Here is a 232,903-nt window from a genome sequence, read left to right as displayed (position 1 = left end):
CAAAATTGTAGTTTAAAATGTTTACGAGTCTTAATTCGCAAAGAGTGATTTTTCAAAATTTGCACAAGCTTGTTGCATGAACTTGTTATTAGATTTTTGTGTAGTAAAAAAAGCAAATATATTATTTTCCAGTATCGGGATTTTTGCAAAATGTTACATAACAACTCAAAACAATTGATTTTTTTCTTTTTCTGAAAATATTCATTGAAGAAATATTAACATTTATCAGGAAAACCCGAATGTTCACAATTGGCGGACCTTAACAAAGGGCCATCTTTACAAATTGCCAGAGATTTCTCTTCCAAAATATATTCTAATATTGAGGTTGATGCGAAACATCACATGACTTATTGACATCAAAAATGAAATTGCTATGCTCGAGAGCGGATATGGAAATTGAACTTTTAGAAAAGGGGTTTTTCTATTAAAAATAATAATAAAAAAAGGCTTTATAATGATGTAAGTATGCTAAGTATGCTTTAAGATAAATTTTCGGGTTTACATTTTTTGGGATTCTCTCAATTTTAGTAATTGGAGCATTCGACAAGTTAACATCCAATGTTTTAGACCATTTCAAATTTTTCGAATGTTTTTCTGATTATTTTATAAAGTTTTGCTTCGATATTTATAAGTATACAATTTCCCGGGACTCTCGACCAAATTTCCCGGGAAACGAGAGGTCCAAAAATGGCCGATTTCCCGGAAATTCCCGCTCGTCACCCTCTAATTATGGGAAAATGATTCTTATGACCATACGAAAATTATAGGCTACTTTTGAAAATTTTCGTTTTTGGGTGATATTTATGTACATTTTTATTCCAGGTCTAAAAAATAGATGAAATTTGTGTCCAACCCCATCATATCACTGATTGTTGGTAATGAGTGAGGAAGGCTCCAACCACATAGGTGGATTAAGTTGGTTTTTTAATGTAAAATTGAACACGATGGGCAGAACATAACCAGATATCAAAAATGTAAAATGGGTCAAAATCACTTTTTATAACTTGAACTGTAAAAGATATATTGGGTGGTATTTGGATTGAAATTTAAAGAGTGACAGGGCCAATAGATAAAATTGTAAATTTCGGGCAGGAATGGCATGAAATCATCTTAAACAATCATGTGCAGCCACGTTTATCTATGGGGGTAATGATAATATGAGGGTGCGCATGGTTGCTCAAGATAACCAAATTTACAATTTCATTTATTGGAATAAAATTCAGGGAGCTCAGGCCTTGCATACCTTGACGAAACTGAATCGTTTACTGACATTAACTTCAAGCTATACAACTGCAATCCGATCGTTTGTGAACCTCCTAAAATAATACTTTCATAAAGCTTTACGCAACTGTACCTTTTGAAAAATTCTTGTTTTTTACTCTAATCTGTGCCAACAGATAATTGCCGCCAAAAAATACAAAAAAATGTAACATTTATTGCCCTCCTTTGTTTAGGTAGTCTTTATTTTTCTGCCCCTGCCCAAAGCCACACACGTGATCTAATACCGGTAACCGTCTTTTCAAGGTGCCTCCTCAGCTTCTTCCACAGGACGGCGATCAATCGCAAGCGTCTGGGTTTTCCCCAGCCCCGAATCCATTCAGGATGCACTTTTGGAGGCGTGTCGCAAGCCTCTTGAGATTTTTATGACCCCTCGCTGCAACAATTGCCGGGGATAATTTCGAGAGCGAAGCCAAAATAAAACTCGACGACGACGACGGGTTGCGATTTATGAGGTTTCGGGAACAGGTTGATTCGAACCAGGCAAACTGGTCGGTGCTGCTGTGTGTGAGGGGGCACTGGAAGCAAATAATTTCAAATTAGGGTGAAATGCGGATAGTTGTACGAGTACGAGAACTTTTTGTATTTTTTGTAAAATTTGTAAGTAATTTTAACAAATTCTCGATAAGTCACGTTTATTTATTTTTTTCAAGAAGACAAGATTACCAGTATTTTAATTAATTTAAAAAATTAAATACAATACAAAGGTACCATAAACTAAACACGGCATCTAGGTAAAATATTACAGGCAGTAGTGGCAAGTGCTCACCCTAAAAATGCTCAGTATTCGTTCCGATCTGGTGCAGTAAAGATCGTAGTCTAGTGTGTTGGTACGTCCAAACAAAAGAACTGTACCAAAACAAATACAATCCAGTGAAATAATGGCACACATTTCGATCAATAAGGTCGCGATCGCGTTGACTGTGATCTGCTGCTTAGTTTGTTCTAAGCCAACGAGTGCACTGTACTTAAAGTCACCTTGTCCGGCGATCTTCACGTACCAGGTGGATCCACAAACGGACCTGATATATGGACTTGTTGAGATTAACAATATCGTACTGGGACGAGTAGCGAAACTCAACGTTGATCTGTCCATCGGTGGACAGCTGCCGTCGGTATGTTGATCATCCCTTTACTGAACTTTACCTTGTTATTGAAACCATCATCTTTCCAGAACATTGTAGGATCGCTGAACCTACTCAAGTCACGTGAGTCAACAGTTGAAGATATTATGCAGGGTTTGCCGGCCCAGTACAGGGTGAACTTCCCAGTACAAAGCATCCTACCGACGGTTCTTCGAATCGCACTCAATGGACAAACGATCTGCCCTGGCTATCGTGCCCAAGGTCGTGTAATAACCAACATCAATCTGGAACACACACTGTACACGCAGCAACTGCACAGTCTTCTCCAGAACCAAAACCAAAACGGTCAACATTCGGTTGAGCTGGAAACTCGTTTTCAGTCGCAACCTCAGGTGCAACCGTTGCTGAGACCACAGTGGAACAACCCTACCGCTAGACCCGGATCGCTAGTTAGACCAAACCCTGGGCGTACAACCGTGACTCCACCGGCGTCCGCCTCGAGCTCGTAAGTTCAAGATCGTTAATTTGACCCCGTAACACCCAAACCTCAACCACCCAACTTTTCCCCTCAGATCCTGCGGCAAACCCCTGAACGGCGTCCTCAAACGCTTTTCGATCAACGGCGAGCTCGTCGACAAGGGACAGTTCCCGTGGCTCGTCCCACTCTTCGATCGCGTTCAGGTCAACAGCCCAAAGTACATCTGTGGCAGCACGATCATCACCAAGCGGCACCTCGTTACAGCGGCCCACTGTGTGTACGACGTGGACAGCTTCATGCGGCCCGAGCGGATCCTGGCCGTGCCCGGCATGTACAACGTGGACAACTTTTTCGACGAAGGCGCCCAGTTTGCGGACGTGGACGCGGTCATCCCGCACGAAGATTACGACCACGAGGACGACCTGAACGATGCCGATGTGGCGGTTTTGCGGCTCAAAAGCGCGCTCGAGTTCACCGACAACGTCGTCCCCATCTGTCTGTGGCACGGCGAAAATGACGTCACGAAAATCATCGGCCAGGAGGGCTTTGTCGCGGGCTGGGGTTGGACCGACCGGGGCCCGTCAACCGTGCCGACGTACATCAAGTCGACGGTCGTCAACAAGCGGGAGTGTGGCACCAACTTGGCCCGGATATTCCCCAACAGCGCGCGAATCTTCTGCGGGGATGGGCGGGGATCGACACCGTGCAATGGGGACTCTGGGAGTGGGTTGATACTGAAGCGAGGCAATCAGTACTTCCTGCGGGGTATCGTGTCCAAGGGACAGCTTAACCCGGAAACGCTCAAGTGTGACGCGAGCAAGTATGCCATCTATACCGACATTGCGCCGTTTCGGTTTTGGTTGAAGAATGCCATCAGCTATTGACGAGGATCTGACTGATTTAGTTAGAAGTAAACTTTTAGCGATCTCCTGTAAATACATGTGAATATATTGTTACCTGTTTTATTTAGTGATCATAAGGCTAATAAATTATAACTGAAACATTTTGTGTGATACTTTTTCTTGTGATAGGTCCCCTTTATCAAATTTCCAATTCCAATCAGAACATTCTTCACACTTACCAAACATAACCGCGTCAACGTTTTCCGTTTTTCGTCGTGCAAAAAAATATCTTCGCTCATCTCATTTAACTGACAAACCTGGTTAAAACATTGTTTTATGCCAATTCAAATTTAATTTGAACAATTAACTAACAATTGAATGAATTTTCTGATGAATTTGGTGTCTTAGGAATAGTTGCAGATATTGTTGAGGAATTTGGAGAAATAATAGATAAAAGAAACATAGATAAAAAATTGCCAATTTTTTACTTAACTTATTTTCACATAGACTCAATTTCCAAAAATACGTATTTTTTATAACTTTTTGATTTTGTTTTTGATGAGAAAACATCAACTTTCCTGTTTCTTTTTCTTAAAACCGCTGTAGCTCAGCATCAGCAACCAGAGGTACAATCTTCAATATCTCTTAGCAAATTTTCTGAACTTTTCCAAAAATATGTTTTCAGAAATAGTCACTAATGGTCATTACTTTTAAATATCAAAAATATGCAAATATTTGTCTGAAATCAAACTTTCATTGGCTGTAGGGGGAGAGGGGGTAAAATGCACTCCCTAAGGGAAAACTGTGGTTTCTCGATTTCTCAACCATGACAGCATTTCTGTGGAAGAATTTTGTTAGATGTTCTAAAACAACAATTATTCTTCGTCAGCCATGTGAAAAAATAGCCTTGAACACCTTGATAGTTGTTTAACACTTATAGCCCCAACGGGGTCAAAAAAGTTGGAAATGCAACTCCTCCGGCTCATACAACCCTTGGAAAAAAGTTGGAAATGCCTTTTTTAATATAACTTAAGGTAGACGCATCTGTTTTGGATCTCCTTGTTGAAGGTGATTGTTGGCATTCTTCCGGATTGAATGCAACAAGAATCATCCAAATCGGTTGAGTTTTTGCCGAAATACAGCCGGTTGAAGTTGAATTTCCAAATTTTGAACCCCCTTGGTGCTTCGCGTAAGTTTTGACCCCGTTGGTGCTACAAGTGTTAAAAATAGCAAAATATTTTTGATTCATTAAAACAATCATGCGGGGCAATATGCACCCCAACATTGGGGCAAAATGCACCGGCTAAAAGCAGTTTTCACTGTCACCACTAGATGACACCGCTGTTTTAACAAAGGAGCATCTCAGCGGTGCATTTTGCCCCGACCACAATTTTTGCATAATATTCAATTAAAAATACTTTTTTTATGTTTTTGAATTCATCTTTCAATAGAATATTGATGATTATGGCACTTACAATATCAATAAATGATTTTTTATATTGTCCAAACATCATATTGAAAGTTCAACGAAAATTAGATGAAAACACAACATTTTAATGTTTTGCCAATAACTTTAGCTGTTTTTATCCTACGATGCTCAAATTTTTCCATCATGGTTTTACAATGTAAAGCTTCCAAATTCTATGAATTTTTCCCCGGGAAATTCTTCATAATATCGAGAAAAGCAGGAGGTGCATATTACTAGGGTAAGTGAAATTTCACGATTTCACGGACAGCGAGAAATCCGTGAAATTTGGCTTTTTCCGTGAAATCCCGTGAATTTTTATGTCTGTGTGAAACTGTAACGATTTTTCTCAAAATGATTTATCAAACTCAAATAAAAATAAAAATAATCTCATGAAATACTGCAGAATGATGCGAGTGAATACCCTTTGCTTGATTACTAACACAGGGTTATTGATTATTGACGATTTCGAGGACGGCGTTAAATTCGAAAAATTTATCAATTTTCTCAAATATTTTTTTTTCAAACTAACAAAATAATGAATATTTTATCTTTATTTGATATTTGTTTTATTTGATATTTGTTTATAAAGCTAAAATTTTTTCGCTCATTTGCTTCATTATATTAAATTTCATATCAAAGCAAGATTTAACAATCTTGTCCAGCCAAAATGAGTTAAATAATTTGAATTTTTGCGACACTTAGCACATTAAAAATAATTTTAAAGGTTTTCATCTGCCTATTCAAATTTTAATTTTAAATCAATATGCAAAAATTATATATTTGTAACGAAATCGAAATTTTTATTCAAAATGAAATTTTTAGCAAGTTTTTTTTTTTATTTTTCTTGCTCTTGTTAGTGCTTCAGTTATAGAAATAATTGTTCCAAAATGGATTATGATGCAACACACAGCTGAAAGGAATTCCAAAACTCTGTTATGAATTGCAAAAAAACGGATTATATCTTGATTATTCCACAATAAAACCGAATTGAATTGAAAGAAATATTCAAAATTCACCCAAATAATCAAATATCGTTAAAATTAAACAGGACTAAAAAAACTTAAATGCTTTTCAAGTTGATTTCAAAGATAAAAAATACCCTTCATTTTAATTTGAATAAAACAAAGCTTGATTCTTTGAATTTCATATGAAACTATTCCTTTCAAATAAAATAGCAATAAAGTTTTTATTACAGCGAATGAAAATATTACTAAATTAACCTAAAGTAACCATCACAAACGTCCTTCCTTAATCTGATACAATGTGTTATACTAACAGGCTATCGTTTCCAATAAATTACAAATTACAAATTACTAAACTTAGTAAGTTTCTAAAAAAAAAAATTTTTTTCACAAAATGGTTCATACCTCGGTCCATCCATAAACCAGGTAGAATCTTTTTGGAAAATTAGAAGATTTTTTTTGTGTCTGGTTCAAATTTATTGAAATTGTTTTTAGTTTATTTAAAGCAAAAAGCAGTTTCTGTGATTTCAACATAAGATTTTCAGAGTTATTTGAACATTTTTCACGTTCCGCGAAATTTGCGTGAAATTTGATATTTTGAATCTGAGGTCCCCGTGAAAATCACTAAGCCTACATATTACCCCCTCTCCCCCTATCATGAAAACAAAAACAAAAAATCTGAAAAGTACATTTCGATTGCAAATTCAATTTTTCATGAAAAAAATAGCATTAATTTCGATTATTCTAAAATTCGGCGGCAGAACTTTTGACCATACTTCTCTATGGCTCAAAAGATACGGGTTTTTGTCCCCTTAAACATAGCAAAAAAAAAAGCTTTTTAAAATATCGGGGTACTTTTCCTTCATTCAGTATTCAACTACAGAATACAAGTTTGGTAGCTTTTCATAATAATCATAGAATATTTAGATTTAGTGCTTTGAAGTTGCTATCAAAATAAAGAGAGTAACAAAAATCCAAGTGCATTTTCAATTGATCATATTCGAAAAAAAACCTGTAAAATAAATAATCGATTTTTTTAATTCAGCAAAAAATGTTTGCATTGAAATTATTATTTTTTCATAAAATTTTGCCAAAGTTATGTTAATTTTCAAACTGAGGAAATGAAAATAAAGAAATTATCAATTATTATTTGGCGTTCGAAAATTTAAAATCCAGCTTAAAAATATTGGACAGGCCTGCTCTTAATTCACTGTCAATTTGCTATAAACTCCAACCAAACAAAACAAACATAAAACTACTTCTAGTTGCCACCGTCGCAATCCGATCATGAAGCTGACGCAGTACTGGCTCAGTTTTCAATTAGTGTTATCACTCGTGGGAAAGGTCACTTTACCACCATCGTCTCCATGTCCGTCGGTGTTCCAGTACGTCGAAGACCCATCTCACTTCCACCGGTTACCTGCCCTCGTGGGCTCCTTGATCCTCGCCGGAGTCCGCACCAACTTTAACAACACCGTCGAAGTTGTTCTATCAGTGTCCCGGAACGGTGGGTTTTCGGTGGGTATGATCACTGTTTTTTAAAGGGGTTGTTGGTAAACTTGACTTTGTTTTGCAGAGCTCGTATGCATCGATCAAGTTGCTCAATTTGGACAAACTACCGGAGGAACCTGCCAAGTTTGTGATTTATTTTCCGGATCGGTTTACGACTCCGAACGTGGTGACGATCGTGTTCAATGGGAAGCAGGTTTGTCGAGAATCACCAGCTGAAGGGCGCTGGGTGACCACGATCACCTTACATTATTACGTGATGGTTGCATCGAGAAAAGCAGTTAAGACTACCCGATTCTTCAATAGTTATAAGTATGGTCGAAGGAGACCCACGATGAATCACGAAGATCCTGATAGAGGTGATCAAGAAGAGTCGACGAAGTCTACAGTGCTTCCAGAGGTGAAGTCGTACGACGGAGATTGCGGTCGGCCTGTTAGCCCAGCTATGCCATTGCTGATGGGAGGAATGCAGACCAGACGTTCGGAGTGGCCCTGGTTGGGAGTGTTGTTCTATAAGAATCGTGACCAGGGATCGGTAGAGTTCCGCTGTGGAGCTTCGTTGATATCTTCTAAAGTACTTCTTACGGCGGGTCACTGCCTGTTGAAGGTCGATGGTAGAACTACTCTACACCCTAAGGACGTTTTGGCATCTCTGAGTCGTCACAATATCTTAGATTGGAGTGAGCCAACTTCCAAGACCGTAACACCACGTGACCTGATCATTCACCCCAGCTTTAGCGGAGATACCTTCGACTACGACATCGGTATCGTAACCCTGCCAGAACCGATCATCTTCACCTCATCAATTCGGCCCATCTGCCTGTGGAACAACTCTCTAGAGGAATCTTTACTCGTTGGTCAACTCGGAACCGTCGTCGGGTGGGGATTCTCCCATCCCGAGGGAACAATCTCCGAAACCCCCAAGCAAGTCCAGCTGCGAATCGTCTCCGAGGTCGACTGCATCCGCTCCGATCCAGGCCTTCAACTGACCACGTCCACTCGAACCTTTTGCGCCGGTGGAAACGGAACCGGTCCCTGCCAGGGTGACTCCGGCAGTGGCCTATACCTCGCCCAAGGACACTCCTGGGTGCTGCGCGGAATTGTGTCCCACTCACTGCTCGACCCCCAAACGGGCAAATGCGACACTCGCAAATATTCCGTCTACACGGATGTGGCCAAGTACCGGGGCTGGCTTAAGGAGCAGACTGGCGACGACTTTGTCTAGGCGCCACCACCAATCGAAAGAAAAAATGACAATAAAATTTTAAGTTTTGATAATGAAACCATGCGCGAGTATCGTATTACTCGCGAGAAAACGTTTCACGGAGCAGGGTTTTTTTTGGTTTTTTTGTCTTTTTTGTCTTTTTTGTCTTTTTTGTCTTTTTTGTCTTTTTTGTCTTTTTTGTCTTTTTTGTCTTTTTTGTCTTTTTTGTCTTTTTTGTCTTTTTTGTCTTTTTTGTCTTTTTTGTCTTTTTTGTCTTTTTGTCTTTTTGTCTTTTTGTCTTTTTGTCTTTTTGTCTTTTTGTCTTTTTGTCTTTTTGTCTTTTTGTCTTTTTGTCTTTTTGTCTTTTTGTCTTTTTGTCTTTTTGTCTTTTTGTCTTTTTGTCTTTTTGTCTTTTTGTCTTTTTGTCTTTTTGTCTTTTTGTCTTTTTGTCTTTTTGTCTTTTTGTCTTTTTGTCTTTTTGTCTTTTTGTCTTTTTGTCTTTTTGTCTTTTTGTCTTTTTGTCTTTTTGTCTTTTTGTCTTTTTGTCTTTTTGTCTTTTTGTCTTTTTGTCTTTTTGTCTTTTTGTCTTTTTGTCTTTTTGTCTTTTTGTCTTTTTGTCTTTTTTGTCTTTTTGTCTTTTTGTCTTTTTGTCTTTTTGTCTTTTTGTCTTTTTGTCTTTTTGTCTTTTTGTCTTTTTGTCTTTTTGTCTTTTTGTCTTTTTGTCTTTTTTTCTTTTTGTCTTTTTGTCTTTTTGTCTTTTTGTCTTTTTGTCTTTTTGTCTTTTTGTCTTTTTGTCTTTTTGTCTTTTTGTCTTTTTGTCTTTTTGTCTTTTTGTCTTTTTGTCTTTTTTTGTCTTTTTGTCTTTTTGTCTTTTTGTCTTTTTGTCTTTTTGTCTTTTTGTCTTTTTGTCTTTTTGTCTTTTTGTCTTTTTGTCTTTTTGTCTTTTTGTCTTTTTGTCTTTTTGTCTTTTTGTCTTTTTGTCTTTTTGTCTTTTTGTCTTTTTTGTCTTTTTGTCTTTTTGTCTTTTTGTCTTTTTGTCTTTTTGTCTTTTTGTCTTTTTGTCTTTTTGTCTTTTGTCTTTTTGTCTTTTTGTCTTTTTGTCTTTTTGTCTTTTTGTCTTTTTGTCTTTTTGTCTTTTTGTCTTTTTGTCTTTTTGTCTTTTTGTCTTTTTGTCTTTTTGTCTTTTTGTCTTTTTGTCTTTTTGTCTTTTTGTCTTTTTGTCTTTTTGTCTTTTTGTCTTTTTGTCTTTTTGTCTTTTTGTCTTTTTGTCTTTTTGTCTTTTTGTCTTTTTGTCTTTTTGTCTTTTTGTCTTTTTGTCTTTTTGTCTTTTTGTCTTTTTGTCTTTTTGTCTTTTTGTCTTTTTGTCTTTTTGTCTTTTTGTCTTTTTGTCTTTTTGTCTTTTTGTCTTTTTGTCTTTTTGTCTTTTTGTCTTTTTGTCTTTTTGTCTTTTTTGTCTTTTTGTCTTTTTTGTCTTTTTTGTTTTTTTTTTTTGTCTTTTTTTGTCTTTTTTGTATTTTTACTCAAAGATAATTCAGTTTCTCACGAATCTAAAACATTTCCCAAAAAAAATCATGTTCTGCCCAGCATCGAAAGTGATCGACAACAATATTCGGTGATGAGAAATGGCGACAGCTTTTGCAAACAAACGATAAAAAAAACCTAAAATGAATATTAATGCACTGCGCGAAATGCCTCTTATTCTTAGTGATTCCATTTCGTCGATGTTGATCCTCCAGATGTATTGATTTCCAATGATGTTTCTTCCTCACCCCCTTGAAAATCAGCAGCATCAAAAAAGGCATAAAATCCAAATTAATCAAATCGGCCATCAATTCTCCCACGAGGCTGGCGTGCGCGCGCTCAAATCCTGTTGGCGCCACCCAAATAAACAACGTGCTCTCGTGTTGAAGAGCTCTTTGTGAGTCACTCATAAAGAGGCATTAGGATCTGTCTGGAAGCTTCCAACTTTTTTTTTCTTTCTTTTTTTTTTGCAAATTCCAAACGGCGGGCGCCGCGGATCAGGTGTCCTCCGACGGCAGCAAAAGACCATAATATTGATCATTATCACCGTATCATATAATGGGGAGAGGAGACACGCCCTCTGATCCCCACTCTTATGCAAATTTGATAAATGTTTGAAAATCAGAGGCGTAGATTACGTTTGATTTAAAATTGAATGAAAATCTAAATGAAGTTTTAATCAAAAAGTAGCTTAAAATGTTGTTTCAATATGATAGTTCGAAATGTATGATAATAAGACACGTTTCCTCTGAATGTCAATCTTCTCGATATCAATATTGTTCCATGTACCGATGCATTCTTCAGTCTGCGTACTTCGATTCACTTCGATGCTTCAAGGATCTCTTTCTCGACGGTCCCTTGGATTCTTTTTGCTTTAAAAATCTCTTCCGGTTGTCAATAATTTCACATTCTCATTGCTTGCATATAAATTTTTCTTTGCGAAACGAAGTTTTGTAGGGTGTTTGAGTCATTGAGTTTGACATTTGATAGTTTTTGTTTGCTGGACGTTGCCATGATTCTCTCCCATAGCTGGTTGTCAAAAAATATCAATCGAGAAATTAAAAGTGAGAGTGTGTGCAACATGGAGTTAAACTTTCTGTGAAGATTAACATGGCACTTTGAAAAGTTTAACTCCATGTTGCACGAACACACTCTCAATTTTAATTTCTCGATCGAATCTTCATTATGCATCGTTCTGTAAACTGATACTTTTCTTCCTCGACGGTCTCTTGGATATTGACAACCAGAGAGTCGACGATATAAAGGAATTTGAAAGTATTGCCAACTCTGACCTGGAACATCTCTGTTTCAAAGAAGGTAAAGTCCGAATTGTCCAAATTGTCGAAATTTTCCTTCAATTAAACTGAGATATCTCCGAAGATATCTCAGCTCAGAATTAGTCAACTTGGTCATACATATTTTTTCCCTGATACCCAGCTTTGCGAGAGCATCATAGAAACGTCCAGCAAACAAAGCAAATGAATGACAAACTCCCTTCAAAGCAATTCAAGCAAAACAATGTAAATGGTCCAAATTCGAAGTGTTAACAAACAGTCTGTTCTGCTTACGTCAATGTATGTTTACATTAGGAACGAGCAGGACAGACTCTTTGTTTACACTTCGGCCTATTTACATTGTTTTGCTTTTCTTTTTCACAACGAAAAATGTATGAGATAGAGAATATATTGACAACCGGAGAGTATGTTTGGAGCGAATGAAATCCAATGGACCATCGAGAGAGGGATTCATCGAGCTAGGAAGAATATCAAAACAAGATAAACATCGAACAATGCAGTGTGAAGGGAATGAAGAAACCATCAATAGGGGAAATATACCTTTTCTAATCAAACACCTATCTTCGTCATATGGAGAGTTTGATGCTCGATTAAAGCTCCAAAAATAATATTTAGGCTATCAACGCTGCTAAAGCACCGCCTAGTAGGCATGCAAATTTATGCCACTTACTGGCCAAAAAGATCAAATTTAATGCACTTAAATTTGAGCTTAACTGCTTAACGAAAGACACCATCAATATATTTTCACTTGCGCTAACTTTTTCAAAGCGCTTAAGGTCGTGAAAGTGATGGTTCTGAATTCAAGGTTCAGAGATAGTAAATTTAAATGAAAAAATAATCACGAAATGTAAAATGCTTCTACAGACAACACAAAGAAACCCACTTTTTGATTGTACATTCTGACTCAAGATTTGAATGTTATCCAAAAACAAACATGGCCACCGAATGGCCGATTTGGAATGATGCCTTCCAGAGCCTTAAGATATGAAATTGCTTCCAACTACCGGCAACATGTTCTTTTGTACATTAGTTAGTCACTCACTTGAAAAATAATCCCGAAACATGTAAATATTTAGCAAGCGCCATCAAAAAACAAACGCGCCAAGTCTTTTGACGTTTAACTTTTGACGACCCATTCCAATCGAAGGCTGAAGAAAACCGAGCAAGAAGCAACGACGAATAGAGAACAAAGGGTGGCCACCAACACCACCAGCAGCGCCTGTTGGAATGAGACAGTGATGCCAGGAAGCATCATTGAACCACGAGCACTTATAAGGCCTAAAATGGGTATATTTCCCCTATAATACCAAGTTTAATTGTTGACTGAATAAACATCTTTTGCTTATTCTCGATTTCATTGGTAGGTTTTCAAACGAGCATTTACAATGAACTCAAATTGCATGTAAAATGACACAAACAGGAATCAGGGAGTAGGAAGTAGGACGCGAATGTCAAGAAAATGAAGGAATTCGATGATAAATGGGAGAGAATTGAGCGAAATGAGACCGGAAATGGTAATTTTTCTCTCAATTCTCTCTCGTTTTGCACAAACGATGAACGTTTTGATCGAACGATGAACGTTTTGACCGAACGATGATAATTTTGCTTCGTGCATGTTTGAAAAGATCTGAGTGAAAAGGATAATATTTTTTGCAAATTATTTGAAGGAAGACATAAACTACAACAACAATTGTTTAAAAAAAAACTAATTATGCATTTAGCCTTGTTACGACATTAAAATTTACTTTTTCTGAATTTCTGTGCTTATCACAATCCACGCTGGAAACTTACCTTCTAATTTACCGGAAATCCAACCCCTTCCGCGTGACGCCCATGACTTCACACTCATTCATCAGCGCTTCGCAGCCTCTCCCGATGCTGATCTCTCATCAATCAATCGCTTCCCCCCTCTCTCCTAGCGTGGATTAGCTTCTCGCTGGTCCCTCCCCCGGAAAGAAAGAAAGACACAGACAGAAGAGAAGCTGTTAAAGCTGTCATCTAATTGATCCGCGATCGCCGATTCGTGGTGAAATATTGGCGGCTGCCTTGCTTTAATGCGAAAACGATCGCGCGCAACGATCTTTAATCCCCGGTCGTCTTGGACGTTCTTGTTCTCAAACAGGATCCGCGTAAGCCGGCCGGCGATTGTCTACCACCGTCCAGCAGGTGTGACTCGTCAGTTCAAATTGAGCAGCGATTCGTGCTGGACGTGTTTTTCCCACCACACTTGACCAACGGGTTGTGATCGCAACGTGTTTTCTTCTGTGTGCAAGTTCAAGTTCTCCAATTAAAGTGCCCCACGATGTCGCGAGATCAGAACAATACGTTCGTGCTGTTGATAGTGGCTATTCTACTGACAAGCTGTAATCCAGCGGCCAGTCCACCGGGATCGCCATGCCCGAGCCTGTTTTCCTACCAGTACGATCCGGCCAAGTCCGAGTACTACGGGCTGGTGAACCTGCAAACGCAACCGGTTCAAAATTCTGCTGAAGTGACGGTGTCCTTCTCGATCGCGGCACATCTGCCGTCAGCGGTGAGTATTAGGTGTTAAAACGTTTTACGAATTGTTAATTGGGTTATAAAGCCCTATGTAAACTTGTATGTACAACGGTAAAAAACACGATTAAAAACCGTTTCTAATCACTTTTTTTTTTCATTTTAATGCAAAAAAAATATTGACAAGACAACATTTTTTCGATTGATCAACTATGGTCCCCTTGGAACGAGCTGTCAAGTAGGAGCTTTTCTGTCAAGAAGGAACGCGAGGATAATTTTTCAAAATTGATTTAAAAATCAATTTTAAACTCTTTGTGGTCGTACAAAGGGTCATTGTACTCAGAAAAATAAGCTTTACCGCTGTAATCAATAATATCAGCAATCTAAGCTTCATTTTAGGACCCAATTGGGTACTAAAGCCCTATGCCAATTTTTATGTACAACGGTAAAAAACACGATTAAAAACCATTTCTGATCACTTTTTTTCATTTTAATGCAAATTTTTTTTTTTGACAAGACAACATTTTTTCGATGGATCAACTATGGTCCCCTTGGAACGACCTGTCAAGTAGGAGCTTTTCTGTCAAGAAGGACCGCGAGGTTAATTTTTCAAAATTGATTTAAAAATCCATTTTAAGCTCTTTATGGTCGTACAAAGGGTCATTGTACTCAGAAAAATAAGCTTTACCGCTGTAATCAATAATATCAGCAATCTAAGCTTCATTTTAGGACCCAATTGTCAGGTGTTTTTTCGGTTATCGTTATCTAATCTAATCTAATCTAATCTAACACAAACGCAGCCAGTCCGATGAAAGCATGCTGGAAAGTCATGTGATTAGATTACGTTCCAACACCCGAAAAAGTACTACAAAAATTAAAGCGGCCAGCCCTACTGCGTTGTGTTTACTGCAGAGAGGATTCTGTGAACGGATCACATTTCACAGAATCTACAGGGGAGGAAGGATGCGTGGACATGCCGTACCAAACGCTCCGAATTGGTTAGGTATGGTGTGTTAGTGGGAATTTGGCAGATAATTATGTTTTTAAGGGGTGAAGTGGAATTGGTCAAATTGGAATTGAGAAATGGAAAAGTGGGGAAGGGGTAGGAGGATTATTTCATGTATAGTATAATATTATAGGGGAATATAATCATCTAGCAAATAATTGTGGAAAGCTCTCACCAAGAACCAGCAAATCTTCAAAAGTCACTGCTAGATTGTGTCCCAATCCCAGCTCCACAAATCAGCCAAATTTTCTTCGGCATCTGCGTGATTGAGGCTCTAGCCTAGCTAAGCGACGTCTTCCCGGATGTGCAGCAAATCAGCAACGGCTCCTGTTTCTGCCAAATCCACAAAAGAAATCGAAACCCGGTTTTTCCCGCCTTTTCTTCTATACACGCAGAAAAATATTTTGTAGAATCAGCCTGTACGAGGTTTGATTCAACCAGCCCGGGAGCATGTTGACACGCGTACCCCGTTTTGTGGGCCCAGTGGGCCTAAGATGGCGGCCTAGATAATATAGACAAACTTTTAAAATTGGCGAATAGTTTAAATAAATATAGTTTTTGCTTTGTTTTGGTTTAAAATGACAAAATAAGCATTCTGGAATAATTTTCTTGAAAAACTTGTTTAGAGATACGCCACGTTCAAATATTAGTCTAGAACAGATGAAGTGAGCGTGCCGCAAAAGCCGTTACGAAAAAAAAGTTTCCTATGAAAATTTTGAGTTGCGTATTTGATGGACGGACTCCGACGAGGCCCACTTGCCATCTGTCGGTGAATACGCGCAACTCACGAAAACTGTCATCTTAGGGTCCGGTTGGATTCAACAAAATTTTTGTTGAATATAATCAACGCCGATTTTGCGTTGAAACAAACCTTAATTTTCTTAATTCCACAAAAATCTTTTGTTGTTTTAAAAAAGTTACTTTGACGTTTAGCGTTGATTCAACAAAAATCTTGATTTTCAAATCAACAAAACGTTTTGTTGATTCAAATATGCCTTATTTTCTGCGTGTAGGTACCTCTCAAAAGTTCCTCCAGAACAAGCCAATAGAGTTATCTAAGCCCGAGCTCACGCACACTAGCACCCCGTTTGTTTTGCTGGTGGGTACAAAATTTAACCTCAATCTTTTCCGTGTACGTACACGGAATACATGCGCACGTAGATAACTCTATAGACTTTGATGGAAATCCTCGGAAGACGAAAAAACGCTGAGCGAAAAGTCAAAACAATCGGTCGCGGCCATAGCTTACTTCGATCTCTCGGTGTTTTTTCGGTTATCGTTATATTTACAGTAGTTGTTCGATAACTGGGCGTTGTTTAACTGGGTTGCTTATTAACTGGGCGCTCGATAACTGTGCCGTAGCCCAGTTAAAAAGCAGACAAATGTCAAAAACCAAAACAAACCAAAATGACCGAGGGGTTTCAAACTTTTGTTTAATTTCAAGTTACAATTGAAGAAATATGAATAGTAAGCATTGTAAATAAATTTGAGTAACTTTTATTTATATATTTCATCTTGAAAATATTATGCATCGGTGGTCCCGTTATTTTTTGTTCAGCCCAGTTAACGAGCAACATTCAGTGACTGGGCTACGTTCTCAGCCCAGTTACCGAACAACTACTCCCTAGTAACATTTTTAAACTTACAGGTTTTATCAGGGTTCTGAAAACCCTCATCCAACCTAAACAGGCTTTTATGGCCTACTTAAAACCTAAAATGTTACTAGGGCTGTACTATCAAATTAAGAAATAATGTAGATAATATGTAAACTAATAATAAACTAATTTTTATAAAGTAAAAAATAAATAAAACAGGTTTACAGTTATGTTTTTACATTAGTATAGTGACATGGACTAGTCAAACTGTAATCTATATATATCTAAAAAAAAATCGACGGTTTTGTTCGAACGCGAATCAGTTCAATGAGCGTCGGATCGAGGTGCTCTTTGTTGCGTTGGGTTCGTATAAGTCCAAGGAAGGTTCTTACGCCAAAAAGTTACAACTTTGGCCACTCTGGAACCGATTCCGGAAAATCTGCAGATTGTATGGGAAAAGTTACGTAAAATCTAATTTTGATCACAGGAGGCTGAATAAGCAAAAAAATTAAAAATGTCAACAAACGAAATAAGGCATAACGAAGTTTGTCTGGTAAGGCTTGTTTTAAATAAAACAAAGAGTTGATATTTATCAGTGGTCTCAGACTTTCCCCCATCATTCAAAGAAAACCCAAAATAAAACATTCAAAAAATCGTCATACGATTACCCCAAGTGAAATTATTGCGAGGACTTCCGTTAATCGAGTCTGGACTACAATTTTCAGTACTTTTCTTTCTATATGTATTCCATATAGAAAGAATCTTCAAAAACTTTTTCTCCCCGTTTTTTTCCTTCCAGTGATTAAAGCTGATAAGTGTGTGTGGTTCCTTAACCCCGTGATTTTTTTTTTCTCAATTTGTCCAAACCTAGATTTTTTTTAGAATTATTCAATGCGTGACACCGATTTGAGTTCTCAAAAAAATGTGGTCATTTGTTTACAATTTATGATCATAAATTCAATGTTCTAAACATTTGGAGTAGTTTTTTATGCTTAATTTTATTTATTTTTTGAAAAGGTAAGTTTTGCATAAAATCATTTTAAAAAAGCTTTGAAATTTTGCTGTGTTTGAAAAATAGAATTGTTTATTTTTATTTGTTTTAAATTTTCAAAAGATGTTCTGTTTACAATTTCAAGCAACAACACTTTTATGATTAAACCTTTGTTTTGACGGAGTTTTGGAAATACTTTATTTTTTCAAATTAGGCCGTTGCAAATATTTTTTGAAGTTTATGTCCCTTGACTTTGATCAAAGTCGAAAAAAATAAAAAAAAAAGCTAAAAATTGAAATTACAGGCCACGGTGTCAACATTTGAATGAAAAAAGTGTTTTAAAATGCATCATACACTTGTCCAGTTGTTTTACAATCATTGATTTCCAAAATTTCTAAATACTGACGAAAAAAATTTTTTTTTGCGAGAAAAAAAAGTTTTTGCGGTGCTGCACATTGTAATTTTATAAAAGTTCTAAATATTTTTAAACGAGTCCAAACATATTGAATATGTTTATCAATGCAGAAAAAGGCATTCAAGATTGTTCTCAGTTCAATTTCCATTGAAATTTTGATATTTTTTTGAAAAACATAAACTTTGAAAAATATTTGCAACGGCCTTATTTTATTTTGAATCATAGAACCAAACTATTCCATTTTTTTTTCAGGTCTCGCCCAAAAAAATTGCTGGAATTTTCAATGTTTGTTGAAAAAATGTACATTTCTGGATTTTTTTTTTTTTTTTTTTGAAAAGGTCCAAAAATGAAAAAAATGAAAATCTCTCAACCGAAAAACAATAAAATTTCTTTTTGTTTAAAATCGAGCCATGATTTTACTTCGACAAATAAACAATCCTATTTCTCCCATTTTCCCCGCCAGACCAACATCGGCTCGATCGAAACGGTCGGCGAGAACCGCGCCCTGTTCGAGCAGATCGCCAAGGGCCGCGGCGTCAGCTACCGGGTGAACCTGCCCTCGCAGAACCCCCTGCCGCGACTCACCAAGCTCACCCTGAACGGCGCCACCCTTTGCAGCGGCCCAGCCGAGGAGAAGGGCGTCCCCTTCGTGAGCGAGGTCAACCTGCGCCACTTTCTCCGCTCGGACGCCGCCACCAATTGGCAGCGGTTCAGCAGCGGCAAGCCGGTGGCGACGACGAACCTTCCAGTCAAGTCGGGAGTGGATCAGTTCAAGCTGGTTGACCATCGCGAGCAGAACCAAACCGAGGAGCGAACGGAGCAGGAGGTTGGGCCGAACCGGAACAGCACTTCGTACAAGATTGTAACGCAGACCATCACGTACAAGGAGTTTGTGTCGGCACCGATGGTGCAGAAGACGTCGCACTACTACGTGAATACGACCACGCGGGAGCAGGTTTGAGGTTTGAGGGGAAGGTTTCTTTCCTTTGAGTGGAGATTTAAAGTGCAGTTTTACAACTCGACATTGTATTTGTGTATTTTTTTTTATATGTGAGTGAATATAATATATCGATCGACTTTTTTTTATAAACTTTTATGCACGTTTTCGTATCGTTTCATTTGCTTTCGTAATCTGAATGCTGTGCTCTGCTGTGTTAAATTAGTTTTATGAGTAATGGTTTAAAATGCATTCTCGGGTTTTCACCTAAATTGTAATTCCAGTAAGATTACTGAGAGTGCCAACGGGCTCACTTTCGGGCTTACTTTTGGTTTATACACACGTCCTTATATATTTGCTTCTTTCTTTCTTCGAAAATATATCTCCTTGATATAGAAACTCTCTTTTTCTCTCTTGATAGTACTTTCTATAAGATTTGTATCCCAAATCATCAAACTTTCTGTACACACCACCACCACCGTCTATTGCTTTTACGAACCCAGCTCCCACTTGATGACGTGCGGTTCGATCGTGAGCTTCTGCTGCAGAATCGACTGCATCACGTACTCGCTGGTACAAATCTGGCACGCGCCGTGCTTTCCCTTCTGGATAAACGGCTGAATGAAGATCCGATCCTCCGGGCAGCCCACAATCACGTAACTGCCCGGCTTCTCCAGGTTCGTCTCGCGAATCTTCTTCACCGAGCGCGGATTCTTCTCCACCACCCCGCCGCTCAGCTCAATCATCTGGCGCACATCCTTAGCCGACGGTTTAACCTGCGGCGTAATGAAGAAAATCTTCCCCTCAAACAGCTTGTTCCGGGCGGGTGATTCCAGCACCTTGTACAGATCGCACCGGAACGTTTCGTCCAGCTCCTTCACGTCCAGCCGGTAGTTTTCCGGGGGGAGGAACTGACCCGAGGTGGCACTGTCCGAGATCCACTTGCTCGACAGGACGTACCGGACCGTGGTGAGGGCGGTGATGAGCTTGACTGTTCGCGCGACCCGCGTCATTACCAGGTGCGTTGCGTCCGCCGGGCCGGACGCGATGCGACCGCCGAGGGTCCTGGAAGAGAAAAGAAAAAAATATAAAAATTAATAACTCACAACGTTTGGTACATACAACGTTTGGTATGTCCATGTATCCTCCCTCCCCTGTTGATTCTGTGTCATTTTTTCATAACCTGCAACTTCCATCAAAGCATCAAAGCGATGGACTCCAAAATTTCATTCAAATCGTAAAAACTGCTTTAAATCGATTTATTAAGTCATTTCAACGAATTACCTTTGAGGTTAAAAATGCTTGACTTGGGTTGACCGATATCGTGATATCTTTCCTTTTGTTATTTTTAAGGTAGAAGAAAATATTACGAGTTTAAAACAACGTAATATTGACAACCGCGAAAATCTCGATATTCTCGATTAAAAAAAACGCAAAATTAGTTAGTTAGGCTTGAACCAATATTTTAAAAAGTTGTTGTAGACATTTTTTAAAAAATGTAAGTTTTAACAAAAATAAACATTTAGAGAAAAAAATAAACTTTTTGTTTGTGAATGAATTCAAATATGCTGAACATCAATCTAAATGCAGGGGAATGCACTGTACATTAATGTCAGCTGATTGTACTTTAAATTCCGATGACATTTTGAAGTTTTTTGAAAAAAAAAAATGAAATTTAGTGAATACAAAACAACAGAACTAGTGTAAAATGGCCTGAATTTCAAAAAAAAAATCATGGGAAAAAAATCATTATTGTTAGGGCCATACGAAAATTATAGGCAACTTTGATAATGTTGTTTTTGGGTCATATATGACCCATAAGGCCTGAAAGGATCAGAACACTTTTACACATATTTTTCGATTATTTTATTATTATTTTTTTATTTTGTACGGTCCAGACCCGTCATTAGCAAAATTTCACTTTTGATAATCGAATCAAGAAAAACGATTTTTGTTGGATGTCTAATTTTTGATTGTTGGGATTTAGTGTGACCCTTAAACTACTCTAAAGCGATTTATTTATTTTTTTAATTTTACTGGGAATCAACCATGCAAATTTGACTAAAATGGGGTTGAAGACAAGTCGGGGGCAAAGTTTTGAATGCGTGTTTCGGAGATTTTTGTATGTCTGCCCTTGTTTATGATTCAAAAATTCAAAAATCTAAAAATTCAAAAATTCAAAAATTCAAATATTCAAAAATTCAAAAAATTAAAAATTCAAAAATTCAAAAATTCAAAAATTCAAAAATTTAAAAATTCAAAAATTTCAAAATTTCAAAATTTAAAAATTCAAAAATTTATAAATTCAAAAATTCAAAAATACCAAAATTTAAGAATTCAAAAACTTCAAAATTCAAAAAATCAAACATTCAAAAATTCAAAAATTTAAAAATTCAAAAATTCAAAAATTCAAAGTTCAAAAATTCAAAAATTCAAAAATTCAAAAATTCAGAAATTCAAAAATTCAAAAATTTAAAAATTCAAATTTTTTTTAATTTTCTTTAAAAACAGTTTTTGAATTTTTTAAATTTCTTGAATTTTTTTTAATCTTTTGATTTTTTTTTTGTTTTTTTATTTTTTTATTGTTTTGAACTTTTTTAATTTTTTTATTGATTTTATTATTTAAACTTTTTTTTATTTTTTTATTTTTTTCAATTTTTTATATTTTTTTACCTAAAAAACAATTTAATTCTTTTTTCCGTGCATGATTCAGTTTTCCGTGCATCATTCCATATGCCGCAGTAGCAAACCAGTAACAAAGTGAAATCCCGAAGAACTGAGATCAAATTTGCTACCACGACAGGTACCGCGGTGGGGTTGACGTCGGGTGCAAATTTGATTTGCTTCGATGTTTGCTACCCGCGCTGGAGATGCACTAAGGTTCATGTAGAAATCATTTTAATTTTATGGAGACGAAATGTTTTTTTTCGCTTATTTTTTTTCTTCAGATATTATTTTTATTAGAAAACTAGTCATTGTAAATCTTATAGTTTATCAACTGTACGGGTGTATAATGCGTTTTCCCACATTTTTTTACATTAAAATATTAAAATTCTGGCTACAATTTATTAATTTTTTGCCAGATTCAGAAGACAACTCATATTTTATAAAAAAAAACTTTTTGATTTTTTTTTAGTGTCAACCAATTTGAGCCCGCCATGTTTCATTCGACAGGGGTTCAGTGTGGCTGTTTGGGAAAAATAGTAAGGAATTTCAAAAATCTAGCCTAACATTTGAAATAGTCGTATGAAAATCTAAAATGGCGATTTGAAAACGGGAAAATTACGAAAACGCGAAAAAAACCTACTTTTTCAACAAAAATTGCCATAACGTTAAAATTTCAGCGTTGACCTATACTTTTTTCGACACCGAAAATTTCTTAGTTGAAAGACGCAACGTGTTTTTTTATTGAACACAAAAAAAAAGATTTTTATTTTGAAGTTTTTTTAACCAATGGAACCCAAGTATCATATTCATATAAAATTTTAAGGGATTCCTAAGGGCTATTTAATTTAAATATTTTTTTTAACCTTTCTTTCATTGTTAAATAGATAAAGGCTTTTAAAAAATACCATTCCCGTTCGAACATTTATCGACCATGTTTGTTTTACAAAAGAAAAAAATAGATCTTGATTCAGAATGTAGCAATAAAAAATGGATTTATCTGTATTTTTTGTGATTAATTTTTCATTTCAATTTACTATTTCTCAACTTTGAATTCAGAACCATCATTGACAGTCATCCCAATAGTAAATGACCTAAAAATAGTAGAAGAAACCCTTAAATATTTAGTAAAGCGCTAAAGAGGAATTGAGGTCAATTGTTTTGATAATTTTACAAGACATAGGGGAAATATACCCTATCTAATCAAACACCTATCTTCCTCATATGAAGAGTTTGATGGTCGATTAAAGCTCAAAAAAAAAAACTATTTAGGCTATAAACTTACCATCAACATCACCGCCTCAAGTAAGCACGCAAATTTATGCCACTTGCTAGCCAAAAAGATCAAATTTAATGCACTTTTGACCATAATTTCTATTTTGCGAGACCATTTCTCATCATTTTGGTGGCACACACTTCCACACGCTAGATGAGAGCTTAACTGCTTAACGAAAGCCGCCATCAATATCTTTTCACTTGCGCTAACGATTTCAAAGCGCTTAAGATATAAAATTGCTTCCAACTACCAGCAACACGTTCTTTTGCACATTAGTTAGTCACTCACTTGAAAAATAATCCCGAAAAATGCAACTAATTAGCAAGCACAATAAAAAAAACAAACGCGCCAAGTCGTTTGACGTTTCAATTTTGACGACCCATTCCAATCGAAGTACCCGAGTTTGTCCCGATTTCTTATTTTTTGAATTACTGCGCTGCCTGTGGGGACGCGCAGTCCTGTTTTTTCTTGTTACTAATCATTTCTTTTCGTCGTTTTCGTTTCGTTGTTCGTGTGCATGGGGTGAGTGGTTATTATAATAAAAAGTCGATTGCGGGCTGCGGAGTCACGTAGTTTCTCGACAGGATTGTTAATGTTTTCGGCGTCCTGTTTTCTCGTTAGCAGTGATAAAATCAGTCCTCCCTCTATCATCGTCGATCGGAAGGCACGCCGTCGGTTGTATTCGTTCAAGTAATTGTGTTACAAAGGGAGCGTTCCTTTATTACGTAACGCAAAATTTGGGATTTTTGAACCTGAGATGTTAGGATGGTTTACAATAGCACCAATAAAAAAAAAGTTTGATAATTGAAAATTCCGGAAAATGCTTTCATCGGTTTGCATAACAAGTCGCAAAATATTTTCAATTAAAAGCCAGTACAAGATATTTTCAAAATTATAAACTTCTAAACTTTCTCCTCTACTCACATGACGGCCCGCATCAGCCCCTCGGTGTTGTCGATCTGGGAGAACAGCACGTGCGGTATGCTGTCCGCATCCGGCTGCCGCTGGCACACAATCTCCCCCGGGATGGCCTCCAACGGCGGCAGCGTGCGCGCTTTCTTCGGCGGCGTCGCCGGCTGCGGTGGCTCCGACAGACTCCGCTTGACCCGCTCGTGCGACTCCGGCGTCAGATTGATCGGGGACTTCCAGGCGGCTGTTTGAAATTTTGGAGTTTTGGTTTTAAGATTGCACTTTATTTACGGGGTGTTTTTTGAAGGGGGACTTACTCATCAGATGCATGACCAGATTGTAGTCGATGCGGAAGGGGCAGCTCAGGTTGAATTGCTGATATTTCGGGCCGTCGCACTGCTGCATCGCGGCCAGGTTGCCGAGGAGGATGTCGCTCAGCCAGACCGTGTTCACCGTGGGCACGTTCCAGTCTTTGGCGAACTTGTACTTTTGGTTGTCGATGCGCTTGCAGATGAGGACCGTGTTGGATTTGCTAAAGTACGGGGTCATTTTGGCGCCCGATTCCTCGATCATCTGTTTGATGCGGACGCGCTCTTCGCCCTCGAAGCCGGTCAGGGACATGTTGTGCTTCGTGGCGGGTTTTTGGTTGCCAAAGATGGAGGGGGTGGGCAGGTGAAGGGCTTGCCAGGGTGGGAGAAGTTGCTTCTTGAGTACGATATCGTTGAGCCAGTACGAGGTGATGCAGCGCTTGGCGTCGCGGATGGCCTGCATGACGACGCCGTGGCGCTGGGTTCGACACAGGACGTGGGTGACCTTGGGGCTGTAGCACTGCTCGATGTCACCGCCGTGCTTCCGGATGATGGTTTTCCAGTCTTCGACGTCGTTCTTGAAGGGCGACTCGTCGTACTCGATGATGTAGAAGGTGCACCCGAGCAGGAACAGTTCCGGGTGTAGTTTGAGGTTCGGGTTGTGGCCGTAAAACTGGGATCTTGGAAGGGGTGCGCGCCCTGGGCTGAAAGGTGGACCGGCGCCGGCACCTTTCATGGTGGACGGTGACTGAGGCATGACTACGGGTGGTCCTTGGGGGATCTGCTGGACGACCATGGCACCGGCGGGAGCTCCCGAGTTGGTAATGTTGCCCAGCGTACGACGTTGCTGTTGCATTGGACCAACTACTTGCTGTTGCTGCTGCTGTTGTTGCTGTTGAAGAGCAAGCATGTCCTGGGACAGCCGCGGATTCATCGTTTGCTGAAGGGCCGCATTGTGCTGGGCCGTCATCATGCGAAGCGTTCCGGCGGCGGACGGTTCTGGACCGCCGGGTGGTCCGTCCGGAATGTTCGGAACTACGCTACCATTCGCCCCAAGCCGGTTGCTCAGCATGTTCGCAAGCGCGGTCTTGGTCTGGTTCTTCATCTGCTGCGATCCCGGAACGTTGGGATCGCCGGGAGGTCCGACCAGCGTTTGCTGCACGATCGTAGTCGTGCCGTCACTCCCAACGACCACCTCCTGGGGAAAACCAGCCCCGCGAGGCGATATCGCTTGACCCTGCGGTCCCGTCTGCCCCGGAACGACCACCCCCTTCTGGGCCTGCTCCCGCTGGAGTTGCATTTGAAGAAGCCGGTGTTGCTGCTGCTGGCGCTCCATTTGAAGTCTCTGCTGCTGCTGGGGTTGCGCGTTGGGATCTACCGAGAACTGTCCCATTACGGCCGCACCCGGAGGAATCGCGCCCTGTTGCTGTTGCTGGGTGATTGGACTCAACCCCGGGGCGCCCGGACGAACCTGGCGAGCTGCGTTTTGCTGCTGGATCCACTGCATTTGCTGCTGTTGGTTCAGACCCTGAGGCATCGGTCCACGGTAGATGATCTGCTGCTGAGGCCGAACCCCGGCCGGCACTCCAGGACGAACCTGAAACTGCTGTTGCTGCTGTTGTTGCTGCTGACGTTGCATCAACATGCGTTGCTTGGCCTGCAGTCGATTTATGTACTCTTCACGACTGGCCGGGTCGAGCTTCTGCAGCGTGGCGTGCGTTTGCGGATCAAGCTGGATGTACTGCCGTTGAATCGGCGGTCGCAACGTAGACCGGATAAACTGTGGCTGACCCGGTTGACCCGGGACGGGCCCTCCCGGCGGAACAATCGTCTGCTGGATGATGGTCGTCCCAGCCGGGATTCCACCCTGCTGCTGGAACTGCTGCCCACCCTGCTGTTGAATCGGACTCTGCGGCGTCCACTGTTGTTGTTGAGGTTGCTGCTGAATCAACTCACCGCCAGGAACCGTTTGCTGCTGCTGTTGCTGAATAATCTGACCTCCCTCAATTCCTTGCGGCGCCTGCCCGGGATTCGGTCCAACAATCTGCTGCTGAATTATGGTCGGCTGACCCGGCATTACCTGCTGCACCGTTCCACCACTTGTAGACAGCGTTTGCTGAATTATTTGCTGCTGGGGTTGACCACCGGAAATTGGCTGCTGAATGATCAACTGTTGCTGAGGAGCCTGACTCTGCTGCTGGCCCAGCATCTGCTGTTGAATGATCGTCGGCTGCTGTTGTTGCTGTTGCTGCTGCTGCTGCTGCTGAACGACAATCGTTTGTTGTTGCTGCGGTTGCATACCTTGGGCCGTCGAAGTCATAACTTGCTGTTGTTGCTGCTGGAGTTGACCGGGTTGCATTGGCCGCTGCTGAATGTGCACAATGTTGGGACCCATCTGCTGACCCGGCTGTTGCTGTTGCTGCTGCATAATTTGTTGTTGATTTGGAATGCCGGGTCCGCCCGAACCACTGACGACAATTTGTTGCTTTTGTTGTTGCTGCTGTTGCTGTTGTTGAAGTTGCATGTACTGGATTCGTTGCTGTTGGGTCATTTGTTGCATTTGGCCGCCCGGCTGAAGTTGACCCGGCGCGGACGAAGTTATGATCTGCTGTTGTTGGCCGCCCTGGTTGATGATGACGATGTTCTGGGGTTGACCGCCCTGTTGGTTGGTGCCTGTTGAAGAAGAATTTGGTTATATTTTCAACCACTTTTAATGAATCCGTGATAGAAAATCATGGTTTTTCAGGAGTTTCCGAACAAAGTACTTAATTATATTTTATTTTATTTTTTTCTAAGTAATACGTCAAAAATTAAAATAATAAAAAGTCAGAATCGTCCACAAATTACATGGGACAGTTATCTTTAGAACGTTAGACATTTAATACAAAAATTAAAACAGCCAATCCTACTGCGTTGAGTTTACCGCAGGGAAGATTCTATGAACGGATCACATTTCACAGAATCTACACGAGATGAAGAAAGCGTGGACATACCGTACCAAACGCTCCTTGAACAAATCGTTATATTCTGTAAAAAAAAGAAACTTAAAAAATCACAGAATTTGAATTCTGAGAAAACTTTTAAATATGTTTTCTAAACTCCTTGAAATCCCTTTAAATTTTAGAATTTTATAAAAGAAAATTGATTCTTTTCAAAATTGTTAGGGTATAAAACATTTTTTTTTAAATTGCTGAGTAAAACTTATTTAAAATTTTCAAAAAAATAAAATCTTTTAATTAAAAAAATAATTTAAAATTCTGAAATTCTAAATAAAAATAAAATGTTCAGGTTCTAATTTTTTTTACAATTTTTTTTAAATCCCTTCCTTGAAGACCAATAATTAAACTGATTGAATTACTTGAAAAATCTTTAAAAAAAATCTTTTGAATTTCATATTTTTCAATTTCTAAAATTCAATAGTTTTTTTTTATTAGGTCCCATAAACACATGAAAGACAATAGTTTATTGGTCCTTTTAAAAAAACTCTGGAATTCTTAATTTCAATTCATTAAATTTATTTTTGTTCTTTAAATTTCCTAAAAAAATGTCAAATTCTGAGAAAAAAATCTTGAATTAGTTTTTTTCAAATCTTGGTTTTATATTTTTTTTAATTTTAAAGTTCATAAAAAATATGTCTAAGTATGTTGAAATAATCAACATTTTTAAATTTATATTATTTTTAAAATTTGCATTTCAAAATAAAAAAACAGACTTTTAGAAGTCTAGGAATATTTTGCATTTTAAAATTCACAAAAAAACATAAAAATTCTAAAGTTCCCCCAATTTTAAACATTTTAAAAATTCCAAAAGAAACAAAAAAATGTTGATTAATTCAAAAACTTTAAAATAGGCGTAATCCGTAATCGGCCAAAATTAAAATTTAAAATAATTAAAATCCTTAAAACTCCTAAAATTGTATTATTTTTTAATTCTTAACATTCCAACGAACAAGGCTCCAAAAAAATTGGAACGGTAACTTCAACTCGCTGGTTCTCGGGAATAACTCAACCAATCAAGATGATTCTTCTTTCTTTGATTTGTTAGGATGTCTAGATGATTCTAGAACTTTGCAGAACTTAATTTGATCAAATCTGTAATTTTTGTGATCAAAAACATCGTTCCAACTTTTTTTTTCGCGTGTAAAAAAAATTGGCCAAAAATTCCGCGGAGGCAGTCGTTTTAAAAAAGGTGGAACCATGTTTTCGGTCGCAGAAATTACAGATTTGTTCAAATCAAGTTCTGCAAAATTTTAGGATCATCTAGACATTCTTACAAATCACTGGAAACAAGAAACGTCCCGATTGGTTAAGTTATTTCCGAGAACCAGCGAGTTACCGTTCCACCTTTTTTGGGAGGCTTGGACGTCTGTGTAAGTTGGACATGCGTTGGGCGTTCCAGTGTTAATTATTCATAAAATTCTTAAAATTCTTAAAATTCTTAAAACTCTTAAAATTCTTAAAATTCTTAAAATTCTTAAAATTCTTAAAATTCTTAAAATTCTAAAAATTCTAAAAATTCTTAAAATTCTTAAAATTCTTAAAATTCTTAAAATTCTTAAAATTCTTAAAATTCTTAAAATTCTTAAAATTCTTAAAATTCTTAAAATTCTTAAAATTCTTAAAATTCTTAAAATTCTTAAAATTCTTAAAATTCTTAAAATTCTTAAAATTCTTAAAATTCTAAAAGTTCTTAAAATTCTTAAAATTCTTAAAATTCTTAAAATTCTTAAAATTCTTAAAATTCTTAAAATTCTTAAAATTCTTAAAATTCTTAGAATTCATAAAATTCTTAAAATTCATAAAATTCTTAAAATTCTTGAAATTCTTAAAATTCTTAATATTCTTAAAATTCTTAAAATTCTTAAAATTCTTGAAATTCTTAAAATTCTTAAAATTCTTAAAAATCTTAAAATTCTTAAAATTCTTAAAATTCTTAAAATTCTTAAATGTCTTAAAATTCTTAAAATTCTTAAAATTCTTAAAATTCTTAAAATTCTTAAAATTCTTAAAAATATTAAAATTCTTAAAATTCTTAAAATTCTTAAAATTCTTAAAATTCTTAAAATTCTTAAAATTCTTAAAATTCTTAAAATTCTTAAAATTCTTAAAATTCTAAAAAAAATTAAAATTCTTAAAATTCTATTCTTCAAATTCTTAAAATTCTTAAAATTCTTAAAATTCTTAAAATTCTTAAAATTCTTAAAATTCTTAAAATTCTTAAAATTCTTAAAATTCTTAAAATTCTTAAAATTCTTAAAATTCTTAAAATTCTAAAAAATCCTTAAAATTCTTAAAATTCTTAAAAATCTTCAAAAATCTTAAAATTCAAAATAAAATTAAAATTCTAAAAATTCCTAAAATCCTTAAAAATCTTTCAGTTCTGAAATTTTTAAATTCTTAAAATTTAATAAAGTTTTTAAATTTTTAAATTTCTTGAAGTTTTTAAAATTCTTAAACTTCCAAAAATTTCAAAAATTCGAAAAAAAATGCAAAAAAAACTAAATTTTAAAATTCCTTAAATTCTTAAAATGCTTAAAGATTCTTAGAATTCTATAGATTTAAATTTTGAAAAATCTTGAATTTCTCCAAAATTTTATCGATGTAAAAATTCTTTTAAAAGTTTTCAATGCTAATCTTCGTTGATAAATTCAAATACTTTCAATTATTCAATGTAAAATAAATCCTCAAGCTAAAAAAACATATCAAACAAACTTTTTTTTTAAAATCCTGCTATAAAATTAAAACTTCTTGAAATTCTTAGTATTTTTCAGTTTCTAGATTAAATTCTTTAAATTCTTAAATATTCCAGATTTTCATAGTTCATACAATTCTTATTTTTTTAATTTCTTAAAAATGTAAAACTAAAAAAAAATAAATTGATTTTTTTTATTCTAAAAAAATTAAAAATTAAAAACAAAATCTAAAAAAAATAATTTTTAAAATTTACAATTTTTAAAATTCTTGAAATTATTGAAATTTTTAAAATTTCTTGAATTACTAAACTTTTTTTTTCTCTAAAATTCAATGTTAAAATATTAAAAAATATCAATGAGAAATTAAAATTTTTTAGAAATTTCAAATGCGTAAAATTCTCAAAATTCTTTGAAAAAACATTGTTAAAATTTCTTAAAAATCTTAAAATTCTATTATTGTTTTTTGGTTACTAAAATTTTTAAAATTCCATAAATTTTTAAAGTTTCTTTATTTCGAATATTTTAAAAATTTTGAAAGTTTTTTTTTTCAATTATATAAATTCCTGAAATCAATAAGAAAAATATGGGATATTTTTTTTCAAATTCATGAAATTTAGTTTTTTTTTATGCCGTTGAAATTTTTTTCCAAGGTTTTTGTAAAATTAGGTTAAGTTTTTGACATTGAGGGTCAGGATTAGGGGTTTGATGATATTGTTGAGGTTTTGGATCTGGGTTTCAAATGTTGGTTTTGAGATTTGATATCAAGCTTTTGAAGCAATTCCTACGCAAAACTTACCTGGCGGTCCCTGCAGAACCTGCTGCTGAACGATACGTTGCACAATCTGAGGCTGCTGCTGTTGCTGCATCTGACCTTGGTTGTTTTGACCCTGGGTCAGCACCATCGGTGGACCTCCCGGTTTCTGCATTTGCTGTTGCTGCTGCTGCTGCTGTTGTTGAAGTATTTGTTGTTGCTGACCCTGTTGCTGCTGCTGCTGCTGCCCTTGCGGATTTTGCTGGCCCACAATCAGCTGCTTCGTGATGGTTTGATAGTTGGACGACACCGGCGGATGGATGATGGTCTGCTGGATGATTTTGGGCTGCTGACCCGGTCCAGTTTGCAGCTGTTGAATGTTTTGCTGCTGGATCTGTAGTTGAAATGACAGTCAGTTATAAAGTTTACAAGTTTCAAGCCGAACAACTCACCATTTGAGCTCCCGGCTGTCCAGGTTGTTGGCCAGCGATTTGCTGCTGCGAAAGAGTACGTTGAATCATGACTTGTTGTTGTTGTGGTGGGCCTTGCTGAAGTTGTTGTTGCTGAACCTGCTGCTGCTGCTGCTGGCCACCCTGAATCTGCTGCCCCCCTGAAACGCTCGTCGGAGGTGGCCCCTGATTGATCGTGATTTGGCGCACAATCTTCTGCTGTCCGTCCGACGGCGTTCCGGCTTGCAGATTGGACATGATTTGCTGAATTTGCTGCTGTTGGGCCGTTTGCTGCTGCTGCTGTTGACCACCCTTGAATACGACCTGAATGTTTTGCTTGGGCTGTTGGCCACCGGGTTGTTGTTGTTGCTGGGAGGTCGCCGGTTGAATGACCTGCTGAATGATCTGGCTTTGCTGAGGGGGTTGAGATTGCTGCATCTGCATTTGCTGGTTTTGTTGCATGATTTGCTGTTGCTGCTGCTGTTGACCGGCTTGTTGTTGTTGCATCATTTGGAGTTGTTGTTGCTTTTGTTGCTGAAGCAGCTGTTGTTGGGCCATTTTCTGCTGAATTTGGTTTACGTTGTGCTGAACTTGCTGTTGCAGAGTTTGCTGTTGGATGTTTTGTTGCATTTGGGCCTGCTGCTGTTGTTGCATGGCTTGTTGTTGTTGTTGTTGTTGTTGGGCTTGGGCTTGGAATTGTTGTTGCTGCTGCTGCTGTTGCTGCTGTTGTTGTTGTTGAGGAGGAGGAGGTTGTTGCATTTGCTGAGGCTGCATTTGCATCTGTTGTTGGGGGTTGTTTTGTTGCAGCTGGATTTGTTGTTGAATTGATGTCGGTGTGGACATCGGCGGTTGGCCCTGCTGTTGAAGCTGTTGTTGTTGAGGCTGTGCTGGGTTGGACAGTTGCTGCATCGTTATCTGTGAAGACGGATAGATAAATGTTTAGCTGAAAACCCGTAATTTGTCGAATGTATACATTTTTCTAGAATGTTTTTTTTTATTTTAAAATAACTGAGAAATTTCAGAAATTTGGAATTTGCGCATTGCAATTATTTTACTAGAATTTTACCACATTTAGTATTAAAATTAGTATTTGAGGATTTTAACAATCCTAAAATTTTGAAATACTTCACACATTAAAAATAAAATGTTTCAAAAACGTAAAAATTAGAAAAAAAATGTTTTTATTTAAAAAAAAATTCCAAAATTAAAAAGAATAATATTTAAAAAATGTTTTAAAAAATCAAAGGAATATTTTTATTTATTAAAAGTTTTAAGAATATTAAGAATTTGAATTTTTTTTAAATTTTAACACCTTTAAATTTTTTAAAACTTTTCATTTTTTTTTTTTTTTTTGGAGGGTGATCCAGCCGCACATCGTTGATGTCGAAACCTCTAAACTGGGCCCTCGTCCTGTCACGTCCGTCAGTAGTCTTGTCGTACATTACAACTAGAACCAGATCTGCCAATGAATTAGTACACTTCGACCAAATAAACACTGACGCTGTATGGATCTGACTCTAGAATAAATGCACAGTTGTGTGTTATTCATAAGTCCAAAATGTTCAATTATTCATATAAGTTCAAATATTCATTTGCGGATAACTACCTAACTTGAATTGAATACAAGATTTAAAGCAACCTATCCGAAAGCTACTCTTATCTCAAATCCCCGACATTTTAATTATTAACAAAAAAAACGTTTCTTTTAAAACCAGTCTGGCTTCTTTTAAAAAACAAAAAAAATAACAGTTGATATTTTACAAGTCGTGAAATGAAAAAGAGACAACCATTTGTTCGTCAGAATTCCAGTAGATCCTCGATTCGCAACAATGGTCGATACAATCATAATCCGACAACCGTTAGTTCAACAGATCAACGAATTTAGTCCGATATCATTTCACTATTGATTGATCGAGACTCCATGGAAATTTTGACAAATCAGAATGGTTTTTATGCTACTTGAATGAAAATCACCGATTCTGATAGAATTACTAAATTCACTGTTACTAATTTTGTCCCTAAATAACTAAAGGCAAAGTATAAAAAGTTGATATTTATAGTTAAAATCCTAAATTCTACAAACACTTTTTTAAACCCGCATCCTAACCTGACACCCACATTAAGATAGGGAAAAATCACATATGTAGCGGTTCATTATACAAATGTGATATTTCCACTATCAGAGAACCTCCTTGTCTCGATGACAGCTTACCGGCCATCGATTAAGCCCTGAGACTACGCCAAAGTGGGTTCTCGCAGCATGAAGTGGTGTCCATGTGTAAAAATGGAAGCTTCAGCAATATACTGAACACTTCGATTTTAATTCCACATCGAATCAAATCATACTCTTTGCCAAACAAGCATCAAACCTATGACACTCATTATGACAAAGCCCAGGGTTTTAAAACTTTTCATTTTTTTTAGAATATTAAGAATGTTTTGAATCTTAAGAATGTTAAAAAAAATTAAGAATTTCAAAAATTTTCAAAATTTTAAGAATTTCAAGAATTTTAAGAATTTTAAAAATTTGAAGAATTTGAAGAATTTTAAGAATTTCAAGAATTTCAAGAATTTCAAGAATTTTAAGAATTTGAAGAATTTTAAGAATTTTAATAATTATAAGAATTTTAAGAATTTTAAGAATTTTAAAAATTTTAATTTTTTTAAGAATTTTAAGAGTTTTAAGAATTTTAAGAATTTTAAGAATTTTAAGAATTTTAAGAATTTTAAGAATTTTAAGAATTTTAAGAATTTTAAGAATTTTAAGAATTTTAAGAATTTTAAGAATTTTAAGAATTTCAAAAATTTCAAAAATTTTAAGAATTTTAAGAATTTTAAGAATTTAAGAATTTAAAGAATTTAAAGAATTTTAAGACTTTTAAAAATTTTAAAAATTTTAAGAATTTTAAGAATTTTAAGAATTTTAAGAATTTTAAGAATTTTAAGAATTTTAAGAATTTTAAGAATTTTAAGAATTTTAAGAATTTTAAGAATTTTAAGAATTTTAAGAATTTTAAGAATTTTAAGAATTTTAAGAATTTTAAGAATTTTAAGAATTTTAAGAATTTTAAGAATTTTAAGAATTTTAAGAATTTTAAGAATTTTAAGAATTTTAAGAATTTTAAGAATTTTAAGAATTTTAAGAATTTTATGAATTTTAAGAATTTTAAGAATTTTAAGAATTTCAAGAATTTTAAGAATTTTAAGAATTTTAAGAATTTTAAGAATTTTAAGAATTTTAAGAATTTAAGAATTTAAAGTATTTTAAGACTTTTAAGAATTTTAAAAATTTTAAGAATTTTAAGGATTTTAAGAATTTTAAGAATTTTAACAATTTTAAAAATTTTTAAGAATTTTAAGTAATTAAAGAATTTTTAGAATTTTAAGAATTTTAAGAATTTTAAGAATTTAGAAAATTTTAAGAATTTTAAGATTTAAAGAATTTTAAGAATTTTAAGAATTTTAAAAATTTTAGGAATTTTAAGATTTTTAAGAATTTTATGAATTTTGAAAATTTTAAGAATTTAAAGAATTTTAAGAATTTTAAGAATTTTAACAATTTTAAGAATTTTAAGAATTTTAAGAATTTTAAGAATTTTAAGAATTTTAAGAATTTTAAGAATTTTAAGAATTTTAAGAATTTTAAGAATTTTAAGAATTTTAAGAATTTTAAGAATTTTAAGAATTTTAAGAATTTTAAGAATTTTAAGAATTTTAAGAATTTTAAGAATTTTAAGAATTTTAATAATTTTAATAATTTTAAGAATTTTAAGAATTTTAAGAACTTTAAGAATTTTAAGAATTTTTAGAATTTTAAGAATTTTGAGAATTTTAATAATTTTAAGAATTTTAAGAATTTTAAGAATTTTTAGAATTTTAAGAATTTATGAATTTTAAGAATTTTAAGAATTTTAAGAATTTTAAGAATTTTAAGAATTTTAAGAATTTTAAGAATTTTAAGAATTTTAAGAATTTTATAAATTTTAAGAATTTTAAGAATTTTAAGAATGTTAAGAATTTTTAGATTTTTTTTTTAATTTGATAAATCTTTAGAATTTTTGAATCTGAAAAATTTAGAATCCAATTTAAGATGTTTACAATTTGAAAATTTCAGAATTTTATAGGTTTGGATTTTGAGATTTTCATTATTTTCAAATTTTAGAATTTACAAATATTACAAATAAGATTTTAGAATTTATTAATTTTGAAATCTCAAAATTTTTGAATTGAAAAATTTAAAATAAAATCAGTTTTAGGATTTGGAATTTAGATTTTTGAGTTTCAGTATTTTGAAGTTTAAGAATTTAAGAAATTCCGAATTTTTGAATTTTAGATCATTGAAAATTTCAGGATTTAGAGATTTTTAATTTTAGATTTTCAGAATTTTAAAATTATAGAATTTCCCAATATTACAAATTCAGTATTTTAAAATTTATTAATTTTGAAATCTTAGAAATTTAGAGTTTTAGAGTTTGTGAAATGTAAACATTTCAGAAATTTAGAATTGCAAAATTTTGAAAATTTTGAAATTGGTTTTATGTTTTTTATTCTAGAAATTGAAATTTTACACTTGAAAAATTGTTTTTGTTTCATTTTTTTAATATTTTTAATATATATATTATTTAAGAAATTTAAATTTGACAATTTTAATAATGAAGAATCTCAAATATTTCAAAGATCTAGAAATTTCATGCAAATTTTGGAACTGAAAGTTGGATTTTTTTGTTTTAGTTTCAAACCCAAGAATTTTCAAAATTGTGAAGCGTGGAATTTTAGAGCAATTGAGCCTTTTTTCCGTAATGTAATACTTTCTTTAGCGTGCGAAGATTTGTAAATACTCTTAAATACCTTTTGGAATTGTTGTTGTTGCTGCTGCTGCTGTTGTTGCTGAATAATTTGCATCGACTGTTGTTGCTGTTGATTCTGGGTTTGCAACTGTTGATTCTGAATCTGAATAGTTTGAGCCTGAATCTGCTGCTGCTGATTTTGAATTTGCTGCATTTGCTGCTGTTGATTTTGCAGTTGAATCTGCTGCTGCTGAAGCGCCTGATTCAGCGGAGGTCGATTCATGTTCGGTTGCAAGATTTGCTGCGCCTGTTGAGGTCCCGCCGGTCTCACCAATCTAGGTCCTCCCGGGACAATTTGCTGCTGCTGCTGTTGGACAGTCTGTTGAACTATGGTCGCTTTCGGTGGCTCGTTCGCGGGTGGTTCGTCCTCCTTCTTGCCGTTGCCTCCGCTGGTTGGAACTTCGGTTTTCGCGATGTTTTCCTCGAAATCAAAGCCGATGATGCTCGCTAGAGGTTTCTCTGGTTCTGGTTTTTGTACCGGCGTTGCCGGGCGCTGCCCGGTAGCTTGTTTGAAGATTCTGGGGGTAATCACGAGCCGCGGATGGTAGATGTCCGTCGGGAGGAGGGCGTTGTTCCGCAGGGACTCGATTGCCCAGTCGGGAGTGACTAGGGCGAGGGATGACCCGGCGAGACTGACGGCCTTGGCGTACACCGGTCCTTTGGTGCTTCCGCTGATGAGATGGGTTGTGCGGGAGTCGAATACGTTGCGGAACGTGCCACCGTGAAAGGTGACCGCGGCGAAGAGTCGCTTGAGGTCGCGGTTGTCTAGCTGGGTGGCCGCAAAGGTCAGGTTGCTGAACAGAGCGGATTTGAGCGGAAAGTAGGCTTTTGTTGAGGCGAGGCGTCCCAGTCGGACGGAGGCGAGTACCCAGGCTTCCGTGACTGAGGGTACTTCGTACAGTTCAGCCGCTTGGCTTATTTCGTTCTCGTCGTAGCCGCTGGCGCCACACACGACGTGCGTGCTAAAGTCCATAAACTTGGAGACGGTCGCTCCGCCATCCTCGAGCAGCTTGGAAACCTTCGGAGCAAGCGTTCCGGTGATGAAGTACTTGACACTCTTGAACAGGTCGTCCCGAATCTGGAGTCCCTCCAGGGCCGTCACTGCGCCACTGCTCCCTGCCACCGGTTCCGGTACCGTTCCGACCGCTCCCTCATCAGTGCTCATCGTTCAGCTTGTGTTTGCCGGAAAATGAAAACAACAACGACGACGTCGACGGGCCAAAACTCATCCAAGTAAACACTTGCATCCCCTCCCCCAGCACACACTTGTTTAAAGGTGGGACGAATAAAAAACAAAACAAACCCAAGCAGGCGGGCGCTAAGCGTGTGTGTGTGCGAGGAAAATCACAAACACAATCGAACCGAGCAAGAAAAACACACTCCACCAGAAAAAAAAAGAAGAAGAAGCGGCCTCCGACGAACGAGTCCGTGAAAAATTCGCACCTTTCAACGCACTTTTTCACCACCGAAAAACGCCGCAATCGACCGGATTTCTCGCCACTTCCGGTGTCCGCGGTAGGCCGCACGCGATGCAACTTCTTCGGAACCGACGGGACCACTTTTACGGTGGGTTTTTGCCGATTTACCCGGGACCTCAGCGAAAAATGCTGAAAAGTCTTGACGCACTTCGATTTTTTCCTTCGTTTTTGTGTTGTGTGCGTGACGTCGATGCGGCGACGACGCAAATATTTTGACAGCTGGCAAAAGTGTTGGTAACCACACGGTCAAGGGGGGTAACGCCGACTTGGGTTAAATTAAGTTATTTTGGCAAGATAAAAATCACTCAGTAAAATTATTCAATATACGACCAAAGAAAAAAATATACAAAAAAACTAGTTTACAATAAAATTATGCCATTTTGTTGTTAAGTTGATTTTGTTTTGCTTAATAAGCGAATAATGAGTTTGACAAAATAAACTCATTATTGTATTATTTTGGTTAAGCGTACAACCAGTGTGCGTCCGAATAGGGTTGCCAGTTTCATGATAGAAAATTGTTTTTTGGTAGCCGACCACAGATGTTTGTTAAAGACGTGTTTTCTGGTTTTATTTATTTTATATGAAAAAGTAGAAAATAATTTTAACGTGAAAAATTTAAAAAAAAAAACAATAAAAGAACGTCCATCTCATAAAAACCAAATCAATTTCGGTTCGCGCTGCTAGGCAAACATTTATTTCAAGTGGAGTGCAGCCTAGCCAGCACGCACTCCATAACTCTTATTTTTTGAAATTTTACAATTTGTTTTGCTATAAATCTCTTCAGCAATCGAACTTTAGCGGTACAGATAGTCGGCGTTGATGTTGGACGCGATCTCCGACTCCCACTTGTCGCCGTTACTGAGCAGCTTCTCCTTGTTGTACAGCAGCTCCTCGTGCGTCTCGGTCGAGAACTCAAAGTTGGGCCCCTCGACGATGGCGTCGACCGGACAGGCTTCCTGCGGGAGGGAAAGTAGATGATACAATTTAGTATGACATCAAACTAGGGGAAAGTCGTAGCTATTCATGAAACGAGACATAACTGAAATACTCAAAGTATTTTTGTAAATTACAAAAAAAAAACATTCGAATAATATCAAGCATGAGAAAAACGAGTAAGTTTGAAAAAATGAGTTTAATTTTCAAATGAATTTGTTCTTTTCTTCCTCCAAATCATTTAAAAGAAGTTGAATTACCTACCTAATACAAACAATAGGTAGCATCTAATAGCAAAAACAAAACGGATCGAAAGGTCGCATGTCACTAGAGATAGAATGTTGAGAAAATGCAGTTTTTGATAAAAATTACAGATTACAGATTATTTGAATTGAAGAAAAAGTTTGTATTTTGGACCTTTTGAAAAAATCCTGAATTGTAAGATAAATGAACTATCACAGACTAAACTTTGGTGATAAAAAAAATATGATTTTATAGCTTTACTTATTAAACTTTATAATTTTTTATTCCAAAAAAATATGGTTACTTTAAAGTTTTTTTTTAATTGAATTTAACTATGGTTTTTTTCTGATTAGATTAGATTAGATACAAAAACAAATAAACCAGTATTTCGATGCACCTGTGCTCTCTTATGCTAATTGGATAGGAAAACCAGCAAGTTTTGAGCAAGAGGCATCGGTTTGTTTATGATTTTCACTGCGGCTGCCATGCGATCGTATTCTGAAGGCCTCTGAGATAATCACCAAAATCTATTATTTCTTGAAAGGTGCAATATAAGAAAATCTCATTTCCTATCAGCCATCACGACCTCCAGCACTTATTTTCCTCTAAAACATACTAAATTTACATTCTTTATGAGTAAAGATTGAAAGCCGTGCAGATAAACAATAGTGTTCATTTTGGAGAAGAAATCTTCACCTTATTCAAAAACTTTCAAGCTTTTTGCATTCCTCACTGAGTAAGATAAATTTCTTAAAAAAATATCTTTTCGAATACGCTTCATAAACTTACTTTATTGGGATTTAAAAATATCATTTTTTTAGAGTAATTTGTTAAAGCTAGAAAAAAGTCATTGAAAAAGTTATTAAGGTTTTTAATGACAGATTTTGAAGCTTTTGGAAAAAAAAAACTTTCAACGAGAACCGGATTTCATCAAGTTTTCCGAAAACTCGCACTGTTTTAATTTTTCGGACCTCAAACATTAATGTCCGTTTTACCCAACTTCAATTAAATTCACACCTTATGTAAACTGTCATTCGAGTGAAAGGGATACACTTTTGTTTACAAAAGTTATGTGCCCTTTTGAAATGTTAGGCTCCATTTGTCGTAAAAAAAAAACTTCACATCTTTTCATCTGTGGTACTATTGTGGCCGATTGCACGGAAAGGACGAACCCCAGGAAAAAAAAAGCTCCACCAAACTCACCTGACAAAATCCGCAGTAGATGCACTTGGTCATGTCGATGTCGTACCGGGTCGTCCGGCGGCTTCCATCGGTGCGCTCCTCCGCCTCGATCGTGATGGCCTGCGCCGGGCAGATGGCCTCGCACAGTTTGCACGCGATGCAGCGCTCCTCACCGGACGGATACCGGCGGAGGGCGTGCTCGCCACGGAACCGCGGGCTCAGCGGTCCCTTCTCGAACGGGTAGTTGATGGTGGCCGGCTCCTTGAAGATGTGCGCCAACGTTACGGCCGCTCCCCGGAACAGCTCCGTCCAGAAGATGGTCTGGGCGGCGCGGTCCGTGATGTCCGTCATCTCCATGCTCGGGTCCTGGTTGTTTACATAATAGTACTGTTCCGGCTTGATCGAGGCGTACGTGCGGGTGGCCATCGCAGTCGTCGGTGCCGGACGGAACGCGACACGGCTCGCTGGAACGAGGGAAAAACGGCGTTAAAATTTGTTGCACTGGATTCATACGAGCGTACGCACTATGTCTGGCGAGGGAGAAAATCCTGACGGCCGACATTTCGTTTGGATTCGCGGACTTTGGGGCGCAAAAAGGGTGAGAAAATCGGATTTTCCGCAGCACCGAGCTGAAAAGTGCGACGATTCTTCCTGGCACCAGAATTTTGACAGATTACGTAAATGATTGGTAACCGTTGTTTTGACAGCGCAGGGGATGGCTCACACGCTGAAGAAAGATTACTCATAATTTGGTTAATATTATAAATCTACTCAAAAGTGATTCGTTGGTGCCGCATCAAATTGGCCTTAAATTGAGTCTTTTTAATGAAAACGATATAATAAAAAGAATAAAAATCAACGTTCAGCTTACAAAGTGTTATATTTTTAATCAGTACAGTAAATTACAACGCTGGGAATTAAGTTTGTTGCGATTATGTTGAATATTTAAATGCTCATCTCCCCAAACTCCGGCCAGTCTCATTCCGACATGGCTCCACCATCGAGCAAGTTCGTCTTGTTCTGCGACTGATGCCAGGCCTTGTTGATCATCCGTTTGGTCTCCGAGTCTCCGGAGTCGTACAGCTGCTGCATCACCTTCATCAGGCCGGCCTGCGGATCCGCCGAGTCATCCTTCAGCGCAATCCGTTCGTCCTTAATCTCCTGCAGCCGCTTGGCCGTGACCGTCAAGTGGGCCCACTTTTGACCCTGCTTAGCCTTGGCCAGATAAATCGCCACCATGTCCGACTTGAGCTTGCGGTAGCTCTTCTCCGGGTCGATCGGGAACAGCAGGTGATTCACCACAAACGTAAAGTCCTTGTTGTTCAGGTTGTTGATCAGCAGGTTGAACGAGCTGGCCGTAAATTCCGCGTTCACGCTCTCCTCCGGCACGTGCTGGACATCCTTAACTGTGACGAAGATCTTGATAAACTTGTCACTCTGATCCCAGGCGTATTCCTTCAACTCCACGCGGTACCGCTTGCAATCGCCGGCCACCGGTGCCGGGGGTTTTGTGGTGGTAGCGGTGGCGGATGCTTCCTGTTTTTGTTTGCACGCCAGCAGGTCCGTTTCCAGCTTACGAATATCGATCGACAGCAGCTGTTGGACCTTGGACCGTTTGGCCTGTGCGGCCAGATTCCGGAGCTCCTCCAGGTCGAGTTGAAGCTGAAAATGTGATTTCAAACTATGTAATTTTTTTAATGCTTTTTCAAATCTTATCTTCAAATTACATTGTCGATGTTTGCCTGCGACATTGTTCTGCACTTTGTAATACTGAAATCCCTTATACAAACTGTATTTTAAGTGCAGTTCAATAAAATTGAGTGAATTAACAGGAAAACGCCTTTTTGTGTACAACTTCAACAACAGAGTGATCTCAAATATCGCGAAATGTCAAATCATGATTTTTTTTATCGTGCTCAGTTCCAGAATATTCTTGGAGGAACACCTTCTTTCACTACGCGCTTACAACTTTTTATTTGCTAGTGGCTAAAAGTGGTTCAGCACTCTAACCAAAAATTGTGATTAAATTATATGCTGTTTCAAAAATTTAATGGTTATTTTGGTTTTTAAGTGTTTAAGAATACCCCTGATTCAAGGTGGTTTTAAAAACACCCAAAAAGAAAAAAAAAAGAAAATTTGTTTTTTGGACCTTTAAAAAAACTCCTGAAATAAATAATCCAATAAATTTAAAGCAAGCAAAAAAGACAAATTCCAACCACTTTAAAATTCTGAAATTTAGAAAAAAATAAAAAAAAGTATACAAATTGAAATAACGAGCCATACTTTCAACATTTTAATGAAAAAAGTGTTTTAAAATGCATTATACACCTGTCCAGTTGTTTTGCCATTATTAGTTTCCAAAATATCTAAATAATGACAAAAAATATATTTTTTGCGAAACATTTTTTTTTGCAGTGTTGTACATTGGAATGTCATAAAAATTCAAAACACATAAACGGCGACATAAACTTTGAAAAATATTTGCAACGGTCCAAATTGAAGTTTTTTTTTTATTTTGAGGAATTTGATTGAACATGATTCTTTTTTAAATAAATGAGTAAGCACAAATCACGCTTGTTTGCTAATTCAGCCTCCTGTGATCAAAATTTGATTTTACGCAGCTTTTCCCATACAAGCTGCAGATTTTCCGGAATCGGTTTCAGAGTGGCCAAAGTTTTCATTTTTTGGCGTAAAAACCTTCCTTGGACTTTTACGAACCCAACGCAACAAAAAGCACCTTGATCCGACGCTTCGTATTGAACTGATTCGCGTTCGAACAAAACCGTTGAAATATTTTATATATAGATTAAAAAATGTCTCAAAATAAGAAAAGAAATCAGGGAAATGTTAATGAAAGAAATATATTCTTTCATTAACATCGAAGTTTGAAGAATAACAAATTGAACACAGTTTAATATATTTATTTTTTTAATATAGATGCGCAACAACACAAAATTTGTTTTTTTTTGTAAAGAATATTCGAATCCAAATTTCGCTTGAATACATACATTTTAACATGTCTCTTTGTTCTTGTTGTATGTTGTTGTGTTGAGGAAATTTAACTTTAAAAAATTGTGTTATTGTTTTTATTAAAAATTATATAATGATATTTAATTGCAATCGACTAAAACATAATCTGAAACAAATAAAAATTTAAATAAATTAAAAAAACATATTTTGTAAAAAAATCGAGTTAAAAATCCTTATTTTTTATTCTTAAAATCAAGATAAATGAATCTTATTTACCACACTAGTTGATTTGTTTTCTTACTTTAATAGAACTTAATATCAAAATTTATGAAAACAATATTTGTTTACCTTTTCAACTTCGATCAAAAATTAGTTCCGGCCCACCATTGCTACAGAATCAGAATCAGATCTGGCCCGCAGGGCCAAATCGCAGGGAAAATTTGTTTATTAGACCTCATAAAAAAAACTCCAGAAATACATTTTCAAATAAATTTAAATCAAAATAAAAAAGGGGAAATTCCAACAACTTTAAAAATATGAATTTAAGAAATTCAAAATCACAAATACAAAAAATCTATCGATTCCAAAATGAAAAAAAGTATTATAGCAAATCTAAAGTACAAAATTTAAAAAATAAGCTTAAAAAATTTAAGAAATAACCAGTAGTAATAGGAAAAAGTCCCTTCAAAATTTCTATCTACAGCGATCAAAAACACGATTAAAACCCAATTGGGTACTAAACTGCCCCAGATCGCATAAATGTCCCATATGCATTTTCATCGTTTTTGAGTTAATGATGCAGTTTGGTTCAAAATCGTGTGCCCTTTCAGAAAAGCCTATAACACCCAGTACATTGTTCTAGAAATCAGGAGGAAATCCAGTTTTTTCGCAAAAACTTAACACGTAGCCTTATGTGTGGGACAAACTTCAAATGGGGTTTTCTCAGCTTGCTGTTGTTGCAAATGGGACATTTATGCGAACATGGGCAGTAAAGCCCTATGTCAATTTTTATGTATACAACGATAAAAAAACACGATTAAAAACCATTTCTGATCACTTTTTTTCATTTTGACAAGACAACATTTTTTCGATGGATCAACTATGATCCCCTTGGAAAGAGCTGTCAAGTACAGGGTTGCCAGGTTGCCAGATAAATCTGAGTATGCCAGATTTTTCAAGTGTCAGACAGAATAAAGATTCATCTTTCTTTGTGCCAGATATTGACAGATTTGGCCAAATTTTTCACTTTATGGCCATTTTGAACAACTTTTTGATTAAAATTAACGAATTTAATTGAAAATCGAAAAATTTAGCAAGTTGTTTTCTAAAAAAATGGCAATTCATAAATTGTTTGGCCATAAAATCAGTCAATCCATCTAAATTCTACAAACTGTTTAATTTATCCATGTACACTCAAACCCCGATGGTTTGACACCAACTGTTGTCAAACGAACGGGGTCACTTTTTAGTTTGACACCCCTTTTACACGGAGTTCACACACACTACCAAACGTTTGTTTTGATAGTGTGCGTGAGCGTCGTGTAAAAAGTGACAGTTCGTCACTTTTTAGTTTGACTTTGACCAACCAACGGGGTACAAACTAAAAAAGTATCAAACGAAAAAGTGACCAACCACCGGGGGTTGAGTGTATTCCTTCCTCTTCACTATTCAAAAATGTTAGATTTTCGTCTGCGATTTTTTTTTCCAGATTTATTATCGAAACTTTGCCAGATTTTAAAATTTTGACCTGGTAACCCTGGTCAAGTAGGAGCTTTTCTGTCAAGAGGGACCGCGAGGTTAATTTTTCAAAATTGATTTAAAAATCCATTTTAAACTCTTTGTGGTTGTACAGAGGGTCACCTTTTCTGTCAAAAACGGCCGCGAAGTTATTTTTATTAAATGAGTTAAAAATCCATTTCAAGTCTTTTTCGATCACAAATTTATGCTCTTTTTTAATATCACAAATTTATGCTTAATTTTAAGAACTATTCTATATGTTTTAAACATTCAAACAATAAAAACTTAAAATATTTAAAATCTGAGAAAAAGGAAAATTTAAGTTATGAATAATTGGGTCCTAAAATGAAGCTTAGATTGCTGATATTATTGTTTACAGCGATAATGCTTATTTTTCTGAGTACAATGACTTTTTGTACGACCACAAAGAATTTAAAATGGATTTTTAAATCAATTTTGAAAAATTAACCTCGCGGTCCTTCTTGACAGAAAAGCTCCTACTTGACAGCTCGTTCCAAGGGGACCATAGTTGATCCATCGAAAAAATGTTGTCTTGTAAAAAAAATTGTTGCATTAAAATGAAAAAAAGTGATCAGAAATGGGTTTTAATCGAGTTTTTTACCGTTGTACATAAAAATTGACATAGGGCTTTAGTACCCAATTATACAAAAAAAAAAAAAAAAATCAATTTTTCCAAAAATTCTACAATTGAAAAAAATCTTAGATTAAATTATATTACAATTTCTAAGATCTAATATAAATATTAAATGAAAGACAAAACTCCTGTGCATAAACATATAAGAGTAGTTCGTAATCGAACATCTGACGAGCTCGTCATAATTTCACTCCGAATAATCAAATCACGAAATTTGTATCATTCCCAAAATTTGGATTTCTTTCCTAAATAAAACACTAAACATCGCTCCAGTCATGCTTTAAATTTGTATGTAAATTTGTAATGTAAATATACTAAATTACTTGCATTTTCGGCATTAAAAACTTACGAATTTAAAAATGTAAAAATTTAATAGACATTTAAAAAAAAGTTGTAACCCCGACTCTCCCGAAAGAAGGTGTGCCTCATTCGACAGTTCAAATTTCGCGCCCAAACCACCCACCACCCCTCCCGTCCAACGTGGGCTTTGTTTACAAAAACAACATCCACGCCGTGCGGCGGCCTTTGATAAGAGGTTTTCCACCCCAGCCAACGAAGGGCGCCACCCACCCATGAAAAACTCGGAGAGTCGCAGAGAGAGCGAGTGATTTGAGAGCTAAATAAAGTTGAGCGATTTTTCCAAGTGCGTGGTGTAAACAAACATTAGTCACTGTTCTGGGCAAGTGCTGTTAGTGTGTGCAGGCTGTGCAAATTTAGTTTGAATAGGCTCGTTTTAGCGTGCTTAAAATAAGGATTTTCCGTTTCCAGTGCCAAATTCTGGTTTCCGAAAGTGGGCTTCCGGTGTGAGGTATTGTGAGTTTAAAGGAAAACGTGTGCAAATTTCGCGAATCGCGACGACAACACCAAAACACGATTGGAAAAAGGTAAATCGATTTTTCACCTCCTAGCCCGAAGCTTTTTATATTGCTGAAATTAAAAATAACCTAGACGCGATGTTTTATGTATGGAATATGCGCCTGAAAATAGGCTTTACGGTATGGTTCCCCCCCACAAAAATGGACTCATTTATAACATCGGCGCCGTCGCTGGCATATGGTTCTTGGCGGTGGAAACCTCTTTCAAGGTTCATGTTCCGATAAGAGACATTCCACGAGCTCACCCATTTATCAGAATAATAATTAATGGGTTTTCATGATTTCGGCACAGTGATAAGTTTCTACTTTTCTAAGGAAAAAGGCTTTGCTTTGACATTTTTTTCCGCTTCCTGTTTTGGGTGATTATTAGGCACACACACACCGGATGTCAGACAGGAGAAGCGGAAAAGGAAGGCACAGAGCATAAGCAGTTCGGTCGGTGAGCTTTTGTTGCTGCGCCCTGTCATATAATTCCGTCTCGTCACGGCAAGAATAGCAGGAAGAATACCCTGTGGTTCTCAAGCAGAAGATTGATTGAATGTTTTGGGATAAAATTAAAATGCTCTCAGTTGAAAGGTTTTTACAAATATCTTAATTGAAAGTGTAGTGTTCTGCATAATAACTGTTTAATTCTAAAAAAAAAACAAATTAAAATGAGTTTATATCTTGGATTTGGCTTGGTTTGTCATCGTTTTATCTTCTAAACGGCTTGAGATGAATTTGCAATATTCTACAAAAAATTTCTTTTAGTGCTCTCTACAACCACGCAGAAAAATAAGGCATATGACATTGCTCAACATTACAAATTCCTATTTCACCATTTTCACACACAAAATCGCATTTTTTTTACCTTCAAATTGCGTCACGAATTTGTTGGCATTCATTGAGTCTTTCGGGAGATAAAAGAAAAACACTTTTATATTGAATTGTTTTGCGATGTTCTGCAGCTTTTTAGAGTTTATTTGAGACAAAACGTTAAAAATATTTTCATTTTTTAATTGCATCATTAAAATTTTACAATGCTTTGTTATAAAAAAATTGTAGAGAATTGAAATGTCTGCAACTTTGTAGAACATTGCAAATTTCTATCTCATATCATTTTTAAATATTTGCTTGGGAATTTTTGAAGAGCAGAACTCTTTAAAGCATTTTTATTTATCTTAATATTTGCAATTCAATTTTGTTCGCGCGCTTCAAAACTCTATGAAACTCTTTGCTTCGCTAAAACAAAGTCCTTATTCTCTTCTCTTTACACAATCTTAAGGAAAATGCAATATATTTATTTTTTCAACTATATGAAAGGAATTTTTATAAAAAAAATCTCAGGTTTTGGTCCTGCAATCCTAAACAAATATTATTTCTTAGAGTTAGTTTTTTCATTTGTATAAACGAAAGTTGACTTTAATTTTGGGACAAAGTTGCTCTTCTTCCTGAAGTTCATTTCCTTTATCATTATCCTCAAAATTAATCATTTAAAAAAATACTAAAATACTTTGAAAAATATTGACAAAGACCTTAATATAAAACAAATTCTAAAAATTAACAAAAAATCTAAATTAGAAAAAGAAGGTTCAAAAATGTTAAACCTCAAGTATTTAAAAAAGTTACAACTGAAAAATTCGAAGAAATTTTAATTTTCAAAAATTATTTAAATTTGAATATTTTATAATTAAAAAAAACTCAAACAAAAAAAACCAAGGAACTTAAAAAAACATCAAAACACTTCGTACTATATTTTCCAAAGTTTTATTAAAAATATCTAATCCAATCATTAATTATGTACAGTCATCCCACATATTCGGAACAGTTTCCAGATCGGCCAATGTTCAAAAAATCATAGCAAATCGATAATTGAACTTAATGATTAGCTTTTACCTTCATTTGAAAGCTTTTCTTGCGATCTTTCGAATGCTGTATCGAACATCTGCAAATTTTAACTTTTATATGAAGTTTTTGAATAATTACTTTGACCCTTGAAATCCACAAATTCGGAACACTTTTTTCTTACGAATGTAAACAAACTTTGGATCTCTCCAGAAGTACATATTTATTACCAAATAATGACTTATCACACTGAAACCAATGAAACTCAAGCTTAGTGATGTTTTATACGTGGTTTGATAACTTTTTTTTTGTGAAAATATCAGTTAAATTCAGGTGTTCCACAATTGTGGGAGGCACAATAACATCCCACAATTATGAAACAGGCCATTTGGAGGCAGTGTTTTGCTGCTCTGGACAAAAAAGTCTTGGAATGAAGTTTTTTGTTCAAAAAGTACTACTTTTACTAGTGAAATATCAAGATAATGTCCAAATAAAGGTTCTAAAAATAGTAGGGTCGACAAAAAAGCTACTATTGGCATGCTATTGACAACTTATCATAAAAGTGTTCCGAATTTGTAGGTGTTCCGAATACACTCAAACCCCGTTGGTTTGACACCAACTGTTGTCAAACGAACGGGGTCACTTTTTAGTTTGACACCCCTTTTACACGGAGTTCACACATACTACCAAACGTTTGTTTCGATAGTGTGCGTGAGCGCCGTGTAAAAAGTGACAGTTCGTCACTTTTTAGTTTGACTTTGACCAACCAACGGGGTACAAACTAAAAAAGTGTCAAACGAAAAAGTGACCAACCACCGGGGGTTGAGTGTATGTGGGATGACTGTATCTATCTTTCTCTAAACTCTACATACTCTAAACTGATTTAGATTTTTTTTCAGCACGAGTCGTACATTTATCTAACGAGGTTTACTGGTATTTATCTCTGAACATAATTCTGGAGTTTTTTTTTGAAAAGGACCTATAAACCAAATTTTATTTTTTTTGCTTTTTGGGTGTTTTTAGAACCGCCTTGAGTCAGGGGTATTCAAAAACGCCCAAAAAGCAAAAAAATTGAAAACTGGGTTTATAGGACCTTTTCAAAAAAAACTCCAGAATTATTATAAAAAATATTGAAAATTAGAGGTGAGCAAAATAAGAGCGAGCCGCTCAAAGAGCCGGTTCACTGAAAAGAGCGAACGAGCCGCGGTTCCTTTTTTGAATTCCGGTCTTTTAAAAGAACCGTTTCCAGCTGGAATGATTTTTGTTATAAAAATAATTAATTGAATTTAAAAAAAAAATACACTCAACCCCCGGTGGTTGGTCACTTTTTCGTTTGACACTTTTTTAGTTTGTACCCCGTTGGTTGGTCAAAGTCAAACTAAAAAGTGACGAACTGTCACTTTTTACACGGCGCTCACGCACACTATCGAAACAAACGTTTGGTAGTATGTGTGAACTCCGTGTAAAAGGGGTGTCAAACTAAAAAGTGACCCCGTTCGTTTGACAACAGTTGGTGTCAAACCAACGGGGTTTGAGTGTATACAAGTATCAAATTTGTTTTTAGAATTGAAAATGCAATTTCAAATAATTCAATGCATAAAAAAATTATCCCAAATATAAATGAAACAAAATGAAAAAAAAACAAACTGATTGTACATTAAAGCAGGGCTGCGGAGTCGGGTCATATTTCAAACGACTCCGACTCCGACTCCGACTCCGGCTTTCTCAGATTAGCCGACTCCGACTCCGACTCCGGCTCCGGCTTTGAACAAATGGTTGGCTCCGACTCCGACTCCGACTCCAGCCTACCAACTCTAGCCGACTCCAACTCCGACTCCGACTCCAGCTTTCAACAAATGGTTGGCTCCGACTCCGACTCCGACTCCACATATTTTTAAATGTTTCAAAAGTTAGTTAACTATTATTAGTTAATTATTTTTGAAACATTGATAAATAGGATTATTTAAATACTCTCAAAGCGTAATGTTTTTCTCAAGAAAAATAAGTTAAGTAAAAGTAAAGTAAAGTAAAGAAACGGAAAAAAAGTTTCTAGGTTACAAGTTTTATACGTTATGGAAACAGAAATCAAAAAATATCTTCAGTTTTAGAGGCATTTTGAGAAGAACAGTTTTGTAAGTAAATTTTGATTTATTTGCTTAATCTCAAATTTGAAAATATTTTTTCAAAGCTAATAAATTTAAATATTAAATTGTTATTTTTGAATGAATAACTAAAAAAAACCCTGGCCTTTATGATCTATTGAACATTAAAATTCAATTTGCTCACTTTCAGGCTAACATTTTTAAGAAGCACAGTGACAGGCACCTTGTTTTTAAATGACAACTTTAAAAGATTTTTTTTTTGTTTTTTTGGACGTACATGGACATCACGCCATGGCTGAAGGAGATTATTATTGCAAATCAATGTATCTAAACAATTTCTTCGTGGAAAGGACGCTTAAGATGTCCTTTTCAAAGATCTATGACAAGGAAAATATTTCACCCTGGAAATTTTTAATTTATTTTAATTTTAAAATTTTATATACTTTAAAAAGGAAGCGCACGATACTTCGTGAATCTTCACCCAAAACAAAGCTTTATGAATGATCTTGCGCCTCCATCAAAATATATGAAAAAACTTAAATTATAATAAAAAAACAAATACCCACAAGTAAAATATTTTCTAGGTCACAAATATTTCATTTTTTTAAGGTACATTGATATGCAATGATTATCACCTTCCGTCATATTGGCGTGGGACAAACAGTATGAGAAAATTCTTACCAGGTGATGTTATTTTGATTCTGTTTTTTTTATAATATTTGAAAAATAAATTAAAATCCTATAATTTGTTCTACACATTTTTTTATTAGTTCATTTTTGTACTGAATTCTTGAGATTTTTTCAACGATAATTTGCAACGATATCAAAATAGTTTACCTAAAATCATCATCAACATCAACAATCAATGATTATTTAAAAATTTGTTGCAACTTGTTTTGATATTTTTGGTTAGTTTCAATTATTTTAAAACACTTTGATTTTCTTGTACTCAGTTATAAACAAAATGTTGAGTTCCAAGTAAGAGATTGTAATTATCGCTGAATATTTGTTACAAAAGTTAAACTGTCAGTGACTTTTTTCGAATTGCAAAAACAGTGATTACTATTTTTAATCTTTTTATGTACCTCGTAATTTTTTCCTAAAAAATGATTTAACTTAAAACTTCCAAGACATACGCTATTGGGATAAAAGATGACTTTGTGTGTACTTTTTTCAGAAATAACTGGATGAAATTTGGTCAAATTTGTATTGAAAGGGAACATAAATATAGTCTGACTACATAACCAATATTTTTTTATTATTTTTTGAATTATGATACTACATACTTGGGTATTTTTTTTTTTGGAATTAAATATACTTTATTGAATCTTTCTTATAATAATTACATTTGGTTTACATAATAAGTGGTCAGCTGCGGCTCTTCAGCTTTAGTTTGCTTTTCGTGATTTAAACACTGTTCATTTTTATAACTTTAAAAGTATATGATTTATCATTTTTGTAACACTAGGTACAATGAGGAAAAAAATGTTAAGAAAACATAACCTAACCTAAAACTAACTTAAACTTACAATAAACTAAACCAATCCTTGAATCAAGGGGTATTCAGAAATAGCACATTTTTCCCTGAATTTCAAACATTTTTCCTGAATCTTCTGATCCAACATTTTAACTTCTGCTAATTCATGAACCTCACTTGATCTTGTCCAGCCAGGAACATTCAAAACCATTTTGAGTACCTTGTTTTGGACACGCTGGAGTTTCAATTTATGAGTTCTAGCGCAACATTCCCAAACAGGTACTGCATACTCAATAACGGGGTAAATTATTTGTTTGTAAACTGCTAACTTATTTTTCAAAGATAGCTTTGATTTTCTGTTAATTAAAGGATACAAACACCTGATGAGAATGCTGCACTTGTTCAATATTTTGTCTACATGCTGCCGAAACAATAGTTTCGAGTCAAGTATGAGACCTAAATAGACAACTTCCTTTGACCAGGGTATTGAAACATCATTCATTTTAATCAAAACATCATCCTTTGGGACAAATCGGGCCGATTTGGAAAGTGGAAAAATGATGGTTTGAGTTTTGGCTGCATTTATGCGAATTTTCCAGTCGCCAAAGTATTCGGAAAGAACGTCAAGACCCTTCTGAAGACGGCCAACTAAATATCTGGTTATTTTACCCTTATAAATAACGGCAGTGTCATCAGCAAAAAGTGACAACACACCATTACCAGGAAGAGTAGGCAAATCAGATGTAAAAATATTGTACAGAAGTGGGCCAAGAATACTTCCTTGGGGAACCCCAGCATCAATGTTGAATAATCCAGAAGCAATCCCATTCAGAAAAACCTTGAACGATCTCTCCGAAAGATAGTGCTGGATAATTTTGATAAGATACATTGGAAAACCGTATAAATACAGTTTATGTATCAAACCATCATGCCAAACATTGTCAAAAGCCTTCTCAACATCCAACAAAGCCATAGCAGTTGATTTAGACTCAAGCTTGTTCTGCTTGATGATTTTAGTTACTCTCGTAAGCTGATGAGCAGTATTATGTCCCTTTCGGAAGCCAAACTGCTCGTTCAAAATTATATTATTATCGTTGGTAAAATCCAAAAGCCTTGAATAGATGACCTTCTCAAAGAGTTTGGACAGACTACTCAAAAGACTAATGGGGCGATAACTTGTTGGCGATGTTGGATCTTTTTGAGGCTTCAAAATTGGTATGACTTTGCCCAGCTTCCAATTGGTGGGGAAGTAACCAAGTTGCAAACATTTATTGAAAATATCGGCTAGATGTTGAAAAAACTGATCACTCTGTTTTTTCAACATCAGATTAAAAATGTTATCAAAGCCAGGAGCTTTCATATTTTTCATTTGTTTAACTGCAACTTTGACTTCCTCACCAGAAACATGGGAATCTGCAGGAAATTCAAAGGTAGAGTCATTGATTGTTGAAATACTATTGGCAACTGATGTTTCTTTACGGCTGGTCATGGAAGCGCCAAGATTATGTGAACTAACAAAATGAAGCCCAAGTGCATTTGCCTTTTCCTCGGATGTAATCAAACGAGAATCCTCAACAATAAGAGGAGGAATAGGCTTTGGTTTGTTTTTAAGAACTTTTGAAAGTTTCCAAAATGGTTTTGAATAATTCCCAAGCTGGCTTACATGTTTTGAAAATTCTTGATTTCTGATATTGTCAAGTCGGTCTTGTATGATTTTGTTCAAATTGTTCACTGAAATCTTTTGTCATAGTCCCCAGTCCGTTGATATTGTCTCCTATAAACATTCCTAAGTCTAATCAAGTGTTTAGTATCTACGTCAATATCAGTTACCTTAAAATTAACAGGAACCTCCCGAACGTTGGCAGCCTCTGCTTGGTTGATAGCCTGCTGGATCACCTCCAGCGAACGATCAATATCGGCAGAAGTTTCCGGGTGTTGATCATAGTCGATGTTGCTGTCGACCACTTGCTGAAACTGCTGCCAGTCAACGTTGTGGTAATCTTTCCGGGTTGGTTGCCGCTGCGGAGTAACGGAAGCTCCAACCTCCACAACCACCGGATAGTGATCAGAACTCAACTCTTCAAACACCTCAGGATGAGCCACGTTCTCAGCCATATTGGTAATGAAGAAGTCGATGATTGAGTGATTCCCAGACCGAGCCACCCTCGTTGGACGATCCGGACTCACAACGTTGTAGTATCCGTTTTGCAGATCGTTGTGCAGAATCACTCCGTTCCGATTCCTCCTGCTGTTGCCCCAAACTTCATGCTTCGCGTTGAGGTCACCAGCGATGATGTACTTTGCGCTCCGCCGTGTCAGCTTCTGGATATCGCTCTTCAGTTTTGCTGCTGAACCATCTCTGGCATTCACCTGACGTGGACAGTATGCAGCAATGAAGAGTACTGGGCCAACCGAAGTGGGAATTTCCACTCCAACGGCCTCGATGATGTCCAGCTTAAAGTGTGGCAGCCGGCGTGGCTTGAGATCACGATGAACAGCGACAAGCACACCTCCTCCTCCAGAGGTGGTCCTATCGAGCTGCGTCGCGATCTTGTAGTTTTGCAGATAAACTTTTTCACCGGGCTTCAGATGAGTTTCCGTGATGGCAGCTACGTCGATCTCCTTCTCGCGAAGAAAATCCACCAGCTCTAAATTCTTCCTCCTAATGGAGCAAGCGTTCCAATTCAGCAGCTTGAGGGACCTACGATCCATACTGGATGACGAACGAGGTCAGCACTTCAATCTGCTGGGTCTTGGTTTTGCATCCACGCAGTGCAGCGGACATCTGTTTGAAAATATTGAGGAGTTCGGTTGAGGTGTAAAGATCATTACCATTTTCCTCAACTGCTGGTTCTTGGGTTGGTCTTGGCTCCTGGCTGAAGCCCGGTGGTGGCGGTCTCGGCTCCTGGCTGGAACCCGGCCGTGGATGATTCATCTCAGCTCTCTTCCTGGGATCCAACGGCAACGGTGCCAAGTTCGGGACCTGGCGTCGCGGTTGAAGAGGTGGAAAATTTTGCTCCACCAGGGCTGGAGGAGTTCTACGACGCTGAGGCTGATTCTTCGTCGATGCTTGCTGCCGAATTTTCACGAACTCAGCTCTCTTGGGGCACTTTCGGTCGGTTGACGAGTGCTCACCGTTGCAGTTGAGGCACTTCACCAGCGAATCTTGGATGCACTGGGATGTGATGTGCGCATCGGTACCACATTTGGCGCAACGACGCTTTAGGTGGCAGTTCTTACCTCCGTGCCCGAAACCCAGGCAGTTGAAGCATTGTGTGACGTCACGATGCACTGGTCGGTATCGCTCCCACGACACGATAATGTTGAAAACCGCTCGAATTGCCTTCAGCTCAGGAAGCGTCGTCGATCCCTTAGCCAAATGCAGCAGGTAGAGCTGGTCACGGTACTTGATGTCTTTGTTGCGTCGGCTCATTTTGTGCACGGCCAACACATCCAGTTTCAAAACTTTTAGCTCGGCAGCTAATTCCTCCACTGGCATGTCGTACAGACCTCTGACGACGATTTTGTACGGCTTATCCATGACGACATCATGGGTAAAGTACTCCGCCTCGTTTTCGGTCAAGTAATCCTTGACCAGTTGATAGTGCTGCCTGGATTGCACCAGCACCTTAAATCCGTCCTGACACAGACGAATGTTGCCTTGGACTTTCCCAGACTTGATGAGTTCAACCAGCCCCGCTCGAAAGTCGATCGTTGCTGCTGATTGCCGCACATAAAAAGGAGGCAGTTTCTCCTTTCGCTGTTTCACTTCATTCTCCTTTGCTTCCGCTACCTGGTCCTCGTCAGGCAGTCCAGCAAACTTGTTGTTCTTCAATAGCTGCTCCTCGTGCGACGAAGAGTTCTCCTCCTCCTCATCCATCGGTACAGTACCGTCGCTCTTTTTCGTCTTTTTGCTGTTCGATGTCACTTCCAAAAGCACCTTCCCCGGTTTTTGGCCATCAGTTGAGGCCTCAACCTTCCTTTTGGAAATTCCCACTTTTTTGCCTGCTTGAGCCGCAGGTAGGGCAATATTGCCGGCGTTTTGCGCCGGGACGCGACGAGTCATGTTGATTCAGACAACCTTCACCAACGAATGCTCGGATAACAATGATCACATACTTGGGTAAGAGGTTATCATTTAGTGATTATAGTGTTATAACACAATTAGAGCTTTTCAATCACAATAAAAAGCTTCCAATACATAATGGCATCTGAAAAATCAATTAAAAATATAAGTTGTTTTGTAAATTAAGCTGTTACATAGGAAATACTGAACAATAAAAAAACATATTTTTTTGTTGGATTTAAGATAACTCCGGCTCCGACTCCGACTCCGGGTTATCAGAAATCTTCGGCTCCAACTCCGACTCCGACTCCGACTCCAGCTCATAAAATTTAGCCGACTCCGGCTCCGACTCCGACTCCAGCTGTTCGAGTTTTGACGACTCCGACTCCGACTCCGACTCCAGGTCCTCAAAAAGACCCTACTCCACCGACTCCGGCTCCGACTCCGACTCCGACTCCACAGCCCTGCATTAAAGTATTACCGGAATACAAATTTGAGTATTTCAAATTGCATAATTTGTAAAATATTACCAAAAATGCATTGAATAGTTTTAGATTTTGGAAAAAATCCTTTTATCCGATTAAACTTTAGCGTTTATAGACTTTATCGAATTAAATCAGAATTTTTCACAGAATACTATCCATTAGTTCAATTTTTGCAGAAATAAACGCAATTTTAAAAATAATAGCAATTTTTCCACCATCCTAGATTTAAGATTGGATGTCATTCAATTACTCGAATGTTTGAGTAGAAATCTTGACACTAAGACCTATACTGCCCCTGATCGCATAAATGTCCCATATGCATTTTCATCGATTTAGAGTTATTGATGCAGTTTGATTCAAATTGTGTGCTCTTTCAAAAGAGCCTATAACATCCAGCACTTTGTTCTAGAAATCAGGAGGAAATCCAGTTTTTTCGCGAAAACTTAACACGTAGCCTTATGTATGGGACAAACTTCAAATGCGTTTTTCTCAGCTTGCTGTTTTTGCATATGGGACATTTATGCGAACATGGGCAGTATATGGTTTTCAAGGGCATCTTCTCCTTTTGAGTTTTAATTTGTTATCAATTAATTTATAAAATCACACGATTCTTAAAAAAAATCTTTTCATCCAAATTTTGAAAAAGAGCCGTTCAAAAGAGCGGCTCTTTTAAAAGAGCGAGCGAAATTGAGCGGCTCCTAAAAAGGAGCGGGTTTGCCCACCTCTATTGAAAATGAATAAATTTGGATTATTTTGTTTTGAATTTACAATTTCCACCTCAGTACCCCTGCACTTTGATGGGGGTGGTCATGTCGGGGTGGGGACATTTTCATTCATCACTATCGTTCCCCATTGGTTCTCCACCATTCCCCACCACCTCAAAAGCAAACATCCCACCCACTCCCAAAACCGTCTGCGGGGTGGTGGGGAGCATTGTGAGCGAAAAAGAAAAGACGAAAATCACTTTGGCCCGAAAGTTTTCGGTCGTGAACTTGGTAGCGCTGTCGTCATCACTCACTGCTTCTCATCGGGGCTTGATTTTTCATTCCAGCAGAGGCAGTCGCGCGTTCGTCCCCGACCAGTTTGCAACGACCGGGAGTGGCCACCTTCGCCGTGCGGTTTTCCCGACCCGGCCCCAAACACGGCACGGCTTCAAAATAGGTCAACCGCAGAGTTCCCGGTTTAACGAGCACGTGCAGTCCGCGATGAACGAGGGCGCCGAAATCGTGGTCAAAAAGGTGGCCGGCCACATCCCCAAGGGCAGCATCCCGAAGAACCCGCCCAAGCCGAAGGACCATCACCATCCGCACCACCACGCACTGTCCACGTACCGGTTGACGCGCGAGGACATCTCCGGCGGACCGGTCAACCTGGACCAGATCGAGCCGGGCCTGTGGCTGGGCAACGTGACGGCGGCGGCCGACCTGCCCACGCTCGAGAAGCTCGCCATCCGGAGCGTGCTGACGATCGATTCGTGTCCGCTGCCGGCGCACGTCACCGAAAATCCCGGCCTGCGGGTCAAGTACATTCAAGGTATGGCTGGTCGAGGGAAAGGGCGGGAAAGAGTGATTGTCTCTAAATTATTAATGACCTGGATCACCCACCACCCTCCTCTCCCCGTTGTTTCTCATTCCAACGCAGCTTCCGATGTGCCAAGAGAGGATTTAATCAAACATTTTGAGGAAACCAACAAGTTCATCCGGGATAGCCTGGCCGAGGAGCGGAATGTTCTTGTGCATTGGTAAGAGGAAGAGGGAAACAGAAAACCCCCCTTTTGGGCCTATTTTGTGTTTTCTAGGAAGCTCTTTTGTTTTGTGGGGTGATTGATTGTCTTCTCTGGTGAAAGAGTGAATTTTATATGTTTTGATTGAGGACAATGAAATCGTTCTGTTGACATGTTTGATTTTTTTTCAACATGAACTGTGTTCAGTTGAAAAAACCCTCAGAGCTGACAAAAAAAATTAAAAATACATTTTAAGGCGAAAAAAAAATAGTATAAAACTCCTTGAGAAATAATTAGTTAGTTCGTCCCTATAAGTTTCCATACAATTTTAGCAGCTGTCCATACAAAAGTGTTTCAAAATTCTTCAAAATCAACAACTTAACACAGAATTTCTGATCGATTTGGTGTCTTAGTCGCAGGCCAAGGATTGATACCTAAGAGCATGCAATGGCACTGACCTTGTTGCGTGCTCTTCGGTTGACGTCCACGTAAGGAACATCCTGGAAGGAGCGTAACTAACTACATCCGTAGTTCTGTTAGATCATCCGAATCATCTTGATCAGAACAGTATAGCTCTGGTTCCTTATGAGTGTCCTATTTTCTTACCTCCACGTTGGCTTGGTTTTCATGATGACCTAGCTGGTGGCCTGTGGAAACGGATCGTAAACCTTTGACCACCGCGGGTCAGAGTCGAGACGGCTAAAAGAAAGGGGCGCGACAATGTGGGAAATGGAAGTAATTTGTGATTGTAGACGGTATTGTTTTGATTCGCAGTATGTTGAGTCAACTGCTGTGGATGTACCTGAAACATCGCACAACGGGGTTTCTCTTCTCTTCATTCTCAGCTACCACCTATCTCCTATTTTTATTTTGCTCTTCTGATGCTCAATTCTTCACTGATTCTTCTATTTAATATCCAACATTTGATTTTAATTTTAATAACTTTTGATTCTCTTATCTCTCAAAGCTTTTCCACTCTTTTCTATCAATTAATACTGCTGTAACAAACTTTGTTTTGTTTTTTTTCCTTAAAAATATACTTTTCCTTAATGTACTAGTAATATCAAGTCTATTTATCATTCGCCTAATCTTTTTTGATTTTATTGCGAATTTATTTATTTGAATAATTCTTTATCTGTCCTATAAATTATCATTACTATAATCTAAGCTTGTTTTGTATCTCTATTTATTAACTATTGTCTAATTTTACATCTAATACATCTAGCTTCTCATTTTAATTCTTCATAAAATAAATTCTCTTTTACTGTCAATTGTTTTCAATCTTCACCCTTTTTTTCAAACAAGTGAGGTTTGAGCCCTTACTCAATTTATGGAATGGTTAAAGGATTAACACAAATATTACTATTGTATTTTTGGTAAACTTTTATAACATGCTTAGGACCAAAAATTGTAACAAAACACCGCGACAAAAGAAATAGCAACAGATAAACAGACTCAACAATAGGGAAGATTTCCACCCCCGGCCGAGTTAAAATGCGTAACCGGAAAAGAAGGTGTGCATGCCTGGCACGAACACTCAAAGCGTGTTCTAGCGTGCTGCTCGTGCTGACTCAGAGCAAGGGTGAGATGTAGGTGTAAGGGCAGTGCGTGTTCGTCGGGAACCTAGTGCATAAGATCGGTCAAGGCCCGTTCTTACACTGAAAATTGCGAATTGCGAATTGCAATTTGGTGTCTTAGTCAAGGGTCGATGAAGCGCGCAACCATTCGTGAGCGAAAACGAATCGCTAGGGTGTGTTCAAATGTTACGTAGGGGAAATATACCCTTTCCAATCAAACACCTATCTTCGTCTTATGGAGAGTTTGATGCTCGATTAAAGCTCCAAAAATGCAATTTAAGCTATAAACTTACCAGCAACAGCACCGCCTCGAGTATGCACGTAAATGTATGCAACTTACTGGCTAAAAAGATCAAATTTAATGCACTTTTGATCATAATATCAATTTTGCGAGAACATTTCTCATCATTTTGTTGGCACACACACAGTGACACACGCGAGAAACCCTCAAACGCTTAATGAATATCGCCAAAATCAACTTTTCACTTTCGCTTACTTTTTCACGGCACTTTCCATACAAAACTGCCCCCAACTTTCGGCAACATGTTCTTTTGCACATTAGTTGGTCACTCACTTGAAAAATTATCCCGAAACATGTAAATAATTAGCAAGCGCCATCAAAAAATCAAACGCACCAAGTCTTTTGACGTTTCAATTTTGACGACCCATTCCAATCGAAGGCTGAAGAAAACCGAGCGAGAAGCGAAGGCAAATAAAGAACAAAGGGTGGCTACCAACACCACAAAATAAATATTTTTTTCAAATGCTTGTAAAAGGAAAAGAATAACTTTTAGTAAAAGTGAAAATAAACAGAAATGTTCACCAAAAGTTGCTCTACACGTTGGTGTACTTGGTTTTTGTAAATTTCAAGGAACACTCCAGATTATTCAGCATCACTCAAACACGACCGCTTATTACGCTTCAAATGGGTACATTTTCCCTACAGAGGTTTTCGGGATTTTTTTTTAAATTTGTATTTGGCATGTTGAAAATTGTTGTGAAATGGGTCTTTGATTTTGTGCTATAAACAAAATTGCAAAAAAATTTGGATATCATTTATTTTAAGCAAAAATGATTTGAGCTCGCTGGTGAATTTGTCTTTTTGAAACAATCAGGACCCTTAATTTTGCTCGGGACTCCTAAGAAAAATTACACTCTGAAAAATTACCCTTTTTTATTTAACTTTTCCTCATTAATTTATTTAAACCACGGTCCTGATTACTCCAATACGACTCATTCACTCGCGATCACAAATCGAACGCGACGAGAAACTGCTCTGACCGTTTCCTACCGTTTGTCACTTCCACGCCAATCGCTACTGAATACTCTCTCTTTGCTCTTTCCTTTCACTTCAATCGGGTAGTACAGCGAATGGCTCAGAGAGGCTGATTGCTGAGAGCTGACTCGAAATAGTCTGCGGTTGGCTTTGTTTTGATCATTAATTAAACTGCTTAAAATCAATGTTATCAACAATGTGATTTTGTTGATAACACAACATCAAAGACACATTTGATAGCAACTTTTACCATGCCAAATATGAATCGAGTCCTAAAATAAAGCTTAAATTTGTTATATTATTGCTCCCAACGATAAAGCTTATTTTTATGAGAACAATGACTCTTGGAAAGACCGCCAAGGATTTAAAATGAATGTTTAATTCAATTTTCAAAAATTAACTTCACGGCCTTTCTTAACACAAAAGGTCCTACTTGACAGTTCGTTCCAAGGGGACCATAGTTGATCCATCGAACACATGTTGTCTTGACATTTTTTTGCATTAAAATGAAAAAAAGTTATCAGAAATGGGTTTTAATCATGTTTTTTTACCGTTGTACATAAAAATTTACATAGGGCTTTAGTACCCAATTGACGGTAAACAGTTTCAGCGAAGTATTTGTTTCGCTGTGTGAAGCGATTGGCTAAAGCGCTTTCAGCTAGCGGTTCGTGTTCACTCGAGAATGGTTGCGCGTCCCAGCCGGCAAAGATGCGAAAATCAGGACTTTGATTTAAACCATTTTAAAAATTCTTAATTTTGGATATGTTTTAGATGACCAAAAGGCCGTCTATTGAACTATGTCATAATTTGGTCTAAATTTATTTTGCAGTGTTGCCAATTTTTTGAAAAAATAAAATTTTCAATAAAGTCCTAAAGCCCCACATAAATGTTTATGTTCAACGATAAAAAACACGATTAAAAACCATTTATGGTCACTTTTTTCATTTCGACGCAAAAAAAAAAAAAAAATTACAAGACAACATGTTTTCGATTGATCAACTATGGTCCCCATGGAACGAGCTGTCATGTAGGACCTTTTCTGTCAAGAAGAGCTGCGAAGTTAATTTTTAAAAATTGATTAAAATCTATAATAAATCCTTTGCGGTCGTATAAAGTGCTTTATCGTTGTGAACAATAATATCATAAATTTAAGCTTAACTTTGGGACCCGATTGAAAATTGAAAACACATACTAACACAAAGCGCCACCAAGAGGCAAAAGGTAGTAACTAATATTTTTGGCACTTTTGTTAAAAAATGCGGTTTTGCAAAAACAAATAACAAAACCATCTTTTAAGCATTGTTCGACTATCAAACTTGTAATTCGTTGCTGATTTGTCAGGAATTTTTTTAAAAATTAAAAGTTTTTTTTGCATGACCCCTTTTGGGTGGACATTTTTGTTGTCACCTTTTGGTTCCTTGGATTAGCCATGGATAATTTCACAGTGTAATAAACAGGGCAGCTACCACCACGCGGCGCCACCGTTTTGTTTGAGAAAATGATACAGGTTTTTCAGACGAGTTTCAATCCCGTGATTAAAGGCTTCAATGACATTGAGGTTGGACCAAAATTACTTTATGAAGGAAAAGCACCCATGCAAAAAATGTTTCAAAAAGCTTTTTACAAATAGAATTTTTCAATGTAAAAAAATGGAACATTTCTTTTTTTCTCTTTTCTACGAATTTCAAAATCTGGCTCATCATTTGAAAATGTAAAAAAAAATTACCCCTTTAAGAAGTCAAAATTTTGGCAATTGTTCACGCTCTATATGAAAAAAGTGGATGTGCAATTGTCCACGAAGGGAAATTCCTCGGGAAATTTTACATAAAATATAAAGAGATGTCGACTCGACGTTTCCGAGTTATGATTTTTTGAAAATATTAACCAAAAAATGAAGAATATTTTATTTGCTGTATTATGTGAAATTTTCCGAGAAATCCGATACAAATATTTTCTGTCACGTCGATTACGACCGCGCTCCTACCGTCCGACATGTCACGGTGTTTTTGCAAACCCTTTGGCATGTTGACATCGAACCCCCCCACAGCAGGTCGGGTTCTACACCGATGTCCAAGCAGTCTTCAGAAGCTGCTGTCAAAACTCGAATATCCCCGAAAGCGACGAGTCACGCAGGAGACGAGTGTAGTAAATTTTAAATTAAAGCATTTTGGATAGTTGTGAAATTCGCGAATTTGTGAGGTAGGAAATTTATTAATAAGCCTGATCTAATTTGTGCCTAGTGTTGCTTCCGTGCCGAAGCGACGTCCTATCCTAAAACTTAATCTAAACCTAACCTCAATTGCAGCTGGAACGTTGTGCGAGAGAAATTCTTGGTTGGCTAGATTAGTAACGAGTGTCAGAAATAACACTGCAGTAAGTTTGCGTTTAGTTAAAATGAATTGGAACTTAAATCTAACTTAAACATAATTGAATTACAGTCTGACTACCTGAACGTAGTTATCGGTTGATTAGAATCTACACAAGGGCTAGAAGAACACTAAACGTAAGTCCCCCTGAACGAATTTCTGTTTCGCATTCTCTAAAAAAACAATGTTTTCGCAGGAAATAAAAATCTACACCCAGAACAACCTGGTGTTTATTCGTGTTTCGGAAACGCACCCTAGCCGTCAACTCAATTCAACATTTTCAGACATAGGCTCTTTGGTCTAGATACGGTCAAAACGCAATTATAAGCTTTCATACGACTTTTTCAAAAGTTTTGCTAAATTTTGCGATCATAAAATTAAAAAAAAAAACTTGAACAATTTGGATTTGTGAAAATTGCCACAAAAAAAGGTGCAGGTGGTTATGTTACACATGACCAGTATGACAAAGAACTTTGCAAGATGATTGTTGAAATTTTCGATTAGAATGTCCGGTCCAAATTCCCCCTTATAATAACCGTCCTATTGAACTAAGGGGACTGAAATTGCAAGTGGAGCTGAAATAGAAATCGAAGTGAAATCAATTTACTTTCCTTCACCACTCGAAAGTTACCAAGATGCGGGAATGTTTTTGCAAGGCTGTTGCAAGCAATCGGTGGCAGTAAAGGAAATTTGAACAGCAGGCATTATAAACTACCCTTACAGGGCTCTTAATGATTACGAGATAGTTATTTTAAATTTCCAGAAACAGATTTTCGCAGTGGCACAAAAAAAATGTGCATCGCAGTAATCTATTTATTACTTCCTGCCTAATAAGCTATATATTTTAACTGCTTAGTTTCAGATAATGGCCAAATGCAACTTTTTATGTCCAGTATCAAAAATCATAAAGTTTGATACCCATATTGCCCCAACTCTTACGGTCCGGCAAATGTCCCCCCATCGGAACATCCGCGGGGCCTCCGGCCACTCCGGATTGTGGCCACTATTGCCGAAATGTCAAATTTCATGTCCAGTATCAAAAACCATAAAGTGTGATACCCATATTGCCCCAACTCTTACGGTCCGGCAAATGTCCCCCCCATCGGAACATCCCCGGGGCCTTCGGCCACTCCGGATTGTGGCCACTATTGCCGAAATGTCAAATTTCATGTCCAGTATCAAAAACCATAAAGTGTGATACCCATATTGCCCCAACTCTTACGGTCCGGCAAATGTCCCCCCCATCGGAACATCCCCGGGGCCTTCGGCCACTCCGGATTGTGGCCACTACTGCCGAAATGTCAAATTTCATGTCCGGTATCAAAAACCATAATGTTTGATACCCATATTGCCCCAACTCTTAAGGTCCGGCAAATGTCCCCCCATCGGAACATCCGCGGGGCCTTCGGCCACTCCGGATTGTGGCCACTACTGTCGAAATGTCAAATTTCAAGTCCAGTATCAAAAACCATAAAGTTTGATACCCATATTGCCCCAACTCTTACGGTCCGGCAAATGTCCCCCCATCGGAACATCCCCGGGGCCTCCGGCCACTCCGGATTGTGGCCACTACTGCCGAAATGTCAAATTTCATATCCAGTATCAAAAACCATAAAGTTTGATACCCATATTGCCCGTACTCTTATGGTTCGGCAAATGTCCTCCCATCGGAACATCCCCGGGGCCTCCGGCCACTCCGGATTGTGGCCACTACTGCCGAAATGTCAAATTTCATATCCAGTATCAAAAACCATAAAGTTTGATACCCATATTGCTCCTACTCTTATGGTTCGGCAAATGTCCCCCCATCGGAACATCCCCGGGGCCTCCGGCCACTCCGGATTGTGGCCACTACTGCCGAAATGTCAAATTTCATATCCAGTATCAAAAACCATAAAGTTTGATACCCATATTGCCCGTACTCTTATGGTTCGGCAAATGTCCTCCCATCGGAACATCCCCGGGGCCTCCGGCTACTCCGGATTGTGGCCACTACTGCCGAAATGTCAAATTTCATATCCAGTATCAAAAACCATAAAGTTTGATACCCATATTGCTCCTACTCTTATGGTTCGGCAAATGTCCTCCCATCGGAACATCCCCGGGGCCTCCGGCCACTCCGGATTGTGGCCACTACTGCCGAAATGTCAAATTTCATATTCAGTATCAAAAACCATAAAGTTTGATACCCATATTGCCCCAACTCTTATGGTTCGGCAAATGTCCCCCCATCGGAACATCCCCGGGGCCTCCGGCCACTCCGGATTGTGGCCACTACTGCCGAAATGTCAAATTTCATATCCAGTATCAAAAACCATAAAGTTTGATACCCATATTGCTCCTACTCTTATGGTTCGGCAAATGTCCTCCCATCGGAACATCCCCGGGGCCTCCGGCCACTCCGGATTGTGGCCACTACTGCCGAAATGTCAAATTTCATATTCAGTATCAAAAACCATAAAGTTTGATACCCATATTGCCCCAACTCTTATGGTTCGGCAAATGTCCCCCCATCGGAACATCCCCGGGGCCTCCGGCCACTCCGGATTGTGGCCACTACTGCCGAAATGTCAAATTTCATATCCAGTATCAAAAACCATAAAGTTTGATACCCATATTGACCCAACTCTTATGGTTCGGCAAATGTCCCCCCATCGGAACATCCCCTGGGCCTCCGGCCACTTCAGGTGGTGGCCAATTCCAATTATCGACTCCTTCTAATGCCGGCTGGCATGTCTTGGCTGATCCATGCCATCTGCTCCCGGGCCACCAGACCATCTGCTCCTGATGTTGACTCGTCGACGTCCAGCAACAGAATGAATTTTCGGGTCCAACCGAGCCGAGTTTTGTTGGTTTAGGTTTAGTTTTGTTGCCCCGTCGACGATCCGAAAATTATGAGGTGGACTGCCGTTCTACGCATAATTGTCCCATGTCATTTTTGGACGATTCTGACTTTTTATCATTTTTAAGTTTAGTTTTACGTATACTTTCAGAACAACACATAAAATCTAGTACTTTGTTCAGAAAATCATTGAAAACAACACCAAGTCTGTTTGTCACATCGTTGAACTTCTACACATAATTGTCCCACGAAGTATTTTCTATCACGAAATCATGAGTTTTACGAAGCATTTTATCTTGTTTACCTGTTTATCTGCAAGAGGATTATAAATAAGGGCGATAAAATGTTAACCGGGGTGATAAGGGACATATAGGGCGAACAGGGACCCACGGGACAATTATGCGTAGAAACACAGAAAACGATCGAAAAATTTCAATCGCGTTTTTCTCAGTTGCCCTTTTTTGAACATGGGACAATTATGCGTAGAACGGCAGTGGAGTGGGGGTAATTTTAGATACATCAATCTCACGTCTCTCGATTGACTGATTGGGAAACGTTTGTTCGACCAACCAGCGTGTACCTAAGAGGGGAAATTTGCCGAGAGGGGAATTCGTCACGTAACGTTTTCGCTTCGCGAAAATTTTGGATTGACACCACGTATAGAAACCTTAGGACAAAGTTCTTTGTCAAAATAATTTTTCGCATCACCCTAGCACGCCGTAGGTTACCCTAATGGCCAAACAAAAAAAAAAACACGAAAAAAAAAACCTGAAAATGCCAATCATTTGAAAACGGTGCAAGGTTATTTTCGACTGCAAATTTGATTTTGCACCTTCAACTGTTTTTTTTAAATATCATTTGATATTTTCGATTTTATTCGAAAACTTTTTTTCCTCGAAAATTCATATCTCCGGTAAAAGTAAATGATGCCTCTTTTAGTTTCCTAAAACATATAAAAACATATAAATCGAATATTAGTGATAAAAAGTCAAATAAAAATATAAAAAACCCGTTTGACTTTTTTTACACGAAACGTCATAGTCCTAAACACCAACTCGATCAGAAAATCCCTTTTCTAATGTTTACATTATCTATTTTGTATGACCAAACTGCTAAATTGGAAGAAGCCTTATATAAAAAACCAATTATGCAAAATAGTTTTTTTTTACATTGGAATTGCTTGAACAAAGTTTCACCCAAATAAAAAAAAACTAAATTAAAAATTTCGAAAAAATGCGAAATTCTAGAGACTTAGCCATTAGCCAAATGTGATTTTCAATGTTTGTAAAATTGTCTCATCTCCTTGAAAAAAGTATTATTAGTTTTTTAAAGCTATGTCTGACATTTCAAAAGGGCCTAAATATTATAAAACAAATGTCCAATAACAAAAAAGCATTAGTTTTCCCTGTATAATCCTATAAAGATTTTTGATTTATTTTATAGAAGTGTTCTGGAAAAAAGAAGCTAAGAATGACTAAGAAAGTTCCAGATAATAAATTTATGGATTGCGACCTCTTGCCCCGCTGTGCCTCGAACTACCTTTTTTACCATCCCGGGGAAATTTCGTTTTGTTTGATTTGATTCCTTCCGTGAAAGTGCGTTCCACAATCAGAACTTTTCCCATTAATATAAAACCATTCTTTCTTTCTCATTCTTTCTTTTCTCCCGTGTCACACGCACCCAGCTACTTTGGGGTCAGCCGCAGCGCCACCATCGTCATCGCGTACATGATGGACAAGTACCGGCTCAGCTACGAGGCGGCCCTGCACCGGGTCAAGTCCCGGCGCCGGTTCGTGCTGCCCAATCCGGGCTTCATAACGCAGCTGAAGCTGTTTGCCCTCATGAACTACACCATCGATCCGCAGAACGACCGGTACAAGCTGTTCCGTCTCAAGCTGGCCGCGGACAACGTGCGCAAGGGTAGGTGAGGGGGTGGAGGTTGATAAGTATTTCCGCCGGCCGGAAATTTGCTTCGACACGAGTCGTGCATTTACGTGGGCGGCGGGTAGCAATGAAAAAAAGAAAGGAAGAAGACGGGCTAGGACGACATTATTATATCATCGTCGTCGTTGACGCCGTCCCGTACCTTGAGTTTAAAGAGAGGGAAATGTAATACTTTATATGACCGGACGGACGTGTCGAGTGGAGACGTCGACGAGAAAGTTTCACGAGGGAAAATCGATTCAAAGGTTGACCTTAAAGTTTAATGTTGAATTTAATAGTGTTACTAAGTTAAAGAAATATCTAAATCCAATTGTTTGTTGGATTTGTCGAGGTTTATAGTAAAGATATCTTCTTCTTCAAATCTGATCTGGAGCATTTTTCAAATAATATTTCAAACATCATAAAAAATCCTTCCAATTTTGGCAGCTTTCCAAAAAAAAATAATAGATAAAAAATGTTAAGAGTTGATTAGAAAAAAAAAACCCTTCTTTAATTTTTGTTCGTTAAAAGTGACATTCCAAAAAAGTGATGTCCAATAAATAAAAAAAAAACAGTTTGAATTGAATTGAATTTATTTCAATTTATTTTTGAGCAACATCAAAAATATTTTCCAAAAAATATTGAAATTTTGCTCAAAAAAAACCTCCAGAAATAATTTTCCAAAGTTGTAAACGAAATTTGCAATCGAAAAGAAATTAACATTCAATTCTCTACGAAATCGGCATTTTTTTAATTTAAATTTTTGTATTTGGTGCCTTCAGTATGCCCAAAGAAGCCAATTTGCATCATTAGTTTGTCCATATAATTTTCCATACAAATTTGGCAGCTGTCCATACAAAAATGATGTATGAAAATTCAAAAATCTGTATCTTTTGAAGGATTTTTTGATCGATTTTGGTGTCTTCGGCATAGTTGTAAGTATGGATAAAGAATACACTGAAAAAAAATGACACACGGTAAATTTTTTTGGTGATTTTTAATTTCATGTTTTGTCACTAAAACTTGATCTGCACAAAAACACTATTTTATTTTTTTTTTTTATATTCTGATATGTTTAAGGGGACATCAAATGGCAACTTTTCAGAAATTTCCAGAATGTGCCAGAAATCTTTGATTTTTTAACTTCATTTTTCGATGTAAAATCGAATCTGCAATCAAAAAGTACTGCTCACGTTTGCAAAAATCAGTGCCCATGTTTGCCCCTTTTGATAAAAATATTTTTGGAAAGCTGAGGAAATTCTCTATACTTTTGTTAAAATATGAAACATTCGTAAAATTTTCCAATCTTTTCGAAAACATTATTTTTTTTTTTTAATCAGGACTAACATTTCAAAAAGGGCGTAATATTGAATGTGTGAGATCCTAATGTAAAATTGTATGACAAACATCTTTGTCCAAGACCGCAAAACGATCCGAGTTTACCATGACGAGTTATTAACGACGTTTTTGTATAAAAAGCGGCCCCTAACCCTCAACCGATTTCGCTCAAAATTTTCACAGTTTTCGATTTTTGCCTAAGGAATTGAATCAGGGGGTATCCCTGATGTCGATTTTTTTTATTGTCACCCTATAGGTATATTCAACAAAGATTAACATTGACTATTATTTTTCCCACGTTTAGGAGATCATGTTGATGTTTTCCTAATTTTATTTTTAGATTTTATTTTGCATTTATCTTGTTTAGTTTATCTTAGTTTTTGGTAGTATTTGGCCTATTTTATCACCTCATTTCATTATATTTTGCCATTCTAATTGTTTCATATTTTTATAGTCACTTTTTAATTTTTGCTTAGGGGTTTTTCACACTTTCTGCTCTAGAATGACACCATTATTATTTAAATTTTAAAATATGTGTAGTGTCATAGTCTGGGACACAACAAAATATACTGCAAAAAATTACTTTTTTTTAAATTTAAAGTCAAAGTTCCAACCATTAAATTTTCTAAAATGTTAAGAGTTTTTCTTTCCAATGCTTTTAAATGTCCAAAAATTGGTTGAAAACAGATTTTTGGCAATTTTTTAGATCGAAGCCCGTCTAGCGGCGGGGTTGGGTTGTAGAGGGTTAAAAAGCCATTGGTAGATCTGCACAAGACGCAAAAATTGCTCCAAAAAGAAATGCCGCGTGAAAAGAGGTCCCTCCGTAAACATATTTTTTACCTGAAACTAAATCTCAAATGGTGAAATTATTCGCAATTCGCAATTCGCAATTTTCAGTGTAAGAACGGGCCTTGACCGATCTTATGCACTAGGTTCCCGACGAACACGCACTGCCCTTACACCTACATCTCACCCTTGCTCTGAGTCAGTACGAGCAGCACGCTAGAACACGCTTTGAGTGTTCGTGCCAGTCATGCACACCTTCTTTTCCGGTTACGCATTTTAACTCGGCCGGGGGTGGTACATTACGTAGGGTTTGATGTAAGTATAAGCGCCTAATCATTTATAGTGTGCCTATCAATTTTCATTAAAGCAAAAACTGTTTTATTTTTAGTTTGAATTCAAAAACTAGTTGTTATTTTACTGTGTATTGTTTTCTCCTGAAATCATTCCTAGTGTTGAGTCGTGTTTATATGTTGCTATTTCTTTTGTCGCGGTGTTTTGTTACAATTTTGGTCCTAAGCATGTTATAAAAGTTTACCAAAAGTACAATAGTAATATTTGTGTTAATACTTTAACCATTCCATAAATTGAGTAAGGGCTCAAACCTCACTTGTTTGAAAAAAGGGTGAAGATTGAAAACAATAGACAGTAAAAGAGAATTTATTTAATAAAAATCAAGAATCAATAGTAAGAGAATGATGAGCGTATTTTAAAGAATAAAAATGAGAGGCTGGATGTATTAGATGTAATATTAGACAATAGTTAATAAATAGAGATACAAAACAAGCTTAGATTATAGTAATGATAAAGAATTATTTAAATGAATAAATTCGCAATAAAATCAAAAAAGATAAGGCAAATGATAAATAGACTTGATCAGAGCTGAAAATGTCAGGGGTCCTGACGCGAAAATTGGCGACGCATACACGATTTTTTCAGATCCATTCACTGAACCGCAAAACCGTGACATAAACAAACCCGACTCAGTCGTGAGTGCCCTAGCTCACTGAGCAGCTGCAATTAGGTTTTACGCCGTCGCGGCTAACCTCAATCTCGTTTTTCTGTTTGACAGCTCGCGTGCACTGTTTACATGGACTTAGTCGGAAGTGATAGATTTTTTTTTCATAAATTTTTTTTAGGTTCTTTTTGGTGTTAGCAATTTTTTTTAAATGGACCGACAATGTTTCTTAGCCGGTATGAACATGGGTTGTGTATTTGCTTATAAGATTAAGCGTCTTTTAAAAACAAATTTTAGGAAACGGTTTAACCTTTAGCTAGTCTCTGTCCAACGCTGGAAAGACAATGATTTAACTGCCGGTTTCGGAAGCAATCAACGAGATCCTCTTTGCTGACGTTAATAAGGTGATCGACATGGACGGGGAAATTTCGAGCCGGTTCTCAAGTTCAAGTAAAAAGTTGTTTTTCAACTTTCAAACTAAGGCTAAGTTACTTTGCGATAGTGTTTTTGATAGTGTCTATGAAAAAAGATCGTTTAAGAGTTTTATATATTTTTAGAGGTTAATTTATTTGAAAGATTACTCCGAATTGTGGGAAGGATTACACAGTTACATTATTTTTGTTGCTATAATAATTCACAAGAAGTTCAGGACAAACAATGTTATAAAAATATGTTGTCGCCTTTTTGCACGCCTCCTGCCACATGGTTTCATTTCTTTCTAGTTTAATACAAATTTGCTCGTTTTTCGACCAGACATAGAAAAAACCTTGACTTACATCGCAAATGTGCACCTGCGCCAGAACTTGCAAGAAATATTCATGATCCGGGTTTAGTTGAAAACTTTGTCCGTCAAAAACAAGATAATTCAAATCACTTAAAGATTGAACCTTTGAAAGTTGACTTCTTTTGATAACCTGAAGGGGCATTTTATTTCCACCGTCGATCGACCACAACAGTCGCACTCCATGATGATATCGGGAGAAGCAGCAAGAAACGGTAATTTTTTATCAATGAATATACCACACTCATGCAAACGGATATTTCGGTGATCCTCCAGGTGTGTGGCAAACTTCTTCTTCGCCTTAGGTTCATTGTTTCTCCCATATCTGATTGCTTCAGATCCTGCGTTTTGGCGGTACGGGTGGCAGATTTTGTTTAAAAGGGACATTTTACTTGGTACAATCGTAGGCGACGCGTGGATGCACTGTCGTAGAATCGAAGCTGTTATTCGTCCTAAACGAATCCATCTCCACAGATCACACTGACTTTGAAGGCGTGTTAAACGCTCCACTTGATCGATCCCATGCTGCGATACGGAAAGCTGTAACTTTCCTGCTTCTTCGAAAATTTTCTCATCTGTCTCTACTTCCAGCTCCGCACGGTACTGTCTCGACAGCAGCAAATTAGGGTTGAACATTATATCAGAAGGAATTTGTGTACTTTGGCAATCAGTACACATTAAGTCCTCGCAGCAATACTTTTTTACAAGAACAGATTCGTCTGAATCACACACAAACTGCATGAAGTCCGCTTGGCCGCGTGGTTGATTGAGATCGTCCAATCGAGTGATTTTAAATCCAAAGTCTAAATCACCGATTGAATTATTAAGATCATCTTTGATCTTTTTCGCTGGTCTCGACCACACGGACGGAAGTTCTGTAACAGAAAGCTAAAGAAAACGGTAACAAAAATTTAAGTTTTAATTTACGTTTTATACCTTATGCGTAGTTGACATGAAATTTAAATTTGCCAAAGCAAACAATAATGTGCTGACATGCGAGCAAGTTTCGCTTACGCCCGTAACGCATGTACAATGCGCGCAATTTATGCATCCATCTTTTTGGGCAATAATCCATGTGTTGTGCGGCGATTCTCGTAGCTTCATCGAGCGGTAAACCTGAAAAAGAATAATTTAAAATTTGATTATTTAAACAGAAAAAAAAACCTGTCTGTTTATTAAACCCTTTTTTTAGTACTTTGAAACACAAGTTTTACGTGAGTTTTCTACATCATTTATTGTACAGTAAATCCTCACTATTTCGTTATCAAACTTAGATTTTGTTTAAATACAAACCTTTCCTCGAATGACGAAGTGATCATTAAATATTCCACCATTTACACTATGAATAAACCCAGATTGAAACTTTTTAAACGCTTCAATGCTTTTGGAATTTTTTTAAATATTGTGCTCCAGGAACAACGTGAGTCATCAAATAATGCGTAACATGACCAACCGTTACGCATGTCGGGTAGTCTTTTTCATTTAATTTTGCGTCAAATGGATCGACCGAGTTAATAATTTTAATCTTATCGACGTAGCGTGCAAGTTCAGAATCTTTCAAGCCATTTGCGTATGTTGAGAGTTTATTTAAACTACTCATTTTAGTTATTTATGAAAAAATCTTTAGGAAATATAAAATTTGCAAACGCACTCTTCAAACTGTTTAGAACTGTCAACATGACAGCAGACAAAATGACATAGACAATCAAACATACTCTTTGTGTTCAGCATGTTCTTAGACAAATGAACAGATTTTTTTTACAAAAACATGTCGTCAACTGGGGTGGATTGGGACTACAGTTTAAATAGGGACAGCAGCAGTTTTGGAAATAAATGTACACATTTTATCTTTTTCACTTTTTCCTTTAGGGATCGTGCATAAATCACGTGGCCTTTTTGAACCGTCGAGGATTCAGTTTTTTTTTGTATTTGCCGGCAATTCTGGTGTTTTTTTTTAAGAGGAAAGGACCGAGCCTCGTAGCCTTGTGGTAACGCTTCCGCCTCGTAAGCGGTAGATTGGGGTTTCAAAACCCGACTCGGGCCAACACAACTGGTGATCTACTCCTTTCTGGATTCGATTACTTACCCACTCGGAAAATAATCTGGTAAATTTGAGTGTCTGGCGCTGGCGGACGTTTGTCGTGCAGTTCAGACAAACTTGGCACACTTATCCTAGACAAGTTTTGCGTAACGCCAGATGAATCTGGCGAAAATCGGGCAAAAGTACTGCCAGCTGTCTGGCACAAAAATCAACCGGTTCAATCGGTTGAACCGTGCACGACCGGTTTGTGTCATAGTCGCCAGAAATCATGGCAGAAATCTTGGGTAAATCTGGGGTAAATTCTGCCAGATGACTGACGCAAGCCCCCAGACGAACGCCAGAATTGTGTCCGCCATTTTCGACCGGGTTAGTAAAGGGAAGGTAGTGTATCATCACAAGTTGGACTTTATTACGACACCTTAGGGATAGAGATCCTTAATAGGGAGACTGGTCGAAGTGAATTTGACGTACCCAAACAGACACGAGTTTGACGTATCCAAACGAGCATTTGCCTTTACGCCCAGCAAAACTTATCAGTATTGCCAAGCTCAAAACATACGTTGCCAGATCGATTTAGCCAGCTTAGACCAGTCTCCCTATTTAGGGTCTCTACTTAGGGAAGGCGACCTATGGAATGTTAATGTTATCCTTAAGAATAAGCCCAAAAAATCAGCTTTGTAAATGCGTCTCCGTAATATTTTTTTTAAATTTTTGTGGGGTTAATTACTTTTTTTAAATTTATTTATTACTTTAAACACAATAAACAAAACTTATTTTTTAACACATATGTTTTGCATTTTGCTTTTTTTAATTATTTAATCAACAGAGCAATTCTCTACGAAATTGGTCTTTTTTCTTTAATTTTAATTTTTGTATTTTTAAATCCGACTGAAACATTTTTGGTGCCTTCGGTATGCCCAAAGAAGCCATTTTGCATCATTAGTTTGTCCATATAATTTTCCATACAAATTTGGCAGCTGGCCATACAAAAATGAAGTATGAAAATTTAAAATCTGTATCTTTTGAAGGAATTTTTTGATCGATTAGGTGTCTTCGGCAAAGTTGTATATGGACTACACTGGAAAAAAATGATACACGGTAAAAAAATTTTGGTGATTTTTTATTTAACTTTTTAACTTTTTTGAAAATAGTCGCAGTTTTTCATTTTTTTAATTAGTGCACTGTTTGCCCACCCTTGATTTTTTTTTTAAAGCTGAGATATTGCCATGCAAAGGTTTAAAAACAGGAAAATCGATGTTTTCTAAGTCCCACCCAAACAACACACCATTTTCTAATATCGATATCTCAGCAACTAATGGTCCGATTTTCAATGTGAAAATATGAAACATTCGTGAAATTTTACGATCTTTTCGAAAAAAATATTTTCAAATTTTTTAAACCAGACCAGGACTAACATTTTAAAAGGTCCAAACATTCAATATTACGTTCTCAGCCCAGTTACCGAACAAGTGCTGTAAAGCAAAACGTAAAAAACAGCTTATTGGAAATTTTTAAAGCAAAACTCCAAAAAACAGAAAAGCATACGAGTTCTACTTTTCCAATTCGTTTATGTAAGTAAGGATTTACCCTAATAAAAATATAGTTTTAATTGTTACATTAAGTTATGATCTTTTATTTAACGAATACAAAATGCATGACACTTTAACAATTAAGTCAACAGCAGTTAATCCGTTTTGATATCTTGCCATTGTGTTTACAGATATGGGTGCTGACAAAATCGAAAACTTTTCGCGAATTACTCCTATTGCCCTCTCTACGTGAATCCTATATTGGGTGACTTGTTTATTCTCGTCTAGTTCTTTTAACGAAAATTGTGTCTTTTTTCGTAGAAAATTAGGAATATTTAGGACAGCCTTTTTTTCGGCAACCAAATCGGCGATTTCAAAACCCTTATCAGCTAAAATAATATCGTCTTCTACAATATGATCTAAAATACCGCTTTTTTGAAAATTTCCTTATCTGAAATCCTACCGTTGTAACCTGAGCTAATGAAAGCAATGTTTCCATCTGGATGGATCGCAATCATATATTTAATTGTCTCGTGTTTTTTATAATTGCTATAAAGAGAAGTTGCCGCTTTTAAATCAGAGGGATTCTGGCAAAAAATTTCGAAGCAGTCAACAATAAATATTCGTTTGTTTCCAAACTTGGACTGAAAATTTTGTGGCAAATGTCGAACAGCAATTTCAGGTTCTGTGGGAAAATTTGCCCACTTGAGGCTTTCGTGGATTTGATAGAGAGTTCTGTGGAAATATTTTGAAATTGTCGTTAAGCTAGAGTTGTAGTCATAGGCCAATGATGAAAGCGATGTGTTCAATCTTAATCTCGTTAGAGTTAAAACAAGTAGCTGGTCTTTTGACAAATTACAGACAGGCTGATCTAGACTAGGTTCCAAAAATTTAAATAGTTTAAAAAAGGTTTCATAACTGCTAATCCCGGTATAGAATAAACATTTTCGGTCGTCTTCGACAAACTTCAGACCTCTTCTGCATTTTTGACCTCAGCCTCCAACTCATCGTTTTTTTGCAAACGAATAATTTCATCATAGTACTGCTGGAAAGTTTTTGCGGGATAGCAGACACCTAAAATTAAAATAAAAATCTGTGCAAAAATAAATAAATAGCAAAACATTAAGTAGCAAACCTCCTTCCTGTACGTTGCAATTTCCCTTACGCGAAGATGATGCAACAGCCTCATCTTCTTGTTGTTTGGATGCCAATATAGATGGGTTTGACTGTTGCTGGTCTGTAGGTAACGAGGTGGAATTTTCTGGCAAATCAGAACGATCCATATTCAAATCAGCCCTGATGTCATCAGAATCCATTTCATCGCAAGAGGAAAAATTGTGATCAGAACCGGCCCTGGAGGAAAAGTCAGAGTGTTCGCTAATGGATCGCGACCGGCCCTGGGTTGAATTATCCGCTCCAGTATCCATGTCTTCGGAACCGGCCTTGGAGGACATGTCGGAGTGTTCGCTGTTGGACCGCGACCGGCCATGGGTTGAATTATCGGCTCCGTACTCCATGTTTCCGGATCCGGCCCGTGAAGACATGTCGGAGCGTTCGCTGATCGATCGTGAACGGCTGTGGGACGAATGATCGGTTCCAGTATCCATGTCTTCGGAACCAGCCTTGGAGGACATGTCAGAGCGTTCGCTGATCGACCGTGAACGGACGTGGTTCGAATTATCCGCTCCGGACTCCATGTTTCCGGATCCTGCCCTGGAGGAAATATCGGAGCGTTCGCTGATCGACCGTGAACGGCTGTGGGACGAATGATCGGTTCCAGTATCCATGTCTTCGGGACCGGCCTTGGAGGACATGTCGGAGCGTTCACTGATCGAACGTGAACGGCCGTGGGTCGAATTATCGGCTCCGCACTCCATGTTTCCGGATCCGGCCCTTGTAGACATGTCGGAGTGTTCGCTTATGGACCGTGAACGGTCGTGAGTTGAATTAACCGCTCCGTTTGTTGAAGGCCGGTGACCTGTTGTTCGTGCAACAGAACCATCCGGTTGCAGCCTGGCAGTCGAACCGTTGGAGGCGGGAACAGGCTCGTCCAAGCTGTCGGAAGAATCATCGTCGGGAAGTTCGTCCTTGCGCGTCAATTCTAAATCGATCGTCGGAACCCAGTCTACATTATCCACGTCAAAAAAGTGCAGAAGGTTTTCCTACAAATATATGAAAATCTATAATCTGATTAGTATTCAATCAGAAATATCAACTTACCGCCGACGAAATGCCTGCCACAAACAAATTTTTTAACTTTGAAATCGTCTTTTTTCTTCAAAGCATCAAGCCACAGTTTTCGGCGTTTGAGGCTCAAATTGTTCGTATGGATATGCACGGTTTTTCCGGAACTGTGTGGAAAGTAAATTTTCCGCTCGATTCACTCCGATCACAGTCATCCACAAAACATTTTCGAGGCATTTTGCCAATTTTTGAAGAACTTAAACACTCTTGAACCGCACGCAACGAACACGAGCAAGACTATGTAAACAGTGCACGCGAGCTGTCAAATGACGTCACGCTGTAAAACCTACAGTAGTCGACCAACGCTCATTCGACGTTGCACGCACACACATAAAGAAACAAGTTTTTACACAAAAAGTTGGTATTTATGCGTGGAAATGTAATTTTGAATATAAGTTATGGTTGTTTAAGTGTTTTGCACAGTCTAGAATCATTCAATTGTTTAAATATAGTCAAACTAGTGTTTAGAGAGGATTTTACTAGTCAGTCATACGACACAAATTGAGTGAGTGTAGCTCATTTTTTCACGTCTCTCATTCTCCAGCAGCCGACCGGCACGAGTCAGGCGGCAGTGGTTGAACGGACACAGTAGGCTTACAGTCAGATGCTAGCAGTGAACTGACATTTTGGTTTGCTTCATGTGTACGCTGGGTTGGAAACATTTTGCAGGCCTGGACTTGATATTACTAGTACATTAAGGCAAAGTATATTTTAAGGAGAAAAAAAAAACAAAGTTTGTTACAGCAGTATCAATTGGTAAAAAAGAGTTTCCACTTCCAGCTTCCAGCTTTGAGAGATAAGAGAATCAAAAGTTAGTAAAATCAAAATCAAATGATGGATATTAAATAGAAGAATCAGTGAAGAAATGGGAATCAGAAGAGCAAAATAAAAATAGGAGATATGTGGTAGCTGAGAATGAAGAGAAGAGAAACCCCGTTGTGCGATGTTTCAGGTACATCCACAGCAGTTGACTCAACATACTGCGAATCAAAACAATACCGTCTACAATCACAAATTACTTCCCTTTCCCACATTGTCGCGCCCCTTTCTTTTAGTCGTCTCGACTCTGACCCGCGGTGGTCAAAGGTTTACGATCCGTTTCCACAGGCCACCAGCTAGTAGTCAAGGCTAAAAACCCAAAAATAGCATGTCTAACGGCAAATCGTGTAACAGGCCAGGTTTTGATGGATCTAGGCTAAATCGACCCTGCTGAGTCCGAATATCGCGGTCACGAAGCCCGATTCCTTAAGGGAAGCGAGATATTCAAGATGGCGACCAATATGGCGGCTATATAGAGAAGTCAACAATATCACAGTATGAAGGTTGTCGACGTGTCGATTTTAACTAATTTCGGGTCGCTGAACCCGAATATGACCATGAAAATCGGTCACGGCGATCCAGGAGCGTGTAATCCAAGATGGCGTCAATATGGCGAATAGTGAATCTTCAAGTATTTTTAAACACCATGTAACAGGCTTGTGACCAATCAAATTTAACTAATTTGGGGTCGCTGAACTCGAATATGTCCATGAAAATCGGTCACGGCGACCCAGGAGCGTGTAATCCAAGATGGCGTCAATATGGCGAAGAGAATCTTCAAGTATTTTTAAACAAGATGTAACAGGCTTGTGACCGATCAAATTTAACTAATTTGGGGTCGCTGAACCCGAATATGACCATGAAAATCGGTCACGGCGACCCAGTAGCGTGTAATCCAAGATGGCGTCCAATATGGCGGAGAGAATCTTCAAGTATATTTAAACAAGATGTAACAGGCTTGTGACCGATCAAATTTAACTAATTTGGGGTAGCTGAACTCGAATATGACCATGAAAATCGGTCACGGCGATCCAGCAGCGTGTAATCCAAGATGGCGTCCAATATGGCGAAGAGAGAATCTTCAAGTTGTCGACGCCATCTTGAATTACACGCTCCTGGGTCGCCATGACAAGCCTGTTACATGTTGTTTAATAATACTTGAAGATTCTCTCTTCGTCATATTGGACGCCATCTTGGATAACACGCTACTGGGTCGCCGTGACCGATTTTCATGGTCATATTCGGGTTCAGCGACCCCAAATTAGTTAAATTTGATCGGTCACAAGCCTGTTACATCTTGTTTAAAAATACTTGAAGATTCATTATTCGCCATATTGGACGCCATCTTGGATAACACGCTACTGGGTCACCGTGACCGATTTTCATGGTCATATTCGGGTTCAGCGACCCCAAATTAGTTAAATTTGATCGGTCACAAGCCTGTTACATCTTGTTTAAAAATACTTGAAGATTCTCTCTTCGCCATATTGGACGCCATCTTGGATTACACGCTACTGGGTCGCCGTGACCGATTTTCATGGTCGTATTCGGTTTCGGCGACCCCAAATTAGTTAAATTTGATCGGTCACAAGCCTGTTACATGTTGTTTAAAATACTTGAAGATTCACTATTCGCCATATTGGACGCCATCTTGGATTACACGCTACTGGGTCGCCGTGACCGATTTTCATGGTCATATACGAGTTCAGCGACCCCAAATTAGTTAAATTTGATTGGTCACAAGCCTGTTACATCTTGTTTAAAAATACTTGAAGATTCTCTCTTCGCCATATTGGACGCCATCTTGGATTACACGCTACTGGTTCGCCGTGACCGATTTTCATGGTCATATTCGGGTTCAGCGACCCCAAATTAGTTAAATTTGATCGGTCACAAGCCTGTTACATCTTGTTTAAAAATACTTGAAGATTCTCTCTTCGCCATATTGGACGCCATCTTGGATTACACGCTACTGGGTCGCCGTGACCGATTTTCATGGTCATATACGAGTTCAGCGACCCCAAATTAGTTAAATTTGATCGGTTACAAGCCTGTTACATCTTGTTTAAAAATACTTGAAGATTCTCTCTTCGCCATATTGGACGCCATCTTGGATTACACGCTACTGGGTCGCCGTGACCGATTTTCATGGTCATATTCGGGTTCAGCGACCCCAAATTAGTTAAATTTGATCGGTCACAAGCCTGTTACATCTTGTTTAAAAATACTTGAAGATTCTCTATTCGCCATATTGGACGCCATCTTGGATTACACGCTACTGGGTCGACGTGACCGATTTTCATGGTCATATTCGGGTTCAGCGACCCCAAATTAGTTAAATTTGATCGGTCACAAGCCTGTTACATCTTGTTTAAAAATACTTGAAGATTCTCTCTTCGCCATATTGGACGCCATCTTGGATTACACGTTACTGGGTCGCCGTGACCGATTTTCATGGTCATATTCGAGTTCAGCGACCCCAAATTAGTTAAATTTGATCGGTCACAAGCCGGTTACATGTTGTTTAAAATACTTGAAGATTCACTATTCGCCATATTGGACGCCATCTTGGATTACACGCTCCTGGGTCGCCGTGACCGATTTTCATGGTCATATTCGGGTTCAGCGACCCGAAATTAGTTAAATTTGATCGGTCACAAGCCTGTTACATCTTGTTTAAAAATACTTGAAAATTCTCTCTTCGCCATATTGGACGCCATCTTGGATTACACGCTACTGGGTCGCCGTGACCGATTTTCATGGTCATATTCGGGTTAAGCGGCCCAAAATTAGTTAAAATCGACACGTCAACAACCTTTATACTGTGATATTGTTAACTTCTGTATATAGCCGCCATATTGGTCGCCATCTTGAATATCTCGCTTCCCTTAAGGAATTCGGCTTCGTGACCACGATTTTCGGACTCAGCGGGGTCGATTTAGTCTAGATCCATCAAAACCTGGCCTGTTACATGATTTGCCGTTAGACACACGAAAATGAGCCCTTTTTCGATTTCGTGCCTTGACTATAGGTCATCATGAAAACCAAGCCAACGTGGAGGTAAGAAAATAGGACACTCGCAAGGAACCAGAGCTATACTGTTCTGATCAAGATAATTCGGATGATCTAACAGAACTACGGATGTAGTTAGTTACGCTCCTTCCAGGATGTTCCTTACGTGGACGTCAACCGAAGAGCACGCAACAAGGTCAGTGCCATTGCATGCTCTTAGGTATCAATCCTTGGCCTGCTAAATCTCAAATGGTGAAATTAGTCAAGAAAATGAAAAGTTTGCAAATTTTGAGTTACACTTAAAAATGAGTTTTAGTTTGTTTTCATACTTTAAATTATCTCAAAAGTTATTTTTTTTTGTTTCTCTAAGGCTGGTACAAATATTTTTAAAAGTTTTTGTCACCCCCCCCTTCAAAATTGACCCGAAAAATCAGGGGGCAAAAAAATATTTTTACAATAAACTTCAAAATTTCAATGAAAATTCAAGTGCAACCAGCTGAAATCAAATTAAAATACATTCTTCTGGGTTTTAAATCATTTTTAGCATGTTTGGGTTTATTAAAAAATCTTAAGATTTTTTGAAAATTTTCGATGCAAAATCTTTTTTCGATACAATTTTTGTTTTTGTCAGATCTTAGATTTTTTGAAAACTAATGATTGCAAAACAACTGAACAAGTGTAAAATGCATTTTAAAACACATTTTTCATTTAAATGTGCAGACTATGGCTTGTTATTTAAATTTTTATATTTTTTTATTTTTTTGCCCCCCCCCTTGACCTCGGCCAGGGCCGAGGGACAAAAACTTTTTTAAATATTTGCATCGGCCTAAGACAAATAAAAAAAAAATAAAAATAAATAAAAAGTAATTTTTTTATAAATATTTTTCTAGGTTGTCCTCATTATACCCTACAACCATGCTACCATGATAGAGTTAATATCAACCATCGCAGTGCTTAAAAAATTTCGACTTTATGATAGGTGACAGATTTTGAAATTTTACTTTCGTTCGTTTCACACACAAACGAATGGTGGTGGTGGTTGATTTATTTCAGGCAGCTTTAACATGTTTGTCATTCGCTGCCTAATACAAACGAATGAGTGCTACGCAAAGTCATTCACACAGTCATTGACCTCCCTCTAGAAATACATTCGCGCAGAGAACGGTCGTTTGACATTCTACCGAGATTCCGATCATCTCTGCCATGATCGCATTCAAATGACTTCTGTGTCCACGCAGCAAACACAAGGCTAAGAGAGAGAGAGAGACGAAAAACGAGAGAAAGAGCATGTTCTCTCGTTCGGGCGTCTGCTTGAGTAGTGCTCATTTTTCGTTCGTTTCGTCTTTTTGTTTACGTTCACCGAACGTCGCCAAGTTTTTTTTGTTATTTGCATCACTAAATTCCGACTTTTTACCGATTTTTCTCGGATTTTAGCGATTTCCCGACTTTCACATGTGAAAAGCTACCCTTAATTTTGTCGCAGACGCAAATCGATATTTTTTGTGTGGAGACTTTGAAAAAAAAAAGATGTTATAGCATGGTTTTGCAACAGTTATCATTAGTTAAAGTTTGAACGAAAAATATGTTGGTTGTTTTAAAAACATCTGAATTGTATTAATATTCAAAATATTTTCAGACGATTTCAAACATGCTTGATTTGCTTGGAAAAAAACGTTACTTAATCCACCTTTAGGTGGTTGGTGCCTTCCTCTGATATATCCAGATTTTTAAGCGAAAATGGCGTTACGATTGATGCACGCCCGAAAAATTTCCCAGTGCACAGTGGTCCGAAACCGAAATCTAGCGTGACAAAATTGATAACGGCCACACGTTAAGATTTAGAGCTTTGATGTCTTCGGGACAAATGATCAAGGTCAATAGGGGCATCTTTTGGTATGGTGGGCATTAGGGTGGTCCAAATTTTAGGATGGTTAAGAATTTTTATTTTGGCGGGATGACGAGATAGCGCTTTGGTGTCTTCAGAAAAGTTGTAGAGAACATCATTCTGAGCAACTTTGCTGAAGAGTTTGAAGCTCTATCTTTAAACGGGAAGTTTCTAGAGCCATTTTTGTAATTTAGGTTGAAGTGTTTATGAAAAAATAGTTTTTTGAATTTATCAACTCAGGCTTGTGTCGTAGCGAGTTGGTGTCTTCTAGACATTTGTAGAGCTTATCAAAACACACATTTATCTTTCAAGAGATCAAAAATCGGACCTTCAAAACGAAAGTTATAGCCAAAATACGACGAAAAAGACGCCATTTTGAAATGTGAATAACTCGAAAAGGTGGTAGAGTTTGACCTCGCTCTTAGAAGCATCTGAAAGTACACATTTTAGAGTACATTTGCTGAAAATATCTCGGAGGTCTTTTTTGTTTAACTTATTTAATCTTAATTTGAATAATTTGAAAATGAGCATTTTTTAATCGTTTTTTGCCCATAACTTTTGATAGAATTGACCAAAATACATTTTTCAGGAATAAAAATGTTCATTTTGACAAGCTCTACAATTGTCTAGAAGGGCTCAAAAATGTACAAAATGATCTAGTGGTTGTAAAAGAAGAACAAGTTTTGGCTGAAATATTTCAGGAATCAACAAAATAATTAAATTTATTCCTGAAATATTTCAGCCAAAACTTGTTTCTTCTTTTACAACCACTAGATCCGATTTTTGCTCTCTTGGAAGATAAATGTGTGTTTTGATAAGCTCTACAAATGTCTAGAAGACACCAACTCGCTACGACACAAGCCTGAGTTGATAAATTCAAAAAACTCATTTTTTTTATAAACACTTCAACCTAAATTACAAAAATGGCTCTAGAAACTTCCCGTTTGAAGATAGAGCTTTAAGCTCTTGAGCAAAGTTGCTCAGAATGATGTTCTCTACAACTTTTCTGAAGACACCAAAGCGCTATCTCGTCATCCCGCCAAAATAAAAATTCTGAACCACCCTAAAATTTGGACCACCCTAATGCCCACCATACCAAAAGATGCCCCTATTGACCCTGATCATTTGTCCCGAAGACACCAAAGCTCTAAATCTTAACGTGTGGCCGGTATCAATTTTGTCACGCTAGATTTCGGTTTCGGACAACTGTGCAGTGGTACCAACATTACAAACAAAGTATGCAGTGACTTGACAGCCACATTTTGTTTCTAATGTTGGATTTGACATTTCGGGCGTGTACCTATTGTAATGCAATTTTCGCTTAAAAATCTAGATATAGTAATTTCGTCCGATATTAAATAAAATCCGATTTAAAAAAACTGCAGACTTTTTGTCACACTTTTTGACAAAGACATCATTTGTAGAAAATGGCAACCCTCTACACCAGCGATTTTCATGGTTTAATATTAGAGGTACGTTGGAGTTAGATGCTGTTCCCCTAAATGACAAAAAAAAACTCTTAGCCATATTATGTGCATTCCAAATAATGAAAGAAAACGACGGTTTAAAAAAAACCCATTCAATCTTCTGTTCCGTGGCGTTTACGTCGTTTTGGCGGTAGAATCAACTAATTGCATTGCTGGCAACAATTCCTCATACTGGAAATATAAAAATTGTAAAAGAAATAACGGCCGTACGAGCGGTTGTTCTTCTTGCCCCATATGGTCGTCTTGCCCCACCTTCCCATATGTATTAAATTTTCTTCGAAAAAGTTTTCGACCAAAAAAATGTTACTACCCTGTTTGACAGATCTTTTTGTTTTGCCCTTTTTGTTTTGCCATCGTCTTCGTGTGATTTGGAGCTTTGTTTGGAGCTGTTTTTCCGTCTGTGCGATTTCAGCAGCTGGTCCTGTGAATTTTACAGTTTTGACCGAAGCGAAACCTCTCGTCCATGATGACTTCCGATTGGGACGAAATCGAGCGGCTCGCTTCCGACTTCCAGAATGCCCAGCTGACGACCAGCTTCCAAAGGTAGGTTCTTGCGATTTTTGCTGGAAGATGTGTCACTTTACTTTCCATTTCTTCTCGGACAGGTTGTCGGAATTACGTCGAAGTAGTCGCTCTGCTGATTGACGCAGATTCATTTGAAGAAGAAGGTGCGGGACGAGATGTTTGTGCGGGGAGGCCGCATTAATCTGATCGATTTGGCCAATGTTGATCACTGCGAAGAAGATTGTTTTTCCCTGGGTCCCGGAGGATGTGCAGTTGCTGGAGCACCACGATGGGCATGAATGTGGTGGAGCTGCGATGGGGTAAAGAAGGAGGAGGAAAAGGGAAGGACATTCGAGTAGGAAAATGAATAAAAATGCTAAGTGTGTAAATATACAAGTAAATATGTGAAAATTTATATCGTTTGTTTTATTGACACCAAAGATTCTTGGAGAAATTGCCGTCCCGTTGCCAAATTATAGTATGGTGTGGTTAGATGGCGATTTCGGCCCAACGAAGAAATAAAAGGAAACTTGAGAAGGTCTTTTGATTACGCACCCAAGGATGGGTTGCATGATTGACCCGGACCTAATCTTTATCAAAATATCTGAGATCCGGCTTCAAAAATGTGTACAAATAACACTTAAGTTCTTATAACTTTTGATGAGGTTATTAGATCATTAATGTTTCGGGCTCATTAAAAAGGTCTTTCAATTATCTAACTAACGATGGGTCGCATAATAAATCCGGACAACTTTTTCATCAAAATATTTGAGATCCGGCCTCTGAAATGTGTACAAATGACACTTAAGTGCTCATAACTTTTGATAGGGTTATCAGATCTTCAATTTTTTGGGCTTGATGGAAAGGTCTTTTGATTACCTATCCAACGACGGGTCGCATGATAGATCCGGACAACTTTTTCATCAAAATATTTGAGATCCGGCCTCTGAAATGTGCACAAATGACACTTAAGTGCTCATAACTTTTGATAGGGTTATCAGATCTTCAATGTTTCGGGCTCATTAGAAAGGTCTTTAAAATACCTTTCTAAAAATGTATGATCCGATGGGTTTTCTTACAAAAACCACCCTTTTTACAATCTTTCAAACTTTAGCCAGAATCGTTTTTTAAGCATAACTTTTGAAGTACTTTACTAAACGTTATGATATTAACTAGGGTCTTGTGGGATCCCAAGACGGATCGAATGAGACCAAAACGGTCCAAATCGGTTCAGCCAGTCCGGAGATAATCGAGTGCATATTTTTCGGTGCACGGACTCACATCCAGACACACGCACAGACATTTGTTCAGAATTTGATTCTGAGTCGATAGGTATACATGAAGCTGGGTCTACGAGGTCGAATTAAGAAGTTCATTTTTCGAGTGATTTTAAAGCCTTTCCTCAGTAAGGTGAGGAAGGCAAAAATCTTGGAGTTGAAAAAAATATTTGCTTTGCCTTTTGAATGTATAATGTATAACAATGTATAAATGTATAACATTTTTAAAATTTTGTCCTTCCAGCAAAGCGCCTCCCGGTCAACTGCATGGACGTGGTCAAGCCGGACCCGGCCGTCACGCAGGAATCCCCGGAACCAATCGTGTACCGGTGCCGCAAATGCCGGCGGGTGGTCGCCCGCAAGAGCAACCTGCTGATGCACAAACCGAAACCCGCGGGGGCGTCGGGCGGCCATCACTCGACGTCATCGCCGGCCAAGTACGCCTCCCTGGGAGACATTACGGACACCGAGGGCGATGAATCACCGCCGCCAGTGGTGAAGGAGGACGACGCAGAGGGTGACCAGGAGGTGGCCACGGGAAGTGGAGAGGAACCGGTGGCGCAGGAACCCGAGTCGGAACCTCCGAAGGATGGCCTGTCGTACGTGACGGAACACATGCGGCGAAGCTCGATCGGAAGTGACCACAGCCACGACCGGTCCTCGTCGGAGAAGGACGGAATGTGCCGCAAGATTTTCTTTATCGAGCCGCTCGCCTGGATGACGGACATCTTCCACAACACCCAGGGCCGGCTGTACTGTCCCAAGTGTACGGTCAAGCTGGGGAGCTTCAACTGGGTCATGGGTGAGTTGGTCTTGCCTTTAGACTTGAAATTGAAAGTTGATTAACCTTTCTATTTCCACCAGCAACCAAATGTCCGTGCGGGGCGGAGATCTACCCGGCGTTCTATCTGGTGCCCTCGAAGGCCGAGTACTCGACGGTCGTGCAGAACGTACAGGTGACGGTGTAATCGAATATACGCTAGCCAGCAACCAGTGAGAATCTATAACCCGAAATTACCACACCACCTTCCTCTCCACATTTTTCCGACAAGGATTTTAACGCAGTAAAGATTTTACCTCCTCCCCCAAACAGCAGCAATAGCCTCGTTATAAATTTTAATGGGCAGTTTATACACAACCGACAACAACCGCCGTACACGAAGAGAGTGCCATCTGGTGGCACAAGGCGAGCGTTTCGATTATGTCGCTCCGGGTGTTTGGTGTCATCGTGTGAATTATGCCGGGCCATTGCACAGAACAGGACAATATTTAGCGATATTATCGGTGTCCAAATTGCTGGATCGGTTACAGTGTGAGTTTAGCTTGCTTTTAATAATCAATTAGAAAATTTAAAATGTTTTTTTATGGTTCGGTTCAGTAGGATTTGTACTTACCAAAGAAAATTGTAATTTGAGAAAAGACCATAAAAGATAGATTTTCATTTTTTTTAATTCATCCTTTAAGATTTCGCCAAAATTCCGAGGTGACTGGCCATGTTCCGGCTCTTCCTAAACGTAGAGCCAAAGCCAGACAGGTCCTTGACCTACCTTTGGGCTATATAATGTACAAAACTCGTCCCTCGTGTGCTATTTCGTTACACTTCTTATCTTTTTACAGCAAACGTGTCACAAGATAGCTCAGTACAGCGAAGAAGTGTAAAAAAAGGATTGAAAAATTCTAAATTTCAAGAATTTCAAAACAAAAAAAAAACTAGATATTTGTCGGCCGGAATCGACAAGAATTTTAGGTGTTCTAAATTTCTGAATTTTTGAAATGTAATCTTTTTTTATTATTTAAGAACTTCAAACATTTATTTTAGAGCCAATACGCACCTCACACGAAAAGGGGTGTTCCTTGACCCGCTTTACGAATAGCAGAACATAGGAGTGGAACAATTTTTTGAGACTTTTATTCACCCTCTCTGGCTTGCTTTCACTCAAAATCAGAAGTACTGATTTTGAGTGTTCGCTGCAGGTCAGCAGGTCCATATTTGATTTATTTTCTCGATTGGGAGCGTTCTTTTATTACGTAACGCAAAAAAAAAATGAATGTTGACCCCCCCCCCCCCACCTGCAACAAAATGTCCATACAACTGCGTTTCGTACGCTCGAACGCACCCATCAAACACAATGACACTTCGGCTAGGGTGGCCACCAAAGTCCGGAAAAATACTGGAGTTCTCAAAAATCTGCAAAAAAAATCGGGAAAAGCCCGAAATTTGTATTTTTTTGTCAAAAAGCCGTTTAAAAATTATTCTCTTTCTTTTGAATAATTTTGTAATATGGGTCATTCCATCTCAACTTTGCACGAAAATGGTTAACTGAAACCGAGTGATAAATAACTCAATAAGAAGTGAACAAGCAAGTTTCAACCAAAAGTTTTGCAAAATTTGTTGTTTAAATAGTGAAAATGAGCAAATTGGACGAAACTAGGAGCGAGGACTTAACCTGCCAAACATACTAGAATTTCCCATATTAGCCATTTGAATAAATATTTGCGTAAAATTATAAAAATATAAATTAAATTAATCATTTCCCAGAACACCAGGTAGCAGTTATTGATCAGTCCGCCTGTGTGCTTCCAGCAGATGCGGCGAATGAAGCTGATGTAGGTTATCTCGAAAACACAAAACTTTAAAATTCGATATCTCTGGAACAAAACATATTCATTTCTGTCGATAAGTGATTCTTATGTAAAATTGGCCGGGGAACACGATGGTGAGGTCAAATAAAAAAAATAAGTTGGGGTGTTTTGAGATACGGCCGTTTAAAGTTTTCAATTTCGCAATACAGGTAGAAAAAATAAATTAATCAAAATTTTGATCACGGAAATGGATTCTACGTTCAATTTCCTTCAAAATTGAGTTTAAGACCGACCCTCTAAGATTTGTGGTTCCTGAGTTATCGTCGTTTGAAACTAGGAGGTTTGGTCGAAAATCGCCAAAAAGTAGATTTTTTGGGGAGGTACAAGAATGGAGGGGGTGGTCCGATTTGGATGAAATTCGGAATTCTTGCATGTTTTGATAGTATCAACAGCCCTGCCAAATTTGAGCAGGATCGGAGATGGTAATTTTTAAATGCTGTTCCGCTTCAAATGACCCATATATTGTTTAATTTTCAATTCAATTAAACTCAGTTTGTTATGAGCACTTAACAATAAGTTTAACGTTGTTTGTTCACTATTTTATTCGATAAATTTTGTTTTTAAGTTTATGACATGAAATAACGTATCAACAATTCGTACGCATCAAAAATAGATTCAAAACGTTTTAACATTTAGTCAATTACAAACATGTTTTAAGAATTACAAATATAACTTCAAAAAATTGAAAAAAGGATGATTTTCCATTAAAATTAAAAACATTAAAATATTGACAAATTTAAAAATCAACCTGGATTTTTAGAATTGATATGAGTACACAAAATTAAAAGAAAACTTCATAAACTTTTTTTTTTGCATGAACTCTTCGATATTTTTTTTAAATAAATAACGAAGAATGAGGCGTTTTTTAGTGAAAAAGTAATAAAAAATAAATCATATTTAAATTTTTGCTATTAATTGTTTTTTCTTATTCAAAACAAGGTACAAAAACTTAATATTTGGAAGTGTTTAGAATAAATAATAAAATTTAATGTTTTAAGCTGTTTTATTTTTTTATTGTTTTACTAATGCTGTTAATAGTTTTATTTTTATTTATTTAGAAATTATGCTCTTAATAATTTTTCTTTGAAGCTGCGTACTGGCCCTGAGAGTTTCATCCGATTTTAGCTGTCTTAGAAACGCTATTGGCTATTTGGGAAAAATCGCAGTTTTGGTGAAAAAAATGGCTTTTTCTCGTTTTCCTCATTGTTTTTGCGCGTGACGCGTCGAAAAATTTTGTTTTTATTAAAAAAAATCATATCTCGGAAACGTACGGTTCAGCTAGATTTTTGAAATTTGTTACTTTTTTCCCAAATAGCCAAACTAATCACCTTTTTTGCGTCTAAGACAGCTAAAAGCGGAAAAATGACGAAAATAGCCATTTTTCGAACCACCCTAGCACGATGTAGGCCAACCTAATGAGCAAATGGAATTGCTGTATTTTGATAGTTTGTTTTTTTAAGAATAAAGAACAAAAGAATGAGGCGTTTTTAGAAAAAAGGGATATCATTTTTATCTTTTTTAACATTTGTTTTCCATATTCAAACCAAGGAAAAAAAAACATTATATTTGGTAGTGAAAAATCGTAAAATCATGCTTTTTTATCTTTGGTTTTTTCTTATGCTATACATAGTTCTTTTCAAGTTATTTAGAAAATATATTCTTAATCCCTTTTCTTTGAAGCTGCGTACTGGCCCTGAGACTTGCCAAATTAATTAAGGGGTTATGTACATGTAAATCGTCGAAAATGTCAACGGTTGGTAAGAGCACACATTATTTTTTGTGAATCTACTGCTTTTATCAAATTGGCTCGAAATTTTGGTGAAGACTCGTTAAACCGGTCCCGTGTGCATGACGAAGGCCAATTTTCAAAAAGTTTATTTTCAAAAAAGAAAAAAAAATCAGTATATTGATAATTTTCAGTTTTTTCCCCGAACGGTTCTATAAATACCTCAAGTCAACTCCATTAAAAATATGTCTCACGATCTAACTGATATAATTTTGTCTGTGTTTTTGTGGGTAAAAATACAAAGGTAAAAGAGGCCAGACACACTGTGTTAAGTTTACAGCAGAGACGGTTTATTGATCTGGGTTGAATTTCAGATATTAATAATTTAAATCTCTATATTGTATTTCCCTTATTTATTGAGATTTACAAATTATTAAGAATAAAAATGCAAAAAATTGTGAATTATTCAAATGAGGTTGGTCGAAGATTTTTTTTTTCATATATATTTTTTTTCCTTTTTCAGTTATTTTAAGTTGCAAGGTTATTTCCTATCAAGTAAGTTTCGAAGCAATAGTCTGCTTATTCACCGCTCTTCCAATTAAGTTGTCATTTTTAATAAAATGGTGCATGACCACACTGAGCATTTTTAAGAAGAGTAACAAACAAAAAAATATCCCAAGCAAAACGAGACCACACAAAAAAAACAGCCAACACTCACTAGTAAGGCAACTATTATTATATTATACAGACACCCTACAAACCAAAAAAACTTAAGCAACACAGTGAAAAAAAACTTTGAAACCAGTAAGTAATATTGAGATACAATAACTTATTTACAAGCGAAAAAAACTAAAAAGCAGCATATATTAAAAATTCGCGCCATTTAGAATGGTCGCCGCAGCAGCATTTCTTACACGCTCTCTCTCACTAGTAGATGTTACCAAATCGAGAGAAATAAAACTATAATCAAAAAAAGAAAAGAAAGAAAAAAAAACGTTTCAATATGTCTCGAAGCATGGACGGACGCCAGCCTCTAATGCCTCACATATTTGTGTATAAAAAAAAGTATTTAAAAAATAAAACAGTAAAATCAGTAGAATTATTCGTAGCAGCAGCAGCGGCAGCAGAGTGTCGGGTGGAGTTTGAATCGGTTACAATACAATTTTTTCAGTAGCTTCCAGGGGACACGCAGCAAAACTAAACCATGGGCGCACAATTGGGTCGCCTTAAGAACGTTGTTACTGTAGCATAACAGAAGAAGAAACAAATAAGAAGAGAATCAAAAATACGCTCACAATTCTACAAGTATTTCCTCTTTGATATTATACATGAAATAAACGATTGATCAAATGAATAGCAAAACAAAACAAAAAATGAGGGGAAGGGGTTTTGTTCGGATCTTGAAAGAAAAAAGACCATCGACTTACGTTTTTTTAAACATGCTCTTCTTCCTACTTAAAATTGTATATTTTTTCGTTACTTATTTAAAAAAAAAACAAGAATATATCTTAATGTTTTTAACTAGCAGACTAAAGTGTTGTTTTCATGATTCTATCATAATTTTATTTTCGTAACAGCTACGTGTGAAATGAAAAACTTAAACGATGTAAGAAAAATCAAAATATAAAAAGAAAACAGTGAGATAAACTTTGTTCGGAGCACCACTACACGATTTGTTTTTTTTTTGTTGTGTTGTAAGATTTTTGGAAGAACTCGGAACGTTGTGCACTTTTCTTGTCCAGTTTCGGTGTGATTTTTACTTTTTGTTTCAATGGTTTTGTTGATCTGATTTTTAAAATGCGAGGTGCAGCAAATTTTCTTGTTACTCGGCCAGAGGTGAATTTAACATATAAAAAATAGTGTTGCTCTGCAGAATTTACCAGAATTTCCTCGCTTTTCCCACATAAACAGCTTTTAGAAACAATTTGACGAGTTGCAACTAATTGAATTCCGGTTGAAAGAAGCTGAAGAAACACTTTAAAGCAAGCAAACGGAAAAAGTTAGTATTATTAACGATCCCTAATTTCTCAGAACGACGTAAATAGTTGGTGAAAACAAGTTGCTTTTTCTTCCGGTTCAGTGCAACAAATTAGTAAGCGAAAGCTATTCGGTCGACTTGAATAAATATTTTCGAATGAATTCTTTTTTCTCCCTCTCTCTGTGGATTCAGCGAAACTCTCTCTTTCTTTTCGTGGTAAAATCGCGTGCGTATTTGTTCGCTCTCTTTCTTGGCTTACTCTCTCTCTCTCTCTCCCTCTCTTTCTTGTGTGCACACAATTTTTTGAAGAGAGAATATGAAAAAAAAACTTCTCTTATTAAACCCGAGCGCAGCCAACCTTTCGGTGCCATCCTGAAGAATGTCGAGGTGATTACTTCCAACATCCTTCTCTTCTAAACGGCCAGGCCAACTGTGTGAAATTAACCGCAAAGATGATTCGTTGAATTGGATTGAGTTTGAACACGAATCCAGTTTTAAATCTACAGGGGAATGAATCTCGCTCAACCAAACTACGAATGAATCTTGTTTAGAATGAATTCATACGGTAAAAAACATATGTATTCATTGCTCATATAGCACTGAAAATATTTCAAAAGTCAAATTTTAAAATGATGAAAAAAATGAAGGAAAATTTTTCTGGTCCTTAGACAACTTCCAAAAATTTGGAACCGATTGGCTGTGTCCACACTCTGCGCATTAGGTTTAAATTTTAAATAAAAATTTGCATAGAAAAACACAACTATTCTATTTAGACTTTTGGAATTTTAATTCTGAACAGCATTTTAAAACCAACACAAAAGCTCCCCAGAAAGTCAATGTCTTCCTCTTGTCAAAAGATACAGAGTGTTCAAAACTGGGCTAAAGCATGATTTTTTCTTTGCATTTTAGACCAGTTTTGCTTCGGATTTTTTTTTGGAATTTATATAATTGTTGAAGTTTATGAGATTTTTTGATTTAGTTAGCTTTAGTTTTTGAAATGTTTTTGAAACATCAAGTTTTTGAAATTTTAATGTTTTTTTTTTACTTATTTTTTAAATGTTGGATTCATTTGAAATTTTAGATGTTTTTGAATCTCAGCCACTGTTCAACGGACTACCGCTACTAAGGGGTTACCTGGCGCTGGAGGTAAAATCCTAACATCCTAAACATTTTCGATTTAGAAATTTTTGTTTTTCTATTTTGGATGCTTTTGAATTTTCAGAGCTTTTTCATGTTTTTTTTGGGTTATTAAAATTTTTGAAATTTTAAATCTTACAATTTTGTAAAAACGTTAAATTTGGATGAGTTTGAAACTTTTTTAATTGCTTTATGATGTTTTTGAAATTGAGAAATCTTATTTTTCTGCAAATTTGATTTTTTTAAATTTTAAATCTTTGATTTCTTTAAAATAATTTTAAAATTAGTGATGTTTTTGAAACTTTTGATGTTTTTTACATTTTTGATGATTTAGAATTTTTCGATAATAAAATTTCTATCGTGTCGATGATGCATCGAGATTTATCGATAGTGTAGGTGTGGCCAACAAAGAGAATAAACTTTTGGATAAGTTGAAGCTTAGGGTGATAAAAAATCGAAATTGCAGGAATATTCTAGGAATTACTTTTATGCAAGAAATTGGCTGCACAAAAAAGCCAAATTATGAAGCAAGCCTTTAAATTTTTTTTAACAGGACAAGGCTGAGATAACAGAGAATGTAAAATATTACCAGCGGAATTGTTTTTAAAAAGATATATTTTATTTAATTATTAAATTGAATTTTAACTTATTCGTCAAAATTAACCACGATTTGCATGTTTTCCAATCCAACACTTACTGGCCGGCAGCGAAGTTATGGAAAAGTACAGTCTGAACTTAACTTGCTAATGCGGCTTATCTCAGTCCGATCTGAATGACGAAAAAAAGTTGTTCGAAAAAAAATATTTAAAAAATAAATCAAAAAATCGAATGATGTCGAAAAATGTACTATTTTCTTCGACATTTCGGGATTAAATTCGGTAAAGCTTAAGCAATCGTAGAGAAAGAGAGAGAACGAGAGAAAGTACTCCGAAAGTGCTTTCTGGTTTCAAAAACTTTTTCCTTCCTACAATTACAGGAAAAGGAAAACACCAGGTGAGAGCAAACTTTGCTTCCGCTGAAAAGAAGAAAAAAAAATGAAGAAAAAAAAAAATCACAAATTGAGCACTCCCTACGAAGACTTCCTGGAGTTGCACGCTGCAATCAATCGGTGGAGCAAGCTTGTTAACGCCGGAATTCGCCCAAACTTGGCGGAAGAGCAAGCTGGAATGGGTTTCGTTCGTTTCGCTCACTTTTCTGTCTTTGAAACATTTTCGGGCCGATTCGTGAATAGTTTTGTGAACTTGTGCACCTTGGTTTTGTTGAATTTTGTATAACGTTTTATATTACAAATTTTCCTGTGTTGTACATTTTATGTTACAGTGTAATTTTCATTGTTTGATTTTTTTTTTGGTGAGACGCACTACACTTTGGCCACCAGCAATAGTAATACAGTTAACAGTGTTTTGTTTTTTTCTCTATACAATATTGTAGCTCTTTTTTTTACACATGATAATTTTTCTTTCTTGCGTGGATTAAGGTATGTTATGTTTGTGTATCTGGCGGAATCGTATCTGTTGCAGTTTTGAGAATCACCTTAATCTATCTAAAAAATAAAGATGAAAAAATACATTGTGTGTTAAAAAGAAAACCAAAAAAAAAACAACGAAAGAAAACTTGATTCTCCAAATTCAATTCCACCACGTGCAGTGAACATTCGAACCACGCCGCTTTCTCTCAAGTCTTTTCTCCACAATATAAGATATCGTAAAATCTAATACGCAATATATAAAAAATGTTCTGTTTGAGTTTCCGTTCGCACCCCCGCCGAAGTCGGTACTTCCGGCGTGCTATCACCACCAATTCCACACAGCATCCACACCCGTCCGTGGCTGGCCGAGCTAGTGGCAGTGCTCGGTGACGTCGACAATCACCGACTTTTTCCAGCCAAACAGGAAGTAACCGAGGGCGGCACCGAGCACCACGGCCAGACACAGCCACGTGTTGTACGTCATGAAGATCAGCATCAGCAGGAAGCTCAGCGTCACCTGGACGATGTGCAGGAACGTCTGGAACAGGTGCATCACCGACAGCATCGTGGGTCTGCTTTTTATGTTGTTTGTTGATGGTTGGGAGGATAAAGAGAGAGAGAGATGAAAAAAAGAAAAGAAGGCAAGATGAATACCACACTTGATTTGATAGAGTCCGGAAGCGAACAACCAAACGGGGTCAATTTGTCCTCTGCAATGCAATTTATCGTTGTTTGACTTTCTTACTGGAGAAAAGGTGAGCAATTCTCTGAGATTTCGGTCATTTGATTTTGTTTTGTATTTTTTAATTCGGCTGACACCAAAAAGGTGCCTTCGGTATGCCCAAAGAAGCCATTTTGCATCATTAGTTTGTCCATATAATTTTCCATACAAAAATCTGTATCTATTGAAGGAATTTTTTGATCGATTTGGTATCTTCGGCAAAGTTGTAGGTATGGATAGGGACTACACTGAAAAAAATGATACACATTTTCACATGATTGGCATTTTTCGATGTAAAATCAAATTTGCAATCAAAAAGTACTTTAGTGCAATTTTGTTAAAGTTCACCGTTTTCAAGTCACAGCCATTTTGAGATAACTTTTTTGAAAATAGAAGCAGGTTTTCATTTTTTTAATTAGATCACATGTTTGCCCACCTTAATTTTTTTTGTGAGCTTAGAAAATTCTCTATACTTAGCTTTTTTGAAAATTGTTGATACGACTCTTAGTCGCAGAGATATTGCCATGCAAAGATTTAAAAACAGAAAAATTGATGTTTTCTAAGTCTCACCCAAACAACCCACCATTTTCTAATGTCGATATCTCAGCAACTATAGGTCCGATTTACGATTTTAAAACATAAAACATTCGTGAAATTTTCCGATCTTTTCGAAAAAAATATTTTTAAGAATTTTAAATCAAGACTAACATTTCAAAAGAGCGTAATATTGAATGTTTGGCCCTTTTGATATGTTAGTCTTGATTTAAAATTCTTGAAAATATTTTTTTCGAAAAGATCGGAAAATTTCACGAATGTTTTATGTTTTGACATCGTAAATCGGACCTATAGTTGCTGAGATATCGACATTAGAAAATGGTGGGTTGTTTGGGTGAGACTAAGAAAACATCAATTTTTCTGTTTTTTAACCTTTGCGCGGCAATATCTCAGCAACTAAGGGTCGTATCAACAAAGTCCGAAAAAGCAAAAAAAGAGAATTTTCTCAGCTTTTCAAAAATATTTTTTTCAACGGTGGGCAAACATGGGCACTATTTTTAAAAAATGAAAAACTGCGACTATTTTCAAAAAAGTTACTTAAAAAAGGTTATAACTTGAAAACGGTGCACTTTATCAAAAATTCACTGAAGTACTTTTTGATTACAAATTCGATTTTACATCGAAAAATGAATTTGAAAAATTTTTGCGACCAATATTTCGATTTTTTGAAAAAATCTGTATTGATTCAAAAAATCATAACTTGGTCAAAAATTTTTTGCCCATTCTGGAAATTTCTGAAAAGTTGGCATTTTATGTCTTCTAAAACATATCAAAAAATAAAAAAATAAAAAATAGTGTTTTTTTGCAAATCAAGTTTTAGTGACAAAAAGTTAAATAAAAAATCACCAAATTTTTTTTACCGTGTATCATTTTTTTCCAGTGTAGTCCATATCCATACCTACAACTTTGCCGAAGACACCAAATCGATCAAAAAATTCCTTCAAAAGATACAGATTTTTGATTTTTTATGCATCATTTTTGTATGGCCAGCTGCCAAATTTGTATGGAAAATTATATGCACAAACTAATGATGCAAAATGACTTCTTTGGGCATACCAAAGGCACCAAAAAAGTTTCAGTGGGATTAAAAAATACAAAAAAAAATCGAATGACCGAAATATGAGAGAACTGCTCAGATTGTGAAAATTCACGAAATAATTACGACAGTTAAAAATAGGTTTTTAAAAATAAAATAAAAACAATGAAAATATTTTACAAGTCGAACTTTGATTTTTGGGAAAACTGCTCTTATTTGAAAGAATGGAAAAACTTACAAAAATATTATGATAGTCAAGAAAAGGTTGTCTAATTTTAAAAACTTAAAAAATATTATAGAAGTCGAACTTTTTTTTTCAAAGAACTGCTCATGTTTGAAAGATCGAATCTAATCTAATCTGCTAATAAACCAAGGTTTAAAAAAATCAAATTGGAAATTATTCTTAAAATTCAAATTTGCTCTAAAGCATTGCCTTGGCGTTCTCGATTGCGAGATTCCTACTCGAAACTAGGTGTCCGAAGGCTTGATTGTTGAGGCAATTGCAAACCTCTTTTTACACCTAAGCTGCCATTCACCCCAGGATTCGAACTGACGATTGTGAGTTCAACTGCCTACCAGCGACTCCACCGAGGCAGGACCCAGGGAGACGACTCCTACACCTGGATTGAGCTAACGACCAAACCCTCTAGGTAAGACCGTGGCCAACATTTACTTCCCCGTCCGACGGAAGGCGTGTTCAGGCCAATCTCGTCTCGAAAAATGCCACCGGGACCTACTGGGATCGAACCCAGGCCGACTTGGTGAGAGGAAACCACGCTTACCCCTACACCACGGTTCCCGGTGGAAATTATTCTGTTTATTTTTTTAAAAAAGGATGGATAAACCAAGGGTAAACTCACAGAAAAAATCAGATTTGTTGGTGAGAAACTATTTTTTTCAAGAGTTTTTAAGAAGTTTATAATTATAATTAATTGTTTCATTTTTTCACATTCGACCTGGAATCTCTGTCTTTGTAGTTGAATTGATGGATCCGTAAAAAAGTGAGAAATCGAACCAGAAAAATTTAACGATTTTTTCCAAAAAGTTCGACTTTGGTTGTTTGTTGCATAAAGGTGAAATAAAAAAAAAAGACTTCTGTGAACGAAAACTACAAATTAGGTTACGGTTATTGCAATTTACACTGAAATTTGTTTTGCGCCCATATGATTGATCCAAAAAAGTGACACGTGCACAGCACACGAAAATGTAACGGGGGGAAAAAACCACCACAATTTTGATTGCATTTCATTAAAGGTTGTTCGTCAGTACTATGTCCTTATTTTCTGCAAAGGCAGTCACTTCAAGGGACTGACCAGCTTTACGCTGCACCAATTCAATTAACTACACACAAACATCAGAGAAAAGCCCTCCGACGAGGATGCATTTTTTTAATCACCTAGTTGGCTTAATAATTCACGGTGATGATCCTGGACGGCGCAGCGTAGCGGATCAACTTTTCCAAGAAACCAGCAGCAATCACCTCGCGTAAATTACCGAGCACAACAAATAGGATACAGTTTCACAGCGCTCGAATAAACGCATTAAAAAAAAGAGTGCGACAATCTTGGGGGGTTGGATCGCTTTTCCGAGAAAAACTTACGGTTGCTTGTGGATCACTTCGCCGACCATGCTGTTGGGATGGGAAAATGGAGAATCATGTTTGATGGGAATGGCATCACGTTGCAGCGCGGGGTTGTTGTTGATGGTTTTCGATGGTATTGGAGCAGCAGCACCGGACGCGCGGGATGAATGGACGAACGGAACGGACGAATGATGGGATCCAGCAGCCAGCATTCCAGAGGGTTGACATTAAAAAAGGAAAAGAATGAGAGAGAAAAAAGTATGAGCAAGGATGTCCTTCTAAAATATGGAACGTGGAAATATTTCGTTTCGAGCTTGGATAGATATGCGAGTTCAATTAAATGCTAATGATATGCGGCAAATAGGCTATCGACATTTATTAATGATGAATATTAAAACGGGGAAAAAATGTTTGCATGTGTGTACATCATATTTTGTTTTATTTATTTAAAAAAAACTGTCATTTTCTGGAAAGAAAAAGGCTGCTAGGTATTTATTGAAAGGGCTTCGCATCGCTAGGTGACGATTATTTAAGCGGATTGCAAACTGAATTTCACCATGTGATGTGATGACTATGTGTATATTGAAAGGGTTTATGGGTAAAAAGTAAAAAGAAATTGCTGCAATTCAATGCCGTAATTTTATAATTTTTATAACGTCATGATTCGAATTCCCAGACGCTTCGAAACCCGGACACCTCATCTTGTTTTATCAATTATTTGAATATAAGTTCGGTTATGAATGTCGAAACTGTGTTATTAGATGAATTATAACATCAGCTTTCATTTAAAGTTTGCTTGAACGCTTTATTCAATTCAATTCAATTCGTTTATTTTTTGTTCTTATCAGTTTAGAAAAGTATAATTTGTTTACAATATGTAGTGATATGGGATTTCCTTGCATCTACGACTTTGTTCCTATTAATCAGTGGATGACATTATTTTCAGGGATGATAAACGGGAGGAGGAAAATCTTGCAAAAAACCTTCTGCTTTTACTAAGGAAAGGGGACAGGAAAAGGAAAGCTTAATACTAAATCACAGCATACAACATGTTAAAAGCTTACGGGGTACCGTAGCCAACATATTTCATCATCAGCTCTCCCAGAGCCAAAAATTGCTGCTCCTTGCTGCGGCAAGCTCGGAAACGGGTAAACATCTCCCTCGCCAACGCCAGGAACTCGGTGAGCGTGAAGAGATCACCTTCAGCGAAGTTGTTGTGTTCCGGTGTGGGCGAATCATCGCCGGTCGTAGCAGTAACGCTGGCATAAGTGCGCCTCCACCCAGGGGGGCCCGAGCCTGCAAGATTAGATCTTGGAGACGGCTGGGCTGTAGATTTTTGTTTCTGCTTCTCCAGTGTCTCGATGTATACCTTTCTTGCACTGCATCCTCGAAAGTTTGCAGTGTGATTGCCTTGGCAGTTGGCACATTTAACTCGTGGTTTCGTCAGCTCGGCATTGTTGTCCATCTGCAGGGTTTCCTTCCGAGGCAGCGTACAGGCTTCAGTCAGATGCGCTTCTCCACATTTCACGCATTTGACTGGTAAATTACAATTTCGGGATCCGTGACCAAAGCGTTGGCAACGGTGGCATTGAGCTGCGTCGGTCGGCCGTTTAGTGAAAAATCTCCAGCTAACAACGAATCCGTCCAAGGATTTGATCCGGCGTAGGTCCTGGATTTTCACCGAACCACGGTCGAAATAGAGCAGGTAAAGCACGTGCACACCTGTTATTGTTTCCGTTTTCGACAACAGTTTGATGTCGCGTGGTTTGACGTCGTGTGCTGCAAGAGTCTCCTTTACTCCCTCGATGGTTTCCGGGATGAATCCGGTCAGCACAATCTTCACCGGCGCTTGTTCCGGCGAGTCGTAAGAGTAAAAGTTAATATTACCCTTTTTCAGGGTACTTTTAACTTTTTCAAACATCGGACGGTTAAGTGTGAAGACCTGTACCGATTTCTTCATTATCTTCACCATGTACTCACACTTCGCACGGAATAGCAGATTGTCAATCTCGGCTCCAGCACTATCGAGACAAACAATTTTTGGCTGTCTTTTGTTTTGGCATTTCTCCTTCTTCTCCTCACTTGTGGCTGACCCAAGGCCTTTGCCTTGCTGTTGCTCGTCATCGTCGTCATCATCATCATCGTCATCATCGCTGTCGTGGTCTTCCAAAACACCAAACGGATTGGAAATTGGAATTGCTGGCACCTTACCGGAGGAAGATCCAGGTGCTCCTGCAGCTTGCTGGCTGGCCTTGGCGGACATTCCACGTGTACGGATGGGACTACGAGGTTGGTAATGTGGATGTAGCATCGAGGAATCGACAACATCCGATGGAGTAGCCATTGCTGATGGCTTGGTTAGCACGATGGTCGAATTGGTTTTGGAAACCCGACCCGGAGACCGGCTCCGTGATGGATCCGGCGTCGGACTCAATTTACCTCGAACCGAAGTAGCCTTCGGCATTGCCGGGCGGCAAATTGGGACTAAGTTTAACTTTACGCGGCGAAAAAAATCGTTAAATTTGATAGAGCACCGAAATTTTAACTTGCTAGCTCCCGTGTTAGCAGGGGTGAGATCTTGAACGCTTTAGTTAGAGCCAAAACAATTAAATAATATTAAATTAAAAGTTTTCCAAAAAATGTGAAACATTTCCCTGAAATATTTCATTGGCGTCCGAAGCACCGAGAAGGCAAAGCAAAAAATTATGATTTTGATTTCCTTAAATTCTAGCAAATTTCTAAACAAAATTTCGTTTGATGTTAAAAGCTTATAAAATTTATTTCTGAAGCATTCACCACTAGAGCAGTTCTCTACGGAATTGGTCTTTTTTCTTTAATTTTTGTATTTTTTAATCCGGCTTAAACTTTTTTGGTGCCTTCGGTATGCCCAAAGAAGCCATTTTGCATCATTAGTTTGTCCATATAATTTCCATACAAATTTGGCAGCTGTCCATACAAAAATGATATGTGAAAATTCAAAATTCTGTATCTTTTGATGGAATTTTCTGATCGATTTGGTGTCTTCGGCAAAGTTGTAGGTATGGATGTAGACTACACTGAAAAAAAAAGATACACGGTAAAAAAAAATTGGTGATTTTTAATTTTACTTTTTGTCACTAAGGCTGGTACAAATATTTTTAAAAGTTTTTGTCACCCCCCCCCCCCCCTTCAAAATTGGCCCGAAAAATCAGGGGGCAAAAAAAATATTTTAACATTAAACTTCAAAATTTCAATAAAAATTCAAGTGCAACCAGCTGAAATCAAATTAAAATACATTCTTCTGCGTTTAAAATCATTATTAGCATGTTTGGGTTTATGAAAAATTTTAAGATTTTTTGAAAATTTTCGATGCAAAATCTTTTTTTTCGATACAATTTTTGTTTTTGTCAGATCTTAGATTTTTTGAAAACTAATGATTGCAAAACAACTGAACTAGTGTAAAATGCATTTTAAGACACTTTTTTCATTTAAATGTGAAGACAATGGCTTGTTATTTAAATTTTTATATTTTTTTGCCCCCCCCCCCCCCCTCGACTTCTGCCAGGGCCGAGGGACAAAAACTTTTTTAAAAATTTGCATTGGCCTTGATCTGCAAAAAAACACTATTTTTTAATTTTTATTATTTTTTGATATGTTTTAGAGGACATAAAATGCCAACTTTTCAGAAATTTCCAGAATGGGCAAAAAATCTTTGACCGAGTTATGATTTTTTGAATCAATACAGATTTTTTCAAAAAATCGAAATACTGGTCGCAAAAATTTTTCAACTTCATTTTTCGATGTAAAATGGAATTTGCAATCAAAAAGTACTTCAGTGAATTTTTGATAAAGTGCACCGTTTTCAAGTTATAGCCATTTTTAGGTAACTTTTTTGAAAATAGTCGCAGTTTTTCATTTTTTTAAATTGGTGCCCATGTTTGCCCAGCATTTAAAAAAAAATTGAAAAGCTGAGAAAATTCTCTATATTTTGCTTTTTGGGACTTTGTTGATACGACCCGTAGTTGCTGAGATATTGCCATGCAAAGGTTTAAAAAACAAGAAAATTGATGTTTTCTAAGTCTCATTCAAACAACCCACCATTTTCTAATGTCGATATCTCAGCAACTATAGGTCCGATTTACAATGTTAAAATATGAAACATTCGTGAAATTTTCCGATCTTTTCGAAAAAAATATTTTACTTACCTTTCAAAATTTAAAATCAAGACTAACATTTCAAACGAGCCAAACATTGAATATTACGCCCATTTGAAATGTTAGTCTTGATTTTAAATTTTGAAAAGTATTTTTTTCGAAAAGATCGTAAAATTTCACGAATGTTTCATATTTTAACATTGTAAATCGGACCTATAGTTGCAGAGATATCGACATTAGAAAATGGTGGGTTGTTTGGGTGAGACTTAGGAAACATCAATTTTCCTGTTTTTTAACCTTTGCATGGCAATATCTCAGCAACTATGGGTCGTATCAACAAAGTTCGAAAAAGCAAAATATAGAGAATTTTCTCAGCTTTTCAAAAATATTTTTTTCAAAGGTGGGCAAACATGGGCACCAATTTAAAAAAATGAAAAACTGCGACTATTTTCAAAAAAAGTTACCTAAAAATGGCTATAACTTGAAAACGGTGCACTTTATCAAAAATTCACTAAAGTACTTTTTGATTGCAAATTCCATTTTACATCGAAAAATGAAGTTAAAAAACTTTTGCGACCTATATTTCAAAAAATCTGTATTGATTCAAAAAATCATAACTCGGTCAAAGAATTTTGCCCATTCTGGAAATTTCTGAAAAGTTGGCATTTTATGGCCTCTAAAACATATCAAAAAATAAAAATAGTTTTTTTTTGCAAATCAAGTTTTAGTGACAAAAAGTGAAATTAAAAATCATAACATTTTTTTTACCGTGTTTAATTTTTTTCAGTGTAGTCTATATCCATACCTACAACTTTGCCGAAGACACCAAATCGATCAGAAAATTCCATCAAAAGATACAGAATTTTGAATTTTCACATATAATTTTTGTATGGACAGCTGCCAAATTTGTATGGAAAATTATATGGACAAACTAATGATGCAAAATGGCTTCTTTGGGCATACCGAAGGCACCAAAAAAGTTTCAGCCGGATTAAAAAATACAAAAAAAAATCGAATGACCGAAATCTCAGAGAATTGCTCACTAGGAATATTGTTTGCTTATATGTTGGACAACAAAAATTACGCTGTTATGGAATGAATATAAACTATTTTATTTTTGACAACCTATTTTTAAAGATTGTTTTTGTAATATCATTTGATAATAAGATGTTAACATCTTCAGGGCAAGATCAACATTGAGATTTGTTTAACTTTTTGTTTTACCTTGAACATGTTGGATGAAAATTGAACTGATATAATTAAATTTTTAAAAAAGGTTTGTGTGAGAAGAATTTGTTTCTAAGTATTCGAGAAATTACAGATTGAAGTTATAAATTTATGAAGCACTTGAGCTACCAAGGGCGTAAGAGGGTAAAATATGAAAAAAATATCGTTTAATTTCAACCAATTTTAAATACACAAAATTATTTTAATCTAATAATTTTATTAGGCTGAATACTAAAATCATATCATAAAACCAAGAAAAATCATAAAAAACAACGTCGTATCAAATGAAATTTACTTTGATTTAAAAAATATTTCTCAACAAAAATACTAATAATATTTTCTTTCATTTGGGACGATTTGAAAAACGGCATAAAAATTAGAAAGTTTATATATTTTCTCAAAGTTGCATGATTTTGTTCAAGCAGTCAAGCCATTAATTGATCCTCACACTCATTTTGACCATTAAAGTTGCTGTTCTATACAATTTTGTTGCAAAAGATTAATCAGAAACAGGATCAGAATAATTTTCGCTGAAATTCAAATTTCCCGGGAAATTTGTTGAAAATTTCCCGGGAATTTTGTAACCCCGGGAAATTGGACGCTCTAACGTGCTGCCATCTGATTTTTGTTTTTGAAAAATCAAAAAATCTCTTGAAAGTGGCGTATTTTTCTTGAAAGTGGCGTGTTTTTTCTTTCAGTCTATTTTTTTTGAAAGCCCGTCTAATTTCCTACAAGTTTGTCTCTGGCCACTTTTTCATACGATGCTTTGACATACAGCAATGTTTAAATTACGAAATACAAAAATATTTGAGATACTTACACCCTTCTCAAATGTCATTATCGAGTGGAACTGGGCTTATACAAGCGTAGGATAACATGTCTGCAAAGTTTCATTAAAATCTCAGAGGGTGCGGTACAGCCGACTCCCTATTTGACATGGAATTGCTCTGCATATTTATTTTTACAAAAAAAAAAAAAAATAAATAGGAAATGTTAGTGAAAAAACATAGTCAAAGTTGACCGCAGAAAAAAAACTTTTTTTGAATATTGGCAATGTCACATTAAACAAGTCACACTTCCAACCATAGAATTTCATTTTAAATTTTAAGAGTTTTTCTTTCCTATGCTTTTTTATGTCAAAAATTGTAAAATTGATTTTTGCGAATTTAACGCCTGGTTGATGTGCACCGTTGATGGAATTGGGAATTGAAAATAGGACTTTCAGTTGCCACCCTGCAATTGTTTAAAGCACACGATATTAAATACTGTGTGTCTGGAACAAAAACAGGCAAAAACGGGAATCCCCAATGTTTTACAACAACAAGGTTTCTACGAATTTTTAATTTTCTTCCATGCATGAGGCATGGAGTTAATCAGTTTTAAGAACTGGCAAGTGTGTATTTAACTTGGTTTAAATGGTTCTTGCACAAAAAAAAAAACAAAACAGAAAAAAAACAAAAATCGTGATATTTATCAAATACAGTAGTTGTTCGGTAACTGGGCGTTGTTTAATTGGGCGCTCGATAACTGGGCCGTAGCCCAGTTAAGAAGCAGACAAACGTCAAAAAACCAAAACAAACCGAAATGACCGAGGGGTTAATGGATGCAAAAGCATCTTCAATAATAAAAAAAAAACTTTTTTTAAACTTTTATGTAATTTCAAGTCACAATTAGAGAAATATGAAAAGTAAGCATTGTAAATAAATAAAATTTATTTTTTATTTTATTTGCAAAATATTATGCATCGGTGGACCCCTCGTTTTTTTTTCGTTCAGTCCAGTTAGCAAGCAGCATTCGGTGACTGGGCCACGTTCTCAGCCCAGTTACCGAACAAGTATAGTATAATAAAGATCTTCATTTCTTTTTTTACGCATAACCAAACATTCTGATCTGATTTAGCGTAAACCTTATTTTCCTTGTTTTTCGGGCATTTTCGCTCTCCTCCGTGTCAAAGTATTGCTAAGAATTCGCAGCTGTTTTCGCGTGGTACAGCTTTTTTTTCTCTCTGTTTAAAGCTCCTCCAAGAAGCCATGCATTCAAATGACTTCCAAGAAACAACGCCGTTCTTTCCGCAGAATCCGGCAAAATAAACCCTAACCATAAAGCCACGTTATACTCACTGCACAACCCGGGAACCGTCGTCGCCGCCTTCCCCGCCACCACCGATGCCGTCGAGGGAGCCGCCACCACCACCGGAAGCCGACCCGGATCCCGCCAGTCCGTTCCCGTTGTTGTTCGACGAAACGACGACGTTCCCGTTCCGGGGGCTCTTCTCGGTGACCGTGACGGGCCGGTACTGGAGGGCGTTGTACGTCCGCCAGAACAGGTGCTCCCGGTAGTACTTGAGGCCCTCGTAGAGCGCGGCCATCGCGAAGATGAGCAGCATCGACCAGAGCAGACCGGCCAGGCTGTCGATTTTCCACTGCTCGAACAGGATCGTCTCGTTGTAACCGCCGTGGAACTGTGCCGGAGAAGAGGGGAGGGGGAGAATCGTTAGTATGCTTCTTGGTATGCAATATTGAAATTGAAAAATGATTGATTCCCCAGACAAAGCAAATTAAATTCTGGCTCAGCTCAGCTTTCAATGCTCGGTAAAGCTGGGTGACAATCTGTATGGTTTGATTGGTTTGTACTATTATTTCATATGAACAACATTATAATTGGATACATATATCGATCGACTCCGTGCATGAAAGTAACGATGCTTGTTGGTTTCCTTACCATAAAAAAGCACAGAAGCATCGATATGTTCAAGTCCCTGGCATACAGAAAATCTATTTTGAAAGTCAACGATTTGAATACAACATTTTCTGGAATTCCAAAAACACCCGTTGAATTGGATTTTTTTTCTTCAGTCAAACGTTTGTTTCCCCGCTCGAATGTTATTAGCCGGAAAGATAAGTGTCAAACAGTTTGACTCAAACTCCAAAACAGTATCGAACAGTATTATTTTTCGATACAAGTACTGTAAACTTAAACTTTTCAGCACTAGAATGGATGCTTTGAACCACCCATACAAGTCTCCATACAATTTTGGCAACTGTTCATTCAAAAATGGTACCTAAAAATTCGAAAATATGTTACTTTTGAATAGTGCGTCCATCCCGGGTATTCCCGGAACAATATTTATGGGATTTTTACAAAACCGGGAATTTCCGAATCCCGGGAATTATTATATTTTCAGGAATTCCGGAAATTGGAAAAAATACATTTTAGTTTGGAAATTCAGATATTTTTGTGGAAATAGATGAACAGTTAAATACAGCGAAATCGTTAAAAGTATAAAAAACAACACATATCAGCCAATATTTGAATAGTAAGGTAGAATGGTTACAATTTTAGTTTACAGAACCACAAAATGCCTAGCGGTTTATATATTTTCTATTTAATCCAAAATCCGTATATTCCAGACATGCATCCGCTCTAACTCCTCTTTTAGAAGAACTTGTTTGACATTTCGCGTAGATGATGCCCAGCATGTTGTGCCAATGATTAGAGTAGATTAATTACGCTAATCTTTAAGGCTCCCGAAGACCCTGAGAATTAATTTTGAAAACCAAGTGAGATATAGCGTAAGAACCTTTAAGCGCACTCAAAGATTTTTTAAGAAGTTCTTTTAAAGAGCTTAAGAGAACATTACCATGAAAATATCCCTAAATCGTTTTTCCGAATGAACCAATGTTTTCTACACATTATTCATGCTAAAAACAAGAGGTTTTTGCCTGGCAACAAGCATAGCATTACTTTAAACGAAAATGCTACGTGGAACAAGCTGAGTGCCGTTAAAAATAGCTCTTAGTGGCGATGCATGTCTGATGTTCATGATTTTAAATTAAAAAATGTAGCATTTTAAATAATTTTTCATTACACATCTTTGGCAAATTAGGACAAATGTATCGAATTAAGACAGCTGTTTTAGTAATTTTTTGCATAATGTTTTGTTTTTAGTTGATTGATTTCGGTTAAAACAGGAACAAAACAATTTGTACATAGATATCCCAATTGATTGCTCTGAAATCTCATGTGCCTATTCAGACTGTTGTCCCGATTTTCCCCAGTTGGCGGTTGTGACTAAACGATAATGTGTAAAATATGTTTTATAAAAAAAATCTCTAAACTCATCTAAAATTTTAAATTGACTGGTATCATTTTGTTAGTTGTCGTTTTTGTTGTGACAGACATTTTAAAAGATTTTTTAAAGGTTTTCTAGTCATGTCATATAAAAAATAATACAAATATACTTATAAGAGACTTACTTAATTTGAATCAAATTTTGATGCATTTAACATCCAAATCACTAAAAGCTGTTATTCCTGTTTGGATTGAAGTATTACCACCAACTAACCCTCTACTGCCCAATTTTTTTTTCGATTTTCTTTTATTTTTTTTCTGTGTTCAGGAGGTCAATTTGAGCAACTTTTGTTCTACGAAATACTTTATTCCTCTTGTTTTATGTTTTTCTTGTTTTACTTTTAGTATTTTATTTTTGATTATCTTGTTTAGTTTATGTTTGTTTTTGGTAGTATTTGGCCTACTCTACCACCTATCTAATTTCTCATGTTTTTACAGACACTTTTTAATTTTTTGCTTGTTTTTTACATTTTCTGCTCTAGAATGGCACAACTATTATTTAAATAGTAAAATAGAGGCATAGTCTGGGACACTACAAACAGTACTGCAGTACCTAAAATATAGGAAAAGTTAGTAAAAAACACAGTCAAAGTTGACGCTTAAAAAATGTCTTTTTTTAAAACATTGACGAAGTCACATAAAACAAGTCAAACTTCCAACCCGAAGATTTCCAAAAAATTCAAGAGTTGTTCTTTCTAATGTTATTAAAGATCAAAAATTGATTGGAGTATTGATTTTTGGTCAATTTTTAGATCGAAGCCCGTCTAAAGGCTGGGTTGGGTTGTAGAGGGTTAACAGTATTAAGGTAATTCAATGAATTTATTAAGCTTGAAAATCATTACAAATTTAATGAAAACAGAGATTTTATAACTGTTCTAAAAATTTCCAGGGATCCCGGGATTTAAAAATATTTTTGGACGCCCTACTTTTGAAGGAATCAATTTGGCGTCTTCGGCAAAGAAAAAATAGGTACCTAAACGGACAAAAATCCGAATAGAGTAATAAAGAGCGAGTTTTTCACCGATGTGAAACAGGTCGTATCGAGGTGCTCCGATTTGGATGAAACTTTCAGGGTTTGTTTGTCTATACATGAGATGAACTCATGCCAAATATGAGCCCTCTACGACAAAGGGAAGTGGGGTAAAACGGGCATTGAAGTTTGAGGTCCAAAACACATGAAAATTCTTAAAATTGCTCGCATTTCCGTAAAACTTCATCAATTCCAACTCTCTTAGATGCATTCGAATGGTCTTTTGAAGCCCTTCAAAATGTGCTATAGACATCCAGGATTGGTTTGACTTTTTCTCATAGCTTTTGCAAATTAGTGTTAAAAATGGATTTTTTTGAAACCTTAATAACTTTTGGCAACAGCCTCCAACACCCTTACTCCCATAGGTCAAAAGTTAGGAAATTTCATGGACTATAAGCCTACGGTATTAACTTTTTGGCCAACCGCAGTTTTTCTCATAGTTTTACGATTTTTCTATAACAAACATTTTACAGCGTTAGTTTTTTGGCCTGTAGGCCTCCAAAGAGGCACTTTTTGGTCTCAATTTTGACATATTCGGAATCCTCAGAAAATTTTACATTAGATTGAGGTGTTAGAATTTTGAATTTGATTGGAAAAAATGCCATTTAAAATTAATTAAAATATTATTTAGCATTTTGTCGAGTTAGGGGTAAAACAAGTTTTCGCCTACTTGATACAGCATTTGACGTATTGATCATAGAGGAAATAAGATCTATTTCTTTTTTCAAAAATGTTTTATTTAATTATTTTTTAAATCAAAATTACAACTCCAATACTTCTAACTTACGTGAAATTGTCCGAAGATTCCGAATATGACAAAATTGAGACTAAAAAGTGCCTTCTTCTTGGCCTACAGGGCAAAAACTAACGTTGTAAAATGTTTGTTCTAGAAAAATCGTAAAACTATGAGAAATACTGCGATTGGCCAAAAAGTTATTTCCGTAGGCTTATAGTCCATGGAATTCCCTAACTTTTGACCTATGGGAGTATGGGTGTTGGAGGCTGTTGCCAAAAGTTATTAAGGTTTTGAAAAAATCCATTTTTAACACTAATTTGCAAAAGCTATGAGAAAAAGTCAAACCAATCCTGGGTGTCTATAGCACATCTTGAAGGGCTTCAAAAGTCCTTTCGAATGCATCTAAGAGAGTTGGAATTGATGAAGTTTTACGGAAATGCGAGCAATTTTAAGAATTTTCATGTGTTTTGGACTTCAAACTTCAATGCCCGTTTTACCCCACTTCCCTTTGTCGTAGACGGCTCATATTTGGCATGAGTTCATCTCATGTATAGACAAACAAACCCTGAAAGTTTCATCCCAATCGGAGCATCTCGATACGATCTCTAGAACAAACCGAGCAGAATCTATAAATACTGCCTCTTAAATTAAATTAGTGACAAAAAGTAAAAAAAAAAGCATTTTTTTACCGTATATTTATGTTTACACCAAGTCCAAGTCCTATACCAAGACTTATACTTAAACAATTATCGACACATCAATAAAAAACCGATTTTGGAATATTTACATACCATTTTGCATGGACATTAGGGCGACAGTAAAAAAAAGTATCCCTAATGACAATTCCTTAACGTGAAGACTTCCATCATTGTCATGAAAAATCATTCAAAGATATACATTTTGCGCCACTATCAATATTTTCACAAAATTTCTTCCACAAGTTGTGATTTTTTTGGTAACAATTATCCCATTCCTTGCGATGTTATGGAAATCATCATTAATCAGTAATTGCCAACAACGTCAATGATTGTACCACAAAATTACATAAATTTTTAAGACGACAGCTATTTCTTTTTTTTTGCAGATATTCCTTAAATTGATTTCAATAAAGAGCGTTTCAGAGTGATTTCCAATTTCCTTCCAAAATGATCAACGGCTTCACGTTAAGCAAAAATCAGTAACTGTGCCAATTTTGAGCCGAATCGGTTGAGGTTTACGGGTCGCTATATATCGTGAAAGTTTGTTTAAAACAATCTTTTCATACAAAACCGTCTTCTTTAACAACTCGTCAGGGTTAATTCGGATCGTTTTGCGATCTTCAACAAAGTTATTTGTCATACAATTTACCATAAGAATCACACATTTGACAGTGAGCTGACACATTTAACGTCAGCTTTTAGTGAAATTTTGTTGTTTTTTTCCCCATACATTTTTGCGATTTTGTCCATGCCAACTCCAACGATTAGGAAGCATTCTTTTATTACGTAACGCAAAAACAATGTATTTTTACCCCCAACAAAACAAATGTTTACACAAAAAAGGATATATGGAGCGTAACACAGCCCTCGACCGCCTTTCTTCCAACTGCGTTACGTAATAAAGGAACGCTTCCTTAAACTTTAACTCAATTCTTCTCACCCTAATGGACAGCTGTCAGATTTGTCTCCGATAGGGCTCAACATTTTTCTGGGGATTCCTTGGGGGGAAAAATAGACGACCTGTATTTTTTTGTTTGGTCATTAGGGTGACCTACGTCGTGTTAGGGTGGTCCCAAAAATGGCAATTTTCGTCGATATTCACAAAAACCACATTTTTCAAAAAATCATAACTCCGGGCCGTTACAACTGATTTTAGCTGTAGTGGATGCAAATGAAAGGTTATTCGATAGGATTCAAAGGAAAAATTGTCTTATGTTTCAAAAATTCAGCCTAGCCGTGGTTTTTACCGAAATCGTTCATTTTTTTGACCCAGCCTGTTTCGGATAGGAGCACCTTAATCGCCGAACAAAAAATACGGATCCTATTGTTTTGGACAAGACACTCCCATGCAAAAACAGAGCATGATCTGGTTCCTGCACATGGTTTGACGTGGAATCGCTACATTAAAGTATTTTTTGAAATATTTTTTTTTCTAAAATTTTAATTGGGTCCTAAAGCCCTATGTAAATTTTTATGTACAACGGTAAAAAAACACGATTAAAAATCATTTCTGATCACGATTCTTCATTTTAATGCAAAAAAAAAAAAAAAAATTGAAAAGACAACATTTTTTCGATGAATCAACTATGGTCCACTTGGAACGAGATGTCAAGTAGAATCTTATCTGTCAAGAAGGGTCACGAGGATTTTTTTAAAAATTGATTTTAAAATCAATTTTAAATCATTCGAGTCGTACAAAATGTCATTGTACTCAGAAAAATAAGCTTTATCGTTGTGAACAATAATATCACAAATTTAACTATAATTTTAGGGTCCAATTATGACTCATGAAGCGTTCTGGTACGATTCTAGCAGAGTTCGAGAGAGATTTTTTCCACCGTGTTTAACCACTTTCGTTAGTGTGGCCTCCCCCCTCAAAATGCCAAGAAGATTTGTATGGACGAATGGACGACGAAAAAAAAGGCATCGCAACTTGAAAAATATCGTTTACCAAAATCCAAGTCCCCTTAAGGCTCGTCGTTTTTCAGATGATGCTTCATCCTAGCTGGTTTCGAACTATTTTCAATCTCCAGCAAGGTGTGTGTGTGTGTGTGGGCTTTGTTTGGCCGTGAAGTGAACGCTACTCACCGCCATCGACATCATGTGGTGGACCATTCCTTCCATCCCGCCGCTACTGGCCGCGCCGTGCCCGTGACCGTGTCCGCCGTGCCCAGTCGCGACGCCGCCACTGTTCATCGTGTGATCCTGCAGGCTGTGTTCCATCGAGCCGTGGTGGTCACTGTGGTCGTGCATTCCGGCTCCGCTGCCCGCCCCGCTATGGTTCATCAACATGTGCTGGCTGTAGTCGTGATGCTCCGAGTGGTCCATATCCGGTTTCTGAAAGATGAGAAATTTTTGGGGGGATTTTTTTTAGTGGGTTCCTTGCGTTGCGAACTAATTGGAAAATCTTGGTACGGTTTCAACGGGGGTTGCAGCAGGGAGGATGTGTTCCGTTGTTTAATTTCTAGCGTTCATGTAATTTGACATAAATTTTGCCTTTCACCTGAGGCACTAAACAACTGACCAGCGGGGGTGAGCAACAAAAAAATGCAGTTTACTGTTGTAGTTGTTTACTACACACAAACACGCCCATTACGAGATGTGAATGGACGATTTCGCCTTGCAGTCCCGCTCTGGTTGGGGTCACTTGCCAATCGTTGCACGGGTTCGGAAATCGAAGCAAGCAAAGCCCAATTTCAGTCGAATTGCCCCCCTTTTACGTTGTTAGAAGTAGAATTGCCTCCGGATGGCCAAGGTCGTCCAGTTTTGTCGATAAAATTCCTCTGGTCGACTGGCAGAGTCGCCACCAGAGTCGGTCGTCGAAGCGTGTGAATGTGGGTTTGGCAGTTTTCGCTGTGAGGTATCGACGCTGCTCTGTACACTGAATAGCTATACTTAAAGTTAGTTTACAGTTTAGTGAAATATAGAATTTATAACACCCAAGCGAAACTATGTTGGGAATCACGTGGAGAATTTTGAAAATTCGCCCAAATTTTCAATATTCAAGCTGCAAGAAAAATTATCTAAATACGATTTGCAGTAAACAACCAACGGAGAGTTCACATGAGAATCCGGTAAAATCATTACAGTTTTACGTTCAGACTACAGGTGGGGGCATCATTTATTGCAAACACGATCGATGAAATCACAAACACTTTTGCTTCAATCATTGACAGACAAGTCACGACTCGCGCGCGTTAGGGTGGTTCAAAATAAATATTAAAATATAAGAAAAAACTAGCAAATGTTTAATCCTATGTTGATACTGTTATCAATTAAACGGATTGTAAACAATGCACCATCATTAGTGCAGTTTATTTAGCAATCACTTGGACCCAACAACCATACGGCGGGAACAGGGTGAGCTGCCGTAGTAATTGAAACCGAACATCACCGTCGAGTTCAATACCAACAAACGTAACCGCGCGCGCGCCGAGCGATTACGAGAAATTAATATTTGCACAACCGACAATAGTCGGGGGCGCACACACGATCACAATGGCCACAAAACGTCAACAGAGCACACACACACACACACACACTGACATACTCAACGAGGTGAGGGCTTATCACAAGTATCAACGGGCGCTTGATTCGTAGCTCTGGCATTAGGTGCACGAGTTCTTTTGAATGTTTATCAAGAATTTTGAGCGGGACACTGGGCAAGCAAAGTTGTTGAAAAGTTTAAATAAAAAAAAAGAATTTGTAACGTACTGCATTTAACATCTTTCCAGTTCTAATATCACCTAATTTAAAATCACAACCAAGCATTTATACCTCATTCTATACACAATTGTTGCTTTTTTACTTTTAAGTGATGATGAGAGACGGCAGACAAGACATTTGTGCATTAATTAGTGATTCTAATTTACACATCGGTGCGATGCTTCGTTTTCCTCATAAATCTACATGGTATGTAGCTAGTTGATGGTAGCTGTTTTGCCAATGGAGAAGCATATTTAATGAACATGTACTTCCACTGCTTCGGAGGTTATCACACATTTGATGATCTCCTTTTTGTACGCACCAAATTCTATGAAAATATGAATTCAAATTCAAAAACTGAAAAAAAATAATCAGGGAGCCAAACCCATTTTTTGCAAAAAGATTAAAATTGTCATTGAAACAAATTTGAACGATAAGTTGTAAATTCATTAACCCTCATGTCACATTCGTGAAATTTTCAGATCTTTTCGAAAAAGATATTTTCAAAAGACTAACATTTCAAAAGGGCGTAATATTAAATGTTTGGCCCTTTTAAATGTTAGTCTTGGTTTAAAAATTTTGAAAATATTTTTTTCGAAGAGATCGGAAAATGAAAAACTGCGACTATTTTCAAAAAAGTCACCTAAAAATGGATTTAACTTGAAAACGGTGCACTTTATCAAAATTTCACTAAAGTAAGTTGAAAAATTTTTGGGATAAATTTTTGGATTTTTTGAAAAAAATCAGTATTGATTCAAAAATTCATAACTCGCTCAAAGATTTTTTGCACAACCTGGAAATTTCTGAAAAGTTGGCATTTGATGTCCTCTAAAACATCTCAAAAAGTTAAAAATAGTGTTTTTTTGCAAATCAAGTTTTAGTGACAAAAAGTTAAATAAAAAATCACCAAAATTTTTTTTACCGTGCATCATTTTTTTTCAGTGTAGTCCATATCCATACCTACAACTTTGCCGAAGACACCAAATCGATCAAAAAATTCCTTCAAAAGATACAGATTTTTGAATTTTCACATATCATTTTTGTATGGACAGCTGCCAAATTTGTATGGAAAATTATATGGACAAACTAATGATGCAAAATGGCTTCTTTGGGCATACCGAAGGCACCAAAAAAGTTTCAGCCGGATTAAAAAATACAAAAAAAAAAAAATCGAATGACCGAAATCTGAGAGAATTTCTCAGCTAGTTTAGAGCATTTTCGACAGAAATTTAAGCGTAATTCATTTCAGTACAACGGACAGGAAATATCAAACAAGTTTTAATTTGTTTTAAGGAAACGGAAGTTTAGTTGTGTTGTTTTTCTTGAATGGCCAAGTAGAACTTTGTTTCATTGATCTAATAAATGTTAAATGTAAAAAAAAACCTAATGCTTGTAATTATCTCGCATATATATGCAAAAAAAGTAAGAACCGAGGTAGACACTAACAAAAAACATAATTTGAGGAAAAACATGTATTTATTTCATACGAACTTTTCAAAAATCATACAATATTGACAGCGCCTCTGGTGAGGAATTCAGGAAACTGTATGCGTGTAAGATCCCTGGTTCAGACACGGTCAAAACGCAATTTTAAATTTTTATACGACTTTTTCAATGTTAAGCTAGATTTTGAAACTTCTTACTATAATAACATTAGAGCGTCCAACTTCCCGGAGTTACAACATTCCCGGGAAACTAACGAAATTTTATTAAAAAATTTCTGATCTCTCAATATTTCTGTTTAAATATTTTTCAACAAAATTTGACAGAACAGCAATTTTAATGGTCAAAATGAGTGTGAGGATCAATTAATATCTTGACTGCTTGTAAAAAATCCAGCAACTATGAGAAAATAGATGTATTTTCTATTTTTATGCAGTCTTTCAAGTCGTAGCAAATCGCAAAATAATATTATAGGTATTTTTTGTTGAGAAGTGTTTTTTTAAATCAAATTGTTTTGAATTTGATCTTGGCCGGAAGAGGTGAATACAGTGGACTCTCTCGTTGTCGATATTGAAGGGACCGTCGAGAGAGGGAGTTGTCAAATTATAGAACGAAAAATCAAAGCAATCTTCTTGAAGGGACTGAAAATTTTATTCACAGCTGGAGGAATATTTATATCGAGAAGATCGACAGCCAGAGAGTCCACTGTATCTTATTTTCAAATGATGTTACAAAAAATTTCGTTAAAATAGGTTGTCCAAAATAAAAAAAGGTAATATTAATTCCATAATAGCGTAATTTTTGTGGCACAACATATAAGAAAACAATATTCCTAATTGTGAATGCTTCAGTAATAAATACTATCTGGATTAAACCTTGACATACATCTTACACACAAGCTGATTAGTTCGATATTTTTTGAATAAAATCAAATCAGTTTCTATAATTATTATTTTTTGTACAATTTCAAAATATTGGTGCCAAAAAAGTTAGAAATGTATGTCCCGGGAAACGGGAAATATTTTTTTCCGGGAAATCCCGGGACGGGAAATTGGACGCTCTAAAAAAATTAAGTTGCCAAAAATAAATCAATTAGCTACATTAACATTACAACATAACAGGATTGTAAATGTTTGGAAAAACGTGAGAGAAAAACTCCCAAAAACAATACTGAAACAAGAATTATTTATTTTGAAAAAAAAAAAAAAATCGTTTAAATATGATCCATTTCATACCATTTGAATAAAAACTGTTTAACACTCTTCTTCCCAACTCCGTCTTTAAGTGGGCTTCGGTCTAAACAATCACCAAAAATCAAATTTTCAGCCAATTTTTGATGTTTAAAAAACATTTAAAGACACAACTTTCTTGATTGCTGTGCACCCTCAAAACGTAAATTATTTTGTTTTTAAACCTTTTTTCGGAAATATCCTTGGAATGATTTTTGTAAATTTTTTCAATCAGTAAGTTTGAAGAATTAACAACTGTTTCATAAATTAAAGCTATTTTGGTAAGAAAAATAACGCAATACTTGATGACTAACTCTAGAAATTTGGGAACCCTACCAAGAGATATCAAAACAGTTAAAATGAAAGTTCCATAAATGTGAGGAGGCCAAAAACCACTTTTGGTGGATTAATTCTCCGATTTGATATTTCATTTCAAATTGTACATATTAATGTTGAGATCCGCTGTCCAACTGCAGTTGTTCACCCAGCAGGTGTGCGTATACATTTAGTGACATGCTCTACATTTCATTCGGTTGCGTGATTTATCTGGCTTCACTCATTCGAACATAATTGAGTGGTTTGCATTAAATCTGGACATCAACATAATTTGCATGCATTAGGGATTAAACATTTAATTTAATCAATGTTATAAAAAATGATAAGAAAACGTTTTCATTTTTTTCAAATTTAACTAAACTAAAAAATGGAGTTCACAACCGCTCACCACATGGATATGATAAACGTGTGTGGTGTACCGTCCCAATCAGCTCCAATTGTCTCTCATAATAAGAGGACCAGCAGGGCGTAATGGGGACGTTCAAATTTGTTTTCGGGCGCGCGCGGTTGCGCGGAAACCGAGTGCGGTCTGTGAAACACTGACCTGACACTATGTGTACGTACACTAAACTAATCGGATTTCACTGAACTGTGTGAATCGAAGCCGAGTTGTGGTTTTGAGCAACGTTGATAGCCAAGCATCCCCACGGTCAGGCCGGGGGTAAAAATCAAACCAACTCTGGGACGGTCGTTGCATCTAAATGGGCGATGTGATACTCGGCAAAAAAAGGAGAGGCTGCCCAATAGTAGCGACAAGTTAAAGAATCACTGTTTTACTCTAAATTGAGGTAATTTTACATAATAAAAGAGGTCATTTTAAACCTTCCAATTTAACACATTCTAAATTTACACGATGGCACTGTGTACAATTTTTTTTAACTTAAAAATTTGGCAACCCTGCTAGAATTTGGTAAAAGAATCAATTGAAATTACATCACAGACCACACTCCCCTAAAACAAGCACAGCAACAGTGTCAATTAGCACACTTACAGACTGTGATTGTTGATTGACTGTAAGCGAAATGGGTCTGTTGAGCCAGACTCGTTATGGAAAGATGGTTGCTTCAAGAGCTAGAGCTCTTGAGCGAAAGGACAGAGTTTGGATTCCTTTGTGTGCAACTTAGGGGTAAAAAAGTATTTTAAATCCGTTTTTTTTTCTACTTCAATATTCAACAAGCTGAAAACGGTGCCATAGTTTACTGATTTTGTTTTAAATATAAGCTCGATCTTTAATGTATGTTTATTTCAAATTAAATAAAGCCTTCAAAATATTTACTCATGAAAGATCATTATTTGTACAACAGCTCTATAATGGAATTAATTAAAGTGAAATAAAATTTTCTGGGAAGCAAACGGGAATGCAATTTCAATTGAGCCGAACGGTTGGCAAAGTGAAATACGTAAATCGTACCAAAAATTCCGCTGAAACATGGATTGGATTTCGAGCCATCTTGCACGGAACTCGATGCAATGAGTCCCAATGCGGCAAGGATAAGCATTTTGATGCAGAAATTAAAACAAAAGGATACCAGAAAAAATGCTTTTAACAAATGTGGCGAAAGGCATCAGAGTTAAATAATTATATATTAAATTAATAATTTGTTAAACATCTATCTTCAATATCACGGAATTAAACTTTGTCTAAGTATTTCTTAATAATTTATTCATTTAAAAATAACATTGCAATAATTTTTTTATACTTTTGAGACACCACTTTTTGCATTATCAAAAAAAGACAGTTTTGAAATAGATATAAATTTTTATATTGTTTAGTGTTTTTCCATATTTTCGAGAGATTTTCATTTTTTTCTGTGAGTTTTTGTTTGTTCGTTCCTTAAAACGAAAGTTAAAGAGTTTCCAGAAAACAAAATTTTATGAATTTTTGTTGGAATTTTAAAACAAAAATGCTCAATTTTTGCAGTCATTCTAAAAGTTCTTTGATTTTTTTTTTGTAAGAAATCGAAATTCTCAAAGAATACATTTTTTTTTTATCGAAAATATCTTATTTTTAATTTGGAAGAACAGTTCCAATAATCCTTAAAATCATAACTTTGTTTTAGCTAAATTTAAATTTATAGCTTTCTTAGGTATTTTTTTCCAAGCAATTAATAAACTTTCGGTGAAATATCTATCTAGCGAGATAAATAAGACGCGCTAAAAAGGCATCGATTGTGAGATAAAATCTCAGACAAATTTGCTTGAATAACATGTCTTAAACATTCTAGAAAAAAACCAAAAATATTCCTCAAAGGGTCGATTATCTAAACCACTCTAATTGTGAACCACCCTAATTTTAAACCAAGCCAATATTGAATGTTTGGCCCTTATGAAATGATAATTTGATTCCAAAATTGTCAAAATATTTTTTTTCGGACAGATCATAAATTTTTACAAATCTTTCTTTTTTAATATTTAAAATTGAACCATTAGATGCTGAGATATTGGAATTAACAAATTTGGGAATGTTTGGATGAGACTTAGAATATTGTAATTTTTCTGTTTCTTTTTCTAACTAATTTAAAAAAAAATTAATAACTGCGACTTTTTATCAAAAAAGTTACCTAAAATGGCTATATCTTGAAAACGGCGCGCTTTATAAAAAAAATCATTGCAGTACTTTTTGATTGCAGATTCGATTTTACATTGGAAAATGAAGATGAAAATTTTTTGCTACCAATATTTCGATATTTTGAAAAAAAATCAGTGTTGATTAAAAAAAATCAAAACTCGGTCGAAGATTTTTTGCACATTCTGGAAATTTCTGATAAAAGTTGGGGTAAAAAAAAGAAAAAAAAAATAAAAACAGTGTTTTTTTTTTGCAAATCAAGTTTAAGTGGCAAAAAGTGAAATTAAAAATCACATTTTTTTTACCGTGTATAATTTTTTTTAATGTCGTCCTCATCCATACCTACAACTTTGCCGCAGACACCAAATCGATCAAAAAATTCCTTCAAAAGATACAGAGTTTTGAATTTTCATAAACCATTTTTGTATGGACAGTTGCCAAATTTGTATGGAAAATTATATGAACATTCTAACGCTTCTTCGGGCATGCCGGATTAAAAATACAAAAATAAACCGAATCTTAGAGAATCGCTCATATAAGAACATCTCGGAAATAAAAAATACGAATTTCGGAAAATTTAGTTTTTTATGAAAAACGTCATTAAAAAATCGATATTTTTTCCGTGTACAGTCCAGACTCGATTATCCGAAGTTTCGATTATCCGAAGTTCGATTATCCAAAGGTTTGTATGGGAATTTTTTTTCGTATTTTTTTATTTTCTTGTTTTAAACATAAAATTTGAGTTCTACGACCCTATTTTAGTCAAATTTGAAAATTTTTAAAAAATAATATGCATTTTTCAATATTGCATCACCGCCATTTTGTCCGCCATCTTAGATTTAAAAATTCTAAATAATTTTAGCGTAGTTAAGGGGTCATACCTATGCTCAACAATCAAAAATTAGACAGCGAAAAAATTTTTTTTTGTGATTCGATTATCTGATGTTTCGATTATCCTTTGCCTTCGGATAATCGAGTCTGGACTGTACCGATTTTTTCAAAATAGTTCTCACTTTGCTCAAGACGCCAAATCGTTCAGAAAATTCCTTTAAAAGTTACAGAATTTCGAATATTTACAAACCATTTTTTTAATACAAATAAAATCTATTTCCGCATTTGGTATCGATTAAAAAAAAGTTTTAAAGATACGAATTTTGAAATATTTTAGTAAAAAGGCTACGAACTAATGATGTAAAGTATCTTCTTGAGTCATAGAAAAAGGCCACTGGTGAAGAAAGGTGAAGAAAAAACAAGAATTAAATTCACAAAACTTTTTCTCATTCTTGTGAGACTGGTTCTTTTGCAAACATTCAGGCGCAATCAAAAATTTACAAACAGGAAGCTTTTGCAATAGATTCTGTCGAATCAATCATGCAGAAATGTTTAGAGCGTGATCCTCTTGCGCTCAGCGACGTGCAACAATCTTGTGAATTAGATCAATAAGCTCAGTTGTAAGAATACAATCAAAAGGGCAACAGTTAAAGCTCAACCAATTTACCTGGAATTTTCAGCAGAGCTTCAATAGAAGTGCAAATAAGATTTTCAGAACTAAGACTCATACCAACGCGACTAGCATGACTCGTTACTACTGCAAGTTCACTTGGATCCTGCATAGTCTGGTTGGTTTTGTGTGAAGAAATAACATAAGTTGTTTGGAGCAGATGGACCGTGAACATGAACTTCTGATGAGAAATTTCGTGAGTGTAATGAGTGTAAAATTCAGTCTGCTTGAAGTGGCTTCAATTCCCCAGTTAGACAACCCAATCAAGCGCACGCCTTCATAAACAGTGATATTTTATCAGCACCGGATCAGCCCGGTCGTCTCTGCACGGAGGAAAATCGTTTGCCCGAAATCGCGAGCAAGCGTTCATGAAACTGTTCTTCGTTCCGAATTTCATGAGCGCATGCTCGCGATTTCGGGCAACCGATTTTCCTCCGTGTAGTGGGCGTGGAAATAAGCAACAAGTGCCCTACCCCACCATATCGAATTTGCGCGCCATTTACACGCCGTCGAGACACCACAATCACAAGCCGCTATATCTTTTGTTAGTTTAGTGCAGCGTTCAGTGTAATCACATCGCGCACAAACCACAAACAATACTCAGAATGACACTCTTGACTTGTGGGCTGTTGGTCAACGTCCGTACGGGACGCCACAGCCGCAGATAAGAGGACCATCCTCGTACAGTTCAAAGCTGAGTTCTAATCTGTATGCGGCCGAGCGTAGCATGACCTTCCTAAATCAATTTCCCCTGTGAGGCAAGTTTGTCTTGCATGTTTTCCCCTCCTGGAAGACGAAGCCTTTGTGTGTGACATCTCGGAAGATTTCCGGGAAAATTGGTATATCGAAAACTGATGATTGCCACCCAACCCGGCATCCCAACGTAACAATTTACGTTATCTGATGGGAAAACTTGGCGTGTCAATCGCCTGCAGGATAGCGATTAAAATTGGTAATTAATCTTTGGAAAATTAAAAATCATACACGCAAACTATTCACCGAATCAAGGATCCATTCCAGTATTCGCTTCCAAAATTCGTGTTGCACTAAAGATTGCACTGCTGGAGCCTCCCGATTCCGGTTTGATGTGGGCGTTGATGCACCATCCGGCAATAAACTGCACTGGAGTGGTGGCTGGTGTATGTTTTTTTCCAGGAAAGGTAGATTTACGCCAGGAAAGCTGATGCGTTGGGAATCTAAATCCCGACGAGTGAATTCGCCGTAATTTTAGCAGATTTCTAGTGATACGTAACCGACATGGCAAAATGCAATAACGTCGAATAAAGTTGGGAAATTCTCTAGGTTTTCGCACGTCCAGCGATTCCTTTTGTCTCAAGAAGACATTTTGTATCGGTGGCTGAGCATGACTCCCAAATATGGGCCCAATTGGACTGCTTGAGTTTTCATCCGTCGAGCTTTCTTTAAAGTTCAACCCTGTAATGGAATGCGAAAAATCACCTATGAACCACCCTATTGTTCATACAAAATGAGCCATTGTGCAATAAAAATAATGATTTTTCCAAAAATCATTTTTGGATGTTAAATAATTTTTGCAAAATCTGTTTCGAGTTACCCTCCTGTTCATTAGGGTGGTTCAAATCTAAACTAACTGAAATCAATGATTGACTAAATTCCAAATTTAAGCTCATTCTGACTACGGGAACCCTAATCTAATAGCTTGAAGTTTGTATGAGAAAAATCGTCAAAATGTATGGAGAAAGGCAAATGTTTTAGTTTTTACCTATGGAAGGCGCAATAAGTTTTTCATTAAATTTGGCGAAAAAGTATCTCGTAGACATCATATTTTGAGGATTTTTTTTTGCAACAAAGTTATTAGCTTCTGAAAATTACCATATTTGCGCGGCCGGCTCAAACATTAAAAAATTAAAAATTGCGACTTGTTTTCAAATAAGTTTCATACAAGGCCACAATTTGAAAATTTTGCAATATAAAATGAAGACAAAAAAATGTGTGGCCTTTCGATATTTTTTGAAAAAGTCACTATTTTTTTCAATAAATCATAATTGCTTGCTTTTTCTGTAATTTTCTGAAAAGATATCAGGCTCTTTAAACTTATAAAAAAAAGAAAAGGGTTTTTTGAAAATAATTTTTAGTGACAAAAAGTGATTTTTATATCACCAAATAAATCTCTGAGAAAACATCATTTTTTTATCTACTTGAGACAAGTGGATACCATCCTTGTGACCAAAGACATTTTTCTACAGTTTTCTTACAGTTCTCCACAAAAATTAGTAGATAGTTGATTACTCAAAAACACTAGGGGACACATTAGGGGACAAAAAATGCCATCCTTTAAGCAAGTGCAATATTTATTTTTCTTAATAAAATAGTTTTTGATTTTTTTCTATTCAAAATCGAAAATAATGTTTGAGGTTTTTTGATAGAGTTTACCCTTTCTGAGTTACAGCCGTTGTAAAGATTGTTTTTTGAAAGAAAAACTTCGATTTACGGTCTTAAAAATATACTATCCAAGTTTGACTATTCAAGCTATTTTAAAAAAAAATCTTAAACGTATGTTTGAAAAATAAAGAGACAAATCTGTCAATCAAAATAGTGTTTTTGAATAAATATTTTTTAGTGATTAAAAAAAACTGAAAATGGACCAACAATTTTTTTTCGTGTGCTTTTTTCCCAAAGTTTTTCGAATACTTACAAAATTGCTGAAGACACCAATTTAATCGTATTTTTGAACAGTGTCAACCATTTTTGGCGATAATCTTATCGCCGATAATGGATGATAACTAATTTTAAAAATCTTTCTTAAATCAAATAATTCAACCATATCAAGTTAAATTTTCAATGCTATGTACTCAAAATTGTCTACACAATATCGGTTTTTTTTTCGAAAATACTAAAATTTTCATAATTTGCAAAATCGGTATCAAACGAAGCTAAATGTTGTATGTTTTTTTTTCACTTGATTGAAGTATTTTTGTAAAATACTCAAATTTTCATAATTTGCAATATGGTTATCAAACGAACTGAAATTTCATATTTTTTTTTAAATTTAGGCCGTTGCAATTTTTTTCAAGGTTGTTTAATATTTTTTCATTGAACTGAAAAATTTCAATGGAAGTAGAAGTCTATTCACCTCAAACAATCTAAAATGCCCTTTTCTACATTAATAATCGTGTTTACCTTTTTTGGGCTCGTTTGAAAATATTTTGAACTTTTATCAAATCACAATGTTCAGCACCGCAAACATTTTTTTCTCGAAAAAATAATATTTTTGTCAATACTAATTTTGGAAACTTATAATTGCAAAACAACTGGACAGGTGTATAATGCATTTTAAATAACTTTTTTCATTAAAATGTAAAAACCGTGGCCAATAATTTTTTTAACTTATTTTTTGCCTTAAACTAAATTACTAAAATTTTCACAAATTACCGTATTTTTTGAAAATACTCATATTTTCAAAATATGCAATATGGGTATCAAACGAATTGAAATTTCGCTTGCTTTTTCAATTTATTAGAGTTTCATTTTTGGAAAATACTAAAATTTTCACAAACGTAGCGAAATTTTGCATGCTTCATGCAAACATTCAAATTGTGTATGCTTCATACAAAATTTTGCGTCGTTTGATACCCATATTGCAAATTTTAAAAAAACTGTATCTTCGAAAACACGGTGTTTTGTGAAAATTTGGGCATTTCATAAATAAAAACTAGCTTAATCCACCTATGTGGTTGGTGCCTTCCTCACTCTTTTCCAATAATGGGTGTTTTGTGTTATGATGGGTTTGGACACAAATTTCGTCTAATTTCGTTAAGTTCCGGAATACAAACAAAAAACACACATATCACTCAAGGGCTCATAAGTTGCATCATAGGGGAAATCTACCCTTTCCAATCAAACACCTATCTTCGTCATATGGAGAGTTTGATGCTCGATTTAAGCTCCAAAAATATTATTTGGGCTATAAACTTACCAGCAACAGCACCGCCTCGAGTAAGCACGCAAATGTATGCCACTTACTGGCCAAAAAGATCACATTTAATGCACTTTTGATCATAATTTGTATTTTGCGAGACCACTTCTCATCATTTTGTTGGCACACACAGTGACACACACGAGAATCCCTCAAACGCTTAATGAATATCGCCAAAATTAACTTTTCACTTTCGCTTACTTTTTCACGGCGCTTAAGATATGAAATTGCTTCCAACTACCGGCAGCATGTTCTTTTGATCATTAGTAAGGCACTCACTTGAAGAATAATCCCGAAAAATGTAATAAATCAGCAAGCGCCATCAAAAAAACAAACGCGCCAAGTCGTTTGACGTTTCAATTTTCACTTTGCATTCCAATCGAAGGCTGAAGAAAACCGAGCGAGAGACGAAGGCAAAAAAGAACAAAGGCTGGCCGTCAACACCACCAGCAGCACAGCCAGCGATGATAAACGATGATTTTTGGAAAATAGTAAAATTTTCACAAATTGCCGTATTTATTCGAAAATACTCAAATTTTCCAAATATGCAATTTGGATACCAAACATAGCGAAATTTTGCATGCTTCATGCAAACATTGAGAATTGTGTATGCTTCATACCAAATTTTGCGTCGTTTGATACCCATATTGCAAATTTAAAAAAAATTGAATTTTCAAAAACACGGTATATTGTGAAAATTTGAGCATTTCACAAAAAAAACTTTAATAAAGTGAAAAAGAAAAAAATAGCTTCGTTTCCTACCCATATTGCAAATTTCGACAATTTAAATATTTTCAAAAAATACGATATTTTGTGAATTTTTTTCAAAGATTGGAGTACGATAAGATTATCGCCAATAACAATAGACTATCGTTATCGAGCATCGATAATTTTATCGTTAACAACCTTGCAAAATGTTTCAGCGAGATTTTAAAATCCAAAATTAAAATTTGAGAAAATCCAAATTTCGTAGAGATTCGATGAATAACTTTTGTGTTTGGTTTGAAAACATTTAATATTTTTCAAAAATATCTTTTTCGTTGGCCGTGGCAAATATATTTTAAAGTTAATCTCCTTTGAATCTGGCCAAAAGCGAGGGCCTTATTGGAAACAGATTTTAAACCATTTGCCGAATTCAAATTTCTCGAAGACATAAAGTCGATCAGAAAATCCCTTCTGAAGACATAGATTTTCGAACCTTTACATGACCATTTTGGCCAACCCTCAAATTTTTTTGGAGACTTGTATATAAAAACTTAAAAACTGGCTTTGCTGAAACTTCTGTTAATCGATTTTTGAAAATTAAAAATAACTTATTTCAAAATTAACAAACCAGAAATGTATTTTTTTGTGAAAAAAATCTAAAGCAAACATAATTTGAATTTTGTGCGTTCCGGTATCTATGAAAATAAAAAAAAACTAGAATACCAGAATTTCAATTGTGTTTTTTTTATTCTAAAATATTTCGTTCTGACAACCCTATCCCAAACCACTTTTGCACCATTGTTCAGCCCGTTTAGAGCCAAGCCGAGCAAAGACATTGCTCGGCACGAGAGAGAGAGAACCATAAAACAAGAGCAAAACAGAAACCATTCACTTTGGACTTGGCCATAATTATGCAATGCCTCAACCTGGCCCGGTTGGTTGGTTTGCAAGGTAAACGTGAGAAGACTCTGTTCGCTCTACAGTTGAACACAGAGCAGCATAGGTAGGTACTTCAGAAAATCTTTCCCCACTCTCCCCCTTTTTTAAGTCTTCTCCCGCGTTTTCCTTCCCCGCACAGAATGGCATGCGAAAGTTAAACCAACTGAAACAACTGTAAATTAAGCTTTGTGCTGATTTCTTCGAACTTTGACGAAGTTTTGAACTGTTTTTTTTTTTCTTTGCTCACAATATAGGTGTGCAATAAGCGCAATCCTGCCAATATAAAAAAGTAACACAAAACTTCTCAACGGTTGACATTAAGTCGTAGACGAAGTTCATTTTAAAGTTTTGCTTCTATGCTTGTACCATTCAAGTGTTTCCAGGAAGGATTCGATAAAACGGATATTGGCTTCGAACTTCGTTGAAGGACTCAGAATTAAACAGCATTGGAAGAAAAAAATTCCAACAGAAAGCTCTAAATTTGACCATGTTGTCCGAGGCGTTTCACGAGAATCATTTCAAACTGACAAAACCAAAACTGTCCTCTCTGTTCAAGCCGTCTAGCGAAGAGAAAGAAGGAAAAAAAAGTGTGTCAGCCTCCGCCACCATTGCCATTGTGTGCAAGGGGGAAAACGAGCCAAAAAACACTTTCTGTCGGTCAAAAAATTGGATCACAGTGGACAGATTCAGGCCTGACCAGCCCAACATTGCTATAGATGTAGGTAATCTAATGTGAGTTTTACACGCGTCGTGATTCAATTTGAATGTTGAACTCGTACTGTTGTTTTTGCAATAATCCTATTATATGAGGAATTTAGTAAAATTGCAATGCCGCAAAAAAAGGGAATTTTTAAATTGAAAGCTTCTCAGAAATTTTAATTTATTCAACTCATCAAACTTTATAAGCCAGAAAATAATTAAACAAAAGTCCGACATCGGCATTTACTAAATCTACTCATATTTGGCATGGGGTTGTTTTTGCCTCAAAAAACAAAGAATCCCAATTGGGTCCTAAAATGAAGCATAGATTGCTGATATTATTGTTTACAGCGATAAAGCTTATTTTTCTGAGTACAATGAACCTTTGTACGACCACAAAGAGTTTAAAATGGATTTTTAAATCAATTTTGAAAAATTAACCTCGCGGTCCTTCTTGACAGAAAAGTTCCTACTTGTCAGCTCGTTCCAAGGGGACCATAGTTGATTCATCGAAAAAATGTTGTCCAGTCAAAAAAAATTTTTGCATTAAAATGAAAAAAAGTGATCAGAAATTGTTTTTAATCGTGTTATTAACCGTTGTACATAAAAATTGACATAGGGCTTTAGTACCCAATTAAATGGCGTACTCATAATTTACGAATAATTTTGCAACATATGACAATTTATCGCTTGAAGTTTTTAAATTTGAGCAAATCTCGACGAAATCGGCCGATTTCGACCATTTTTATTTTTTTATTTGGCTTATACTTTGTGGGGGCCTTCCCTATGACCAAAGAAGCTATTTTGACATTGGTTCACCCAAACAAGTCTCCATACAATTTTGGCTGCTGTTCATACAAAAATGCTACGCAAATATTCGAAAATCTGTAACTTTTGAATGAATTTTCCGATCACCGGAGACACCAAGCAAAGTTGTAGGTATTGTTGAGGGATATTCAAAAAAAAGATAAGCGAAAAAAAAGCCGATTTTTTTGATTAAATTTTTTTTACAAAAAAACTGAATTTCCCAAAATACGTATTTTTTTTTAATTCCGACCAAATTCCGCAACTTTTGAGCCATAGAGAAGTATGGTCAAAAATTCTGCTGCCGAGACAAAAATTTTTGAAAAAAAAGAGATTTTTGGGAAAAAATAAAAATTTTGTGCAAGCAATTTTTTGACCTCATTTTTTATGTAAAATTGAATTTGCAACTTTTTCGCATGATTTTTTTTTTTCCAAAAATCCTTATTTTATTCAAAAAAATATGACTCGGCGACAGAATTTTATGGCAACACTTCTCTATGGCTAAAATGTTGCTGATTTTGGTCCCCTAAAACATATAAAAAAATATCGAAAATCAAAAAATACGTATTTTGAGAAATTGAGTATTTGAGAAAAAAAAAGTTATTAAAATAAACGGTACATATTTTTACCGTATAGGAGAAATTCTCGTATGTTTGGCAGGTTAAGCACTCGCTCCTAACTCCATCCAAATTGCTGATTTGCACTATTTAAACAACTATTTTGCAAAACTTTTGATAGAAACTTGCCTGCTCACTTCTTATTGAGCTATTTCTCACTCGATTTCAGATGAAAACGCTTTTAATTAGCTTTAATTGAATGTCAAGGTTCTGACCTGCCAACATTAGGGGCACGCCGGAATTAGATGCTGTTCCCCTACCTATTTTTTAAATATTCCTATACAATACCTACAGCTTTGTGGTCAGAAAATTTATTCAAAAATTACACATTTTCGAACATTTACGGACCTATATTTCGAATGGACAGCAGCCAAAATTGTATGGAGATTTGTATGCGTGAACCAATGACACAAAATAGCTTCTTTGGTCATAGGGAAGGCTCCAACAAAGCTTGAGCCAAATCAAAAAATACAATTCAAATCCATTTCCGATTTTGGTAGAGAATTGCTCATTTATGTTTAACCCTTTGGACGATCACTTATGGAAAAAATAATTGCATTCGATTGCTGAGAGTAGTTTTTTACATTTAATTCAATTAAAACCTGAGGATAAATAGAATAATTATTGAGATATCCTGTTTTTAAGTAGGATGGTCATATATTGTTTAGAAGAACTACTTATTCATCCATTTTCTAAAATATATTGCAGTAGAACACAGTAAGCCTTGAAATTTGTAAGAAATAATTGTTAAAATTTCGTAACGAAAACAAGTAAATGGCCCAAATTGAATGCACGCAAAAAAAACAAAGCAAAAATTATAAAAAATTGCTCCCTATAAAAAATCATGCAGCTTTTAGGAAACACATTGATCTTAAAACTGTGTTTTTTTTATTTTATTTTTTGGGCATGATTTAGGGACACTTCCTTATTTTCGTAACGAAACTGATTTTTTTTTTTTTAATTTTAATGTCTACTGTGCTCTAACGCAATTGCAGAAAATGAATGAATCCATTTCCAACTTTAAAACGGTTCCCTGAGGTTTTAATTGAATTTAATGTAAAAAGCAATGAAATAAAACCGTTTTCACATAGAAAATTTGAAGAATAATTCGAAAATCATTGAAAAAAAATGAAAAAATTAACGTGAATAAAACGGAAAATAAAAGAAATCGGATTTGTTTCATGTACCAATTTTTTTAGAAGTCCTAAATTCTTATTTTAAATTTTATGACAAACAACTTTGTCCAAGACCAGAAAACGATCCGAGTTAACCCTGACGACGATTTAAAGAAGACATTTTTGTATGTTGTTTACCAAATTCAACGATAGAAAGCGACAGTTTGGATAACTGATTGAAAATGGATTTTCCAAAAAAAAAGTGAACTTTTGAGTTGTTGCAAATCGTCGCCATCGTGCTAACTTGTCGTACGTGCATTTTGGGCCAAATTGAGTTAAGAACGCCATTTTGTGCAGCTCACAATGCCTCACCTTTTGACCTTCACAGATCCCCAAAATTCGATTTCAATCCTGAGATATTCAACAAAAACCGAAAAAACTCCGAGCATTTTTGTCACTTTACATATGAAAGCAGTTTCAATCTTGTCGTGCTATCTTGTCACTCCATGAAAATTGATGTAAGTGCGACAAAAGGCCAAAGGGATTTCAGGCCAGGAAAGTCAGGATGCGTTTGTCGCACGTACAAGCTAGACTACCGTAAACATTTGTAATTATAACTCGGGACTCCAGCAACCAACTTCAACCAAACTTTGGGACAATGCACAGAATGGTGAGCCAAACAAAACGTGTTTGTTATTGTTTACATTGCGTGCTCTCGTTTTTGAATATTCAAGGTCAAACATTAAAACGCGTTTTTCTCGGAACGTTAAAATGGAGGGTGCGACAAGATAGCACGACGACGTCGAAATGAGAAGTTGAACCCTTCTTAGAAGGGACAACATTAGATTTTTGAAATTAGATTGTTGCACGATTGGGATGATTTTGAAAATCGAACTTTTCAGGAATATTTTTGGGATTTTTTTTGTCTTCTAGAAAATTGTTGGGCTTGCCAATCCTTTGTTAAAGACACCAACCAATCAGTTTTTTGAACGTAGCAATGCAGGGTTCAGTTTTAGAGAAGAGTGATATTTGGGGCACTTTTAGAGCTCTACGAAACAAATATTTTTATTTTTGACAGGTCAATTTGGACTTAACAGTCAAAAAAGTTACTGCCATTTTTTGAGTTCAATTAGTTGGGTGGTGACGCGCGGTCAATTATGTGGCATTGTGTGTGAAAAGAAAAGAATTTTATTTCGTGTTTCATCCTGGTTGGCTTGCCCACAAGCAGAAGAAAATCAGTTCAATTAGTTGGGTGGTGACGCGCGGTCAATTATGTGGCATTGTGTGTGAAAAGAAAAGAATTTTATTTCGTGTTTCATCCTGGTTGGCTTGCCCACAAGCAGAAGAAAATCAGTTCAATTAGTTGGGTGGTGACGCGCGGTCAATTAATGTGGCATTGTGTGTGAAAAGAAAAGAATTTTATTTCGTGTTTCATCCTGGTTGGCTTGCCCACAAGCAGAAGAAAATCAGTTCAATTAGTTGGGTGGTGACGCGCGGTCAATTATGTGGCATTGTGTGTGAAAAGAAGAGAATGTTATTTCGTGTTTCATCCTGATTGGCTTGCTCAAGTCCTTCCTACATCATCGTTGATCGGGAGGCACGACGTCGTGTGAATTGTTGCATTAAAATAAGTTTAGTTATTACTGTAAATGACTGTAAAAAAGTCCTTCCTATATCATAAATGTCGTCTGGGTAATCGTGATGAAAAATTACATTTATTCAGTATTTAAATACCTGTGCGCGAGTGTTTTGGTGTGCTAATTAGAAAGACCTTCCCATAGCATCGTTGCTCGGAAGGCTCGCCGACGGGTTTGTTATGAAAGTCCTCCCCATAGCATCGTAGCTCGGGAGGCATCGAAAAGCCAATACCTTATCCTACTAACCCAAAAAAATAATCACGTGATGCTTGAAGGAGATGCTGTGGATTCAACGGTCTCAAGCGGTATCAACAAGTATATAGCGAAAAACTATGTGCTTGATGAGTCTGCAACTTCAACTATCGGACTAACATTCCTCCCTTTTGTTGAACTGCAGGCTTCTTGGGAGGGCGCCGGTATTGACTAATAAAGTCGGGGTCTTCAGGGGTTAAACAGTGAACGGATGGTTGGCTCCCACTGATCATTTTTGATTCATTGTTTAACTTCAGCTGATCTGTCAATAACGGAGTAGCAGCTCATTGGCAGTCAACCATGCTCATGCTCATGCTCATGCTCAAAAAAGTTACTGCCATTTTAAGGTAAAAAGATGCAAATTTAAAACTTAAATATTTCAAAAAGGCGCATGCCAAAATTTAAGAGAGTTTCATACAGTTCCTAACAAAGAAAATTCAAGTTTAGTCTAAATTATTTTTGCAAGTTTCCTTTCTTTTTTCAATCTATCCTTGATGGTCGCTAAGTTCTTTGGAAATATCTGACTTCAGAAATATTTATTTTAAATTTTTTGACGTTTAACTTTTCTCCTAACTCCAAAAAAGTCTAAAAAAATCCGTTTTTTTTTCTCTTTTTTCAAAAGCTTCTATTTTTTAATGAATATAAGAGTGAAATTCATGAAAACCGTTCAAAACATCTTTTCAAAGCAGTTTTCTAACAGGTAGGGGAACAGCATCTAACTCCATCGTGCCTCTAATGTTGCCATATCAGAACTTTGACGTTTAATAACAGCTTATTAAACGCTGACGTTGAGTAATAAATAGCTATCAACAGTTTTACAAAATAAGTTGTTAAAATAAACAAAAATCAGTAAATTGGATAAAGTTAGAAGCGAGTGCTCAACCTGTCAAGAATACGAGAATTTCCCCTGCCCGTTTAGGTCAACATTATTTTTTTTTTGTAAAAAAACTAAAAAACTTTCGACCTTTTGTCAATTTGATATTTTGTCCCCTTTCGATCTTTTGGTATTCGACCTTATGCCTTTTGATCTTTCCAGAATTTCATTTTATACTTTGTTTTCACAATTTTCGACAACATACTTTTTTTGGAAAAAAAATTCAACACAAATTTTATCCCTTGTTTCATAGCTCAAAAGATGAAAATTTTTGTCACCTAAAACATTTCCAGAACTTCCCAAGACAATTTTTTTTGGTCAAAAGTCGAACAAAAAAAAACAATACCCATTTTTCCTACAAAGTAAAAATTGTGTAATATTGGAAGGTGTAAAATTTTAAGAGTTTGATATTCCCTTTTTATGATGTACTAATTATGCCAGAAAAGATGTAAATTTACACATGTTTAGAGTTAAAATTATACACTTTTTCTGGCATAAAATATGTACCCATTCCAAGATGTAATGTTAATTTTATTACTGTGTAAGACATCAAATCAAATAGGTCAGAAAATTTGTTCCAAAATAAAAAAATCAAACCATCCACATTAACGACCCCCGGGTCTTTTGTGGTCTCTATTACAAGTTTCTGCTCGAACCTAGGAGTCCGAAGGCTTGAATGGGGAGAGCACCCAAACCTCTTTTACTCCAAGGAACCTTCCACCCCAGTGTTTGAACTGACGACCTTTGGATTGTGAGTCCAACCGCCGCCAGCGATTCCACCGGAGTAGGCTTGGTTTGGTGTGTTGTTTGTACTTATGGCATGGAGACGACTCCTACACCTGGAATGACTTAATGGCCTAACAACCAAGGCCGGGACCGACATTTTACTTCCTCATCCGATGGAAGGTTGCAGCAGATGGGAATCAGTGTCTTGCGAACCTTCGTGGTGAACGGACACTAGAGCTGCGGTATTTTTTACTACCTAAGCTCAGAGTTATTTCAAAACAAAATTCACAGTCTTTTTAAAGACTACCTGAGTTATTTTCCAAAATTCTAAACAGTCTTTTCAAGACTAACCCCGCCTGAAATTTTGTTGTATTTTACAAACGAAGCCATCTTTTAAGAGAACTTTGCTTGCAAAATGCGTCAAAACAAAGGTAAACGCAAATCTTCTGAAGATTTGGTCGTTACGTCGGTGAAGCGTTTGAACGCTAAACCGGCTAACGGAAACAGAAAAAGAAAACAGCCTCTTCTGAGGTCTGATTCTGATTCTGAATGTGAGGTCAATCCTCCAATTCCATTGACAAACAGTTTCGGTGTTTTATCAGAAACTGATGACAAGGAACCTTCTCCTCGTACTGAGCCTTCTGCCGTCGAGAAACGAGTAAAGGCTCCGCCAATTGTTGTGACTTCCGTCTCCGATTTGGCCAGCTTTCGAACGCAACTGAAGAATTGCAAGGAAACTTGCAATTTGAAGGTTTCGTTCCAGCTTGGTCGAAGAGGAGAATGTCGCTTGTTGACGGAATCTTTACAAGATCACCAAACTTTTGTTGGTTATTTGAAAACCACAAACACAATTTCTACACGCATGAGACCAAGAATGCTCGGCCATTCAAGGCGGTCTTGAAAGGTCTCTCCAACGACTTGTCGGTGGATGAGATCAAAAACGAACTTAAGGTGTTGCTTGGCTTTGCCCCATCCCAAGTAATACCAATGAAGAAAAAATCAAACGGGAATATTTCTCGCTTTGGTTTGACTTCACAATTTTATCTGATTCATTTCAACAGAAATGAAATCAACAATTTGAAACTTTTGGACAAAGTACAGTTTTTGTTCCATGTACGGGTAAAGTGGGAGCATTTTAGAAACATGGCGGTAATGGCCAGAATCTGACCCAGTGCCGGCGTTGCCAGGCATTCGGTCACGGTACTGATCATTGCGCCATGGTTCCAAAATGCATGGTTTGCGGGGATTCTTCTCACGACAAGAACAATTGTCCCGTGAAAGAAGTCACCCAATTTAAATGTGCAAATTGTGGTGGAAATCACAAATCAAATTTCTGGGATTGCCCCATCAGAAAAAAGGTTTTGGATTCTCGTGCTAAGCATCAGCCGAAATCCAAACCGAAATTTTCTCAAAGTCAGGTTGTACCTGCATCTTTAAATCAAACGTTCGTGCTGTCTCACTCGAACAATTCTAGAAATACCCCTACCGTGGAAAAGTTAGGTAACAACAATGGCATTTCTTATGCTAACGTTGTTTCGGGTTCATCCATGAATTTTAAATCCTCTACCAATCTTTCTGAAATTGGGCAGGTACCTCAAATCTCATTTGAAAATTTTTCTGCTGGCAACGCTTTGGGATCTTCTGATCTCGGCGATGTTACGTTTGAAAAAATGACTTTTTTGCAAAACTCACTGTTTGGTTTGATTCAAACAATGAGTAATGCTACATCCATGATGGAAGCAATCCAGATTGGATTAAAATTTGCGAATGATGTTGTTCTTACCCTGAAGTTTAATCATGGATCTAAGTAATTCCATCAATATTATGAATTTTAATGCTCGCTCTTTAAAAGCGAAAGAAAATGAATTTTTCAACTTTTACGAGTTCATAACGTGCATGTTGCTGTTATAACCGAAACATTTTTAAAAACTGGCACTTATTTGAAAAGTGATCCAGATTATAAAGTTATAACTAATAACCGAATGAATCGAAATGGCGGTGGAGTTGCAATAGTTATCCACCGTAGTATGACTTATAGCACGTTACGTGACTTTAAGTTAAAAGTTATTGAAAGTTTGGGCATTGAACTTGAAACTTCTTTTGGGAAAATTATGATTGCAGCTGCATATTTGCCATTCCAATGCACTGGGGAAAATAAAAATTATTTCAAAGGGGATTTGAATAAACTTACTCGGCATAGATCTCGATTTTTGATCATCGGTGATTTTAATGCCAAACACCAATCTTGGAATAATTCAAAAGTAAATTCCAATGGTAAAATTCTGTTCAGAGATTGCACTTCTGGTCTTTATTCGGTTTTATACCCGAATGGGCCAACTTGCTTTTCTTCTGTTAGAAATCCATCAACAATTGATTTGGTGTTGACAAATCAAAGTCAGTATTGTGGTCCTTTAGTGACTCATGCTGATTTTGATTCTGATCATCTTCCAGTAACTTTTTCACTTTCTCATGAAGCAGTTACCAGACCCAATAGTTCTGTGTTTAATTACCACAAAGCTAATTGGGACAGGTATCAGCATCATATTGAGAATAATTTAAATCATGATTTTGTTTTAGAAACCAAAGCTGATATTGATTCAGCCTTGGAATCTTTAACTAATGCAATTTTGGATGCTAGGAATATTGCTATTCCTAAAGTCCAAGTCAAATTTGATTCTCCCATTATTGATGACGATCTTCAGCTTCTGATTCGTCTGAAAATGTTCGCCGAAGACAGTATCAACGTTCTCGTGATCCTGCACTGAAGCGAATTCAAAAGATTTGCAAAAGGTTATTGACCACAGATTCACTCTCCTGCGAAATGAAAAGTTCGCAAGAGATGTCGAACAAATTAAACCTTATTCCAAACCTTTTGGAAACTTTCAAAGGTTCTTAAGAAACCTCAAAACCCATCCCTTCTTTAAAAGATGGTGATAATATTCTATTAACTAATGGGGAAAAAGCTCAAAAACTTGCTCAGCAGTTTGAGAGTGCTCATAATTTCAACTTGAATGTTTTGAGTCCTATTGAAAATCAAATTTCAATAGAATTTCAGAATATTGTTGAACAAGAATTTTCATCAGATGAAGTTTTTAATACGGATCTGAATGAAATAAAATCTATTATCAAAAAATTTAAAAATATGAAAGCCCCTGGTGAGGATGGCATTTTTTTACATTTTAATTAAAAAAATTACCAGAAGCAACTTTAAGTTGCTTGGTCAAAATTTTCAACAAATGTTTTGATTTGGCATATTTTCCCAGTAGTTGGAAAAATGCCAAAGTAATTCCGATTTTGAAACCGGATAAAAATCCTGCTGAAGCCTCAAGCTATCGGCCCATTAGTTTACTTTCATCTATTAGTAAATTATTCGAAAGAATAATTCTTAATAGAATGATGACGCACATTAATGAAAATTCAATTTTCGCTGATGAGCAGTTTGGATTTCGCCTTGGGCATTCAACTACTCATCAGTTGTTGAGAGTTTCAAATTTAATTCGAAGCAACAAATCTGAGGGCTATTCTACTGGCGCTGCTCTTCTAGACATAGAAAAAGCATTTGACAGTGTTTGGCATAAAGGTTTGATTGCGAAATTGAAAAGGTTTAATTTTCCGATTTATATCGTGAAAATTATTCAAAATTATTTGACGGATCGTACTCTGCAGGTATGTTATCAGAATAGCAAATCTGATCAACTACCTGTACGTGCTGGCGTCCCTCAAGGAAGCATTTTGGGTCCAATTTTATACAATATTTTTACTTCTGACTTGCCTGATTTGCCCCCAGGATGTCAGAAATCACTTTTTGCTGATGACACAAGCATCTCCGCCAAAGGCAGAAGCCTTCGTGTCATCACAAGAAGATTACAAAAAGCTTGGATATTTTCAATTCTTATTTGAAAGAATGGAAAATTACTCCAAATGCTGCAAAACTCAACTTATTATTTTCCCTCACAAACCAAGGGCTGATTTTCTTAAACCAAAAGTCATCACATTATAAAGATGAATGAGGTAAATTTAAAGTGGGAGGATCAAGTGAAATATCTTGGACTTGCTTTTGACAAAAACCTTACTTACAAGGATCACATTGAAAGTATCCAGGTTAAATGTAACAAATATATTAAATGTTTGTATCCACTTATAAACAGGAATTCTAGACTTTGTCTCAAGAATAAACTGTTAATTTATAAACAAATTTTCAGACCTGCCATGCTTTATGCTGTGCCGATCTGGACAAGCTGTTGCTTAACCAGGAAGAAAAAACTTCAGAGGATTCAGAACAAAATTCTGAAAATGATTCTGAAACTTCCTCCCTGGTTCAGCACCAGTGAACTTCATCAATTAGCCGAAGTTGACACTTTGGATGTTATGTCCAATAAGATAATTGATGCATTTCGACAAAAATCATTGCAGTCTTCAGCTGCATTGATCCGCTCTTTATATAGTTTATAAGTTAGTTTTAAGGTATCCCTTTTCCCTTTTGTACATGTAGGACCTCCTACATTTGAAATCACTGAATAGCGAAAGCTACAATATTTCATGAATAAATGAAAGTTGCTAGTATTTAAAATTGAGGTGAAAAGTCATCGTTTGTGATTGGACACTCAATAATATTTTAACTGAATGAATGTACATGGAAAAGAAATTTGAATAAATATAAATTAAAAAAAAAAAAAAAAAAAAAAAGCAGATGGGAATCGAACCCAGAATCATCCGCTTACAAAGCGGACAGCGTAACCATTCGGCCACGCACTGCGCACTTCCAAAATACAAATGTTTGAATATTTTGTTAGCCTTTTGGTATGGACAGCTGCCAACATTGTATGGAGACTTGTATGGACGAACTAACGAAGCAAAATAACTGCTTTGACGAAAGAAAAAGTACAAACAAAGTTTCATGAAATCAAAACTACCTGATAACCTTAAACCTAATTACTGAATAAACATGGCGTTTTCTTAAAACATTTTGACCTTCTGGATATCGCTTTTCCTGCTCATAAATATCGTATTAGTTCCAAATGAAGTAAGCAAACAAGTAGCAACTACATTTGCAGAGCAGAGTGCTTAATTGATTTGCTCCCCAAAGCGCACAAATTCACGGAATCTTCTCCAAGACGCATAAGATAGAACGCTGCATGTTTTACAACAAAATAATTTATGTGACAAGGAGATTAGATTTCATTGGAAGCAGATTTCCAAAAACTTACACCCACTAGCAGATTGTATTGTACGTCATATCGCCACCAAGTGTAAAGAAAGCTACCGCGGAGAAGTTCATTCCCGGAAGGCATCTTTTCCAAAGTGACATTCCCAGTCGATTCAGCTTTGGTCTGCGGTGTGGCGTACCTGTAATTACGAATTCCCGGAAATTTTCCGATTGGCTTTCGGAATTGCAATCGTTTTCCAACAGCCTGATGAAATGCACAAGTTTCAGAAACCACCTCTTCAAACGACGAACGACGCAAAAGCGCCCGAAAGAGATTATGCAAAACCAGGCAGATATCCTGCTGGAGAGTGACGTTTAGGCGCTTAGGATTTTTTCGAAATTTCTGATTTACGGCCGAGTGCGTCCGTTGTTATCAAGGTTGCGCAGAATGCGTTTGATGGAAATTTTATGCAGCGTCCCACCGGCTAGAAGCCTTCAAAGCTCCAGGCAACGCTAGGGATGAGGAAATCGGCGTGGTTTCATCTTGTCGCACGTTGAGAATGTGCATGTGTATTTGGATAAAGTTACGAGCGCCAACAAAAAAAAAAAAATAATAAAACAGTAGAAGGAGACAAGATGGCACGACCACGACGATATTGCCTCACGCATCGTTGGAAGTGTCCTTTCGAAGGCCATGGGTTGGGGGATGGTTTAGCTTGCAGACTAGCTGCATTTCGTTGACATAAAGGCACTTTTCCCTTGAAAATGCAAACACCCGTTCACGAGCAAACAATGTTTGGTGGGCCTTGAAAATGGGGAACAAGAAAGCTGCAAGTTATCAATTCATTTTAAAAACGCATGGATTCTGCTGTAAAACTGTCTGCGATAAAAAAAATGTTATGTGCTTTATTGATGTTTTGAGTTTTTCTTTGCCGCTACGGGATTCGCACCGGTGACCTCTGGATTAATAGCAGGGATGCCACTTGGTTTCGCTTTTCTTACAAAACAAAGATTTAATGTTTGCTTTTAGAAAAAAAACCCCACTCAGACAGCTTTGAAAATTGGTGCACGGGAATTGTCCCAGAATTAAATCCTATTACTAGGGTTAGTGAAATTTCACGATTTCGCGGACAGCGTAAAATCCGCGAAATTTGGCTTTTTCCGCGAAATCCCGTAAAATTTTATGTTTGTGTGAAAATGTAACGATTTTTCATAAAATAATTTATTAAACTCAAAAGGGAATAAAAATAATGTTATGAACTACTGTAGAATTAAGCGAGTGAATATCCTGGTTTTATTTCTAATATAGGGTTAATGATTGTTGACGGTTTCGTAGACGGCGTGAAATTCGTAAAATTTATCAATTTTCTCGAATCACAAAAATAAAAAATATAAATATTGAAATAACAAGCCATAGTTTCAACATTTGCATGGAAAAAGTGTTTTAAAATGCATTTTACACTAGTTCACTGCCCCTGATCGCATAAATGTCCCATATGCATTTTCATCGATTTCGAGTTATTGATGCAGTTTGATTCAAAATTGTGTGCTCTTTCGAAAGAGCCTATAACATCCAGTACTTTGTTCTAGAAATCAGGAGGAAATCCAGTTTTTTCGCATTGTTATCCGAGCATTCGTTGGTGAAGGTTGTCTGAATCAACATGACTCGTCGCGTCCCGGCGCAAAACGCCGGCAATATTGCCCTACCTGCGGCTCAAGCAGGCAAAAAAGTGGGAATTTCCAAAAGGAAGGTTGAGGCCTCAACTGATGGCCAAAAACCGGGAATTTCCAAAAGGAAGGTGCTTTTGGAAGTGACATCGAACAGCAAAAAGACGAAAAAGAGCGACGGTACTGTACCGATGGATGAGGAGGAGGAGAACTCTTCATCGCACGAGGAGCAGCTTTTGAAGAACAACAAGTTCGCTGGACTGCCTGACGAGGACCAGGTAGCGGAAGCAAATGAGAATGAAGTGAAACAGCGAAAGGAGAAACTGCCTCCTTTTTATGTGCGGCAATCAGCAGCAACGATCGACTTTCGAGCGGGGCTGGTTGAACTCATCAAGTCTGGGAAAGTCCTAGGCAACATTCGTCTGTGTCAGGACGGATTTAAGGTGCTGGTGCAATCCAGGCAGCACTATCAACTGGTCAAGGATTACTTGACCGAAAACGAGGCGGAGTACTTTACCCATGATGTCGTCATGGATAAGCCGTACAAAATCGTCGTCAGAGGTCTGTACGACATGCCAGTGGAGGAATTAGCTGCCGAGCTAAAAGTTTTGAAACTGGATGTGTTGGCCGTGCACAAAATGAGCCGACGCAACAAAGACATCAAGTATCGTGACCAGCTCTACCTGCTGCATTTGGCTAAGGGATCGACGACGCTTCCTGAGCTGAAGGCAATTCGAGCGGTTTTCAACATTATCGTGTCGTGGGAGCGATACCGACCAGTGCATCGTGACGTCACACAATGCTTCAACTGCCTGGGTTTCGGGCACGGAGGTAAGAACTGCCACCTGAAGCGTCGTTGCGCCAAATGTGGTACCGATGCGCACATCACATCCCAGTGCATCCAAGATTCGCTGGTGAAGTGCCTCAACTGCAACGGTGAGCACTCGTCAACCGACCGAAAGTGCCCCAAGAGAGCTGAGTTCGTGAAAATTCGGCAGCAAGCATCGACGAAGAATCAGCCTCAGCGTCGTAGAACTCCTCCAGCCCTGGTGGAGCAAAATTTTCCACCTCTTCAACCGCGACGCCAGGTCCCGAACTTGGCACCGTTGCCGTTGGATCCCAGGAAGAGAGCTGAGATGAATCATCCACGGCCGGGTTCCAGCCAGGAGCCGAGACCGCCACCACCGGGCTTCAGCCAGGAGCCAAGACCAACCCAAGAACCAGCAGTTGAGGAAAATGGTAATGATCTTTACACCTCAACCGAACTCCTCAATATTTTCAAACAGATGTCCGCTGCACTGCGTGGATGCAAAACCAAGACCCAGCAGATTGAAGTGCTGACCTCGTTCGTCATCCAGTATGGATCGTAGGTCTCAAGCTGCTGAATTGGAACGCTTGCTCCATTAGGAGGAAGAATTTAGAGCTGGTGGATTTTCTTCGCGAGAAGGAGATCGACGTAGCTGCCATCACGGAAACTCATCTGAAGCCCGGTGAAAAAGTTTATCTGCAAAACTACAAGATCGCGACGCAGCTCGATAGGACCACCTCTGGAGGAGGAGGTGTGCTTGTCGCTGTTCATCGTGATCTCAAGCCACGCCGGCTGCCACACTTTAAGCTGGACATCATCGAGGCCGTTGGAGTGGAAATTCCCACTTCGGTTGGCCCAGTACTCTTCATTGCTGCATACTGCCCACGTCAGGTGAATTCCAGAGATGGTTCAGCAGCAAAACTGAAGAGCGATATCCAGAAGCTGACACGGCGGAGTGCAAAGTACATCATCGCTGGTGACCTCAACGCGAAGCATGAAGTTTGGGGCAACAGCAGGAGGAATCGGAACGGAGTGATTCTGCACAACGACCTGCAAAACGGATACTACAACGTCGTGAGTCCGGATCGTCCAACGAGGATGGCTCGGTCTGGGAATCACTCAATCATCGACTTCTTCATTACCAATATGGCTGAGAACGTGGCTCAACCTGAGGTGTTTGAAGAGTTGAGTTCTGATCACTATCCGGTGGTTGTGGAGGTTGGAGCTTCCGTTACTCCGCAGCGGCAACCAACCCGGAAAGATTACCACAACGTTGACTGGCAGCAGTTTCAGCAAGTGGTAGACAGCAACATCGACTATGATCAACACCCGGAAACTTCTGCTGATATTGATCGTTCGCTGGAGGTGATCCAGCAGGCTATCAACCAAGCAGAGGCTGCCAACGTTCGGGAGGTTCCTGTTAATTTTAAGGTAACTGATATTGACGTAGATACTAAACACTTGATTAGACTTAGGAATGTTTATAGGAGACAATATCAACGGACTGGGGACTATGACAAAAGATTTCAGTGAACAATTTGAACAAAATCATACAAGACCGACTTGACAATATCAGAAATCAAGAATTTTCAAAACATGTAAGCCAGCTTGGGAATTATTCAAAACCATTTTGGAAACTTTCAAAAGTTCTTAAAAACAAACCAAAGCCTATTCCTCCTCTTATTGTTGAGGATTCTCCTTTGATTACATCCGAGGAAAAGGCAAATGCACTTGGGCTTCATTTTGTTAGTTCACATAATCTTGGCGCTTCCATGACCAGCCGTAAAGAAACATCAGTTGCCAATAGTATTTCAACAATCAATGACTCTACCTTTGAATTTCCTGCAGATTCCCATGTTTCTGGTGAGGAAGTCAAAGTTGCAGTTAAACAAATGAAAAATATGAAAGCTCCAGGCTTTGATAACATTTTAATCTGGTGTTGAAAAAACAGAGTGATCAGTTCTTTCAACATCTAGCCAATATTTTCAATAAATGTTTGCAACTTGGTTACTTCCCCACCAATTGGAAGCTGGGCAAAGTCATACCAATTTTGAAGCCTCAAAAGATCCAACATCGCCAACAAGTTATCGTCCCATTAGTCTTTTGAGTAGTCTGTCCAAACTCTTTGAGAAGGTCATCTATTCAAGGCTTTTGGATTTTACCAACGATAATAATATAATTTTGAATGAGCAGTTTGGCTTCCGAAAGGGACATAATACTGCTCATCAGCTTACGAGAGTAACTAAAATCATCAAGCAGAACAAGCTTGAGTCTAAATCAACTGCTATGGCTTTGTTGGATGTTGAGAAGGCTTTTGACAATGTTTGGCATGATGGTTTGATACATAAACTGTATTTACGGTTTTCCAATGTATCTTATCAAAATTATCCAGCACTATCTTTCGGAGAGATCGTTCAGGGTTTTTCTGAATGGGATTGCTTCTGGATTATTCAACATTGATGCTGGGGTTCCCCAAGGAAGTATTCTTGGCCCACTTCTGTACAATATTTTTACATCTGATTTGCCTACTCTTCCTGGTAATGGTGTGTTGTCACTTTTTGCTGATGACACTGCCGTTATTTATAAGGGTAAAATAACCAGATATTTAGTTGGCCGTCTTCAGAAGGGTCTTGACGTTCTTTCCGAATACTTTGGCGACTGGAAAATTCGCATAAATGCAGCCAAAACTCAAACCATCATTTTTCCACTTTCCAAATCGGCCCGATTTGTCCCAAAGGATGATGTTTTGATTAAAATGAATGATGTTTCAATACCCTGGTCAAAGGAAGTTGTCTATTTAGGTCTCATACTTGACTCGAAACTATTGTTTCGGCAGCATGTAGATAAAATATTGAACAAGTGCAGCATTCTCATCAGGTGTTTGTATCCTTTAATTAACAGAAAATCAAAGCTATCTTTGAAAAATAAGTTAGCAGTTTACAAACAAATAATTTACCCCGTTATTGAGTATGCAGTACCTGTTTGGGAGTGTTGCGCTAGAACTCATAAATTGAAGCTCCAGCGTGTCCAAAACAAGGTACTCAAAATGGTTTTGAATGTTCCTGGCTGGACAAGATCAAGTGAGGTTCATGAATTAGCAGAAGTAAAAATGTTGGATCAGAAGATTCAAGAAAAATGTTTGAAATTCAGGGAAAAATGTGCTGTATCTGAATACCCCTTGATTCAAGGATTGGTTTAGTTTATTGTAAGTTTAAGTTAGTTTTAGGTTAGGTTATGTTTTCTTAATTTTTTTTTCCTCATTGTACCTAGTGTTACAAAAATGATAAATCATATACTTTTAAAGTTAAGAAAATGAACAGTGTTTAAATCACGAAAAGCAAACTAAAGCTGAAGAGCCACAGCTGACCACTTATTATGTAAACCAAATGTAATTATTATAAGAAAGATTCAATAAAGTATATTTAATTCAAAAAAAAAAAAAATTCCAGTTTTTTCGCGAAAACTTAACACGTAGCCTTATGTATGGGACAAACTTCAAAAGCGTTTTTCTCAGCTTGCTGTTTTTGCATATGGGACATATATACGAACATGGGCAGTTCAGTAGTATTGCAATCATTAGTTTTCAAAAAATGTAAGATTTGACAAAAACAAAAATTTTAGCAAAAAAAAAACATTTTGCGATAACAAACATCGAAAATTTTCAAATCAACCAAAACATTCTTAAAATGATCCCAAACATTCTTAAAATGGAATGAAAAACGTAGGGGAGTGAAATTTAAATTTATTTCAGCTAATCCATTAAAATTTTTAAGTTTTACGAAAAAATATTTTTTTGTCCCCTGATTTTTCGGGCCAAATTCGAAGGGAGGGGGAGGGGGGATGAGACAAAATCTTTTAATAAAATTTGTACCAGCCTAACAACTTAATAAATATTTCATCCAAAAAGAAAAGAAATTTTATTAGTTTTCAATTAAAAAGCTTAATTATATATGTGTGTAAATTTGATATGAACCATTTTAAGAAATGTTGAGATTTTTGAGTTTTTCAGAAACTATCAAATTTTTAGTAATATTTCCATTCGCTGTATTAAAAATTTTAGTGCTATTTTATTTGAAAGGCATAGTTTTGAAAGAAATTAAACGAATCAAGTTTTATTCAAAATAAAATTAAGAGTATTTTTTATCTTTGGAATCATATTTTAAAAACATAACAAATTTGTTTTTTTTGGCCTGTTAAATTTTAACGGTATTTGTTTATTTGGGTGGATAATTCCCGTGAAAGTTAAAAAATACTACTTTTTTTGTTTTCTCTTCTCATTTAGAATTTAAATTTGGATTTCTTAAAAATTATATTATTTTTGCAAAAATTTTATAAATTTAGTTTTTGAAAAATGAGCTAAAACCCTTAAAAATATGTTTTATGGGCTAAATGACGCAGAAAATTCAATTTATTTTACTAATTTTGACTGGACAAATCTAGCTATGATATGAAATTCAATTAAATGTAAAATGATATAACAGAAGCAAATTAGCGAAAATATTTGAGCTTTGTAAGTCGAATATTCAAAGAGCAGTTCAGTAAATGAGAATACGCGTGCCCTACATTTTGTTTCAAAATAAATATAGAGCCCATCCAATAACCAGAAGGATTTTTTTTTTAATTGGAAGAATTTTTTACATAATAATACATAATGAAGCATAAAAAGTAGTTTCTGTGGTTTAAACATAGGATTTTCAGAGTTATTTTAACATTTTTCAAGTTCCGCGAAATTTGCGTGAAATTTGGTGTTTTGAAATTGAGGTCCCCGTGAAATTTGCAATTTTCGAGCGTGAAAAATCACTAAGCCTACAGGCTATTACTAATTTGAAGGTTTGGATGCGCTCTTTCGATAGAATTGAAACCCGAGACATTTTTTTTGTTGATTAATTATAATCATCTTACAACCTCTAATTGAACGCTGAAACTTACAAAAATAGGCATTCGAGATCAAGGCAATAGTCAAAATTTTCACTGGGTAATAACACTATGTAATAATTGAGGAATTGATTGCACCATTTTTTTGTCGGATTTACTTCATCATTTTGTAAGAAAGCTCTATTTCACCTCTTGGTGATATTTAAAATGGGTAAAAAAGTCTGTGCATGTCTGTGGATTTGTCTAAAATTTTAATATATCAAGTTACATTCATAAAAAAAACCATAAGAATATGCGTTTTTAAGTATTTGAAGACTAACAAAATAATATTCGATTGATATTTTAGTCTGTGCACCTCAAAAAAAAATGTCTGGTGCAAGCTCAAATGTCTGTGAAACACAGACAAATCTGTGCATCTGTCATCCTTGATTGATAGTCCAGTGCGCGATCCGAGACAACCAGACAGCAACAAACTTCAAAAAACATCAAAATTTCAAAAATATTCCTCAGGTTTTGTGAATTTTGTACAGTATTACGACAAAAAATTTTCCGTTTTTTTTATATGAACTAATTTTAACCGTTTTGGTCTTAATCAATTCGTCTTATGCTTAAAACAACGTTAAGTCCAGAAGACTGTAAAAGGGGTGTTTTTTGCAAGAAACCACGTCATATGTCATATGATACATTTTTAGAAAGATTTTGAAACGACGAATCGACGTGGCCACTCAAGTCGGGAAATCGGGAAAGTCGAGAAAAAGTCGGGAATTCGCCAAAATCTTCGAAAAATTGGGAAAAAGTCGGAAATTTGTGATTTTTTGTTAGAAAGTCAGGAAAAGTTTGAAATTCCAAGAATCCTTGTTAGAAAAATATTTTCTAACTCTAGATTAATTTTTAAATATTTTGTACACCTTTGAAATTAATTTCACTCAATTCGTCTTAAGCATCGAACTTTTTTTTTATTTTTTAATTTTTTTTTAATTTTTTTTTGTTTTTTTTTATTTTTTTTATTTATTTTTTTTTATTTTTATTTTTTTTTATTTCACTTTTTCAATCTAAATAAGTATGAAAAGACTACTTAAGATCTAAGACATCAAAGATTCTAATAAATATCGAATGATTATGGTGGCATGCATTGTATCCAAATTTTTAAAATATTTTTTTATGAATCAACAGATTGTGATTTATTTTTGACTATGTTTATCAAACAAAAGGTAACATCTAACTTTAAACAACAACAAAGTCAAAATGAAAAAGAGTTTAATTTCGACGATTAAATCAGCGTATGGTTATGTATTGGTACCCATACATAACCATACGCTGATGTAATCGTCGAAATTAAACAATAGATAAAGCTTGATTTTCAGTTGTCGGAAAACTTAAGTATCGAAAAAGCAAAGCTAGAGGTTTTTTGTTCTGAATTTAAAAATATGGAAAAAAATTACGCTTTGAAAATATTTAAAATTCTTGAATTTGCTAACATGGCTGTTAAAAATTTCAATTAACTTTTTTTTGTTGTAATTATTAGTTTTTAAATATTGTTATTCTAAAATTTTATGTCTTTTGGGACCTCAAAATTCAAAATTTGTAAAAAGTTTAAAAAGATTTCATTTGATAACAAATTTATAACTAAACGTTATATGTACAATGTTCTCTAAATAGCATGTTAAAGACTTTATATGTTTTTTAAATGACGGGACAAATTGAATTTTAATTTTTATTGGCTTGATTAAACTAATAAGAATTTGTTTGAGTTTTTACAAATAAGTTTAAAGAACTTTTGTACAGAAACAGTGATTCTTTTTTTTTCTTAAGTTTAAACATTTAAATACTGACAATACGATAAACCGACATTGATTCAAAAAATTAAATATCAAAATTTACAAAATTACAAAGAAAGATTGGTAAAAATATCTTTCAAACGAATTTATAGATATTTTTAAATTGTTTGAAAGAATAATAACTATCATCAAGAGTAAAGATGTGTAAAGCATTGATAATAAATATAATCATAACAATAAAATTGAAAATTTTGTTGTCTTTAACTTTTTGTCATCATATTTTTCATAGCCAGCTGAAACGTAGTTTCAAAAAAAAAAAAATATGTTTGGTATTATTGAAATTCAAGTTTTTTTGTTACTAAAAATTTAAATGTTTGTCCGATGGTTTATCACCATTCTTTAGATAAGAAATACATATTTTTTAGGTTTTGGAAATGTGGGAGTCGGGAACTCGAAAATGGGACTTGAGTGGTCACCCTGTTATGATGTAGCCCTATGGAACCTTGCGATTTCGCCATCGGATACACAGTAACCTGTATCACTTTGAGGTCATGTCGAGGAATTTTAGGTGCTCACTCCATAAATGATTGAATATGATGTAATAGAATACTTTTTGAACAAATTTTCTAAGATCGCTCGTGGTCAATACAAATGCACCAAAATTGAAGTTTTTAGCCTCTCTCAGGCGGATTAATGACGAAAAAATCGCATTTTTTCGAAACTTTTTCCAGAAATGGACATATAATTTACACAGTACTTTGTGCTGTTAACCCTCTAACGCCCATGGTAAATAGCACTGGGTGATTAACTTTTTTTGAATCAATTTTTTTTTCTAAATCTATAGATTTTGTTCAACATAATCTTTAGCACAGTTTTACACCCATAAGTGGCAAGATAAACGTAAAAATCACTTTTCTTGGTTTATTTAAAAAAACTTCCCGACTAGTGCTATTTTGAATATTCGAAAGGGCAATCATTGTGACCACCACACACGCTTCCAGACACTATAAATCAATTTATCTCTCAATTTCATTCAACTCCACTGACCAGATTGAACGAATTGCGTGTCTCTGCTGCCGCTACTGCCGGGTCCCGCCCGCCTTCTAGTCGGACTGGCAACTCGCGTCGTTGTCTGCGTTTACACGGTGAGAACGTGGTGCGAGCGAGCAGCACCACACTCAAAAAAATATTCACGTTGAGGTTACGTGAAAAGCTATGTGGTATTTTTCCACTAGAGTTTTCACGTAACTTCTACGAGGTGGCCCTAGTAGAAACGGAATTTGCTGGCCAGATCATTTCACGTTGTTTCTACGTGTTTCGCACGTAAAAGCTATATGAATCGATTGATAAATTCTACATGTTTGTTTTAGTAAACATTATATGTACTTTGCAGGTATGGGTGATAACTATAATTGATTTTTGTTTTGCGAAGAGAAATAAAAAGAAATTAAGTTTAATTTGCAAAAATTCATTTTATTCATTAACTAGATTAACTGATCTTGGTCCAGTCGCGCATGTGCGGAGCAAGAAGATGTTCGAGCGAAGCTTACTGATTCCGCTGGCCTGCATGGCCGCAAGGGAACCCGTCTCGAAGTCGTTGTCGTAGATGGTCGGGTTGGTCGGCTTACATCGTCGAACCTTGGTCGAACCCCAGTGGATGTCCGCCTTGGTTGTAATTTCCGATGCTTGTTTCTAAACCAATCGTTTATTTGGATACAGCTTGTTGCTTAGAGCACCTTCGACGCGGACACTAAACTGGCCAGGGCCGACGAGAGAGCGGCGGCAAAGTATCCGGCGTTGAAGATCGGACCACCAAGATCGCAATCCATACTTGCAATCTCCCCGGCAAACGCTGGCCATATCCGTGACATTTTCGGTGACGTCAATTAACACGGTAGCATCGGCCACTACTGTTGGAACGAGCCTAGAAATTCATTTGCCGCCAGGAAAAAGGATGCTGCTGACAAAGAATCGGCTTCTGCGAGAAAAATATTATTGATTATTGATCAAATTATTCTAACTTTATTTAACTTACCGTTCTATTTTCACTTCAATTTTCAGGCACAAGACCGACAGCAGGTCTTCACCGTACACCATCAATTTTCATACTAAAATAATCACGTAGAAATTTTGCGGAATGGTGCACTCCAGTCACGTTGGAGTTACATTTTAAAACACATAAAAGCTACATGGAAAACCCTAGTGGAAAAATACTATAAGGTTTTTCACGTAATTTCAACGTGAAAATATTTTTTTGCCAGTACACTTTCACATTATTTTTACGTGTGTCACGTAAAATGGACCTATGGAGGGGAATTTTGGGGTTACGTGATTTTTCACGTAGCATCTACGTGTGGATTATTTTGAGTGCACTTGGGGAGTCAGCCCAACGCAAGAGTGCAAGAAATCGATTGCATCATACAGCAGGGGCGAGGGACTTGGCGAAGGGTAGTAGAGGCTGTCTACCGTGAAACGCCACCACTTGGCCACTGGGTCGCGGGCCAATGTTTGGTCTACCGGGATAGTGGTTCCAGCGAACTTCGACGCTCCGGATAAAGTGGGACAACAATTGAGACTACAATTTGCGGACAAATCGATCAGCGTAATCTCTGAAGAGTACGAACAGGGAGGGGGGCATTTATGTAATTATTGGACAATACCTTTTGTTAATGTTCCGACGTGCAGGGCAGCATGCGTTTCCTCCGGAGGCACCTGTCCAGCTGGGAGAATTGGTTCCGTTCGGGAAGATCACACGTAACACCACCACTCTAGTAGGCCTTGCCTTGGTTCGTTGACTTTCAGGGTCACCACTTTTTTTGCTCTCAAAAAATCACTGATAAAGAACTTCATCCAAATCAGCGCGCACTGCCACCAACATGACCCACAGGGAATGACCACGTTAGAAGACAACTCCCCCCTCGGAACAGGTTCTTTCCACTAGAAACAGCGTAATCCTCTTTGGAAAAATAACCGTACGGCCTTGCTGCTGCTGCTCTCTCCTTGTTCTCCGCCGCCGTCGAGAAGGGTCCGCCGTTGTCGTCGTGTCTTGTCCGCGGCGCGCACACTTGTCACTGCGAAAATTGGAACCGCGTCGTAATCCCGCACCCGTCGTCCGTAACTCGCGAAACTAGAGTGATTGAATGAAAACGGTGTTTTTTTCTCTATGACCCGTCCGACGTGAGAGAATTTAGGACGGAGGAGAGAAGAGAAAAACATTGAAAGAGGTGTGTGACAGCTGTCAGCTGTTGAGGCAGGGATGCCGAAGACTGAGTGCAGAGTTCTGGTGGGTGGAAGTCTGCGTTAAATGATTTAAAGTCTGCAGCCATAAAATTGTACAGCAAAACCCGTGTTATGGCGTTAATAGGGTCCTAAAACCATAAGTTAATTTTAATTTATGTACAACAGTAGCGGCAATGAAAACACAAAAAAAAACATACTGTCAAGAAAGGCCTATTGTTGAAAAAATGATTAAAAATCAATTTTAAACTTTTAGTGAGCTTACAAAGCATCATTGTGCTCAGGAAAATAGGCTTTATTGTAGTGTGTGGTTGTATCAGCAATCTAAACTTAATTTTAGGACCCGATTTAAGTATTTTAGTATTTTAGAATATTAGAATGTTTGAAGTTTTAAAAAGACTCCATTATCTGCCTCGAATTTGAGTTCTGCGATCTTAAATACTTCTTTTTTATTTTTTTTCAACACAGCCATTTTGGCCGCCAGTGATACATCACTTTAGAGCTTGTTGAGGGTTGTATTCAAGCTCAACAACCAGAAACAAGACAACGATAAAAAATCGCAATTCGATTATCCGAAGTAAAATTCTACAGTTTTTTTTTTGATAATCATGTCTGAACTGTAATTAAAAAAAAAAAACATTAGGCGTGGCAAAATATTTAAATTCAGAACCAAGCACTATGTCAATGTTTATGTATCTACAACGAGAAAAAAATGAATAGAAACCAAAAAAAAAAAAAAAGAAACACAAGACAACATTTTTTTGATGGATCAACTATGGTCCCCTTGGAACGAGCTGTCAAGTAGGAATTGGAACGTGAAGTGAATTTTATTAAAATGATTTAAAAATTCATTTTAAACTCTCGGTCGTACAAAGCGTCCCTCCCTTCAAAATTGGTCTGAAAAATCAGGGGGCAAAAAATATATTTTTCCAAAAAACTTCAAAATTTCCATGAAAATGTTAGTCTAATCATCTGAAAACCATCTAAAATGCATTTTTCTGCATTGATAAATGATAATATGTAGCATGTTTGGGCTTGTTTAAAAATATTTAGATTTTTTATGAAATTCCAATGCACAGCATCGCAAAAATTTTATTATTCTCAAAACCTAAAATGTTCGTCAATACTTAGATATTTTGGAAACTAATAATGGCAAAACAACTGGACAGGTTTACAATGCATTTTAAAACACTTTTTTCATTCAAACGTTGAAACCATGACTCGTAACTTCAATTTTTATACTTTTTTTTATATTTGCAACGGCCTAAATCTCTGAATTTGTAAATTTCGAAAGCTAAAATTTTCCGAAATTTGTTTTTTTTATTTTGAATTTTGATTTTTTTTATATTTTTAAAAATTCAAAATATCAGATTTTTTTAATTTTTATGTTTTGAATTTTTTTTTCGACTTTAAGATTTTTTTATGATTTAGTAGTTTTAGAGTTTTTAATTTAAGATTTTTATTTTTGGAATTTTCAGAATTTTGAATTTCTATAGATTTTAAGTTTTCCGAATTTTAGAATATTTTTAGAATTTTGGATGTTTTTTTATTATTTTCATTTTTAGTTTTTAAAATTTCAAAAACATTTTCATCTATAAAATTTTCAGTAATTTTTTGATTTTTAATCTTTTAGATTCTAGATTTTTTTTTTTGTAATTTTTGATTTAATTGATTTGATTTTTGGGTACTTGAACCTTTAGAATTTTGAAATTTCAGAATCAAGATTTTTTTTTTCGAATTTTACAAAATTACATTTTAAGAATTTTTATTTTTGAATTTGGGGATTTTTATCTTTTATTAATTTCAGATTTTAAAATCAGAAGCTAATTTTTTGAAATTTCAAAAACTTTTTTTATCTTACAAATTTTCAGTTATTTTTAGATTTTTAATCTTTTAGATTCTAGATTTTTTTTTTGTAATTTTTGATTTAATTGATTTGATTTTTGGGTACTTGAACCTTTAGAATTTTGAAATTTCAGAATCAAGATTTTTTTTTCGAATTTTACAAAATTACATTTTAAGAATTTTTTATTTTTTGAATTTGGGGATTTTTTATCTTTTATTAATTTCAGATTTTAAAATCAGAAGCTATTTTTTTGAAATTTCAAAAACTTTTTTTATCTTACAAATTTTCAGTTATTTTTAGATTTTTAATCTTTTAGATTCTAGATTTTTTTTTTGTAATTTTTGATTTAATTGATTTGATTTTTGGGTACTTGAACCTTTAGAATTTTGAAATTTCAGAATCAAGATTTTTTTTTCGAATTTTACAAAATTACATTTTAAGAATTTTATATTTTTTGAATTTGGGGATTTTTTATCTTTTATTAATTTCAGATTTTAAAATCAGAAGCTAATTTTTTGAAATTTCAAAAACTTTTTTTATCTTACAAATTTTCAGTTATTTTTAGATTTTTAATCTTTTAGATTCTAGATTTTTTTTTTGTAATTTTTGATTTAATTGATTTGATTTTTGGGTACTTGAACCTTTAGAATTTTGAAATTTCAGAATCAAGATTTTTTTCGAATTTTACAAAATTACATTTTAAGAATTTTTTATTTTTTGAATTTGGGGATTTTTTATCTTTTATTAATTTCAGATTTTAAAATCAGAAGCTAATTTTTGAAATTTCAAAACTTTTTTATCTTACAAATTTTCAGTTATTTTTAGATTTTTAATCTTTTAGATTCTAGATTTTTTTGTAATTTTTGATTTAATTGATTTGATTTTTGGGTACTTGAACCTTTAGAATTTTGAAATTTCAGAATCAAGATTTTTTTCGAATTTTACAAAATTACATTTTAAGAATTTTTATTTTTTGAATTTGGGGATTTTTTATCTTTTATTAATTTCAGATTTTAAAATCAGAAGCTAATTTTTTGAAATTTCAAAAACTTTTTTTATCTTACAAATTTTCAGTTATTTTTAGATTTTTAATCTCTTAGATTTCTAGAACTGTTTTAATTTTAAGATTTTTAGAATTCTATATTTTTTGAATTTTTAGAATTTTAGTTTTCCAAAATTGTAGAGCTATAGATTTTAAGATTTTCAGAATTAAAGATTATTGGTTCGTACATTTCGAAGAATTGAGTATCGAGGCAACTTGAATAATACACGTTTTATTCGTAAATAATTTCGATTTTTACCGCATAGAGCTTAACACATAAATAAACAAAAAAAGAAAACAAAATACTCACTCGCTACATGTTATCAAAGTTGTACCGATCTTTGAGCTTCTTCCGGATGAACAGTCCCGCCACCAACCGCTTCCAGTTTCCGTAGATCCGTTTGAGGCGCTTTTCCTCCTGCTTCCGCTGCTCCTCAACCTGCTCCTGGTACCACTCGTCCAGAACCACATCGCGGAACTCCTCACACACGACGTACCCGTCGTAGACGGCCGCACAAGCATTGTTCCGATACTCGAACCCGGTGATGGCCGGCGCACAATCCACGCGGAGTCGTTTGCAAATTTTGTTGAGTCCGGGCAGTTGGAGGTGGACCGTCCCTTTCGGCAGCATGCACGGCTTAAAGAGTTCGACGTTGCCGTACGCGGACCGAGGAACTTGGCCGTTCTGTGCGGTTGGAGGTTCGTAGTCCTGGACTTGCCATTCGCCAAACAGCTCCGTGTTGAGTCCGGTGACGGTGGTGCCGGTGACGCGATCGTATTTCGCCTTGCGCGTGACCACTTTGTACGGTTCCTCGAACATGCGGACGGTTTTGGCTTGCCGCAGCCAACCTTCACGGGAAAACAGGAGGTGTACGCAGTCGCGGGGGTAAATCGGTTCGCCCTTGAAGTGGCCGAGGACGACGGCGTCCCGCGGGTAGATTGCTTCGTTTTTGAGCAGGTGGCGTTGGATCGCGAAGCGGGGATGGTTTTTGAACTCGGCGATCTGTTCCGGGAAGGGTCGCTTGTTGAGCAGCTTGTCAAACTTGAGATCTTCGGTGCGGTCGCGGCGGGATGGGTGACGGCGACGGCCGTTACGACCGACTAGCGCCTGCTCGAGCCAACTGTCTTCGACGCGAAGTTTGCTCTTTTTGGTGCCGAGGCGGGAAATGTAGCGTGGGGACACGTCCTTGATGGAGCCGTCGTTGTTCCATGCTAGGACGTACGAGATCGGGTGGCTGGCTTGGTTCTGGGGGGAAAAGAAAGGAGGAAAGAGATTATTCTAAATTCTAAAACTTCTTAAAATTCCACAAAATAAAAAAAAACAAAAACAAAAAAACTCGAAAAATATAAAAACAATCTTAAAAATTAAAAATAATTGAAAAAATATAAAAAAATAAAGAACACAAAAAAAATTAAAATTATAAACATCAAAAATTCTTCAAATTTTAAAGTTTCTATAAATCGCAACAATTCCAAGAAATCTTAAATTCATATTTAATTTACAAAATTCTTATTATTTTTAAATTCTTAAAAATTCTTAAAAAAAATAGAATTTAAAAAAATCTAATACTACCAAATCTAAAAATTCTAAAAAAATCAAATTCTACAAATTCTAAAAATTCTAAAAAAATATAAAACAAACTTAAATTCTTAAGATTCTTAAAATTCTTAAAATTCTTAAAATTCTTAAAATTCTTAAAATTCTTAAAATTCTTAAAATTCTTAAAATTCTTAAAATTCTTAAAATTCTTAAAATTCTTAAAATTCTTAAAATTCTTAAAATTCTTAAAATTCTTAAAATTCTTAAAATTCTTAAAATTCTTAAAATTCTTAAAATTCTTAAAATTCTTAAAATTCTTAAAATTCTTAAAATTCTTAAAATTCTTAAAATTCTTATAATTCTTAAAATTCTAAAAATTCTTAACATTCTTAAAATTTTAAAATTCTTAATATTCTTAAAATTCTTAGAATTCTTAAAATTCTTAAAATTCTTGAAATTCTTAAAATTCTTAAAATTTTCAAAATTCTTCAAATTCTTCAAATTCTTAAAATTCTTCAAATTCTTAAAATTCTTAAAATTCTTAAAATTTTTAGAATTCTTAAAATTCTTAAAATTCTTTAAATTCTTTAATTTCTTAAAATTCTTAAAATTCTTTAAATTCTTTAAATTCTTTAAATGCTTTAAATTCTTTAAATTCTTTAAATTCTTTAAATTCTTTAAATTCTTTAAATTCTTTAAATTCTTTAAATTCTTTAAATTCTTTAAATTCTTTAAATTCTTTAAATTCTTTAAATTCTTTAAATTCTTTAAATTCTTTAAATTCTTTAAATTCTTTAAATTCTTTAAATTTTTAAATTCTTTAAATTCTTTACATTCTTTAAATTCTTTAAATTCTTTAAATTCTTTAAATTCTTTAAATTCTTTAAATTCTTTAAATTCTTTAAATTCTTTAAATTCTTTAAATTCTTTAAATTCTTTAAATTCTTTAAATTCTTTAAATTCTTTAAATTCTTTAAATTCTTTAAATTCTTTAAATTCTTTAAATTCTTTAAATTCTTTAAATTCTTTAAATTCTTTAAATTCTTTAAATTCTTTAAATTCTTTAAATTCTTTAAATTCTTTAAATTCTTTAAATTCTTTGAATTCTTTAAATTCTTCAAATTCTTTAAATTCTTTACATTCTTTAAATTCTTTAAATTCTTTAAATTCTTTAAATTCTTTAAATTCTTTAAATTCTTTAAATTCTTTAAATTCTTTAAATTCTTTAAATTCTTTAAATTCTTTAAATTCTTTAAATTCTTTAAATTCTTTAAATTCTTTAAATTCTTTAAATTCTTTAAATACTTTCAATGTTTTAAATTCTTTAAATTCTTTAATTTTTTTAAATTCTTTAAATTCTATGAATTCTTTAAATTCTTTAAATTCTTTGAATTTTTTAAATTTTTTAAATTCTTTAAATGCTTTAAATTCTTTAAATTCTTTAATCTTTTTTAATTCTTTATTTCTTCATATTCGTTAAATTCTTTAATTTTTTTAAATTCTTAAAATTCGTAAAAACATAGATTTAAAAAAATCTTAAATAATAAAAGAAAATCTAAGAGATCTTAAAATTCAAAAAAAATATCTAAAAGATCTAAAACAATCGAAAAATTCTTAAAATTCTTAAAAAACAAAAAAAATCTAAAAATTCTAAATAATTTTAAAATTCTAAAAAAAAATTGATATTCTGAAAATTTTAAAAACTTTTAAAGTTTTCAAATTTTCTTACAATTCTTAAAATCTTCCAGCAAAAAATAAAATTTTTAAAATTCCTAATATTCCTAATTTTTTTTTAATTTCTAAAATTCTCTCTTCGTAAAATTCTATCATTCTTCAAATTTTAAAAATTTTGAACAACTTTCAAATTTTAAGAAATCTGAAAATATTTAAAATTTTTGAATTTCTAAAATTCTCAAAATGCGTTAAATGCTTAAAATTCTTATGACTACAAAAAGTTCTAAAAAATATATATTTAAAAAATTCTAAAAAAAGATTTAAAAAAAATTATAACATCAAAAAATAAAAAAGATCCTAAAATTTCAAAAGTTTAAAAATTCCAAAAATTTAAAAATATAAAAAAATATACAAATTCTAAAAATTCCAAAAATTCTGAAAATCTTAACAGTTTTTAAAATTCTTAAAATTCTAAAAACTTTAAAATTCATAAATAACCTTAAAATGCAAAATTAAAGAAAAAATTAAAAATGCTAAAATAAAAAAAAAAACAAAAATTTTATAAAATTGATAATTAAAAAAAAAATCTGAAATTTCTTAGAATAAAAAAAATCTCAAGCTTCTTAAAATTTAAATAAAACTCTAAAAATTCTAGAATTTGAAAGTTTTAAAAATCGTAAAATTTTAAAATTTTATTATTTTAATCTGGATATTAAAAAAAGGCATTCTAAAATTTTAAGATCCTAAAATTTTAAAAATTCTTAAATTATAAATTTCAAAAATTCTACAAAATTCAGAAATTTAAAAAAAAAAATCAGAAATTCTAAAAAATCTAAAATTCAAAAATTTGAATATTCAAAAAATCAAATATTACAAAATTACAAAAATACAAAATAACAAAATTATAAAAATACAAAATAACAAAATTACAGAATTGCAAAATAACAAAATTACAAAATTCCTAATTTCCGAATTCAAAAATTTAAAATTAAGAAAAAATTCCAGGAATTTAAAAAAAATCAAAAATTCTAAAATACAGTAACTAACAAATTTAAGTATTCAAAAATTCAAATATTAACCCTCTACTGCCCATTTTTTTTCGATTTTTTTTATTTTTTCCTTGTTCTACGAAAAACTTTACTTCTCTTGTTTTAAGTTTTTGTTGTTTCATTTTTTGTATTTTAATCTGCATTTATTTTGCCTAGTTTGTGTTTGTTTTTGGTAGTATTTGGCCTACTCTACCACATTACATCATTACATTTTGCCTAACATTTTTTTCATTTTTAATTTTTTTGCATGTTTTTCACATTTTCTGCTATAAAATGGCACCATTACCATTTAAATTGTAAATAAATGCGTAGAGGCATAGTCTGGGGCACTAGAAAAAATACTGCATACTTATTTTTACTTAAAATATAAGAAATGTTAGTAAAAAACACTGCTAAAGTTGACCTCTAAAAAAAGGACATTTTTAAAAACATTGGCAAAGTCACATAAAACAAGTAAAACTTCCGGCCCATAAATTACCTAAAATTTTAAGAGTTCTTCTTTTCAATGCTTTTTGAAGATCAAAAAAAATGGATTTTTGGCAATTTTTTAAATCGAAGCCCGTCTAAAGGCGTTCATTTCAAGATTCAGAAATTTTTAAAATTGAAACATTAAAAACATGAAAAATTAAAAAAATACAAAGCAATTGAAATTTTTCAAAATATTACAATTTAATTAAATTAAAATTTTAAAATTCTAAAACTCGAACATTAAAAAATAAATTTAAAAAAATAAAAATTAAGAATAGATGAAAATTAATCCTTCAAATTTTTAAAATCCTGAAATTTCAAAATTCTTTTTGTTTTTGAACAACCAACTAACCACGGTATGCTCCAGGCAGTGCACCATTCCGGATATGACATCAACCGTGACCCACTTGTCCTCGTGCTCGCAGTACACCTCAACCCAGAGGTCAATCCCGGAGCGCGTAACGTTCCGCTTGCCGGGACGACGCCCCCTTCTCGGCGACGACGACGAGCTGCACCCTTCTCCGCAGTATTCTTCCTGCGCTGCCTTGGCGGCCGCAGCCGCCGCCGCCTTCTGCTCCTTGGAGGCCTTGTACGCGGCCAGGATCTTCTCGCGGCGCGCCCTCACCTGCTCGTCGAGTTCGTCCGGGAAGGGAATTTGGTCTTTGTCGGTTGACGGTTTTTTCGCTGGTTTCGTCTTGCCTTGCAACTTTCGCGCGATGTTCTGCTCGATCTCGAGGAAGGAACTCTCCATCAGCTTCAGCTGCTTGCGCGGTTTCGGTTCCGGCAGGTGGTCGTGGCCGCCGTCCAGCTGGGGGATGGTGGCGCAGAAGCCTTCGCGGCGACGTTTTCGGGCGGCTTCTTTGCGCCGAGCTTCGACGGTTTTGTCGACCATGGCGGTCAGCTGGGTTTTGACTTTGCGGATTGTGCTTCCTTTGGGGGCGAGGTGGGCGCGTTGGAAGTCTAGCAGGAGACGCCGGTCGGCTTCGAGTTCTTCGCGCGTTTGTGGATTCATGCGGTAGAGGTCGCTGGTTGGGACGTGCTTTGGGGGAACCGGAAGGGAGATTATGAGTCGGCAGTGAATCGAAAGCGAGCGGAGCATCAACAGGTAAAGGAGAATGTAGTCGCGCTTGGAGAAGGCCGATCGCTGAAGGATCTGATACTTGAGGGTGGCGAAGAGGGGTGGCAGTTTGGCGCTGTTTGGTGGGTGGAAGTACATGACGTGGTTCTTGAGGCGTACGGCCTTGCGGAAGTAACGCGTGACCTGTTCGAAATAGTGCAGATTGGTGAGGCCTTTTGGCCGGCAGTTGGTCGTAGAGGGCAGTAGACGTTTGTTGATCGCTTTGATAAGGTTGGCGTTGCTTAGCGTTCGATTGAGGAACGTCCCATGGCCAATCCAGCAAAGAACGGACACTTTGTGCAGGTAGATTTGGTTCTGTCGCTTCTCGCGATTCATCATCCGCTTAATCGCGGTCAGCAGGTCCATCTTTTTCTTGCCCGACCTCCCATTCTGCTCCGCAGATTCAAACTTCAACGTAATCTCAACCGTCTTTTCCCGGTCCTTATCTTTCTTACCTCCATCAACCGCAACAAAGTCGCTCCTTCCGGAATGCTTCACGACCTTCCCCTTAACTTTCTCCCCCGCCAACAGCAAGTTCGAAACGTCCTCCTCTCCCTTCTTGACCTCCTTCTGCTCGCGCTTCCTCCGTAGCAGGTCCATCTCTTCACGTTCTCGCTCGATCCGCTTGGAAACCTCAACCAACTTGACCATCGTCATGCAATCCTGGCTAGACTGGTTAATCTGCTGAATCAGCTTCTTGTTGAACTCCGTCGAGTCCACTTCGGCATTTTTGACCGAACTCAGCGGCTTATCCTCCGCATCATCATCCTCCGACTCGGCCACACTCACCCCGGCATTGCAATCAAACTTGACCTCTCCCCGTCCCTTTCCATCCTCCTTTGAAGTAACGGAATTGAAAAATTCCGAATTCAAATCCAGCTCATCCGGATCGACCAAATAATCGTCCCCGCTGCTCTCATCATCGTCATCCTGATCGTCCTCCTCCCTCACCTTCCTCTTAACCACCTTTACCTTCTCCTGCTTCGCAGGTTCCGCCAAATCCGGCCGATACTTCCGATACAACTCCTCCACCGTAAACGTCGTCAGCTTGATCGAATCCTCCTTGGCCACCGTCGCCACCACCTGCTTCGGCTTGCGTCCCTTCCTACCCTTCGCCACCGGTTGCTTCCTCTTCTTCGAAACGACCTCCTCCCCATCCGTCGACACCGCGTCATCCTCTTCAGGTGGCAGTTCCGGCACAGCTTCCACAATCGCCTCCTCCTCCTCCTCCTTGGGCAGCTCCTTCCCCAACTTGGTGGCAATTCGGCGGGATGAACGCGTTGGAAGCTGCCTAACTTGTTGCTTTTTTCGCTTGGCCGGCGGTGCTGCGGCTTTGAAACCGGTTATTTTCTTCTCCTCCTGGTCCGGGTTCCACTCGTCTTCGCTGGCGGAAAATTCTGGCGGCGATTCCGGCTCGCTGTCGGAGGCCATGGCGGAGAAGGTAGTGAAAAGCTTGAGTTTAAGCTGTTTTTAAGCTGCACGAAACTAAATCACGGTTATTCACATTGAAAATACACGAAATTCACGATTTTACACGAAATTGCGAAACTTGCTTGCTCCGCTTGCTTCTAGAAAATGTCAACAAACATTTTGACAGGTAAACACGCCATGCACGGTCAAAGGGAGAGCTGTTCAAAATGGGTTAAAAGAGATAAAATTGTTGACATAAAACAGGGTGACCAGGGTGCCAGGGTTACTCTGTGTACATACTTTTTTACAGACATTTTTAAAAACCATGTGGCACCACAGGCCAATCTTTTGTCTTTTTTGGTACACAAATACACAGACGTATCTGGAGTTTTTTTTAAAAGGTACAATAAACCAAATTTTCAGTTTTTGCTTTATGGGTGTTTTTTAATACCCCAGACTCAAGGCGGTTTTAAAAACACCCAAAAAGCAAAAACTGGAAATTTGGTTTATTGGACCTTTTCAAAAAAAAAAAAAAAACTCCAGATATGTCTGTGTATTTGTGTACCAAAAAAGACAAAAGATTGGCCAATCTGTTTGCCTTGACAATCCATAATGGAAATCCATCAGAAATTGCGTTGCATTAAATTTTGAAGACTAACTGTTGCACACCCTGGACTAACGAAGCAACCCATTCAAGCAATCGAAGCAACCATCAATCAATCAAGCGATCATTCCACTTCTGACACTCGAACAAACAAGAAGCAATAAAATCAGCTCTCACGAAATACAACATTGGCGACGAGGAAAACTCAAAATTTTCAACCAGAGTTGCGGATCTCAAGAATGCCGGAAGGGAACAACATTCAGCCCGACGGTAACCTGCTGTACGAGCGACTTCTGCAGCAGAACGAGCGGCTGGAGGCTCCGCCCTACCAACATCACCTTGCTGGTGCTGTGGCGACATGCATTTCGTTCGAGACTGCGCCTACAAACAGCACGTCTGCCAGGACTGCATGCAGACCGGCCACAAGGAAGGTTACTGCAGCTGCGTGCCCAAGAAGTCCAAGAACAAGCAACAGACGAACGTCAACAGCCTGTATGCCGCCAACCGGGTCAACTCTACCTCGAAGCGTAAGTTCCTGACGGTGAGCATCAACGGTTCCCAAGCATCTCTGCAGTTCGACACCGGCTCGGACATCACAGTGATCTCGCGGAAGCAGTGGTGCGACAACTTGGATTCACCGCCGCTGTCTCCCACCAAGCAGATTGCCAGAACAGCCTCTGGTAAGTCACTGTCCCTACTCGGTGAGCTCCGATGCAAAGTCACACTCGGAGGCGTCACCAGAACCGGAACTTTCTACGTGACTGACAAGCAGATCAACCTGTTCGGTCTCGACTGGATCGAGCTATTTGAGCTGTGGGACACCCCGATGTCAGCAGTATGCAGCGGCGTCACTGGAAAGGTCAACCGCGTCAAGCAGCAGCGTTCTCTTGCAGTCAAATCGCAAGGGGAGGCAAACATGAAAACAGGTCTAGGTGCAACCGACGCAGCTTCCAGCCAGTCCGAATCCACGGCATGGTACGAAGAACATCTCCGCTGGTACTGTTCCCAATATCTCACCGCTTGAAGATGGCGAGCGATCTGGATCACATCAAGTCGCACCCTGTGCTGGTTTTAAGGGGGAGATGTTGCACACCCTGGACTAACGAAGCAACCCATTCAAGCAATCGAAGCAACCATCAATCAATCAAGCGATCATTCCACTTCTGACACTCGAACAAACAAGAAGCAATAAAATCAGCTCTCACGAAATACAACACTAACGAAATAAGTTTTGTTTGATATTTTTTCAAAATATACATTTAATGAAGTTTGCATCTGTGCACCTCAAAAATGTCTGGCGCACAGATTGTCAAAGGAAACAGATTGGCCAATGTTTGACAGATCCAAACGCGCAGGACACCAACCGCCCTTTACGTTCAGCATAACGGGCAGTGTTGCAAGCGCAAAACATTCGTTGTCAGTGCCGATTTATTTTGCATCGACCAATCGACCCCTACACTGAAAACCCAACCATGGTAGTTGCTACCATATTGTAGGGTTAAATTGAGAACACGCACCGACGTATTTTTGCTAAAAACATTCCGTGCTTGGATTGACTGATTAACGCAGTCAGTTTTACTATGTCGAGAGCGGTATGGTAATTTTAACCCTCGATTATGGAGAGAATGATAATGATTTCGTATTAGCTACCATGCAATTTTGTGGAAGCATGGTACATTTTACCATATTTGCGTTTACTTTCACCAAAAAGCCACAGTTAATTTAATAAGCAGCATTTTTAGCAAATTTTCTTAAAACTACCATGGTCGGGCTTTCAGTGTAGACAATCTGAATTTTCATCAGCTGGAACTTTAGTAAATGATTTTGAATTTAATTTAGTTTACAAAAATTACAAAAATTACAAAATTACAAAAATTACAAAAATTACAAAAATTGCAAAAATTACAAAAATTACAAAAATTACAAAAATAACAAAAATAACAAAAATTACAAAAATTACAAAAATTACAAAAATTACAAAAATTACAAAAATTACAAAAATTACAAAAATTACAAAAATTACAAAAATTACAAAAATTACAAAAATTACAAAAATTACAAAAATTACAAAAATTACAAAAATTACAAAATTACAAAATTACAAAAATTACAAAAATTACAAAATTACAAAATTACAAAATTACAAAAATTACAAAAATTACAAAAATTACAAAAATAACAAAAATTACAAAAATTACAAAAATTACAAAAATTACAAAAATTACAAAAATTACAAAAATTACAAAAATTACAAAAATTACAAAAATTACAAAAATTACAAAAATTACAAAAATTACAAAAAATACAAAAATTACAAAAATTATAAAAAATTACAAAAATTACAAATATTAAAAAAATTACACAAATTACAAAAATTACAAAAATTACAAAATTTACAAAAATTACAAAAATTACAAAAATTACAAAAATTACAAAAATTACAAAAATTACAAAAATTACAAAAATTACAAAAATTACAAAAATTACAAAAATTACAAAAATTAAAAAATTACAAAAATTACAAAAATTACAAAAATTACAAAAATTACAAAAATTACAAAAATTACAAAAATTACAAAAATTACAAAAATTACAAAAATTACAAAAATTACAAAAATTACAAAAATTACAAAAATTACAAAAATCTAATCTAATCTAATCTAATCTAACACAAACGCAGCCAGTCCGATGAAAGCATGCTGGAAAGTCTTGTGATTAGATTACGCCCCAAGCACTTTTCTTGTCATTATTAATAATTGCAGTACATCCGAGAACACCCGAAAATGCATTGCAAAAATTAAAGCGGCCAGCCCTACTACGTTGTGTTTACCGCAGAGAGGATTCTGAGAACGGATCACATTTCACAGAATCTACAGGGGAGGAAGGATGCGTGGACATACCGTACCAAACGCTCCTGTTTACAGTTTCATATGTGTTTTGTATAATGTGTTAAGTGTAAAATATAGTGTGGTTATATAATTGATTAAATATAATAATGCAATATAATGATCATTTAATAAAATCCCATCACCTATATATAATAACATAAACCCAAGCACACAAAAAGCGACACAAAAGAAATGAAAATGGGCATGCAAAAACAAGACAACGCGTCCTCGTGGTCAGCGCACTTATGATGCCATTATTTAATTATTATAACCACGCACCCAAGCACACAAACAGCGACACAAAAGAAATGAAAATGAGCATGCAAAAACAAGACAGCGCGTCCCCGTGGTCAGCGCACTAATGATGCCATTATTTAATTATAATAACCACGCACCCAAGCACACAAACAGCGATACAAAAGAAATGAAAATGAGCATGCAAAAACAAGACAACGCGTCCCCGTGGTCAGCGCACTAATGATGCCATTATTTAATTATTATAACCACGCACCCAAGCACATAAAAAGCGATACAAAAGAAATGAAAATGAGCATGCAAAAACAAGACAACGCGTCCCCGTGGTCAGCGCACTTATGATGCCATTATTTAATTATTATAACCACGCACCCAAGCACACAAACAGCGGCACAAAAGAAATGAAAATGAGCATGCAAAAACAAGACAACGCGTCCTCGTGGTCAGCGCACTAATCCAAAAATTACAAAAATTACAAAAATTACAAAAATTACAAAAATTACAAAAATAACAAAAATTACAAAAATTACAAAAATTACAAAAAATACAAAAAATACAAAAATTACAAAAATTACAAAAATTACAAAAATTACAAAAAATACAAAAATACAAAAATTACAAAAATTACAAAAATTACAAAAATTACAAAAATTACAAAAATTACAAAAATTACAAAAATTACAAAAATTACAAAAATTACAAAAATTACAAAAATTACAAAAATTACAAAAATTACAAAAATTACAAAAATTACAAAAATCTAATCTAATCTAATCTAATCTAACACAAACGCAGCCAGTCCGATGAAAGCATGCTGGAAAGTCTTGTGATTAGATTACGCCCCAAGCACTTTTCTTGTCATTATTAATAATTGCAGTACATCCGAGAACACCCGAAAATGCATTGCAAAAATTAAAGCGGCCAGCCCTACTACGTTGTGTTTACCGCAGAGAGGATTCTGAGAACGGATCACATTTCACAGAATCTACAGGGGAGGAAGGATGCGTGGACATACCGTACCAAACGCTCCTGTTTACAGTTTCATATGTGTTTTGTATAATGTGTTAAGTGTAAAATATAGTGTGGTTATATAATTGATTAAATATAATAATGCAATATAATGATCATTTAATAAAATCCCATCACCTATATATAATAACATAAACCCAAGCACACAAAAGCGACACAAAAGAAATGAAAATGGGCATGCAAAAACAAGACAACGCGTCCTCGTGGTCAGCGCACTTATGATGCCATTATTTAATTATTATAACCACGCACCCAAGCACACAAACAGCGACACAAAAGAAATGAAAATGAGCATGCAAAAACAAGACAGCGCGTCCCCGTGGTCAGCGCACTAATGATGCCATTATTTAATTATAATAACCACGCACCCAAGCACACAAACAGCGATACAAAAGAAATGAAAATGAGCATGCAAAAACAAGACAACGCGTCCCCGTGGTCAGCGCACTTATGATGCCATTATTTAATTATTATAACCACGCACCCAAGCACACAAACAGCGGCACAAAAGAAATGAAAATGAGCATGCAAAAACAAGACAACGCGTCCTCGTGGTCAGCGCACTAATCCAAAAATTACAAAAATTACAAAAATTACAAAAATTACAAAAATTACAAAAATAACAAAAATTACAAAAATTACAAAATTACAAAAATACAAAAATACAAAAATTACAAAATTACAAAAATTACAAAAATTACAAAAATACAAAAATACAAAATTACAAAATTACAAAATTACAAAATTACAAAAATACAAAAATTACAAAAATTACAAAAATTACAAAAATTACAAAAATTACAAAAATTACAAAAATTACAAAAATTACAAAAATTACAAAAATTACAAAAATTACAAAAATTTCAAAAATTACAAAAATTACAAAAATTACAAAAATCACAAAAATTGTAAAAAAATACAAAAATTACAAAAAATATTACTCTGAATAAATTTAAAATTTTAATGAAATTGCTTTTATATTGAAAACAGTTTACATTTTTCGTCAACATAACTCAAATCACCGAAGCTTTCAGAAAAGTGACGTTAAACCGTGAAATGACTTTATCCAAATTGCTTATTCCAAGTTCCGCCACTCGCTCACAGATGGCAGCTGTGAAAAGCTCACAAAAACTCTCTCAAAACGATGGAACCGCCTGGTCCTTCTTCTTCAACGCATCCCCCACCAAACTCGACTCGACCCTCTTCAGCACATTCCGGTTTCCCTGCGCGTTGGCCATATCGCGCGCCAGATGGCCAAAAATCTCCGTCGTCATGCTGTTGCGGCCAACTTCCTGCCGCGAAACGGCCTCCTTCTTATCCGCGGCATCCTTTTCCCGCTGCACCGCATCAATCACGTCCCAGGTAAAGCTAGCCAGTCCGGTGGCCAGGTGAACGTACAACTCGTGGTCGTGGGCCGTCAGCGGTTTGCCGTTGTAGCTGGCCACCGTGCTGTACAGGACGTTGATCAGCCGTTGGCGGTCCGGGTCGAGCTTGGCGAGTTTGGCAATGTCCGTGGCGAGGACCAGGTCTGGGAGGTGGGCGAAGACGTTGTCCGCCAGGTGGTCAAACGCTTCTCGTTTGAGCTTGGTTTTGAACTTTTCAATCACGCTGACGATGTTCTTCTCGCTGTAGGCATGATGCAGGACGCGGGGTTCCGGAGGTTCCGGAAGGTGACAGTTGATTCGGTGGCAACGCGTACTGACCTCTCTGAAAGTTGATGGAAAACCTTTTAAAACTGGACTGTAAATTCAAACGAATCTTCACCCAACCTCAAATTTCGCTGCTCTTCCAACATCTTCAGCAGGTACTCTTTGGCTCGTTCGGGCAACGAGTGGCCATGGCGGTCAAGCGTTTCCTGGAGACGGTGCCGGTACGGTTGGGCAATTTTACTAGTCTTGGCAACCTCGTCCGTGTTGTACCCGGGTGGTGGAGGGAAACTTGGCGGAGTAGCAGCCAGGACGTCCTCCATGTAGTGGCAGTTTGTGGTGTGGCGTTGGTGGGTCGATTTCTTGTCCAAGTCCAGTGCTTCAACGATTCGTTGCATGCTCTCGCGAACTTCCGGTTTCAGAATGGGACCGTAGTGCTCCAACGTGTCCTGGAGGATGTGTTTGTTGGGTCTCGACACCTTGCTCGTTTTGGACACCTCAACGGGGTCGTAGTCCGGTGAAGGGCGGACATCGCGTGCTCGGGGTGGTTTCTGAAGCTTGCAATCGTGCAGGTGCTGTTTGTGGGTGGTTTGTCTGGAGAATATTTTGTTGATGTTGATGTTGATGTTTTTGTTAGTACAAGTCGATTTGCTAAAACAATTACTCATTCAACAAACCTTTCCAAACCGCGATCCTTGATCATCTTCTGCATGCTTTCGCGGGCAGCTGGCTTCAGGACCTTACCGTAATGAGCAAGGGTATCCTTGAGGATGTGCTCGTTCGGCCTCGACACCTTGCTCGTCTTGGCCACCTCGGCCGGATTGTACCCCGGTGGAGGTGCAACACGCTTCGGTGTGGCAGCTCTTGCTTTTTTCATGTACTTGCAGTTGGCGGTGTGCTGTTTGTGGGTTGTTTTTCTGGTGAAAAAGAAAATTGATAAATTTGATGAGATTTTTCACTTTCGAAACTTCTTCAAACCTGTCCAAATCTCGATCCTTAATCATTTGCTGCATATTTTTTCGCGCTTCAGGTTTGATCACCTTTCCGTGATGATCCAGTGTATCCTTGAGGATGTGCTTGTTCGGAATCGAAATTTTGCTCGCTTTGGCCACAGCAACTGGATCGTAGTCCGGCGAAGGACGAACGTGCGCTGCACGAGGAGCTTGTGGCAGTTTGCAATCGTGCAAGTGTTGCTTGTGTGTTTCTTGTCTGAAAAATGTTAAAATTACTCAAAATTTCCCCAATAAGTCAAATCTCATCTCACCGTCGACTCTTTTGATCCTGGATGCGCTCCCTCATACTTTGTGTGGCTTCCGACTTGAGCGTGCCGCCAAATTTGGTCAGTGTGTCCTGCATCACGTGCTGATTCGGCCAAGACAGTTTGCTGGTTTCGGCGGCCGCTACCGGGTCGTAATCCGCTGGTAAGGTTTTTGGCATTTGCAGAGCGATTTCTGGTTGTTTTTCGTTTCTGGCGTGGTTATCGGTGTGTTCTTTAAACTTAAGATCACTGGAAACGAAAAAAAAAAGTAGTTTATACATCAAGTTGCAAAATGTGTTTCTGCCAATTCGTTTAGCCAGGAGACGGTGATTTCATCGGATTGCAGACTGGATTTCGTCATGTGATGTGATGATTGTCTAAGTCCAAGTTGCCTAGGAATTGATAATTGGGAATAAAACCAACTCCACCTGAACCGGATTCTTACCACCATCCACCACGCACCAGGGACAAGGAAAGGGATTTGGAAATCGGGAAGTGTTGATGCTCAGCTTTTTTAAGAGGACAAGGGAATATCTCCATTGTACCCTCAAGAAAGATTAGCTTGGAGTTGGACGATTTTTGGGAAGGCTTAAGGCTATGAAGATTATTATAACTGACGATTATTTAAAATACGATTAGTTCATCAAAGGACAGATTTTGGGAGTTATGCGGATGTAGACATTTATTGAAAACCAACTTACGTACATTCTCAAACAGACAGGAGTCAGTACAACTTAATTGCTGCAATAAATTTTCAATTCAGCCTACCTCATATTAATTTAAAAATAAAACATAAAACTGTGTTTCTGATTTCAACTATAATGTTTAGGTCTCCAGTTGAAATTATAAAATCAGAACTTGCTTCAATCATTGAAAATAAACATCAATTTATGAAGATGTTTGTTGCTAGATCTTCAATGTTTCGGACTCATTGGAAAGGTCTTTAAATTACATAACCAACGATGGGTCGGATGACGGATCCGGACATAGTAACATTTAGGCTTTGCCAAAGCTGGCACAACCGCTATAAAACCTATCAGCCAAAACCAACATTAAAACCACTTAGTCGTTACAGCCTCCCCAGAATCCCGATAAACCTCTGTTAAAACCCAAAAGGACCTCCGCAAAAGGTTGTCACGGCCTATTTATAAAACCTACATAGGAGTTCAAGGCTTTAAAATTGGATCCTAACAACCTCCTCAAAGCCCTGCTGCAACCTTCCATCGGATGAGGAAGTAAAATGTCGGTCCCGGCCTTGGTTGTTAGGCCGTTAAGTCATTCCAGGTGTAGGAGTCGTCTCCATGCCATAAGTACAAACAGCACACCAAACCAAGCCTACTCCGGTGGAATCGCTGGCGGCGGTTGGTCTCACAATCCAAAGGTCGTCAGTTTAAACACTGGGGTGGAAGGTTCCTTGGAGTAAAAGAGGTTTGGGTGCTCTCTTTTTTTTTTACCACGACATCAGAAATAGTTGTTTGAAAATGCTCGCAATTTTTTTATTCGGTCGGAAAAATATTATTTTTCTTGAAAAAACTTTCATTTTTAATCACGTGATCATCCCTATTTCTGGCTCGATGCCGCCATCATGCGACCGCGTGCTCCGTTTGTTTGTCAACAAAGCTGCAGCTGGATGGTGAGACGAAGTGAGGGGGGAAGAGATTTTGACATTTTTATGCCCGCATCTGGCCCGCCGCCTATTTCGTCGGTCGACGGAGTCCAGCTACCCAGTCACGAAATATTCTAGCAGAGCTGGTTCTGCCAGAATCCTGCTAGAACGATGGAACATTTTTGCTAGAATGCTGTAAGAATATCCAGCTCTGTGAGAACTCCGCTAGAATCCTGCTAGAACGTCGTGACTGGGTAGGAACTGATCGTACAATACTCGGGATAGAAATATGTGAGATCCGTATTCAATAAAGTACATGGACTCTTTGGAAATTACCTATCCATCGAATTCAGGTCATTTATCTAACATCCGGATAAATGCGAAACACATTTTTATACATAACGTTTGAACATCTTATTGAAACTTAACTTTTAATAAAAATCGATCTGTGTGAACTTAAACTGAGTCAAATGCAACCGATTTGGTCTAAATCGTTTCAGCCAGCGCTGAGAAAACTGAGTGACAATTTTGTTTACACACAGGGACACAAACAGTCAGACATCTGTTCAGTTTTCGATTCTGAGCTGGTTCGCGATTAAAAGCTCCATAATTCCGACAGATGGCGCAAAGCATCGAAGAATGACGATTCAAATTTTCGCTGTTCGGTTACATAGGAATGCAAACATAAAATTGAATTTACAGCTCTTAGAACAACTTTTGAGAAAAAAATTCAATTAGTACGAGTGTAAACTTTTTGCCCTCTATAAATAAACGCAATAAAAAAAATTGAAAAAAAATATTGCCTTACCTCAGTGAGGAAGTCAAAAGAAAAAAAGAACTTCTTCCCTTTACCTCTGAGCTTTGAACTCCTGCACTTTCAACTCGAACTCCTTCTTCGTTTCGGGTGCCATCCGCGGTCCAAAGCGTTCCAGCGTCAGCTCCAGGATGCGCAGAGGTGGATCAGCGATGCTGCTGCTTTTGGCAACTTCCAGGGCGTTGTAACCCGGCGGAGGCACTCCGAGCGCGGGCGGCATTTTCATAGCTACATTGGACGGACAATGCTTCAAATGCTGGCTGGTGCTGGATTCCCTGTTGGAAGAAATTTTTAAATAAATCTAGTTCCAACATAGTTTAAGATTTTCAAACCTCGCCGAAAGCAGCTTCCCCACGTTTTCCTCCAGATTCGCTCTTCTAGAATCTTCCAGCAACTCGCCGAACCGCTGCAACGTGTCATTCAAACAGTACGCCTTGGGTTCGGACAGCCCTCGGTAGTACTGCTCGCGCTGCTGGTCGTCCATGGCGCTGGCAGGTCGCGGACGAACTTCCGGCACCGGACTGGCGCAGCTGACGTGGTCGCGAATGGTCACCGCCCGCGCCTTTCGCTGCTCGGAGGCCAATTTTTGGAGGTTGGTTTTGCTTTTCGTGTCGAGCAGGGCGTCGAACCGCTTCAGGGTGTCCTCGATGTGGACGACCTTTGGACGGGCCAGGTACTCGCGCCGGTTGACTGGGGCTAGATCGGGGGTGGAGGTTGATGGGGGTGGCATTGGGATTGCCTGGACGCCTTCGAGATTGGCAGGAGTTGCGGGTTTCGTGGGATCGGGTGGAGGAAGGTTGGTGGCCGGATTGGGGCTTTCATTTTTGGATTTTGATGGATCCATTTTTAGGGAGTTTTCTTTTATTGATTTTTAAAATGCTTTACACTGCAATTTAGTCCACTCTGTCAGAATTTTGATTGAAATGTAGTCATGCAGGGTAAGGTTACTGAGATTAACACTTTTTACAAGTTGATTTTTTTCAGTTTGGACGAAAATGACTTCCAGAAGGATTAGTATTAGAGACAATATTTGAGAGATCTTTGAATTTTAACGCAAAAAAAAAAAATGCGTTTATTGAATACCAACAAAAAGTGTCACATCATTCACTAGAATTAGATTTTTCATCGAAAACTTCAATTTTAATAGCTTTGTCACCGACGACAGCAGCCTTGCTGTCATCATCAAAGACTTCCGCTTCCATCGTAGGTCCATTCCCCTCGGCGTCGACGTCGGCGGGCTCAATTTTCACTCTGGACGTCCTCATTTTCGTATCGCCCCTTTCTAGTGACGGTGGTGGCGCCTGCAAAAGTCGTACCAGCGTGGCCACCGTTTGGTGACGTCGCGGAACGATGAACAGTTTGGTCCGGGTACGGTCCAGCGTGGCCAGTTGAAACGCCGTCGTCGTCGGTTCTTCTCCGTCAGCAGCGAAATTGGTTGACGAGCGGTGGTTTTGATTAGGATTAGGGCCTCCTGCGGATGCCGATTGGGGGGACTTCCGGCGTGGGTGGCGGTGCTGGTGCTGGCTAGGTATCGTAGATTGGAGGGCACCGATGGGGAAAAATTCCTGATCCTTGAAGCGGGCAGTGGAGCTGCCGAAGGCTACCTGAGCGGTAAAAAAATCGAATAATAAAAATCACTCAAAATTAAGTAGGTACTCTTTATCAAATCTTAAAAATAATAATTTAACTGCATTTGTATTTTTAAACCAGAGCAGCTCCCTAAAGAATGGGTGAACTATTTGCAACTTTAAATTTTTCGATTTTTTTTTTGTTTTAGTTGAAAATTTATGAGTACTTTTTCTATGACCAAAGATATCACTTTGCATCATTAGTTTGCACGCAATTTTAGCAGCCGTTCTTGAAAAAATATTTTAAATATTGAAAAATTTGGTATCTTACGTAAAGTTGTAGGTACTTAGAACATCCAACAAAAAAGTTGCAATCATAAGAAATAACCGTTTTTTTATTTTTCCTTCCACACAAAAAAGCGAAAAATTACCATTTTTCAAAAATCGAGGTTTTGCAGCGCGACTGTGTTTCAAATGTAGGTGGCGCCAAAATGAGGTTACTTGCCAAAAATCGTATTCCTTTCTGCTGGATTGAAGAACAAAATCGCTTATTTCTCATGATTCCCTGCATCAATCATAATAAAACTGGTTGCAAAAGACGAGAAAAATTTTTTGCTTTAAAATAATGAACATCAATTTTTGGGCGCGCAAAAATTTGTGACCTTTTTCTTTAAAAAACATGTTTTGGAATACGAAAAAATGAGTTTCCCCGTATATATCAATGAAATATACAGTTATATAGTTGATAACAGATATGTTAACGTATATTCAACCATTTTTATTGATTTTTGACAGACTTTATTGCCAAATAGTCCAAATTACTATCTTTTTATAAATTTACAGTTTTCTCATAGAAAAATCAAACAAATTTTGGAAAGTTGTACACCAAATTGTTGGAAATAATTTTTCTCATCCGAATCCGGCATAAGTTTTGTAAAAATGTTGATTATGGAGGAAAAAACACATTTTTTCAAAAAATCATAGGTTTAAGCTATTTGTTCATAGGTGGCGACATGTGTCTTTTAGCTTTGCTGCAAATCCTCTATAGTCACTTGACATTTATTTTTTGTTGAAAACGTGTTTTTTTTAATCTGTACAATTTATGACCAAGCTTGGCCATTTCGGAAAATATTTTCCTTGAAAAAATCAACTTAATTCCTGCATTTGCATGATAGATATTGAATATTGAATCAACTTTTCATGTGATAATGTATCTAAAAAATAGCAAACAGGAATCATAAAGGGTTTTTTATTATTTTTTTTATTTCATTCTCAATTTATTATTTGTTTTTTTTAAGACTGATTAAAAGAAGTGGTAATGTTTTTTTATAGTGTAACTTTTTTTGGGGATGTCCTAAGCAATATCTACAACATTACTTCACTTGCCTTTTTTGTCCGCTAAAACATATAAAAAATAATAAAGACAATTAAAAAAGTTTTTCAAAAATTTATTTTTTTGTGGAAAAATGAGTAAATTTTTATAGAGTGTAGGTATTTTTGTTGAATTTTCTTCATCCTAACCTACACTGAAAAAAAAATTATGGTATCAAAGAATTTTGTAAAATGTCATAGGGAAATCGTTTTACAGTGTGGCCAGATCAACAATAACTACATTTTTCCGTATCGAAAGGACTTTATAGTAAATTTCTTTGATTTTAATAAATCTACCTTTATTTTATCTTCCGGACTGAAGACAAATTCGATTTTAAGCATAATTTTTCAGGTGCTATAAAAAATAATGCCATGCAGGTTTTGAAAAATGCAGACGATTAGACCACTTTCCAAAAAATATTATTTATTTTAAAGATTATTGTGCTTTTTTCTATATCCTTATTTTAATAAATTTTTATTAAACATATATAATTATCTTCAGAAATAGTTTTGGTTGAAAAAACGAGGGCTCGCCTTCAAATTTTACCTTTAAACATTAAAATGAATAAATCCCATAGAATTAACGTGTATTTTTCTTTCAGTGCTTTTTATTTTTTCTGAAAGCTTTTCAAAACCTTCCGGTTTGCATTTGAAAACTTGCAACGAAATGGCTTTGAGATACAGCAATATTTAAATAAATCAATATGCTCTTCTTAAATGTTATTTTCGAGTGCAACTGGATACATAAACACAAAAATGGCTCAAATAAGCTTAGAATAACAGTCTACACAGTTTCACTGATATTGGAGAAGGTCAAATAAAAAAAAAAACTGAAATATTTACAAAAAATAACGTTTTGTTTTCGTCAAAAAAAAAAAACGATGAAAGGCCGGTGATTTCCAAATAATTGTCAGGAATTGTTCTTTTTGCTTTTTCCGGGGAGAATTCTCGGGTGAGTTTTCAAAAAGCCGTAAGAGCCACTGTGACCTCTGACACTAATTTTCGTTTTTTCTCGAAAATGAAACAAAATTTAATTTATTTCAAGTATGGGGCACTTGAAGGACGTGTAGATGAACAATCTCGAGCATTTTTGATATTGGTTTTTCGTAAGTAGGTCAAATACCGATGCAAAAAGGACTTTGTTTACCAATGGCTCTTACGGCTTTTTGAAAACTAATCCGAGAATTGCTCAACATTAGGCCGTCCCAAAAAATGAAAAGTTGTCAAATCTTCGGTGCTCACCCCTAGAATGATAGATTAGGATGTCAGGAATAATGTTTTCATACAACAAAAAAATCCCAAAAATGGTTTACAACTCGCGCGCGGGGCTTGAATGAAAAAAGTGCATTTCTGAGTATTTTTCAGAAATGCGCGTTACAATCATACTAAAGTCATTTAAATTTGGTCGCCTTGGGCTTCAAGTTATAGTTTAATGTCCCGTGAACAAATTCCTGTACAGACATAGTCCATAAAAGCTTGTGTTTGGGCATGGCAGGGCGTTTTAGAGAGAAAAATTTGTATTTTTTAGCCAAAAAATTTCAAAAATCACTTCCCAAAGCGAGAGAAAAAAATTGCAGCCAAAACTAACGCATTTAGCTTATAGAAAATTTTACGGAGATCATTTTGCTTTCTTTAACATTCAATTTATGTTCACGCAAAGCCGAGATATTTGAATTTTAGTGAACAAAAAGTGACGAATTTTCAAAATTCTTGGTATATAAGCGTTTTTAGCATAAAACATTGGCTACCATGATTACAAACGGGAAGGCATATATTTTGAATATTTTTATTTTGCTCGCTCAAAAACGATATTTGTTAATAACATTTCATGAAAAAACATGAGATTTTCTCACAATGTGACGTAAAAGACATATTTATAAGTACTGCTCTGTGCTCTTCTCGATATGAACAAACTTTAGTAAGTTTTTTATAAATGAATTTGTTTCATTTGAATGTACATACATAAACAAAAATCACGTTCACAGCTTGGAGATATGAACTTTAAAAAAAATAATTTTGATTTATGATTATTTGTCGTTTACGTCACATTGTGAAAAAATCTCATGTTTTTTCATGAAATGTTATTAACAAATATCGTTTTTGAACGAACAAAATGAATATATCCAAAATATGTGCCTTCTCGTTTGTAATCATAGTAGCCAATGTTTTATGCTAAAAACGGTTATATACCAAGAATTTTGAAAATTCGTCACTTTTTGTTCACTAAAATGCACATAACTCGGCTTTGCGTGGGCATAAATTGAATGTTAAAAAAGCAAAATGATCTCCGTAAAATTTCCTATAAGCTGAATGCATTAGTTTTGGCTGCAAAATTTTTTGGCTCGTTTTTGGGAGTGATTTTTGAATCAATTTTTTCTCCCTAAAACGCCCTGCCATGCCCAAACACAAGCTTTTATGGACTATGTCTGTACAGGAATTTGTTCACGGGACATTAAACTATAACTTGAAGCCCAAGGCGACCAAATTTAAATGACTTTAGTATGATTGTTACGCGCATTTCTGAAAAATACTCGAAAAATGCACTTTTTTTATTCAAACTTCGCGCGCGAGTTGTAAACCATTTTTGAGAATTTTTTGTTGTTTGAAAACATTGTTCCTGACATCCTAATCTATCATTCTAGGGGTGAGCACCGAAGATTTGACTACTTTTTATTTTTTTTTTGACGGCCTACTCAACATGGATTCTAGAACAGTAAATCAAAAATCCATTTTTATTGTTTTTTTTTTTAAATTCGGGATAAAATTGTTCTTTTCTTCTATCCCCCCTACTTCAACGCGATGCCCCCGTCCAAAAACTAACCTTCATGTTGCGACCTCGCTTGCGGCGCCGCTTGGGAATGTCAACGGTGTGCATCCGGAGGGTGGCCACCTGTCGAAAGGGCTTCCAGCTGGCGTTCAAAGTCATTTCCTGGCGGTGCCGCAGCCGCCGTTGACGTGGTGGTGCCACATTTAACGGAACGAGCCCCCGGCCCATCAGGTCATACCGTCCGGGGGGTGGCCTCCGGAAGGGTTCCGCGCAGTACGAGTGCCGGTTGGCGGTGGGAGGATCTGCTGGGCTGGTGGCCACCAATTTTGGAGCAATGTCGAATATGCCTTTGAAGTAACGGTCCGGGCCGGGGTCGGCCGGATTGCGCCAGCAAAGGGTCGCCGTGGATAACGCGAGCCGCGAGCAGGGTCGTTCGGTGGCTTTGTCACCTGCCGAGGGGAACAGAACATATATGCCAACGGGGTGAAAATGCGGAGATTAAATTCCGAACCTTTTTAGCCCCTTCAAATGAATCGGGATTTATGATTTTCCAGCAATTGCCGTTGAAGGGCAAATACAGATAAATCGCTGATTGATAGAAGCAATTGTTATGACGATCTATCTATCTCTCACTCACCTGGTCTAATTTTCCCCACAAAGTACCGCCGCGGCTGAGCCAGCTTATCCATTTCCCTGGGAATTTGCTCGTAATAGAGTTCCTCCTCTGGCCGCAGCAAATGCCCGCCACTCACACCTGGAACCGCCGTCGGGAATCGATCCCCTAAAAAGGATGAACAAACCAGGAAAAAGAAAGCAGGTTAAAATATGATAAGCAGATGCCAGCACACACACACACACACAAAGCTCCTTATTTGAGGGAGCGAGCAAAGTGGTTCGAAATCAGCCCCAACACCCAAACTCCGCTGGAACCTTGCGGTGGTCGACTTCCAGCTCTCCAGGTATCGAAGGCCGCGACGGCACGTTTGTTCGGACGATTAAATCAATTTGGGGATGGTTTTGGGAGGGGGAAAAATCGGGGAAAATCGCCCTTTAATCGCTGATTCGAGCCGAATGGAAAGCACCGGAATTACCTGTGAAACATTGATAAGGTCCTTTGGTACCTGTTGATTTGCTGGCGGAATCCGAGATATTGCCACCTAATCGATATCTGGGAAGAGAGAAGAGGGGGAAGAAATTGTAGTTTTTTTTTTTTTCGTTATGGGAGATGTACGTGGTCAGGAGAGTGATAGCAGAGTGTTTAGTTTTGAATATTATATCGACAGAGAATAATGTTGGAGAATTTATCCTCAACTGTTTCATTTAAAACAAATTTTGAGTTTGCACATTTTCTTAACTATACAAGTTCCAAATTTCCAACAAATTAAATTTGTTTACGTTTATCAAAACGAAGTTCTAATGTTTTTATTTGATGTGATGCTCAAACTCAATCTTCATGATTATCAATGTACAAATCATTTCTTGTACCTCACACGGACATCACGCTCGACGGCAAATTATTCCTCAAAATTTGGATATTGTCCGTTTCTCTCAAAAGTACACGCCACGCGGCATTTCAGACATTGTTGCCAACGATTTTCTGCAATTTTGGTACAATAAAAAATATACCTGGCAACAATGCCATGCCATTCGAAGAAGAATATTAACACATACAAAACGACCAGTATGGGATTTGACAGCGCGCATTTGCCGAAAGTGCGGCGCGTCGTTTCGAGGCTGATATGCCGTGTGTCGTTTTCGGGAATACGCGCAATATTGGAGATAATTTTGTCATTTAATAGGTTGGTCATCAAAAATTGTTCGTCCATGATTTTTTTGCAGATTTTTCCAAAGAAATGTTCGGATTACGAAGATTGATCTTTAGTCAGAGCCATAAGCAAATCCTGTACCCAAAAACGGGGTGACTTTGATAGCCGGGCTTTGATGGGTTTGAGATTTTCAATCTTACTGACCGTGGTAGAGAAGTGGAGAAGAACCTTAAAAAAAAATTGAAAAATTTAAAAAAGTTAGTGAACTATAGTTAAGAAAATGTTTAAAAATAGCAATATTTTAATCTTCTCAAAGTGTCATTACTTTCTCAATGAACATGATTTTAAATCGTAAAACGGAATGCATTTTCGAATTCTTCGGACAATGATCTACTAGGAAAAGGTTAAAATAAGATTGTTAATAATAAGTTCTATGTGTTTTTGAAACATACCTCAACCCAAGTAGCACTCATAACTTGTCGACTGTTGAATAATAGTTAGACAATTGTTTTTGATAAACATACGAGAAAAAATCTGAACATAACTTAAATAACAGTTTGTATCACTGCTTGTATAACTGACTTGTGTAACTATCGTGTTTTGTGCCACAAAAGTGTTAAAACACATTCAACTCCACTCTTTTCCAACAAAACACAACATAGGAAAAATTCTCACCTATTTGGAGGGTTCCATCCAATTTGCTGATTTACACTGTTTAAACAACTTATTTTGGAACACCTTCGATAGAAACTTGCTTGCTCACTTCCGTTTGAGGTATTTATCACTTGATTTCAGTCGAAAACGCTTTTTATGAGCTGTAATTAAACGTCAAAATCCTGATATGCCATGATGCTGTTCCCTCATCTGCATTGTTTTCCTTGAAAACAGTTTGTTGAATAACAATAATATTGCACTGTTTGTTTCACTGCTTATCTAACATTGTCATGTGACGGCATCTTCTGAAAAATGGGCGTGGCCAACCATTCTATAAATAACCTTAGGTTTTCTCGCTTTGTAACACAAATGTTATCGGAGAATAGGTTATATAACTGATATTCAACAAACATATTCAACTTGACATTGCGTGTTGTTAGGTGGTGTAAATTTGTACGTGAGGTATTTAGAGTTTCAATAATGTTTATTTATCGAAGATTGCAATAATTTTAATTGTTGACCGATTATTTATAAAAATATCGCCGGTAAAAGCTACAAAAAATATCAGCTTACGGAATTCATGATAGAGAAAACAACAAATTAAAATCACACCAATTTTCAATGTTGCTCCGTGGAACGGTAATCGAGATGACAGTTGAAACGGTTTGTTATAACAAAGTTATATATTGGAGTTATAAAAACTGATTTGAAACAAACTTATATAACTTTATTTCCAGCCTTTTCTGGAGTTAAGTTGTATAGCTCACTGCAGTATAACAAAGCTGACAGCAGCCTTCTTATTGACGTTTAGGCCAGCTTGTTTTCTATGAAGCCTCGTGGAGAGATGTGGAAGCGCGCCTGGACCTGCCTGGAGATAACAACAAGTCGTCGAAGTCATCGGATCGAATCTTGGGAAAGACGAAGTTCATCAAAAAATGAAAATCTAAAAGTTCGCCATGAAGAGGGTTTCACATGAATCACAGTCGGAGAGCGCGAAAATATTATTTTATTTTTTTTTCATACAATTTCAATTTTTTTCTAATTAAATCGGGCAGAAACAAGCGTACCAAAATAGTCAGAGATACTATTCATATTGGCTTCGTCGTTGATTGAAATTCTGATAAGAACTGTTTGTTTACATGTAAGTTGGGTAACGGTTAGACAACTGTTTTCAATCTATCTTTTCTTTTCAGTGTGCGCTTTGATTTGACAGCACAGCCGTTAACCACGCCCCCTTTTTTCGTTGAATCTCTTGTTAGCTACCACAGTGTTGTCAGATACATTTGTACAACTTACTCTGATAACTTGCATCTTATTCTGGCAAGTTATACAACAGAAAAAAGTGCGCTTTTTCCAATGCACAGGAGTTGTAGAACAAGTTGTAGTAACGAGGCCGTTCGGTTATACAACCAGTTAGGAAATACGTTTATCTGACAAAGTGTGTTGCTTGGGAAATAAATCTCCTTATTTATAGGCATTTTCAGTAAAACAAATTTCAAATAAAATGTGAAAACTTTTAACAAATTCTTCGAATTCAGTCAAAAATGTTATAAAATTCGATAATTTTTTAAACAGAACAACGAATATAACGAATTTCAAGCAAAGTTCTGACATGTATTCAATTTTACATAAATTTTATATGTATTTTGTTAAAAAGCTTACAAACTTAGATAACTGAATATTAAAATAAATGTTTTATTTAAACTTATTTCAGCTAGCTTAGTGATGGTAAGTTTGAACACCTTAAATTTGATTTTAACAGGAAAAACCCCTGAATTCAAACTAAGAATTATTAACGTAACTTTTGTTTTTGTACGCGTTATTGAAAAATACTTTTTTTCAAAAACAGCGTAAACTTTGTGTGGCCTACGCCAGTACATGGAAAAGAGTGAAGTTGAATGTGTTTTAACACTTTTGTGGCACAAAACACGATAGTTACACAAGTCAGTTATACAAGCAGTGATACAAACTGTTATTTAAGTTATGTTCAGATTTTTTCTCGTATGTTTATCAAAAACAATTGTCTAACTATTATTCAACAGTCGACAAGTTATGAGTGCTACTTGGGATGTTTTAAAAATATTAATCTTGAGAGAAACCTTTCCAGTTGGAAAATATTCCAATAATAAATTGAAATCCTATCAATGTCGCTCCAGTTAACGATTTTTTTCTTTAGTAAGAAAGACAAAAAAGGTGCTCCTTTTTCGTGTCTAGAAGCAAATCTTGTAAACGGCATGTTTTTGATGGATCTTGGTAAAATCGATCCTCCTGATGGGGACAAAAATAATTCTTCACTAAAGTTTTCTATTTCATTGAAAAAAAAAAAAAAAAAAAAACTGGTAAAATCGGTTGTAAACTGTTCAGAATTAATTGCATAATTGTTATTTATGTATTTTAATCATATAAAGACTTTTTTTTATCTTTTAAGGAATATGGAGTGATGGGACAAGATACGAAAAAGTGTATGAATTTTTGTTTAACTCATTTTATTTTGCAAATTGTTTTTTATAGTAGCATAACTGTGATGATCTATAAAGCGTTTTGTGATACTTTTGCTTGACATTTTTGAAAATCAGTTTTGAAAATTGAAATTTAGGTAATTTTTAAATATTTATTGATGTATCGTGACGGTAAAAAAACGATTTTTTTCAGAAAAATTCAGCTCAAAATGTTGATGAGATAGAAATTTGATATATAATGGACTATAATGTATTACTTTTATGCAGACGGCCTTAGAAAAACTGTCAAGTGCTGTTGAGTTCCGATGCACGTCTGCTTTTATGACGTCATATTTTGATGGCGTACTTAAAATTCCGAAAAACGCTTTTTTATGTAAAAAAAAAATACAAAAATAAAATGAAATTTGTAGTATTAAAACTATTTACAACCTCTGCAATTTTTTGTCACTCAACTTGATGGCTACGTGCTCTATTATGCTAACTAGATAGGAAAACCAGCAAGCTTAGGACAAGAGCAGAGCGCACTGAGACGTCGACCTGTAATAAAACGTGGAATATGTCATTTTATGGACAATATAATGTACGCTTCGAATCGGTTACATAAAAACCCAAACGGAATATTTTTCACGAAGAACCTTTTTCATTTTGAAATTTCGGCGGGATTCTAAATTTCAATGATTACAAATAAATCACAATCATTTCATCTTTAGAAGTGTGTAATGATGTAGTTATAAAAAAAATAAATAGTAGTTTATGCAATAAGTTGCAAAAAGAGGATTTTTTCAGCACGAGTCGTACATTTATCCAACGAGGTTCACTGAGTTGGATAAATACGGCGAGTGCTGAAAAAATCAAGTTTTGCAACGAGTTCCATACAACATTTTTTGCAATTCCGAAAAACACCCATTGAGTGAAATTTTATGTCAAATTTTCATGTATTTCGTCAATAAATCGTTTAAATAAAAAAAATGAAAAGTGTTACTTTTCGAAACAAGTGCTGAAAAGTTCAACTTTTCAGCACCCATTTCAGTGCTGAAAAGTAGAACTTTTCAGCATTTATTTTGAAAAGTGTTGCTATTCGATTCTGTTATGTTTGGTACAGAAAAGTAGGCTATTTCGTCGTTCAAGAATGACAGAAAAAGTAAGTAGTTTCACGACGGAATTGCAAAAAAATAATTAAAAGTTTAAGTTTACTTTGTTTTTATTTAATAAAAAAGCAATTTTCCTTTATTTTTTAAAGAAGAACAGTTGCTATTTTAATACTTTGTTTCATAGTTGTTCGATTCATTTACAACTCTTGAAAATGTTGTAAAGATTTTTTGTTTATCTTTTTTTAGACATTTTTATCTTTGCTCGATAACGATTTTGCTTGATTTTGATTTTTTTATAATTTCTGTGAGGTTTAAATTTAATGTTTTATAAGCTTTTACAGTTTTTGTTCTTATGTGAGTTTTTGCAAAATACTGAATTCAATGTGCTGCAGGAACATTGAAACAAAAAAATACCCTGACCTACACCCAAAGGAAAAATATATCTCAAAATCTGCAACATTGGATTTGCTGCAGAAAATGTCATATTTTATAACATTTTTTGCAGCAAGCCCGTAGATCATTTTTGCCCGCGTGTAAAAATTTCAGCGATCTGCAGTTCTCACCAACACATATAAAGCTGGCCCGTCCCCGAGCAACACTCCAAAGAGAAGCATATGTTGGTGCTCTTTCACTCACTTTTCATCAAGCGTCCATGGCGCGGTGGTAGCGTGTCGGATCAATAACCAAGAAGTTGGTGGTTTAATCCTCGTTCTGTTAAGTGTTTTTTTGGTGAAATACAACCAAAAAGCCGTCGGTAATGTCGATAATTGTCGGTAACGGGCAAAAAAGTCATACTCCTATATCGCAAAAAATGCATGAGGACAGATTTCATGCAGATTCTGATATACTTTCATGCCGCCATGCATCACAATCATGCGACTGCCAGTTGGGTGTACATAAATTGCATAAATGACTGCGCAGGCTTAACTCCATACAAACTTTAGAGAAAAACCATTCGGTCTTGTCTAAATATTTTTGAAACATTCTATCTTGGAACCCCAAACTTCATGCTTCCCCTCGAGTCGAGCCTGCGCAGAAATTTTGTTGGTAAATGTTATTAAAAATAATAATAAAATTCCTTTTTCCGAGTTAAAATAATAATAAACTATTTCAAGGCGTGGTTTGAAAAAGCAATTTAACTTCAGCCCAGTTGTGAGTTTTAAAAACTACTATGCATTTATGAAAATTAAAAATAAAACTTTTTGCGGTACTGTGCATCGGAATACCAAGCAAATTCAAAATATTATTAAACGAGCTCAAATACTTTGAATCGGATTATTAGGGTACGTTATCCATTAGTGGACCCCTTTCATATAGTGGACCCTCTGAAGGGTTTTTGATAAAAAAATCAATAAAACCACAATTTCAAGCGTGATGTTGTCTACAAATCTTTTATTTGGCATGTTCAGCATCATTTAAATCAATGTTGACTGATAATGAATTGTCCTTTTCATCAAAATAAGTGTTTTGAGTTCGACATCTGAAATCAGCCATGGCCACTAGCATTTTCACAAAAAAAAATGCATTTATATTTTATGATTGAATTACCTATCCAATTATTTTTTGACTGATTATTTAACTTCAGCAAGTCGAAATAATGTAAGTTTAAGTAACTTTACTTAAATAAAGCGAAGAACTGCTAATTTTCGAGCAAAAATTAGGGGGGTCCAATATAGGACAACGAAAATGCAAACTTTTCCAAAAGTGGACCCCTGTTAATTAAACCTTCAAAAATGAAGAAAACTGTGTATTTAAGCAAAAGTTTCTCTTAAACATACAATAAATGCTTGTTGTTATCAACCTAAACGCATATTATTTCAATTATTAGTTTAAATATAGCTGTTTCATGTTTAAAGTACCAAAAATACTGAAGCCGTAGAAAATTATAATTAATCAAAACTATAGTCAATTGTATATAACTGAAGCATCATTATTGCAGTTTGAAATGATATTTTATAATAATAAATCAAGAACAAAACATTTTTTTAAATAAACATGCGTGATTTTTATATTATATTTTAAACAACAGGAAACAAATCTATTGTTAAGTTTTGGTCAACCATTTATGTAATTAATATGAAAAAATGTGCATCAAAGTTACTTTTTTTAAATTATTTTTATGTTTACAGTGGTTTTTGAAACGTTTTCTCTGATCTTTTTCGAAAATAAATGTGTTTAAATGTCTGTTAGGTTTTTTTGTTGTTTAAAGCCAAATTTGTTAACAAAACATATTTTTTTATGATGAAAAGTGAGCAATATCTATATCTTATTCATTATATCTATCATTTGACCTACACCATGTATCAAAACATCGAATATCGGTTAAATTTGATATAAAAATAACAGTTTGCCTATAGTGGACCCGGGTCCACAATCGGATTATGGATCCGGGTCCACTATAGGAAAAGGGGGTCCATAACAGGCAAAAAAAACTTATTTTCAAATGGCTATTTTTCTGCTCAAAAACAAATAAGCTGATGAAACAAATAGTCAAAATTGTTCAAAAGACTTCAGTTTTCATTGTTTTGTACAAAGGGTTATGGAAAAGTGCTTAAAATATTGAAAATTTGTGAAAAATGTGCTTCGGCTCTACTAGGGGGTCCACTAATGGTTAAAATACCCTAGTGCGGGAAAATGCATTTTAATTTGTTTTCAGGTTAACTTCTGTTTTCTCTAAAATTTTGAAGTTTTTTGACAACATATTTTTTAAGCCCCTAAACTTTGACAAATATTTGCAACGGTCTTACATTTTACAAAAATAAACCAAAGTTAAATAAATAAAAATAAACAACAAAAGTGCTCTGTAATCTTTAAGTATTGTTTCTTCTAACAATTTTGGTTATTTAAATTTCTGAATTGAATTCTTAACGTTTTTAAATTTTATGAATTTTTAATAAAATAACAACCAAAATGATAATCTGTTCATACGAATTTCTATGCTTTTCACAAACATCAAGTGATTTCCTGCTACAAAAATGATGAATGTGCTAGACACAACCCCATTCACCGCGGGATGACTTATCGCGATAGAGATACGGGGGACGAACCATTCCGTCTGACCAGCCCAGACCAGCATCCAGAGGGTGACGCGATCCCCCTCTGGCAAATGGAACCAGGCAGAGATAAATATCACTCAAAATGTTGCTGTGGTTACTCGAAGGGGACGATGGGTACTGGGTTCAGGAAGAAGTAGGTTGATTTTTTGTTTGTTTGAATTTTTAATTTATTTTTTCATGAAAACACTTAGTTTTTTTTTTAGAAATGATAAGACTTGTGAGAAATTTAATAAATTTTTAAACTTTTGTTCATCTGATTGTTTGTGAACCATTCAACTGTACGGGTCACCGTGTTGTTCAACCCAAGTGAAGAGGGTCAGTCTGGGTGTGCGGGTTTGTGAACGCTAGAGAGAGAGAGAGAGAGAGAGAGAGAGAGAGAGAGAGAGAGAGAGAGAGAGTCATGTTCGTGTGAGTTCTGTAAAAAGTGGAGCATAAATTATGAACGGCTGATAAGAGGGCAATAAAAATAAAAGGTAAATTTTATCGAGTGAGGTTGATCTATTGGCTTGCGAGTGTTTTGTATATAGTTTGGATGGGTTAGTAGCAGCGTCTGATTTATTTACCTGTTGGGTGGAAGGGTCCATTCCTTGTGGCCATTTCGCAGTGATTTCTGGCAGCGTGGTCTGGGCAACGAGGGGTTCGTGGGTCGTGTTCTAGAGGTTTTCCAGTCCGGGCACAAATTGACAGTAATGCCGGCTAATGGGGTGAAAATAAATGGAGAGGCTTTTGAATATTGAATAAAGTGAAGATTTCTACTTGATTGATTGTGTTCTGCAAGTGTTAATCGAAGATCTTTGAGTTGAAGATAAGGGGATTAAAATCAATTCTATTCAGTAGCTCACTGAATTCATCATAAAAGTAGTTTTTTTTAAGAAATGAATTCTCAACTTTGAAATGAAGTTGCCAACAAAATGAAATCAACTCTTAAAGCACCCTCGTTGAAATTCCAGCAAAACTCAATCCAATCGCATTTCCGCACAGTTATTTCAGGACTCGCCCGATTGATGTATCGATCATACTCAGTCATCGACTTTTGGGGCCAAACTCCGTCAATCATTTTCGGTGCGTACTCAGAGGCCACCAAGTCGCTGACGTCCTGCCTGGTTTCGCTTTCGGTTGTCTTACCGGATCGTATCGTACCGTGTGTACGGCGGAGGATGTCTTATTTGATATTGATAAAGCGTCCATCCATCATCGTCCTCGCTCAGTCTGATGCTGCCCGGCAGGTTCAATACTTTTAGGGTAGGTGGCGCTATTTTGTGCAAGTTTGATTTTTCAGTGGGAGTTTTTCTTTGTCGAAGCATGCTTTTTTTTCAAAGATATCCAAGAATGAAAAGTCTTCAGAAATTGGGTTCAAGACTTCGTCTTCTCCCCTTCTCAGTTCAACTTTTGATCGAATAAAGCGTTTATTCAATCCTCCCCAGCCTTGTGATGTGAAACAAAACGGAAAAAAAATAATAGGAATACACCAAGACATCCTGTTCTCCCGGCTCTCATCACTCGAGCCCCGGCAATTTTCCCTGGTTCGTCAGAAATGTATCCCCTCCCCTCATCGCTCCAACGGTCTCCGGATCCGATATCCGCAGAATTGGATAGCTTGGCTGCAGGCAAAGCCAAACCCCATCAGGCTGCCATGGATCCTGCTGCTGCTGTTGAACACATCATCTTTGTAGAACAACACAAGACGAACCAATTGAGAACAGTCGACCTCTCCGTTACACACACATACAAACTCTCCACGGGAGGAAAATTTGTAAAACACACACCGGGAGGGTGGATGGGGCTGTTTTGGGGTTTCCAAAGAATTCTTATAGAGATTGATCAGCGAAACAACTTTGTAGAATATTACGAAGCGATACGAGGTAATCTGGGAAAGATAAAGGATGATTCCTGGAGTTTGGTTTTTGACAACGTTGTTAAGGGGAATCGGACCACTTTGCAAAATTTTCAATTCGACGTTATTGATGAATCATAGTGCATAGTGTAAATTGTTTCGAAATTTGGCAAATCAATTAGATCAAACTAAAATCGAAACAATATGTTGAAAAAATGCTAACTGTACCGTTTCACCTTAACCAAAAAAAAAAAAAGAAAAAAAACATAAATCTTTATGGGATCATCTCGACGGTTTTACTCGAACGCGAATCAATTCAGCACGAAACGTCGGATCGAGGTGCTTTTTGTTGCGTTGGGTTTGTGTAAGTCCATGGAAGGTTCTTACGCCAAAAAGTTATAACGTTGGCCACTCTGGAACCGATTCCGGAAAATCTGCAGATTGTGTGGGAAAAGTTACGTAAAATAAAATTTTGATCACAGGAGACTGAATAAGCAAAAAAGTTAAAAACATCAACAAACGTTAAAAGGCAGAACGAAGTTTGTCGGGTGAGGCTTGTTTCTTACAAAAAAAAAAAAAAAAATAAAAAAAAAAAAAAAAAAAAAAAAAAATAAAAAAAAAAAAAAATACAAATATCAAATACAAAAAGTCAAACCAAGGTCACTCTACCCCTTTACCACCTCTGACACTGATCCACACACAAAATAACAGAAAAATGGGGGGGATACACATAACGAGCAGAATCTGACGGGATAATAAAAAAAAGGAAATATTCTTTTATCAACTTTTCGTCCCCTCCCCCCCCCCTCCCTCAACGAGATCCAACAACTGTTTCGAATCTATTTTCGCAGGACGGAGGAGCGCTCAACGACTCTGTTGATGAAGTTGATAGTTTTATAGCGCTACGGGATGATTCCGCACCGACTCTATCCGAGAGGGATCAAATTTACCAGGTAACCGGTGCAGCAAACCGAACGGGAGAACACTACAACTCTTCAAGCGGGCGATTCGTTTTGACGATGAAGAATTGCTGCTGCTCGGATGAGGTTCAGAAGTAAATTTGTTTTTATTGCCAATTTCATTCGGTGTTCTGTAGGTGGGTGGAATTAGGTTGCTGTAACTACTTTCAAGTGGGAGCTAAAGGTTACCACAAGATTTTGTTGTTGATACATTGATGTTTGATTAAATTGAGATTTGGCAGGCCTAATTAAAAGAAACTGGAATTTTGTTCCGGATGTAACTATTTTTTCCTGCCGAAAGAAGAAAAAAAAATGTGTCACTCGTTCTCCTTATTTTTTTGTTTTCATGTTTTTTGCATCATTTTACATCTTTCAAGAGACTTTAATGTTATTTCGGAAAAAAAATGCTTAAACTCCTTTCCTACCTCTACAAAAGCTAGATTTTAAATGATTTTTTGCCCCTTCCCTTCAAAAACGGTCCAAAAAATCAGGGGATAGAAAAACTCATTGAAGTGCATTCTTCTATGTTTATAACCATTTTAACATGTTTGAGTAAATGTAAACATATTTTCAGTTTTTTTGTGCATCTTAGCTGAACAGTAACGAAACAAGTTTTTTTAACCACAATTTTTGCCTTCCTCACCTTACTGAGGAAAGGCTATAAAATCACTCGAAAAATGAACTTTTTAATTTGACCTCGTAGACCCACCTTCACGTATACATATCGACTCAGAATCATGTCCTGAGTAAATGTCTGTGTGGATGTGTGTAGATGGGTGGACAAACAAATTGTCACTCGATTATCTCCGGACTGGATATACGGATTTTGACCGTATTAGTCTCATTCGATCCGTCTTGGGGTCCCATATGTCTCTATTTCACGGTGGGTAAGAAGGGGATTATTATGCAACTTGCATGCACCTCAAAAATTCTTTCTGGAGGTTGTTGAGGGGACTATTCTGAGTCAGAAAAATCAACTCCCAAAATATTCTGTCGGTGAAAACTGATTTTATCTCGATTTGAAGTTAAAAAACCTAATATATCACCTAAAAACTCAAAAATACGTTTAAAAACTCGGTCTATCTCTGGACAAAGATGTACATTTTCATCTAGATATCAACTTTTAGTTCACAAAATATATTCCTGAAGAGTACACCTAAAATCGATCCATTACTTGAGTCCCAGCGTCATCAGGAGGTGTAAAATAATGTTATTTCTAAAAAAATATTTTCAATTTGCTCTGGTAAATAAACTGACATGTCTGAATTCAAAAACTAATGTTGCATGATATATAACATTGCAGTTTTGAGCAAAATGAAATGGTGCGACGCTTATCTTTTCTGCTGAGACGTTTTTCTAAAAAAAAAAACAAAATTTTGAAGGCCTGTACAGTAGCGTGGTTCACGTTTCTATGAAAAAGACAAAAGTTGTTATTTTGTCTTGCATCAACCGGAATTTCTTTCTTTTATGTCCCCAGAAGCACTCCTGAAAATTTGAGCCCATTTGGTAAGGTCTAGGAGCTCCAGTTTTAATTTGAAATTTATATGGGATTTTGATTTATTTTCCATGGAAACTATCTTTTACATTGTATTAGGATTTTTTTATCGATGATGAAATGACTTGATTCTTATAGTAGGAGATAGGTTTTGAACTGGGGAACAACTTTGTAGAACATACCAACATGCTAGGAAGTGACCCTTTAAAGATACAGATACTTTTAGATGGTGGCTTTTGAAGGGCCAGCCACCATCTAAAAGTATCTGTATCTTTAAAGGGTCACTTCCTAGCATGTTGGTATGTTCTACAAAGTTGTTCCCAGTTCAAAACCTATCTCCTACTATAAGAATCAAGTCATTTAATCGATTTATAAAAAAATCCTAATACAATGTAAAAAGATAGTTTCCATGGAAAATAAATCAAAATCCCATATAAATTTCAAATTAAAACTGGAGCTCCTAGACCTTACCAAATGGGCTCAAATTTTCAGGAGTGCTTCTGGGGACATAAAAGAAAGAAATTCCGGTTGATGCAAGACAAAATAACAACTTTTGTCTTTTTCATAGAAACGTGAACCACGCTACTGTACAGAGCTCCAGAGTGCTTCAATTCAATGTTTTATATACCAAAACATCTGCAAGGATCTGTCCTACACGCCAATGATGTTGAAAATGAACGCTTCAGTGACCAAAGTTACTAAAACAACTACATTTAAAAAAAAGTGATTTCTACGGGTTAAATCTCATTAAAAATTCAAATGCAAACGCCAGCTCCTGTTAAGTTCAATCAAGCTCATATTTGGAATTTTAGCTCAGTATTCCCACCATAACCAGCCCCTGAATGACCGCCAAATTATATTTTTTGTTACATTCTCTTGAGTATGATCATAGTAGCTGTTTATAACAGGAATGAGTTAAATATCGAAGAATTTTGAAAATTGGCAGAAATTTTCCCACTAAAATAGACATAACTTTACTGTAAATGGATAAAATATCATACTTTTTTCTGCAAAATTGTTCTTCATTTCGTTTGCAACAATGATGCAACATTAGTTTTTGAATTCAGACATGTCAGTTTATTTACCAGAGCAAATTGAAAATATTTTTTTAGAAATAACATTATTTTACACCTCCTGATGACGCTGGGACTCAAGTAATGGATCGATTTAAGATGTACTCTTCAGGAATATATTTTGTGAACTAAAAATTGATATCTAGATGAAAATGTACATCTTTGTCTAGAGATAGACCGAGTTTTAAACGTATTTTTGAGTTTTTAGGTGGTATATTATGTTTTTTAACTTCAAATCGAGATAAAATCAGTTTTCACCGACAGAATATTTTGGGAGTTGATTTTTCTGACTCAGAATAATCCCCCCAACAACCTCCAGAAAGAATTTCCGAGGTGCATGCAAGTTGCATAATAATCCCCTTCTTACCCACCGTGTATTTAAAATCAGCAAGTTTAGTTAAGCACTTCAAAAGTTATGCTAAAAAAACGATTTTGACGTATGTCCGGAAGATTGTAAAAAGGGTGGTTTTTGCAAGAAAACCTATCATGTTATACATTTTCAGAAAGATATTAAAAAGACCTTTCCAATGAGCCCAAAACATCGTGGGTCTGACAACCCTATCAAAAGTTATTAGCACTTAAGTGTTATTCATACACTTTTTGGAGGCCGGATCTCACATATTTCAATGAAAATGATGTCCGGATCTCTTATGCAGTGTTAGATATTTGAAATACCTTTCAAATGAGTTTATAACATCAAATATCTGACAACCCTATCAAAAGTTATCAGCACTTAAGTGTTATTTATACACTTTTTGGAGGCTGGATCTCAGATATTTCAATAAAAATGATTTCCGGGTCCATCATGCGACCCATCGTTAGTTAGATAATCGAAAATCCTTTCAAATGAGCCTAAAACATCGAAGATCTGACTACCAAATCAAAAGTTATTAGCACTTATGTGTTATTCATACACATTGTGGAGGCCGGATTTCAGATATTGTGATAGAAATATTGTCTGAAACGTCCATGCGAACTATCGTTGAATAGTTTTTAATCAGATCTTGCCGATGAGCCAGAAATATTGAAGGTCAGCGAACCCTATCAAAAGAAATGAGTAATAAAGTTGATTTGTTAAACATGTTAAGGGGGAATGTTGCTATTTTTACTGAATGACTTGACTTTATGAATGTGAGGAAGGCACCAACCACCTAAATGTGGATTAAGTAACGTTTTTTTTCTTCAGAACTTAGAATTTATGAAAACTTATAATTGCAATTTTTCGATCTTTTCGAAGACTGCTGAAGACACTAAGTCGATCAAAAAATTTCTTCAAAAGATACAATTTTTTGAAATTTTTAAATATTTGCTTTTTTATTTCAAATTTCATATTTTTTAAATTTTGTTTTCTCAACTTGCTGACAATGCCTACGGGACGTTCATACGAACATTGTAAGTAACAGTTTTTCAAAATTGATTATTTTTGATAAAAAGTTATTTAAAGAACGAGTATTACTGTTCAATACAAGTGAGCAATTCTCTTCAAAATCGGTCTTTTTTGCATTTTTTAATCCGGCTGAAACTTTTTTGGTGCCTTCGGTATGCCCAAAAAAGCCATTTGGCATCATTAGTTTGCTCATATAATTTTCCATACAAATTTGGCAGCAGTCCATATAAAAATGCAATATATAAAAATTCAGAAATCTGTATCATTTAAAGGAATTTTTTGATCGAAATCGTAAATTTTTTTGGTGATTTTTTATTTTTTTGTCACTAATAAATGATTTGCAAGTTTTTTTTTATTTTCTGATATGTTTAAGGAGACTTCAAATGCCAACTGTTCAGAAATTTCCAGAATACGCAAATAATCTTTGAACGAGTTATGAATTTTTGAATCAATACTGGTTTTTTTCCAAAAAATCGAAAAAATGCCATGCAAAGAAAAACAGGAAAAATGATGTTTTCTAAGTCTCACCCAAACAACCCACCATTTTCTAATGTCGGTACATCTCAGTAACATATGGTCTGGTTTTCAATGTTAAAATATGAAACATTCGTACAATTTTCCGATCTTTTCGAAGACTGCTGAAGATACTGAGTCGATCAAAAAAATTCTTCAAAAGATACATTTTTTTTAATTTCATTTATATTTTTGTATGGACAGCTGCCAAATTTGTATGGAAAATTATATGGACAAACTAATGTTGCACATTGGTTTCTTTGGACGAAATGAAGGCACTACAAAGGTTTCAGCTGGATTTAAATAATACAAAAAAATAGTCAAATGACCGAAAGCTCAAATAATTGCTCAGTATACTAAGAAAAAAAACGTGTAATTTTCGGTCAAATAAGATGCACATAACTGGAGCTTCTAATCAGACCTAAATTTGTGTTAAATAAGACGTAAAATTACACGACCAACAATCATCACAGTTCGTGTAAAATTACATTAACATATTGTTTGGTGGATAATGATTCTAATAGGAATCTTGTTGGATAAAAAGAAGCGTTTGTTTATGTGAAGTTTATGATTTTATTGCAACACATTTCAATTCATCACACAATTTCACTCACAGCCACTAATTGTCTTATTTTTCTTCCTCGCATTTTCATCCAAACTTCATCTATGGCTTTGTTCCATTACATATTTTCCGGCATGCCGTTTGGAGTGTGTTGGCCACACAACTGGAGATGTTGCCATGCTTGAAGGTACTCACTTCTTGGGCACTACGGTTTTGGTCCACTCCGAGAACATCCTCTTCAGTGGACAGAACTGGAACTGGAACATCGCCGATTTTTTCTTTGAGCTCGATGATTTCGGCAACCTGCGACAAACCGCAATGAAACGGGAAACGTCAAAACTATTAATGTTCTATTTTGCCACCTCAAGAATGCTTAAACTTACCTTACTCATAGATTTGAGTGCCGAGAGCAGGTCCAGGCCAGTAAAAAAAAATAAGATAATCTTGACGAAAAACGCTGATGCAACAATATTTTTCGCGGCGTCAAACATTGACGTTTCGCCACTCAGACAAAAGTGTAACATCTAAAGCTCGTGAAATTAGGTTTCGTTTGATGTAAAATTACATCAAATTTGATGTTCCAGTTATGTGCATCAAATAAAACGTGAAGTTGGGTTATGAGTAATGTAACTTTAGGTTTCGCATGAGGTTATGGTATTCCAACGAGAATTTCATCATTTTACGTCAAAATAAACATAATTTTACATCGAATATACGGTTACATGTTTTGGTATTAGGTTTAATGTACGATCACGTCAAATGTAAAATTACAAAATTTTTAGTGTGTATATTTACAGTATTCCTATTTCCAGTCATAGCTCACCAAGACGCTATGGCAAAGTGGTTAGCATTTTTACTTACCAATTCATAAGACGGGGGATCGAACCCCGGCTCAAGCAACTTTGATTGTGCGTTCATATTCAAAATAAAATCGTGTAATCGAGATTATGATGTGAATTTACATTATATTAGACACAAAATGTCAAATTTGCTATTGAAAATGTGAAGTACAACTTTTGATGTGATAATAAATCTATTTTGACCTTATTTTACATTATATTTGATGCACATAACTGGAGCGTGTTTTAAGATGTAACGTTACATCAAATATCATGTAATACCACGTTTTTATTTCTTACACGCCTGAAGTTGAAACGTCAAATCGTTGTTGATGTTTGGCAACGAGATTTTTTTTTCCGCGGGGGGACCGCAATAATTCTTGGAATCTACTACAACAAGGCCTGGATGGCACAATTAAAACGCTGACAGAAGTAAGTTTCAATGTTCGCGGTCGGATCCCAACGTAAAGTGCATATTTTTTTGTTACTTTTTGTTGCAGTTCAGGTTGCAGTTGTAAATTTTTATCCGGGAGAGCAGCCGCGAAGTTGCTGCCAGGGAAACCAAACATTCGATGTTCCAAGCTGCCGACTCAAAACGGCTGGTGCTTCAAGAAAGTGACCCAGAATACAGAATATTTAGAAGGTAGCAAAAATTTAAGTAGTGAGATGGTTGTGGGCCACAACTTGTGGCGGAAGCCGATTGAAGGTGGTGAAAGGAACAAGCAGAAGAGAGGAAGAGTCAGTGTTTAGGAAGTTTGTTTTATTGGGTTAAATTGGGGACTAGATAAATGTGGAAGTGTGAATAACCGTGAAAACTCAATAAAATCATTCAAAACAACCAAATTTTGTTTTATTCCTAAAACTATCTAAAAAAAGGTTTTGCAGCATACGTTATCATTGATACCGATACATGTAAAATTACACTGTCATGGCTAGTTTTTAATATCGTGTAATTTTACAATCTGATGTATTTTTACGTCTTTTTTGACGCTCTAGTTATGTGCATCAAATAAGACGAAATATTACACGACTTTTTCTTAGTGTGCAGGACCATTCGCTTACAAAGCGAACACTGTAACCAGTCAGCCACGGCCGCTCACCCATGTCACCCCTGATGACGGTTGTGTATTAAAATTAAGTTAGTTGACTAAGAAACACTACCTTCCCTTCCCTCTACTAATCATCAAATCAAAGCCGGTATTTTAAAATTGATCTACCGCTTACAAGTCGGAAGCGTTACCACTAGGCTACGTGGCTCGGCCACGTTAGTCAATTAAAATTGGACAATTTAATATTCTGATTGTTGTTTGACTGGGATTGAATCTACATATGTATTTCAATATCATGATAAACATATTGTTTGTTTGAAAAACTTTTGCAATCAATACCATTTTTCTTCTTCGAAATGTGTAACCTGAACACGATTGTCACGCCCAGCGAACTTTCCTACTGAAAAGTAAATCCCAACAAAAAACAACCATGCAGAAAATGTACAAACCGTCAAAAATAAAATGCCCCTTCAGATGGCGTTGAAAAGCGAGCTGGTACAGCAAACAAAAAAATATCGCCCAAAGTTATTCCTTTCGGTGGGCTTCGCGAGCGCGAAAACACAATCCAAACTTTGATTGTTTTCGGATGAATTTATATATCGCCACAACCAGCAGCAGCAGCATCACGTATTGCACAAATGCCAGAGAGTTTTTTGAGAGGCTGATTAAAAATTTATTACGTACCGTGAGGAGGGAGAACAATTTTTCAGTTTTTCGGCGTGTATTTTTTTTTGTTCAGAAGAGCTTCACTTAACTTTTGGTGCCACCCACAACCCCTCCCACTGTTGTTGTTTTTTTTCATTGGATTTCACAACCAAAGTCGTTGAAAAATGGCAAAGAAAATCACAAAATTGTCGTCGTAAATTTGATGTCGTGAATTATTACTGTGGTCATGGGCGTCAGCAAGTTTGGTCCGGCCTGGCTCGGGCCAATATCGTGGCAGGCAATCTGGTATACCTTAAATGGGAGTAATCAATTTTATTGGAATTTATTCCGGTGGAAGCAAAACATCCCCGGCTGCTGCGCGGGAGGAAGGATGCTGCAACAAAATTAGGTTCGCCGATTAGGGGGGGTCGGTTTTATGGGGTTGGTGAAGACAGATTGAAAACTGGGATGGAATAAAAATGTTCATCCCTCATGTTGTGCTCTCTGATTAATTTTGTTTTATGCTCAATAAAGGGGCGATCTGGTTTGGAAATAAATATTGATACTTTGTAATTGAAATCTGCTAATTGCAATTGCATAGTGGGGGACTCAGCAAAAATGATTTTGTTCTTCACAGCTGGAAAGCTATTTTCTGTGAGGAGTTTCAACCGATTCATTTGATAATTAATATTGAAACTCTACTATTGTATATTGCACTTCGCAAAATGCTCTCTAAACATGGCACATTTAGTTCAGATAACAGCAGCATTCCCTGCGTTTATAATTATTTTTAACATGTTTTAGATAATTTTAAAATATTTTATGTTTGCGTTGATTTTTGATGTGCAGTACAGTCATCCCACATATTCGGAACACCCACAAATTCGGAACAATTTTGTGGTAATTTGTCAATAGAATGCAAAATACAACTTTTCTGCCGACCCTGTTATTTTAAGAGCCTTTATTTGGACATTCTCTTGTTGCTATTTTCTTGATTTTTCTTGATGTTTTCAGTTTCAGTTATCAGACCATTCATAAAACATTACTAAGCATGAGTTTTATTGGTTTCAGAGCGCGAAGTCATTATTTTGTAAAAAATATGTGCTTCTGGAGAGAGAAAAAAAAGTTTGTTTACATCGTAAGAAAAAAGTGTTCCGAATTTGTGGATTTCAAAGGTCAATGTTTTTCTTTGAAACCTTGATACAAAACGTAAAAATGTACAGCAAGTATAGACTTCAATCGAAAGATCGCAAGAAAAGCTTTTACATGAAGGTAAAAGCAAATCATTATGTTCAATTATCGATTTGGCCGATCTGTAAACTGTTCCGAATATGAGCGATGACTGTACCGCAATTCTTTTTTTGCAAAAAAAAATTTTTTTCGGTGAAAAATAGATTTTTTCAAAACTAATTATTCAAAACCGGCTGTATTACTGTATGTGTAATTAATTTCCTATGCCTTTTTGCATTGTAATGTTTAAATTGTGACTTACTGTTAAAATTTTTATACTTTTTTATTGTTTTGTTTTCAGAGTCGTTGACAGCAGCAATAGTGAAGAAAAGCAACTCCAAAAAAAAAAAAAAAAAAAAATAGACTAGCTCGCATGACTAACCTTGAGGGTTAATTTTTTTGATCAGGAATTTTTCTGGTACTTTTGTACCCGACCCTCTCCAATTTCAATGAAACTTTATAAACATGTTATCCTAGACCTATATAAGCCATTTTTGTGTATATGGAGCCAACAGTTCTCGAAAACAACATTTGAGAAGGGTGTAAGGTACTTAAGAGCGAGTCCACGAACAGGGCATACCCCTTTGTATGGGACGTCGTTTGGACCTCACCAATCTGCCTGAAATTTTCAGGGGTTGTTTGTACATATAAAACTAGCATCTGGCCAAAATATGAGCACTCTAGGTCAACGGGAAGTGGGGCAAATCGGGACACAAAGTTTGAAGGTTCAAAAACGTAAAAATCTTAAAAGGCTATAACTTAGGCAAAATTCAATTTAATTCCAAAATTCAAAATGCATCTTGAAGGGCTTCAAAATGCAACAAAATGCAGGGTAGAGCTTCCCAATTGGTTAATTCTAAAGGGAGTTATTGGCATTTCAGTGAAAAAATAGCATAATTTTCAAACTGAAATAAAAAAGTGTTCCATCCAGATATCAACTCGGATCGACCTGCAGCTTGTAGAGGACATCTGGGACTACCATCTGAGACTGATACCGCTTTAGGTAAGGCAGTTTAATATATTGAATAGACACTTTTACTTTTAGTGAATTTTTTGGTAGTAAATTTTTGCTCAGAGGACCCCTTAGATCCCATTTTATGGTAATAATTTTATCATAATCGTGTTCCTGAGACAATTTCACATTAGAAACATGCATAAAAATGTTTGTTTTCATCCATTTTAGCCCTTTAAAAAATGAAAGATAAAAAAAAACTTTGATTCACATTTATTGAAAATCAAGTTCGTTTCTAAGGATACTAGATGACACCAGAAAAAAAGCAGCTTCTTATTTTTTTTTATCTTTCATTTTTTAAAGGGTTCAAATGGATGATAATATACATTTTTATGCATGTTTCTATTGTGAAATTGTCTCAGGAACACGATCATGATAAAATTATCACCATAAAATGGGATCTAAGGGGTCCTCTGAGCAAAAATTTACTACCAAAAAATTCACTAAAAGTAAAAGTGTCAATTCAATATGTTAAACTGCCAAAGCGGTCTCAGTCTCAGATGGTAGTCCCAGATGTCCTCTACAAGCTGTAGGTCGATCCGAGTTGATATCTGGATGGAACACTTTTTTATTTCAGTTTGAAAATTATGCTATTTTTTCACTAAAATGCCAATAACTCCCTTTAGAATTAACCAATTGGGAAGCTCTACCATGCATTTTGTTGCATTTTTGAAACCCTTCAAGATGCATTTTGAATTTTGGAATTAAATTGAATTTTGCCTAAGTTATAGCCTTTTTAAGATTTTTTACGTTTTTGAACCTTCAAACTTTGTGTCCCGATTTGCCCCACTTCCCGTTGACCTAGAGTGCTCATATTTTGGCCAGATGCTAGTTTAATATGTACAAACAACCCCTGAAAATTTCAGGCAGATTGGTGAGGTCGATGCGAGATGGGTATGCTTTGCTCGTGGACTCGCTCTTAAATATTTTTGTATTTTGCAATTTAAAAATTACTGTATCTCGAAACAGTTGCGTCGTATCATACTCGTATTGGACGAGCTTTCTGAGAAAAATACACTGAAACAAAAATACACGCCACTTATATGAGATTTTTTGATTTTTAAGTCTAAAACTCAAATTTAAAGGTAATGTTACGACTTTTTTTTCTTTCAAAATTTTTGAGGAAATAGCCTAAGATGTTACCAAAAGACTGACGAAAAATGCAGGATGGTATGTCTCTCCTAAAAAAATACAAAAATCATTTACTAAATCTAAATCTAAACGTCGAAATTTTCAAAAACCGGTAGTGGGAATCAATTCCCCAGACAATTTTACATGAAAGTCTCCATATTGACCATTTTCCTATGTCTAATTCTTGGGAAGATACAGTGGTTTTAAAAATTAAAATTAAAAAAAATGGGTTTTTTGTGGTTTTTGGAAATTTCTATATGACAGACTTGGTTGATTCTTGCTCTACTGGAAAGTGATGTAATGTTAAGTTTAGATAGTGATTGATAGATTGAATTGAAACAATTGAAAGAAAAAAGTACTGTGCTTTTTCCAGAATCGGGACACATTAGAAGAATTATGACAGTAGATCAGGGAAGGGATTTAAGCACCTTGTTTTGCAAAATATCAAAGATGCTGTGCTACTGAGTAGATTCAACCATGATCGTTATTTTATTTTTCGAATGGTTCTATTTAAAGCGGAAGCAGTCCTAAAAAGTTTAAGATTTGATGCCATTAAATGCTCCAAAAACGACTGTGTTTATTGAGACTGTAGTCCCAGTTCACTCTAGTTGTATATATTATTCCCGAGCAGACGGAAATAACTTGGGAAGGTCAGTTTTTGATATTGTGAGAAGATCAAAATCCGTTATTGGGATGATCGGATTAGTTGTTAAAATAACAAATTTCCATAACAAAGATTTGTTCGAAAAATAACTCAAATTGTTATTGCTCTGTTATTTCAATAACATACTAATAACATAGAATCCAGAACAATAGAATAACAAGGTTAGTTATTCTGAGCGATGGATGGGGAGCACCCAAATAACAAAAACTGTTATTTATATGGATTGATTGCATAACAAAAAGTGTTATTATTTTATCACCCTGAGCAGATTTTTTTAACAGAAAAATAACAGAAATCTTACTGTATTATATTCTTTGGAAGTTGTAACAACACTGACTCACCAGACATTTGATAAGAAACTACCAAACTTCGGATTCAGGTCACTTTAGTCGGCTTTACATGTTTGGCTGATTATGCCTTCTCTCTGGCTACTCCTTTCTGAAAATATAGATAATTATCACAAAGTGTCTTATTCTATCGTGGAAAAAAAACTAAAGAACTTATCTGAAACTAGTCGAGCCGGTGATATTTATCGCCACAAAAAAAACTGACTAAATACGATGCATTTTGTTTCGATGATCACTAGTCTGAAAAAGAAAAAAAAAATCATTATTCTTATAAAACAATCTAACAATTAAAATTTTGAGAAATTATTTAAATTCTCTGGGTTGTTTTCAAAAAGAGTCAACAAACTTTGAATCTTTTGCGTTCAGAGCAGTTGTAGGACTTGAAGCTAAACAATTCGATTTTTTCATGTTTGCTGCGTCCTTTTGAAAAAAAAAACTAACAGAAACTAAAAACAAGTAAACAAACGAAACGTTTTAAATTATTAATTCATAAAAAGATAAATATTGTTTATAGAAAATTTGTTCACATTGCCATTCAATTGTACTGAACTTCGAAAGATTTTTGATCAAAATGAAACTAAAGGAGCAACATTTTTTAATTTAATAATTTTAAAGCATTTTGACAGCTGGAACTATTTTGCCATAATATTTAATATCAGGCTACATGTACAAATGAACAAACATTCGTCCTCCTCCTCTACCATTTAACATCTCGAGTTTAGTTAATAATTTACCTGTGAATTGAGAATTTCCAAAATTTCTCTCGCTGTCAAAATGCTTTTAAGAAGCTTTCCAAATTGCAAATGTTGCTCAAGAGACTTTTAATTAAACCCCCGCAAAGCACCCACGACAAAAAGAAATTTAATATTTTTCTAGCAAAATAATGGAAAACGGCCGTTGTGGGTAAACAAACCTTTCATGCCAGATATAAACATCCTCTACCATGTTTAAAAACCCACGATGGCGCTTTTGCATTGTTTTGCTAGATTAAAACACAAATCTACCGGATCTTACCTTTAACACTTGAAGCCCTCTTCCGGGAAGATGATCACCTGAAAGCTGTGTGGGAAGTCCTCGGCAGGTTCAGCTCGGCGAAACCTTTCATAATCCAGTGGTGGACTGCCGGATGACGAAGTCTATATTCCACAGGGCGAAAAACTTCTGCTGGGCGCCGGTGCAGGTGTCCTGCGCTTCCGTCTGTGGCAATTTTGACCACAATTTTGCTGCCAGTCACATCTTCTTGCGATCCGCAAACAATCACACACACGACGAACAACAAACCACTTTGATGGATTGCAATCTTCTTACCGCCCCTGTTTGTTTACTTCCTACAATCCTGTGGACACTTGCACCTACTTTATGAACCGCGAAACACTTATAAATACCGTAAACAAGCCGAAAAATAGACCCCGACATTCGCGAGTCGCAACGAACAAGACCACAACAAAACGATGGAAAATTTAATTTGACAGCTCTTCCAAGCAGGAGGAGGCGTTCGCGAATCGCGTAACGCGCGAGCCGTTCACGAACACCGTAATGCAAAAAATAAACTAAAAAGTTTTCTATGTTGACTGCAAACTCGATTATCAACTCGATTTTTAATTAGTATTAGTATTGTTAATTATTATGAATCAAAAAATTGCAATGGGGAGGTGCGAAAATTAAACTGCAAAGCTCGCCGCAAAATTTTCAGTTACATTGTGGGAGTAAAAAGGGCGGTTGGCGTCCAGCGCGTTTGGATCTGTCAAACATTTGCCAATCTGTTTCTCTTGACAATCTGTAATCTGCAGATGTAAACAATCCGACCTAGATCCCGACACACTAAAATCAAAATCAGTACAAAATAAAATTTACTCAAAAAATTACCCAAAACCTTTGAAAAATTCTATTTTTTTCACACATAAGTGATATTTTTTATCCTTTTTTCAATGTGTAGCGTTAGTTAAAGGTTCTCAGGATCGTTTGCAACAAAAAAGCTGTATGTTTACTTGTTTGACTTTGGTCCATTTACAATGTTTTGCTTGAATTTTAGAATAATCCTATCTGGCGTAATTTAGTTCACCCTCGGCTTGGCATCACTGAAACTGCTGCTGTCGCTCGCAACATTCCATGTCATCTTTTCAGGAAAACGCGATCAAAACAAAACAAAACTTTTCAGTCAATCAAACCGCGAGTTGCGAAATCAAACGAAATTTGCGGTTATTCTTCTATCCTAGACGGGTTTGTGCTGAAGTTTTTCGTGGCCTGGCGACGATTCTACAGGCAGATCGGACAAGTTAGCTAGCGCCGGATCACGGTGCGCTTCCGGTGATGATTACGTCGCTGCCGCTCATCCCGTTAGACACAAGCAGCGCGATGTTGACCTCCTCCAAACCTGAAGATGATGCTGCACAATGAGCGGAGAAAGCAGCCGCCGGCCGCCTCAGAACAAATCCTAGCACCCAAACCGTAACCAATTCTAGCAACAGAATTTCATTACCTGCTCCTCGTCCTCCTCCTCCAGCAGTTACGATTCATCAGAATCAAGGTGCCTGAGCTTGCCGGAAACGTTCTGCATGGAACTGTCGCAAGAAAAACCGGCCACCATCCTGCTTCTGTCCACCATGCACAACATTTCTAGATGTGACACCTGCAGCTGGCCAAACTAGAAGCCGAAGAGTAGCGCATGATTGCTCGGGTCAAACTCGGATCGAACAAAAGTTATCCGGCGGACCTGGTTTCAAACCAAGTCTGTCGGTGTGCTGCTGGAGTAAGGGGTAGGTGAGCATCAAATGTTCCGTCAATCCGGTCCAAACTTTCGCTAATAAAATGTTAATTTCCAACCCCCATTCACAGGTAGTCGTCGAGTTTTTCGTTGAAACGTTATCCAAGAAGGACAAAGCCAAGGATCTCGTGCGCGGAAATTCTCGAACAAACAAGAACGAGGAGATTCCCATTCCTGTTCTGGTCCTGGTCGGAATCCCGCAGAAATGTTGTTCAGCATAATTGTGCGAAGGTGCTGTTTTCGCTATGGCTCAACGGAACGCGGTCAGGGCGGCAGGTCGGCAGCATGATATCAGCACGATCGAGACATTCCACGTCGGGGATCATCTAAAGCTGATAGGTTTCGCTTTCAAAAAGAAGTTTTAAATACAATCCGATCTGATACACTCTACTTAGTTCCAAAGTTATATACGGTTATTAGTAAAAATAAAATAAAATATTCAAAAAAATGTACTAAAAATCTTGAGTTTTTTTTGATTAGGTCCTATAAACATATGAAAGACAATAGTTTATTGGTCCTTTTCAAAAAAAAACTCTGGAAATCATCTTGAATAATCTAGATTCGATTCATATACAAAAAAAAATGAAATAAATCAGATTCAGAAACTGATCTGAGCCGATTTTACCTTAAACTGTTCAATTGTATTTTCGAAAGAACACTGCTGGACGAATTCATCTTTTGGGAAATGTTGACATTTATTATCAAACAAAACAAATAAATTTGTGTTTGATCTTAGTTTGTAAATATTGCCATGTATTATGATGGTGACGGTCTTACCAATGCAAACGCACTGCAAATGATTGATGATTTTAATGATGATTATGAAGAAGAAGCCCAAATATATGTTGATCCGATTTCACCTTAATTTTATGTGTGTTTAAACTCGTTTGTTTTTTCCACTGTCTTGCCTCAAAACTGAGAGTACCCTCGGTGGTTGGTCACTTTTTCGTTTGACATTTTTTAGTTTTTACAGCGTTGAAAGTGACGAACTGTCACTTTTAACACGGAACTCACAGTTACTGTCAAACCAAATGTTTGGCAGTAAGTGTAAGCTTATGTAAAGAGGGTGTCAGACTAAAAGTGACCCCTTTTTTAACAACAAGTGGTGTCAAACCAACGGGTTTTCAGTGTATAGGGTTTAAAATACACGGTGCAGAATATTTGATAATCATTGGCAAATCATGTCCAAAGCACCTAATGGATGGAAAATTGGATCTCCAAATACCTAATTCTAAAATATTTTACTTAACTAGGCAGATTAAAAAAATGGGCAAAGTCCAAAAAAAGTTGTAAAATATGATTTTAATGTTATTGTACATCTTCTAATTCAATCTGATACTTCCCATTTTTTCATTAAACGGATTCAGTAATTATTTTGTTACAAATAACAAATTCATATTCCTGCTCGGGAATATGAAAAACATAACTTAATCTGTTATTATCGTCTAATTCCTCATTTCCAATGGAATATCAAACTAATAACAGTTCCTGTTATTATGCAATTAAATGAAGAAACATAACTTAAACTGTTATTATCATCTTATTTAACATTTGCAATGGAATATCATATCAATAACGGTTCTTGTTATCATGGAATAAAATGGAAAAACATAACTTAAACTGTTATTATTGTCTTATTCCACTTTTCCAATTGAATACCATCCCAATAACATTTTTTGTTAAAATAACAGAAACTGTTATTATTTTTTCTTCCAAAAATTATTTACAAGAATATTCAATAACAGTTTCTGTTATTTTAACAAAATTTGTTATTGAAATGACATGAATTTTGTTATTACCGTCTGCCCGGGTTATCATATATTGTAGCATGAATTTGTTCTGAAAACATTTTTTCACTGATGCTAAAAACAAATATTTTAATTATCTCGGATTCATGTCAATCTAGTTTTGTTTTTAACATCAAAAGCCCTTCTTTTTATTCGGAAATTGAATTCCAAAACCATGAGGACATAACAGTGAGTAAATTTAACTCCCTAAAAATTTGACAAAGGATCAAAAGCGATACGACCTGGTTCTAAAAAGTATGAAGTAAAATGTCAATTTAATTTTTAAATAGTAACCAAGTTAGCTTAAAAAAGCCCAACAAACAGTTTTCTTTTGTTAAGGATATGTTTTTTTCTGAACATCTCGATGAATATTTTTAAAATTCTGTATAATATTCAATAACTTCCCCTTGAATTTCGATAAGGATGGCAGAGCGATTGCTCTGTTTTTTCCACATTCCCCACGCTAATGATTAAGTCTTAAAAATACATTTCAACGAGATCAAAAAGTCTTAATTATAATTTTAATTAATTATTTGCATAAACAGAAAATTATAATAGTATAAAAATAATAAAACGTAAAAATAAAAGCCATTGGAAAGAAAAAACCTTGTAAAATATGTTTTAGCATTGAACAGGTACTTCATTCGGGCACGAGTCGCCTCTGCGTTCAACAAACACTATGATTTTGGGTCGCATCATCATCTTCTATGATGAATCCTGACCAAACACCCTAACCTACTAACAAGTTTTCAGGTTCCTGGCGCTCGTGGGGTGTAAGCACAGAGTAAATCAGCTGCCCTAGTAGCAACCTGCGCTAACTAACATTCCCGTCCCTTAAAATCGAGATCTACAAACTGACATGGCGGGCGCCGTTGGTGGCCAATGACTGTTACCTATTCGCAACTGATCTTGTTTTGGTAATCATGGTGTTTTATCTTTTCAGCGCATTCATACATGCTGTTGATAAGGGAAATACCACTTGATAGTCGAAGCCTATGATCAGTAGTGCTGAAAGGATATTACGGTTCTGTTCAGCAACGGAGAAGGACAACCATGGGTGATCTCTCATGCTCATGCTCATGCTCATTTCTATATGACAGACTTGGTTTTTCAGTCTGGTAAATATTTTTACCGGAAAGCTCGTCCAATTTCCCATAAGTTTGTCCTTGACAGCATTTCAATTGGATGTGAGAGCTTACAGATATAAGCTAATTTACTATCCAGGTTTCTACCACACTGAAAAAAATATTATATTTTCAGTTATTAACAATGTAATGAAGCTTATATCTGTAAGCTCTTACATCCAATTGAAATGCTGTCAAATACAAACTTATGGGAAATTGGACGAGCTTTCCGGTAAAAATATTTACCAGACTGAAAAACCAAGTCTGTCATATAGAAATTTCCAAAAACCACCAAAAAACCCATTTTCAACATTTTTATTTTTAAAACCGCTGTATCTTCCCAAGAATTGGACTTAGGACAATGGTCAATATGGACACTTTTATGACAAATTGTCTGGGGAATCGATTCCCACTACCGGTTTTTGAAAATTTCAACGTTTAGACCACTTTTCAAAAAAACAGCTTTAGTAAATGATTTTTGTATTTTTTAAGTGAGACATACCATCCTACATTTTTCATCAGTCTTTTGGTAACATCTTAGGCTATTTCCTCAAAAATTTTGAACGAAAAAAAAAGTGGCATCACCCTTAAATGTATGTTTAAGACTTTAAAATCAAAAAATCTCATATATGTGGCGTGTATTTTTGTTTCAGTGTATTTTTTTCAGAAAGCTCGTCCAATTTCCTACAAGTTAGTCTTTGGTCACTTTTTGATACGAAGCAACTGCTTCGAGATACAGTAATTTTTAAATTGCAAAATACAAAAGTATTTAAATACCTTACACCCTTCTCAAATGTTATTTTCGAGTACTATTGGCTCCATATACACAAAAATGGCTTATATAGGTTTAGGATAACATGTCTACAAAGTTTCATTGAAATCGGAGAGGGTCGGGTACAAAAGTACCAGAAACATTCCTGATTTGAGATAGAATTGCTCATTAACAAAATTCAAAAATGCAATATATAGAGAATTTGGCAGTGGCAGTGCGTGGCCGAATGGTTACGCTGTCCGCTTTGTAAGCGGATGATTCTGGGTTCGATTCCCATCTGCTGCAACCTTCCATCGGATGAGGAAGTAAAATGTCGGTCCCGGCCTTGGTTGTTAGGCCGTTAAGCCATTCCAGGTGTAGGAGTCGTCTCCATGCCATAAGTACAAACATCACACCAAACCAAGCCTACTCCGGTGGAATCGCTGGCGGCGGTTGGACTCGCAATCCAAAGGTCGTCAGTTCAAACACTGGGGTGGAAGGTTCCTTGGAGTAAAAAGAGGTTTGGGTGTTCTCCCCATTCAAGCCTTCGGACTCCTAGGTTCGAGCAGAAACTTGCAATAGAGACCACAAAAGACCCGGGGGTCGTTAATGTGGATGGTTTGATTGATTTTTTGAGAGAATTTTTAGTTCTAATCCCGGGGTGGATGGTGTAAAAAGAGGTTTGCAATTGCCTCAACAATCAAGCCTTCGGACATCTAGTTTCGAGTAGGAATCTCGAAATCGAGAATGCTATGGCAATGCTGTAGAGCAAATAATTGTTTTCACATATTTTCGGAAGTTGAATAAATGGCAGGAAATCTCACCAAATATCATCATGTTGAATATTTTTTGATATGATATCGAAAGACCTTTCTAACAAGTCCAAAACATTAAAAATCTGCATCCCTGTCTCGAGTTAAGAGCATTTAAGTGATATTTATGTACTTTTTTGTAGCCTGATCTCACTTAAATGTATGTAAATGAGTCAATGATTCCAAACTATTGAATCTGGCAATCCTGTCTCGAGTTATGGCCACTTGACTGATATTTATGTTCTTGTTATTCCGGATCTAGAAAAAAAATGAAATTTGTGTTCAAACCTTATTACCTTATCTTATTAGTTATTACCCATTGTTGGTAAAAAGTGAGGAAGGCATCAACCACATAGGTGGAATAAGTTATTTTTGCTATTGATATTCAAACAAAATATGGAGATGCTCAAAATTTACCGTTGTTCCAAATTTCAGAGAATTGACTATTTACAGAAATGCAAATTCAAAAGTACCTTTCCAATTTGGCTGCTGTCCATAATGGGTCATTCCTTGGAGCAGCTCTCGGCGACCGTCTCGCAGCACTTTCTGCTCCACGGCGTCACTGCGCTCCGCCGGAACGGCAAGTCCTGTCGAGGAAGAAAACGAAGATTTTAGAAACTCTGCCTGACCATCATCATCGTGGGTGGCTGTGGATTCAATCGACAATAAACAAAAACCCCCCTTGTCCCGCCTGCTAAGGTTGCATCATAAACATGAGCTCTTTTTTTTCGGTGTCACTTTGGCACCAGAAAAGAAACATAATACAGCTGTGCCGATTCCCCCCCAGTTGTTTCGATCCCGTGTAACTGAAAATAAACAGCAAATTTTTGAACCCACCGACGACACTGAAGCAATCAGAAAGAGATTGACGAAAGTTGGCAATAAAAGTTTTTTTTCTCTGCGTGTTTTTCTTTCACGACTTGACGCGGAACGAAATTTCTTGTTCGGCTTTCTGTCTTTTTTTTACAACTTTTGTGCAGGAAAATCGAACGAAAAAGAAGTTTTCCCACCAATTTTGGAAGGAACCCGTTTTTTGATCGTTTTCTCGACGGTTTTATTGCTCCGTGATGTTTCTTTTGGAGGGGAGGTGTCTTTTTTATTATTTTTTAGAGGAACACCTGGCTTTGGAAATTACAGTGCAACGTTGACATTCTTTAGTCAAGGTAATGTATTTTAATTTTGAAAACAATTTAAGTATTTATGCTTTGAAATTTTGAGCCTGTTTGAACTTGTTTAAAAATGTTTTGAATGTTGAAGAAATTTTAATTACAGTCCAGACTCGATTATCCGAAGCCTAAAGAAATCAACAATATTTTCTATGAATTTTATAATTTTTTTCTGCGTTTTTTTAAATTAAATTGGTATTTCAAAAATTTCAACCCACACTTTTCTTTGTTTGTGGTTTTGTAACCTTTCTCTGGCATCATAGAAAAGAGTCGAACAATGACAAACTGGATCGCACAATAACAAATAAAAAAAACAGTGAGAAAAGCTCAGCAAATAAGAGGAGAAAAAAGGGGAAAGGTTTTAGCGGCACTAACTTTTACACAAAAATAGCGGCACTTCGTAACGAGGCCCGATGAACGTTCGCCGCGAAATGGTTTCCGTGCCGGTGTAGTGAACGGAGTTGGAGCCCTGGTTGATTGCAGTCATCTTTTTTTGCAGTTGTTGTTGTTCTGCTGCTCGGGGAAGATGGATTCGAATCCTTGGTGCTGGAATTGACACAAAATAGGATCGTTAGTGTTTGCTGTTTTTTTATGTTTGCAGTGGCATATTTTCTGTTCTGAGTCACTTTTTTTTTCTTCTTCTGTTGTGTACTTTTCCAATTTCCAGCTCTTGGATGGTGTGCGATGCAATTTACGGGTGGAAATCGAAACCAATGATTGCTCTGTTATCTTTTCCGGAATGGCTTTGTGATTTGGGGAAGGATTGCTTTAATTTAAAAGTCAACGGAGCTGCGGGTCGTATGAGTTGCTTGGATTGTTTTGCTCAAGCAGTTCCAAATCTAGAGATTTTTTAAAGATCCTTTATGCTATTGTGTTTCATATGTTTATTAGGATGTAACAATAATGACTTTTTGGCGGGCATACTTAGCCCAAATCCCAAATATGAGCTTGATCGGACGTAACAGGAGCTGGCGCTTTGCTTTTGAATTTAAAATAGGATTTAACCCGTAAAAATCGATTTTTTTTTTTCAAAAATGTCAACTTTTGAGGCTTTTTGGCCACCAAAGCGTTTATTTTCAACATCAATGGCGTGTAGGCCAGATATTTCCGCATCTTTTGATATGCATAACATTGAAGTTTGGAGCAACCTGGAGCTCGGTAAAGATGTTGAAAATAAACGATTTAGTTGCCAAAATGCCTCAGAAATTGAGATTTTTGAAAAGAACTATTTTTACGGGTTAAATCCCCCCCGATCTTCTTAATTTTGCTTCATATCGACGTCGTCGTGCTATCTTGTCGCACCCGCCATTTTGACGTTCCGAGAAAAACGCGTTTTAATGTTTGACCTTGAATATTCAAAAACGAGAGCACGCAATGTAAACAATAACAAACACGTTTTGTTTGGCTCACCATTCTGTGCATTGTCCCAAAGTTTGGTTGAAGTTGGTTGCTGGAGTCCCGAGTTATAATTACAAATGTTTACGGTAGTTTAGCTTGTACGTGCGACAAACGCATCCTGACTTTCCTGGCCTGAAATCCCTTTGGCCTTTTGTCGCACTTACATCAATTTTCATGGAGTGACAAGATAGCACGACAAGATTGAAACTACTGTCATATGTAAAGTGACACAAATGCACGGAGTTTATTCGGTTTTTGTTGAATATCTCAGGATTGAAATCGAATTTTGGGGATCTGTGAAGGTCAAAAGGTGAGGCATTGTGAGCTGCACAAAATGGCGTTCTTAACTCAATTTGGCCCAAAATGCACGTACGACAAGTTAGCACGATGGCGACGATATGCTTGATATATCCCGCTTTCGACGGTCCCTTCAATATCGTAATAATAGTAATTTATATTATTTGGATTTTTTCTTATCCTTCGATCTCTCTCCAACGACTTCTCAACGACCATCAGAAGTTGCCAGAAAATCTATTAACAAATTCCATTCAATTAAAGAATTAAATAAAAATGTTTATGAATAATATCGTTTAAAGGAATTTAACTTTTTGTTACAACAAAGTTTATAAAAAATGAGGATATTTTCCTGCGTTGTATATTTATTGAATTTTCCACATCAACCCCTAAAACTTTTCTAAAGACACCAACTCGATCAGGATATCCCATTCTAAGAAACTGATTTTTGAAGCAATTTTGTATGGACTGGAGACCGAAACCAATGATCAATTCTCCAAAGAACTAGCAAACTCTTGGAAATGTATTTTTTGTATATTTGGATGAAACTTTGTTTGTACAATTTCTATATACAAAGAAGGCATTTTACAGCTGACCATACTAGAAGGCCGTAAAAATATTCAAAAATCTGTATTTTGAGAAAGGATCTCCGAGCTTAACATATTGAAGAAAAAAATAAACCCTAACATTTGAAAAGGCCAAAGAGCATCTGGGCAGTTCTCTCAGATTTCGGTCATTCGATTTTTTTTTGTATTTTTTATCCGACTGAAACTTTTTTGATGGCTTCGGTATGCCCAAAGAAGCCATTTTGCATCATTAGTTTTTCCATATAATTTTCCATACAAATTTGGCAGCTGTCCACACAAAAATGATGTATGAAAATTCAAAAATCTGTATCTTTTGAAGGAGTTTTTTAATCGATTTGGTGTCTTCGGCAAAGTTGTAGGTATGGATATGGACTACACTGAAAAAAATGATACACGGTAAAAAAACTTGATTTGCAATTAACACTATTTTTATTTATTTTTTATTTTTCGATGTGTTTTAGAGGACATAAAATGCCAACTTTTCAGAAACTTCCAGGTTGCGCGAAAAATCTTTGACCAAGTTATGAAATTTTGAATCAATACTGATTTTTCTAAAAATCGAAATATCGGTCACAAAAATGTTTCAACTTTATTTTTAGATTTAAAATTCAATTTGCACTCAAAAAGTACTTTAGTGAAATTTTGATAAAGTGCACCGTTTTCAAGTTAAATCCATTTTAGGTGACTTTTTTGAAAACAGTCGCAGTTTTTCATTTGTTTAAATTAGTGCTTTTTTGAACTTTGTTGATACGACCCTTAGTTGCTGAGATATTGCGATGCAAGAGTTAAAAAAAAGGAAAATTGATGTTTTCTAAGTCTCATCCAAACAATCCACCATTTTCTAATGTCGATATCTCAGCAACTAAAAAACATTCGTGAAATTTTTCGATCTTTTCGAAAACAATATTTAAAAAAAATTGGATCAAGACTATCATTACAAAAGGGTCAAACATTCAATATTACGCCCTTTTTAAAGTTTGTCTTGTTTTGAAAATTTGCTGCATGTTAGCAATCTACTATTTTCAACTTTATTCAAAAAATCAAGATTTTTTCTTGAAATGTTGACAACACTGCCAAATAAATTTTGACTTACTTGTGACTGAGAAAAGATGTCATTTGTTGTCATTTGAATCATTTCTACGGATGAGATTTTTCAGAAATAATTTATTCTGCGCAATCGATTTTTTGGTGTGAAAAGTCGAATATAAAAAGGATTGAAAACTGCAATTTTGATCAATTTGATTTAAAAATTGAAACAAAACAAATTTTGCAGAAAAAAAAAATCATCAATTTATGTAATGTTCCTCTGTTTTTCCGTGCTTTATTCAGTAAAAAAATCATGGTAATATTACATCTGGGAATGGGTACATCGTTTATGTCAGAAAAATGTATAATTTTACACCCAAAAAAGTGTAAATTTGCCACTTTTTTAGGCTAAATTGAAGAAATATTACATCATAAAATATCTAACGTCATTATTATTCCTGTGTTTGGAAACTTTTTCAGCTTGAATTGTGGTAATATTACATAATAATAATCACACCTTAAAATTTTACTCATTCGAAATTTACATATTTTTTACCATGAACAGCTACACACAAAAAATATTTCCGAATGTTACATCATTTATGATGTAACACTTTTGCACGTCATTAAACATTTAAATTTAAATGTAATTTGATGTAAATTTGCGACAAATTATACGTAAAAATATGATTTTACGTGTGATTCAACGGTTTACGTCGATTTTCAAGTTTACATCAACTGAGTATCACATGTAATGATTCATTTTTTCCGTGTCGAGTAAATTCACAAATTTTTTTCTGTGTATCAGAGCTTGAACTGCTCAATATTAAAATGCCTACTTTTCATTATAATTATATAGAAATTAAAATCAAGGTTATATATCACCCGGGAATGTGTGCATCTTTTATGTTTAAAAAAAATGGGTAGTTTTACATAAAAAAATGGGTAAATTCGCGACTTTTCAGAGTATATTGAAGTACACACAAAAAAATATTTCCGAATGTTACATCATTTATGATGTAACACTTTTGCATGTCATTAAACATTTAAATTTAAATGCAATTTGATGTAAATTTGCAACAAATTATATGTAAAAACATGGATTTACGTGTGATTCAACCGTTTACATCGAATCTCACGTTTACATCAACTGAGTTTACATGTAATTCATTTTTTACCGTGTCCAGTAAATTCACATGTTTTTTCTGTGTAGCATTACATCACAAAAGAGTTACACCTTCCAAATTTACATAAAAAAACAATTACTGTGGCTTAATGATTTTTCATGCTCAAATATAGTAAATTTCTTGGAGACCATTCCAAACATTAAAATTCACGAAACGTGAAAAATGTTCAAAGAATCAAGAAAACCTAATGTCAAAAGAGCAGCTAGCAGCATTTGAGCAATTCTCTCAGATTTCGGTCATTTGATTTCGCCCACATTCAATATTACGCCCTTTTGAAATGCTCGTATTGATTTGAAAATTTTGAAAATATTATTTTCGAAAAGATTGGAAAATTTCACGAATGTTTCATGTTTTAACATTGTAAATCGAACCATTATTTACTGAGATATCGACGTTAAAAAATAGTGGGTTGTTTGGGTGAGACTTAGAAATCATAAATTTTCTTGTTTTTAAACCTTTGCATGGCAATATTTCAGCAACTTAAGGTCGGATCAACAAAGTTAAAAAAAAAAACAAAACATAGAGAATTTTCTAAGCTTTTCCAAATTATTTTTTTAAGTGGGCAAACATGTGCACTTATTTTCAAAAATGAAAAACAGCGACTGTTTTAAAAAAACTTATCTCAAAATGACCTTAACTTGAAAACGGTGCACTTTATCAAAATTTCACTAGAGTTCTTTTTGATTGCAAATTTGATGAAGTTGAAAAATTTTGGCGACCTATATTTCGATTTTTTTAAAAAAATCTGTATTGATTCAAAAATTTATAACTCTTTCAATGATTTTTTGCACAACCTGGAAATTTCTGAAAAGTTGGCATTTGATGTCCTCTAAAACATATCAAAAAATAAAAAAAGTAAAAATAGTGTTTTTTTGCAAATCAAGTTTTAGTGACAAAAAGTGAAATTAAAAATCACCAAATTTTTTTTACCGTGTATCATTTTTTTTCAGTGTAGTCCATATCCATACCCAAGGGGTTTCCAGCATCGTGTTAGACTGGTCACTAATCCGGAATTACTTGGAATTTGAGCAAGTAATTCTGTAATTCCAGATTTACTGAGTAATTCCAGAGTAATCCTGGTAATTCCTAATAATCTCAGTAATCCTGGTAATTACATGATTCTTGTTTGTGAAAACTGCTTCAGAAAATAATAACATATTGAAAAAGAACTGTTTAAAAAATAATTTCGATAAACCTTTTATGATTCTATTTATTGCCTATTAATTTTCATGTAAGAATCCAAAGTTATAGCTAGTACGAAATCATTCGGATTTTGAGTAAGTAATTCAGTAATTCCTGTAATTCTGTAATTACCTAGTAATTCCGTAGTAATTCAAATAATTCCATAGTTACTCAGTAATTCGTGTATTTTCCATCAATTCAAGTAAATCGGCAGAATGCTTTTTGCTTTTCCTTGATGCCTTTTATGGTTGTAAGAAGTACAGAGCGGATTTGGAATGTCCGCAAATTTGGATGCTCTCTAATTCAAATGTATTCGGATGAAAAACAACTCAAACGTCAAAATCAGTTGTCAAACTGATGTTGATATTTACCCCATTATTCGACGATTTTCAAGTAGGGCGTCCAAGTTTCCCGGAAAACGGAAAAAATATATTATTTATTCGCGGGAAATTTTTGAAAACGTCATAAAATCTATGTTTTCATTATATTTGTTATGTTTTTAAAATCATACTTTTAGCTCAATACTATTAATAGGATAGCACTTTTAGTTGTGCTTTGAATTTTAAATGCACTCAAACGTCAAAATCAGTTGTCAAACAGATGTTGATATTTACCCAATTATTCGATGATTTTCAAGCAGGACTTCCAATTTCCCAAGTTTTGAGTTTCCCGGAAAACGGGAAAAATATTTATTTATTCCCGAGAAGATTTTGAAAAAGTCATAAAATCTATATTTTCTTCGATCCAATTCCAAAGACTTTTCTCAATATGCGGGAAGCTAGGCAGTAATTCCAAGTTATTTTTTATAAATTCGAGCAATTCTAAGTGATTTCTGGAAATCCCAAGTAATTCTGGGAAATCAAAGTAATTCATGACATATTGCCAGTAATCCTGGTAATTCCATTTAGACTGGTCAGTAATCCTTGATGCTGGAAACCCCTTGTCCATACCAACAACTTTGCTCAAGACACCAAATCGATCAAAAAATTCCTTCAAAAGTTACAGATTTTTTAATTTTCATGCATCATTTTTGTGTGGACAGCTGCCAAATTTGTATGGAAAGTTATTTGGACAAAATGGCTTCTTTGGGCATACCGAAGGCACCAAAAAGTTTTCTTAACTTATTTCAGTTTAATTTTAATTATTTTATTAATTGCTGAATATTTTGTGCAAAGTCCTTGTATATGGATAATAGAAAGAAGAGATTGATACTAGTAAAACTGTTCAGCAGCTCCAACGTCAATATCGTTTTTTTTTCTTTCGAGTATTATAACCGTGTTTCCTACAGAACTCGCGAAACGTATAGTTGAACCGTTCCAGCGAGAGATAAAGGGCGCAAAAATATCGATCCCTTTTCCCACAAATCAAACATGCCAATTGCGAAAAGATTGCGGAAAATGATAGAAGAGAAGAGTGAAGAAGAAGCTGCCGAAAAAAAAGTAGCGCTTTGCCAAAATCGCTTTCCCACACGCTTTTCGGTCGAATGATAAATTGAATAAATGATTAGATAATTTCAAACAATTCCATTTGTACGACGGGGCCAAATTAAATAAAATTTATTTAATTCGCTCGTTATGGAACGTGTTCCTTGTGGCGTAAAATCCTGCCACGATGGTGATAAAGGGGGGAGCCCGGAGGTTTGTGGTGCTGCAATTTTACTATCCGATTATATGTTGCCACCCTCTCCGCCTAACTCTAAAGTAGAATCAGAAAAGCTCCAGTGCGATAGAATCGAGCAAAAAATGAGATATTCACAACCCCCCTCGGGGGGGAAGTTTTGTACTATTTGTTCAGCTCGTGGGTGGCAATCACTGAAATCGTGGTTGGTGGCGGTGAAAATGTGGAAGGTATTGTTAGCTACGGTTAAATATGGAAAAAGCAATCGGATTTTCGAATTTGATCCTCCCTGGGTGGTGTCTGGTATCAAACAGGCGCGAACACACTGATGTAATGATGTTGGAAAGTGTTGCAATTTGGACGAGCATTTCGCATGTGGTTTTTCAGTTTAAATTGATTGGGCTTCAGTAATGGAATGTTTAGATCGCATATCATCAGTTTTAACACAGACTGTGCCTGTGGTTTTAATAATGAGCTTTTAATGATGAAAATTGTGTTTTCGAATTCACCGTTTATAAACCTTCCTGAAACTTTTTTTTTAACGATATCTGAACAAATGTATTCAACCAGGTTTTTATAATAGTAGTTTATGCAACAAGTTGCAAAAAGAGGATTTTTTCAGCACGAGTCGTACATTTATCCAACGAGGTTCACCGAGTTGGATAAATACGAAGAGTGCTGAAAAAATCAAGTTTTGCAACGAGTTCCATACAACATTTTTTGCAATTCCAAAAAACACACACTGAGTGAAATTTTATGTCAAATTTCATGTATTTTGTCAATAAATCGTTTAAATAAAAAAATGTTGAAAAGTGTTACTTTTCGAAACAAGTGCTGAAAAGTGTTACTTTTCGAAACAAGTGCTGAAAAGTGTTACTTTTCGAAACAAGTGCTGAAAAGTTCAACTTTTCAGCACTAATTTGAGTGCTGAAAAGTAGAACTTTTCAGCATTTATTTTGAAAAGTGTTGCTATTCGATTCTGTTATTTTTGGTACAGAAAAGTAGGCTATTTCGTCGTTCAAGAATGACAGGAAAAGTAAGTTGTTTCACGACGGAATTGCAAAAAAGAAGTTTTAATTTAGGCTCAAATGGCTTTTGTTTATGTTTAAATAGAGTTACAAAGTTCAAATTTGATTTTCAAAAACATTTAAGCAAAGAATAGTAGATTCCAAAAAATGTAAAATAACTACATATTCATGCAAATATGATTTTTTTCTTCTAATTTTTGATCCAAAAGTATTTTTTTTCAAAAAGTCTACGATTACCAATTTGAATAAACATGGATTTATAATTGTTTTAAAATGTATTGTGTAGCAGTATAAAATCAACTGTAAATTTTTTTTGGACAATACCAAAAAAAATATTATCAACTGATTTTATTTGAAAAATATTACCATTTAACGTACCTTTTTATTAAAAGCTATTTATTTAGTTTCTGGCAGCACTGCCACACCACCACAACCCTCCGCTAGAAATGCATCCCTCGTTCGATGATTCCTGTGACCGCGTGCAAATTCCGATAAAAAGATTGCAAAATAATTCCAAATCAACGGAATTTGGGGCCCCCTCCACCGACCTCCCAAGGTCCGCGGTTGGCGACCTTCCGTCGGAACGGATAATCTCCGCCGTCGTCCCGCGTTGCTGCCAGGGCAACCAGCAGCAGCATGTTTGTGTGTGTGTTCCCTTTCGTAGAATTTTGGAAGGGTAGGGAGACCAGCAGCATCCAACGATATTTTCAAAACGCGTTGCTCAAGGGTGGGGGGTGGTCCCGGCCAACCGTCGCCATTTTGAAACGGGGAGAGAGAGGGGATTAGAAGGGTGGCAGCAGTGAGTGGTTTCAGTTAATGCGGATAATCGTTTTCTTGTTATGCGGGTTGAGCAGATCTCGACGTCCTGATTATCGATTTTGGGGCGCTGGCACAGCGTGGTGCCTCCATATCGGTTTCAACGCTGGAATTTGCTGCCGCGTCTTTGATGGTAGAGTTCAGTGATCTGTATTGGGGCTACTTGAGCTTTAGGTTAAAACCAATGCAAAAACTTACTGGAAAAAAAATCTGTAGATTTTTTTTTGCGAGAAATCGTTGGAAGTTTCAAATTACTTTTCAAATTAGTAAAAATAATGATGAAATTTTTACCTATTTTAATAACAACGATGTATTTTTGAAACCAAATTTCATGTTTTATGAACATTCTTTATCGTTGAATAGATATTTGGAATATCATTTATAAAACATTTGAAATTGAAAATTAATAAATATTGTATTCAAAACAATCTTATGTAACTTTGACAACAATTAAAAAAATGTCATAATAATGATTGATTTTTTCCAACATTTTTGCTAAATTAAAGTCAAAATAAATATGCAGATTTGTTTTTTTGTAAAATCACAAAATATGACCAAAAATCAACATTTTGGATCAATTCGGAGGGTAGATTCAGATTGAGCGGGCAAAATTATATGAAAGACATATTGTTGGACAATTTTCGAATAACGTTAGGGTGGTCCCATACGCTTTTCCTGATTTTTTTTCGAATTTAAAGAAAATACCCCTGAGATTTGTTCAGCGTTAGTAGTGCTAGATCTCCTCTTTCAAATGCATCATGGTGCTTAAAATTTGGCCGGCACTTTTTAGATATTTTTAAATTTTTTAATTTGCATCTTGGCTGTAACTTTTAACCCTCAAGTCCAAAATTGACTTGAGGTCTAAATGATATTTTTTAAGGGTTCAACTTTGGCTGCAGTTTTTACCAACAATTCCAATGTTTTAAGTAAAAAGAAGTATGCAGTAATTTTCTAGTGTCCCAGTCTATTCCTCTACGTTTTCTTACAATTTAATTGATAATGAGCAGAAAATATGAAAACAAGCAAATAATTGAAAAGGTAACTGTAAAAACATGAAAAATTTAAAAGGCAAAATTTAATGATAGGAGATAGAAGAATAGGATTCATACTACCAAAACAAAGTAAAACTACAAGATAATTAAAATTGAAACACTACAATTAAATCTAGAAAAAGAGAAAACAAGAGAAGTTACGTTTATCGTAAAACAAAAGCTGCTCAAAATGACCTGAACACGGGAAAAATAAAAAAAACGAAAAAAATGAGCAGATGAGGGTTCCCAAATTTGATGAAAAACCCCTTATGTTTATATATCAATTTTTTTTTGTAAAATGTCTGCTTTACAACTTTGTAGAACATTGTTACACTCTAAAAAAATATGCCTGTAAAGTTAGAAAAAACACGAAATTTTAAAATGAAAAATTTTGTCCTAAATGAAAAAATGACCCTTCTGAGTCAATATAGATTCGAAAAGTAAATCAAATTTCCCTTAAAATGACATGTTCCATAATGTTTTACAGTCAAGTAACGGAAAATGGGAGAATTTTTTTAACTTTTTTAGTGTTTTTTCGATGAAAAATACGTTTTTTCGGAATTCTGAGTACGCCATTAAACCGGAAGTCTAATTTTACATAAATGTCCCTTTTGACACCAAATTTCTATCTCATCACCGTTTCAGGCTGCAAATTATTGAAAAACATGTTCAAAAATTGAATGGGTCGTACCGCCCCTCCGTCACCAGATATCAAAAAGCGGACCTCAGCTTCGTGATCAGGGACAAAAGTTACCCCTTTAAGACAAAGTTTCACGCAAATCGAAGAGGGGTCGAAGCAACTTTTCCCGATTTCGTGTGAGTTGGTAGAGAATTACCCATCTTCAAATTTCTATAGACAAATTTAAAAAAAAAAATTGAACTTTTCGAAAAAAGACTGATTTGGTCAACCATTTTTTGAAGTTCTTTTTGATTTAAAATTATTTGTTGTACAGTCATTAGAGGTTACATTGGGTCTGGGGGTGAGATTGCTGAAATTGGTATGACCCAATTTCACCCCCAGACCCAATGTCAGTTTGAAAGTTTTCATGTTTGATCTTCTTAAACATGCCAAGAAATACAAATTTAACAAAAATGAATTCCAAAAATCGATTTTTTGGTGTTAAAAAGTTATTGTTTTGAGTTTTTTTTATTTTCTCAAATTGTCCTTACATATACTAACAACTTTGCCGAAAAAACCAAATTTAGCAGATTCTAGAATATGATGATAGAATTTTTGTATGGACAGCTGTCAAATTTGTGTGGACACTTGTATGGACGAACCAACGCAAAATGGGAAATGCTCTCACAAAGTTTAGGGCGAATTCAAAAAGTACAACAGATATAATTCCCAAAAGTAGGTTTATTTGTAGAAAAATTGCTCAATCTTACAAATTATTATCAATTCTTGTTCTTGTTGAGATTTTCCACGTTTCAGAATAGGACAAACACTCCAATCTTCCGGGGCGATATTCGGTGCAAATGGTAATGAAAATCGGCTACAATAGCCGGTGGAGATGATGGCAGCGGTGGTGGTGGTGGCACTGGTAATAATGTTAAAAAATAATGGGCTCGATAACGCCAACCCGGCTGAATTAAAATTAATGGTCCGGAGGCGCAGCCACCGTGTTTTCGTTTATTCGATGGCTATATTCGATTATGATTGTTATGCTTTTCGTGTGCCCGATGACAACTGTTGTGTGATTTGGACTTTTTTTTCCATGTGTGATTGACTGATGCGGGAGTGCAGGAATGGATTCTTTCATGGGGAAAATTGGAGTTAATCCTTGGTATTTTATTTAATTTTATCAGCTAACTTTTTTTGTTATTTTTCTGATAATTTGATCAAAGAAATTCCAATTCTCATGAGGCATAATCTGTTGTCACACTCAGTCAGGAAATTTAGATCAAACCGATCGGAGTCATAAAAAACAATTCACCAAACTAAAATCTAACCCTTCCATTTCTTCCCAGTGGAATTTCTATCGACGTGGTTAGATCGGAGATAGTTTTTGGCACTGGGCATGACTAGTGGCTGACAGACAGGAACTCCGGGGGCTGCTGCTGCTGCTGCTGCTGCTGCCAAAACCCGAACCGATACTCGACCGAACAAGCACTATAATGACAATAATAATAAAGTGCCATATCGTAAAATAATAACAGTTATTTCCGAACGATTATGATTTCACCGTTCGTGCCGTGGTTTCTGATGGGAGGTACATGGGTGATATTACTTTGGATTTCTATAAATTTTAAGATTTTTTGGAATTTGAGCGCTCTTTCCTAATGATCAACTAATGCGCAATGAACAAATATTTCCCAACAAACAAGCATAAAAAAGAAAATCCCAACTTTTGAAGCATTCCGACTCTTCCGGCTTTGATTGTATGCCTCCAGGGAAAGCGGGCAAACTTTTCCAGTTCTCGTCAACAATCGAAAACGCAACTCTTTTTTTCCACCCTCAACCAACTCAAGCCAGCTGCAAGCAGTTGCTTTCTTTAATTTACATCGCTTTCAATGGTTGGCTAGGGGGGAGCAGTTTTAAGTGTAACATTGACTTCCTTTTAAGTTTTGGTTAAAGATTGTCAGGATTTTGTTTTAAACTTTTAACTTGTTAAAAAACGACAAATCTGGAGTTTTTTTAAAAGGTCTAATAAACCAAATTTACAGTTTTTGCTTTTTGAGTGTTTTTGAAACCGCCTTGAGTCAGGGGTATAAAAAACACCCAAAAAGCAAAAACTGAAAATTTGGTTTATTTGACCTTTAAAAAAACAGAAATTATTATTTATGATTGTGCATAAATAAAAGTTAACAAAATATTGATCACAACTTGAACTTTTTGAAATTTCTTGAATGACCCAATCTCTCAGAACCAAACCCATTTTCACCCCTGATGAGCGACCGCGAAACTGGTCTAAATCGTGATTTTCGAATAAAAAACTGTTATGAGTACAATTTTATGAGCATTTATGAACGAGATACGTATTTTTTTTTAAATATCAAATCTATAAACATGGTTTTCCCCACACAAATTCCCATGCAAATTTGAATCGCTTTGCGCAATGTGAAAACTTGACCAATCGTTCCCAATTTTTGGGGAGTTGATAGGACCCCAAAAGGGACTGAAAAATGTCTTTGTTGGAAAAACAATTTTGTTATTACACACTTATTGTCCTCCATAGCACAAAAAATGATATCTAGATAGTTTCCAAGATAACTATTTTTATCTGAAGTTTTTTTCCAAAAAAAAAATAATCATTTGAAAATTTGTTTTTTTTTTCGATTTATGTAGGTTTGGATCAACAAGTTAAATAGAAAGATCATTCCCTTTTGTATTTATAATTTTTTTCTCCCACACATAAAAGTTATCCTAAAAAATCAGGGGACAAACAATAATTTTACGCTGGGTGCAGAATAGTGGTTCGCAAAGCGGCCTCAATTTAGAACTGTCAAAGCGGAACCAATTTGCTGTTTGCAAAATGATACCAAGAAGTGGCAAGTATTGGAATCGATCTATAATTAATTTTGTCAGGATTAAAAAAATGACTCGAACTTTCGAAATATTCGAAGTCAACAAATCTTAAGATACAAAGATACATAATCTCGGAACTTCCATTCGGCTGTTCTTCTGGTTCACAAAATTCCAACCACTTCTGACGCAATTTTTCGTCACATGGAAAATTAAAAAAAGCTTCTTTTGGTCGGCCAATGTTTAGTCTACGAACAAAAAATGCGCGAAGCACTTAATTTTTCAACGAAAACATTAACATGAACAGATCCAAAATGTTTCAAAACAAGTCACTTCACCACAAAAAAAAAAAAAAAAATGTCACGCTTGAGCTTGAACAAAGCCTTCTGCTTTGTTTATGTTTACAGCAGTAGTGCACTTGTAGTAGTGAGGAGCAGTTGGGAGCATTCGAAAATCACGTTACGCATTCTGTCTTTTCAGCTCCCAGTTTTTACGTACATAAATTTAAAAAACTTGTACAATCAATCAATTCTTTTGAATAATATGAAATTTTAAGTTATTTTGGAATGAGATTTTTTTTTGACATATTAAGGAGCGTTCTTTTATTACGTAACGCAACATTTGGGATTCCCCCCCCCCCTCCTCCCCTTTCGTAACAAATCGTAACAAATGAGCGGACCAAACATGGAATATTACGCCCAATTAAAATGGGTTGTTTTTCATTTTTCGTGATTCTTTTTCTTAAAGCGGCTCTATCTCAGCAACCCGAGGTCCAATCTTCAATGTCTCTTAGACAATTTTATAGCAAATTTTCTGAACTTCTCAAAAAAAATATTTTTAGAAGTGGCCACTCATGGTCACTATTTTTAAAAAATGAAAAACTGCAAATATTTCACTAAATCAAACTTTCGGTGGCTTTATCTTGAAAACGGAGCCCTTTATCAAAAAATCTGTAAATTATTTTTCGATTGTAAATCAAATTTAAAAGTAATGTCTAACTTGTTTTTGCATGAGACTTTGATTTTTTTTCCAAAAATCAATATTTTTTCAAAAATTCATAACTCGGCGGCCGATTTTTTGACCATGTTTCTCTCTGGCTCAAAAGTTGCGGATTTTTGTCCCCTAAAACATAACAAAAAATCTCGAAAATCAAAAAATACGTATTTTGGGAAATTGAGTTTTAGTAAAAAAAAGTTGATTAAAAAATCTGCAATTTTTTTCCGTGTACCTATTTTTTTTCAAAAGTCCTAAACAATACTTACAACTCTGCCGAGACACCAAATTGATCAGAAAATTCTCTCAAAAGTTACAGTTGTTTGAATATTTACATACCATTTTTGTATGGACAGCAGCCAAAATTTTATGGAGACTTGTATGGGTGAACCAATGACGCAAAATAGCTTATTTGGTCATAGGGAAAGCCCCCACAAAGTTTGAGCCAAATAAAAAAATACAAATAAAATCCATTTCCGGTTTTGGTAGAGAATTGCTCATATACCTTCTAGCTTTATGTTTCTTCAAATAAAAATAATCTACTTAAATCCTTCAATATATTCGCTTTTTGGCTAAAAGATGGGCGTGTTTTTAAAAGGAATTGTACACAGAAAAAAAAATCATGGTAATATTACATCTGGGAAGGGGTACATCTTTTATGTCAGAAAAAAGGTGTAATTTTACCTCTGGAAATGTGTAATTCTACCACTTTTCCGGTGTAATGTCACTTTTTCAGTCTAAATTGAGGTAAAATTACATCATAAAAGAGGTAATATTCAACCTTCCAAAATTACAGCTTCCAAAATTTACATTATTTTTTTCTGTGTAAGATTAAATTTGGTTGAATTTCAATTTAAAGGGAACATAAATACAAACAAAAAAAGTCAGATAAGAATCATATTTTTTGAATATTTTTTAACATTTTTTATTAGACAACCACAAATCTCAATACAAATCTGAAAAATCACTAAAACAAAACAAAACTTAATGGACAATTTCAACGCAGTGCACGCGACCTAACAAAATAAATTAAAAATAATATTAAGTTTTGTGAATTGAACTGAAAATTATAAAATGTACATAATTTGCGTTAAATTTGTGATATCTTCGTCTCCAACTCCGACTCCAGATTATCAAAAATTTTTAACTCCGGCTCCGCTTTTAAAATTTAGCCGACTCCGACTTCAGCCATTCTAGATTTGGCGACTCCGACTCCAGGTTCCCAATAAGACCCAACTCCACCGACTCCGACTTCACAGCCCTGGTACACTGTTTGCGAGAAATAGCCACGTAAAGTTTTTTCTTGAAAAATAATCTTCAGTTTTCTGTTTTGCTTTGAATCGTGCTCGTCACCATTTATGTAAATTTTTTTCGAAGATCAGAGAGATATAAGCATCTTAAAAAATATTTGCACTGGGCTTATTAAAACCTACAAATTTTCCGAAAACACCAAATTGATCAAATATATTTTAATACTTTGCGATAAGAGATAAGATAAAGTTATAATAATATAATTATATTACGTGTCGGAAAATCAAATCTTCCCGTTTGTTTTTCTTTCAGTGACAGTATCTTAACATCCATAAATTTTCAAAAGCAGAAAAAAATGGAAATTTTTGGCCACCTATTGTTGTTGCTCAAAATGTGTCAATTTCGGTCATTTAAAAGATAATCCTAAATTTTTTTTGTTCCCGTTTTATCTGATTTCAAAATTGTTGTTGTTTATTTGATTTAGGTGACTTTAATTGAAATTCGATTTATCGTCACCAGATTTTGTGGCATAAATTCAATCAACCACAATTACCATGGCTTCTGTTTTACTGAAAATGCATGGAAAATTGAGGATTTTTTAAAGTTTACTTTATTTATTCATAAAAAAAACTAGATTAATATAAAAAATGAGCACGTCTCCCCTAAATCGAAACAATACTCCAAATTTCTTCCGAGGCATTTTCGAAGTACTGCTGCTGCTGCACTCGTCCAGATTTGAACTGAGATCGGTTTGGCTTGCTGTTCAAACATGCTCGCTCTCTCTGGCTGGTACACAACAACCACGATCTATCAAACTTCCGGCCCGGGGTAGAACTTTGCAACTTCCCGCTAACCCTTCATGTATGTACTATATGCCTGTTTGAGTTGGATTGTCGAGTTCCGTGTTTAACTTTGGAGTTCGCTTGTTTGAGTTCTTCTTTGCCCCCTCCGTTCAAATTGTCACCGAGTAACATCACAACAGCAGAATGTAGCGAAGCTGGCTGTAATGTTTGTCCTTTTAATTTTTTTTTGCTGTCATTCTCTACTTAAAAGTATTGCCTGGAGAGGGCTTTAGAGGGAATTTAAAAAATATATTAAAAAAAAAAAAAAAAGATGTTTGCCGAATGAATTGAAGCGGAAAAAGAATAAATTTGCAAACTACTCGTGTTCATTTGGAAAACAAAATATTTTCTTGCCAATGCGCGTTGGATGGAGTGCCTTCGTTCGAGGGTGGATGAAACTTGTTTGAGTAAAATAAAAAAAAAAAAAAATAGGAAAAAACTCCCAAAACAAAAAAAAGCTCTCTCTTATTGTATGTATGTGACCGTTTTCCATCAGACACACGACAGCACACATTGGGACTTGATAGAGGAAAGTTTGGCGTGTGATAGGGAATTTTTTTGTTAGTAGGAGAAAGCTGGGTATAAATTTATTGGTAGGAAATTTAGACATTTCTTACGTTCTTAAATTTGGTTAGTTTATTTATTTATTCCTCAAAAGTTTGAAAAAAAATATGATAATTTGGGTGAACGTTTATTAATATATTTTTATTTTTTTTCTATAAAATTAATGAAAAATCTACATATTTTCCCCATTTCTCCCTTAAAAATGGCATTAGTTGGAGTGCCCCAAATTAATGCAAAAAACACTCACACAGAAGTACGAACACAGATCGAGGGGAAGAGATGAAAATGGGTTAGTTTTTCGTTAGAGTCTCAAAATTTATAGTACTACAAAAACAGCTCGCTTTACTGTTAGAATTAAATGGAACGACACAACGTCGCTGCCTGGCGCATCAGGAAGAGCTGCTCGACCAACTGACGGATTTGGCAAAGTGTTATTGAGCTCCGGCGAATGATTCGTTTTTTTTTCTGAGAAGATGGTAATGGGTTGAATTGCGGAACCAGTTGTGTTCATTTGGAATGATGTTTGATTTCACGGAATTTAGTGAATGGTTTTAATTAATGAGGTTGAAACTTAATCATGAAGCCTCATTGTTTTGTTGATAACAAACAACTGTAGCGGCTTCGAGGCATTTAGTGTAATAATCTGATTGAAAGTTGTTTGTGTGTGAAACACAATACTCAACATGTTTTATTGTTTCTGCGTTAGCTTGGAATTCTGTTGATGTGTTTCTAACTTATACCGGTGCAAAAAATCGACGATGAGAGTCGTGTGGTGTTCGTCGGGGGGATCGGTGTGTGACGTCGCGCGCGAGAATCCGCGAGAAAGTGGTGGAAGATTCTGGAATCATTGAAAAGAAGTTCGCGTCAGGGCCTTGGAAGTTGGGCCATTAGTCGTGTGGTGTTCGTCGGGGATCGGTGTGTGACGTCGCGCGCGAGAATCCGCGAGAAAGTGGTGGAAGATTCTGGAATCATTGAAAAGAAGTTCGCGTCGAGGCCTTGGAAGTTGGGCCATCAGTCGTGTGGTGTTCGTCGGGGGGATCGGTGTGTGACGTCGCGCGCGAGAATCCGCGAGAAAGTGGTGGAAGATTCTGGAATCATTGAAAAGAAGTTCGCGTCAGGGCCTTGGAAGTTGGGCCATTAGTCGTGTGGTGTTCGTCGGGGGGATCGGTGTGTGACGTCGCGCGCGAGAATCCGCGAGAAAGTGGTGGAAGATTCTGGAATCATTGAAAAGAAGTTCACGTCAGGGCCTTGGAAGTTGGGCCATTAGTCGTGTGGTGTTCGTCGGGGGGATCGGTGTGTGACGTCGCGCGCGAGAATCCGCGAGAAAGTGGTGGAAGATTCTGGAATCATTGAAAAGAAGTTCGCGTCGAGGCCTTGGAAGTTGGGCCATCAGTCGTGTGGTGTTCGTCGGGGGGATCGGTGTGTGACGTCGCGCGCGAGAATCCGCGAGAAAGTGGTGGAAGATTCTGGAATCATTGAAAAGAAGTTCGCGTCAGGGCCTTGGAAGTTGGGCCATTAGTCGTGTGGTGTTCGTCGGGGGGATCGGTGTGTGACGTCGCGCGCGAGAATCCGCGAGAAAGTGGTGGAAGATTCTGGAATCATTGAAAAGAAGTTCGCGTCAGGGCCTTGGAAGTTGGGCCATTAGTCGTGTGGTGTTCGTCGGGGGGATCGGTGTGTGACGTCGCGCGCGAGAATCCGCGAGAAAGTGGTGGAAGATTCTGGAATCATTGAAAAGAAGTTCGCGTCGAGGCCTTGGAAGTTGGGCCATCAGTCGTGTGGTGTTCGTCGGGGGGATCGGTGTGTGACGTCGCGCGCGAGAATCCGCGAGAAAGTGGTGGAAGATTCTGGAATCATTGAAAAGAAGTTCGCGTCGAGGCCTTGGAAGTTGGGCCATCAGTCGTGTGGTGTTCGTCGGGGGGATCGGTGTGTGACGTCGCGCGCGAGAATCCGCGAGAAAGTGGTGGAAGATTCTGGAATCATTGAAAAGAAGTTCGCGTCAGGGCCTTGGAAGTTGGGCCATTAGTCGTGTGGTGTTCGTCGGGGGGATCGGTGTGTGACGTCGCGCGCGAGAATCCGCGAGAAAGTGGTGGAAGATTCTGGAATCATTGAAAAGAAGTTCGCGTCAGGGCCTTGGAAGTTGGGCCATTAGTCGTGTGGTGTTCGTCGGGGGGATCGGTGTGTGACGTCGCGCGCGAGAATCCGCGAGAAAGTGGTGGAAGATTCTGGAATCATTGAAAAGAAGTTCGCGTCGAGGCCTTGGAAGTTGGGCCATCAGTCGTGTGGTGTTCGTCGGGGGGATCGGTGTGTGACGTCGCGCGCGAGAATCCGCGAGAAAGTGGTGGAAGATTCTGGAATCATTGAAAAGAAGTTCGCGTCAGGGCCTTGGAAGTTGGGCCATTAGTCGTGTGGTGTTCGTCGGGGGGATCGGTGTGTGACGTCGCGCGCGAGAATCCGCGAGAAAGTGGTGGAAGATTCTGGAATCATTGAAAAGAAGTTCACGTCAGGGCCTTGGAAGTTGGGCCATTAGTCGTGTGGTGTTCGTCGGGGGGATCGGTGTGTGACGTCGCGCGCGAGAATCCGCGAGAAAGTGGTGGAAGATTCTGGAATCATTGAAAAGAAGTTCGCGTCGAGGCCTTGGAAGTTGGGCCATCAGTCGTGTGGTGTTCGTCGGGGGGATCGGTGTGTGACGTCGCGCGCGAGAATCCGCGAGAAAGTGGTGGAAGATTCTGGAATCATTGAAAAGAAGTTCGCGTCGAGGCCTTAGAAGTTGGGCCATCAGTCGTGTGGTGTTCGTCGGGGGGATCGGTGTGTGACGTCGCGCGCGAGAATCCGCGAGAAAGTGGTGGAAGATTCTGGAATAATTGAAAAGAAGTTCGGGTCAAGGCCTTGGAAGTTGGGCCATTAGTCGTGTGGTGTTCGTCGGGGGGATCGGTGTGTGACGTCGCGCGCGAGAATCCGCGAGAAAGTGATGGAGATTTCTGGATTTCATTGAAAAAGGGATTCACGTCGTCGTGTGTAAATTCACTTTCATTTAGTTTTGGAAGCCCTTCCCATAGCATCGTTGCTCGGATGGCACGACGGCGGTAGAAGTGAAAAATCGCGATTGAGGAATTGATAAGTCCTTCTCATAGCGTCGTAGCTCGGAAGGCAACGATTATGTTGCCCTGATCTATTTAAAATTGCACGTCGCCGAATAAATCGATAAATACAATAACATTTAATTTTGAAAGTCCTTCCCATAGCATCGTTGCTCGGATGGCACGCCGGCGGTAGAAGTGAAAAATCGCGATTGAGGAATTGATAAGTCCTTCTCATAGCGTCGTAGCTCGGAAGGCAACGATTATGTTTCCCTGATCTATTTAAAATTGCACGTCGCCGAATAAATCGATAAATACAATAACATTTAATTTTGAAAGTCCTTCCCATAGCATCGTTGCTCGGATGGCACGCCGGCGGTAGAAGTGAAAAATCGCGATTGAGGAATTGATAAGTCCTTCTCATAGCATCGTAGCTCGGAAGGCAACGATTATGTTTCCCTGATCTATTTAAAATTGCACGTCGCCGAATTAATCGATAAATACAATAACATTTAATTTTGAAAGTCCTTCCCATAGCATCGTTGCTCGGATGGCACGCCGGCGGTAAGATGTGAAAAGTCCTTCTTATAGCGTCGTAGCTCGGAAGGCAACGATTAGGTTTCACTTTCTGGTCATATCATCTACCAAGATGAATCCTGACCTTCCCTTTCCTTCCCCTACTAACACAATTCCCCCACTTCCCGTGATGCTTGAAGGAGATGCTGTGGATTCAACGGTCTCATGCGGTGTCAACAGGTATAGAGCGACAAACTCTGTGTCTGATGAGTCTGCAACTTCAACTATCGGACTAACATTCCTACCTTTGTTGAACTGCATCTCCTTGGGGGGGCGCCGGTATTGACTTGAAGCAGAGATCTTCAGGGGTTATACAGTGAGGATGATTAGCTCCCACTAATCATCTGTTGGTTCATTGTGTAACTTCAGCTGATCCGTCAATAACGGAGTAGCAGCTCATTGGCAGTCAACCATGCTCATGCTCATGCTATACCGGTGCAAAAAATCGACAATGAGTCCAATGAAATTTATATTTTAATTAAATGTTTTATTTGATTTGTTAACGTTGAGCTCTGGTTCAGATGGAATTGGATTTATTCTCAATTAATAATTTGATTTTATTGATATTTGTAATAAAAATTGCTGGATTTTTTTTATACATATTTAGTATTTCATATTTTTAAATCAAAAATATATTTTTTAGCCTGGAATTCACGCTTTAATAACTATAACTTCACAGTAAAAAAATATGATGGATGTTGTGTAAAACATTTTTTTAAGAAACTGGTAATATTTTTAGCACATTTTCTCACATTATTAGGTAAAATTACCTGAAAAAGAGGTTTCAACTAAACTAACTTTCAACCGTCCAAAATTTAACTCTTTTTTAACTGTGTCTACTGTGTTATGGCATAGTAATGATTTTTTGAAATATTTTATTTTATTTTATGAAAAAACTTGTTGGTCAGTGACTAACCTGGCCTTCTAAGGGCGATATTTTTATTTCACGAAAATACTTAATACCGATAAAGCCCGTAAATTAAAAAATCCAAGGTGATTGAAACAATTTGGGTAAATTAACAATCAGTCCCAATACTGAGCAAAGAAAATACTTAAGCACCTAAGCGCCCTCATAGGCCGTTTTTTCAATCGAGTATTCAAAATATTCAAAAGATCCAAAGTATTCAAAGTATTCAAAGTATTCAAAGTATTCAAAGTATTCAAAGTATTCAAAGTATTCAAAGTATTCAAAGTATTCAAAGTATTCAAAGTATTCAAAGTATTCAAAGTATTCAAAGTATTCAAAGTATTCAAAGTATTCAAAGTATTCAAAGTATTCAAAGTATTCAAAGTAATCAAAGTAATCAAAGTATTCAAAGTATTCAAAGTGTTCAAAGTATTCAAAGTATTCATAGTATTCAAAGTATTTAAAGTATTCAAAGTATTCAAAGTTTTCAAAGTGTTCAAAGTATTCAAAGTATTCAAAGTATTCAAAGTATTCAAAGTATTCAAAGTATTCAAAGTATTCAAAATATTCAAAGTATTCAAAGTATTCAAAGTATTCAAAGTATTCAAAGTATTCAAAGTATTCAAAGTATTCAAAGTATTCAAAGTATTCAAAGTATTCAAAGTATTCAAAGTATTCAAAGCATTCAAAGTATTCAAAGTATTCAAAGTATTCAAAGTATTCAAAGTATTCAAAGTATTCAAAGTATTTAAAGTATTCTAAGTATGCAAAGTATTAAAAGTATTCGTAATATTGAGAGAATTGAATAGTATTCTAAATATTCAAAGAATGCTATATATGCTTATTATTCCTGGCGTTATAACTTCTGGGACTCTACAAATAATAAAAAAAATACAGCGTTAAGCGATATTGCAGTTATCAAAATATCATTGATTTTTTTTTCTTACCTGTGGTACTAAAAAATATTTTCTAATGTGTAATGCCGTTGAAAATATTGTGCAAATATTATGTCACCAACCCCCCCCCCCCCGACTCTCTAATAAAAAAAAATCAAAATTTGAAAGGAAAAATAAGTCTTATCATCTTAAAACCATTTCAAATGTATTTTCCTGCATGGGAAAAAATATTTAGAAATTTTGTAAAATTATGATGA

At 36.2% G+C, this 232,903-nt stretch overlaps 12 protein-coding genes across 14 annotated transcripts; 5 read left to right on the top strand and 7 right to left on the bottom strand.

The window, feature by feature from the left end:
- The first annotated feature begins 2,044 nt into the window (after positions 1 to 2,044).
- On the top strand, positions 2,045 to 3,833 carry LOC119769723 (chymotrypsin-like protease CTRL-1). Its single transcript, XM_038263183.1, has 3 exons — positions 2,045 to 2,393; positions 2,453 to 2,868; positions 2,936 to 3,833. Exons 1-3 carry the CDS (start codon positions 2,160 to 2,162, stop codon positions 3,723 to 3,725), a joined length of 1,440 nt encoding a protein of 479 aa, XP_038119111.1. The 5' UTR covers positions 2,045 to 2,159; the 3' UTR covers positions 3,726 to 3,833.
- A 3,567-nt stretch (positions 3,834 to 7,400) lies between these two features.
- Positions 7,401 to 8,905, top strand: LOC119768626 (serine protease gd-like). The gene is made up of 2 exons (XM_038258821.1): positions 7,401 to 7,620; positions 7,658 to 8,905. Exons 1-2 carry the CDS (start codon positions 7,401 to 7,403, stop codon positions 8,845 to 8,847), a joined length of 1,410 nt encoding a protein of 469 aa, XP_038114749.1. The 3' UTR covers positions 8,848 to 8,905.
- On the top strand, positions 7,736 to 19,221 carry LOC6052593 (serine protease gd). The gene is made up of 3 exons (XM_038259344.1): positions 7,736 to 7,818; positions 13,765 to 14,175; positions 18,609 to 19,221. Exons 2-3 carry the CDS (start codon positions 13,945 to 13,947, stop codon positions 19,104 to 19,106), a joined length of 729 nt encoding a protein of 242 aa, XP_038115272.1. The 5' UTR covers positions 7,736 to 7,818; positions 13,765 to 13,944; the 3' UTR covers positions 19,107 to 19,221.
- LOC6052587 (PAX-interacting protein 1) lies at positions 19,155 to 37,631 on the bottom strand. The gene is made up of 6 exons (XM_038259342.1): positions 35,980 to 37,631; positions 31,135 to 32,046; positions 30,728 to 31,076; positions 24,249 to 26,912; positions 23,947 to 24,175; positions 19,155 to 20,147 (listed from the first exon to the last, which is right to left on the bottom strand). The coding sequence occupies exons 1-6, from the start codon at positions 37,141 to 37,143 to the stop codon at positions 19,574 to 19,576; spliced, it is 5,892 nt and encodes a 1,963-aa protein (XP_038115270.1). The 5' UTR covers positions 37,144 to 37,631; the 3' UTR covers positions 19,155 to 19,573.
- A 490-nt stretch (positions 37,632 to 38,121) lies between these two features.
- Positions 38,122 to 40,536, bottom strand: LOC6052589 (NADH-ubiquinone oxidoreductase subunit 8). The gene is made up of 3 exons (XM_001868794.2): positions 40,340 to 40,536; positions 39,836 to 40,278; positions 38,122 to 38,412 (listed from the first exon to the last, which is right to left on the bottom strand). The coding sequence occupies exons 1-3, from the start codon at positions 40,374 to 40,376 to the stop codon at positions 38,251 to 38,253; spliced, it is 642 nt and encodes a 213-aa protein (XP_001868829.1). The 5' UTR covers positions 40,377 to 40,536; the 3' UTR covers positions 38,122 to 38,250.
- Positions 40,537 to 40,675: 139 nt separating this feature from the next.
- LOC6052590 (calcyclin-binding protein) lies at positions 40,676 to 41,692 on the bottom strand. Its single transcript, XM_001868795.2, has 2 exons — positions 41,542 to 41,692; positions 40,676 to 41,476 (listed from the first exon to the last, which is right to left on the bottom strand). The coding sequence occupies exons 1-2, from the start codon at positions 41,563 to 41,565 to the stop codon at positions 40,793 to 40,795; spliced, it is 708 nt and encodes a 235-aa protein (XP_001868830.2). The 5' UTR covers positions 41,566 to 41,692; the 3' UTR covers positions 40,676 to 40,792.
- Positions 41,693 to 45,642: 3,950 nt separating this feature from the next.
- On the top strand, positions 45,643 to 87,360 carry LOC6052586 (dual specificity protein phosphatase MPK-4). 2 transcript variants are annotated; one of them, XM_038263442.1, is made up of 6 exons: positions 45,643 to 46,060; positions 57,060 to 57,538; positions 57,647 to 57,746; positions 67,474 to 67,709; positions 86,615 to 87,172; positions 87,235 to 87,360. In XM_038263442.1, the coding sequence occupies exons 2-6, from the start codon at positions 57,211 to 57,213 to the stop codon at positions 87,336 to 87,338; spliced, it is 1,326 nt and encodes a 441-aa protein (XP_038119370.1). In that variant the 5' UTR covers positions 45,643 to 46,060; positions 57,060 to 57,210; the 3' UTR covers positions 87,339 to 87,360. The 2 variants fall into 2 exon arrangements, with proteins under 2 accessions (XP_038119370.1, XP_038119369.1); XM_038263441.1 differs by having other exon boundaries at positions 57,057 to 57,538.
- A 7,908-nt stretch (positions 87,361 to 95,268) lies between these two features.
- Positions 95,269 to 151,680, bottom strand: LOC6049068 (high affinity copper uptake protein 1). 2 transcript variants are annotated; one of them, XM_038260003.1, is made up of 5 exons: positions 151,210 to 151,680; positions 113,260 to 113,508; positions 106,697 to 107,037; positions 99,235 to 99,264; positions 95,269 to 95,897 (listed from the first exon to the last, which is right to left on the bottom strand). In XM_038260003.1, the coding sequence occupies exons 2-5, from the start codon at positions 113,497 to 113,499 to the stop codon at positions 95,693 to 95,695; spliced, it is 816 nt and encodes a 271-aa protein (XP_038115931.1). In that variant the 5' UTR covers positions 113,500 to 113,508; positions 151,210 to 151,680; the 3' UTR covers positions 95,269 to 95,692. The 2 variants fall into 2 exon arrangements, with proteins under 2 accessions (XP_038115931.1, XP_038115932.1); XM_038260004.1 differs by having other exon boundaries at positions 95,269 to 95,894; positions 151,210 to 151,679.
- On the bottom strand, positions 151,521 to 162,117 carry LOC6049065 (DNA repair protein complementing XP-C cells homolog). The gene is made up of 3 exons (XM_038260002.1): positions 159,758 to 162,117; positions 154,985 to 155,920; positions 151,521 to 151,710 (listed from the first exon to the last, which is right to left on the bottom strand). The coding sequence occupies exons 1-2, from the start codon at positions 161,951 to 161,953 to the stop codon at positions 154,988 to 154,990; spliced, it is 3,129 nt and encodes a 1,042-aa protein (XP_038115930.1). The 5' UTR covers positions 161,954 to 162,117; the 3' UTR covers positions 151,521 to 151,710; positions 154,985 to 154,987.
- Positions 162,118 to 162,603: 486 nt separating this feature from the next.
- On the top strand, positions 162,604 to 163,741 carry LOC119769897. The gene is made up of 2 exons (XM_038263690.1): positions 162,604 to 163,358; positions 163,389 to 163,741. The coding sequence occupies exons 1-2, from the start codon at positions 162,895 to 162,897 to the stop codon at positions 163,558 to 163,560; spliced, it is 636 nt and encodes a 211-aa protein (XP_038119618.1). The 5' UTR covers positions 162,604 to 162,894; the 3' UTR covers positions 163,561 to 163,741.
- A 3,957-nt stretch (positions 163,742 to 167,698) lies between these two features.
- Positions 167,699 to 172,876, bottom strand: LOC119768624. Its single transcript, XM_038258816.1, has 7 exons — positions 172,365 to 172,876; positions 172,071 to 172,307; positions 169,619 to 169,861; positions 169,333 to 169,563; positions 169,032 to 169,271; positions 168,478 to 168,948; positions 167,699 to 168,415 (listed from the first exon to the last, which is right to left on the bottom strand). Exons 1-7 carry the CDS (start codon positions 172,874 to 172,876, stop codon positions 167,845 to 167,847), a joined length of 2,505 nt encoding a protein of 834 aa, XP_038114744.1. The 3' UTR covers positions 167,699 to 167,844.
- A 256-nt stretch (positions 172,877 to 173,132) lies between these two features.
- On the bottom strand, positions 173,133 to 194,853 carry LOC119768623. Its single transcript, XM_038258815.1, has 5 exons — positions 194,783 to 194,853; positions 178,830 to 178,906; positions 178,376 to 178,519; positions 177,793 to 178,187; positions 173,133 to 173,636 (listed from the first exon to the last, which is right to left on the bottom strand). Exons 1-5 carry the CDS (start codon positions 194,851 to 194,853, stop codon positions 173,133 to 173,135), a joined length of 1,191 nt encoding a protein of 396 aa, XP_038114743.1.
- Positions 194,854 to 232,903: the final 38,050 nt, after the last annotated feature.

The sequence above is a fragment of the Culex quinquefasciatus genome, chromosome 3 (genome assembly GCF_015732765.1).
Source record: "Culex quinquefasciatus strain JHB chromosome 3, VPISU_Cqui_1.0_pri_paternal, whole genome shotgun sequence".
Taxonomy (NCBI): domain Eukaryota; kingdom Metazoa; phylum Arthropoda; class Insecta; order Diptera; family Culicidae; genus Culex; species Culex quinquefasciatus.
This window is presented reverse-complemented; position numbering and strand designations above follow the sequence as displayed.

Coding starts and splice junctions, on each gene's coding strand:
- LOC119769723 (XM_038263183.1), top strand. CDS start 2,160: ATGGCACACATTTCGATCAATAAGGTCGCGATCGCGTTGACTGTGATC. Junction 2,394..2,452: donor TCGGTGGACAGCTGCCGTCG/GTATGTTGATCA, acceptor TCATCTTTCCAG/AACATTGTAGGATCGCTGAA. Junction 2,869..2,935: donor CCGGCGTCCGCCTCGAGCTC/GTAAGTTCAAGA, acceptor TTTTCCCCTCAG/ATCCTGCGGCAAACCCCTGA.
- LOC119768626 (XM_038258821.1), top strand. CDS start 7,401: ATGAAGCTGACGCAGTACTGGCTCAGTTTTCAATTAGTGTTATCACTC. Junction 7,621..7,657: donor TCTATCAGTGTCCCGGAACG/GTGGGTTTTCGG, acceptor TGTTTTTTAAAG/GGGTTGTTGGTAAACTTGAC.
- LOC6052593 (XM_038259344.1), top strand. CDS start 13,945: ATGTCGCGAGATCAGAACAATACGTTCGTGCTGTTGATAGTGGCTATT. Junction 14,176..18,608: donor CGGCACATCTGCCGTCAGCG/GTGAGTATTAGG, acceptor TTTCCCCGCCAG/ACCAACATCGGCTCGATCGA.
- LOC6052587 (XM_038259342.1), bottom strand. CDS start 37,143: ATGAGCACTGATGAGGGAGCGGTCGGAACGGTACCGGAACCGGTGGCA. Junction 26,913..30,727: donor GGTTCTGCAGGGACCGCCAG/GTAAGTTTTGCG, acceptor CTTCTTCAACAG/GCACCAACCAACAGGGCGGT. Junction 20,148..23,946: donor GGGCTGATGCGGGCCGTCAT/GTGAGTAGAGGA, acceptor TTTCTCTTCCAG/GACCCTCGGCGGTCGCATCG.
- LOC6052589 (XM_001868794.2), bottom strand. CDS start 40,376: ATGTCGGCCGTCAGGATTTTCTCCCTCGCCAGACATA. Junction 40,279..40,339: donor TTTCTCCCTCGCCAGACATA/GTGCGTACGCTC, acceptor CCCTCGTTCCAG/CGAGCCGTGTCGCGTTCCGT. Junction 38,413..39,835: donor TCTACTGCGGATTTTGTCAG/GTGAGTTTGGTG, acceptor TCCCTCCCGCAG/GAAGCCTGTCCGGTCGACGC.
- LOC6052590 (XM_001868795.2), bottom strand. CDS start 41,565: ATGTCGCAGGCAAACATCGACAAT. Junction 41,477..41,541: donor CGCAGGCAAACATCGACAAT/GTAATTTGAAGA, acceptor TCACATTTTCAG/CTTCAACTCGACCTGGAGGA.
- LOC6052586 (XM_038263442.1), top strand. CDS start 57,211: ATGAACGAGGGCGCCGAAATCGTGGTCAAAAAGGTGGCCGGCCACATC. Junction 57,539..57,646: donor GCGGGTCAAGTACATTCAAG/GTATGGCTGGTC, acceptor ATTCCAACGCAG/CTTCCGATGTGCCAAGAGAG. Junction 67,710..86,614: donor CGCGGACAACGTGCGCAAGG/GTAGGTGAGGGG, acceptor TTGTCCTTCCAG/CAAAGCGCCTCCCGGTCAAC.
- LOC6049068 (XM_038260003.1), bottom strand. CDS start 113,499: ATGGACCACTCGGAGCATCACGACTACAGCCAGCACATGTTGATGAAC. Junction 107,038..113,259: donor ACCACATGATGTCGATGGCG/GTGAGTAGCGTT, acceptor TCTCCGGCACAG/TTCCACGGCGGTTACAACGA. Junction 99,265..106,696: donor GACGGTTCCCGGGTTGTGCA/GTGAGTATAACG, acceptor CCATCCCAACAG/CATGGTCGGCGAAGTGATCC.
- LOC6049065 (XM_038260002.1), bottom strand. CDS start 161,953: ATGGCCTCCGACAGCGAGCCGGAATCGCCGCCAGAATTTTCCGCCAGC. Junction 155,921..159,757: donor ACTGCCTGGAGCATACCGTG/GTTAGTTGGTTG, acceptor TTTTCCCCCCAG/AACCAAGCCAGCCACCCGAT.
- LOC119769897 (XM_038263690.1), top strand. CDS start 162,895: ATGCATTTCGTTCGAGACTGCGCCTACAAACAGCACGTCTGCCAGGAC. Junction 163,359..163,388: donor CTATTTGAGCTGTGGGACAC/CCCGATGTCAGC, acceptor CAGCGGCGTCAC/TGGAAAGGTCAACCGCGTCA.
- LOC119768624 (XM_038258816.1), bottom strand. CDS start 172,876: ATGGATCCATCAAAATCCAAAAATGAAAGCCCCAATCCGGCCACCAAC. Junction 169,862..172,070: donor CAGGAGTTCAAAGCTCAGAG/GTAAAGGGAAGA, acceptor TTTCGTTTCCAG/TGATCTTAAGTTTAAAGAAC. Junction 168,949..169,031: donor AAGGATCGCGGTTTGGAAAG/GTTTGTTGAATG, acceptor AATATTCTCCAG/ACAAACCACCCACAAACAGC.
- LOC119768623 (XM_038258815.1), bottom strand. CDS start 194,853: ATGTTCCAGTTCCAGTTCTGTCCACTGAAGAGGATGTTCTCGGAGTGG. Junction 178,907..194,782: donor AAAACCGTAGTGCCCAAGAA/GTGAGTACCTTC, acceptor CTCTCTTCCCAG/ATATCGATTAGGTGGCAATA. Junction 178,520..178,829: donor ACCTTATCAATGTTTCACAG/GTAATTCCGGTG, acceptor CATCCTTTTTAG/GGGATCGATTCCCGACGGCG.